Source organism: Pleurodeles waltl, chromosome 2_2 (genome assembly GCF_031143425.1).
Source record: "Pleurodeles waltl isolate 20211129_DDA chromosome 2_2, aPleWal1.hap1.20221129, whole genome shotgun sequence".
Taxonomy (NCBI): domain Eukaryota; kingdom Metazoa; phylum Chordata; class Amphibia; order Caudata; family Salamandridae; genus Pleurodeles; species Pleurodeles waltl.
In genome coordinates this window covers 1,164,986,850-1,165,275,207 of record NC_090439.1, presented here as the reverse complement: position 1 = coordinate 1,165,275,207, position 288,358 = coordinate 1,164,986,850, and the positions used below count along the sequence as shown (strand labels likewise).

The 288,358-nt window shown below is 49.0% G+C and overlaps 1 protein-coding gene across 1 annotated transcript; it reads right to left on the bottom strand.

Annotated features, from left to right (window-relative positions):
* Positions 1–75,463: 75,463 nt before the first annotated feature.
* LOC138278964 (E3 ubiquitin-protein ligase TRIM11-like) lies at positions 75,464–213,612 on the bottom strand. The gene is made up of 9 exons (XM_069219363.1): positions 213,190–213,612; positions 191,982–192,077; positions 108,276–108,506; positions 100,532–100,554; positions 86,640–86,746; positions 82,607–82,649; positions 81,050–81,156; positions 77,017–77,059; positions 75,464–75,578 (listed from the first exon to the last, which is right to left on the bottom strand). Exons 1-9 carry the CDS (start codon positions 213,604–213,606, stop codon positions 75,464–75,466), a joined length of 1,182 nt encoding a protein of 393 aa, XP_069075464.1. The 5' UTR covers positions 213,607–213,612.
* Between the last annotated feature and the right edge of the window lie 74,746 nt (positions 213,613–288,358).

Sequence of the window (288,358 nt, the reverse complement as noted above, 5' to 3'; positions counted from 1 at the left end):
AGAAGTAGAGAGGGAAAGACAGAAGTTGGGTTTAGAAACCCATGGTGGCAGCAGCAGTATTCCCCATAGTCATCCTGCAAAAGAGCATGATTCCAGGAATCTGCACAAGATAGTTCCCCCTTATAAGGAGGGGGATGACATTAACAAGTGGTTTGCTGCACTTGAGAGGGCCTGTGCTGTACAGGATGTCCCTCAAAAGCAGTGGGCTGCTATCCTATGGCTATCATTTACTGGAAAAGGTAGGGATAGGCTCCTTACTGTAAAAGAAAATGATGCTAATAATTTCCAAGTTCTTAAGAATGCACTCCTGGATGGTTATGGCTTAACCACTGAACAGTACAGGATAAAGTTCAGAGAGACCAAAAAGGAGTCTTCACAAGACTGGGTTGATTTCATTGACCAGGCAGTGAAGGCCTTGGAGGGGTGGTTACATGGCAGTAAAGTTACTGATTATGACAGCCTGTATAACTTAATCCTGAGAGAGCATATTCTTAATAATTGTGTGTCTGATTTGTTGCACCAGTACTTGGTGGACTCTGATCTGACCTCTCCCCAAGAATTGGGAAAGAAGGCAGACAAATAGGTCAGAACAAGAGTGAAGAGAAAAGTTCATACAGGGGGTGACAAAGATGGCAACAAAAAGAAGGATGGTAAGTCTTCTGACAAGGGTGGGGACAAATCTAAAAATGAGTCTTCATCAGGCCCACAAAAACACTCTGGTGGGGGGGGGGGGGGGGGGTCCAAATCCTCCTTTAATCAGAACAAGGAAAAGAAACCATGGTGCTATTTATGTAAAATAAAAGGCCATTGGACAACAGATCCCAGTTGTCCAAAGAAAGGCACCACAGCTCCTACCACTACAACCCCTACTGCTACACCTAGTGTCCCTACTAATAGCAGTGGTGGTGGGAGCAAACCTACTAATAGCCAATCCAAGGGAGTAGCTGGGCTCACTTTTGGTAATTTAGTTGGGGTTGGTCTAATTAGGGAGACCACAGAGGCTACTTTAGTCTCTGAAGGGGCTATTGATTTAGCCACTTTGGTTGCTTGCCCCCATAACTTGGAGAAGCACAAGCAACTAACCCTAATAAATGGTGTTGAGGTCCAGGCCTACAGGGACACAGGTGCCAGTGTCACAATGGTGATTGAGAAACTGGTGCACCCTGAACAACACATACTTGGACACCAGTACCAAGTAACCGATGCTCACAACATAACACAAAGCCACCCCATGGCTGTTGTAAATCTCAACTGGGGGGGGGTAACTGGTCCAAAGAAAGTTGTGGTAGCTTCAGATTTACCTGTAGACTGTCTATTAGGGAATGATTTGGAGACATCAGCTTGGTCAGATGTGGAGTTGGAGGCCCATGCAGCAATGCTGGGCATTCCAGGGCATATTTTTGCTTTGACAAGGGCTCAGGCCAAAAAGCAAAAAGGACAGGGAAGCTTGGATCCTGGAACAATGGACCAAGTGCTCCCTAAAGCTAGGGCTAGTAGAAGCAAACCACTTCCTACTATCCCTCCCTCTACAGTGGATTCTACTTCTGAGGAAGAAGAATTCCCTCCCTGTGCAGAACCTACACCAGAGGAGCTAGAAGCAGACACTGCTGAGCTTTTGGGTGAAGGGGGGCCTGCCAGAGAGGAGCTGAGTGTGGCACAGCAAACCTGTCCATCATTAGAGGGTCTCAGACAGCAAGCTGTCAAACAGGCTAATGGGGATGTCAGTGACTCTCACAGAGTTTACTGGGAGGACAACCTCTTGTACACTGAGCATAGGGATCCTAAACCTGGAGCTGCCAGGAGATTAGTGATTCCTCAGGAGTACAGAAAGTTCCTCCTAACACTGGCACATGACATTCCCTTAGCTGGGCATCTAGGACAAATGAAAACTTGGGACAGGCTTGTTCCCCTGTTTCATTGGCCTAGGATGTCTGAGGACACAAAAGAATTTTGCAAGTCCTGTGAAACCTGTCAAGCCAGTGGCAAGACAGGTGGCACCCCAAAGGCACCCCTTATCCCACTGCCTGTGGTTGGGGTTCCCTTTGAAAGGGTAGGGGTTGACATAGTTGGCCCCCTTGACCCTCCTACTGCTTCAGGCAATAGGTTTATCTTGGTGGTAGTAGACCATGCCACAAGATATCCTGAAGCTATTCCTTTAAGGACCACTACAGCTCCTGCAGTGGCAAAGGCCCTCCTGGGAATATTTTCCAGGGTGGGCTTCCCAAAGGAAGTAGTATCAGACAGAGGAAGCAATTTCATGTCTGCATACTTAAAGGCCATGTGGAAGGAGTGTGGTGTAACTTACAAGTTCACAACACCCTATCATCCACAAACAAATGGACTGGTGGAGAGATTTAATAAAACTCTCAAAGGCATGATTATGGGTCTCCCTGAAAAACTCCGCAGGAGATGGGATATCCTTCTACCATGCCTCCTTTTTGCCTACAGGGAGGTACCCCAGAAAGGAGTGGGCTTCAGCCCCTTTGAACTTCTTTTTGGACACCCTGTTAGGGGTCCACTCACACTTGTAAAGGAGGGTTGGGAACAACCTTTAAAAGCTCCTAAGCAGGATATTGTGGATTATGTACTTGGCCTCAGATCAAGGATGGCAGAGTACATGAAAAAGGCCAGCAAAAACCTTCAGGCCAGCCAAGAGCTCCAGAAGCAATGGCATGATCAGAAGGCTGTTTTGGTTCAGTACCAACCAGGGCAGAAAGTGTGGGTCTTGGAGCCTGTGGCCCCAAGAGCACTCCAAGATAAATGGAGTGGACCCCACACAATTGTTGAAAAGAAGGGTGAAGTCACCTACTTGGTTGACTTAGGCACTGCCAGGAGTCCCCTTAGGGTGCTCCATGTCAACCGCCTGAAACCCTACTATGACAGGGCTGATCTCACCCTGCTCATGGCAACAGATGAGGGACAGGAAGAAGACAGTGATCCTCTACCTGATCTCTTCTCTTCCACAGAACAAGATGCTCTTGTGGAAGGTGTAGTTTTGGCTGATTGTCTTACTGCTGAGCAGAAAGATAATTGCATAAATCTCCTAGGACAATTTTCAGAACTCTTCTCCATTGTGCCAGGCACCACTTCTTGGTGTGAGCACACTATAGATACTGGAGACAGTTTACCTGTCAAAAGTAAGATCTATAGGCAGCCTGACCATGTCAGGGACTGCATAAAGCAAGAAGTTCAGAAAATGTTGGAACTAGGAGTGGTTGAGCACTCTGACAGTCCATGGGCTTCTCCTGTGGTACTGGTACCAAAACCCAATTCTAAAGATGGAAAGAAGGAAATTAGGTTTTGTGTAGACTATAGAGGTCTCAACTTGGTAACCAAAACTGATGCTCACCCTATACCCAGGGCAGATGAGCTCATAGATACACTGGCATCTGCCAAGTATCTAAGCACTTTTGATTTGACTGCAGGGTATTGGCAGATCAAATTGTCAGAAGATGCTAAACCTAAGACTGCATTTTCTACCATTGGAGGACATTACCAGTTTACTGTAATGCCTTTTGGTTTGAAAAATGCACCTGCCACTTTTCAGAGGTTGGTGAACACAGTCCTGCAAGGGCTGGAAGCTTTCAGTGCAGCATATTTGGATAATATAGCTGTCTTTAGCTCCAGCTGGGATGATCACCTGGTCCACCTATGGAAAGTTTTGGAGGCCCTGCAAAAGGCAGGCCTCACTATCAAGGCTTCAAAGTGCCAGATAGGGCAGGGTAAGGTGGTTTATCTGGGACACCTTGTTGGTGGGGAACAGATTGCACCACTTCAGGGGAAAATCCAAACTATTATTGATTGGGTTCCCCCTACCACTCAAACTCAGGTGAGAGCCTTCCTAGGCCTCACTGGGTATTACAGGAGGTTCATTAAGAACTATGGCTCCATTGCAGCCCCTCTTAATGACCTCACATCCAAGAAAATGCCTAAAAAGGTATTATGGACAGCAAGCTGTCAGAAAGCTTTTGAGGAGCTGAAGCAGGCCATGTGCTCTGCACCTGTCCTGAAAAGCCCTTGTTACTCTAAAAAATTCTATGTCCAAACTGATGCATCTGAATTAGGAGTAGGGGCAGTCCTATCACAACTTAATTCTGAGGGCCAGGATCAACCTGTTGCTTTTATTAGTAGGAGGTTGACCCCTAGAGAAAAGCGTTGGTCTGCCATTGAGAGGGAGGCCTTTGCTGTGGTCTGGGCTCTGAAGAAGTTGAGGCCATACCTGTTTGGCACTCACTTCATTGTTCAGACAGACCACAAACCTCTACTTTGGCTAAAACAAATGAAAGGTGAAAATCCTAAATTGTTGAGGTGGTCCATATCCCTACAGGGAATGGAATATACAGTGGAACATAGACCTGGGAGTAGCCACTCCAATGCAGATGGACTCTCCAGATATTTCCACTTAGACAATGAAGACTCATCAGGTAATGGCTAGTCTTATTGTCCTTCGTTTGGGGGGGGGTTGTGTAGGAAAGTACCATCTTGCCTGGCATGTTACCCCCATTTTTCACTGTATATATGTTGTTTTTGTTGTATGTGTCACTGGGACCCTGGTAACCCAGGGCCCCAGTGCTCATAAGTGTGCCTGAATGTGTTACCTGTGTAGTGACTAACTGTCTCACTGAGGCTCTGCTAATCAGAACCTCAGTGGTTATGCTCTCTCATTTCTTTCCAAATTGTCACTGACAGGCTAGTGACCATTTTTACCAATTTACATTGGCTTACTGGAACACCCTTATAATTCCCTAGTATATGGTACTAAGGTACCCAGGGTATTGGGGTTCCAGAAGATCCCTATGGGCTGCAGCATTTCTTTTGCCACCCATAGGGAGCTCTGACAATCCTTACACAGGCCTGCCACTGCAGCCTGAGTGAAATAACGTCCATGTTATTTCACAGCCATTTTACACTGCACTTAAGTAACTTATAAGTCACCTATATGTCTAACCTTTACCTGGTAAAGGTTAGGTGCAAAGTTACTTAGTGTGAGGGCACCCCCTGCACTAGCCAAGGTGCCCCCACATTGTTCAGAGCCAATTCACTGAACTTTGTGAGTGCGGGGACACCATTACACGCGTGCACTACATATAGGTCACTACCTATATGTAGCTTCACCATGGTAACTCCGAATATGGCCATGTAACATGTCTATGATCATGGAATTGCCCCCTCTATGCCATCCTGGCATTGTTGGTACAATTCCATGATCCCAGTGGTCTGTAGCACAGACCCTGGTACTGCCAGACTGCCCTTCCTGGGGTTTCTCTGCAGCTGCTGCTGCTGCCAACCCCTCAGACAGGCAGCTGCCCTCCTGGGGTCCAGCCAGGCCTGGCCCAGGATGGCAGAACAAAGAACTTCCTCTGAGAGAGGGTGTGACACCCTCTCCCTTTGGAAAATGGTGTGAAGGCAGGGGAGGAGTAGCCTCCCCCAGCCTCTGGAAATGCTTTGTTGGGCACAGATGTGCCCAATTCTGCATAAGCCAGTCTACACCGGTTCAGGGACCCCTTAGCCCCTGCTCTGGCGCGAAACTGGACAAAGGAAAGGGGAGTGACCACTCCCCTGACCTGCACCTCCCCTGGGAGGTGTCCAGAGCTCCTCCAGTGTGCTCCAGACCTCTGCCATCTTGGAAACAGAGGTGCTGCTGGCACACTGGACTGCTCTGAGTGGCCAGTGCCACCAGGTGACGTCAGAGACTCCTTGTGATAGGCTCCTTCAGGTGTTAGTAGCCTTTCCTCTTTCCTAGGTAGCCAAACCCTCTTTTCTGGCTATTTAGGGTCTCTGTCTCTGGGGAAACTTTAGATAACGAATGCATGAGCTCAGCCGAGTTCCTCTGCATCTCTGTCTTCACCTTCTGATAAGGAATCGACCGCTGACCGCGCTGGAAGCCTGCAAACCTGCAACTTAGTAGCAAAGACGACTACTGCAACTCTGTAACGCTGATCCTGCCGCCTTCTCGACTGTTTTCCTGCTTGTGCATGCTGTGGGGGTAGTCTGCCTCCTCTCTGCACCAGAAGCTCCGAAGAAATCTCCCGTGGGTCGACGGAATCTTCCCCCTGCAACCGCAGGCACCAAAAAGCTGCATTACCGGTCCCTTGGGTCTCCTCTCAGCACGACGAGCGAGGTCCCTCGAATCCAGCGATGCTGTCCAAGTGACCCCCACAGTCCAGTGACTCTTCAGCCCAAGTTTGGTGGAGGTAAATCCTTGCCTCACCTCGCTGGGCTGCATTGCTGGGAACCGCGACTTTGCAGCTACTCCGGCCCCTGTGCACTTCCGGCGGAAATCCTTCGTGCACAGCCAAGCCTGGGTCCACGGCACTCTAACCTGCATTGCACGACTTTCTAAGTTGGTCTCCGGCGACGTGGGACTCCTTTGTGCAACTTCGGCGAGCACTGTTTCACGCATCCTCGTAGTGCCTGTTTCTGGCACTTCTCCGGGTGCTACCTGCTTCAATGAGGGCTCTTTGTCTTGCTCGACGTCCCCTCTCTCTGCAGGTCCAATTTGCGACCTCCTGGTCCCTCCTGGGCCCCAGCAGCGTCCAAAAACGCCAAACGCACGATTTGCGTGTAGCAAGGCTTGTTGGCGTCCTTCCGGCGGGAAAACACTTCTGCACGACTCTCCAAGGCGAGAGGGATCCGTCCACCAAAGGGGAAGTCTCTAGCCCTTTTCGTTCCTGCAGAAACCTCAGCTTCTTCTGTCCAGTCGAAGCTTCTTTGCACCCACAGCTGGCATTTCCTGGGCATCTGCCCATCTACGACTTGCTTGTGACTTTTGGACTTGGTCCCCTTGTTCCACAGGTACCCTAGATTGGAAATCCACAGTTGTTGCATTGCTGGTTTGTGTCTTTCCTGCATTATTCCTCTAACACAACTCTTTTGTCCTTAGGGGAACTTTGGTGCACTTTGCACTCACTTTTCAGGGTCTTGGGGAGGGTTATTTTTCTAACTCTCACTATTTTCTAATAGTCCCAGCGACCCTCTACAAGGTCACATAGGGTTGGGGTCCATTCGTGGTTCGCATTCCACTTTTGGAGTATATGGTTTGTGTTGCCCCTATCCCTATGTTTCCCCATTGCATCCTATTGTAACTATACATTGTTTGCACTGTTTTCTAAGACTATACTGCATATTTTTGCTATTGTGTATATATATCTTGTGTATATTTCCTATCCTCTCACTGAGGGTACACTCTAAGATACTTTGGCATATTGTCATAAAAATAAAGTACCTTTATTTTTAGTATAACTGTGTATTGTGTTTTCTTATGATATTGTGCATATGACACTAAGTGGTACTGTAGTAGCTTCACACGTCTCCTAGTTCAGCCTAAGCTGCTCTGCTAAGCTACCATTATCTATCAGCCTAAGCTGCTAGACACCCTATACACTAATAAGGGATAACTGGGCCTGGTGCAAGGTGCAAGTACCCCTTGGTACTCACTACAAGCCAGTCCAGCCTCCTACAGTCCGCCACAACAAAGGTCAGTGATAAACTGGCAATAACAAAACCTCCACGCCAACAGGGATATGCCCACACTATCACGACCCACGAATCCACGCGGTGGTCTTTCAACCGCGGTATTCTATTGGCGGTACACACTGCCGTGCTCAAAATACACACACATTTACAAAACACAACCACATTGGACAATTCCAAATACACACACCTGATACACATGCACACACCACTCACACACACTCAATACAATATAAAACACACACCCACATCACCCACAAACCCTTACGTCAACAATTGCGACAGAGGGCCAGAGAGAGAGACCACCATCTACAAACTAGCATCCACAGGCACTCCACACCATCACTCACACAACATCCACGCACCTCACAAAACACACCTCTAAATATCACCCCACACATCACAACACACACCACCCACACCACCCCACGGCCCGCAAAGACTCCCCAGGATCACAGGTGCAGCACACCACCATGGCTAGGAAGATGGAGCTATGGCGCAGAATCGTGGATAGGGTCAACGCAGTGGGACAGCACCCAAGAACTAGGGATAACATCAGGAAGAGATGGAATGACCTACGGGGGAAGGTGCGTTCCGTGGTCTCAAGACACCACCTTGCGGTTCAGAGGACTGGCGGCGGACCCCCACCCCTCCACCAGAACTAACAACATGGAAGGAGCAGGTCTTGGCTATACTGCATCCTGAGCGCTTCGCAGGAGTAGCAGGAGGAATGGACTCTGGTAAGTCAAACCTTTAACTACTTCATCCCCCACCCACCTGCATGCTATCACATACCCCCACCCTCGCCCTCACCCCATCACTCCAACTCCTCACGTATGTCCCAATATCACAAACCACACATCACAAACTCAAGCCCTGCATGTAACACCAAAGCATGGACACCCATCACCAAAGCATGGCCACTACACATACCCATACACCCCCCTAAACCATTATCACAAAAGGTCCTACACAGGAATGCAAGCACTGGGGTACACGGTCACCCACCCATTGCACACCATGGCACACACAGATGCAATAATCATGCCTTTACACCCCTGCAGGACCCCTACCCAACGTCACCGGACAGGAGGGTCCAGATGTGTCCACTCCACCCACAGAAGAGGCCCACAGTGATGACAGCAGCTCTGTCCAACTGGATCTAGATGACCAGCCCGGCCCATCTGGGACCTCGGGACAGTTGGTTCCCCTCACACTGGCACAGGACACTACAGAGCTTGCCTCCTCTGGAACCACCAGCGCAGCACCCACCCAGCGGGCTCATACCTCTGTCCCCAGGACACGTCAATCAGCAGTGTGTCCACCACTACAGGGAACCCAGGCTAACTTACCACCCCAACAGCACCAAGGACCTGGGGGTAGTGGTAGTGGGCACACAGTTCAGGGGACAGAGGCCCAGAAACACAGGGGAACTGGGGGGGCTGCTGTGCGACAGGGGGAGGACAGGCCCAAGGAACCCACTCTCCACGAGGCCCTCTCCAACATCATGGGAGTCTTCCACCATTCCCAGGAGACTATGGCAAGGGTACTGGCCAAGTTTCAGAAGACCCAGCGGCTGCAGGAGGAATAGTATTTGGGGTTCACGGAGGAACTCAAATACATCAGTTCCACCCTGGGCACCATTGGAAGGTGCTGAAGGAACTCGTGAACACCAGGAGGGACACTGTGGCACATCAAGGGACCCCTGACACTAGCCTGGATGATGAACTGCCCACCACCTCCGCCGACGCTAGTGGACAGGAGGCACCGCCACAGGACCACCACACCAGCACCCCACCCCCTGCAGATGGAGAACCTCACCGCAAGCGGTCCCTGAGATCCAGGACACAGAGAACAATGCCAAGACCCCTGCCAAGAAATGAGACCACCCTGAATGTCATCCTTTTGTCCTACTTTGTCACCCTGTCCATCCATCAACTGCCCCAGCTCCACTTCCTATGCCCCTTTGGACAATGCTCCTGTGTGACTAATAGACTGGACTCTGCCATGGACGTTCCTCCTCCATCACCCCTGACCATTTTACAACCCCTCCACTATTCAGCACTTAAATAAACACCCTTAAATCACAAAACAATCTGTAGTCAGTCTGTGCTTTCGAAAATGTGTATTTGCAATAACACTGGCAAAATGCTATATCAAATGTAATGTCAACATACCTATGTCACACAGCTCTAGTCCATGAGGAAACAAAGCAGATGTCACACAGTGGGACCCACATCTGTGAAATTGTAAGGGAAAGTGACAACTCAGTGACCAAAAACTGGGTGAAAATGACAGACAGATGAGAGGTAGTAGAATTAAATCAGATGTAGCAGGCAGTGTTGTCTTCTTACCTGTGTCTCACTGGAAGTATGGCAGGATGCACCACCAGGAAACAGGCGAGAAAGCCGGCAGGATGAAGCGATACAAGGTTGCAGTAGTCGTCTTTGCTACTTTGTTGCGGTTTTGCAGGCGTCCTGAGCAGTCAGCGGTCGATCCTTTGGCAGAAGGTGAAGAGAGATATGCAGAGGAACTCTGGTGAGCTCTTGCATTCGGTATCTGAAGAATTCCCCAAAGCAGAGACCCTAAATAGCCAGAAAAGGAGGTTTGGCTACCTAGGAAGGAGGATAGGCTAGTAACATAGGTAAGAGCCTATCAGAAGGAGTCTCTGACGTCACCTGCTGGCCCTGGCCACTCAGAGCAGTCCAGTGTGCCAGCACACCTCTGAATCCAAGATGGCAGAGGTCTGGGGCACGCTGGAGGAGCTCTGGGCACCTCCCAGGGGAGTGGTCACTCCCCTTTCCTTTGTCCAGTTACGCGCCAGAGCAGGGCTGGGGGATCCCTGAACCAGTGTAGACTGGCTTATGCAGAGATGGGCACCATCTGTGCCCATCAAAGCATTTCCAGAGGCTGGGGGAGGCTACTCCTCCCCAGCCCTGACACCTTTTTCCAAAGGGAGAGGGTGTAACACCCTCTCTCTGAGGAAGTCCTTTGTTCTGCCCTCCTGGGCCAGGCTTGGCTGGACCCCAGGAGGGCAGAAACCCGTCTGAGGGGTTGGCAGCAGCAGCAGCTGCAGTGAAACCCCGGGAAAGGTAGTTTGGCAGTACCCGGGTCTGTGCTAGAGACTCGGGGGATCATGGAATTGTCTCCCCAATGCCAGAATGGCATTAGGGTGAGAATTCCATGATCTTAGACATGTTACATGGCCATGTTCGGAGTTACCATTGTGACGCTATACATAGGTAGTAACCTATGTATAGTGCACGCGTGAAATGGTGTCCCCGCACTCACAAAGTCCGGGGAATTTGCCCTGAACGATGTGGGGGCACACTGGCTAGTGCCAGGGTGCCCACACACTAAGTAACTTTGCACCCAACGTTCACCAGGTGAAGGTTAGACATATAGGTGACTTATAAGTTACTTAAGTGCAGTGGTAAATGGCTGTGAAATAACGTGGACGTTATTTCACTCAGGCTGCAGTGGCAGGCCTGTGTAAGAATTGTCAGAGCTCCCTATGGGTGGCAAAATAAATGCTGCAGCCCATAGGGATCTCCTGGAACCCCAATACCCTGGGTACCTCAGTACCATATACTAGGGAATTATAAGGGTTTTCCAGTATGACAATGTGAATTGGTGAAATTGGTCACTAGCCTGTTAGTGACAATTTGGAAAGCAGAGAGAGCATAACCACTGAGGTTCTGGTTAGCAGAGCCTCAGTGAGACAGTTAGTCATCACACAGGGAACACATACAGGGCACACTTATGAGCACTGGGGCCCTGGCTGGCAGGGTCCCAGTGACCCATACACTAAAACAACATATATACAGTGAAATATGGGGGTAACATGCCAGGCAAGATGGTACTTTCCTACAACCACCCACTGTAGAGACTTGAGAGACTGTGGCTTTGCACTCCCTAGGATTGAACAGTTTACAAACCACCCACTGTAGAGACTTGAGAGAGTGTGGGTTTGCACTCCCCAGGATGCAGCAGTAGGCAACCCACCCACTGTAAAGACTTGAGAGACTGTGGCTTTGCACTCCCCAGGATTGAACGGTGGGCAAACCACCCACTGTAGAGACTTCAGAGACTGTGGCTTTGCACTCCCCAGGATTGCACAGTGGGCAAACCACCCACTGTAGAGACTTGAGAGACTGTGGCTTTGCACTCCCCAGGATTGCACAGTGGGCAAACCACCCACTGTAGAGCACTTGAGAGACTGTGGCTTTGCACTCCCCAGGATTGAACAGTGGGCATGGAGCCCCCTTGTGGATGGGGCATCGTGCACTCATGCGGCTGAGGTGCCACCCCCTTTCCTTCCCCCTGAGATGCCTGTTTTATTTCTATCTGATGCCCCAGCAGTGTTCTATCCGTCTTGTTCGGGTATTGAGTGTTGGCCTCGCCCATGCCTTTTGGGCCCAGTGGTCCACGGACTATATAGTGGAATACCTTGGACTTGGATTCTTGGTGTATATATTTGTTTATAGTGTGAATATCTTAATATATGTATATATTTTTGATTACTGTCCTTGAATATATTACAATCATTCAACTCATTTCCTTTTGTCCTTGCATTCTTTCAGGGGGTGGTTGGAGGGTGTAACTGTGATGTATCATGATGTATTAGTGGGTGTGTTGCCGTGGGTGAGGGTGGGGGTGTTGCGTGTGTGTGTCACTGTTTTTTTCCCTCCCCCTCCCCTGTGTCGTAGGTGCAGTACTCACTGTGGTCTTCGCCGCCGGCATTCGTGCTCCTGGTAGAGGAGCAGGAAGATAAAGGCTGGAAGAATCTGAAGTTTCCGGTTCCATGGCATCCTGGTTCCTCGTGGGATGTGTAGAGGTGAGCGTTTCCCCTTCCAAGTCCTGTTTCCGCCGTGTTTTTGTCCGCGGTGAATCCGCCCCGGAAAAGGTGGAGGATTGGCCTTTCATGATACTGTGGGCGGTACATTGTCTTCTGCCTGTCTGTTGGCGGTTACCACCGTGGAGTTTGTTTGTACCGCCTTGGTGGTCGGAGTGTTAAAGTGGCTGTCTATGCTGGCGGTTTCCGCCACGGTTGTAATTCTATTTTTTTTCCGCCGGCCTGTTGGCGGTTCTACCGCCGCTTTAACACCGACCGCCAGGGTTGTAATGACCACCTTAATTTCTTATTTAGCCAGTTTTAATGGGCTGGTAGCAGAGACTTCCTGGCCTGAAGAAAAGTAAATGGCCTTGTTTTATAAAGGATTCAAGGATGAGTTCAAAGATATTCTTGCCCAGATAGATCCGCAGCCTACAGATTGTCAAGATTTAATAAACCTTGTCTTGCGTCTAGGTCACCGTCTGGCCAAATGACGGGGAACACACAAAAGAGATATTCTTGACGTGTTCAAGAACAAAGAGAATCAAGAACCCAGAAAGAGAGGCACCCGGAACCTATGGAAATCGAAACTCTTACGAGACCTTTGACCCAAAACGAAAAAGACCTACATAGAAAGAACGGACAGTGTCTCTATTGTGGACGCAAGGGTCTTTTCGCCAAAGAATGTCCAGTCAAGCCAAAAAGCAAACAAAGTCCTGTCCAGAAGATAGCAGCCAATGTACAAGTCGAGCAGGAAAACTAGATCACCCAAGATGTAACGAAGGGTTGCTCTTGGGAGTCACCATGGACCCTTCACAGTCCAGGCACCTTAAGTTGGGCATGAAGTTTGTGTAAAGAAAAATAACTATTTCAAGAAAGCCTTAGTAGATTCTGAGGCTACTGGGAACTTTGTTGATGCCCAATTGGTTCGCACATTGGAGATCCCATGTATCAAGAAAAAGACTCCAGAAATAATTCAAGCAGTAGATGGAAAACGTTTAACTGGTGGCCCTGTAACTCTTCAAACTGTTCCTTTGTCAATAATCTGCGATGGGGGAAATCTAGGAACCAAGCATAAAGAGAAACTTGTTTTTTATGCTATCCATGCTCCTCAGTTTGGAATTATCCTTGGCTTACCTTGGTTAACTTGTCATAATCCTGAGATTAACTGGACAGAATGAAAAGCTGTGTTCTCTTCTATCGTGTGCAATGAAAAATGTCTGCAGACGTCTCAAGTCACCAAGAAGGGGATATCCCACAGAGCCACTGCTGAGAAGAAAGAAGTAAAATTACCCAGACAGTATTCAACTTATAAAGATGTTGTCAGAGTCACCAGATCCTCAGGGCCTGCGTTTGTTCCCAACATGTCCACCTACTTGGCAGCTCCAACTCCACTGTATATACCGCAGAGTTCAAGGTAGCCAAGGAGGGGAAAAGGGGATTAGGAAGGGAACAGCTGGGATGGAGACCTGTAAGGAAATAAGAATTAGACACACAGTATCAAAAGGCAAAATTAAATACTATACATAGACTAAGGTTCTAAAAAAAATAGGATACCTAGAATCTATGCTAACACTGTGCATTCTTGGATCCAGAATTGACTTGAGAACATGGAATGACCATCTAAACACTCTTGGACTCACAGTTGCTTTGGAACATAAACTAACAGTGTGAGCACTCTTAGAATACTGGGTTACTTAGAACATGAAATAACACCTTGTGCACTTTTGGGTTCTGAGTCACTTGGAACATGGAATAAAACCTTGTATACATTTGGATTCAGAAATTACTTGGTACACGAAATAACCTTTTTTGTGCACTCTTGAATACAGGGTTACTTAGAACATGAAATAACACCTTGTGCACTCTTGGGTTCTGAGTCACTTGGAACATGGAATAACACCTTGTATACTTTTGGATTCAGAAATTACTTGGTACATGAAATAACCTTTTTCTGCACTCTTGAATACCGGGTTACTTAGAACATGAAATAACATCTTGTGCACTCTTGGGTTCTAAGTCACTTGGAACATGGAATAACACCTTGTATACTTTTGGATTCAGAAATTACTTGGTACATGAAATAACCTTTTTGTGCACTCTTGAATACCGGGTTACTTAGAACATGAAATAACACCTTGTGCATTCTTGGCGTCTGAATCACTTGGAACATGGAATAACACCTTGTATTTTTTGGATTCAGAAATTACTTGGTACATGAAATAACCTTTTTGTGCGATCTTGAATACCGGGTTACTTAGAACACGAAATAACACCTTGTGCACTCTTGGGTTCTGAGTCACTTGGAACATGGAATAACACCTTGTATACTTTTGGATTTAGAACATCAAAACTTCAATTGCACAGACAAAATACTGCGCATGTTGCCAATAAAGGCATGAGTGAGAAAACGACCAAAAAGTGAACGCACACTCAGCCAGCATACTAACGCTGATGCACAATGCCAAGAAATGGGTAGTGCATCACACTGGATCTAGTCATGAATGCGCAACTGCCAAGAAATGAACGCGCGCCCGTGTCTCCTACTAGCACCTGCATGAAGACCCAAAAAATACTGCGCGCGCAATAATGCAGGTAACCGCCACTGAACTAATGCCAGGATAGGATCGTACACCAGGCCCATTCAGTCACGAGGATACTAATGTTAAGAAAAAGATCGAGTCTGCAAATGCGATCTCAACGTCAATAATCATGGAACAAGAATTAGTTGCGTGCTCTGCTTAAGTAGTCAAGCGTGTGCATGAAGTCAGGAAAAATACCACGCACACTGCTGCCGTCCTGAGGCCCAACAATAGAAGGCCAAGAATGAAACGCGCGCTCGACTGAGTATCTCACAACAATGAAATAAACTGCCACAAAATGACTCGCACACTATTACTAGCAAGAACCTAGAAACTAGGCCCAAAAAACTCAGAAAAAACAGAAACGGGTTTCGCAACCTAGTCTGCTCCTCGTCTTACCGCCCAACACTAAGCCATCAAGAATACTGCGGGCAGAAAATCAGGAAGGCTAGAAGTAGGCCACCGGCACAGGAACTCAGGGAGAGCGCTACAGCTCTGCACCAGGACCTCTGAATAGTGAGCACGTGGTGCTGGGCTGACTCCCTTATATAGAGTCAAGCCCCGCCCACGTGCTCCACTCCGCCATGCTGCAGGGAAATTTCTAGAAAGCCCCGGAAAACAGGGACCACACCTTAAACAGACCCCAGACTTCAGCAAACAAGCATTGGCAACGATCAGGGAAACTTGCAACTGCGCAACAAGTGTAATTATCAAGAGTAATACTTTCTAGGGTAACACCTGCAATGTCCAAAGGTTAACAGAATGTACATGAACACACTGTATGATGAATGAACCTTTATCAGAACTAGGTTTTTGGTTTTTTCTCTCGCCCGTAGAGAGTGCACTGTTCTGATGTTGACAGATGTGTTCGATGAGAAAGAAGCAGAAACCTTGCCGCCTCATCGACCTTATGACTGTCAAATTGATCTAACTCCTGGAGTGATACTCCCTAGTTGTCGTGTGCACGCCTTGTCATAACAAGAGAATCAGCAACAACGAAAGTACCTAGATCAATTTCTAGAGAATGGTTTAATCCGGCCTTACAAGTCTCCTGCAACTTCTCCTTTGTTTTTCGTCCCTAAGGTAATGAGGACCTTAGAACTTGCATAGACTATAGGGGTTTGAACAAGATCACAGTCAAGAACAAATGCCCTTTGCCTCTGATTCCTGTCTGGTTGGATCAAGTGAGGAAAGCAAAAATCTACAGTAAGCTCCATCTAAGAGGTGCTTACCACTTAGTCAGAATGAGAGAAGGTGACGAATGGAAAACTGCGTTTAAGACAAGATATGGTCTCTTTGAATACACCGTCATGCCCTTCGGATTGTGCAACTCTCCAGCAGCATTTACATTTTTTTAAATGATGTCCTTAGAGAGTATCTAGATCTCTTTGCAATGGTCTATACCAATGATATTCTAATCTACTCTGACAATGAAACTGAACACGTACAACATGTCAAGAAGATTCTTACAACCCTCCGAAAACAATCAACTATATTGCAAACTAACCAAGTCTGAATTTCATGTTACCACAGTTGAGTTTTTAGGGGTCATCCTCACCCCTGAAGGTATGGTCATGGCAGAAAAGAAAGTACAAGCAGTATCTGATTGGCCTACTCCCAGGACTGCTTGAGATGTATAGAGCTTCCTGGGATTTGTGAACTTTTATCGCAGGTTTATAAACCATTTCTCGCAGACAGTGGCGCCAATCATTAAGTTATTGAGAAAGAAAGAAAACATTGTGTGATCTCCAGAAGCTGACAGAGCCTTTTCAACCTTGAAAGAAGCTTTTTCCACTGCCCCTGTCTTGATTCACCCTTATGTAGGACGTCCATTTTTTGTTGAAGCAGATGCCTCTGATGTGGCAATTGGGCAGTATTGTCGCAAAGAGCTAAATACACTGGTCAGCTTCATCCTGTAGCTTACATGTCTAGAAAGTTGAACGAAGCTGAGCGGAACTATGTCATTGCAGAGAAAGAGCTCCTGGCGATCCGTGATGCCTTTAAAGAGTGGAGACATCATTTGTTGGGTGTTAAGTACACAATCACAGTATACACAGATCATCGTAATCTTCTGTTCATGAGTTCAGCTAGACTTCTAACTCCTCGACAATTACGATGGATGCTGTTCTTTGCTGAGTTTGATTTTGTGGTAACCTTCCGTCCTGGTAAAGACAATCACAAAGCAGATGCCCTGTCCCACCAAGAGTCCTCTACGTTACCCACAATCCAGCCTTCCAGAGCCATCATTGCTCCAGACAAGGTTCTCTGCATCATAAAGACCGAAGACTTCTTTGAAGAAATTCGTAATTCCTTCACCATAGAAAAATGGCAGCCATGGGCTCAAGCAGATCCCAAAAGATCAATCAAGCAAGGATTACTTTTTCTTGACGCACGGTTGTTTGTGCCCACTACTAAGCTTCGCAAGTTAGTATTCCATTGGCTACATGTTATACCCACGGCAGGTCACCCAGGTACTCCTAAAACTCGTGAATTAATCCAACGCTACTTTTGGTGGCCTACTCTGACTAAAGATGTCAAACAAATGGTTGCTAATTGTGAAGTCTGTGCTCGCATCAAGACTAGTCATTCAAAACCAAAAGGTTTGTTACATCCACTCCCAACTCCACTTTGACCTTGGGACCATATCTCGTTAGACTTTATTACAGGCCTACCAGTTGTTCAACAGCACTCAGTAATCCTTGTGGTGGTAGATAGTCTCACAAAATATGGACATTTCATTGCTTGCAAGAAATTGCCCACCTCCAGTGAACTGGCAACCATCCTTTTGAATTGAGTGGTCCGTTATCACGGATTGCCGAAAATGATTCTCTCCAATCGAGGATCGCAATTTGCTTCCAACTTCTGGAAAACGTGGTGCAAGACGCTACAAGTTACATCTACACTATCTACAAGTCACCATCCTCAGACGGATGGTCAAACTGAGAGACTGAATCAAATGTTGAAACAATACCTGCGTGCTTATGCTGAGAAAGCACTTCATTCTTGGACCTCAATGCTTTGGTTAGCTGAGCTTGCCTACAATAACTCGTTTCATACCTCTACCGGCGTTAAGCCCTTCTTTGGCTTGTTTGGCTACCATCCTGATACCTTGCCTGTCATGATTCCACAAGAAACTTCTCTTACAGCAGCTGTATCAGAGACTATTCAGCAGCTCCATCAAACCCAGAAAATGATTCAACAGAATCTAGACAAGGCCAAAGAAAAATATAAAAAGCACTATGATAAGAAACATTGTGAAGGACCTCAGTATCAACCAGGTGATAAAGTGTGGCTTTCTACTCGACATATTGACTTCAAGAAAAAGCACATGTTTAATCCCAAATTCATAGGTCCTTACACTGTCCTTCAGCAAATCAATCCTGTGACCTACAAACTGCAGTTACCAAGGTCACTACGTACTCATCCAGTGTTTCACACTTCCCTCCTGAAAAAGGCAGTCCAGAAGGTCCATCCTCATCCAGCTCCAGTTCTAGTACAGGGGGAATTAGAATACGAAGTCAAGAAGGTGTTGGATTCCAAACTTCGAGGTCGTAACCTACGGTACTTAATCTCTTGGAAAGGTTATGGTCCTGAGAGTAACTTGACAACAAATCACGAACGAAAGCCAGAGAGAGACACCACCAGCAACAACACTAGCATCCACAGGCACACAACACCATCCCCCACATAACTTCCACGCACCTCACACAACACCCCACTACATATCAGCACACCTATCACCCCACACACTACCCCACACATCACCCACACCACCCCATGGCACAGCAAAGACACCCCAGGTTCTCGGAGGAGGAGCTCAGGGTCATGGTGGGGGAAATCGTCCGGGTAGAGCTACAGCTATTCGGATCACAGGTGCAGCACACCTCCATTGCAAGGAAGATGGAGCTATGGCGAAGAATAGTGGACAGGGTGAACGTAGTGGGACAGCACCCAAGAAATCGGGAGGACATCAGGAAGAGGTGGAACGACCTACGGGGGAAGGTTCGTTCTGTGATCTCAAGACACCACCTGGCGGTTCAGCGGACTGGCAGTGAACCTCCACCTCCTCCCCCAAGACTAAAAACATGGGAGGAGCAGGTCTTGGCGATTCTGCATCCTGATGGCCTCGCAGCAGTAGGTCGAGGAATGGACTCTGGTAAGTCAAAGCTTTACTATTACATCCCCCACCCTACCTGCATGCTATCACATACCCCACCCTCGCCCTCACCCCCATCACTCCTACTCCTCACAAATGTTCCAACATCACAAACCACACATCCCAACACCAAGCCCTGCATGCAACACCAAAGCATGGACACCCATCACTAAAGCATGCCTACTGCACATACCCATACACCCCCCTAAACCATCATCACACAAGGTCCCACACAGGAATGCTAGCACTGGGGTACACGGTCACCTACCCATTGCACACCTTGACACTCACAGATGCAATAATCATGCCTTTATACCCCTGCAAGACCCCTACCCAACGTCACTGGACAGGAGGGTCCACACATTTCCACACCACCAACAGAAGAGGCCCACAGTGATGTCAGCACGTCTGTCCAACTGGATCTAGATGACCAGCCCGGCCCATCGGGGACCTCAGGACAGTCGGTTCCCCACACCCAGTCATAGGCCACTACAGAGCTCCCCCCCTCTGGAAACACCAGCACAGCACCCACCCAGCGGGCCCATACCTCTGTCCCCAGGACATGTCAATCAGCAGTGTGTCCACCACTACAGGGAACCCAGGCTAACCCACCACCCCAACAACAACAGGGGCCTGGGGGCAGTGGTAATGCGCACACGGTCCAGGGGACGGAGGCCCAGGAACACAGGGGAACTGGGAGGGCTGCTGTGCGACAGGGGGCGGACAGGCCCAGGGAACCCACTCTCCACGAGGCCCTCTCCTCCATCATGGGAGCCTACCTCCACTCCCAGGAGACGATGGCAATGGTACTGGCAAAGTTTCAGGAGACCCAGCGCCTGCAGGAGGAACAGTATATGGGCTTCAGGGAGGAACTCATCAATTCCACCCTGGGACCATCGTAGGGGTGCTGAAGGAAGTACTGAACACCAGGAGGGACACTGTGGCACTACAAGGGGCCCCTGACACTAGCCTGGACGATGAACTGCCCACTACCTCTGCCGGCGCTAGTGGACAGGAGGCACAGCCACAGGACCACCACACCAGCACCCTACCACCTGCAGAGGGAGAACCACCTTGCAAATGGTCCCTGAGATCCAGGAACAAGACAGAGAACGATGCCAAGACACCTGCCAAGAAATGAGACCACCCTGATGGTCATCCTACTGTCCCACTTTGTCACCCTGTCCATACTTAAACTGCCCCAGCTCCACTTCCTATGCCCATTTGGGCAATGCACCTGTGAGACTAATAGACTGGACTCTGCCATGGACATTCCTCTGCCATCACCCCTCACCATTTTGCTACCCCCTCCAATTTTGAGCACTAAAATAAAATAAATAAAATAAAACACCCTTAAAGCACAAAACAATCTGGAGTCAGTCTGTGATTTCGGAATACTGTATTAGTAATAACTGTGGCAAAAAGCTCTTTCATTTGTAATGCCAACATACCTATGTCACACAGCTCTAGTCCATGAGGAATCAAAGCAGATGTCACACTGTGGGACCCAGATCTGTGAAATCGTAAGGGAAAGTGACAACTCAGTGAGCATACACTGGGTGAAAAAGACAGACAGTAGAGAGGCAGTAGTGTTTAAGTACACGTAGTAGGCAGGTTTGTATCCTTACCTGTGTTTCACTGGAAATATTGCTGGATCACTGAGTCCCTGTTGTCCATGTCTTCTTCCTCTGCTTCCTCGTCTTCATTGTCCACAGGCTCCACAGCTGCAACAACACCGCCATCTGGACCATCCTCCTGCAGAAAGGGCACCTGTCGTCGCAAAGCCAAGTTGTGAAGCATACAGCAGGCCACGATGATCTGGCACACCTTCTTTGGTGAGTAGAATAGGGATCCACCTGTCATATGGAGGCACCTGAACCTGGCCTTCAGGAGGCCGAAGGTCCGCTCGATCACCCTCCTAGTTCGCCCATGGGCCTCATTGTAGCGTTCCTCTGCCCTTGTCCTGGGATTCCTCACTGGGGTCAGTAGCCATGACAGGTTGGGGTAACCAGAGTCACCTGTAAATGGCGGAGGACAACTGTTAGACACACACTAACCTGGAGGGATATCCCCAGACCGAAACAACCATTCCCACTGACTTGCTTCCAGGTGCTCACCTAATAACCACACACGGTGCCTCTGGAGTTGACCCATCACATAAGGGATGCTGCTATTCTGCCGGATGTAAGCGTCATGCACTGCGCCAGGGAACATGGCATTCACATGGGAGATGTACTGACCTGCCAAACATACCATCTGTACATTCATTGAATGATAACTCTTCCGGTTTCTGTACAACTGTTCACTCCTGTGAGGGGGGACCAAAGCCACATGGGTCCCATCAATGGCACCTGTGATGTTGGGGATATGTCCCAGGGCATAGAAATCACCTTTCACTCTAGGCAAAATCTCCACCTGAGGGAAAACGATGTAGCTCCGCATGTGTTTCAGCAGGGCAGACAACACTCTGGACAACACGTTGGAAAACATAGGCTGGGACATCCCTGATGCTATGGCCACTGTTGTTTGAAAGGAACCACTTGCAAGGAAATGGAGCACTGACAGCACCTGCACTTGAGGGGGGATTCCTGTGGGATGGCACGGTCAAGCCTGTATGTGATTATAACATGTCTTTCCTCCATTGTTGACAGGTCCACCAACGGTCGGTACACCGGAGGATGCCGCCATCTCCTCACATGTCCCAGCGGACGGTGCCTATGAAGGACAACAGCGAGCACAGAGATACATACCCACAGCTTACACAGAACACCATTCATACTAAAAAAGTGGCCTGTATGTGTGTTGAGTCTAGGCCTAGGTATGTGTGACACAGTTGAAAATGAAGCCATGTGGCCCCTGAAATGGCGGCTGTCTGACCTCTGAAGTGGGACAATGGGATGTGAGGTAACTGCGCTGGCGTTGTACACCGTTGCGGTAGGCGGTCGAAGACCGTGGCGCAATGCTGCATTGGTTAACATTGGACCCTGTGGGTCCCAGGAGCCAATGACGATGTACGCCGGCAGTGACGGTACGCACCGCCGAGGACGTGACTGCCATTTTCTATCAATTCAATCACTCAATACCTGATCTTCGACAGGAGAGGACCTACACTGCAAGTGCTGCTGTGACCTTGGTCTGGAAGAGACAATGGCTCGAGTGTCTTGGGAAAGGGCCCCTGCCTTCACATCGGAGGAGTTGGGGAAACTCGTGGACTGGTCTTTCCCCAGTACACACTACTCTACGATCCTCCAGACAAACAGGTAAGTACACTGGGAGCATGATGTATGGGCTATGCCTGTGTGATGAGGGGTGTATGTAAGAAGGAAGGGGGGAGAGTGCGGTGTGCATGAAACGACGGTGAGTGTATGTGCCACATGGCAAGGGTAGGGATGGGGGCCAATCACTTTGACGGTGCAGTTGGTAATGACTTTCTCTTTCCCCTGTACAAATCATGTAGGTCAGCGCCCACCAGAAAAAACATATTTGGCGTGCCATCGCCAAGGACGTACGGACCTTGGGGGTCTACCACAGACGGAGCACCCACTGCCGGAAAAGATGGGAGGACATTCGTTGCTGGAGCAAGAAGATGGCGGAGGCTCAGCTGGGGATGGCCTCCCAACGTGGGAGGGGTGCCCGTCGCACCATGACCCCCCTGATGTTCAGGATCCTGGCGGTGGCATACCCGGAGCTGAATGGGCGCTTGAGGGCATCACAGCAGCCACAAGGGGGTGAGTACACTCGCATTCTGCTGACTTTGCGCGCAGTGGAGGGGTTTGGGTGGGGGAGGTGGGCTGTGGCTTTCCCTAGGCCAGGGCGAGTTCCGTAGGCAAGGTCCCTCCATAAGGCAGGCCATGTGGCACCCCACCCCACCTCTGAAGAGTGCCAAGTACACCTAGTCATGCCCCGGTGTCATCTATGTGTGCAGATGTCGTCCATAGCCTTGTTGGCCATTTCCCAGGAATTGAACAGTAGAGCCCAAGAGCGTGGCGTAGAGCAGGGGGCTTCTGTGTCTGTTGTGTCCGCCAACGGTAGCGGTAATGCATGCACTCAACATGTCTTTCTTCTGTCGCCCCCCCCCCCCCCCTTTTTGTGGTCTCCCTGTTCTTGTGTGCATTAGCATCATCAGGCGGAGGAGCAGTGGCACTGGAGCACAATGGAGCTGCATCTCACATTGCCATGGAGGGCTACACTACAGAATCAGACTTCACCAGTGGGGCGGAGGGCGAGGGGAGCTCCACGGTGCGGACAGGAGCTGAGAACAGTGACATGGACTCGTCCTCTGATGGGAGCTCCCCTGAGGTGGCAGCAACATCTGTGTGTCCGCCCATCTACAGGTACAGCCGCCACTCCCCCTTCCAGCACCGCCCTCCCAGCAGCCCCTCAGCCTTCGCCCGTGGCCGCTCACCCAGGAGGGTGGGCATAACCTTCGCCCCAGGCACCTCAGGCCCTGCCCCAGTCACCCCTTCTGCCCTCAGTGAGGAGGCCATTGACCTCCTCAGGTCACTCACTGTTGGGCAGTGTACCATTTTGAATGCCATCCAGGGTGTAGAAAGGCAGTTGTAACAAACAAATGCATTCCTGGAGGGCATTCATTCTGGTCAGGCGGCCCTTCAGCGAGCTTTTCAGACTCTGGCCTCAGCACTGATGGCAGCCATTGTCCCTGTCTCTAGCCTCCCCCCTCCAACTTCCTCCACCCAGACCCAATCCCCTCTACCTCAGCCTATCCCAAGCACACTTACAGATCAGCATGCACACACCTCAACACACAAGGGAAGCTCAGGCAAACATAAGCACCACACATGCCACAGGCACTCACGCAAGCATCACACACATGCAGACATACCAACATTCACTGCCTCCACTGTGTCCCCCTCCTCCTCCCAGTCTCATCTACACTCACACCTGCATGCACTACCTCTACAGCCACTACGTCCCTCTCCAGCACACCCACCACCACACCCCGCTCACGTGCAGTCACCACCCCACTACCATTCACACGTCCCCTGTGTCCTCTCCCAGTGTGTCTGTGACGCGCCCTCAGAAGATACACAAACGCAGGCACACACCCACCCAACAGCCAACCACCTCACGACAGCCTCTAGCGCATGCACCTTCACCCAAAGTCAGCAAATGAACACCTCCTACAACCACAACCTCTTCCTCCACTCCCAAACCCCCTCCAGCTACCCGTCCCAGTGTGTCAAAAAAACTTTTCCTGTCCAACCTTGACCTCTTTCCCACACCTCCCCCACCCCGTCCGTCTCCTAGGTCTCACACTAGCACCTCAGCCACAACATCCCCGGGACCAGTGGTGCCTGTAGTCACCGGAATCTGGAGTGCACCGGCCACCAGGGCAGCCAGTGTGGCACGGAGCCACGGCACAGACAGTCCCCTACCTGTGAAGCATCAGAAGTTGGCCAGTGCCCGGCGGGAGAGGGGGAAGACTCCAGCCACCAAAGCCGCTCCCAGGGGTCCTGGTGGGAGTGTGGAGTCAGCTGTGACACTTTTTAAGTTGGGGAAGGGCCACAAGAAACCCGGCAAGTCTGGGAAGAGCCGCACGGCGGAGAAGACCGCCATCATCCCCGCTGCCCAGGAGGCCACCGCCAGCACCAGCCCAGCTGCACAGGACAGGACCGCCAGCACCTGCCCAGCTGCCCAGGACAGGACTGCCAGCACCAGCCCAACTGCCCAGGACAGGACCGCCAGCACCAGCCCAGCTGCCCAGGACAGAACCGCCAGCACCAGGCCAGCTGCCCAGGACAGGACCACCAGCACCAGCCCAGCTGCCCAGGACAGGACCGCCAGCACCAGCCCAGCTGCCCAGGAGGCCACCGCCAGCACCAGCCCAGCTGGGCCATGAAGGACCGCCAGCAAAAGCCCCACTGGGCCATGAAGCACTGCCAGCAAAAGCCCTATTGGGCCATGAAGGACCGCCAGCAAAAGCCCCGCTGTGCCATGAAGGACCGCCAGCAGCTGAGTCCCTGCAATGGAGACCGCCGCCTCAAGCACCGCTGAACTGGGCACCGCCGTCTCAAGCACCGCTGAACAGGGCACCACCCTTTCAAGCACTGCTGAACAGGGCACCGCCGTTTCAAGCACTGCTGAACAGGGCACCGCCGTTTCAAGCACCGCTGAACAGGGCACCGCCGCTATTTCAAGCACCGCTGAACAGGGCACCGATGTCTCAAGCACCGCTGAACAGGGCACCGCCGTCTCAAGCACCACTGAACAGGGCACCGCCGTCTCAAGCACTGCTGGCCCATGTGCGCAAAGGGCACTGAAGCTATTGAGTCCGTCACGGGGAGAATAAAGTACTCTAGGCACCATGCCCCCTCCAGAACCTGTGGAGAATCACATCCACTACCTCTGTCCTTAGCAGGATGAAGCACTCTGGGCACAAGGCCCCTTCCAGAACCAGTGGAGGATCACATCCACTACCTCTGTCCTTAGCAGGATGAAGCACTCTGGGCACAGGGCCCCCTCCAGAACCAGTGGAGAATCACATCCACTACCTCTGTCCTTAGTAGGATTAAGCACTCTGGGCACAAGGCCCCCTCCAGAACCAGTGGAGAATCACATCCACTACCTCTGTCCTTAGCAGGATGAAGCACTCTGGGCACAAGGCCCCCTTCAGAACCAGTGGAGAATCACATCCACTACCTCTGTCCTTAGCAGGATGAAGCACTCTGGGCACCAGGCCCCCTCCAGAACCAGTGGAGAAAGGCATCCACTACCTCAGTCCTTAGCAGAATAAAGCACTCTGGGCACCATGCCCCCTCCAGAACCAGTAGAGACTGTTATCCAATTGAGAGACTGTGGCTTTGTACTCCCCAGGATGGAACAGTGGGCAAGCCACCCACTGTAGAGACTTGAGAGACTGTGGCTTTGCACTCCCGAGGATGGAACAGTGAGCAAACCGCCCACTGTAGAGACTTGAGAGACTGTGGCTTTGCACTCCCCAGGATGGAACAGTGGGCAAACCACCCACTGTAGAGACTTGAGAAACTTTGGCTTTGCACTAAGCCACTTCCCAGGATAATTCAGTGGGTAACCCACCCACTGTAGAGACTTGAGAGACTGTGGCTTTGCACTCCCCAGGATGGAACAGTGGGCATGTGGCCCCCTCGTGGATTTGGCGTTGTGTACTCAACCGGCTGAGGTGCTCCCTCTTTCTCTCCCCCTGAGGTGCCTGTTTAGTTGCTCTCTGATGCCTCTGGTGCCCTGGTACTGGTTTCTCTCCGTCATGGTCTGGGATCTTGTGTGGGCCTCGCCCATACCGTGTGGGCCCAGTGTTCCACTGACTTAATTAGAGCACTACCTGGACTACTATGCTTGGTATATATTTTGTAAATGGTGTATATATATATTTCTGCCTACTTAATTTGAATATATTACAATGGTTACACTCATTTTCTATTGTCTTTGCATTCTTCCGGGGGGTTTGAGGGGTGTAACTGTGATGTATTGATATGCATTAGTGTATGTGTTGTAGTGGGTGGGGGTGGGGGTGTTGCGTGTTGCGTGTGTGTGTCCCTGTTTTTTGCCTCCCCCTCCCCTGTGTCGTAGGTGCAGTACTTACGGTGGTCTTCTCCGCCGGCCTTCGTGCTCCTAGTAGAGGAGCAGGAAGACTATCGCAGGTAGAATTTGGAGTTCCGGGTCCATGGTGTCCTCGTTCCTCGTGGGGTGTGTAGAGGTGAGCGTTTTCCCTTCGGAATTCCTGTTTCCGCCGTGTTTTTATCCGCGGTGAATTCGCCCCGGAAAAGGTGGCAGATTGGTCTGTCATAATAGTGTGGGCGGTACATTGTCTCCCGCCTGTCTGTTGGCGGTAACCGCCGCGCTGTTTGTTTGCACCGCCATGGCGGTCGGAGTGTTAAAGTGGCTGTCTTTGTTGGCGGTTTCCGCCACGGTCGTAATTGCACATTTTTTACCCCCGGCGAGTTGGCGGTCTTACCGCAGCTTTAACACGATCCGCCAGGGTTGTAATGAGGGCCTATATGTTGATGACACCCGTTGGTATCTATTGGCCACAATAACCACCCGCCTGGACGTGTCAGTGAAGCATTAAACGTACCATTATGGACCCACTCATTAAGCTCACTAAAAGTAGCATTCCTGTACTTTTGCCATTTATTAAATTTTGCAGGGGCAGTTATACTGGGCATGTTTAATTGTAGCTAAGCCTAAGAAACTGGTCTGTTGTACTGTTTCATTTTTAAAAAATCATTTGAACGGGGATGAGGCATGCTCGAAACAATGTTTCGATACCCTTGGTCTGCTAATTTTTGGTTCCCCAAACACTTTTCAAACAACATTTTCTGACCAATATTCATAACCTTCAATTGATAACCGGGAAACAAAGGAGTCCGAATATATACATTTTGTGTTGATCAACAACATTTGTTTATCCCTGGTCGGAGTTATCTTAAAATAATATGACTCAGCATTTTTTTGATGATGCCCAGAGAAATACGCAAATTTTTCAAAATAAGTCTTTGAACTCCCTTGCGGGGGAGTTGGGCAATGTTCTCACTGTGCATAATCAAATATAGTTTTTGGACTGCTCGCTTTATGTATGAAGTGGTGCCCATAATAATTATAGCAAAACATGTCACGATAATTGTCTTTAAACTGGTAAACATCTTCGTTTTCATAGACAGTATAATATTGCAATTCTGTCATCATTGAATCAACTGTTTTCACATCCCAATCATCAGATACAAAGCCTGGTATTACTATATTGTTCATAAATAACTTTAACACATACGGTATTTGAATTATTTCAGTGGGACCATATATATCAAACATTACTTTGTCCCACACAATCCCATCCAGAATTGGCACTGCAGAAATGATCACAAAGGACAAGTCTCTTCAAACCTTATGTGAAGAAAAATGTGGTTTCAATACCTCCTCCACCTGTTCAACCGCTGATCTCTCGGGAAGAAAATGACCATATATTAACAGAAAAAAGGTAATAACAAACCCAATCCAAAGAAAAAAGGCTAGGACAGTCAAGGAAAGCCACACATAGTTCCATGGAAAAATGAAAAACGTATCTTTAAGCCAATGTATCAGCTTACATGCACCTGACAGTTTAGCAGTCGAGGAGGCAAATGAGTCCGATAGACCGTCGTTGTAGACAGCAAAGTAACCAGAGGCAGTTCGTGCAAAAGGCGTTGCCGTAGTCAATGGAGGAGTTGGTGTTTCCTGTGGTGGTACACTGTAGATAGCACCATCCGTCTGGCTTGCAGTCATAGTGACTTGATCAAATGTTTCTAAATTGCTTGTTGTTTGTGGAACCAATGCAAGATCATCATCATCCACCCTCCCCAAGCTCGGAGAGGCATCAGTGCTGGTGTTAACAACTTGAAGCGGAACTTCTTCTCCAGTAGTGAGAGGGATTCGGGAACTACTGGATGTTCCTCTTGGTCGGCTGTGTAGAATCGGCCATATGTTGTAGCTTGACATTGTCAATGGAAACAAAGCGCTTTTCTTTGGCACCTGGCAACGGTGGTAGAATAACAGTTCTGGTACAGTGTATCCCCAACACAGGGACTGGTGCTCGATAAGAATGGCCAAATTATTTTTTCACTGCGACCTTTTCACGCACAAGATCCCCAACTCTGGGAATCCAGCCGGTAGGTGTTACTGGCACATCCTTAATTCCTGTGGAGGCAGCACTTTTAGAAGAGTTATCTTCACAGAACTGCTGTAATTCCTGTAAAACAGTGACACCATCATGTATGTCAAAAGGTGTTTCCGCCGCCTCCACACCAGGACCATCAAGATCCGGAACAAACATTTGTGTTCTGAACAGGCACTCATATGAAGTACGACCCCCCAGGGACCTTCTAGGCGGGTTATTTAGTGCTCTCTGAATTCGATACAGGTGTGTTAGCCAACTACGACCCGTACCTAAGACTCTGGCCGTTAAGGATGGCTTTAAATCGCGGTTTAATCACTCCATGACAGAATTTCCCTTGGGATGAAATGGAGACCAGTACTGGAGCTGGACCCCGAATGAAGCCATGGCGTCCCTGAATACCCTTGAGGCAAAAGCAGAGCCCTGGTCCGAATGGAATGCCACAACTGCAACTGTACCGACAAAGACTCGCAAATCTTTAATAACAGTCCGAGCATCAGCCGAGCGTTGTGGCCACACCCACACAAATCTGGAGCAAGCATCAAAAGCGACTAGTATATATTTGTATGCACTATCAGGTGTTAATGGACTGCAATGATCCAAGTACACACATTGTAATGGTCTATTTGAGATTAAGAGGGGTGTCTGCGGCGGGCGCTTAGCTGTGGAAACAGATGTCACAACAAAGGACATACTGCTTGGCCTCTTTATAGAGACCAGGCCACCAATAACGGGCCTGCAAGAGTGAAATTGTAGCAGCCACGCCAGCATGTGCAGATGCCACCCCCTCATGCGCTGCTTTAATCAATTGTGATCTTACATCTTTATTGGGGATGTTGCGTACGCCTACGCCTGGAATTTTAACTTCAGCGTTCAGCATACTTCCCATCAAGTATTGATATTTATTAGGAAATCCTTTAGGATAAGGTGTACCATCAACCGTAGATTTTATGGCAGCCATAATGTCTGTGTCTGTGTTGGAACTTGAACGAGTCACTGCAGCTGCAGCGGCAACTGCTACTGACGATTTTGCGGCTTCATCAGCCAAAGTATTTCCAGCAACGTGTATCCCAATGCGCTGGTGTCCAAGTGTATGCACAACATGGACTTTGGGTAGCGTCTCTTTCAGGTCTGCTACCTTCCCCCACAGGATTCTGTGTTTTATGGTGTTGCCTTTCGAATCTCTGAACCCATTCAAGCGCCAGTAATGCAGGTATTAATTAAATGACTGGACGCAATAATATGAATCACAAACAATCAGTGTGAACTGTGTCGGATCTGTGTGTTCTAGTGCCATTAGTAGAGCCTTTAGCTCAGCCAATTGTGCTGTACAATCCCCTAAGGTCTGTGTATAGGTATGTTGGGGACAGAATTTCTCCCCCTCCATATAGCCGCTCACGACCGCACATGCAGCAGAATATTGACGTTTGGTTCCAATCGCTGGTTGCGCAGAGCCATCGGTGTACATGACTACATGATATTGATCAATAGGCAAGGTGTCAGCGGGAACTGGATATTCTACTTCATATTGTAGAAATTCTTGAGTTTGTAACTTTGGGTCGAAGATGTAGTCTACATTAGTGGCTGTTAAAGACATAGCCCATTGTATCCAATGTGGATGAAGTGCTTTTGGGTTCGGGATGCTAGCTTTTGTAACAGCCTCAAGGGCCGGAATAGGAGAAACGACAATGATGCGTTTTCCTTGGGCATGAGGTCTCTCATTAATAACAGCCATCTGGACAGCAGTGAGAATTTTCTCAGTGGGTGCAAAGCGTTCTTCTGCAGCGGAATACAGGTGTGATTTGTATGCAATTGGGACTGTCTCACCTTCATTAAAGGTGACATAAGTAAAACCAATGGCCCCAGCTATCACCCTGATGACCAAATATGTCTTATTGTCCCGTGCGTGTAAATGTTTTGCTGCTAGCATGTCTGCTTGTAACTCTCGAAGAGTATGTGTGTGTTCAATTGTCCAGTATTTGCTTGGAAAATCAAGACGTATCATTTAATATAAAGGTTTTATGTGTGTAGCATAATCAGGAATGTATGTTCTGCCAAAATTTAGAAAGCCCAACAATGATTGTAGTTTTTTAATCATATTCGGTGGTTGCAATTGTGCACATTTTTCTCAAAATTGAGGCGCTAGGTTCTTCCCTTCATTCGACAGCTCAAATCCGAGGAACAGGACGCTGAGGAAGGCAATTTTTGATTTTTTTAAATTAAATTTGTAGTTCGACAAACCCTACAACAATGCGGGCTACCTGTCTTAAATGTTGTAGTAACTCATCATCTGTGAGATATATATCGTCCACGTATGACAGTGCTTCAGGGTCTATCCCATGTAAAATAGCAGTCAAACGAGCTTCAGGCAAACAACAGAATTTTTTCTGGGAGCCTAGTGCTCTAAAGCTTGTTAAATCTCTGCTTTCAGGCGCTATATTCTTGCAGAATAATCCATTTGAGATATCTAAAGTTGTTTTATATTTTTTCCGCACAATGTTGCTCATTAGGGCAGTGCTATGCGAATTTTGTATAGCATATGTACGTGTATGTCCGTTTAAATGTCTGTAGTCTATGACTATTCTGTATGAATGGTCCGGTTTAGCTACAGGGAATAAGGGGTTATTCATCAGTGAGACACAGGGTTCAATCACCCCCTGGTATTCTAATTGTGTAAGTATCTCTCTCACCGGTGCCCTTGCTTCATGTTTTATTGGATACTGCGGTTGTGGCTGAGGTTCAACTTTAATGGGAATTACATGGTATGGAGAATCCCTATCCCACCCTACGTGATTTCTATATAACACAGGTGCTTGTGCTAGAGCCCATTCTATAGAATAGGACTCAGCGAGTTCCTCTGGAACAAGGGGCGAGAAGGAAGGTTTAATAACCTCCTCTCCATATGGGCAGGTGCGGACAAAATCAGACGGCCAATCTTGTTCAGCCAACAAAATGTCATATATTTTAACTACACGATCCCAGAAGATTGCGTGTATGGTGCGTTCAATGTCTCCTTCTAATTGTAGAGTTACTCTATACACCCTATCGGGTTCGGAGACACGCATATCTGCTGTTTCTACTTGTATGAAGTCATCAGTTGCTTTCACCTCCAGATGCTCTAGAAGATTCCGGCAAACTATTGTGACCTCTGCCGCGCTGTCTAGCAATGCTAGAGCCCATTTCTTGTTCTTCAAGAGAGCCCTCTTCCTGAGTGGCATGTCTAACTGAGACAGCTGCCACTTTTTTCTTTTTAAATTGTTGTTTTTGTTGTACTGGTTTCTCTTCCTTCTTAACAGAAACCTCCGAAGAGCGTTGTGATTCCTGTCTCGGTTTCACGTACTCTGGTCTCCGCTCTGATCGCCCATCTCTCACATTTCTCTTTTCCGATGAGTCCTGAAAGGAACAAGATTGGCTTGTATCAGTATATTGATATCTATCAGGCGTTTTTATATTCTCTCTATTTCTGAGATTATACCTATTCAGTGGGGTCTCCGTGCGTGGAGATTCTCCCCTTTTTTTTTTAGGCGTTTGTTGTTTTTTCTCCCAGCGTTTCTTATTACCATCAGGTTGTTGTTTAGTATTGTCTTTATAAATTTTACCCTGAAATTGAGGTTTTTGTAGTCTAGCCTCAAGGCTATCTCGACCGATACTGGAATATGTTTCTGCTAATATTTTAGGCAGTTCTCGCTCCTGATCTTGTTGCGGAATGTCACGAAGACGCATGCGAACTGCAAGTGCAACTGCTTCCCCTTTAAGGTTCCTTAGGATAATTGAAGAAACTGTTGCCCATCAGTTGCATTCCCAAGTCTAGGGCCGGGGCAGCCCCGTATTCATCTTGAATTTGTTTAAGCACTTCCGGTAGGTTGCCTAGCATCTGTGTACCATGTGCCTTTGTATAAAGCGCAGCAAATACCCTACCCTATGTATTACAGTGTTCAACTGTAGGAACCATCCCAAAGGGCAAGCACATAGTTAATATTCTATGTTTATCCTGAGGTCCCGTATGGGGAAATACTGCCTCCAGCGTATTATTTTTTTCTGCTAGCCAAAACGGAGTTTCCTCTCGTTTGGTTGGGACTTTACCCATAATAGAGTGTACAGTCACCAGATTTATACCTGGTATTACTGCATGTGGTTGTGCTGGAGCAGCACACGCTGGGTTTGTATTTAGTGTCTGCATCCCAAATTGTACTAATCGTCTATATATTGCTGTTAATTCAATATATAAGCGTCGAACCTCAGCTACCGCCATATTCGCAACCGCAGGATGAGGTGTATATGTGGCCAATAAAGGCCAGGTAGGACCATCATTACTTAGTGGACCTAACCTTACTGGTAATATTGTATGGGGTAGGGCGCCATCAAGCCAATTATTACGTTCTTGATAAGATAGAGGTATCTCTAAGAATGCGTCCTACCCAGATGCGTTCGCAACTGTATATGTTTGAAATGTATTTGTGTTCCCATCAACTGCTGGAAATGTGACCCAAGAGTAAAACAGCTCTGTTCTATAGGCTGCGTGAGCGTCCACCACAAATGTGACTGGACCTCCCTGTGCTGTAAGACCATGTGTTAGTAAATGTGTTGTAAGTGGTGGTCTCATGTTAAGAGCTATTTGTACAGCCTGGGGATTCGCCATTATAAGGGCACTAAGAGTTCAGAGAAGGCAAACCAAGATGTTTTTTTTTCCTTTTAAGGTTCAAGCTTGAACCACCACCCGCTGTAAAAATAGGATTACCTATACGGCGGTGGTGGAAATTGTAGGAAGTTGGCTCTGTATGTACTATTTCAAATTAAGACATAGCATGCACAGAGTCCAAGGGTTCCCCTTAGAGGTAAGATAGTGGCAAAAAGAGATCATTCTAATGCTCTATTTTGTGGTAGTGTGGTCGAGCAGTAGGCTTAACAGAGGGTAGTGTTAAGCATTTGTTGTACACACACAGGCAATAAATGAGGAACACACACTCAAAGACAATTCCAGGCCAATAGGTTTTTATATATAAAAATATATTTTCTTAGTTTATTTAAAGAACCACAGGTTCACGATTTACAATCAATACTTTAAATAAAATGTATTTCACTCAGGTATCATAGGAACTTTGAATCAGCAAAATAGCATGTACAGTTTTCACAAAAATGGCAATAAGTTATTAGTGCAAATTTCAACAGTTCCTGGGGGAGGTAAGTATTTGTTAGTTTTGCAGGTAAGTAAACCACCTACAGGGTTCAAAGTTGGGTCCAAGGTAGTCCACCGTTGGGGGTTCAGGGCAACCCCAAAGTTACCACACCAGCAGCTCAGGGCCGGTCAGGTGCAGAGGTCAAAGTGGTGCCCAAAACGCCTAGGCTTCAATGGAGAAGGGGGTGCCCCGGTTCCAGTCTGCCAGCAGTTAAGTACCCGCGACTTCGGAGGGCCGACCAGGGGGGCTTTGTAGGGCACCGGGGGGGACACAAGTCAGCACAAAAAGTACACCCTCAGCGGCACGGGCGGCCGGGTGCAGAGTGCAAACAGGCGTCGGGTTTGTAATGGAGTTCAATGGGAGACCCAGGGGTCTCTTCAGTGAAGCAGGCAGGCAAGGGGGGGGGCTCCTCGGGGTAGCCACGACCTGGACAAGGGAGAGCGCCACCTGGGGGTCGCTTCTGCACTGAAGGTCGGATCCTTCAGGTCCTGGGGGCTGCGGGTGCAGTGTCTTTACAAGGCGTCGCGTTCTTTGAAGCAGGCAGTCGCGGTCAGGCGGAGCCTCTGGATTCCACCTGCAGGCGTCACTGGGGGGTCCAGGGGGGCCAACTCTGGCTACTCACAGGGTCGCAGTCGCCGGGGAGTCCTCCCTGTAGTGTTGTTTCTCCGCAGGTCGAGCCGGGGGCATCGGGTGCAGAGTGGAAAGTCTCACGGCTCCGGCGGGAAACGTGCAGTCCTTTAAAAGTTGTTTCTTTGTTGCAAAGTTGTTTCTTCTTTGGAGCAGAGCCACTGTCCTCGGAGTTCTTGGTCCTTTTAGATGCAGGGTAGTCCTCTGAGGCTTCAGAGGTCACTGGACCCTGGGGGATGCGTCGCTGTTGCAGTTTTTCTTGAAGTGGGGAGACAGGCCGGTAGGGCTGGGGCCAAAGCAGTTGGTGTCTCTGTCTTCTCTGCAGGGCTTTCAGGTCAGCAGTCCTTCTTCGTCTTCAGGTTGCAGGAATCTATTTTCCTAGGTTCTGGGGACCCCTAAAAACTCAATTTAGAGGTGTGTTTAGGTCTGGGGGGTTAGTAGCCAATGGCTACTAGCCCTGAGGGTGGCTACACCCTCTTTGTGCCTCCTCCCTGAGGGGAGGTGGACACATCTCTAGGATTTCTAAAAGTCAGAATCACCTCAGCTCAGGACACCTTAGGGGTTTGACCTGACTGGCCAGTGTCGACTCCTTCTTTTTCTCATTATCTCCTCCGGCCTTGCCACCAAAAGTGGGGCTGTGTCCGAAGGGGGCGGGCATCTCCACTAGCTGGGATGCCCTGTGGTGCTGTAACAAAGGGGGTGAGCCTTTGAGGCTCACCGCTAGGTTTTACAGTTCCTGCAGGGGGAGGTGAGAAGCACCTCCACCCAGTACAGGCTTTGTTACTAGCCACAGAGTGACAAAGGCACTCTCCCCATGTGGCCAGCAACATGTCTGGTGTGTGGCAGGCTGGCAAAACTAGTCAGCCCACACTGGAAGTCGGGTATGTTTTCAGGGGGCATCTCTAAGATGCCCTCTGGGGTGTATTTCACAATAAACTTTACACTGGCATCAGATTATTGTGCATTTATTGTGCTGAGAAGTTTGATACCAAACTTCCCAGTTTTCAGTGTAGCCATTATGGTGCTGTGGAGTTCGTGTATGACAGACTCCCAGACCATATACTCTTATGGCTACCCTGCACTTACAATTTCTAAGGTTTTGCTTAGGGGCATAGTGCATAGGGCTCATGCCCCTAAGGCATAGGCATAGGGCATAGGGGCATAGTGCTCATGCACCTATGCCCTCACCTATGGTATAGTGCACCCTGCCTTAGGGCTGTAAGGCCTGCTAGAGGTGTGATGTATTTATGCCATAGGCAGTGTGAGGTTGGCATGGCACTCTGAGGGGAGTGCCATGTCGACTTAGTAATTTTCTCCCCACCAGCACACACAAGCTGGCAAGCAGTGTGTCTGTGCTGAGTGAGGGGTCCCCAGGGTGGCATAAGACATGCTGCAGCCCTTAGAGACCTTTCCTGGCATCAGAGCCCTTGGTACCAGGGGTACCAATTACAAGGGACTTACCTGGATGCCAGGATGTGCCAATTGTGGAGACAAAGGTACAGGTTAGGGAAAGAACACTGGTGCTGGGGCCTGTTTAGCAGGCCTCAGCACACTTTCAAATCATAACTTGGCATCAGCAAAGGCAAAAAGTCAGGGGGTAACCATGCCAAGGAGGCATTTCCTTACAGAAATCCTCAGTACCACAGACGTCTCCGTATACGGAACTGAGGGGCCATTATATAAAAATGAGACCGAGATATGCCAGTGGACCCGAACATTAGAGCCTGACCAATCATTGGGCGCCATGTCGCGTAGGCTCTCATTATCCTAATGAGACTACTGGATTTTGAGTGGCAAGATCGTTCACAGTGTGGGGGACTAAGTCTAACCCACGGTGGAGGACCCTTGTCACTCTAAATCAGGGTTTTGCTCCGGCTAACTAGCAGTGCCTCATCTCTCCCAAATGGAGGAGCCAATTGGGCAGCCGAGCGCATGACATCTTAGCACTCCCCAGGGAAGTCGTGGTCACTCAGGTCACAACCGGTTCTCTCATACACAGTACGGTCTCATATATAAATGGCAAAAGCAGTTTAAGTTTTAAAGATTGGTTTAATAAAACAACTGCATTTTAGATAGCAAAGCGTGAGCTGCAATAACCAGAACTACACAACACAGTAAGATTAAAATAGTAACGATGAGTGAAGCACAAGAATAAGGCTATCATAGTGCCACTAGATTATGTTCTCTCTAAGTTATATTTCGAGCACAGCATGTGAAGCTCTAAGCCTGCCTTTCAGGTTCCCCCAGGAGGGCATTAACCCTCATACCTGAGCAAAGGCCTCTAATCTGCATCAGCATCTACAACGGGCATTCAGCATCTAGTTGTAGGTTCCTGGCTGGAATCTCCCTCTTGACCTATACTAGGACTAGGCAGTGTTTTTACAACTAACACGCAGATGTTCTAAGAAAATGTCCCTACGTAAGGATGTGTATCTTCTACTAATACTGGAGACTAAACTTCTACCACGTTTACCGGCAATGTACCAGACCGCAGCCTTGACTGAAGCACAGAGCTATCAAGAATGCATTATTTGAGAACACAGTGCTGAACTAGGCTAAACAGTGTGATAGAAGAAATTAAAACAAGACCGTAAAATTGGTTATTGTAAAATAACAGTGCGAAGCTGAATAAAATATATCTAGGGCAAAGTGCACAGCGGCCTAGTGTGTTAAACTAACGTGCATGAAGCTATATTAAACATGGCTACACTACTGTTAGAAATGGGGTCTTTGGTTGGTAGCCAGGTTACCCTCTGTCCAAGCAAGGACCCTCACTCTAGTCATGGTAAGTCATATACAATCCAAATTATCCTGCGCCCACCCTCTGGTAGCTTGGCACGAGCAGTCAGGCTTAACTTAGAAGGTAATGTGTAAAGTATTTGTGCAATAAATCATACAATAACACAATATAGCACCACAAAAATACACCACACAGTGTTTAGAAAAATATATAATATTTATCTGGATATTTGCAGGTCAAAACGAATAAAGATGCAGTATGAAATTGTAGAGATATCAATGAAAAGTGATATAAAGGGGGTCATTCTGACCCCGGCGGTCTCAGACCGCCGGGGCCAGGGTCGGCGGGAGCACCGCAGACAGACCGGCGGTGCCCCGCAGGGCATTCTGACCGCAGCGCTTTAGCCGCGGTCAGTGCAGGAAAACCGGTTTTCCGCTGCCCGTCAGAATCCTCCAAGGCGGCGCAGCATGCTGCGCCGCCTTGGGGATTCTGACACCCCCTACCGCCATCCTGTTCCTGGCGGTTCGCCCGCCAGGAACAGGATGGCGGTAGGGGGTGTCGCGGGGCCCCTGGGGGCCCCTGCAGTGCCCATGCCAATGGCATGGGCACTGCAGGGGCCCCCGTAAGAGGGCCCCGCTTGTATTTCACTGCCTGCATAGCAGACAGTGAAATACGCGACGGGTGCAGTAGCACCCGTCGCACCTTCCCACTCCGCCGGCTCGATTACGAGCCGGCTTCATGGTGGGAAGGTAGTTTTCCCCTGGGCTGGCGGGCGGCCTTTTGAAGGCCGCCCGCCAGCCCAGGGGAAAACTCAAAATACCCGCCGCGGTCTTCCGACCGCGGTACGGTATTTTGCCGGCTCCCGCCGGGCGCGCGCTGACCACGCCCGGCGGGAGTCAGAATGACCCCCAAAGTGTCTTAAGTCTTTAAAAAGCAAACAAAGTCTCTTTCAAGCACAAAGTACCTGGTTTAAAGTGGAAAATCTCCGCAAAGGGCCGCAGAGGAAGAGATACGTGGAAAAATGGTGTGTGTGTCGGTTTCTCCCCTGCACACACGGACTTGCGTCGTTATTTTTCACGCTGGGAAGTCGGGCGTCGTTTTCCGGCACGCGGACAGTCTCCTTCTGTGGTTCACGGGATTACCAGATGTCCCGTGGTCTGTGCGTGGAATCCTGGGCTTGCTTTCCGGCTGCGCATCGTTCCGATGGGCTGTGTGTGGAACGTCCATTTCCTTTCTGAAGTCCGGGGCGTTGTCCAGGCGAGGCCGTGCGACGAAGTTCCGGTTGCACCGCAGCCGTCGCGTCGAGCGGCGTCTTTCTGGATCGGCGTGCAGTGAATTTTTCACTGCGGAGCAAGCTGTGCGTCAAATTTTTCGGCGGAGCAATCTGTGCGTCAAATCTTTCGCCGCACAAGGCGTCCAAATGAAAAAGAGAAGTCTTTTTGGTCCTGAGACTTCAGGGAACAGGAGGCAAGCTCTATCCAAGCCCTTGCAGAGCACTTCAGCAGCAAGGCAAGAGTTCAGCAAGGCAGCAGTCCTTTGTAGAAAGCAGTCAGGTGAGTCCTTTAGGCAGCCAGGCAGTTCTTCTTGGCAGGATGCAGGTTCTGGTTCAGGTTTCTTCTCCAGCAAGTGTCTGAGGTGGTAGGGCAGAGGCCCTGTTTTATACCCAAATGTGCCTTTGAAGTGGGGGAGACTTCAAAGAGTTGCTTAGAAGTGCACCAGGTCCCCTTTCGGTTCAATCATGTCTGCCAGGGTCCCAGTAGGGGGTGTGGCAGTCCTTTGTGTGAGAGCAGGCCCTCCACCCTCCCAACCCAGGAAGACCCATTCAAAATGCAGATGTATGCAAGTGAGGCTGAGTACCCTGTGTTTGGGGTGTTTCTGAGTGAATGCACAAGGAGCTGTCAACTAAACCTAGCCAGACGTGGATTGTAAGGCACAGAAAGGTTTATGTGCAAAGAAATGCTCACTTTCTAAAAGTGGCTTTTTTAGAATAGTAATATTAAATCCGACTTCACCAGTCAGCAGGATTTTGTATTACCATTCTGGCCATACTAAATATGACCTTCCTGCTCCTTTCAGATCAGCAGCTGCCACTTCAACAATGTATGAAGGCAGCCCAAATGTTAGCCTATGAAGGGAGCAGGCCTCACAGTAGTGTAAAAACGAATTTGTAGTTGTTGGAAATGGCCCTTCTGCAGTACACTACCAGGACATATAAACTACACAGGTACATGTCCTGCCTTTTACCCACACAGCACCCTACTCTAGGGGTTACCTAGGGCACACATTAGGGGTGGCTTATATGTAAAAAAAGGGGAGTTTTAGGCTTGGCAAGTACTTTTAAATGCCAAGTCGAAGTGGCAGTGAAACTGCACACGCAGGCCTTGCAATGGCAGGCCTGAGACAAGGTTAAGGGGCTACTTAAGTGGGTGGCACAACCAGTGCTGCAGGCCCACTAGTGGCATTTAATCTACAGGCCCTAGGCACATACAGTGCACATTACTAGGGACTTATAGGTAAATTAAATAGTCCAATTGGGTATGATTCAATGTTACCATGATTAAAGGGAGAGAGCATATGCACTTTAGCACTGGTTAGCAGTGGTAAAGTGTGCAGAGTCTAAAAGCCAGCAGAAATGAGGTCAGAAAAAGAGAAGGAGGAAGGCAAAAAGTCTGTGGATAACCCTACAGAAGGGCCATTTCCAACAACTACAATGGGTTTCTGCATCTGATATTCATGCTCCACTACTTGTGAGACGTTTTCATCGTCTCAATCCGGGCAAAGCAGGCCTTAGAGCGCGTTTGGGAGAGGGGAGTACTGTCAATATCAGTGCAGTGCGCGCTCTACGGGTGACTGGAATGCAAAAACCCAGCCCTTGTTAAAGGGTGTAATTCATGCTTTATGTTTAAGTGCAGTTTATTAACCTTTTACATTGCAGAGTTTAATCCTGAAGACTTTTACTCAAGGTGCTTGCATATACTGTTCATTTGCAATGTATTGCTGCAGGTTTTCAGAGTATGTCAGGGTGTGTTCCCTTTCCAGGGCCTTCTAGAAGCTTTCCCTGCAGTATGACTGGGTGTGGTTTGTGGGCTGGGCTTGACTATATAAGGGAGTCAGCCAAGCTCCACGTGCTCACTATTCAGAGGTCCCGGTGCAGAGCAGCAGCAACTTCCTGAGCTCCTATCCTGGAGGCCTACATTGACTTTCCAGACCTTGCCCTTCAGTGTATTGGTGTTCCTTGAACAGGGCGGTAAGACGGAGGTCGAGCTGGGCCCCCGACCCCGTTTTGAAAGGCATTATAGTTTTGGGCCTAGCTTTTATTCAAAAAACCTTGTGTGTGTGAATGTACTTGTTTCTTTTGCCATTTGCACACTCGTGTCTCGAATCGGCAAGCCGCGCAATTCATTCTTGGCATTTGATTTTTTATTTTTGGGTTGGCAACCGTGTGCGCGATCGTTTCCTGGCATTTGCATGTTGGTATCCGAATCGGCAAGACGCATGATTCATTCTTGGCATTTAACCCTTGATATTCAGTGTGAGCGACCATTTCTTGGCATTTGAATGGTGGCATTCGAATCAGCAAGACGCGCAATTCATTCCTGGCATTTAACTCTTGATATTCAGTGTGTGCGACCATTTCTTGGCATTTGCATGGTGGCATTCGAATCGGCAAGACGCGCAATTCATTCCTGGCAGTTAAGCTTTGAGATTCAAGATCGGCTGTGCGCGCAATCTTTCCTTGGCAATGTGAATTTAATTGCACCGTGTTTTCTGAGGTACACTTACACATATTCCTGAACTTATGAGTCATGATAGCGTTTTATTTTAAAGTGCAACATTTTCTTGCACAAATCAAAAACTTCCAGTGTTTTGTTCTGATGATTCAGGACCTCTACAGCCAGTGTGTTTTTTTTTTACTTATGTGAAATGCAATGTTTATTCAGAAAAAAAACCTTATTCAAGAAAGTTCTTGTATTCTAGACAGTACATGGTGTTTTTCCTAAAATGCTCATATGATCCATTGTATTAACCAATTCTTAATTTCCAGGTACCTAGATTCTTTGAAGCCTAGTCCTAGTCATGTTCTAGGTTATTCATGATTACAGTACAAGATTTCTTAGAGTCATAGGGGGTCATTCCAACCCTGGCGGTCCGAGACCGCCAGGGTTGGGGACCGCGGGAGCACCGCCAACAGGCTGGCGGTGCTCCCTTGGGCATTCTGACCGCGGCGGTATAGCCGCGGTCAGAAACGGAAAAACGGCGGTGTCCCGCCGGTTTTCCGCTGCCCATGGGAATCCTCCATGGCGGCGCAGCTTGCTGCGCCGCCATGGGGATTCCGACCCCCATACCGCCATCCTGTTCCTGGCGGCCTTGGTATGGGGTGTCGGTATGGGGTGTCGTGGGGCATGGGCATGGGCAATGGCATGGGCACTGCAGGGGCCACCGTAAGAGGGCCCCACCATGATTTTCAGTGTCTGCCATGCCATGCAGACACTGAAAATCGCGACGGGTGCAACTGCACCCTTCGCACCCCTTCCACTCCGCCGGCTCCATTCGGAGCCGGCATCCTCATGGAAGGGTGTTTCCCGCTGGGCTGGCGGGCGGCCTTCTGGCGGTCGCCCGCCAGCCCAGCGGGAAACCCAAAATAACCGCGGCGGTCTTCTGACCGCGCAGCGGTATTCTGGCGGCTCCCGCCGGCCCTGCGGTTACCGCGGCCGACGGGAGTCAGAATGACCCCCATAGTTTTTTGATAGGCAATGTGATGTTATCTTGCCTTTTGTGTTTTCTGTTTAACTCTTGTTTCTTACAGGTCTCCTTCCCAGCTGTTCCCGACCTAATTCCCCGTTTACCCCACTAGGATTCTCTCAGACTCTGTGGTATTTTATACTGGAGTTTTGGAGCTGCCTGGGGGAAGACATGTTGGGAGCATGTGCAGGCCCTAAGGATCTGGTCTCCCTGACACTGTGTCCCTGTTGTACACCCTTGCTCAAAGAGGTTACAAGGTGGACAGAGACAAATTACAGTACTGCCAGGAAGAAGTTCAATACTGGGGCAACTACTGTTGGCATCAGGCCACCGAGTTATGGCCGGGAGAGCAGAATCCATTCGGCAGATGGCAGAGCCTGAGACTGTGAAAGGAATGCAGAAGTTCCTAGGCTTATGTAATTATGTCAGACAATGGGTTTTTTACTACAGTACTTTAATATGCCCACTGCTTGCATCTATCAAACAGGCGAAAACACAGAAAGACAGGATAACATGGTCTACGGAGATTAAACAACCCTTCAGTAAGCTAAAAACTGAGATAACAAATGCACCAGTGTTAGGAAGACCAGACTACAACAAGGAGTTTTTTCTTTTTTGTCACTGTAATGGCCAGGTGATGACAGCTGTCCTCACCCAAAAGTATCCTTTAGGCCACAAACCAATTGCATATTTTAGTGGCCTACTTGATTCTGTCATGAAAAGCCATTACCCTTGCGAACAAGCACTAGCCACAGCAGCCTTTGCAGTAGAGAAAAATGCCTCATTATCATGGGTGCACCTCTGACACTGTATGCTGAACATGCTGTGTTTGCAATAATTCAGAAAGCTAAAACAACACTAAGAACACAGAGAGTATCAGGTACGAGATAATATTGGGCCTGATTCTGACCCCGGTGGTCCTTGACCGCCGGGGTCGGCGGGAGCACCGCTAACAGGCTGGCGGTGCTCCACAGGGTATTCTGACCGTGGCGGTTCAGCCGCGGCCAGAAAGGGAAAACGGGCAGTCTCCCGCCGGTTTTCCGCTGCCCTGTAGAATCCTCCATGGCGGCGCAGCTGCGCCGCCATGGGGATTCTGACCCCCAGGCCGCCAGGAACAGGATGGCGGTATGGGGTGTCGTGGGGCCCCTGGGGGCCCCTGCAGTGCCCATGCCAATGGCATGGGCACTGAAGGGGCCCCCGTAAGAGGGCCCCACCCTGAATTTCAGTGTCTGCTTAGCAGACACTGAAATTCGCGATGGGTGCTACTGCACCCGTCGCACATCCTCCACTCCGCCGGCTCCATTCGGAGCCGGCATCCTCATGGAGGGGTGTTTCCCACTGGGCTGGCGGGTGGCCTTTTGGCGGTCGCCTGCCAGCCCAGTGGGAAACCCAGAATACCCGCGGCGGTCTTTTGACCGCGCAGCGGTATTCTGGCGGTTCCCTCCAGGCGGGCGCCTCCCGCCGCCCGCCGGGGTCAGAATGACCCCCATTGTCATTACCACCCTTGAAGGTAGTTAAATGCCACATAGTCAATCCTGCTACCTTCTTTGCACACCCCATTTCAGACACTGACGATAATGCCCATGATTGTGCCACATATACTCCAGATGACTGTAGCCAAGCAACAGAAGACCACATTCCAGGTAGTGTTGTATATTTTGTGGATGGGTCTTCCAAAATAGATCAGGACGCAGGGGTAAGACATACTGGTGCTGCAGTGGTCAGAGCGATGCAGAACAACTCTTCAGACACACTGCAGATAACCAAACAGATAACTTTGCCATCTCTATATTCAGCCCAGGCTGCTGAATTAGTAGCTTTAGTGGCAGCCCTCAAACAAGGGGAAGTAGAAACAATAACAGTATACTCTGATTCAGCCTATGTCACTACGACAGTGCATTCCAGCATTATTCGGTGGAACAGATGTGGATTTCTCAAATCTGATGGAAGCCCTGTCATGCACCGCCCCCTTTTAGAGGACTTGATACAAGCTTTAACACTGCCACATGCAGTTGCAGTAGTGAAATGCACAGCCCACACTAATGCTCAGGATTTTGTGTACCGTGGAAATGCACTGGCTGATTGGGCAGCAAAAGATGTAGCAACACGCCCTCTTAGTGACACACATACCACAGTTTTGTTAGCTAGTGAAACATTGATACCTTCAGACCCTTTGAATACATCCAAACATTACACAGAGACAGCTCACCTGCATATAAGAGAGATACAAGAAAATTCACCAGAGAATGAGAAACAGTTGTGGGCAGCCAGAGGATGCACACAGACAGGAACAGATTTAATATACAGACAAATGTCAACAGGGAAGCCTGTCATGCCCCAAGCATTGCTACTGATAGCTTTAAACCAGCTACATCTTCCTTCACATACTGCTAGAGACAATATGTCCCTCCAAATACGTCAGGATTGGTTTGTCCCTAACTTACATGAGATGATTACAATGTACATACCTTTAAGGTAATAGCTTCCACAATACCTCGCCTACGAGGTCCCTTTAAGGAACTGCACATTGACTACATTGATATGATTGACAGATGCAGTCATTATCGCTATCTTATAGTTGTAGTCTGCCCATTCTCAAGGTGGAAGCACTTGTGTTCACTGTCTGCTGCTAATTTTCTGATCCGTGAGGTAACACCGTGGTGGGGTGTCCCTGAGGGGATCAGATCCGACAATGGCACCCACTTCGTCAATAATATCTTTTCTCACCTCACCACCTTGTTAGGAATAACACACAAATTGTCATCAGCTTATCATCCGCAAAGCTATGGAATTGTGGAGCGCCTTAATGGCCTCCTCAAGAACAAAATAAGTAAACTATGTGTGACAATGAAAAATAAATGGTTACACTGACTCCCATTAGCCCTCTTTGCTTTGAGAAATACCCCAGGATCAGATCACCATTTGACTCCTTATCAAATAGTGACAGGTAAAACAATGAGCACATTTGCACCATCAACTAGACATAAGTTGGAGACTGAGAATGCACCTGAAGTTGTACAAACTGAAATGAATTAATACATGTCTGAGCTAACCAAACTTGCAAAGTTCTTCTCTAAACAGCTTACACGTGCAGCCAATAAGCGCACCCATGCATCTCCTGTAAAGGATCAACAAACACCATTACCTTTGGTAACTTTAGTATATACTCGCAGTTTTGCAAGAAACTGGAAGGACTGCAAATTTAATGGACCCTTCCCATTGACAGCCAGCACGACTACAGCAGTGAAAGTTCAAGGCCACAAACCATGGTACCACCTCCAGGACATCTGCCTGGCCCCGACCATGCCATCCATCCCTTTGGACAACGAGCAGGAAAAAGAGGGGGAGAACAGGAGAAGCAACCGGAGTAAAGCCTCCCTCTAAAGCTCTCATATTAGACAATTCTTCTTTCAAGTTATGTATTTTATGTTTGTTTTTCCTCCTCGGTGTACTGATGTTGATGCTTTTAGCCCTTGGATATTTAATTTTTTTTTATCCTATATCAATTATTACACGCATTGGTAGAACTGTTGATAAAGATATTGACCATCACACTCTCCATACTGCTTTGTTTGATAATACGTGGTACCAGCACATGCATAGTAGAGGCACATCCACGTCCAACACCAGTTGTTATGTATGCTCTCTCATCCCCCATACTGCTGGAGTAGATAAATTGCATCTCCCTAAAGAGGTATCCCCAAACATTACACATTGTCTCCTGCACCTATTTTTATGCAGAATGAGAGCACAGCTACAAACAACTCACGTTAGTCCTGCTACTGCACGAGTTAACACAACTAGATTTGACACCACCCCAGAAGTCCTACAAGTCCTGACAGAAAAACAAGAGTTAATGGAGGAGATATCAAGGATGAAGAAAGCAGGGCAAAAAAGGTTTAACCCAGATTGGGAAAAAGGGGTATTACGTCAAGGTATTTTTGGAAGGTCTTACCCATCTCCTGAATGTAGTAACTATTTAGCTAAACCCCTGCCCCCTGATTGCGCAGGCAGGCCAGTTCTTAGTATCACAGGATCAGTATTTGCCCATGATAAATGGCATACTGAGGCCAAGTTCACATGTAGAGCGATATCATTATGGAATGGCACCGAGACACAAGGTCCACTAAACTTTAATAAGATAATAGGCCATTGTCAGGACATATGGGATGCGAACATACAGAGATATACATAGACAGGAACTACCATACACCCTAGAATAGCAATGAAATTAATACCGTTTTCTTTTTCGTTTCAGAGGGAATGGGGCAGTGAAGGTGGGGAGTAACCTCAACTGCAACTTCACCACCTACAACGCTGATATGCAGGGCGGCACCTCCAGCCTGATGGATCACTACTGGATGTGTGGGGCCCGACTCCACATACAACTACCCCCGAACTGGAATGGCCTCTGCTCCCTAGTGACTTCCCCCCCCCCCCTCTGGTGATACCAGGAGTGGACATCTCTCAGTTACATGACCATCCCATGAGCCGTCCAACAACCTTGCTTCACCATTACCGGACAAAAAGAGCTGCTGAGTATTTTGGTACTGCAGTGTGGAAAGACGTTCCACAGGAACATAGACTATTTAATGATGCCCAAATCTTTTTTGGTAGCATCCTACCATTTATTCAGGCGAAAGCAACTGCACGCTGGCTGCAGATCACGCACTTTGAATTGATGAAGACCATAAATGCAACTGAAGATGGGTTCAATGCTATCAAGGAAGAACTCTGAGCCCTTAGGCTGATGGTAATGCAACACAGATATGTACTTGATTTAATGACGACCGTGGAAGGAGGGGTGTGTAAGAAGATTGGATCGGCCTGTTGTACTTATGTGCCAGCCAATGATGCGGACAATGGGAGATTAACTCAGGCCATTCAGACATTGCATGATCTACAAAAGGAAATGATTGATGAAGGGGGTGCCCCTGATGGGTGGTTCGAGGGCTGGTTCGAATGGGTGCCGTCCTGGATATCGGGGTTGTTCAAGGCCTTGTTGCCTTTGATCGTGTTGTTGCTCTTGATGTGTCTTATTTTTCAGGTAATAAAGCATGTTGCAAAAGGATGACAGCTAAATTGGGAGGGACAGAGTAGTGGGTATGTGGTGATCCCCCTAGTTTCATTAGTAGATGGGAAGGTAGGAAAAGTAGTTGAATAATCAACTAGAGGGGGGAATGATGTAGGAAGAATAGGAACACATCATATACATCACATACATATAAACATAAGTTTCCAAACCCCAATTCAAACATTGTAGTCTAGAGAGTTGTAAACCAATGTAAGTAGTGAAAGGCTTAATACATGACATGCTAAAAAAGACAGACTGTGGGTTCAATAGAAAAGGCAGGTCATATTTAGGACAAACAAACATTTATTACTTAGGAAACTTATACACATGCTGTATTGTTAAGTTAGCTGTGCTGAAAAACACGAGAGGCCCAAGCCACATTAGAATGAGAGTTTTTCTTTGGAGCTGCACCAACTGTCGCTCTCAAAATCTTCACTTAGCATGTACAGGGTGATACAAAAGGGTGTATCCTGCCTTAGCACAAGGGTCCTAAAAACCACAAGTCATTCATATCTTTGTGAGGGGAACTGTTTGAGGGTCAGAAAAGCATTTGCACAAGGCAGGGCTACCATGAGCATCATGTAACATATAATCACTTGTCGTGCAGAAAGACAGATATGTTGAATGACGTCAATGTTACTTACCCACCCATGAGGCGACCAATAATCACGCACGTGCTCTTTTCGAGAGGTACCTCTCCCTTATTATCTTATCTGTACTGCTTGTTCTTGCTTTGGTCAATGCTGAACTTGTGACCACAGGTTTGTGTTGTTTTTACAGTATAAATGCCACTGCTTGTGAACTAGAACTTTGAACTTCAGTCATGGCCTCTATGTTGAGACTGCCTGTCGTTCCCAGCTGAAAATCGATTAAACCTATATTGCTGTGTCAAATTGATCTTTCTTATTTTGTTAACAGATTTCCCTCTAACACTGTTCATGGAGTAAACAGTGACACTATTTTACATCATTAGTGCCTATGCTTGGAGTCAGGAGCCTCTGGGCTTGGAGTCAACATTATCTGTAATCAGACAGGAATGATTGTGATCGGAGTCATCATTACCTTTGTTTATAATCAGAAGTGCCTCAGCTTTCAGTCAGCAGAGCCTGTGACTGGAATCAGGATTACTTGTAATTCCTTTTTCAGTGCCCATGCTTGGAGTGAGCAATAAGTGTATCAGAGTCAGCAGTGCCTGTGCTTGGAGTAAGGATTATTTAGAATTGAGGTAGCAGCGTGTGTGCTTGGAGTAAGCCTTGCCTCTTTTGAACGAGCAGTGCCCATGACTTAAGGCAGCAGTTTCTGTGTCTGAATCAGCAGTGCCAATGCTTGGAGTCAGCAGTGCCTGCCACAAGTTAGCAGTGGTTTTACTTCAAGAAAAACATGATTGGAGTTAGCAGTGTCTGTCTTTAGAGTCAAGAATGCCTGTTATAGGAGTCTGTAGTACTCATGCCTGGAGCCAAGGTTAGCTGTAACAAACTGAGCAGTGCCTGTTCATGGAGTAAACTGGAATTGTGGCTCAACAGTGTTTGTGGCCTTGGCCTTGGAGGCAACAATATCTGTAATGAGTCAGCACTGCCTGCATTTTAAATTAGGATTGCCTCGTCTTGCAGTCAGCAGTGCCTGTGAATGGAATCAGGATTACCTGCAATTCAGTGAGCAGGGCATATGCCTGGAATGAGCACAAGGAATACCGGAGTCATGAGTGTCTGTTTATGGAATAAGGATTATTTATAATTTAGTGAGTAGTGCCTGTGCTTGGAGTTCTCAGTTCCTGTTTGGAGCCAGAAGTGCCTGTGTTTGAAGTCAATGTTAGCTATAATGGAGTCAGCAATATCTGTGTTTTGAATAAGCAGTGCCTGTGTTTGAAGTTGGGATTGTTTGTGGTGGCTCATGCTTGGAGACAGAAGTGCCTGTTATCAAGCTTGGAGACAGTACTGCCTGCGATCATGCTTGGAGATAGCAGTGCCTGTGAATGGAGTTATCTGTACAAGAATTTGGACTGAGATCATCTTTAATTGAGTGAACAGTGCCAGTTTGTGGATTAAGCAGTGACAGTATTTCATGTCAGTAGTGCCCATGTTTGGCATTGACTGTATTTGCAGTCAGCATTAGCTGTGATTTGAAAGAGAAGTGGCTGGGCTTAGAGTCAAGTCTCATTGTGTGGAGTCAGTAGTGTCTGTGTTTCGAGTTAGCAGTGCCTGTATTAAGGATCAGGGTTAACTGTAACTGAGGCAGCAGTACCTGTGCTTGGGAGTCAGTATTAGATGCACTGGAAACAGTGGTGTTCTGTGCTTGTTGTAAAAATGATGTATAACTGACTGAGCAGTGCCTGTTCTTGGAGTCTGGACGGACTATGACTTGAGGGTTATCTGAAATTGAGTCAGCAGTGCCTGTCTTTGGAGTCAACAGTACTTGCACTTCAACTTAGCAGTGCCTGTGGTTGACGTCAGTAGAGCCTGCATGAGCAGCACCTATTTTGAATGAACAGTGCCTATAACTGGAAACATTAGTTTCTGTGTTTTGAATCAGAGGTATTTGTTTCTTTCACCAGCAGTGTGCGGTTGGAGTCAGCATTAGCAGAACTGTAATCAGCAGTGCCTGTGCCAGTGGAATGATTGTGGTTGGAGTCAGCAGTGCCTGTGCTTGGAGTCTGGGTTACCTGTAATTAAGCGAACATTATCTGTTTGCGAAGTAAGCTGAGAGAGTGTTTTACATCAGAAGAGCATGTGCTTGGAGTCAGTAGTGCCTAGTCACTAAACAGGCAGTGTCAGTAAAATTAGTCAGCAATGCCTTAGGAGTGCCTATGATTGCAGTTGGAGTTATGTGTGAGCAGTGCCTGTTTGTGGAGTAAACAGCAACAGTGTTCTACAACAGTAGTCCATGTGTGTGGAGTCAGCAGTGCCTGTTCTTGAAGCTCACACTAGTTGAAAAGGAGTCAGCAGTGCCTGTGTATTGAACAAGCAGTGCCAGTAACCGGAATCAACGGTGCCCACTTTGAATCAGCAGTAGTTGAGTTTTGAATCAGCAGTGCCTGTGCTTGGAGCTAGTAGTGCCTGTGCCCGGAGTCAGGTGTATCTGTGCTTGGATTCAGAAGCGCTCTGAGTTAGCAGTGCATGTGGTTGGAGTCTGGAGTGCTTGTGACATGAGTCTGTGCCTTTTATCTGTATTTGAGTAAGCAGTGCCTGTTTTTGGAATATGCAGTGACGGTGTTTCACATCAGTAGTGCCCATCTTTAGTAAGCAATACCTGAATTTGAAGCTAGGGTTATCTGTAAATGAGCTAGCAGTGCCTGTGCCTTGAGTGCCTTGAGCCATCATTATTGAGACAGGAGTGCCTGTGACTAGAATCGGTAGTGCCTGTGACTGGAGTAGGTAGTGCCTGAATGTGGAATCAGTATTATTTGAAATGGAGCCACCAGTGCCTGTGACAGGAATCGGTAGTGCCTGTATTTGGAGTCAGGTGAGCTCAGGGAGTCAGTGCTGAAAGTTAATAAAAAAAAGAATCAGGAGCGGAAGGGGTTAAATCTGAGCTGAAATATGGAACGTCACCCCCCACCCCTCCCTCTCCCTAACTCGGGCACTGGAGTCAAAACCCCTCCCCCCACAGGAGTCACAGCCCCTCATCCCCTGAAGCCCCTCCCCCCCCCCCCACAGGAACCACAGCCCCGCCCCCTGAAGCCCCTACACCATCCTCAGCTCCGCCCCCCCCCAGAGAGTGAAGATGGGGAAGATCCTGCGGGTGAAGCGGGTCCGGGGGAAAGTGTAGAGAAGCTCCATGGAGTCCGCATTGTACAGGGACAGCCGCCCCCCCTCGTAGTCCAGATACACCCCCAGCTTCAGGGGCTCCTTAGGAGGGGACAGGGGGGTCCGAGGGGAGGTGAGAGCCCAGTACTGACCCCCCCTCCTCTGCACAGCCCAAACCCCCCCCTCAGGTGACCATGAGACCCCCCCCTTCCTCTCCACAGACTCTGCTGCGACCCCCACAGTCCATCCCACCCCCTCCTGCAGCAGCTGCAGCTCCCAGTAATGTCTGCCTGAGGTGAACCCCTCGCTCCCCAGCACACAGGGACAGGAGGTGAATCTCTTGGGGGTGTCCGGCAGGGGCTGTGCTGTCCACGTCCCTCTCACACGTCTCCCCCCCTCAGACAGGAGGAGCAGAGGATGTGCTGTGTCTGGATCCAGAGTCACCATCACTGCAGGGAAGAGACTCAGAGTTAGAGATTTAAAGCTATAGACATGTTATTTATATTTTATATTCAGGTTATTGACACGAGGCAAAACTACACAGCACCTCTCTAGAAGGAGCGTGCTGCACTGTACAGTACACTGCACTACACAACACCTACCTGGAAGGACCACACTGTACAATACACTGCACTTCACAGCACCTACCTGGAAGGAGCACACTACTGTACAATACACTGCACTGCACAGCACCTACCTGGAAGGAGCAAACTGTACAATACACTGCACTACACAGCACCTACCTGGAGGGAGCACACTGTACTGTACAATGCACTGCACTACACAGCACCTACCTGGAAGTAGCACACTATACTGTACAATACACTGCACTACACAGCACCTATCTGAAAGGAGCACACAGTACAGTACACTGCACTGCACCACACCTACCTGGAAGAAGCTCACAGTACAATCCATTGCACTACACAGCACCTACCTAGAACGAGCACGCTGTACTATACAATACACTGCACTACACAGCACCTACCTAGAAGAAGCATGCTGTACTGCACAATACACTGCACTACACAGCACCTACCTAGAAGGAGCAGACTATACAATACACTGCACTACAGAGCTCCTACCTGGAAGGAGCACACTGTACTGTACAATACACTGCACTACACCGCACCTACCTGAAAGGAGCACACTGTACTGTACAATACACTGCACTAACAACACCTACCTGGAAGGAGCACAAGGTACTGTACAATACACTGCACTACACAGCACCTACCTGCAAGGACTACATAGTACAATAAACTGCACTACACTGGACCTCTATATAAATAGCACACTGAGGAATATACTGCACTGCACAGCACCTACCTAGAAGGAGCACACTGTAGTGTATAATACACTGCACTACTCAGCCCCTACATGGAAGGAACACATAGTACAATAAACTGCACTATTCTGCATTGTAGGAAGTTGGCTCTGTATATCCTATCTCAAAGTGAGAGATAGTGTGCACAGAGTCCAAGGGTTCCCCTTAGAGGTTGATTGTGGCAATAATAGATAATACTAATGCTCTAATTTGTGGTAGTGTGGTCGAGCAGTAGGCTTATCAGAGGATATTGTTAAGCATTTGTTGTACACACACAGGCCATAAATGAGGAATACACACTCAAAGACTAAACTCTTGGCCAATAGGTTTTTATATAGAAAAATATATTTTCTTAATTTATTTTAGAACCACAAGATTCAGATTTGAGGTAAGTACATTAAATGCAAGGTACTTCACACATGTAAGTATGGAAATTTGATTGAAAACAATACTATACACAGTATGCACCTACCTTTAAAGAGCATACTGCGCAATACACTGCACTACACAGCACCTACCTGGAAGGAGCATACAGTGGTTTAAACTGCACAACATGGAATCCACCTGGAAGGAGCACTCTGTACTGATCAATAGACTGCACTAAACAGCACGTACCTGGAATAGGCACACTGTACAATACAGTGCACTATAGAACAAACACTCTGTACAGTACACAGGCCTAACAGCACCTACCTGGTTAGGAGCACACTGTACCGTACAATACAATGGCCTACCAGCAGCAACCTGGTTAGGAGCACACTGTACTGTGCAATACACTGCACTACACAGCACCTACCTGGAAGGAGCACACTGTACAGTAAAATACAATGGCCTACCAGCAGCTACCTGGTTAGGAGCACACTGTACTGTAAAATACACTGTACTATACAGCACCTACCTGTAGGAGCACACTGTACCGTACAATACACTGGCCTACCAGCAGCTACCTGGTTAGGAGCACACTGTACTGTAAAATACACTGTACTATACAGCACCTACCTATAGGAGCACACTGTACTGTACAATACACTGCACTACACCTCACCTACCTGGAGGGAGCACACTGTACTGTACAATACACTGCACTACACCCTACCTACCTGGAAGGAGCAGACTGTACTGTACAATACACTGGCCTAACAGCACCTAACTGGTAAGGAGCACACAGTACTGTACAATACACTGCAGTACACCTCACCTTCATGGAGAGAGCACACAGTATAATACACTGCACTACACAACTTCTGCTTTGAAGGAGCAGACTATACAATTCACTGCACTACACAGCACCTACCTGGAAGGAGCAGACTGTACTGTACATTACACAACACTATACAGCTGGAAGGAGCTCACTGTACTGTACAATATATGACATTAGACAGCACCTACCTGGAAGGACCAAACTGTAGAATACACTGCACTATGCAGCACTTATCTGCAAGGAGCACACTGTACTGTACAAATCACTGCAATGACAGCACCTACTTGGAAGCAGCACAATGTAGAATACACTGCATTACACAGCACCTACCTTGAAGGAGCACACTGCATTGTACAACACACTGCACCTGCACAGCACCTACCTGGAAGGACCACACTGTACTGTGCAATACACTGTACAGCACCTACCTGGAAGGAGCATACTGTACTGTACAGTATAATGCACTACACAGCACCTACCTGGAAAGAGCACACTGTACATTGCACTTCATTATACAGCACCTACCTGGAAGGAGCACACTGTACTGTACAATACACTACACTGCACAGCACCTACATAGAAGGCCCACACTGTAGAATACACTGCACTACACTCCAGCTACCTGGATGGAGCACAACCCCTGCCAGGAAGGAACACATAGTACAATAAGCTGCACTATACTGCACCTACCTGTAAAGAGCACACAGTGCAATATACTGCACTACACAGCACCTAACCTGAAGGAGCACACTCTACTGTACAATAGAATGTGTTACACAGCACCTACCTGGAAGGAGCACACTGTACTGTATAATACACTGCACTGCACCGCACCTACATGGAAGAAGAACACTGTATTGTTCAATGCACTGCACTACACAACAGAAATCTGGAAGGAGCATAGTGTACAATACACTGCACTATAGAAGGAGCACACTGTACTTTAGAATACACTGCACCACACAGCACCTAACTGGAAGGAGCACACTCAAATGTACAATAGACTACTACACAGCAGCTACCTGGAAGGAGCACACTGTACTGTACAATACAATGCATTTCACAGCACCTACCTGGAAGGAGCACACTGTACTGTGCATTACACAGCACTATACAGCACCTACCTGGAATTAGCACACTATACTGTGCATTACACATCACGATACAGCACCTACCTGGAAGGAGCACATTGTATTGTAGAATACACTACACTAGACAGCACCTACCTGGAAGGACCACACTGTACATTACACTGCAGTATACAGCACCCACCTGGAAGGAGCACACTGTACTGTACAATACACTACACTGCACAGCACCTACATGGATGGACCACACTGTAGAATACACTGCACTACACAGCACCTACCTGGAAGAAACATACTGTACTGTACAATATACTACACAGCAGCTACCTAGAAGCAACACATAGCACAAATAAACTGCACTGTACTGCACCTACCTGTAAAGAGCACACAGTACAATAAACTACACTACACAGCACCTAACCGGAAGGAGCACACTCTACTGTAAAATACACTGTACTATACAGCACCTACCTATAGGAGCACACTGTACTGTACAATACACTGCACTACACCTCACCTACCTGGAGGGAGCACACTGTACTGTACAATACACTGCACTACACCCTACCTACCTGGAAGGAGCAGACTGTACTGTACAATACACTGGCCTAACAGCACCTAACTGGTAAGGAGCACACAGTACTGTACAATACACTGCACTACACCTCACCTTCATGGAGAGAGCACACAGTATAATACACTGCACTACACAACTTCTGCTTTGAAGGAGCAGACTATACAATTCACTGCACTACACAGCACCTACTGGAAGGAGCAGACTGTACATTACACAACACTATACAGCTGGAAGGAGCTCACTGTACTGTACAATATATGACATTAGACAGCACCTACCTGGAAGGACCAAACTGTAGAATACACTGCACTATGCAGCACTTATCTGCAAGGAGCACACTGTACTGTACAAATCACTGCAATGACAGCACCTACTTGGAAGCAGCACAATGTAGAATACACTGCATTACACAGCACCTACCTTGAAGGAGCACACTGCACTGTACAACACACTGCACCTGCACAGCACCTACCTGGAAGGACCACACTGTACTGTGCAATACACTGTACAGCACCTACCTGGAAGGAGCATACTGTACTGTACAGTATAATGCACTACACAGCACCTACCGGGAAGGAGCACACTATATTGTACAATACACTGCCCTACACCAGATCTACCCTGAAGGAGTACTCTGTACTTCACAATACACTGGCCAAACAGTACCTACGTGGTTAGGAGCACACTGTACTGTAAAATACACTGCACTTCACAGTACCTACCTGGAAGGAGCACACTGTTCTGTACAATACACTGCACTACACCTCACCCACCTGGAGGGAGCACACAGTAAAACACACTGCACTACACAGCTTCTACCTTATAGGAGCAGACTACACAATACACTGCACTACACAGCACCTACCTGGAAGGAGCACACTGTATAGTGCATTGCCCTGCACTATGCAGCACCTACCTGTATGGAGCACACTGTACTGTACAAGACACTACACTGCACAGCACCTACCTGGAAGCACCACACTGTAGAATACACTGCACTACACAGCAATTATCTGGAAGGAGCACACTGTACTGTACAATACACTGCATTACACCAGACCTACCTGGAAAGAGCACGCTGTACTGCGCAATACACTGGCCTAACTGCACCTATCTGGTTATTAGCACACTGTACTGTACAATACACTGCACTACACAGCACCTACCTGGAAGGAGCCCACTGTACTTGACAATACACTGTTCTACACCGCACCTACCTGGAAGGAGCACACATTATAACAGACTGCACTACATAACATCAACCTGGAAGGACCACACTGTAGAATAGACTGCACTTCACGGCAGCTTTCTGGAAGGAGCACACTGTACTGTACAGTACACTACACTACACAGCACCTACCTCGAAGGAGCACACTGTACAATACACTGCACTACACAACACCTGCCTGGAATGAGCACACTGTATTGTACAATGCAATGCACTACACATCACCTACCTGGAAGAAGCACACTGTACAATCCAATGCACTACATAGCATCTACCGGGAAGGAGCACACTGTACAACACACTGCACCTACCTGGAAGGAGCACACTGTACTGTGCATTTCAGTGCACTACACAGCACCTACCTGGAAGGAGTACATTGTACTGTGCATTACAAACCAGTATACAGCTCTTACTTGGAAGGAACACATTGTACTGTGCATTACACAGCACTATAGAGCACCTACCTGGAAGGACCACACTGTAGAATACACTGCACTACCCAGCACCTACCTGGAAGGAGAACACTGTACTGTACAGTATACTGTACTGCACCGCACCTACCTGGAGGGAGCACGCAGTACAATACATTGCACTGCACAGCTTCTACCTGAAAGGAGCAGACTATACAATACACTGCATTACACAGCACCTACCTGGAAGGAGCAGACTCTACTGTACACTACACTGCGTTATACAGCACCTACCTGGAAGGAGCCCACTGTACTGTACAATACACTACACTGCACAGCACATGTATAGAAGGACCACACTGTAGAATACACTGCACTACACAGCAATTATCTGGAAGGAGCACACTGTAGAATGCACTGCACTGCACAATAACTACCTGGAAGGAGCACACTGTATTTTACAATGCACTGCACTACACAGCACCTACCTTGACGGAGCACGCTGTACTGTACAATTCACTGACCTGACAGCACCTCCCTGGTTAGGAGCACACTCTACTGTAAAATACACTGCACTCCGCAGCACCTACCTGGAAGAAGCACACTGTTCTGTACAATAAACTGCACTACACCTCACCCACCTGGAGGGAGCACACAGTACAATACACTGCACTACACATCTTCTACCTGGAAGGAGCAGACTACACAATACACTGCACTACACAGCACCTACCTGGAAAGCGCACACTGTCCTGTGCATTAACCTGCACTATACAGCACCTACCTGGAAGGAGCACATTGAACTGTACAACACAGTACACTGCACAGCACCTACTCAAAGGACCACACTGTAGAATACACTGCAGTACACAGCACCTACCTGGAAGTAGCACACTGTACTGTACAATGCACTGCACTACACAGCACCTACCTGGAAGGAGCACACTGTAATGTGCATTACATAGCACTATACAGCACCTACCTGGTAGGAGCACACTGTATTGTGCATTACACAGCACTATACAGCACCTAACTGGAAGGAGCACATTGTTCTGTAGAATACACTACCCTAGACAGTACCTACCTGGAAGGATCACACAGTACAGCATCTACCTGGAAGGAGCACACTGCAGAATACACTGCACTACACTCCAGCTACCTGCATGGAGCACACTGTACTGTACTGTACATTACACTGCACTAAACAGCACCTGCCTACAGTGTGCACACAGTACTGTACAATACACTGCACGATTCAACACCTCTGTGGAAGGACACACTGTAGAATACACTGCACCTACTTGGAAGGAGCACACTGTACTGTACAATACATTGCACTACACAGCACCTACCTGGAAGGAACACATAGTACAATAAGCTGCACTATACTGCACCTCCATGTAAAGAGCACACTGAACAATACACTGCACTACACAGCACCTACCTAGAAGGAGCCTACTGTACTGCATAGTACACTGCACTAAGCAGCCCCTACCTGGAAGGAACACATAATACAATCAACTGCACTATAGTGCCCCTACATGTTGGAAGGAGCACACTGAACTGTACAAGAAAGTACACTGCACAGCACCTACCTCAAAGAACCACACTGTAGAATACACTGCACTACACAGCACCTACCTGGAAGTAGCACACTGTACTGTACAATGCATTGCACTACACAGCACATACCTGGAAGGAGCACACTGTACTCTGCATTACATAGCACAATACAGCACCTACCTGGTAGGAGCACACAGTATTGTGCATTACACAGCACTATACGGCACCTAACTGGAAGGAGCACATTGTACTGTAGAATACACTACACTAGACAGTACCTACCTGGAAGGACCACACTGTAGAATACACTGCACTACACAGCACCTACCTGGAAGGAGCTCACTGTAATGTACAAAACACTGCACTGCTCCGCACCTACCTGGAGGGAGCACAGAGTACAATACCTAGCACTACACTGCTTCTACCTGGAAGGAGCAGACTACACAATACACTGCACTACACAGCACCTACCTGGAAAGAGCACACTGTACTGTACATTGCACTTCATTATACAGCACCTACCTGGAAGGAGCACACTGTACTGTACAATACACTACACTGCACAGCACCTACATAGAAGGCCCACACTGTAGAATACACTGCACTACACAGCAATTATCTGGATGGAGCACACTGTAATGTAGAATACACTACATTACACCACACCTACATGGAAGGAGTACACTGTACTGCACAATACAATGGCGTAACAGCACCTACCTGGTTAGGAGCACACTGTGCTGTACAATACACTGCACTACACAGCACCGTCTGGAAGGAGCACACCGTACTGTACAATACACTGCACTACACCGCAACTACCTGGAAGGAGCACACGGTACAATGGACTGCACTACACAGCATCTACCTGGAAGGAGCACACTGCAGAATACACTGCACTACACTCCAGCTACCTGGATGGAGCACACTGTACTGTACTGTATAGTACGCTACACTACACTACACATCACCTACCTGGAAGAAGCACACTGCACAATTCACTGTACTACATAGCACCTACCTGGAAGGAGCATGATTTACTGTACAATACACTGCACTAAACAGCACCTGCCTACAGTGTGCACACAGTACTGTACAATACACTGCACGATACAACACCTATGTGGAAGGACACACTGTAGAATACACTGCACCTACCTGGAAGGAGCACACTGTTCTGTACAATACATTGCACTACACAACACCTACCTGGAAGGAACACATAGTACAATAAACTGCACTATACTGCATCTCCATGTAAAGAGTACACTGAGCAATACACTGCACTACACATCACCTACCTGGAAGGAGCACACTGTACTGTACAATACACTGCACTAACAGCACCTACCTAGAAGGAGCATACTGTACTGTACAACACACTGCACTACACAGCACCTTCCTAGATGGAGCACACTGTAGAATACACTGCACTGCACTGCAACTACCTGGAAGGAGCTCACTGTAATGTACAATACACTGCACTGCTCCGCATCTACCTGGAGGGAGCACACAGTACAATACATAGCACTACACTGCTTCTACCTAGAAGGAGCAGACTACACAATACACTGCACTACACAGCACCTACCTGGAAAGAGCACACTGTACATTGCACTTCATTATACAGCACCTACCTGGAAGGAGCACACTGTACTGTACAATACACTACACTGCACAGCACCTACATAGAAGGCCCACACTGTAGAATACACTGCACTACACAGCAATTATCTGGATGGAGCACACTGTAATGTACAATACACTACATTACACCACACCTACATGGAAGGAGTACACTGTACTGCACAATACAATGGCGTAACAGCACCTTCCTGGTTAGGAACACACTGTGCTGTACAATACACTGCACTACACAGCACCTTCTGGAAGGAACACACCGTACTGTACAATACACTGCACTACACCGCAACTACCTGGAAGGAGCACACGGTACAATGGACTGCACTACACAGCATCTACCTGGAAGGAGCACACTGCAGAATACACTGCACTACACTCCAGCTACCTGGATGGAGCACAACCCCTGCCAGGAAGGAACACATAGTACAATAAGCTGCACTATACTGCACCTACCTGTAAAGAGCACACAGTGCAATATACTGCACTACACAGCACCTAACCTGAAGGAGCACACTCTACTGTACAATAGAATGTGTTACACAACACCTACCTGGAAGGAGCACACTGTACTGTATAATACACTGCACTGCACTGCACCTACATGGAAGAAGAACACTGTATTGTTCAATGCACTGCACTACACAACAGAAATCTGGAAGGAGCATAGTGTACAATACACTGCACTATAGAAGGAGCACACTGTACTTTAGAATACACTGCACCACTGTAGGAGGCTGGACTGGCTTGTAGTGAGTACCAAGGGGTACTTGCACCTTGCACCAGGCCCAGTTATCCCTTATTAGTGTATAGGGTGTCTAGCAGCTTAGGCTGATAGATAATGGTAGCTTAGCAGAGCAGCTTAGGCTGAACTAGGAGACGTGTGAAGCTACTACAGTACCACTTAGTGTCATATGCACAATATCATAAGAAAACACAATACACAGTTATACTAAAAATAAAGGTACTTTATTTTTATGACAATATGCCAAAGTATCTTAGAGTGTACCCTCAGTGAGAGGATAGAAAATATACACAAGATATATATACACAATAGCAAAAATATGCAGTATAGTCTTAGAAAACAGTGCAAACAATGTATAGTTACAATAGGATGCAATGGGGAAACATAGGGATAGGGGCAACACAAACCATATACTCCAAAAGTGGAATGCGAACCACGAATGGACCCCAAACCTATGTGACCTTGTAGAGGGTCGCTGGGACTATTAGAAAATAGTGAGAGTTAGAAAGATAACCCTCCCCAAGACCCTGAAAAGTGAGTGCAAAGTGCACTAAAGTTCCCCTAAGGACAAAATAGTCGTGTTAGAGGGAAAATGCAAGGAAAACACAAATCAGCAATGCAACAACGATGGATTCCTGACTGAGGGTACCTGTGGAACAAGGGGACCAAGTCCAAAAGTTACAAGCCACTCGGAGATGGGCAGATGCCCAAGAAATGCCAGCGGTTGGTGCAAAGAAGCTCTTACTAGGCTGAAGAACTGTGAATACTGCAGGAACGACAAGGGCTAGAGACTTCTCCTTTGGAGGATGGATCCCCCACGCCTTGGAGAGTCGTGCAGAAGTGTTTTCCCGCCGCATGAACGCCAACAAGCCTTGCTACACGCAAATCGTGTGTTTGGCGTTTTTGGACGCTGCTGGGGCCCAGGAGGGACCAGGAGGTCGCAAATTGGACCTGCAGAGAGAGGGGACGTCGAGCAAAAAAACGAGCCCTCACTGAAGCAGGTAGCACCCGGAGAAGTGCCAGAAACAGGCACTACGAGGATGCGTGAAACGGTGCTCGCCGAAGTTGCACAAAGGAGTCCCACGTCGCCGGAGACCAACTTAGAAAGTCGTGCAATGCAGGTTAGAGTGCCGTGGACCCAGGCTTGGCTGTGCACGAAGGATTTCCGCCGGAAGTGCACAGGGGCCGGAGTAGCTTGCAAAGTCGTGGTTCCCAGCAATGCAGCCCAGCGAGGTGAGGCAAGGACTTACCTCCACCAAACTCGGGCTGAAGAGTCACTGGACTGTGGGGGTCACTTGGACGGTGTCGCTGGATTCGAGGGACCTCGCTCGTCGTGCTGAGAGGAGACCCAAGGGACCGGTAATGCAGCTTTTTGGTGCCTGCGGTTGCAGGGGGAAGATTCCGTCGACCCACGGGAGATTTCTTCGGAGCTTCTGGTGCAGAGAGGAGGCAGACTACCCCCACAGCATGCACAAGCAGGAAAACAGTCGAGAAGGCGGCAGGATCAGCGTTACAGAGTTGCAGTAGTCGTCTTTGCTACTATGTTGCAGGTTTGCAGGCTTCCAGCGCGGTCAGCGGTCGATTCCTTATCAGAAGGTGAAGAGGGAGATGCAGAGGAACTCGGCTGAGCTCATGCATTCGTTATCTAAAGTTTCCCCAGAGACAGAGACCCTAAATAGCCAGAAAAGAGGGTTTGGCTACCTAGGAGAGAGGAAAGGCTACTAACACCTGAAGGAGCCTATCACAAGGAGTCTCTGACGTCACCTGGTGGCACTGGCCACTCAGAGCAGTCCAGTGTGCCAGCAGCACCTCTGTTTCCAAGATGGCAGAGGTCTGGAGCACACTGGAGGAGCTCTGGACACCTCCCAGGGGAGGTGCAGGTCAGGGGAGTGGTCACTCCCCTTTCCTTTGTCCAGTTTCGCGCCAGAGCAGGGGGCTAAGGGGTCCCTGAACCGGTGTAGACTGGCTTATGCAGAATTCGGCACCTCTGTGTCCAACAAAGCATTTCCAGAGGCTGGGGGAGGCTACTCCTCCCCTGCCTTCACACCATTTTCCAAAGGGAGAGGGTGTCACACCCTCTCTCAGAGGAAGTTCTTTGTTCTGCCATCCTGGGCCAGGCCTGGCTGGACCCCAGGAGGGCAGATGCCTGTCTGAGGGGTTGGCAGCAGCAGCAGCTGCAGTGAAACCCCAGGAAGGGCAGTCTGGCAGTACCAGGGTCTGTGCTACAGACTACTGGGATCATGGAATTGTACCAACAATGCCAGGATGGCATAGAGGGGGCAATTCCATGATCATAGACATGTTACATGGCCATATTCGGAGTTACCATGGTGAAGCTACATATAGGTAGTGACCTATATGTAGTGCACGCGTGTAATGGTGTCCCCGCACTCACAAAGTTCAGTGAATTGGCTCTGAACAATGTGGGGGCACCTTGGCTAGTGCCAGGGTGCCCTCACACTAAGTAACTTTGCACCTAACCTTTACCAGGTAAAGGTTAGACATATAGGTGACTTATAAGTTACTTAAGTGCAGTGTAAAATGGCTGTGAAATAACGTGGACGTTATTTCACTCAGGCTGCAGTGGCAGGCCTGTGTAAGAATTGTCAGAGCTCCCTATGGGTGGCAAAAGAAATGCTGCAGCCCATAGGGATCTCCTGGAACCCCAATACCCTGGGTACCTCAGTACCATATACTAGGGAATTATAAGGGTGTTCCAGTAAGCCAATGTAAATTGGTAAAAATTGGTCACTAGCCTGTTAGTGACAATTTGAAAGTAATGAGAGAGCATAACCACTGAGGTTCTGGTTAGCAGAGCCTCAGTGAGACAGTTAGGCACCACACAGGGAACATATACATGCACACCTATGAGCACTGGGGCCCTGTGTGACAGGGTCCCAGTGACACATACATATAGGCCACAAACCTATGAGCACTGGGGTCCTGACCAGCAGGATCCCAGTGACACATAACAAACATACTGAAAACATAGTGTTTTCACTATGAGCACTGGGGCCTGGCTATCAGGATCCCAGTGAGACAGTGAAAACAGTGACAAACACCCTGACATACACTCACAAACAGGCCAAAAGTGGGGGTAACAAGGCTAGAAAGAGGCTACCTTCTCACAACCACACAGCACCTAACTGGAAGGAGCACACTCAAATGTACAATAGACTACTACACAGCAGCTACCTGGAAGGAGCACACTGTACTGTACAATACAATGCATTTCACAGCACCTACCTGGAAGGAGCACACTGTACTGTGCATTACACAGCACTATACAGCACCTACCTGGAATTAGCACACTATACTGTGCATTACACATCACGATACAGCACCTACCTGGAAGGAGCACATTGTATTGTAGAATACACTACACTAGACAGCACCTACCTGGAAGGACCACACTGTACATTACACTGCAGTATACAGCACCCACCTGGAAGGAGCACACTGTACTGTACAATACACTACACTGCACAGCACCTACATGGATGGACCACACTGTAGAATACACTGCACTACACAGCACCTACCTGGAAGGAACACACTGCACTGTACAATGCAATGCACTAACAGCACCTACCTGGAAGAAACATACTGTACTGTACAATATACTACACAGCAGCTACCTAGAAGCAACACATAGCACAAATAAACTGCACTGTACTGCACCTACCTGTAAAGAGCACACAGTACAATAAACTACACTACACAGCACCTAACCGGAAGGAGCACACTCTACTGTACAATATACTGTACTACACAGCACCTACCTGGAAGGAGCACACTGTACTGTATAATACACTGTACAGCACCGCACCTCCCTGGAAGAAGAATACTGTACTGTACAATGCACTGCCTAAACAGCAGAAATCTAGAAGGAGCTCAGTGTACAATACACTGCACTATAGAAGGAGCACACTGTACAGTAGAATGCACTGCACCACACAGGACTTACCTGGAAGGAGCAGAGACTACTGTTCAATACACTGCACTACACAGCACCTAACTGGAAAGAGCACACTGTACTGTAGAATACACTGCCCTACACCTCACCTACCTGGAGGGAGCACACAGTACAATGCACTGCATTACAGAGCTTCTACCTCGAAGGAGCAGACTATACAATGCACTGCACTACACAGCACCTACTTGGAAGGAGCACACTGTACTGTCTATTACACAGCACTATACAGCACCTACCTGGAAGAAGCGCACTGTACTGTGCATTGCACAGCACTATACAGCACCTACCTGGAATGAGCACACTGTACTGTAAAATACACTACACTAGACAGCACCTACCTGGAAGAACCACACTGTAGAATATACTGCACTACGCAACACCTACCTGGAAGGAGCACACTGTGCTGTACAATACAGTACACTAACAGCACCTACCTGGAATGAACACACTGTAGAATACACTGCATTACACAGCACCTACCTGAAAGGAGCACACTGTACTGTACAATACACTGTACCACACAGCATCGACCTGCAAGGAACACACAGTACAATAAACTGCACTATACTGCACCTCCATGTAAAAAGTACACTGAGCAATACACTGCACTACACAGCACCTACCTAGAAGAAGCCGACTGCACTGTATAGTACCCTCCACTACACAGTCCCTTCCTCGAAGGAACACATAGTACAATAAACTTCACTATACAGCACCTACCTGTAAAGAGCACACTGAGCAATATACTGCACTACACAGCACCTACCTGGAAGGAGCACAGCGTACTGTACAATACACTGCACTAACAACACCTACCTGGAAGGGGCATACTGTACTGTGCAATACACTGCACTACACAGCACCTACCTGGAAGGAGCACACTGTAGAATACACTGCACTGCACAGCAGCTACGTGGAAGGAGTACACTGTATTGTACAATACACTGCACTACACCAGACCTACCTGGAAGGAGCAGACTGTACTGCACAATACACTGGCCTTACAGCACCTACCTGGTAAGGAGCACACTGTTCTCTATAATACACTGCATTACACAGCACCTACCTGGAAGGAGAACACTGTTCTATACAATACACTGCACTACACCTCACCCCCCTGGAGGGAGCACACAGTACAATACACTGCACTACACAGCTTCTACCTGGAAGGAGCAGACTACACAATCCATTGCACTACACAGCACCTACCTGGAAGGAACACACTGTACTGTGCATTACCCTGCACTATACAGCACCTACCTGGAAGGAGCACACTGTACTGTGTATTACACAGCACTATACAGCACCTACCTAGAAGGAGCACACTGTACTGTGCATTACACAACACTATACAGCACCTACCTGCAAGGAGCACATTGTACTGCAGAATACACTACACTAGAAAGCACCTACCTGGAAGGACCACACTGTAGAATACACTGCACTACACAGCCCCTACCTAGAAGGAGCACACTGTACTGTACAATACACTGCACTGCACCTACCTGTAGGGAGTTCACAGTACAATAAATTGCGCTGCACAGCTTCTACCTGGAAGGATCCGACTATACAATACACTGCACTACACAACACCTACCTGGAAGGTGCACAGTGTACTGTATAATAAACTGCACTAACATCACCTACCTGGAAGGGACATACTGTACTGTACAAAACACTTCACTACACAGCACCTACCTGGAAGGAACACGTAGTACAATAAACTGCACTCAACTGTACATACCTGTAAAGAGCACACAGTACAATACTCTGCACTGCACAGCACCTACACGGAAGGAGCACACTGTAATGTATACTACACTGCACTGCATCTACCTGGAAGAAGAACACTGTACTGTACACTGCACTATAGAAGGGGCACACTGTACTGTAGAATACACTGCACCACACAGCAGCTACCTAGAAGGAGCAGACAGTACTGTACAATACACTGCACTACACAGCACCTATGTGAAAGGAGCACACTGTTCTGTACATTACCCTGCACTACACAGCACCTATCTGGAAGGAGCACACTGTACTATGCACTCCACAGCACTATACATCACCTTCCAGGAAGTAGCACACTGTACTGTACAATACAGTGCACTATACAGCACCTATCTGAAAGGACCACACTGTAGAATCTGGAAGGACCACACTGTACTGTACAGTACACTGCACTAACAGCTCCTACCTGGAAGGAGCACACGGTAATATACACTGCATTACACAGCACCTACCTGGAAGGAGCACACTGTACTGTACAATACACTGCACTACACAGCACCTACCCGGAAGGAGCACACTATACTGTGCATTACCCTCATTATGACTTTGGTGGTGTTTTTGGTAGACCGCCGAAGTCGCGCCCACATCATGACCACCATAATATGACAGCTGGCTTCTCCCGGCCACATACTGGGTGGAAAGTCGCCAGCAGCCATACTGGTGGTTGGCGGTCTAGTGGAGCTTGCCAACACCACCAGCCGTATTACAACATTGTAAACGCGTGGCTGTGTTGTGTGGGAGGGGTGCTGGTGGCGGAGCAAGCGCCATGGTCCCTGTTCCCTCCCGGACGACCACCACCAGGTAAGGTGATTGTCTGACAGGAGAGGAGGGGGCGTTGAGTGTTGTGTGCGAGAATGGGTGTGTGTGTGTGTGAATTTGGTGGATGTGGGGGTGTTGTGTGTGTGTAAGTGTCTGTGTGCTTATGGGAATGCGTGTATGCGGGGTGGTGGGGGGAGTGTTGTGGCCATGTGTGTGTGAATGAGTGAGCTGGATTTGTGTGTGTATGTATGTATGTGTGGCGTGTGCATTCATGGATCGGGGGAGCGGGGGTAGGTACGTGGATCGGGGGTGAGTACGGGGATCAGGGGGATGGGGGGCATATGTGGATCAGGGTTGAGTACGGGGATGGGGTGAGCTCCTGATGGGGTCAGATGAGGGTGGCTCCTACATGGAAGGGGGGTTGGGAGTCCTGTAGTGGCGACAAGAATGAGGATTCCTGCCACCAGTAGCCTTACCCCAAGGGACTTCGTGGCAGGGCTGCTGCCACGGAATCCCTCGTGGTAAGGATACTCAAAATACCACGGGCGGTGTTAGGTGGACGGCCATGCCGAAGGTGGTCAACCTTTGGCCAGGCGGCCCACCCCCTGGCGGTACAGGTGGTGAGTTGGCTGCGATGCAGCCAGTTCACTGCCGCAGCCATAATTTGGAGGTCCTGCTGTTGGCAGTCTGGGCGCGACCGATGGCGCGGTGAGGCAGGACCACCAGGGTCATAATGACCCATAGTGTGCACAGAGTCCAGGGGTTCCTTAACAGAGGCTAAAGTAGATCATACCAATGCTCTCTTTTGTGGTCGAGCAGTTAGGCTTATCAGAGAGTAGTAGTGTGAAGCATATGTTGTTCACTCACAGGCAGTAAATGAAGCACACACTCAATGACTAACTCCAGTCCAATGGTTTTTATATAGCAAAAATATATTTTGTTACTTTATTTCTAGAACCTCAAGATTCAAGTTGTAGGTAACTGGAGACTGGAACTGAGTCCTGTACTTCCGTTGTAACTGTGCTAAACTTTCTTTCCCCATAAAACTGTTCTGAACATTGCCGTGTGTCAACTTTTAAAACAGATTATTGCTATTTGTTTGAAAATCGTATAACATGCCAATTCTAAACAAAGTGGTATTGATAGATATGTTAGATACTTACTTGCAAACTTACTTACCTGCAATTTGAACCTTGTGGTTCCAGTCTCCAGGGGTTAGGATGTCCACAGGCTGGGGTTCAATTTAACCCCAAACACCCTTCACCAAAAACGCGGGTCAGTCAGGTGCAGAGGTCAAAGTTGAAGTTAATTTAACATGTGCTCCTATGGAGAAGGGGGCACTCAGAATCAGGCCTGCTTGCAAGTAAGTACCCGTGTCTTAGGAGGACAGACCTGGGGGGTTTAGAAGAGCACCGAGGGGGCACAGGTCAGCACCAAACACACACCCTCAGAAGCGCAGGGGCAGCTGGATGCAGGGTGCAAACACAGCGTCAGGCTCCCACTGCTTTCCTATGGGGGGGACGCCGGAGGTCACAAAGATGCTGCAGGTGAAGTCCAGGGGGTCGGTTACAGAAAACCACCAACTGGACAAGGAGGAGGGCAGCCTGCTGGATGTTGTTGGATCGGTGGCCAAATGTCCCAAGGCCAGGGCGCTGCGGGTGCAGGGGTACCTTTGGCGTCAGGTATCTTCGTCCGGATCCTTCGTGGTCAGGGGAGGTCCTCTGGATTCAGGCTGCAGATGTCGCCATGTTGAACAGGAGGGGTCAACCCAGGGTGGGTGGGGAGTTGCTCAGAATCGCCTGGGGACCAGCTTTAGTCAGTTAGGCCACCTGGACACGGGCTGTGGTAGTTGGGTGCGGAATGGGTAGGATCCGGGGCGGTTCTGGAGTCCTTAGTTGGAAGTTCTTCTTGGACAGAACCTCTGTGCATGGGTGTTCTTGGTCCTCAGGGGTGCAGGCAGTCCTTTGGACGCTTTTCTGAGGTTTCTGGTCCTGTAGGATGCGTCACCTTCTTTTAGCAGGGCATTAGAAGCTGGAGACAGGCCGGTAGGGCTGGGTCCAAGTCAGTTTGCGTCTTCAGTCCTCTCTGCTGGGGGTCAGGTTAGCAACCCTTCTTCTTTCTTCTAGTGAGGTTGCCAGGAATCTGACGAGCTAGGTTCAGGGGAACACTTCAATCCTTGATTTAGGGGCGTTACAGGGGTCAGAGGGCAGAAGCCAGTAGCTACTGTATCTGATGGTGACTACATCCTTCTGGTGTCCACTCCCTTTGGGGAGGGGGACACAGACCTTACCCTATTGGTCCCTTCCCTCTAAACCAACATGGAGGATTCTGCAGCACGAGGGTCACTTCAGCTCTGGGCTGCTTAGGGGTGGTCCCAGCTGAAGTGGTCACTCCTCCTTGTTTTTCCTAAGTTTCCTTCCGAATTTGCCGCCAAACGTGGGGCTTTCTCCAGGGGCGGGCATCTCCACTGGCTGGAGTGCCCTGGGACATTGTACCAGGAGGCCTGAGCCTTTGATGCTCACAGCCAAGTGTTACAGTTTCTGCGGGGGGAGTGTGAAGCACCTCCACTCAGTGCAGCCTTTGTTTCTGGCCTCAGAAAGCAGAAAAGGCCCTCACCCCATGGGGTCAGAAACTTGTCTCTTAGTGGCAGGCTGGCACAGACCAGTCAGTCCTGCACTAACGGATTGGGTAAAATAAAGGGGGCATCTCTAAGATGCCCTCTGGGTGCATTTTTAAATAAATCCAATACTGGCATCAGTGTGCGTTTAATGTGCTGAGAAGTTTGATACCAAACTTCCCATACTTCAGTGAAGCCATTATGGAGCTGTGGAGTTCGTTATGACAAACTCCCAGTCCATATTCTCAGTATGGCACATTGCACTTACAATGTCTAAAATGGACTTAAACACTGTAGGGGCACATTGCTCCTGCTCCTATGCCCTCACCTGTAGGATAGTGCACCCTGCCTTAGGGCTGTGAGGCATGCTAGGGGGCTGACTTACCTATGCCACAGGAAGTGATTTGTGGGCATGGCATCCTGAGGGGGATGCCATGTCAACTTTACCTTTTCCTTCCCACCAGCACACACAAGTTGCATTGGCAGTGCGCATGTATTTTGTGAGGGGTCCCTTAGGGTGGCACAATACATGCTGCAACCCTTAGGGACCCTCCCTGGTCACAGAGCCCTTGGTATCACTGCTACCTTTTACAAGGGATTTAGCTGTGGGCCAGGGGTGTGCCAATTGTGGAACAATGGTACAGGTTTAGGGAAAGAACACAGGTGCTGGGGCCTGGTTAGCGGGATCCCAGTACACACTTAGGGGCACATTACAACCCTGGCAGTAAAAACCGCCTACCGCCGCCGCGACGGCTGCCAAAAGACCGTCGTTGCGGCTCCGCCCTATAGACTGATCATGACCCATGATGCGGCCTGGCGGTGTTCTGCTGGCGGACGCTGCTGCTGGCAGCAGTGCCCCGTCCCATCTCCTGCAGGAGGACCCCTTCACAACAGGTAAGTCAGGTGCTCCGACAGGGGAGGGGGTTTATTACATGGATTATAGCTCGAGCTAATACAGAGTCCCAGGACAGTCAAGTGACTATCCTACGGAGGCTGCCCCTTCACTCTGGGGCACTCAACCTTATATACACACAAAACTGCTTAGTCAGAGGACAACTCCACCCCTAGCGTATTCAAGGTCCTCTGCGGCCTTCAGAATATTTCAGGGATACACGTGTGGTGGGAGAAGGTACAGATGCAGCTGGCAGGAGGTGGCAACAACCTGTACGAACCTGTTCTGGCAGTTACTGATTAAGCACAAACATTCTTGGAACTACGGTTAGAACAAGTAAATTACAGCGATAAGCAGATTGCAACCCAAGGCTGTGAACACAATGTCATTCATCAAAGTTCAGGAGGTTTGTCGAGCTCATGGCAACATAATAAAGATAAACAGATGCCTAGCAGCTATGGTGTATGATTAAGTTTATGTACATTTTCTCAGTGTGTGTGTGGGGGTGTGTGTGTACATCTGTGCGTGTGTGCATGCGGGTGTGTGTTGCGTGTTCTATGTGTGTGTGTGTGCGTGTATGTTATGTTGTGTGAATGCGTGTGTGCCTGTATGTGGGTCAGTTTGTGTGGATGTGTGTGTGAATGGATGTATGCATACATGGATGAATGTGAGAATGAGTGTGTGTATGCATGTGTGCATGTGTGAAGAAAGGTGCGTGTATGCACTGGGGGGTGTGGAGAGGAAGGGGGGTGGGGGTCTCCAGCCCAGCCGCCGTTACCCTCGTGGGAGATCGATATGGTACATTGGCGGTTTGGCTTTAACCAAACCACCAATGTCTTAATATAGAGGAAAGTGCTGCCAGCCTGTTGGCAGTACTTTCCTCCATATTAATGCCGTCCGCCGGGGCTCATAATGACCCCCTTAGTCAAGTTGGCATCAGATATCAGGCAAAAAGTGTGGGGGGATAATGCAAACAAGGGGACAGTTTCTTACAACTAGAGAATACACCATACAAGAAAGCACATGGTTATAGGCAGCATACAGCACTAGAGAGCACAACAGAATAGACAGAGCACTATTTCACAAAATGCTGTACCAAACAGCACACTGTAGTACATGTTACAGTGTACCAGATGGCTTGTTGCACAAGATAGCACACTGCATTACACAGTACACCATACTACACTGTCCACAGTGCTGCACTAGGCAGTATACTGTAGTAAATGGTACAATTGCAGCATCATCTCTATTCCCAACCAAATCCTTTTAGCTTTTGAACACAGCTCAAGACTTTTCTGCTCATGCGGAACTTTAATCTTGGTTAACCTCCACTTTTGTGGCCCCCATTACTTTATTCTGGATACTGCCTCTCGGTTGGTTACCTCACAAGCGCGGTGTAGGAAAGTACCATCTTGCCTGGCATGTTACCCCCATTTTTCACTGTATATATGTTGTTTTAGTTGTATGTGTCACTGGGACCCTGGTAACCCAGGGCCCCAGTGCTCATAAGTGTGCCTGAATGTGTTACCTGTGTAGTGACTAACTGTCTCACTGAGGCTCTGCTAATCAGAACCTCAGTGGTTATGCTCTCTCATTTCTTTCCAAATTGTCACTGACAGGTTAGTGACCATTTTTACCAATTTACATTGGCTTACTGGAACACCCTTATAATTCCCTAGTATATGGTACTGAGGTACCCAGGGTATTGGGGTTCCAGGAGATCCCTATGGGCTGCAGCATTTCTTTTGCCACCCATAGGGAGCTCTGACAATTCTTACACAGGCCTGCCACTGCAGCCTGAGTGAAATAACGTCCACGTTATTTCACAGCCATTTTACACTGCACTTAAGTAACTTATAAGTCACCTATATGTCTAACCTTTACCTGGTAAAGGTTAGGTGCAAAGTTACTTAGTGTGAGGGCACCCTGGCACTAGCCAAGGTGCCCCCACATTGTTCAGAGCCAATTCACTGAACTTTGTGAGTGCGGGGACACCATTACACGCGTGCACTACATATAGGTCACTACCTATATGTAGCTTCACCATGGTAACTCCGAATATGGCCATGTAACATGTCTATGATCATGGAATTGCCCCCTCTATGCCATCCTGGCATTGTTGGTACAATTCCATGATCCCAGTGGTCTGTAGCCCAGACCCTGGTACTGCCAGACGGCCCTTCCTGGGGTTTCACTGCAGCTTCTGCTGCTGCCAACCCCTCAGACAGGCAGCTGCCCTCCTGGGGTCCAGCCAGGCCTGGCCCAGGATGGCAGAACAAAGAACTTCCTCTGAGAGAGGGTGTGACACCCTCTCCCTTTGGAAAATGGTGTGAAGGCAGGGGAGGAGTAGCCTCCCCCAGCCTCTGGAAATGCTTTGTTGGGCACAGATGTGCCCAATTCTGCATAAGCCAGTCTACACCGGTTCAGGGACCCCTTAGCCCCTGCTCTGGCGCGAAACTGGACAAAGGAAAGGGGAGTGACCACTCCCCTGACCTGCACCTCCCCTGGGAGGTGTCCAGAGCTCCTCCAGTGTGCTCCAGACCTCTGCCATCTTGGAAACAGAGGTGCTGCTGGCACACTGGACTGCTCTGAGTGGCCAGTGCCACCAGGTGACGTCAGAGACTCCTGCTGATAGGCTCCTTCAGGTGTTAGTAGCCTTTCCTCTCTCCTAGGTAGCCAAACCCTCTTTTCTGGCTATTTAGGGTCTCTGTCTCTGGGGAAACTTTAGATAACGAATGCATGAGCTCAGCCGAGTTCCTCTGCATCTCTCTCTTCACCTTCTGATAAGGAAACGACCGCTGACCACGCTGGAAGCCTGCAAACCTGCAACATAGTAGCAAAGACGACTACTGCAACTCTGTAACGCTGATCCTGCCGCCTTCTCGACTGTTTTCCTGCTTGTGCATGCTGTGGGGGTAGCCTGCCTCCTCTCTGCACCAGGAGCTCCGAAGAAATCTCCAGTGGGTCGACGGAATCTTCCCCCTGCAACCGCAGGCACCAAAAAGCTGCATTACCGGTCCCTTGGGTCTCCTCTCAGCACGACGAGCGAGGTCCCTCGAATCCAGCGACGCTGTCCAAGTGACCCCCACAGTCCAGTGACTCTTCAGCCCAAGTTTGGTGGAGGTAAGTCCTTGCCTCACCTCGCTGGGCTGCATTGCTGGGAACCGCAACTTTGCAGCTACTCCGGCCCCTGTGCACTTCCGGCGGAAATCCTTTGTGCACAGCCAAGCCTGGGTCCACGGCACTCTAACCTGCATTGCACGACTTTCTAAGTTGGTCTCCGGCGATGTGGGACTCCTTTGTGCAACTTCGGCGAGCACCATTTCACGCATCCTTGTAGTGCCTGTTTCTGGCACTTCTCCGGGAGCTACCTGCTTCAGTAAGGGCTCTTTGTCTTGCTCGACGTCCCCTCTCTCTGCAGGTCCAATTTGCGACCTTCTGGTCCCTCCTGGGCCCCAGCAGCGTCCAAAAACGCCAAACGCACAATTTGCGTGTAGCAAGGCTTGTTAGCGTCCTTCCGGCGGGAAAACACTTCTGCACGACTCTCCAAGGCGAGAGGGATCCGTCCACCAAAGGGGAAGTCTCTAGCCCTTTTTCGTTCCTGCAGAAACCTCAGCTTCTTCTGCCCAGTCGAAGCTTCTTTGCACCCGCAGCTGGCATTTCCTGGGCATCTGCCCATCTCCGACTTGCTTGTGACTTTTGGACTTGGTCCCCTTGTTTCACAGGTACCCTAGATTGGAAATCCACAGTTGTTGCATTGCTGGTTTGTGTCTTTCCTGCATTATTCCTCTAACACGACTATTTTGTCCTTAGGGGAACTTTAGTGCACTTTGCACTCACTTTTCAGGGTCTTGGGGAGGGTTATTTTTCTAACTCTCACTATTTTCTAATAGTCCCAGCGACCCTCTACAAGGTCACATAGGTTTGGGGTCCATTCGTGGTTCGCATTCCACTTTTGGAGTATATGGTTTGTGTTTCCCCTATCCCTATGTTTCCCCATTGCATCCTATTGTAACTATACATTGTTTGCACTGTTTTCTAAGACTATACTGCATATTTTTGCTATTGTGTATATATATCTTGTGTATATTTCCTATCCTCTCACTGAGGGTACACTCTAAGATACTTTGGCATATTGTCATAAAAATAAAGTACTTTTATTTTTAGTATAACTGTGTATTGTGTTTTCTTATGATATTGTGCATATGACACTAAGTGGTACTGTAGTAGCTTCACACGTCTCCTAGTTCAGCCTAAGCTGCTCTGCTAAGCTACCATTATCTATCACCCTAAGCTGCTAGACACCCTATACACTAATAAGGGATAACTGGGCCTGGTGCAAGGTGCAAGTACCCCTTGGTACTCACTACAAGCCAGTCCAGCCTCCTACACGCGGACACTTCCTTCTGAAGCAGCTGATTGCACTTTTACAAATGGTCTCAAGCAATGCACCACCCTCTCTAAAGCTGCCCCACCGCTGGTAGTGGTATCAGGGGAGCCTTGGGTTTGCCTCCTCCCTTGCCACTGGCTTGGCAGGTCACACAGGAGCGATAAAAGTCCTTCACCTTCTCTGACATCTGCGACCAGTAGAAGTGGTTGACTAGCCTCTCTCAGGTCTCGGTCACCCCCAGATGCCCAGCCAAGGGGATATCATGGACAATGTTAAGGGGGAGCTCCCTGTACTGCTGAAGGACCACAAGCATGGCTCAGGAGTTAGCACAGCTGAGGGGGTCAGTGTGTAACCTGCCTCGCCAAATGGGAGACCAGGTCTTTCCACAGTAGAAGCTGTAACTGTAGCTGGTGGAGGCCGAAGGTCTCAGTGTGGACACCAACATATAATTACATTCAGTGCAACTCTATTTACCTTTATATTTCTTCATCTCCTTTTCAGGTTTCAGAGTTATCAGAAATTCTTTTTCCTTTGTTTTCTTCATCTCACTCTCTGGACCCTGAAACTTCACCTTCTTACACCTGAAGGACACACAAATCATTTCAGTGTTACAGAAGACTCGGAGGCTGCAGGATCTTGAAAGGAACTGCACAAACACCCTGTTATTGGAAATAGAATACTGTAATCAAAGGAGCCCCTGCAGGACAGCAAGTGGTGTGTATCACTGTACACACAGACACACACAGACACACACACATACACACCCACACACACCCACACACACACACACAGACACACACACACAAAGACAGACACACACACATCAACAGACACACACACACAGACACTCACACACACACACACACACACACACAGAAACACACACAGACACACACAAACACAGATACACACACACACACCAACAGACACATACACGTCAACAGATAGACACACACAGACACACACCCACACACACACAGACACACACACATCAACAGACACACACAGACACACACACACACACACCCACACACCCACACACCCACACAGACATACACAGACACACACACAGACACACACAGACACACACACACAGACACACACCCACACAGACACACACACACATACAAACACACACACACAGATACACACACACACACACACACATACACACACACATACACACACACAGACAGACACACACACACACACATTTACAGACACACACACACACACAACAGACACACACACAGACACACACACGCACACACACACACACACAGACAGACACACAAACACATCAATAGCCCCGGGGCGCATCCAAAAGTGTCACACATTATCCCTTCTAGCATTGCACACCCCTCTGCTCAGAACCTTGCAGGGATTAGCACATGATAAAACAAGCTTCAGGATCTCAGGGGAAACAGTGAAAAACCCAGCGACTAACACACAGGGCCACTCTCTCTCCACCTCCCTTTCTGTCTATTTATCTGATTACCTGTATAACTCTTTCTTCTTCTCTCACATCACTTAGTGCTTCTCGCTCTCTCTCTGGTCCTCTCTTTCAGAAAGCTCCAGATATCGCAAAGGTATCTGTGCACATTGATTGTTACTACAAAAACAAACACTCACACAGACTCTGTGTGCTGCGCTGTCGTGACTTTATTTCATCCTCCCACCTTCTGCCGCTTTCCTGCGACTCCAACAGCACAAACATAATTGTGCACAATTGCTGTTACTACCCTCACACTCTCTCTGTCTCAGAATCTCATAGCTCCTCTTTCCTTTACTGTAACTGAATATTACTTGTCACACACACACACAAACACACACTTTGTTTATTTTTTCTCTCTCTTTCATGTTAACTCTCTTGGTTTGTTTGTCTCGCTGACAGTTCTTGGGATCTCAAAAGCAGATGTGAATATTCACACACTATCTCTTTCATTCCCTCTCTCACTCCCTACATATGTCTCTTGATCTGCTACACACTCTTGTGATCTCCTGCGCTGTCAGGCTCACTCTCTCTCTTTTTGTCTCTCACTCTTGATTTCTTCCTCTCCTCCTGTAAAATGTCAGTATTGCTGAGTGTGACTATCTGTGAGATCCTGCACCCTGTCTGTGAAAGCCTTCTACATGGAATTACTACATCTTCTGCACCGTCGAATCATTGAGCTCCTCCACCTTGGGATCCTTGAAATCCTACACTGTGGAATCTTTAGAGTCATGGTCTTTGGAATCTCTGCATTTCTGCATCTTGGAATCTCTGGATCCCTGTGCACTGGAATCTCTAGATCCCTGTACCTTGGAATCTCTGGATCCCTGTACACTAGAATCTCTAAATCCCTGTATCTTGGAATCTCTGTATCCCAGTACACTGGAATCTCTAGATCCCTGTACCTTGGAATCTCTGGATCCCTGTACCTTGGCATTTCTGGATCCATATACCTTGGAATCTCTTGGACCCTGTACCTTGGATCTCTGGATCCCTGTACCTTGGAATGTCTGGATCCATGTACCTTGGAATCTCTGGATCCCTGTATCTTGGAATCTCTGGATCCCTGTACTTTGGGATCTCTGGATTGTAGGAAAGTACCATCTTGCCTGGCATGTTACCCCCATTTTTCACTGTATATATGTTGTTTTAGTTGTATGTGTCACTGGGACCCTGCCAGCCAGGGCCCCAGTGCTCATAAGTGTGCCTGAATGTGTTACCTGTGTTATGACTAACTGCCTCACTGAGGCTCTGCTATCCAGAACCTCAGTGGTTATGCTCTCTCATTTCTTTCCAAATTGTAACTAACAGGCTATTGACCAATTTCACCAATTTACATTGGCATACTGGAACACCCTTATAATTCCCTAGTATATGGTACTGAGGTACCCAGGGTATTGGGGTTCCAGGAGATCCCTATGGGCTGCAGCATTTCTTTTGCCACCCATAGGGAGCTCTGACAATTCTTACACAGGCCTGCCACTGCAGCCTGAGTGAAATAACGTCCACGTTATTTCACAGCCATTTACCACTGCACTTAAGTAACTTATAAGTCACCTATATGTCTAACCTTTACCTGGTAAAGGTTAGGTGCAAAGTTACTTAGTGTGTGGGCACCCTGGCACTAGCCAAGGTGCCCCCACATTGTTCAGGGCAAATTCCCCAGACTTTGTGAGTGCGGGGACACCATTACACGCGTGCACTACACATAGGTCAATACCTATGTGTAGCTTCACAATGGTAACTCCGAATATGGCCATGTAACATGTCTATGATCATGGAATTGCCCCCTCTATGCCATCCTGGCATTGTTGGCACAATCTTATGATCCCACAGGTCTGTAGCTCAGACCTGGGTACTGCCAAACTTCCTTTCCCAGGGTTTCACTGCAGCTGCTGCTGCTTCCAACCCCTCAGACAGGTTTCTGCCCTCCTGGGGTCCAGCCAGGCTTGGTCCAGGATGGCAGAACAAAGGAATTCCTCAGAGAGAGGGTGTTACACCCTCTCCCTTTGGAAAAAGGTGTCAGGGCTGGGGAGGAGTAGCCTCCCACAGCCTCTGGAAATGCTTTCATGGGCACAGATGGTGCCCATTTCTGCATAAGCCAGTCTACACCGGTTCAGGGACCCCTCAGCCCTGCTCTGGCGCGAAACTGGACAAAGGAAAGGGGAGTGACCACTCCCCTGACCTGCACCTCCCATGGGAGGTGCCCAGAGCTCCTCCAGTGTGCTCCAGATCTCTGCCATCTTGGAAACAGAGGTGCTGCTGGCACACTGGACTGCTCTGAGTGGCCAGGACCAGCAGGTGACATCAGAGACTCCTTCTGATAGGCTCCTTCAGGTGTTGCTAGCCTATCTCTCTCCTAAGTAGCCAAACCCTCTTTTCTGGCTATTTAGGGTCTCTGCTTTGGGGATTTCCTTATATAACGAATGCAAGAGCTCATCAGAGTTCCTCTGCATCTCTCTCTTCACCTTCTGCCAAGGAATCGACTGCTGACCGAGCTGGAAGCCTGCAAAACTGCAGCAAAGTAGCGAAGACGACTACTGCAACTCTGTAACGCTGATCCTGCCGCCTTCTCGACTGTTTTCCTGGTGGTGCATGCTGTGGGGGTAGTCTGCCTCCTCTCTGCACTAGAAGCCCTGAAGAAATCTCCCGTGGGTCGACGGAATCTTCCCCCTGCTACCGCAGGCACCAAAGAACTGCATTACTGGTACCCTGGGTCTCCTCTCAGCACAACGAGCGAGGTCCCTTGAATCCAGCATCTCTGTCCAAGTGACTCCTACAGTCCAGTGACTCTTCAGTCCAAGTTTGGTGGAGGTAAGTCCTTGCCTCCCCACGCCAGAATGCATTGCTGGGAACCACGACTTTTGCAGCTACGCCGGCCTCTGTGCACTTCCGGCGGAAATCCTTTGTGCACAGCCAAGCCTGGGTCCACGGCCCTGTAACCTGCATTGCAAGACCTCCTGAGTTGTCCTCCGGCGGCGTGGGACTCCTTTGTGCAACTTCGGGTGAGCACCGTTTCACTCCTCTTCATAGTGCCTGTTCTGGCACTTCTGCGGGTGCTGCCTGCTTCTGAGAGGACTCCTTGTCTTGCTGGGCACCCCTTCTATCCCCTGACGCAATTGGCGACATCCTGGTCCCTCCTGGACTACAGCAGCATCCAAAAATCCTAACCGCACGACTTGCAGCTAGCAAGGCTTGTTGGCAGTCTTTCTTCAGGAAAACACTTCTGCACAACTTTCCACGGCGTGGGGGATCCATCCTCCAAAAGGGAAGTCTCTAGCCCTTGTCGTTCCTGCAGAATCCTCAGCTTCTACTGTCCAGTAGCAGCTTCTTTGCACCCACAGCTGGCATTTCCTGGGCATCTGCCCATCTCCGACTTGCTTGTGACTTTTGGACTTGGTCCCCTTGTTCCACAGGTACCCTCGACTGGAAATCCATCGTTGTTGCATTGCTGGTTTGTGTCTTTCCTGCAGAATTCCCCTATCACGACTTCTATGTTATGTCCTTTGGGGAACTTTAGTGCACTTTGCACTCACTTTTCAGGGTCTTGGGGAGGGTTATTTTTCTAACTCTCACTATTTTCTAATAGTCCCAGCGACCCTCTACAAGGTCACATAGGTTTGGGGTCCATTCGTGGTTCGCATTCCACTTTTGGAGTATATGGTTTGTGTTTCCCCTATCCCTATGTTTCCCCATTGCATCCTATTGTAACTATACATTGTTTGCACTGTTTTCTAAGACTATACTGCATATTTTTGCTATTGTGTATATATATCTTGTGTATATTTCCTATCCTCTCACTGAGGGTACACTCTAAGATACTTTGGCATATTGTCATAAAAATAAAGTACTTTTATTTTTAGTATAACTGTGTATTGTGTTTTCTTATGATATTGTGCATATGACACTAAGTGGTACTGTAGTAGCTTCACACGTCTCCTAGTTCAGCCTAAGCTGCTCTGCTAAGCTACCATTATCTATCACCCTAAGCTGCTAGACACCCTATACACTAATAAGGGATAACTGGGCCTGGTGCAAGGTGCAAGTACCCCTTGGTACTCACTACAAGCCAGTCCAGCCTCCTACACGCGGACACTTCCTTCTGAAGCAGCTGATTGCACTTTTACAAATGGTCTCAAGCAATGCACCACCCTCTCTAAAGCTGCCCCACCGCTGGTAGTGGTATCAGGGGAGCCTTGGGTTTGCCTCCTCCCTTGCCACTGGCTTGGCAGGTCACACAGGAGCGATAAAAGTCCTTCACCTTCTCTGACATCTGCGACCAGTAGAAGTGGTTGACTAGCCTCTCTCAGGTCTCGGTCACCCCCAGATGCCCAGCCAAGGGGATATCATGGACAATGTTAAGGGGGAGCTCCCTGTACTGCTGAAGGACCACAAGCATGGCTCAGGAGTTAGCACAGCTGAGGGGGTCAGTGTGTAACCTGCCTCGCCAAATGGGAGACCAGGTCTTTCCACAGTAGAAGCTGTAACTGTAGCTGGTGGAGGCCGAAGGTCTCAGTGTGGACACCAACATATAATTACATTCAGTGCAACTCTATTTACCTTTATATTTCTTCATCTCCTTTTCAGGTTTCAGAGTTATCAGAAATTCTTTTTCCTTTGTTTTCTTCATCTCACTCTCTGGACCCTGAAACTTCACCTTCTTACACCTGAAGGACACACAAATCATTTCAGTGTTACAGAAGACTCGGAGGCTGCAGGATCTTGAAAGGAACTGCACAAACACCCTGTTATTGGAAATAGAATACTGTAATCAAAGGAGCCCCTGCAGGACAGCAAGTGGTGTGTATCACTGTACACACAGACACACACAGACACACACACATACACACCCACACACACCCACACACACACACACAGACACACACACACAAAGACAGACACACACACATCAACAGACACACACACACAGACACTCACACACACACACACACACACACACAGAAACACACACAGACACACACAAACACAGATACACACACACACACCAACAGACACATACACGTCAACAGATAGACACACACAGACACACACCCACACACACACAGACACACACACATCAACAGACACACACAGACACACACACACACACACCCACACACCCACACACCCACACAGACATACACAGACACACACACAGACACACACAGACACACACACACAGACACACACCCACACAGACACACACACACATACAAACACACACACACAGATACACACACACACACACACACACACATACACACACACATACACACACACAGACAGACACACACACACACACATTTACAGACACACACACACACACAACAGACACACACACAGACACACACACGCACACACACACACACACACACACACAGACAGACACACAAACACATCAATAGCCCCGGGGCGCATCCAAAAGTGTCACACATTATCCCTTCTAGCATTGCACACCCCTCTGCTCAGAACCTTGCAGGGATTAGCACATGATAAAACAAGCTTCAGGATCTCAGGGGAAACAGTGAAAAACCCAGCGACTAACACACAGGGCCACTCTCTCTCCACCTCCCTTTCTGTCTATTTATCTGATTACCTGTATAACTCTTTCTTCTTCTCTCACATCACTTAGTGCTTCTCGCTCTCTCTCTGGTCCTCTCTTTCAGAAAGCTCCAGATATCGCAAAGGTATCTGTGCACATTGATTGTTACTACAAAAACAAACACTCACACAGACTCTGTGTGCTGCGCTGTCGTGACTTTATTTCATCCTCCCACCTTCTGCCGCTTTCCTGCGACTCCAACAGCACAAACATAATTGTGCACAATTGCTGTTACTACCCTCACACTCTCTCTGTCTCAGAATCTCATAGCTCCTCTTTCCTTTACTGTAACTGAATATTACTTGTCACACACACACACAAACACACACTTTGTTTATTTTTTCTCTCTCTTTCATGTTAACTCTCTTGGTTTGTTTGTCTCGCTGACAGTTCTTGGGATCTCAAAAGCAGATGTGAATATTCACACACTATCTCTTTCATTCCCTCTCTCACTCCCTACATATGTCTCTTGATCTGCTACACACTCTTGTGATCTCCTGCGCTGTCAGGCTCACTCTCTCTCTTTTTGTCTCTCACTCTTGATTTCTTCCTCTCCTCCTGTAAAATGTCAGTATTGCTGAGTGTGACTATCTGTGAGATCCTGCACCCTGTCTGTGAAAGCCTTCTACATGGAATTACTACATCTTCTGCACCGTCGAATCATTGAGCTCCTCCACCTTGGGATCCTTGAAATCCTACACTGTGGAATCTTTAGAGTCATGGTCTTTGGAATCTCTGCATTTCTGCATCTTGGAATCTCTGGATCCCTGTGCACTGGAATCTCTAGATCCCTGTACCTTGGAATCTCTGGATCCCTGTACACTAGAATCTCTAAATCCCTGTATCTTGGAATCTCTGTATCCCAGTACACTGGAATCTCTAGATCCCTGTACCTTGGAATCTCTGGATCCCTGTACCTTGGCATTTCTGGATCCATATACCTTGGAATCTCTTGGACCCTGTACCTTGGATCTCTGGATCCCTGTACCTTGGAATGTCTGGATCCATGTACCTTGGAATCTCTGGATCCCTGTATCTTGGAATCTCTGGATCCCTGTACTTTGGGATCTCTGGATTGTAGGAAAGTACCATCTTGCCTGGCATGTTACCCCCATTTTTCACTGTATATATGTTGTTTTAGTTGTATGTGTCACTGGGACCCTGCCAGCCAGGGCCCCAGTGCTCATAAGTGTGCCTGAATGTGTTACCTGTGTTATGACTAACTGCCTCACTGAGGCTCTGCTATCCAGAACCTCAGTGGTTATGCTCTCTCATTTCTTTCCAAATTGTAACTAACAGGCTATTGACCAATTTCACCAATTTACATTGGCATACTGGAACACCCTTATAATTCCCTAGTATATGGTACTGAGGTACCCAGGGTATTGGGGTTCCAGGAGATCCCTATGGGCTGCAGCATTTCTTTTGCCACCCATAGGGAGCTCTGACAATTCTTACACAGGCCTGCCACTGCAGCCTGAGTGAAATAACGTCCACGTTATTTCACAGCCATTTACCACTGCACTTAAGTAACTTATAAGTCACCTATATGTCTAACCTTTACCTGGTAAAGGTTAGGTGCAAAGTTACTTAGTGTGTGGGCACCCTGGCACTAGCCAAGGTGCCCCCACATTGTTCAGGGCAAATTCCCCAGACTTTGTGAGTGCGGGGACACCATTACACGCGTGCACTACACATAGGTCAATACCTATGTGTAGCTTCACAATGGTAACTCCGAATATGGCCATGTAACATGTCTATGATCATGGAATTGCCCCCTCTATGCCATCCTGGCATTGTTGGCACAATCTTATGATCCCACAGGTCTGTAGCTCAGACCTGGGTACTGCCAAACTTCCTTTCCCAGGGTTTCACTGCAGCTGCTGCTGCTTCCAACCCCTCAGACAGGTTTCTGCCCTCCTGGGGTCCAGCCAGGCTTGGTCCAGGATGGCAGAACAAAGGAATTCCTCAGAGAGAGGGTGTTACACCCTCTCCCTTTGGAAAAAGGTGTCAGGGCTGGGGAGGAGTAGCCTCCCACAGCCTCTGGAAATGCTTTCATGGGCACAGATGGTGCCCATTTCTGCATAAGCCAGTCTACACCGGTTCAGGGACCCCTCAGCCCTGCTCTGGCGCGAAACTGGACAAAGGAAAGGGGAGTGACCACTCCCCTGACCTGCACCTCCCATGGGAGGTGCCCAGAGCTCCTCCAGTGTGCTCCAGATCTCTGCCATCTTGGAAACAGAGGTGCTGCTGGCACACTGGACTGCTCTGAGTGGCCAGGACCAGCAGGTGACATCAGAGACTCCTTCTGATAGGCTCCTTCAGGTGTTGCTAGCCTATCTCTCTCCTAAGTAGCCAAACCCTCTTTTCTGGCTATTTAGGGTCTCTGCTTTGGGGATTTCCTTATATAACGAATGCAAGAGCTCATCAGAGTTCCTCTGCATCTCTCTCTTCACCTTCTGCCAAGGAATCGACTGCTGACCGCGCTGGAAGCCTGCAAAACTGCAGCAAAGTAGCGAAGACGACTACTGCAACTCTGTAACGCTGATCCTGCCGCCTTCTCGACTGTTTTCCTGGTGGTGCATGCTGTGGGGGTAGTCTGCCTCCTCTCTGCACTAGAAGCCCTGAAGAAATCTCCCGTGGGTCGACGGAATCTTCCCCCTGCTACCGCAGGCACCAAAGAACTGCATTACTGGTACCCTGGGTCTCCTCTCAGCACAACGAGCGAGGTCCCTTGAATCCAGCATCTCTGTCCAAGTGACTCCTACAGTCCAGTGACTCTTCAGTCCAAGTTTGGTGGAGGTAAGTCCTTGCCTCCCCACGCCAGAATGCATTGCTGGGAACCACGACTTTTGCAGCTACGCCGGCCTCTGTGCACTTCCGGCGGAAATCCTTTGTGCACAGCCAAGCCTGGGTCCACGGCCCTGTAACCTGCATTGCAAGACCTCCTGAGTTGTCCTCCGGCGGCGTGGGACTCCTTTGTGCAACTTCGGGTGAGCACCGTTTCACTCCTCTTCATAGTGCCTGTTCTGGCACTTCTGCGGGTGCTGCCTGCTTCTGAGAGTACTCCTTGTCTTGCTGGGCACCCCTTCTATCCCCTGACGCAATTGGCGACATCCTGGTCCCTCCTGGACTACAGCAGCATCCAAAAATCCTAACCGCACGACTTGCAGCTAGCAAGGCTTGTTGGCAGTCTTTCTTCAGGAAAACACTTCTGCACAACTTTCCACGGCGTGGGGGATCCATCCTCCAAAAGGGAAGTCTCTAGCCCTTGTCGTTCCTGCAGAATCCTCAGCTTCTACTGTCCAGTAGCAGCTTCTTTGCACCCACAGCTGGCATTTCCTGGGCATCTGCCCATCTCCGACTTGCTTGTGACTTTTGGACTTGGTCCCCTTGTTCCACAGGTACCCTCGACTGGAAATCCATCGTTGTTGCATTGCTGGTTTGTGTCTTTCCTGCAGAATTCCCCTATCACGACTTCTATGTTATGTCCTTTGGGGAACTTTAGTGCACTTTGCACTCACTTTTCAGGGTCTTGGGGAGGGTTATTTTTCTAACTCTCACTATTTTCTAATAGTCCCAGCGACCCTCTACAAGGTCACATAGGTTTGGGGTCCATTCGTGGTTCGCATTCCACTTTTGGAGTATATGGTTTGTGTTGCCCCTATCCCTATGTTTCCCCATTGCATCCTATTGTAACTATACATTGTTTGCACTGTTTTCTAAGACTATACTGCATATTTTTGCTATTGTGTATATATATCTTGTGTATATTTCCTATCCTCTCACTGAGGGTACACTCTAAGATACTTTGGCATATTGTCATAAAAATAAAGTACCTTTATTTTTAGTATAACTGTGTATTGTGTTTTCTTATGATATTGTGCATATGACACTAAGTGGTACTGTAGTAGCTTCACACGTCTCCTAGTTCAGCCTAAGCTGCTCTGCTAAGCTACCATTATCTATCAGCCTAAGCTGCTAGACACCCTATACACTAATAAGGGATAACTGGGCCTGGTGCAAGGTGCAAGTACCCCTTGGTACTCACTACAAGCCAGTCCAGCCTCCTACACGCGGACACTTCCTTCTGAAGCAGCTGATTGCACTTTTACAAATGGTCTCAAGCAATGCACCACCCTCTCTAAAGCTGCCCCACTGCTGGTAGTGGTATCAGGGGAGCCTTGGGTTTGCCTCCTCCCTTGCCACAGGCTTGGCAGGTCACACAGGAGCGATAAAAGTCCTTCACCTTCTCTGACATCTGCGACCAGTAGAAGTGGTTGACTAGCCTCTCTCAGGTCTCGGTCACCCCCAGATGCCCAGCCAAGGGGATATCATGGACAATGTTAAGGGGGAGCTCCCTGTACTGCTGAAGGACCACAAGCATGGCTCAGGAGTTAGCACAGCTGAGGGGGTCAGTGTGTAACCTGCCTCGCCAAATGGGAGACCAGGTCTTTCCACAGTAGAAGCTGTAACTGTAGCTGGTGGAGGCCGAAGGTCTCAGTGTGGACACCAACATATAATTACATTCAGTGCAACTCTATTTACCTTTATATTTCTTCATCTCCTTTTCAGGTTTCAGAGTTATCAGAAATTCTTTTTCCTTTGTTTTCTTCATCTCACTCTCTGGACCCTGAAACTTCACCTTCTTACACCTGAAGGACACACACATCATTTCAGTGTTACAGAAGACTCGGAGGCTGCAGGATCTTGAAAGGAACTGCACAAACACCCTGTTATTGAAAATAGAATACTGTAATCAAAGGAGCCCCTGCAGGACAGCAAGTGGTGTGTATCACTGTACATACAGACACACACAGACACACACACACACACATACACACCCACACACACCCACACACACACACACAGACACACACACACAAAGACAGACACACACACATCAACAGACACACACACACAGACACTCACACACACACACACACACACAGAAACACACACAGACACACACAAACACAGATACACACACACACACCAACCGACACATACACGTCAACAGATAGACACACACAGACACACACCCACACACACACAGACACACACACATCAACAGACACACACACACACACAGACACACACACACACACACCCACACACCCACACACACACACAGACATACACAGACACACACACAGACACACACAGACACACACACACAGACACACACCCACACAGACACACACACACATACAGACAAACACACACACACAGATACACACACACACACACACATACACACACACAGACAGACACACACACACACACACATTTACAGACACACACACACACACAACAGACACACACACAGACACACACACGCACACACACACACACACACACACACACAGACACACAAACACATCAATAGCCCCGGGGCGCATCCAAAAGTGTCACACATTATCCCTTCTAGCATTGCACACCCCTCTGCTCAGAACCTTGCAGGGATTAGCACATGATAAAACAAGCTTCAGGATCTCAGGGGAAACAGTGAAAAACCCAGCGACTAACACACAGGGCCACTCTCTCTCCACCTCCCTTTCTGTCTATTTATCTGATTACCTGTATAACTCTTTCTTCTTCTCTCACATCACTTAGTGCTCCTCGCTCTCTCTCTGGTCCTCTCTTTCAGAAAGCTCCAGATATCGCAAAGGTATCTGTGCACATTGATTGTTACTACAAAAACAAACACTCACACAGACTCTGTGTGCTGCGCTGTCGTGACTTTATTTCATCCTCCCACCTTCTGCCGCTTTCCTGCGACTCCAACAGCACAAACATAATTGTGCACAATTGCTGTTACTACCCTCACACTCTCTCTGTCTCAGAATCTCATAGCTCCTCTTTCCTTTACTGTAACTGAATATTACTTGTCACACACACACACAAACACACACTTTGTTTATTTTTTCTCTCTCTTTCATGTTAACTCTCTTGGTTTGTTTGTCTCGCTGACAGTTCTTGGGATCTCAAAAGCAGATGTGAATATTCACACACTATCTCTTTCATTCCCTCTCTCACTCCCTACATATGATTCTTGATCTGCTACACACTCTTGTGATCTCCTGCGCTGTCAGGCTCACTCTCTCTCTTTTTGTCTCTCACTCTTGATTTCTTCCTCTCCTTCTGTAAAATGTCAGTATTGCTAAGTGTGACTATCTGTGAGATCCTGCACCCTGTCTGTGAAAGCCTTCTACATGGAATTACTACATCTTCTGCACCGTCAAATCATTGAGCTCCTCCACCTTGGGATCCTTGAAATCCTACACTGTGGAATCTTTAGAGTCATGGTCTTTGGAATCTCTGCATTTCTGCATCTTGGAATCTCTGGATCCCTGTGCACTGGAATCTCTAGATCCCTGTACCTTGGAATCTCTGGATCCCTGTACACTAGAATCTCTAAATCCCTGTATCTTGGAATCTCTGTATCCCAGTACACTGGAATCTCTAGATCCCTGTACCTTGGAATCTCTGGATCCCTGTACCTTGGCATTTCTGGATCCATATACCTTGGAATCTCTTGGACCCTGTACCTTGGATCTCTGGATCCCTGTACCTTGGAATGTCTGGATCCATGTACCTTGGAATCTCTGGATCCCTGTATCTTGGAATCTCTGGATCCCTGTACTTTGGGATCTCTGGATTGTAGGAAAGTACCATCTTGCCTGGCATGTTACCCCCATTTTTCACTGTATATATGTTGTTTTAGTTGTATGTGTCACTGGGACCCTGCCAGCCAGGGCCCCAGTGCTCATAAGTGTGCCTGAATGTGTTACCTGTGTTATGACTAACTGCCTCACTGAGGCTCTGCTATCCAGAACCTCAGTGGTTATGCTCTCTCATTTCTTTCCAAATTGTAACTAACAGGCTATTGACCAATTTCACCAATTTACATTGGCATACTGGAACACCCTTATAATTCCCTAGTATATGGTACTGAGGTACCCAGGGTATTGGGGTTCCAGGAGATCCCTATGGGCTGCAGCATTTCTTTTGCCACCCATAGGGAGCTCTGACAATTCTTACACAGGCCTGCCACTGCAGCCTGAGTGAAATAACGTCCACGTTATTTCACAGCCATTTACCACTGCACTTAAGTAACTTATAAGTCACCTATATGTCTAACCTTTACCTGGTAAAGGTTAGGTGCAAAGTTACTTAGTGTGTGGGCACCCTGGCACTAGCCAAGGTGCCCCCACATTGTTCAGGGCAAATTCCCCAGACTTTGTGAGTGCGGGGACACCATTACACGCGTGCACTACACATAGGTCAATACCTATGTGTAGCTTCACAATGGTAACTCCGAATATGGCCATGTAACATGTCTATGATCATGGAATTGCCCCCTCTATGCCATCCTGGCATTGTTGGCACAATCCTATGATCCCACAGGTCTGCAGCTCAGACCTGGGTACTGCCAAACTTCCTTTCCCAGGGTTTCACTGCAGCTGCTGCTGCTTCCAACCCCTCAGACAGGTTTCTGCCCTCCTGGGGTCCAGCCAGGCTTGGTCCAGGATGGCAGAACAAAGGAATTCCTCAGAGAGAGGGTGTTACACCCTCTCCCTTTGGAAAAAGGTGTCAGGGCTGGGGAGGAGTAGCCTCCCACAGCCTCTGGAAATGCTTTCATGGGCACAGATGGTGCCCATTTCTGCATAAGCCAGTCTACACCGGTTCAGGGACCCCTCAGCCCTGCTCTGGCGCGAAACTGGACAAAGGAAAGGGGAGTGACCACTCCCCTGACCTGCACCTCCCCTGGGAGGTGCCCAGAGCTCCTCCAGTGTGCTCCAGACCTCTGCCATCTTGGAAACAGAGGTGCTGCTGGCACACTGGACTGCTCTGAGTGGCCAGGGCCAGCAGGTGACATCAGAGACTCCTTCTGATAGGCTCCTTCAGGTGTTGCTAGCCTATCTCTCTCCTAAGTAGCCAAACCCTCTTTTCTGGCTATTTAGGGTCTCTGCTTTGGGGATTTCCTTATATAACGAATGCAAGAGCTCATCAGAGTTCCTCTGCATCTCTCTCTTCACCTTCTGCCAAGGAATCGACTGCTGACCGCGCTGGAAGCCTGCAAAACTGCAGCAAAGTAGCGAAGACGACTACTGCAACTCTGTAACGCTGATCCTGCCGCCTTCTCGACTGTTTTCCTGGTGGTGCATGCTGTGGGGGTAGTCTGCCTCCTCTCTGCACTAGAAGCCCTGAAGAAATCTCCTGTGGGTCGACGGAATCTTCCCCCTGCTACCGCAGGCACCAAAGAACTGCATTACTGGTACCCTGGGTCTCCTCTCAGCACAACGAGCGAGGTCCCTTGAATCCAGCATCTCTGTCCAAGTGACTCCTACAGTCCAGTGACTCTTCAGTCCAAGTTTGGTGGAGGTAAGTCCTTGCCTCCCCACGCCAGAATGCATTGCTGGGAACCACGACTTTTGCAGCTACGCCGGCCTCTGTGCACTTCCGGCGGAAATCCTTTGTGCACAGCCAAGCCTGGGTCCACGGCCCTCTAACCTGCATTGCAAGACCTCCTGAGTTGTCCTCCGGCGGCGTGGGACTCCTTTGTGCAACTTCGGGTGAGCACCGTTTCACTCCTCTTCATAGTGCCTGTTCTGGCACTTCTGCGGGTGCTGCCTGCTTCTGAGAGGACTCCTTGTCTTGCTGGGCACCCCTTCTGTCCCCTGACGCAATTGGCGACATCCTGGTCCCTCCTGGACTACAGCAGCATCCAAAAATCCTAACCGCACGACTTGCAGCTAGCAAGGCTTGTTGGCAGTCTTTCTTCAGGAAAACACTTCTGCACAACTTTCCACGGCGTGGTGGATCCATCCTCCAAAAGGGAAGTCTCTAGCCCTTGTCGTTCCTGCAGAATCCTCAGCTTCTACTGTCCAGTAGCAGCTTCTTTGCACCCACAGCTGGCATTTCCTGGGCATCTGCCCATCTCCGACTTGCTTGTGACTTTTGGACTTGGTCCCCTTGTTCCACAGGTACCCTCGACTGGAAATCCATCGTTGTTGCATTGCTGGTTTGTGTCTTTCCTGCAGAATTCCCCTATCACGACTTCTATGTTATGTCCTTTGGGGAACTTTAGTGCACTTTGCACTCACTTTTCAGGGTCTTGGGGTGGGCTATTTTCCTAACCCTAACTGTTTTCTTACAGTCCCAGCGACCCTCTACAAGGTCACATAGGTTTGGGGTCCATTCGTGGTTCGCATTCCTCTTTTGGAGTATATGGTTTGTGTTGCCCCTATCCCTATGTGTCCCCATTGCATCCTATTGTAACTACACATTGTTTGCACTGTTTTCTAATACTATACTGCATATTTTTGGTATTGTGTACATATATCTTGTGTATATTTGCTATCCTCATACTGAGGGTACTCACTGAGATACTTTTGGCATATTGTCATAAAAATAAAGTACCTTTATTTTTAGTATATCTGTGTATTGTGTTTTCTTATGATATTGTGCATATGACACTTGTGGTACTGTAGGAGCTTTACTCGTCTCCTAGTTCAGCCTAAACTGCTCTGCTAAGCTACCATTATCTATCAGCCTAAGCTGCTAGACACCCTATACACTAATAAGGGATACCTGGGCCTTGTGCAAGGTGTAAGTACCCCTTGGTACTCACTACAAGCCAGTCCAGCCTCCTACATGGATCCCTGTACCTTGCAATCTCTGGATCCCTGTACCTTGGAATCTCTGGATCCCTGTACCTTGGAATCTCTGGATCCCTGTATCTTGTAATAACTGAAGGCCTGTTCCTTGAAATCTCTAAACAGCTAAATATTGGACTCACTTAACTCCTACATTGTAGGTTCAAATCATTTTTATTGGTATGTAACATTATACAACAATCGCATTGTATGACCCGCCTGGAATGGGGCTGCATAGTGATAATAATTATGTAGCTGTATTAAAAGTAATAACATAGAACGGGATTAAAGGTAAACAAAGCACCCCCCTTTCCGCCCTCCCTCCCCCCGGGAGCACATTTACCCATTAATACAGCAACAATGATAGAAAATACTAGTGGTTAAACCCCTACCTGGCCCTGTTCACTGTATCATAGCTGGTGTGTCGTGAAGCCTCAGGAGCCGGAGACATCTGGGGCATGCCAATTCCCTAAACTCTGTAGAAAGGAGCGTCAGAAATGGGGCCCATAACTCTCGGAAAGAGTCTGCTTGGCTCGTCAATGTCAGAGTAATATTCTCCATCCTAAAATGTGCCACAGTCAGTGTAACCATCCCAGGTGCGTGGGAAGAGTATCAGTACCCCAGTGAGAGAGTATGTTTTGAGTGGCCAAATCCAATGCCAACCCTACTCGGGGAGTGCATGTTCGGATTTCAGAGTGTCAAAAGGTATCATGCCCTCTACATCAAATAGATGGCCAACAGTGCGACACTCCGGTTGACACTTCTTGCTGTAGGCCAAAGTGTTCATACCAGGAGTAAAGGACGGATTGCCAGCAATTGGCGTCAAGGGCAAGGGTAATGTAGTAAAGTTTTTCCCTCTTGCCACCCGGTCCCACATTCTCATAAGTGAGTGTGTGATTGGAGAAGAATATAAACCCCAAGGATGTTGTGGGCGGGATAGGAAGGGAATCTTCCACAGGGATGTGCCTGCGAGTGCCCTATACATAAACGGCCACCTCTTTTCGGACTCGTCTCTCGACCACTCTACTAAATAGTAAATAGTGCAGTAGGTTAGGCATCCCCAGCCCCCCTTGTGCTAGCGATTGATAGCATAGGGTGCGGCTCATGCAAGGCCGCCTCCCTGCTCAAATGAAATGGTAAAAATCTTTCTGTAAAGATTAAAGCGTTCCCGGGAGAGGCTCGACCGGGTGGGTTTGAAAAAGGTATAAGATTTGCAGAAGGATCGTCATTTTAAGGGCAGCAATGCAGCCCAGCCATGAAATCAGGTATGATTGCCATTTGGCCAGTCCGCGTCGTAGTCGCTGTACCGATAAGCGGTAGTTAATAAGGGTAGTGTCGGAGATGATCGTAACAAGCTTGAGCCCTAGATAAGGGATACTCTGTCTATGCCAACATATTGGAAACTGCCTTTCCAGACATTGCTGGTCCGCAAGAGGGACTGCGATATTAAGGGCTTGGGATTTCTGAACATTTACGCGGAAGCCGGAGATCTTCCTGAACTCCTCTATCTCCTGCAGAAGAGCCGGAACGGCCCCCTTGGGATTATCTAAGGAGACTAAAACATCATCTACGTATAAAGCCAGGGTGTGCACTTCGCCTTCAAATGTCACACCCGTTCTATTTGGATTTGATAGTACACTCCGTGCAAACCGCTCCAATAGTAGGGGTGACAAAGGGCACCCCTGTCTGGTGCCCCTGCGTATGGGAAATGATTGGGAGGAATGTCGGTTCACCTACACCATCGCCCACGGTTTGCTATAGGTGCTATGGATCCATGTGAGAAACGGAGGGCCGAAACCAAAGTGGGTTAATGTTGCCGTCAGGTAACTCTGATGAAGGACTTCTCCACGTCCAGTGTTAAAAGCATAATGTCCCTACGAGCCCGATCTGCCTTATCTATTAAGTCAAGAATGAGTTTTGTGTGTCCCCACATTGGGGGTGCATCACAAATCCATTTTGGTCTGGGTCATTCAGACCCCGTAGAAGCGGATAGCTAGAATACCGGTTAGCAGCTTCATATCCGTATTAAGTAGTGATTTGGTTGGTAGGACCCGCATGATTGAGTGTCCTTCCCGGGCTTAGGAAGAACCACAATGAACGCCTCCAGCTTTGAGGGCGAAATGGAATCAGGGCCTGTTATGGCATTAAATAGGCATGTCAAGATGGGAGCCCATTGGAAGCCGAAAGTTTTAAAAAATACAGAAGGGAACCTATCCGGTTCCGGGGATTTATGAATCTTGGTTTTAGCTATCACCGCAATTCAATTCTTCTGTTTTAAATGGGCCCTCCAGCTGTGCCACCTGATCCGGTGTCAGCCGAGCAGTGGGAGCATCCTTGAGATAGGTCCCGGAACCATCCTCCACGCGGTGTTAGCGGTGTACATGGTTTCATAGAATTGACAGAAGGTGGAAGCTATGGGACTGTCACCTCTAATCATGTGCCCCTCAGATGATTGGAAAGACTTCATTCCCCTGGACTCGTAGGGCGCGGAGGTGGTTAGCCAGCAGCCAGCACTTACGGTTGCCTCCCACATAGAAGGAATGGTGCATCCGCAGGAGCGCATATTCCGCTCTGCCTTGGTCTAGGCCTGCCAATTGTTTACGAGCCGCCTCCAATCGCCTCCAGATCCTTGGCACCCCAGTACGCTTATGGATGTGTTCTAGATCTAGCACCCGTTTGGTCATCGTTTCCCTTTTCTCTTTCATAATCTTGTTATCTGTAGCTGTAATTGCTATAAGCAGTCCTCTAATGACCGCCTTTAGACCCTCCCACAGAAGGAAAACAGAGTAGCCTAGAATATCGTTGAGTGCCAAATATCTGGAAATAGCTTGTTCTAGTTGTCTAACGAATGCCAGGCAGTGGAAAAGAGCTTCGTTCAGTCACCAAGGGTGAACCTGTCTTTGGAGAGGAGGTAGCCTCAGGGTCAAAGACACTGCTGAGTGGTCCGACAAGCAACGGGGTTGTATATCAGTGGTTGGCAGTAAGGATTGTATACCTGTAGTTCCTAAAAAATAGCCTAGTCTAACGTATGTTTTATGGGCGTGTGAGTAGAAGGTGTAATCTCTAGACTACAGATAGAACTCTCTCCACAGATCTCGGAGTCTCAACTCCCCCAACCACCTAACCCCTTCTGCTGATAGCGTTCCCGCTCACCCTGTGTGTGGTGCCAATCTGTCCATCTCATTGTGGAAGACTAGGTTCAGATCTCCCAGTAAAAGCAATTTGTCTGGAATGGCGGTCACCTCTGACAGTTCATTGGATAAATCGTTCTTGACCCTCATTTGTTGCATAAATGGACCCCACCACAAAAGTGTAATTAGCAAGGTGTATCCTGTAAGCCAGAAACCTCCCCTTGACCTCCAGAACCTTATATTCCACCTTACCCTGTGTGGAGCGAGAAACTAATATGGCTACCCCGGATGTCTTTTTATCTGCTGAAGAGAAATACTGGTGAGGGAAGGCTCTGGATCATAATCTATGGCAGTCTCCGGCTAAAAGATGAGTCTCCTGTATAAGGCATATGTCAGTCTCTACGTGTGAGAGGACGCCATATGTTTGACCGGATTGTTAAAACCCCTAACATTAAGGGTCAATACAGTTAACTTATCGTGAAGAGCGGTAGATCCTTCTGATATAGTAGTATAGCCCCGGGAGAGTGATAGGAAGTCCCACCGCCTGTCCTCCTATGATCGTGTCCCTCTTAGGTTGCTGGCTGTTTACCTGCTACTGTGAATGTGCTCCCTCCCCTCTCAGAACAAAAAATCCACAAACATAGATCAACACCTCTGGACAACCTCAGAATAGTCTCTGTGGGAAATCCTATAAATTAAGTTTTAATCCCACCTGAGTCTACCGTCTCCTTCCATTGGTCCCTCCATCCCCCACCCATTTCCTCTCTGTATCTGGCCCTTAAATAGCCAGAAGTGTGTTGTGGTCCAAGGATCTTCATCCCTCCGCTTCCCCTGATAGGGACTCCACCACCGCCCTCCTCTCATAGTCTCTGGATTGAGTTGGAGTGCGCCTAGCGATGTCCTCTGGCTACGCCGTTTCTGGCGTCTCAGGGCCCTCCTTTGTTGTCAACTGAATCGCCTTATGGGGGAACTCCAATCGCAGGGCCGTGCAAGCTGCCTCCAGTGAGTGATGCTGGTGCACGGTTCCCTCCAAACAGAAGATAAGCCGAAATGGAGGAGACCGTCGCCAGCTCTGATACCTAGCACCGGACCTCTCTTAGATCCTGGGAGAGATCTCATTTCATCACCTGCAGGTCCTCCTTAAGACACTAGAAAAGGGCCTAAAAGAACAAGTGCATTACCTGTTCCTCTCATCCTTTGCCCTCTGGGGTGCGATCGCACTTGAGAGGGGAGGACCCCCCGTTGTTTACATAGGTTTGGAGAATATCTCCTTCAGGGTGCGTTCCTTCTTAGCACGGGCTGCTGTCATGCTGAACTAGGTGATAAGCCGTACCCAGACACCATCGCTGTGAATCCCGATGGCAGGGTGTCACAACGGAATCCATGCTCTATGTTGGAGGGTATCTCACAGGCTCTTGTGCCGTCTCATACATCCCACTCCTGTTGTTCTAACGGGTGTCAAGTAGAGGGGGCCCACAAGGCGGGTAGCTTACTGGTATAGCCCGCCAGGCCTGCTGGTTCCAAGTAGGGGCCCGCGCCCCAGAGAAGGTCCTTTGTGCACTTCCCTAGTGAGGTGATGTCCCGGGGGAAATCTCCTGGACCCCTAAAGTAGACAGGCCCCCCTGTGGTGGCCAAAGAAGTGACCCGCAGTGTGCCCCCGCTCCCTTGCAATCCTCCGGCTCTAGGCCGCTGCACTCTCCTCATCTTTCCACTGATGGTGGCGTCTTGGGGGTGGTTCTGTCCTTCTTCTTCTGCAGAAGCAGGGGGGTGATCTCTCTGCAGGCTATGGTGTTGGCCCCCCCTTAGCCTGGGCCCCGCCATCACCCCTCGGGCGCGCTGATGTCCTGGTGTGGATGAGGCCTCCCCAGCAGACCGCAGATGTGAGCCGCCGCGGACTTCGTGCCAGACTGGGCCTCCACGCTGGGCCCAGCTGCATGGGCTGTCCCGGGAAGTGATCAGGCTTTGCCCCCGGGTTCGATGTCCCCCACTTCACCTCTGCGGCCATGGGTATAATCAGGCCTCCTTCACCTCTCCCCAGGCCTGCCCGGCCGGAGAATGCGGGCTGCACCGTGACCGCCTCGACGAGCAGCGCCCGGCCCACATGGTATCAGCTGTATTATGCTGTGCCGGTGGGTTCTCGGGGGTCTACATCACTGGATTCTCCCCAGGACTGCCTTGGAATGGGTGTCAGGCACAGAGAGACTAAACCATGCGTCCTATCTGTCTGCCATCTTGACTCCCAAGTCTGTCATTTTAGAGTCTCTGGAGGCTTTGAACTACAGGACCATGGACTCTCTTGGCTCCTGCACCATGGAGACTCTAATGTCCTGCACCCTGAGGTCCTACATCTTGAAGACATTGAGGTCCTGCACCTTGGGGACGCTGAGGTCCTGCACCTTGGGAACGTTGAGGTCCTGCACCTTGGAGACCCTGAAGTCCTGCACCTTGGAATATCTGAGGTCCAGCACCTTGGGACACTGAAGTCCTGCACCTTGGAATGTCTGAGGTCCAGCACCTTGGGGACTCTGAAGTCCTGCAACTTGGAGTCTGTGAGGTGCTGCGACTTAGAGTCTCTAAGGTCCTCCACTTTTGACCCTGCTGCAAATTCGGTTTGTGGACATCTCACTTCGAGGCTATGACTTTTGGTTTGACTACTTCTAAATGGCTACTTCTAACACCTTCCCAAGAAGAATCCTTGACTTTTCTTCTATTTGTTGGTTTTGTGAACTGCTCCCAGGTGCCTTTCTCTCAAGTGTCAGAGGATTAGCCCCTCCGTTAGGACCCAGACTGCTTTCAGATTACTGTAAACCACATGCGCATGATATTCACTCCAGTGCATCTTAAAAGTGAAATGGTTCCTGACTGTGTCTCTTTCACTCATCTCTTCTGCACCTCTCTCTGCATTTCTCCCTCCCTTCTCGTTCCCTTCCTATTCAACTGCCTTGTCAGTTCTTCTACATCGCTTTCTCTTTTCACCTTCTTTCTTTCTGAATATTATAGTCTCCCTCCCCCCCATCTCACTATTCTGATGCCAGAAGTGAGGGTTCTGGACACTTTCAGAGGTTTGAAGATTGACTGGATGCTGACCCCTGAGGATGCTGTGGACTGAAGGGAAGTCGTAAGGGATGAAGAAAGGTTTCTTACCACCAAAAGCAGATCTGAGTAACAGAGTTGGGTTTATGAGGACTGGGGGAGCCCTTTGAGGACTGGAGCGATATCACAAAAGAATGAGCAAAAATAAAAGTAGGCACAAATTGAAAAAGTATTCAGAGGAATTAATATCCACATTAAAGGAACTAAGGGCCAGATGTACGAAGCACTTTGCACATCGCAAACAGCAGATTTCACTGCTTGCGATGTGCAAAATGCATTTTGCAATGCACAAATGCCATTTTGCGATTCTGTAACCTGGTTACCGAAGCGCAAAATGGGTTTGGGAGTCGCAATTAGGAAGGGGTGTTCCCTTCCTAATTGCGAGTCGCAGTGCAATGCAGGATTGCTTTGTGACCGCGAACGCGGTCGCAAACCAATCGCAGTTTGCACCCTTTTGTAATGGGTGGTGACCCGTTCGCAAAAGGGAAGAGGTCCCCATGGGAACCCTTCCCCGTTGTGAATGGCATTGCAAAAAATTTTTCAGAGCAGGCAGTGGTCATACAGACCACTGCCTGCTCTGCAAAAATGAAACAAAAACGTTTCATTTTTTGTTTTTGTAATGCATCTCGTTTTCATTTAAGGAAAACAGGTTGCATTACAAAAAAAAAACTGCTGTCTCCAGCAGGCCACCATCCCTGTGAGTGCTGCGATTCACAATGGGGTCGCAAATTGCAACCTACCTCATGAATATTCATGAGGTAGGTCTTTGCGACCCCCTAGCGAGTCGCAAATAGTGTCAAGGACACTATCCTACATACGGTTTTGCAAGTCACAAAAGCGAGTCGCTCTGACTTGCAATTTGCGAGTCGCAAATCAAAACCTACGTACATATAGCCCTAAATCTGACAATCAGTGGAAGAGTGCAGAAACTTTAGAGTTGTAGTTTTTTTAGAATGGCCATTAGACTTATTTAGACCTGTATTTTGGACAATTACATGACATTGTGACTCAAGACAGGTACGAGCCCCTTTCAGTGCACAGTGTTCCAGTACACGTAGGACATCTTAATTGAACAGTGATTTTCACTTGAGAAGAGCAGTATCTTCAGATGCCATTCCTTCATGTACATCTTTTTGACACTGAATGCACATTTCATGTTGTCTCTTGTTTTTAACAAGCGCTCCACGTCACACATTTCTCATTTTTAAGAACTTTTCTTTTTTTATTCTCTCACTGAGGACTGATGTGCGGTGCATTACCCATGTGTTAGGCAAGGATATCACTATAAAAGTGGAAGTGTGCTTTACATTTTAATAGCTGCTCTGAAGCCTTTCCCTTGGGAAAGCTCTTGGATTAATCACAAGTGGGTGAAAAGTGTTTCTGCAGAGCCTTCTGAAGATGAAGCATCTGTGTGGAATGTACTGTTCTGCATAAACCTCTGAATGTGGAATACTATGCCTGAATCACAATTGTATTGTAATATTGTAACTCAGCAACTGCATACTTTTGTCTCAGTTTGAACAACTGAAGTACCCGTCTCTCTACTCTACCCATCTTTAGAAGATTGGGATGTTGGGAGCTCCCTTGAAGACAATAGAATAGCTCCGGACTTATAATGGCTGGAATAAGCCGAAGCTCCAACATTCCAATGCTTGTCTTCATGTTTCTCCTTTTTTACCACTAAGGGCAGAATGTTTTAAGGGACTTATAGCCCTTCTTCCTTGGGCTATACCGGTTATTAAAGGCACTCTCCTTTGTTCTAGGCCCTCACCTGTGGCTTGGTCCTATAACTCGGGTACAGGACCTTTAACAACTGGTACAGCCCTCTGCAGTGGGCTATAAGGCTATACTATCTCAAAATTATTTGCTTTCATATAGCTGATTATTTCCAAGTAAAGCTTCGAAAATTACACCCACTTTCAGTTTTAGTAGTAACTTAATTCTTAGTAATATGGCCACTCACAGTCAGATAGGCACAAGCAATACCTTAAACTAGGGCATAAAACTAGGGTTGTAGCCCTTTAGCGCCCTACACAGGCTCCTTAATAAAAGATGAGACAGGTTTGTGAGATGATGTGGTTTTTAGACAGTTCCTATGATGTTTCAAAGCACTAGAGGGACATTTGAGGATTGGCAGTGGGGTCAGAGGGTATTGAAGGAGGTTTTGAGTATGCTGTGATTGTGGAAAACATGAGGTAGTTTCTGTGGACAAAAGTGATTTTTGTGGACATGAGCGCGTTTCCCTGGGTTCGGGGGTTATTTTCATAAGACTCTGAGTTCGAGGAGTCTCAAGGTGGTTTTTTGAGAACTCAAGTAATGTTTCTGAAAACCGAAAGAGGCTTTTAAAAACTGTGGATGCTTTGACAATAAGCAGAGGGGCCTCAACACTGTTTGGAAGACAGGAGAGTAGCTACGAGGTGATCTACATATAATAATTGTATGAGGTAGTACTGCTCGGGCAGCAGAGTGGATTTGTGTGAGCTCAGTACTGACATTTCCACACCGCAGCCACATCTGCTCCTTACACACTGAGAGAACAATAAACCAACCTTACCTGTCCAGGGCGCTTCTAACATCCTGCAAAACAGAAGAACAGGCAGAAGGACATCAGTTTCCACAACATATTTTAAATTCCTGCAGAAGTTTAGGTACAATATAAGTTGTGAAATTCAAGTTCAGTTACACACATGGGAGTATGTTCTGAATAGGGTCACATGACACAGCGCAGCTTGTAATATCCCAAATGGTCCCACAAGACAGCAGAACTTTGAAATTCTGAATGAGGGCAGATGACAGTACAATCTGATATATTCTGAATGCATCATGTATTATAGTCTAGAGTTCCTGAGATCAAACGCCAGACCTGTAATAACTCCTGCATCACTTGAGAAACAACTAGTGTCTATACTCAAAGTATACCACGCCAAAAATAATTCTAACACACTTCTATGGGATTAAATGTAAATGAACAAGGACTTTGGATAAAGCGCGGGATAAGATCCTTAGGTATCTTGTTTCTGTTAGAAAATGTCTACTTATTCAAGCTGCAGCATAGAACTGGGTATAACCAGCACTCAGGAAAAAGCCCTTGTGTCTATATACTGTGGTGTTTTCATTTAAAACAGGCGGTTCCAAATGCTCTCTGAGAACTGACCACACTTGAACTGGAACAGTCTCAGTCATCAAAGTTTGTTCTATGTATAAAACTGGACTTCCCTCTGAATTGTTTCAATTTGGAGAACAAATTATTAAATGAATGGACTGAAGTAATTCTATGTCATGACCAGAGGGGAGGATTATGCGTTTCTTCCTTCACTAATCAATAGCAGCCATATTCAAACTTTATGATAAACTACAAATCCCAAGAACCTTTGGGAATGGAACAGGCAAAACATCCAATCAAACATTGGCATTAGTCCATGACCAATCAGAGCCTAACAGAGTCCCAAACAGTCCATTTTCCATGCTGTCCCAGCCTTTTTCTTTGCTGCTCACAATTCTTGTTTTTCTTTTTGGAGAAATAGGTGTGCATGTCATTTCTTATCAATACTGGCAGTTTGCTTGACAAGAGTTTTGGGTATTGAAATTGAGTGCAGGAACATTCTACACACCTATTACGGCAGACTGCTTGGCTCAGCTCCTCATCGAGGTGCAGGCTTCTAGGTCTCCCCTAGATATGGCATGGTTAGTAGTCGTGATGCGAGAGTTTTGACTTTTCCTGCCTGTGAAGTCGGAGAAAGACCCTGCATCGCCTGGAGCCTTCAGAATGGGGAGAGAGACACCTCACAGAGCTTGGGGTCTGTAAACTGCTTCTATCTTGATTGATGCCCTGTTTAATAAAGGTCTGTAGTGCAAGTACTTGTGCCCCCACTCGGGGTCAATATTGACAGTGGCAGCGCCACAGATTGCTTTCTGTGATAGGGACATGCTCCCAGGCTGCCTTTCTCCCGTGATCTTGTCTGCACCTGGGGGTGAGTGCCTCTGGGCTTAGAGCCCTCAGATTGAAACCCCTTGGATGGACCTCCAGCCCCATGTTGCAGCTTTGCCTGTCAGAACTACTCTGGGGTCATAAATTCAGCAGTGCTTGCCTACGCTCACCTCTAATGCCCAATCAGCACTTTAAAGTGCTTTGGCTGTATTCTGGTGTTCACTTGTAAACTAGTGCAGCGCCGCCTCATTCCCCACTTGCACCTAATTTTAGCAGACATGGAGGTTTCCAGGGATCAGCAGTCGAAAGGGGACCCCTTAGAGTTCCTGCCCTGGGACGACGACTTTTAAGAGGCAGTAGATGCCTTCATTTACCAGTGGTTTGCTGGGGCCTAGGTCCCCTTGGAACAGCACCTGGTGGATCAAATTGCGAGTCCCTGCACCCATATCTCTAATCCCATGAAGGAGTCCACTGCGCCCTCTTGGATCTAAGGCGCTTTCCATTCTGCCCCAGATCCAGACCGTGGATGCCTGCCAAGCTTCCTTGCAAGGATGGCGTTGACTATGATGCTTTTGTTCGCATTAAGCAAGCTGTCGTGGCTACTCCACCCCCACCCCAATCCCGGGTCCTAATGAACCAGCCTTGGAATCCCCATGTCCTATTATCTCAGACCCTCAAGATGATGAGTCCCCTGTGGACTCAGATGATGAGGCAGGGTCCTCAAGACCTTGGCGTCCATCCATCCCTTACTCTGCAAACTCCGAGGCCCAGGGCTTGGGCATTTCCTGACCCCGATGACATCCTCTACCCTTGCTCCTCTGAGTGGGCCCCGGCAGAAAAGGGAGCCAGCTATGTGGTGGGTCACCTTAGGAAGCCCCTGGAGAAAGAAGCCTGCAGCCACCTTTGGGCCGAATGTCACTGCCCTAGCTTGTAGGGTAAAGTCACCCTGACTCCTGACTTTGACTCCAGAATGGCCACTTTCCTGGCAAAATTCATAAAAGACCCAAAAAAGGACATATTTTATTCCCAGAGGGCTTGTCAGGATAAGGTTTTGAATACTATTGGCCCCCTTATCAAGATCCTTGATATGACTGAAGACTCCAAGGCCAAAAGTGCCCTTATTTCACCGGAGGCCCTTTCGGGGTGGGCACAGCACGCTATCATCTTCTTAGGTAACGGCAATTGCACACTGTCCACACAGTTCTGCCGCTCCCTGTTGATTAATGTTACCCGAAGCACCGGGACAATGCGACCTCAGAGGTGGGGCTTATCGCCCCAGAGGACCCTTTATCAAAGAGTTGGGCAAGTTTGTGAACACCTTCATCTCCCTAGACTAGGCCAGGTCCTCCATAAAGAAAGTCTTTAACCCTTTGGTTTTCCAAGGGGCGGGTCATGGCGGAGGCCGCTCGGTCGGCCAAGCAGTTTCCCAATACCCTTCCAGTGGGCTAGGCTCCAGACAGGGCTCCTTTCAGGACCAGACTAGATTCACCAACTTTTACCCCACCAGAAGGCAAACATCCAGGGCAGAGGATTCAAAGGGAGCTCTGTTTCCTCCAGTTCCACTGAGTGTTCATTCTTCCTTTCCAATGAAAGTGGGTTCAGACGGGGGTTTTCCTCCAGGCCTGGCGATCCTTTACAGCAGATGCTTGGGTTTTACAAATGGTCCAAGAGTTCCAGATATAATTCTATGGTGTCCCTAATAAGGAACCATGGCCTCATCCCCTTCAGTATTCCTCCTGAGAGACAGCCCTCATGGACGGGGACGTCTCTGTTCCCTACTGGACAAAGGGGCTATTCCCTGGTTGGTCCCACATCCCCATGGGTTCATCAGCAACATCTGTCTGGTGGACAAAAGCAATGAAGGACAACACCCAGTCATCAACTAACGAGAATTCAACAAATGGCCTGTCTACTGCAATTTCAAGATGGAGGAGATCCACCTTCTCAAAGACATGTTACGTCCCTCAGACTGATTGGTCCTCTTGGACCTCAAAAACGCGTACCTATCAGTTCCCCCACTATGTTTGGTGCCAACAAACGTTCAAATTTTCCACTCTGTCTCCTATGCCCCTAGTGTTTCATGAAGGTTCTCAAACCGTTCATGGAACACCTAAGGGCGCAGGGGATACGCCTTATCATCTACCTCAATGATATTCTGATAATGGGTCAATGTCCACAATGTCCACCTCCTGGAGGGGCTAGGCTTTGTGATAAAAGAGAAAAAGTCGCTCCTGGTTCCTTCTCAGAGAGCAACTTTCCTGGGCTTAATCATAGACTCTACTACGACTGTCAACAGCCTTCCATCCCAGAAGGTGGTGAAGATTCAACACAAGTTGAGGAAGACCCTAGCCAAACCTCACACCTCGCTGAGGCGGATCATTCACCTGGTGGGCCGCCTGTCGTTGTCCATCTAGGCCATCTTTCCGGAGCCCCTCCATTACTGAGCCTTACAGAGGTTAAAGACTTCTCATTAGAAGAAAGGACTAAAAGGACTAACTTTCTCATAACTGGTGTCTCTCTCAGATGGGGCGCAGTAAGAAATCGGCTGGTGGCTGTCCCTCAAGGAAGCATGGAATGGGAGAGTGATTTTCGGTTCGGCCCCAGACCTCATTATAGAATTGGATGCCAGTAGGTCAGGTTGGGGCGCCAGATAAGGAAGGTTTTCTACAGGGGTCTCCTCAAGAACAGAAGTTGAATGAAGCTTCTAGCCAGCTCTTTTGTGGTACGATGTTGGACGAAGAACAAGATTCAGTTGTGCATCCTCCTCAAGATGAACAATGTGTCAGCGGTCCAATATATCAACCATCTAGGGGTCACTCGCTCCAAGGCTCTCTCTGACCTCGCAACCAATTTTTGGCAGCACAGCCTGCACCATCAAATCTCAGTCAGAGCGGAATATCTCCTGGGCAAGCAAAGCGAACAGGCACTCCCTTCAGCCTTGGGATTCCAGCCTGTGGAAACTACATCCAGAAGTCTTTACCAAGCTTCAGGTATGCCGGGTACCTTTCTTAGTTGACCTTTGGTGTGCTGGCTGGACCACCAACTACCCCGCTTCCTCAGTTAGAGTCCGGACCTGTTGGTGACAGAGACAGACGCCTTCCTTCAGGATTGGAGTCAGGAGAAGGGTTATGCATTCCCTCCATTTGCAATGATCACCTGGCTCCACTCAGGAGGCAACATTCAGAAGTAGTGTTGATCACACCTTTTTGGAGATCTCAAATCTGGTTTCCAGCTCTTCTGAAACTTTCCTGGGATTTTCCAATCAGTCTCCCCCTGCTTCAGAACCTTCTTCTCAACCCAGATCAGATTCCGCACCGACTGGTGATAGAAGGCTTCTGGACGCTGACGGAGTGGCAGATTACAGGAGATGATGGTAGACCCTGGGCCTTTCGAGACAAGCTGAAGACCTCTTGTCCAAGGCTTGGGCCGGCAGTACAGTCAAACGTTACAGGGCGGTATGGACACAAGGGACATGCTGGTGCATGTACAGGGATGTGGATCCCGTGGTCACAAATGTAGTTCAAGTACTTAATTTCTTGGCTAGTCTGGTGAAGAAAGGTTTAGTGCATAGGTCCATCAATAGCTTCCTTTCACAGTTTTGCTGTTTCACCGTTTTAGTGGGACACGCCCTTCTGGATGGTTCACCGATGGCATCTGTCAAGGGATTTGTCTCTTGCTTTTCCTGAAGTCGTGTTTTACGGCTCTTTGGGATGTCAACCATGTGCTCTAGGTGCTGAACCTTTTCTTGTCTTGGCAACAAAACAGATTTTTTGTCTAGAAAGTAGCTTTCAGCTAAATCAGCAATGATTTGTGCCTGGTATCTTGCAGGAGGGTCTCAGGTGTTTGAGCCCTGGCCATATTGGGGTGCCCCTTCCCCCCATCTGGAGTTTTCTTTACGGTAAATAGGAGGACCAAGTCCAATACCAGGGTTATTTCTTATCCTGCATTTCCAGATTCCCTAAACTGTGTGTGTCGTGCAATGCCTCAAGGCATATAAAGAGATGTCTTCCAAGTTTCGCCCACCTGGTGAGCACCAGGTCCTAATCGTGTTGCAGAAACCGCACAGGGCAGTCTCTTCCCCTACCACAGAGCGGTGGGTGCGGTGGGTCATGCAGGAGGCTGGCATTGATCTCAAGGTTTTTGGAGCACATTCCACTTGAGGGCCAATGGCTTCAAAGGCTTTTAGCCTTAGTGCCCATTTGGAGGATACTATGAATTCAGGACACTGGTCTTTGGACTCTACTTTTAAGAGGCTGGTGCTGCATATGGTTCATTTAGTCATGAGCAAGCTTTGCCCCAGCATAATCCTCGCCTCCATTCCTGACATAGAATGAAAAATGTCCTACCTGTTTTACTGGAAAGTTTCAATTCTATTAAGAACACATGGAAAGGATTATCCCACCCGGCGAGAATCTTGACCCCGAACCCTCACGTGACTGGAAGGTAATCATTTTTCCTATTATGTTATTATATGATGCAGTGTTGTAATACAGCATAATGACCGTGATGTTAAAAAAGCTGTTGTGCTAAGGTTTCTCTGACATGGCACCTGGTATTGATGCTTCTCTTTCTTCCTAGGGACTGAGACTGGGAAACAGGACTCGATGGATGTGCGGTGGCTGATCACGAGCAAAGACAGAGGCTGGGACAACATGGACAATGGACTTTATGGGTCTCTGCTGGGGCCTGATTGGTCATGGACTAATGCCTATGTTTGATTGGATGTTTTGTCTGTTCCATTCCCAAAGGTTCTTGGGATTTGTAGTTTACATAAAGTTGAATATGGCTGCTATTGATTACAGCAAAGGAAGAAAAGCATACTCCTCGCCTCCATGTCCTTAATAGAAATAAAGCTTTCCATTACGACAGCTAGGACATTTTTCATTCAGGTTAGGAAATCTTTAGGGCCACGAACAATGGAGCTTAATTTACATAGTTTTAATAAACAGCACTGAAGCTGGTGAAAAAGCATGAACGGTTGTTGATACTGCTGCACCAAAGTATTCAACCATAATTCACAATGTGACCGTTCTACGAGAAACTTCTTTCTTAATCTGCACACTCACGGTTTGTCGTTAAATGTAAATAAGGGAAGGTGGGAGTTGCTAGTGGGATTGACCCAAACTACACACACTGTAGTAGTTATACTCAGTCTCAACCCATTAATGAATGTAACCAGTGCTCACTCTATTTGTTAAAGTTCCATCAATAATTAGGAATGTACAAATGTGTCAATATTATGATATTTCAGTTTAGGAATAGAACTGAAATATATTTATATTTTACATTGCTTTAATGTTTATTTTTGACATCCGTAGGAAATTTGTAACAGTAAAAATTAATCTATAAACACATTCTGAATGAGGTCTTGCGACAGAGCACAGTGTGATATTCTGAACGGCGCAAGTGATGAAGTACAGCTTGTGAGTTTCTGAATGGGATCACATGACAGTCTGTGATATGCTGAGTGGGATCACATGATGCAGGACAATAGGTTAAATAATGCAGCCCAGCCTGCAATAATTCAAAAAGGGCCGTGTGACAGGGCACAATCCGTGATTTTCTGAATACTGGCTCAGGGCACAGCACCATCTGTGACACTTTGAATCTGGCCACATAACAAGGTACAGAGTCTGATATTTTGAACAAGGTCACAAGATAGCACAGCTTTATTCTGAAAGGGGTGAAATTACACAGCGGAGAATTTAAAATTCTGAATAGGGTTACCCGAGACTGCAAAGTCTGATATTCTGTACCAGGTGACAGGAGAGCATAGTGTGATTTTCTGAATGGAGTCACATGACACAGACCAGTCTGTGATATTTTTAAAGAGGTCACATGATAGAGAAGAGTCTGATATTCTGAATGGAGTCACATGACACAGACTGGTCTGTGTCACATGATAGAGAAGAGGCTGATATTCTGAATGGAGTCACATGACACAGACCGGTCTGTGATATTCTTAAAGATGTCACATGATAGAGAAGAGGCTGATATTCTGAATGGAGTCACATGACACAGACCGGTCTGTAATATTCTTAAAGAGCTCACATGATAGAGAAGAGTCCAATATTGTGAATGGAGTCACATGACTCAGCCTATCATATTCTTTATACTGTGTCGGAGTGTCAGTGTATAATGAGTTTACTCTATACTGGACCTGCCTGTACATTGCGCTGGGCTGTCAGAACAGAGGCATTTGCAGTTAGTTTAACTTGTCTGTACATTATATTGGGTTGTCAGAATACAGGTTGCTGTAAATTGACTCTCTATGCTGATCATGCATGTTCTCCACGTACATTCAACGCATCACACACTATAAGAATGGAGCACTTCTGTATTTTCTTGTATTTACCAAGCAGTGTCTCACCTTCAGGAGGTCCAAGGCTGGTTCCTTGCATTTTTTCTCTAGATCTGCTATCAGGGTGTTGAGAGAGGTAATTTGATTGGACAGTGTTGAGATATTTGCATTTTCTACCATGGTAATTTTCTTCTCCAACTCCTCCAGTTCCCTGTGCAGCGTTTGCTCTTTATCTCTCAGGAGCTGGCGCAGCTGTTCAATCTCAGACTCAATTTTCTGCTTCTCGGCTCTCACCTTGTTCTGTCAGCATCAAAGAAATGATGGTTAGATTCTGGGAAGCTTCCAGTGACAGAGAGCCCACCCCTTCCTTCCCTCTCAAGATATTCAAGAAAGATGATGACTGAAGCAAGAAATATGATTTTGAATCGCTTGAATCTAGTGATAATGATATGTTTCAGGAAGTTAATAGAATTAGACAGTCTAATGACAATTGATTTGCAATCTCAGGATTACAAATACTCAATCTTCTACTTTTCTTACCTACTAAGAATGTGAGCGGAACTACACAGACTTATAAAACATCTTGCAATGAAACTCATCTACATATAATGGAGACATCCTTAAATACGAATACAAGACCATTTGAGATTCAAACCCATCATAGAAACTTAGAGCCTCTGTAATTGACAGTGTGAGAACAGTCACAACTGCTTTGCTCAGTGCGTCTTCTGCATTACTTATATCCCTCGGTCCAAGAACACACTTGCTGATGCGCTGCCACAAAGATTTCCAATCACCTTTATTCAAGCAATCATTCAACCCAATCAAATAACTGATGCTGTACAACATTTGTAGATATGTGTCTCACTCATTTTCAGTTTATTCTTAAGGTTCTTAAAGACTCAACTGAATGACTGACTGTCCAAGAAGATATGTAAGTTCAACAACAGCCTCTACTCATTCCTACCAAGGAACTTCAGGAAGACGATTTGTGAATGTGTAACGACACTGCCACAGCCTGCCACAGAGGACCTTCAGGCACTCTCTTGTTAGGACAGCGATCCCTCTGGTTGCCATCCGTAACAAAGGATGTTGAGCATTATTTTCTGGCTTGGGAAATTTCGGATTTAAGGAAAATTAATGCATCCCAAACAATTTATATCTAAGCCTGTACCGCCAGAACTATTTCACAGGATGTCAACTGCTTTTATCCTTACATCACCACCAGGAGGATATATATTTATTAAATTCATCATTGAGTCCTTTTCCAATATAGCTAATTTTTCTCTTCTTAAAACCATATCCTCTGCTTGCACCTTGGCCAAACACTTTCTAACATATTTGGATTGATCCCATGGGCTTTAAGACAAACTCCCTGGCATGAGAAATCTGTATGAAAAATGCAAAATGGTGCAAAGTGCTCAGAACCAGACTCACAACTAAGCTGCAGGAATACACAATTGTCTGTCTGCAATTTGGAAAACTAACTTCCAGTGACTGTGACAAGCTTTCCTGACTAGACACCAGGAGCAACACACAAGTAATGACTGGGAGATTCTTGAGAAAACCATAGTTGGTGTAGCTACATCAACCAGGAATATTCAACCAGTCTGCCTCACTGGGTGCCCTTGACCGCGCTTCAGAGGAGTGACCTGACCGAATGCTCAGGAGAGGCATAGGAGATGCCCTTTTATGGGAAATAGACAGCTCAGAAGGAGAGGGGATGCAAAGGATACCAGACAATGTTAAGCCCACACTGTAACACAAGATAAGGCCATTCCTGCTGTACTACACGTGAGGTCCGAGGTCCCAGAAATGTCTCCCTAGTGAAGGTGGCTGTCCCAACACCTGAGGCTGAGAGTTTCTTAGAACTCAACAAGCTACCAGTTCTGCGGTGCCACTTAACACCAAGAGCATCTGAAGAACTAAAGACGTTTTAGACACCATTGGTGATTGGGTATGAGGAAGTTACTTGTAGAGGAAGAAGATTGGCACCATCAGAAGCCAACTACACCTGCACAGAGTCCTATCCACTGTGACACAGATGGTGGGCTTTTGCACTTGACACTCAGGGTATGGAGGACAACCCCACTTAAGTAGCTCTTTAACCATGTCCCAGACCTGCCACTGCAGAGCCTATGTGTGCTGTTTTACATTGCTGTGTCGACCTGGCAAAAATAGCCATTTTGCCAGGCCCAAAGCTAACCTTTTTATACATGTAAATCACCCCTGAGGTAGGCTTTAGACAACCCAGAGGGCAGGGTGCAATGTATTTAAAAGGCAGGAAATGTACATTTAGGTTATACCTGTCCTTGCAGTGAAAAACTCCCAAAGTAATTTTTCACTACAGTAAGGTCTACCTCTCCAATGGGATAACATTGGAATAACCTTATTGCATTTTATAATTATAATTCACAAATGGGAAAAGATAAACCTTTCAGGTTTGGTGTCTCTAGAATCACAATTTAAAATCACAACTTATGGCAAAGTAGGATGTTAAATTGCAACTCTAAAAATGCCACTTTTAGGAAGCTGGCATTTTCTTACTTTAGCCATTTTATGCCTGATTCCTATCTCTGACCACATGTCTGGGGTGGGTGACAGCTGGGCTTTGTGTATTCCTTCAAGACAGCCACACAAAATGGGAGCTTGGGTGTGTCTCAGTGAGCCATTTCTGCTGGATAGGAGGAAGGAGCTGGGCAGAGTAACATTTATGAATAGATGTGTCCTGTACACACACAAATGGCTGCATATCCCCTTGAAGGGAGTCTGGAGCCACAGCAGAAAGGGCAGGACCTCTGTGTGCTTAAAAGGGCTGTCTTTGGAGTAATCCCCACTTCAAAGGCACCATTGTGCATACGTACTGAATCTCAGACAGCACCACTTCAGTACATGTCTGGACCTATGGATATTCTGCTAGGAAGGAGGCAAATCGTAATCAGGCCCTGTGTGTGGAGACTAAGAAGAAGCCCTGATACATATTTCCAAATCAGGAGTTATATTGTGGGGTAAATTATTTGGAAAAGAGTTAAGAATAGCATTGCAGGAGATATCATATTCATGGTCATCTCTATCAGACAAAGAACACTTACTTTGTGGCTCTAAAAATTACAATGAAATACCTTTTCTAGAGTTATCCCAAGCAAAGAATACCAGCATCAATCAATGATTTCCATAATTTGATGGCATGATTAAATTCTATATGCCATACTGATAATATGGAGGTCGGTTTGGCGATGAGTAAGGTATCCTTCTGGGCATCAGTATCAGTTGGCTGTGGGTCAAATGTGTTGTAGATCTTGGCAATCTTCTGTTCGAAGAAGTTTGAGAGGTCATTGCAGGGTGTTTGGGATTGGAGATCTTATTGTTGGCAGATGCAGGGTTGGAGAACTCCTTGACGGTGGTGAAGAGTTCTTTGGCAATGTTAGGCTTCGAGTCTGAGAGTTGGGGGCCTTCTTCTTTGCACCTCTTATTTGTTGGTGGTAGAGGTTGAGGGTGGCTTTGTTTGTGGATCTTGCAGTGGTGTTTTTGTTGAGTCTCCATTTTCTCTCTTCTCCATTTCTCTCAGTGGGGCTTGGACTGCTTGAGGTTGTTTGTGTACTTGCTGGGTCATTTGTTGTTTTTGGAGGTGTTGTTTCTGGTGGGAGCAATGCTGTTTGCCCAGTCAGTGAGACATTTATTGAAGAGCTTAGTGTTGGAATCGAGGTTCCCAGTGTGGTTGGGTCAGCATTTCTGTATGGTTTTGGTCCAGTGTTTTTCCGATATTTTGCTAAAGTGCCTTGATGTTTTTTTCTTTTTTTCTGGTAGGGTCGCTTGGTGGGGGTTATCCTGAAATGCATGATGTAGTGGTTGTACCATGTGAGCGTGGTTGTGTGGGTGGTGGTGAAAACAAATGTTGTTCTACTTTGAACTGTTTGGGTGAATAAATAGAGTCAACCAGCATAAACCATAAAAAGCATTGTTTCAGAATAAATTCTTTATGATAATTTAAAAAAATAGGTAAGCCAAGCCCCCCATTATTTTTTAGAAAGTTTGAGCTTGGCATAGCAAAGTTGTGGAGGTTTATGATTCCAAAAGAACTTAGAAATAATGTTGTTCAGCTTTTTATAGAATGTGAGAGGTAACTGGACGGGAAGCATAGATCAATTCTAAAAAATAAAAGGAGCAAGTACCATTTTCATAGATTTGATTTTCTGCCGCCAGGAAAGGTTAAAAATTTTAGCTGAGCCCCTGGAAAGTAAACAGCCACAATTTAATGTAATTGAGTGTTTAATAGAGTGTGAAAAGTGGATTCCCAAACATGTCAATTTCTCTTTTTGCCAAATGGCATCAGTATTTTTTAACATAGCACGGGTGCAATGAATATTCAGGTGAAAAAAAACGGTTTTTATTAGTGTTTAAGGTGTAACTGGAGACATAGAAGTATTTGCGTATGATATTGAGTACTATCCCCACATGAAGCAGGGTACCAAATATAAGGCGTCCAGGTCAGGTATTAAATTCAACTTGGAGAGACTATTCTAAGGCATTATCACGCTCCATAGATAGCGAAAAAACTTTAATTCTCTGCAATGGGGATTTCTCTTCACAGTTAAGGCCATGGGGTTGGAAAGGAGCTTCTTGAAATGGACACCCGGCCTGTATAAAGGCTGGGAGGATCATTTCAGGCAAGCAACTAGCCCTGGTGATACGATAGGGAAGGAGTTACCAAGACCGTTTGGTTAATAATTCACCATTGGATGTCTCAGTATACACGGGGAAATGTTGCAATACTATGTGATACTATGTGGCAAGTGGTCACATGTAGCGAACACCTTTGAGACCTTGGAGCACTTCAGCAAATTGTCTGCTTTAAGGGTGAATTGGCACTAGATTGATGTATATTCATCGCATTTCCCTGCTGGGAGGAATAAACTTCCTAAAATCGGTGAGGAACTTTGATGAAATCTAAGTACTTCTCTGCTGCTTTACCACTACAGATACCCAGAGCTGTGTCTGGAGAAATGAATGTATTACTCCTAAATGTAATCATAGAGGCAGAGAACTGCACTGGCTAAACTTAAACTTCTGACAGACGAAGGAGGGGATGGCATCACCTGATCTAGAATTGTACTATCTTGTGGCGCAAGTGCGGTGGGTGGCACGATGGAGGGGCATCTGTTGGGGTACTTTAGAACATGAATAGCTGGATTTACCCTCATTCCACCTTGAGGGGTGCAGTTTCACCGGGAGGGGCTTCTGGTCTGAACGTTGCAGTATGTATGAGCTAGAGCCCTCCAGAGGACACATACACAAATACTGAATGAGTGAGAGTAGCTGTTAGCATCTTTATTAACTTTGACACACAGGAGTAGCTGCAGAGAACTGTATACTTTGAAGCAGAAAGGACTGGACACTTCAAGAATACCTATATTGTTGGTAGGATTCACACGGTGACAGTTGCGAGGGCAGCGGAGAAGGAGACGTGGCTGTGAAGCTGCTCCTCTAGTGCAAGAAATAAACGCATCCTTCACAACCCGCATTTGTGTGCTCTCTACACAGACGGGTGATGAGCGGTTCGGAGGGCAGCACCCACCTTGGAGAGTTCCAGTCTACCCTGGATTTATGTCCCAGTTTGTCCTCGTGACCAGCGGCTCGGAGGGCAGCACTCACCTTGGAGAGTTCCAGTCTACCCTGGAGTTATGTCCCCGTTTGTCCTGGTGACGAGCGGCCAGGAGGGCAGCACTCACCTTGGAGAGTTCCAGTCTACCCTTGGAGACTTCCAGTCTACCCTGGAGTTATGTCCCCGTTTGTCCTGGTGACGAGCAGCCAGGAGGGCAGCACTCACCTTGGAGAGCTCCAGTGTACCCTGGAGTTTTGTCCCCGTTTGTCCTGGTGACGAGCGGCTCGGAGGGCAGCACTCACCTTGGAGAGTTCCAGGGTACCCTGGAGTTATGTCCCCGTTTGTCCTGGTGACGAGTGGCCAGGACGGCAGCTCTCACCTTGGAGAGTTCAGTGTACCCCGGAGTTATGTTCACTGTTTGTGCTGGTGATGAGCTGCTAGAAGAGCAGCTCTCACCTTGGGGAGTTCAGTGTGCCCCGCAGTTATGTCCCCGTTTGTCCTGGTGACGAGCGGCTCGGAGGGCAGCACTTACCTTGGAGAGCTCCAGTGTACCCTGGAGTTATTTCCCCATTTGTCCTGGTGACGAGCGGCCAGGAGGGCAGCACTCACCTTGGAGAGTTCCAGTCTACCCTGGAGTTATGTCCCCGTTTGTCCTGGTGACGAGCGGCTAGGAGGGCAGCAATCACCTTGGAGAGTTCCAGTCTACCCTGCAGTTATGTCCTGTTTGTCCTGGTGACGAGCGGCTCGGAGGGCAGCACTCACCTTGGTGAGTTCCAGTCTACCCTAGAGTTATGTCCCCGTTTGTCCTGGAGACAAGTGGCCAGGAGGGCAGCACTCACCTTGGAGAGTTCCAGTCTAGCCTGGAGTTATTTTCCCGTTTGTCCTGGTGACGAGCGGACAGGAGGGCAGCACTCACCTTGGAGAGCTCCATTGTACCCTGGAGCTATGTCCTTGTTTGTCCTGGTGACGAGCGGCCAGGAGGGCAGCTCTCACCTTGGAGAGCTCTGGTGTACCACGGAGTTATGTTCGCTGCGTGCTGGTGATGAGCTGCTAGAAGAGCAGCTCTCACCTTGGGGAGTTCAGTGTGCCCCGGAGTTATGTCCCCGTTTGTCCTGGTGATGAGCGGCTCAGAGGGCAGCACTCACCTTGGAGAGCTCAGGTGTACCCTGGAGTTATGTCCCCATTTGTTCTGGTGACGAGCGGCCAGGAGGGCAGCACTCACCTTGGAGTCCAGTCCACCCTGGAGTTATGTCCTCATTTGTCCTAGTGACGAGCGGCTAGGAGGGCAGCACTCACCTTGGAGAGTTCCACTGTAACCTGGAGTTATGTCCTCGTTTGTCCTGGTGACGAGTGGCTTGGAGGGCAGCACTCACCTTGGAGAGTTCCAGTCTACCCTGGAGTTATGTCCCCGTTTGTCCTGGTGACCAGCGGCTCGGAGGGCAGCACTCACCTTGGAGAGTTCCAGTCTACCCTGGAGTTATGTCCCCGTTTGTCCTGGTGATGAGCGGCCAGGAGGGCAGCACTCACCTTGGAGAGTTCCAGTCTACCCTTGGAGAATTCCAGTCTACCCTGGAGTTATGTCCCCGTTTGTCCTGGTGACGAGCAGCCAGGAGGGCAGCACTCACCTTGGAGAGCTCCAGTGTACCCTGAAGTTTTGTCCACGTTTGTCCTGGTGACGAGCGTCTCGGAGGGCAGCACTCACCTTGGAGAGTTCCAGGGTACCCTGGAGTTATGTCCCCGTTTGTCCTGGTGACGAGTGGCCAGGAGGGCAGCTCTCACCTTGGAGAGTTCCAGTCTACCCTTGGAGAGTTCCAGTCTACCCTGGAGTTATTTTCCTGTTTGTCCTGGTGACGAGCGGACAGGAGGGCAGCACTCACCTTGGAGAGCTCCATTGTACCCTGGAGCTATGCCCTTGTTTGTCCTGGTGACGAGCGGCCAGAAGGGCAGCTCTCTCCTTGGAGAGCTCCGGTGTACCCCGGAGTTATGTTCGCTGCGTGCTGGTGATGAGCTGCTAGAAGAGCAGCTCTCAACTTGGGGAGTTCAGTGTGCCCCGGAGTTATGTCCCCGTTTGTCCTGGTGATGAGCGGCTCAGAGGGCAGCACTCACCTTGGAGAGCTCAGGTGTACCCTGGAGTTATGTCCCCATTTGTTCTGGTGACGAGCGGCCAGGAGGGCAGCTCTCACCTTGGAGTCCAGTCCACCCTGGAGTTATGTCCTCATTTGTCCTAGTGAAGAGCGGCTAGGAGGGCAGCACTCACCTTGGAGAGTTCCACTGTAACCTGGAGTTTTGTCCTCGTTTGTCCTGGTGACGAGTGGCAAGGAGGGCAGCACTCACCTTGGAGACTTCCAGTCTACCCTGGAGTTATGTCCCCGTTTGTCCTGGTGAACAGCGGCTCGGAGGGCAGCACTCACCTTGGAGAGTTCCAGTCTACCCTGGAGTTATGTCCCCGTTTGTCCAGGTGATGAGCGGCCAGGAGGGCAGCACTCACCTTGGAGAGTTCCAGGGTACCCTGGAGTTATGTCCCCGTCTGTCCTGGTGACGAGCGGCCAGGAGGGCAGCACTCACCTTAGAGAGCTCCACTGTACCCTGGAGTTTTGTCCCCGTTTGTCCTGGTGACAAGCGGCTCGGAGGGCAGCACTCACCTTGGAGAGTTCCAGGGTACCCTGGAGTTATGTCCCCATTTGTCCTGGTGACGAGCGGCCAGGAGGGCAGCACTCACCTTAGAGAGCTCCACTGTACCCTGGAGTTTTTTCCCCGTTTGTCCTGGTGACGAGCGGCTCGGAGGGCAGCACTCACCTTGGAGAGTTCCAGGGTACCCTGGAGTTATGTCCCCGTTTGTCCTGGTGACGAGTGGCCAGGAGGGCAGCTCTCACATTGGAGAGTTCAGTGTACCCCGGAGTTATGTCCGATGTTTGTGCTGGTGATGAGCTGCTAGAAGAGCAGCTCTCACCTTGGGTAGTTCAGTGTGCCCCGGAGTTATGTCCCCGTTTGTCCTGGTGACGAGCGGCTCGGAGGGCAGCACTCACCTTGGAGAGCTCCAGTGTACCCTGGAGTTATTTCCCCATTTGTCCTGGTGACGAGCGGCCAGGAGGGAAGCACTCACCTTGGAGAGTTCCAGTCTACCCTGGAGTTATGTCCCCGTTTGACCTGGTGACGAGCGGCTTGGAGGGCAGCACTCAGGATTCACACAGTGACAGTTGCGAGGGCAGCGGAGAAGGAGACGTGGCTGTGAAGCTGCTCTTCTAGTGCAAGAAATAAACGCATCCTTCACAACCCGCATTTGTGTGCTCTCTACACAGACGGGTGATGAGCTGTTCGGAGGGCAGCACCCACCTTGGAGAGTTCCAGTCTACCCTGGATTTATGCCCCTGTTTGTCCTCGTGACCAGCGGCTCGGAGGGCAGCACTCACCTTGGAGAGTTCCAGTCTACCCTGGAGTTATGTCCCCGTTTGTCTTGGTGACGAGCGGCCAGGAGGGCAGCACTCACCTTGGAGAGTTCCAGTCTACCCTTGGAGAGTTCCAGTCTACCCTGGAGTTATGTCCCCGTTTGTCCTGGTGACGAGCAGCCAGGAGGGCAGCACTCACCTTGGAGAGCTCCAGTGTACCCTGGAGTTTTGTCCCCGTTTGTCCTGGTGACGAGCGGCTCATAGGGCAGCACTCACCTTGGAGAGTTCCAGGGTACCCTGGAGTTATGTCCCCGTTTGTCCTGGTGACCAGTGGCCAGGAGGGCAGCTTTCACCTTGGAGAGTTCAGTGTACCCCGGAGTTATGTTCACTGTTTGTGCTGGTGATGAGCTGCTAGAAGAGCAGCTCTCACCTTGGGGAGTTCAGTGTGCCCCGGAATTATGTCCCCGTTTGTCCTGGTGACGAGCGGCTCAGAGGGCAGCACTCACCTTGGAGAGCTCCAGTGTACCCTGGAGTTATTTCCCCATTTGTCCTGGTGACGAGCGGCCAGGAGGTCAGCACTCACCTTGGAGAGTTCCAGTCTACCCTGGAGTTATGTCCCCGTTTGTCCTGGTGACGAGCGGCTAGGAGGGAAGCACTCAACTTGGAGAGTTCCAGTCTACCCTGCAGTTATGTCCCGTTTGTCCTGATGACGAGCGGCTCGGAGGGCAGCACTCACCTTGGTGAGTTCCAGTCTACCCTGGAGTTATGTCCCCGTTTGTCCTGGTGACGAGTGGCCAGGAGGGCAGCTCTCACCTTGGAGAGTTCAGTGTACCCCGGAGTTATGTTCGCTGTTTGTGCTGGTGATGAGCTGCTAGAAGAGCAGCTCTCACCTTGGGTAGTTCAGTGTGTGTAGAAGGCTGGACTGGCTTGTAGTGAGTACCAAGGGGTACTTACACCTTGCACCAGGCCCAGGTATCCCTTATTAGTGTATAGGGTGTCTAGCAGCTTAGGCTGATAGATAATGGTAGCTTAGCAGAGCAGCTTAGGCTGAACTAGGAGACGAGTGAAGCTCCTACAGTAACACTAGTGTCACTTGCACAATATCATAAGAAAACACAATACACAGATATACTAAAAATAAAGGTACTTTATTTTTATGACAATATGCCAAAGTATCTCAGTGAGTACCCTCAGTATGAGGATAGCAAATATACACAAGATATATGTACACAATACCAAAAATATGCAGTATAGCAATAGAAAACAGTGCAAACAATGTATAGTTACAACAGGATGCAATGGGAGCACATAGGGATAGGGGCAACACAAACCATATACTCCAGAAGTGGAATGCGAACCACGAATGGACCCCAAACCTATGTGACCTTGTAGAGGGTCGCTGGGACTGTAAGAAAACAGTGAGGGTTAGAAAAATAGCCCACCCCAAGACCCTGAAAAGTGAGTGCAAAGTGCACTAAAGTTCCCCAAAGAGCACAGACGTCGTGATAGGGGAATTCTGCAGGAAAGACCAACACCAGCAATGCAACAACAATGGATTTCCAGAAGAGAGGACCTGTGGAACAAGGGGACCAAGTCCAAAAGTTACGATCAAGTCGAGAGTGGGCAGATGCCCAGGAAATGCCAGCTGTGGGTGCAAAGAAGCTGCTACTAGCAGTAGAAGCTGAGGATTCTGCAGGAACGACAAGGGCTAGAAACTTCCCCTTTGGAGGATGGATGTCCCACGTTGTGAAGAGTTGTGCAGAAGTGTTTTCCTGAAGAAAGACCAAACACAAGCCTTGCTAGCTGCAAATTGTGCGGTTAGGGTTTTTGGATGCTGCTGTGGCTCAGGAGGGACCAGGATGTCACCAATTGCGTGAGGGGACAGAGGGGGTGTCCAGAAAGACAAGGAGCCCTCTCAGAAGCAAGCAGCACCCGGAGAAGTGCCGGAACAGGCACTACAAAGTGGAGTGAAACAGTGCTCACCCGAAGTTGCACAAGAGAGTCCCACGCCGCCGGAGGACAACTCAGGAGGTCGTGCAATGCAGGTTAGAGTGTTGTGGACCCAGGCTTGGCTGTGCATGAAGGAAATCCTGGAAAAGTGCACAGGAGCCGGAGCAGCTGCAAAAGACGCAGTTCCCAGCAATGCAGTCTGGCGTGGGGAGGCAAGGACTTACCTCCACCAAACTTGGACTGAAGAGTCACTGGACTGTGGGAGTCACTTGGACAGAGTTGCTGGATTCAAGGGACCTCACTCGTCATGCTGAGAGGAGAACCAGGGGACCGGTGATGCAGTTCTTTGGTGCCTGCGGTTGCAGGGGTACGATTCCATCATCCCACAGGAGATTTCTTCGGAGCTTCTAGTGCAGAGAGGAGGCAGACTACCCCCACAGCATGCACCACCAGGAAAACAGTCGAGAAGGCGGCAGGATCAGCGTTACAGTGTCGCAGTAGTCGTCTTTGCTACTTTGTTGCAGTTTTGCAGGCTTCCAGAGTGGTCAGCAGTCGATTCCTTGGCAGAAGGTGAAGAGAGAGATGCAGAGGAACTCTGATGAGCTTTTGCATTCGTTATCTAAGGAATTCCCCAAAGCAGAGACCCTAAATAGCCAGAAAAGAGGGTTTGGCTACTTAGGAGAGAGGATAGGCTAGCAACACCTGGAGGAGCCTATCAGAAGGAGTCTCTGACGTCACCTGCTGGCCCTGGCCACTCAGAGCAGTCCAGTGTGCCAGCAGCACCTCTGTTTCCAAGATGGCAGAGGTCTGGAGCACACTGGAGGAGCTCTGGGCACCTCCCAGGGGAGGTGCAGGTCAGGGGAGTGGTCACTCCCCTTTCCTTTGTCCAGTTTCGCGCCAGAGCAGGGCTGAGGGGTCCCTGAACCGGTGTAGACTGGCTTATGCAGAAATGGGCACCAGCTGTGCCCATGAAAGCATTTCCAGAGGCTGGGGGAGGCTACTCCTCCCCTGCCTTAACACCTTTTTCCAAAGGGAGAGGGTGTAACACCCTCTCTCTGAGGAAGTCCTTTGTTCTGCCTTCCTGGGCCAAGCCTGGCTGGACCCCAGGAGGGCAGAAACCTGTCTGAGGGGTTGGCAGCAGCAGCAGCAGCTGGAGTGAAACCCCTGAAAAGGCAGTTTGGCAGTACCCGGGTCTGTGCTAGAGACCCGTGGGATCATGGGATTGTGCCAACAATGCCAGCATGGCATAGAGGGGGCAATTCCATGATCTTAGACATGCTACATGGCCATATTCGGAGTTACCATTGTGAAGCTATACATAGGTAGTGACCTATGTATAGTGCACGCGTGTAATGGTGTCCCCGCACTCACAGAGTCCGGGGAATTGGCCCTGAACAATGTGGGAGAACCTTGGCTAGTGCCAGGGTGCCCACACACTAAGTAACTGAGCACCCAACCTTTACTAGGTAAAGGTTAGACATATAGGTGACTTATAAGTTACTTAAGAGCAGTGAAAATGGCTGTGAAATAATGTGTGCATTATTTCACTCAGGCTGCAGTGGCAGGCCTGTGTAAGAATTTGTCAGAGCTCCCTATGGGTGGCAAAAGAAATGCTGCAGCCCATAGGGATCTCCTGGAACCCCAATACCCTGGGTACCTCAGTACCATATACTAGGGAATTATAAGGGTGTTCCAGTACGCCAATGTGAATTGGTGAAATTGGTCACTAGCCTGTTAGTGACAATTTGGAAAGAAATGAGAGAGCATAACCACTGAGGTTCTGGATAGCAGAGCCTCAGTGAGACAGTTAGTCATAACACAGGTAACACATACAGGGCACACTTATGAGCACTGGGGCCCTGGCTGGCAGGGTCCCAGTGACACATACAACTAAAACAACATATATACAGTGAAATATGGGGGTAACATGCCAGGCAAGATGGTACTTTCCTACAGTGTGCCCCGGAGTTATGTCCCCGTTTGTCCTGGTGACGAGCGGCTCGGACGGCAGCACTCACCTTGGAGAGCTCCAGTGTACCCTGGAGTTATTTCCCCATTTGTCCTGGTGACGAGCGGGCAGGAGGGCAGCACTCACCTTGGAGAGTTCCAGTGTACCCTGGAGTTATGTCCCCGTTTGTCCTGGTGACGAGCGGCTTGGAGGGCAGCACTCAGGATTCACACGGTGACAGTTGCAAGGGCAGCGGAGAAGGAGACGTGGCTGTGAAGCTGCTCTTCTAGTGCAAGAAATAAACGCATCCTTCACAACCTGCATTTGTGTGCTCTCTACACAGACGGGTGATGAGCGGTTCGGAGGGCAGCACCCACCTTGGAGAGTTCCAGTCTACCCTGGATTTATGTCCCCGTTTGTCCTCGTGACCAGCGGCTCGGAGGGCAGCACTCACCTTGGAGAGTTCCAGTCTACCCTGGAGTTATGTCCCCGTTTGTCTTGGTGACGAGCGGCCAGGAGGGCAGCACTCACCTTGGAGAGTTCCAGTCTACCCTTGAAGAGTTCAAGTCTACCCTGGAGTTATGTCCCCGTTTGTCCTGGTGACGAGCAGCCAGGAGGGCAGCACTCACCTTGGAGAGCTCCAGTGTACCCTGGAGTTTTGTCCCCGTTTGTCCTGGTGACGAGCGGCTCGTAGGGCAGCACTTACCTTGGAGAGTTCCAGGGTACCCTGGAGTTATGTCCCCGTTTGTCCTGGTGACGAGTGGCCAGGAGGGCAGCTTTCACCTTGGAGAGTTCAGTGTACCCCGGAGTTATGTTCACTGTTTGTGCTGGTGATGAGCTGCTAGAAGAGCAGCTCTCACCTTGGGGAGTTCAGTGTGCCCCGGAATTATGTCCCCGTTTGTCCTGGTGACGAGCGGCTCGGAGGGCAGCACTCACCTTGGAGAGCTCCAGTGTACCCTGGAGTTATTTCCCCATTTGTCCTGGTGAAGAGCGGCCAGGAGGTCAGCACTCACCTTGGAGAGTTCCAGTCTACCCTGGAGTTATGTCCCCGTTTGTCCTGGTGACGAGCGGCTAGGAGGGAAGCACTCAACTTGGAGAGTTCCAGTCTACCCTGCAGTTATGTCCCGTTTGTCCTGGTGACGAGCGGCTCGGAGGGCAGCACTCAACTTGGTGAGTTCCAGTCTACACTGGAGTTATGTCCCCGTTTGTCCTGGTGACGAGTGGCCAGGAGGGCAGCTCTCACCTTGGAGAGTTCAGTGTACCCCGGAGTTATGTTCGCTGTTTGTGCTGGTGATGAGCTGCTAGAAGAGCAGCTCTCACCTTGGGTAGTTCAGTGTGTGTAGGAGGCTTTACTGGCTTGTAGTGAGTACCAAGGGGTACTTACACCTTGCACCAGGCCCAGGTATCACTTATTTGTGTATAGGGTGTCTAGCAGCTTAGGCTGATAGATAATGGTAGCTTAGCAGAGCAGCTTAGGCTGAACTAGGAGACAAGTGAAGCTCCTACAGTAACACTAGTGTCACTTGCACAATATCATAAGAAAACACAATACACAGATATATTAAAAATAAAGGTACTTTATTTTTATGACAATATGCCAAAGTATCTCAGTGAGTACCCTCAGTATGAGGATAGCAAATATACACAAGATATATGTACACAATACCAAAAATATGCAGTATAGCAATAGAAAACAGTGCAAACAATGTATAGTTACAATAGGATGCAATGGGAGCACATAGGGATAGGGGCAACACAAACCATATACTCCAGAAGTGGAATGCGAACCACGAATGGACCCCAAACCTATGTGACCTTGTAGAGGGTCGCTGGGACTGTAAGAAAACAGTGAGGGTTAGAAAAATAGCCCACCCCAAGACCCTGAAAAGTGAGTGCAAAGTGCACTAAAGTTCCCCAAAGAGCACAGAAGTCGTGATAGGGGAATTCTGCAGGAAAGACCCACACCAGCAATGCAACAACAATGGATTTCCAGAAGAGAGGACCTGTGGAACAAGGGGACCAAGTCCAAAAGTCATGATCAAGTCGAGAGTGGGCAGATGCCCAGGAAATGCCAGCTGTGGGTGCAAAGAAGCTGCTACTAGGCAGTAGAAGCTGAGGATTCTGCAGGAACGACAAGGGCTAGAAACTTCCCCTTTGGAGGATGGATGTCCCACGTTGTGAGGAGTCGCGCAGAAGTGTTTTCCTGAAGAAAGACGGAAAACAAGCCTTGCTAGCTGCAAATTGTGTGGTTAGGGTTTTTGGATGCTGCTGTGACCCAGGAGGGACCAGGATGTCACCAATTGCGTAAGGGGACAGAGGGGGCGTCCAGAAAGACAAGGAGCCCTCTCAGAAGCAAGCAGCACCCGGAGAAGTGCCGGAACAAGCACTACAAAGTGGAGTGAAACAGTGCTCACCCGAAGTTGCACAAGAGAGTCCCACGCCGCCGGAGGACAACTCAGGAGGTCGTGCAATGCAGGTTAGAGTGTTGTGGACCCAGGCTTGGCTGTGCATGAAGGAAATCCTGGAAAAGTGCACAGGAGCCGGAGCAGCTGCAAAAGAAGCGGTTCCAAGCAATGCAGTCTGGCGTGGGGAGGCAAGGACTTACCTCCACCAAACTTGGACTGAAGAGTCACTGGACTGTGGGAGTTACTTGGACAGAGTTGCTGGATTCAAGGGACCTCACTCGTCATGCTGAGAGGAGACCCAGGGGACCGGTGATGCAGTTCTTTGGTGCCTGCAGTTGCAGGGGGATGATTCCGTCGTCCCACGGGAGATTTCTTCGGAGCTTCTAGTGCAGAGAGGAGGCAGACTACCCCCACAGCATGCACCACCAGGAAAACAGTCGAGAAGGTGGCAGGATCAGCGTTACAGTGTCGCAGTAGTCGTCTTTGCTACTTTGTTGCAGTTTTGCAGGCTTCCAGCGTGGTCAGCAGTCGATTCCTTGGCAGAAGGTGAAGAGAGAGATGCAGAGGAACTCTGATGAGCTCTTGCATTTGTTATCTAAGGAATTCCCCAAAGCAGAGACCCTAAATAGCCAGAAAAGAGGGTTTGGCTACTTAGGAGAGAGGATAGGCTAGCAACACCTGGAGGAGCCTATCAGAAGGAGTCTCTGACGTCACCTGCTGGCCCTGGCCACTCAGAGCAGTCCAGTGTGCCAGCAGCACCTCTGTTTCCAAGATGGCAGAGGTCTGGAGCACACTGGAGGAGCTCTGGGCACCTCCCAGGGGAGGTGCAGGTCAGGGAAGTGGTCACTCCCCTTTCCTTTGTCCAGTTTCGCGCCAGAGCAGGGCTGAGGGGTCTCTGAACCGGTGTAGACTGGCTTATGCAGAAATGGGCACCAGCTGTGCCCATGAAAGCATTTCCAGAGGCTGGGGGAGGCTACTCCTCCCCTGCCTTAACACCTTTTTCCAAAGGGAGAGGGTGTAACACCCTCTCTCTGAGGAAGTCCTTTGTTCTGCCTTCCTGGGCCAAGCCTGGCTGGACCCCAGGAGGGCAGAAACCTGTCTGAGGGGTTGGCAGCAGCAGCAGCAGCAGCTGCAGTGAAACCCCTGAAAAGGCAGTTTGGCAGGACCCGGGTCTGTGCTAGAGACCCGTGGGATCATGGGATTGTGCCAACAATGCCAGGATGGCATAGAGGGGGCAATTCCATGATCTTAGACATGCTACATGGCCATATTCGGAGTTACCATTGTGAAGCTATACATAGGTAGTGACCTATGTATAGTGCACGCGTGTAATGGTGTCCCCGCACTCACAAAGTCCGGGGAATTGGCCCTGAACAATGTGGGAGCACCTTGGCTAGTGCCAGGGTGCCCACACACTAAGTAACTGAGCACCCAACCTTTACTAGGTAAAGGTTAGACATATAGGTGACTTATAAGTTACTTAAGAGCAGTGAAAATGGCTGTGAAATAATGTGTGCATTATTTCACTCAGGCTGCAGTGGCAGGCCTGTGTAAGAATTTGTCAGAGCTCCCTATGGGTGGCAAAAGAAATGCTGCAGCCCATAGGGATCTCCTGGAACCCCAATACCCTGGGTACCTCAGTACCATATACTAGGGAATTATAAGGGTGTTCCAGTACGCCAATGTGAATTGGTGAAATTGGTCACTAGCCTGTTAGTGACAATTTGGAAAGAAATGAGAGAGCATAACCACTGAGGTTCTGGATAGCAGAGCCTCAGTGAGACAGTTAGTCATAACACAGGTTACACATACAGGGCACACTTATGAGCACTGGGGCCCTGGCTGGCAGGGTCCCAGTGACACAAAGAACTAAAACAACATATATACAGTGAAATATGGGGGTAACATGCCAGGCAAGATGGTACTTTCCTACAGTGTGCCCCGGAGTTATGTCCCCGTTTGTCCTGGTGACGAGCGGCTCGGACGGCAGCACTCACCTTGGAGAGCTCCAGTGTACCCTGGAGTTATTTCCCCATTTGTCCTGGTGACGAGCGGGCAGGAGGGCAGCACTCACCTTGGAGAGTTCCAGTGTACCCTGGAGTTATGTCCCCGTTTGTCCTGGTGACGAGCAGCTTGGAGGGCAGCACTCAGGATTCACACGGTGACAGTTGCAAGGGCAGCGGAGAAGGAGACGTGGCTGTGAAGCTGCTCTTCTAGTGCAAGAAATAAACGCATCCTTCCAACCTGCATTTGTGTGCTCTCTACACAGACGGGTGATGAGCGGTTCGGAGGGCAGCACCCACCTTGGAGAGTTCCAGTCTACCCTGGATTTATGTCCCCGTTTGTCCTCGTGACCAGCGGCTCGGAGGGCAGCACTCACCTTGGAGACTTCCAGTCTACCCTGGAGTTATGTCCCCGTTTGTCCTGGTGACGAGCGGCCAGGAGGGCAGCACTCACCTTGGAGAGTTCCAGTCTACCCTTGGAGAGTTCCAGTCTACCCTGGAGTTATGTCCCCGTTTGTCCTGGTGACGAGCAGCCAGAAGGGCAGCACTCACCTTGGAGAGCTCCATTGTACCCTGGAGCTATGTCCTTGTTTGTCCTGGTGACGAGCGGCCAGGAGGGCAGCTCTCACCTTGGAGAGCTCCGGTGTACCCCGGAGTTATGTTCGCTGCATGCTGGTGATGAGCTGCTAGAAGAGCAGCTCTCACCTTGGGGAGTTCAGTGTGCCCCGGAGTTATGTCCCCGTTTGTCCTGGTGATGAGCGGCTCAGAGGGCAGCACTCACCTTGGAGAGCTCAGGTGTACCCTGGAGTTATGTCCCCATTTGTTCTGGTGACAAGAGGCGAGGAGGGCAGCACTCACCCTGGAGTCCAGTCCACCCTGGAGTTATGTCCTCATTTGTCCTAGTGACGAGCGGCTAGGAGGGCAGCACTCACCTTGGAGAGTTCCACTGTAACCTGGAGTTATGTCCTTGTTTGTCCTGGTGACGAGTGGCCAGGACGGCAGCTCTCACCTTGGAGAGTTCAGTGTACCCCGGAGTTATGTTCGCAGTTTGTCCTGGTGACGAGCGGCCAGGAGGGCAGCACTCACCTTGGAGAGTTCCACTCTAGCCTGGAGTTATTTTCCCGTTTGTCCTGGTGACAGGCGGACAGGAGGGCAGCACCCACCTTGGAGAGCTCCATAGTACCCTGGAGCTATGCCCTTGTTTGTCCTGGTGACGAGCGGCCAGGAGGGCAGCTCTCTCCTTGGAGAGCTCCGGTGTACCCCGGAGTTATGTTCCCTGCGTGCTGGTGATGAGCTGCTAGAAGAGCAGCTCTCACCTTGGGGAGTTCAGTGTGCCCCGGAGTTATGTCCCCGTTTGTCCTGGTGATGAGCGGCTCAGAGGGCAGCACTCACCTTGGAGAGCTCAGGTATACCCTGGAGTTATGTCCCCATTTGTTCTGGTGACGAGCGGCCAGGAAGGCAGCACTCACCTTGGAGTCCAGTCCACCCTGGAGTTATGTCCTCATTTGTCCTAGTGACGAGCGGCTAGGAGGGCAGCACTCACCTTGGAGAGTTCCACTGTAACCTGGAGTTTTGTCCTCGTTTGTCCTGGTGACGAGTGGCTAGGAGGGCAGCACTCACCTTGGAGAGTTCCAGTCTACCCTGGAGTTATGTCCCCGTTTGTCCTTGTTAACAAGCGGCTCGGAGGGCAGCACTCACCTTGGAGAGTTCCAGTCTACCCTGGAGTTATGTCCCCGTTTGTCCAGGTGATGAGCGGCCAGGAGGGCAGCACTCACCTTGGAGAGTTCCAGGGTACACTGGAGTTATGTCCCCATTTGTCCTGGTGACGAGCGGCCAGGAGGGCAGCACTCACCTTAGAGAGCTCCACTGTACCCTGGAGTTTTGTCCCCGTTTGTCCTGGTGACGAGCGGCTCGCAGGGCAGCACTCACCTTGGAGAGTTCCAGGGTACCCTGGAGTTGTGTCCCCGTTTGTCCTGGTGACGAGTGGCCAGGAGGGCAGCTCTCACATTGGAGAGTTCAGTGTACCCCGGAGTTATGTTCGATGTTTGTGCTGGTGATGAGCTGCTACAAGAGCAGCTCTCACCTTGGGTAGTTCAGTGTGCCCCGGAGTTATGTCCCCGTTTGTCCTGGTGACGAGCGGCTCGGAGGGCAGCACTCACCTTGGAGAGCTCCAGTGTACCCTGGAGTTATTTCCCCATTTGTCCTGGTGACGAGCGGCCAGGAGGGAAGCATTCACCTTGGAGAGTTCCAGTCTACCCTGGAGTTATGTCCCCGTTTGACCTGGTGACGAGCGGCTTGGAGGGCAGCACTCAGGATTCACACAGTGACAGTTGCGAGGGCAGCGGAGAAGGAGACGTGGCTGTGAAGCTGCTCTTCTAGTGCAAGAAATAAACGCATTCTTCACAACCCGCATTTGTGTGCTCTCTACACAGACGGGTGATGAGCTGTTCGGAGGGCAGCACCCACCTTGGAGAGTTCCAGTCTACCCTGGATTTATGTCCCCGTTTGTCCTCGTGACCAGCGGCTCGGAGGGCAGCACTCACCTTGGAGAGTTCCAGTCTACCCTGGAGTTATGTCCCCGTTTGTCTAGGTGACGAGCGGCCAGGAGGGCAGCACTCACCTTGGAGAGTTCCAGTCTACCCTTGGAGAGTTCCAGTCTACCCTGGAGTTATGTCCCCGTTTGTCCTGGTGACGAGCAGCCAGGAGGGTAGCACTCACCTTGGAGAGCTCCAGTGTACCCTGGAGTTTTGTCCCCGTTTGTCCTGGTGACGAGCGGCTCGTAGGGCAGCACTCACCTTGGAGAGTTCCAGAGTACCCTGGAGTTATGTCCCCGTTTGTCCTGGTGACGAGTGGCCAGGAGGGCAGCTTTCACCTTGGAGAGTTCAGTGTACCCCGGAGTTATGTTCACTGTTTGTGCTGGTGATGAGCTGCTAGAAGAGCAGCTCTCACCTTGGGGAGTTCAGTGTGCCCCGGAATTATGTCCCCGTTTGTCCTGGTGACGAGCGGCTCGGAGGGCAGCACTCACCTTGGAGAGCTCCAGTGTACCCTGGAGTTATTTCCCCTTTTGTCCTGGTGACGAGCGGCCAGGAGGTCAGCACTCACCTTGGAGAGTTCCAGTCTACCCTGGAGTTATGTCCCCGTTTGTCCTGGTGACGAGCGGCTAGGAGGGAAGCACTCAACTTGGAGAGTTCCAGTCTAACCTGCAGTTATGTCCCGTTTGTCCTAGTGACGAGCGGCTCGGAGGGCAGCACTCACCTTGGTGAGTTCCAGTCTACCCTGGAGTTATGTCCCCGTTTGTCCTGGTGACGAGTGGCCAGGAGGGCAGCTCTCACCTTGGAGAGTTCAGTGTACCCCGGAGTTATGTTCGCTGTTTGTGCTGGTGATGAGCTGCTAGAAGAGCAGCTCTCACCTTGGGTAGTTCAGTGTGTGTAGAAGGCTGGACTGGCTTGTAGTGAGTACCAAGGGGTACTTACACCTTGCACCAGGCCCAGGTATCCCTTATTAGTGTATAGGGTGTCTAGCAGCTTAGGCTGATAGATAATGGTAGCTTAGCAGAGCAGCTTAGGCTGAACTAGGAGACGAGTGAAGCTCCTACAGTAACACTAGTGTCACTTGCACAATATCATAAGAAAACACAATACACAGATATACTAAAAATAAAGGTACTTTATTTTTATGACAATATGCCAAAGTATCTCAGTGAGTACCCTCAGTATGAGGATAGCAAATATACACAAGATATATGTACACAATACCAAAAATATGCAGTATAGCAATAGAAAACAGTGCAAACAATGTATAGTTACAACAGGATGCAATGGGAGCACATAGGGATAGGGGCAACACAAACCATATACTCCAGAAGTGGAATGCGAACCACGAATGGACCCCAAACCTATGTGACCTTGTAGAGGGTCGCTGGGACTGTAAGAAAACAGTGAGGGTTAGAAAAATAGCCCACCCCAAGACCCTGAAAAGTGAGTGCAAAGTGCACTAAAGTTCCCCAAAGAGCACAGAAGTCGTGATAGGGGAATTCTGCAGGAAAGACCAACACCAGCAATGCAACAACGATGGATTTCCAGAAGAGAGGACCTGTGGAACAAGGGGACCAAGTCCAAAAGTCACGATCAAGTCGAGAGTGGGCAGATGCCCAGGAAATGCCAGCTGTGGGTGCAAAGAAGCTGCTACTAGGCAGTAGAAGCTGAGGATTCAGCAGGAGCGACAAGGGCTAGAAACTTCCCCTTTGGAGGATGGATGTCCCATGTTGTGAAGAGTCGTGCAGAAGTGTTTTCCTGAAGAAAGACCGAAAACAAGCCTTGCTAGCTGCAAATTGTGCGGTTAGGGTTTTTGGATGCTGCTGTGGCCTAGGAGGGACCAGGATGTCACCAATTGCGTGAGGGGACCGAGGGGGCGTCCAGAAAGACAAGGAGTCCTCTCAGAAGCAAGCAGCACCCGGAGAAGTGCCGGAACAGGCACTACAAAGTGGAGTGAAACAGTGCTCACCCGAAGTTGCACAAGAGAGTCCCACGCCGCCGGAGGATAACTCAGGAGGTCGTGCAATGCAGGTTAGAGTGTTGTGGACCCAGGCTTGGCTGTGCATGAAGGAAATCCTGGAAAAGTGCACAGGAGCCGGAGCAGCTGCAAAAGACGCGGTTCCCAGCAATGCAGTCTGGCGTGGGGAGGCAAGGCCTTACCTCCACCAAACTTGGACTGAAGAGTCACTGGACTGTGGGAGTCACTTGGACAGAGTTGCTGGATTCAAGGGACCTCACTCGTCATGCTGAGAGGAGACCCAGGGGACCGGTGATGCAGTTCTTTGGTGCCTGCGGTTGCAGGGGGATGATTCCGTCGTCCCACGGGAGATTTCTTCGGAGCTTCTAGTGCAGAGAGGAGGCAGACTACCCCCACAGCATGCACCACCAGGAAAACAGTCGAGAAGGCGGCAGGATCAGCGTTACAGTGTCGCAGTAGTCGTCTTTGCTACTTTGTTGCAGTTTTGCAGGCTTCCAGCGTGGTCAGCAGTCGATTCCTTGGCAGAAGGTGAAGAGAGAGATGCAGAGGAACTCTGATGAGCTCTTGCATTCGTTATCTAAGGAATTCCCCAAAGCAGAGACCCTAAATAGCCAGAAAAGAGGGTTTGGCTACTTAGGAGAGAGGATAGGCTAGCAACACCTGGAGGAGCCTATCAGAAGGAGTCTCTGACGTCACCTGCTGGCCCTGGCCACTCAGAGCAGTCCAGTGTGCCAGCAGCACCTCTGTTTCCAAGATGGCAGAGGTCTGGAGCACACTGGAGGAGCTCTGGGCACCTCCCAGGGGAGGTGCAGGTCAGGGGCGTGGTCACTCCCCTTTCCTTTGTCCAATTTCGCGCCAGAGCAGGGCTGAGGGATCCCTGAACCGGTGTAGACTGGCTTATGCAGAAATGGGCACCAGCCGTGCCCATGAAAGCATTTCCAGAGGCTGGGGGAGGCTACTCCTCCCCTGCCTTAACACCTTTTTCCAAAGGGAGAGGGTGTAACACCCTCTCTCTGAGGAATTCCTTTGTTCTGCCTTCCTGGGCCAAGCCTGGCTGGACCCCAGGAGGGCAGAAACTTGTCTGAGGGGTTGGCAGCAGCAGCAGCTGCTGTGAAACCCCTGAAAAGGCAGTTTGGCAGTACCAGGGTCTGTGCTAGAGACCCGTGGGATCATGGGATTGTGCCAACAATGCCAGGATGGCATAGAGGGGGCAATTCCATGATCTTAGACATGCTACATGGCCATATTCGGAGTTACCATTGTGAAGCTATACATAGGTAGTGACCTATGTATAGTGCACGCGTGTAATGGTGTCCCCGCACTCACAAAGTCCGGGGAATTGGCCCTGAACAATGTGGGAGCACCTTGGCTAGTGCCAGGGTGCCCACACACTAAGTAACTGAGCACCCAACCTTTACTAGGTAAAGGTTAGACATATAGGTGACTTATAAGTTACTTAAGTGCAGTGAAAATGGCTGTGAAATAATGTGTGCATTATTTCACTCAGGCTAAAGTGGCAGGCCTGTGTAAGAATTTGTCAGAGCTCCCTATGGGTGGCAAAAGAAATGCTGCAGCCCATAGGGATCTCCTGGAACCCCAATACCCTGGGTACCTCAGTACCATATACTAGGGAATTATAAGGCTGTTCCAGTACGCCAATGTGAATTGGTGAAATTGGTCACTAGCCTGTTAGTGACAATTTGGAAAGAAATGAGAGAGCATAACCACTGAGGTTCTGGATAGCAGAGCCTCAGTGAGACAGTTAGTCATAACACAGGTAACACATACAGGGCACACTTATGAGCACTGGGGCCCTGGCTGGCAGGGTCCCAGTGACACATACAACTAAAACAACATATATACAGTGAAATATGGGGGTAACATGCCAGGCAAGATGGTACTTTCCTACAGTGTGCCCCGGAGTTATGTCCCCGTTTGTCCTGGTGACGAGCGGCTCGGACGGCAGCACTCACCTTGGAGAGCTCCAGTGTACCCTGGAGTTATTTCCCCATTTGTCCTGGTGACGAGCGGGCAGGAGGGCAGCACTCACCTTGGAGAGTTCCAGTGTACCCTGGAGTTATTTCCCCGTTTGTCCTGGTGACGAGCGGCTTGGAGGGCAGCACTCAGGATTCACACGGTGACAGTTGCAAGGGCAGCGGAGAAGGAGACGTGGCTGTGAAGCTGCTCTTCTAGTGCAAGAAATAAACGCATCCTTCACAACCTGCATTTGTGTGCTCTCTACACAGACGGGTGATGAGCGGTTCGGAGGGCAGCACCCACCTTGGAGAGTTCCAGTCTACCCTGGATTTATTTCCCCGTTTGTCCTCGTGACCAGCGGCTCGGAGGGCAGCACTCACCTTGGAGAGTTCCAGTCTACCCTGGAGTTATGTCCCCGTTTGTCCTGGTGACGAGCGGCCAGGAGGGCAGCACTCACCTTGGAGAGTTCCAGTCTACCCTTGGAGAGTTCCAGTCTACCCTGGAGTTATGTCCCCGTTTGTCCTGGTGACGAGCAGCCAGAAGGGCAGCACTCACCTTGGAGAGCTCCATTGTACCCTGGAGCTATGTCCTTGTTTGTCCTGGTGACGAGCGGCCAGGAGGGCAGCTCTCACCTTGGAGAGCTCCGGTGTACCCCGGAGTTATGTTCGCTGCATGCTGGTGATGAGCTGCTAGAAGAGCAGCTCTCACCTTGGGGATTTCAGTGTGCCCCGGAGTTATGTCCCCGTTTGTCCTGGTGATGAGCGGCTCAGAGGGCAGCACTCACCTTGGAGAGCTCAGGTGTACCCTGGAGTTATGTCCCCATTTTTTCTGGTGACAAGCGGCGAGGAGGGCAGCACTCATCCTGGAGTCCAGTCCACCCTGGAGTTATGTCCTCATTTGTCCTAGTGACGAGCGGCTAGGAGGGCAGCACTAACCTTGGAGAGTTCCACTGTAACCTGGAGTTATGTCCTTGTTTGTCCTGGTGACGAGTGGCTAGGAGGGCAGCACTCACCTTGGAGAGTTCCACTGTACCCTGGAGTTATGTCCATGTTTGTCCTGGTGATGAGCGGCTAGAAGGGCAGCACTCACCTTGGAGAGTTCCACTCTACCCTGGAGTTCTGTCCCCGTTTGTCCTGGCGACGAGCAGCAGGAGGGCAGCACTCTCCTTGGAGAGTTCCAGTGTACCCTGGAGTTCTGTCCCCGTTTGTCCTGGCGACGAGCAGCAGGAGGGCAGCACTCTTCTTGGAGAGTTCCAGTCCACCCTGGAGTTATGTCCCCGTTTGTCCTGGTGACGAGCGGCCAGGAGGGCAGCACTCACCTTGGGGAGTTCAGTGTACCCCGGAGTTATGTCCCTGTTTGTCCTGGTGAGGAGCGGCTAGGAGGGCAGCACTCACCTTGGGGAGTTCAGTGTACCCCGGAGTTATGTCCCCGTTTGTCCTAGAGAGGAGCGGCTAGGAGGGCAGCACTCACCTTGGAGAGTTCCACTGTACCCTATAGTTATATTCCCTGTTTGTTCTGGTGACAAGTGTCTAGAAGGGCAGATCTCACCTTGGTTATTCTGGTGACGTTGAAGGAGATCGGAGGTCCGAGCCTGATCCGGGGCACCTATGGAATCAACCGATCACGTTGGCGATGTGATCATTTACCTTAAGACTAGGAACCAGTGATTTAGGTGCATCTTTTAGAGGGAGCACCTCGAGGGCGAGTCAAACCCCTCACTTGCACTCATCCTCGCAAGCCTCTGATTGGCATAGACTCGCACGTGCGCTCACCTGCATTAACTGCAATGTATCTGCTGAAGATCGACGCTCACATATGAGCCTTATACAGCGATCTGTTTAGACTGGGATTTGCCACTTAAACCAAGCCATACGTTCCTCGAGATCTGGCGGCCATCTTATTTGGGGATACCATTTTAGGAATATTTACCCTTCGGTTTGAGTGTATATTGGTGCTAGACACACCTCAAGCTGAAATAAATCTTTCTTTTGGTTTTCATCACTCTTGTCAAACAATACTGGAATGACATAAGTATATATCATCATTACTTTATTATGCTATGATATATATTATCACTCATTGCATACTGAACATTTTATTTCTGCATCATCTTATTAATCTGTTGTTGAATATTACTTCCATTTAATTTTCTTAAAACTTAATTTTTCTCTAAAGTTTAGTATTCTTACCATGGCAAACATCATAGCTCCACCAACCTTTTTACATTCAGTTGGGGAACCAAAAATGGAATGGGAATTGTGGTATCCCCTGTTCTTAGTTTATGTGGAAGTACGGGAGAATGAAGATTGCTGAGCACAAAGGAAACTTTCTTTACTTAAGCATTGTGTAGGCAGAGTGGGCCTAAAAGAATATAATAACTTACCTCCTTTGGAGGGAGCGGTAGAAAAGAATGATTTCAACCAACCTGTCAAATGATTGAGTATCCATTTGGAAAAAAATCAATACAGTGATGGAAAGATTTAAATTCTATTCGTGGGCACAACAGGAAGAAGAGTCAAGAGAGGACTATGTAGCTGTTGCACGAACATTAGCTGGATCCTGTGAATTTGAAACTATAACATATGATCAAGTTCTGAGAGATCGAGTAGTGACACAAGAAAGACTGTGAGCTGGAACTGAATCCACTTTAATTTAAGTGCTGTCATAAATATTGCTAAAGGCATTGAACAATCTGAAAAGTTAGTAAACGAAATCAGAAATCAGAACATCAAAATACAGTATACTAATTCTGAAGTCAGTATAGTTGTTAGACCTGACAGCCTTAGGGTGGTCACCCCTAACGTTTTGCCTGCCTCCCTCCACTTTTCGGACACTGTTTTTGCTGGTTTTAAGACTCTGCGCACTTTACCACTGCTCACCAGTGCTAAAGTGCATATGCTCTCTCCCTTTAAACATTGTAACATTGGATCATACCCAATTGGACTATTTAACTTACTAATAAGTCGCTAGTAAAATGCACTATATGTGCCCAAAGCCTATAGATTAAATGCTACTAGTAGGCCTGCAGCACTGATTGTGCCACCCACTCAAGTAGCCCCTTAACCTTGTCTCAGGCCTGCCATTGCAAGGCATGTGTGTGCAGTTTCACTGCCACTTCGACTTAGCATTTAAAAGTACTTGCCAAGCCTAAAACTCCCCTTTTTTTACATATAAGACACCCCTAAGGTATGCCCTAGGTAACCCATAGGGCAGGGTGCTGTGTAGGCAAAAGGTAGGACATGTACCTGTGTAGTTTACATGTCTTGGTAGTGTAAAACTCCTAAATTCGTTTTTACACTGCTGCGAGGCCTGCTCCCTTCATAGGCTAACATTGGGGCTGCCCTCATACAGTGTGTGAGTGGTAGCTGTTGATCTCAAAGGGGTAGGAAGGTCATATTTAGTATGGCCAGAATGGTGATAGAAAATCCTGCTGACTGGTTGTTGGATGCTGGCTCTCTATGTAGTGCACAAAACCAAGTACGCTATGCAGAGAGTCCGCATGTTAGTTCACAGGGGTGAAAATTAGATCACCTAATGCTCCAATTTTCAAGGTCAAGCAGTTAGGCTAATCCAGGAGATGTGCTAAGTATTTGTTGTACACACAAATCCAATCATGCACCACACACACTCAATGAATAACTTGAGACCAGATTTTATAAAAATACTTCAGACTTTTATATAATTTTTAAGACCAAAATCTTTAGAATACGTTAAGTACTTTTCTTGTTATGAATTTTCGAAGTTTTAATAAAGTTTGTATTTCTGTGCGTAATTACGCACCATAGGAATCAATAGGCAGTCACTTTTAAAAATGCATATAAAATTGCACAATTGTGTTACCAGTCTCTTCTTTTGCAGGGGAGTTGCAGTCGTTGGTGGGCACCTCGTGCCAGCTGTAGCGCCTCGGGTGGGTCCCGGTTTCGGCAGGAGCAGCGTTGGAGAAGTTCTTGGCACAGGCAAGGGGCCACTGGGATGGACCACTTGGAAAAGGAGCTGGTGTGCAAAAACAAAGTGGTGCCTGGGGGTCCCCTTGGGCTGATGAGGTCGCATGGGGTTGGGGACCCGGGGCACACAGCATATCCCGCGATACAGGGCCCAGGGCAGCCAGGTGCAGGGCGTCTTGAGAAGTTTTGGAGCTGTGCGCAACTGAGTCCTTAGGAGCTGGAGGTGAGTCACTTGGAGGGCGGCTTACAGGACAGCGGGGGCTCTCTGGTCGGAGGTCCGGGGTGTTCCTGAAGTCCCTCGACTGGGGCTTCCTCCTAGTCCGTTTTCAGCTCAGGGGGAGCTGGTCTTCACCTGGTCTGACGTCGGCTGACCAGGACCCAGGGTATTGCTCTATCTCTGGTTATGGGGGTCGCAGCGCCACCAAACTAGGTTCAGTTGGGGGGCACTTCTGGGAAGTCGTCGGTGTGTCGTCGTGTCCAGCTGTGACTTCCGGTTGTGGAGATATTGCGGTTTTCATGAAGTGACCTTCACTGGTTTCTTACTTCTTTGTAGTTTTTCTGTGTTTTTCGAGCGATGCCTTCACTCAGGAGGGAGATCTGGGTCGCTCCTTGAAGCCTCGAGGTCCCCAGGGGTCCTTAGGGTTGGTCTAGTGTTCAGCTCCTCTGCTGTCGCGATTGTCGGGACTCTGATGCAGCAAGCAGGGGTTTTGGCACCTCTTCCAATGCAGCAGGTCCTCAGTTCTTGTCCTGGCGGCTTCTTTGGTGGTGGTCTTCTTTCTTCTTGTAGTCCTTTTCGAATCTGCTTCGACTCCTTTCCAAAATCTAAAGTCTTGGTCTAGGGGAGCCCACTAAATACTGAATCTAGTGGGCGTTTTAGGGGGAACCTGGTAGTGTCCAATGGGACGCCTACCTTTGGGTGGCTGCAACCACTATAGTGACCACTTCCTGTGGGAAGGGTCACTTACCTAAACCTCACTGGCTGTTTTCCCACCTTTCAAGATGGCGAAAACTGAGACAGAGGGTCCACTTCACAGGCAAGCCCTCAGGGGAGGTGCATATCTGGTGGGACCACTCCCTCTATCCTTTGTCTAGTTTCCCGCCTTTGCTCCTGCCCAAGGTGGGGTTGCGAAAGGGAGAGTCTTCTGCTGCTAGTAGCAGGCCTGGGGGTTCGAGTTTCAAGGGCTGCAGCCCTTTGAAGCTCACTGCCAGAACAGTTCACATTCCTGAGGGAGGGGGGTCAGCCCCTCCACCCAGGAAGGTGGTTGTTTTTCAAAACCAGGGAGCCAGATGTAGCAACTTTGCAAATTGTGACTTGCAATTTGCGAGTCCAAGCGACTCGCAAATTGCAACTCGCAATTTGCAATGCAGAACGGTGTCTCAGACACCGTCTGCGAGTCGCTATGGGGTCGCAAAGACCCACCTCATTAATATTAATGAGGTGGGTCGTAAATTGCGGCCCCATAGCGACTATGGGCACTCACGGGTATGGAGGCCTGCTGTAGTCAGCAGACCTCCATGTCCGTGATTGCTTTTAAATAAAGCAGTTTTTTTTTTCAAGTGTAGCCCGTTTTCTTTAAAGGAAAACGAGCTGCACTTTAAAAAAAAAAACGATACCTTTTGTTTCGGATTTTTTCAGGGCAGGTCGTGGTCCCTTGGACCACGACCTGCTCTGAAAAAATAATTTGGGGTCCAGTCACAAAGGGGAAGGGGTCCCATGGGGACCCCTTCCTGTTTGCGAGTGGGTTACCATCCACTTCAAGTGGATGGTAACTGCGACGTACGCGGTCGCAAATCGAGTTGCATACCACTGCGACTCGCAAATAGGAAGGGAACACCCCTTCCTATTAGGGACTCTGAAATGCATTTTGCGAGTCGGTTCTGACTCGCAAAATGCCTTTCTGCATAGCAAACTCAGGTTTGCGACTCGCAAACGGCGATTTTCGCCATTTGCGACTCGCAAACTGTTTGCTACATCTGGCCCATGGCTCTGCCTGGGTTTTGTGTATTGGCTGTCTGGAGTGGCATCTGGATGAAACCAGTCAGCAACTCTGCCAGTTAGTGTAAGCTTTTGCATGGGGCACCTCTAAGGTGACCCCTGGGCACATTTTAGGTTAAATCCAATAATGGCATCAGTTTGGATTTAATATTCTGAGTTGTTTGATACCAAACAACCCAGGGTGCAGAGGGGCCATTATGTTGCTGGGGAACTCGTGCTTGACCAGTGCCCAGTACATGCATCGAAATGGCTGCTCTGTTCACTCACTATGTCCCAGGTTTGGCAAGGACACCGTGGGGGCATACTGCTCATGCAATTATGCCCTCACATATAGTATGGTGCACCCTGCCTTAGAGCTGGAAGGCCTGCTAGAGGGGTGACTTATCCAGAGCACATTCAGTGTATGGTGGACAGGGCACACAGTGAGTGTGCCATGTCGACTTTGTCTTTTAGGGTTGCCCCAGTGCACACAGCCTGCCATGGCAGTGCTGGGTGTATCTGGGAGCAGGGCCCTTGGGAGTGGCACAATCAGTGCTGCTGCCCCCAGGGGCCTACTCTTAATATCTCTTGCCCTGGGTACTATGGTACCCATTTGCTAGGGACTTATAGGGGTATTTAAGAGTATAACCCATTGTGCCAAGCATCACAACAGTTTTAGGGAAAGAGCTCTGGCCCAGGGAACCTGTTTAGCAGGGGCCCTGGGCACTACCAATTTCTAGAACACATCAACATCAGGCAAAAAGAGGGAGGCTAACCATTCAAAAAGAGTCCTCCTCTCATACTAACCCCCCTCCAAACGAAAGAGGATGAGACTACCCTTTCCCTAGTGAGTCTTCATCTTCTAAGTGGAAGAATCTGGAGAGGCCATCTGCATTGGCATGGGCAGTCCCAGGTCTGTGTTCCACTTTGAAGTCCATTCCCTGTAGGGATATGGACCACCTGAGCAGTTTGGGGTTTTCACCTTTCATCTGTTGTAGCCATCTGAGAGGCCTGTGGTCAGTCTGAACTGTGAAGTGAGAGCCAAACAAGTAAGGTCTCAACTTTTTCAGGGCCCAAACCACAGCAAAGGCTTCCCTCTTTATGGTACTCCATTTTTGTTCCCTAGGGAGTAGCTTTTTGCTAATAAAAGCAACTGGCTGGTCATGTCCATCGTCATTCCTTTGGGAGAGGACTGCTCCTATTCCCAACTCTGAAGCATCTGTCTGGACTATGAATTCCCTTGGGTAGTCTGGTGCTTGAAGTGCTGGAGCAGAGCACATTGTTTTCTTCAGAGTGTCAAAGGCCTCTTGACAACTCACTGTCCAGTTAACTTTCCTAGGCATTTTCTTGGAGGTAAGTCCTGTGAGGGGGGCAACTATTGTGCCATAATCCTTCAAAAACCTCCTGCAATACCCAGTCAAGCCAAGGAATGCCCTGACTTGAGTCTGGGTTGTAGGAGCTTCCCAAGCCAGAATAGTCTGAATCTTGGGGTGTAGAGGTTGTACTTGGCCTCCACCTACCAGGTGGCCCAGGCACACAACTTTTCCCTGCCCTAGCTGGCACTTACTGGCCTTGATAGTGAGGCCTGCTGTTTGCAGGGCCTCAAGGCCATTTACCAGGTGGATCAGGTGATCCTGCCAGGTGGAACTATAGACAGCTATGTCATCCAAGTAAGCTGCACTAAAAGTTTCCAACCCACCAAGAACTTGGTTCACCAACCTCTGGAAAGTGGCAGGTGCATTTTTTAGTCCAAAGGGCATAACAGTGAACTGATAATGCCCACTAGGAGTAGAAAATGCTGACCTCTCTTTTGCTCCTGGGGTCAGACCAATCTGCCAGTACCCTGAGGTTATATCAAAAGTACTCAGATATTTGGCTGCCCCTAGTCTGTCTATGAGCTCATCAGCTCTTGGAATTGGGTGTGCATCTGTCTTGGTTACAGAGTTGAGGCCCCTGTAGTCCACACAAAACCTAATTTCTTTTCCATCACCCTTGGAGTGAGGTTTGGGGACTAACACTACTGGGCTGGCCCAGGGGCTCTCTGAGGGTTTAATGACACCCAAGTGCATCATTTTCTTGACTTCAGCTTCTATGCTTTCTCTGACATGGTTAGACTGTCTGTATATTTTGCTTTTGAAGGGCAGGCTGTCAGCAATGTCCATATCATGGGTACACCAGTTTGTCTTCCCAGGGGTCAGAAAGAAAAGCCCAGCATAGTGGTTGAGCACTTTTTTGCAATCAGTTTACTGTTGGCCTGAGAGGGTGTCTGAAAATACCACTCCCTCCACAGAACCATCTTGGGGGTTGCTGGTGAGGAGATCAGGGAGATGTACACTCTCATCTTCCTGTCCCTCATCTGTGAGCATAAGCATAGTCACCTTAGCTCTGTCAAAGAAAGGTTTTAGGCGGTTGACATGGATAATTCTCTTGGGGTTCTTGCAACTGCCTAGGTCCACTAGATAAGTGACCTCCTCTTTCCTTTCAAAGATGGGATTGGGCCCAGACCATTTGTCTTGGAGGGCCCTTGGAGCAACAGGCTCCAACACCCAAACATTCTGCCCTGGTTGGAACTCCACCATAGCAGCTTTATGGTCATACCAAAGCTTTTGAAGCTCTTGGCTGGCCTGAAGATTTTTGCTGGCTTACCCCATGTACTCAGCCATCCTAGAACGTAGGCCAAGCACATAGTCCACAATGTCCTATTTGGGCTCCTTGAGAGGTCTCTCCCAGTCTTCCCTTACAAGACTCAGTGGTCCCCTAACAGGATGCCCAAACAAAAGTTCAAAGGGTGAGAAACCTATTCCCTTTTGTGGCACTTCCCTGTAGGCAAACAGCAGACAATGAAGTAGGACATCCCATCTCCTTCTGAGCTTTTCAGGGAGTCCTCCAATCATTTCTTTTAGGGTCTGGTTGAATCTCTCTACCAGGCCATTTGTTTGTGGATGGTATGGGGTAGTGAACTTATAAGTCACTCCACATTCCTGCCACATGTGTTTTTAAGTATGCAGACATGAAGCTTGTTCCCCTGTCTGATACTACTTCCTTAGGGAACCCCACCCTGGTAAAGATACCTAGGAGAGCTTTGGCCACTGCAGGTGCAGTGATAATCCTAAGGGGAATAGCCTCAGGGTACCTAGTGGCATGATCCACTACCACTAGGATGTACCTATGCCCTGATGCTGTTGGAGGGTCAAGGGGGCCAACAATGTCAACTCTACCCTTTCAAAGGGAACCCCAACCACAGGCAATGGAATTAAGGGGGCCTTTGGGTGGCCACCTGCCTTGCCATTGGCTTGGCAGGAGGGACAGGACTGACAAAAATCCTTCCCCTTTTGAGACATCTCTGGCCAGTAGAAGTGGTTAACCAACCTACTCCACGTTTTGTTCTGACCCAGGTGCCCTGCTAGGGGAATGTCATGGGCTAAAGTGAGAAGGAAGTCTCTGAACCTCTGGGGCACTACCACCCTCCTGGTTGCACCAGGCTTGAGGTCTCTGGCCTCAGTGTACGGGAGTGTGAGAAAGTAGCCTCTTTCTAGCCTTGTTACCCCCACTTTTGGCCTGTTTGTGAGTGTATGTCAGGGTGTTTTCACTGTCTCACTGGGATCCTGCTAGCCAGGGCCCAGTGCTCATAGTGAAAACCCTATGTTTTCAGTATGTTTGTTATGTGTCACTGGGACCCTGCTAGTCAGGACCCCAGTGCTCATAAGTTTGTGGCCTATATGTTTGTGTTCCCTGTGTGGTGCCTAACTGTCTCACTGAGGCTCTGCTAACCAGAACCTCAGTGGTTATGCTCTCTCATTTCTTTCAAATTGTCACTAACAGGCTAGTGACCAATTTTACCAATTTACATTGGCTTACTGGAACACCCTTATAATTCCCTAGTATATGGTACTGAGGTACCCAGGGTATTGGGGTTCCAGGAGATCCCTATGGGCTGCAGCATTTCTTTTGCCACCCATAGGGAGCTCTGACAATTCTTACACAGGCCTGCCACTGCAGCCTGAGTGAAATAACGTCCACGTTATTTCACAGCCATTTTACACTGCACTTAAGTAACTTATAAGTCACCTATATGTCTAACCTTTACCTGGTAAAGGTTAGGTGCAAAGTTACTTAGTGTGAGGGCACCCTGGCACTAGCCAAGGTGCCCCCACATTGTTCAGAGCCAATTCCCTGAACTTTGTGAGTGCGGGGACACCATTACACGTGTGCACTACATATAGGTCACTACCTATACGTAGCTTCACAATGGTAACTCCGAATATGGCCATGTAACATGTCTAAGATCATGGAATTGCCCCCTCTATGCCATCCTGGCATTGTTGGCACAATTCCATGATCCCAGTGGTCTGTAGCACAGACCCTGGTACTGCCAAACTGCCTTTTCTGGGGTTTCACTGCAGCTGCTGCTGCTGCCAACCCCTCAGACAGGTTTCTGCCCCCCTGGGGTCAAGCCAGGCTTGTCCCAGGATGGCAGAACAAAGGACTTCCTCTGAGAGAGGGTGTTACACCCTCTCCCTTTGGAAAATGGTGTGAAGGCAGGGGAGGAGTAGCCTCCCCCAGCCTTTGGAAATGCTTTCTTGGGCACAGATGTGCCCAATTCTGCATAAGCCAGTCTACACCGGTTCAGGGGACCCCTTAGCCCTGCTCTGGCGCGAAACTGGACAAAGGAAAGGGGAGTGACCACTCCCCTGACCTGCACCTCCCCTGGGAGGTGTCCAGAGCTCCTCCAGTGTGCTCCAGACCTCTGCCATCTTGGAAACAGAGGTGCTGCTGGCACACTGGACTGCTCTGAGTGGCCAGTGCCACCAGGTGACATCAGAGACTCCTTCTGATAGGCTCCTTCAGGTGTTAGTAGCCTATCCTCTCTCCTAGGTAGCCAAACCCTCTTTTCTGGCTATTTAGGGTCTCTGTCTCTGGGGAAACTTTAGATAACGAATGCAAGAGCTCATCAGAGTTCCTCTGCATCTCTCTCTTCACCTTCTGCCAAGGAATCGACTGCTGACCGCGCTGGAAGCCTGCAACACTGCAACAAAGTAGCAAAGACGACTACTGCAACTCTGTAACGCTGATCCTGCCGCCTTCTCGACTGTTTTCCTGGTGGTGCATGCTGTGGGGGTAGTCTGCCTCCTCTCTGCACTAGAAGCTCCGAAGAAATCTCCCGTGGGTCGACGGAATCTTCCCCCTGCTACCGCAGGCACCAAAAAGCTGCATGACCGGTCCCTTGGGTCTCCTCTCAGCACGACGAGCGAGGTCCCTCGAATCCAGCAACTCTGTCCAAGTGACTCCCACAGTCCAGTGACTCTTCAGTCCAAGTTTGGTGGAGGTAAGTCCTTGCCTCCCCACGCCAGACTGCATTGTTGGAAACCGCGTCTTTTGCGAATACTCCGGCTTCCGTGCACTTCCGGCGGAAATCCTTTGTGCACAGCCAAGCCTGGGTCCACGGCACTCTAACCTGCATTGCACGACTTTCTAAGTTGGTCTCCGGCGACGTGGGACTCCTTTGTGCAACTTCGGCGAGCACCGTTTCACGCATCCTCGTAGTGCCTGTTTCTGGCACTTCTCCGGGTGCTACCTGCCAATTTGCGACCTCCTGGTCCCTCCTGGGCTACAGCAGCGTCCAAAAACGCTAACCGCACGATTTGCAGCTAGCAAGGCTTGTTGGCGTTCTTTTGGCGGGAAAATACTTCTGCACGACTCTCCACGGCAAGAGGGATCCGTCCACCAAAGGGGAAGTCTCTAGCCCTTTTCGTTCCTGCAGAAACCGCAGCTTCTTCTGTCCAGTAGAAGCTTCTTTGCACCCGCAGCTGGCATTTCCTGGGCATCTGCCCATCTCCGACTTGCTTGTGACTTTTGGACTTGGTCCCCTTGTCCCACAGGTACCCTAGATTGGAAATCCACAGTTGTTGCATTGTTGGTTGGTGTCTTTCCTGCATTATTCCTCTATCATGACTCTTTGTCTTTTGGGGAACTTCAGTGCACTTTGCACTCACTTTTCAGGGTCTTGGGGAGGGCTATTTTCCTAACTCTCACTATTTTCTAATAGTCCCAGCGACCCTCTACAAGGTCACATAGGTTTGGGGTCCATTCGTGGTTCACATTCCACTTTTGGAGTATATGGTTTGTGTTGCCCCTATCCCTATGTGTCCCCATTTCATCCTATTGTAACTATACATTGTTTGCACTGTTTTCTAAGACTATACTGCATATTTTTGGTATTGTGTACATATAACTTGTGTATAATTGCTATCCTCATACTGAGGGTACTCACTGAGATACTTTGGCATATTGTCATAAAAATAAAGTACCTTTATTTTTAGTATATCTGTGTATTGTGTTTTCTTATGATATTGTGCAAGTGACACTTGTGGTACTGTAGTAGCTTCACACGTCTCCTAGTTCAGCCTAAGCTGCTCTGCTAAGCTACCATTATCTATCAGCCTAAGCTGCTAGACACCCTATACACTAATAAGGGATAACTGGGCCTGGTGCAAGGTGCAAGTACCCCTTGGTACTCACTACAAGCCAGTCCAGCCTCCTACAGGGAGCCCCACCTCCCAGTAGATCCTGTGGGTACCACTGACATTTCCTAGCTCCTCCTGAGCAGCTTGCTGTCTCAGGCCTTCAAGAGTGGGACACTCTCTTTGTCCCTGGCACAGATTCTCCCTAGAGGGTCCCCCTGGGCCCAAGACCTCTGGTTGGTAAGGCCCAAGCTCTTCAGGCTCAGTTCCCTCTAAGGTGGATGACTCCTTCTCCTCCTGAGGAGAGGGATCCTGCCTTGGGATCTGTTGTAAAGCTGGGTCCCCAGTCTTCTTGCCTTTTCTCTTGGGAGGCTGGTCCACTATTTCAGGATCCAGCTATCCTTTTTCATTCTGAAGTCTGCTCTGTGCCCTTATCTTGACACAAGCCAACTCAGGGATTCCAAGCATTGCTGCATGGGTCCTTAGCTCTACTTCAGCCCAGGGGGAATGCTCCAGATCATTGCCAAGGAGGCAATCTACAGGGATGGATGAGGACACAACCACTTCTTTTTGCCCTGCTACTCCTCCTTATTCAAAATTTACCATAGCCATGGGGTGGAACTTGGTCTCACTGTCAGCATTAGTGACAGGATAAGACCTCCCTGGTGAGACACCAGACTCCCTGCTGAGACACCATAGTGCTAGCCCCTGTATCTCTTAGAGCTTCTATTTTCTCCCCATTACTCACAGGGTGCTGCCTGTATTTGGACATATTACTTGGCCAAGCAGCACAGGATAAATCTACCCCACCTTCAGTGACTAATGTTGCCTCTGTGGGGACACTGACATGGAGGGCTGATGAGGTCGCATGGGGTTGGGGACCCAGGGCACACAGCATATCCCGCGATACAGGGCCCAGGGCAGCCAGGTGCAGGGCGTCTTGAGAGGTTTTGGAGCTGTGCGCAACTGAGTCCTTAGGAGCTGGAGGTGAGTCACTTGGAGGGCGGCTTACAGGACAGCGGGGGCTCTCTGGTCGGAGGTCCGGGGTGTTCCTGAAGTCCCTCGACTGGGGCTTCCTCCTAGTCCGTTTTCAGCTCAGGGGGAGCTGGTCTTCACCTGGTCTGACGTCGGCTGACCAGGACCCAGGGTATTGCTCTATCTCTGGTTATGGGGGTCGCAGCGCCACCAAACTAGGTTCAGTTGGGGGGCACTTCTGGGAAGTCGTCGGTGTGTCGTCGTGTCCAGCTGTGACTTCCGGTTGTGGAGATATTGCGGTTTTCATGAAGTGACCTTCACTGGTTTCTTACTTCTTTGTAGTTTTTCTGTGTTTTTCGAGCGATGCCTTCACTCAGGAGGGAGATCTGGGTCGCTCCTTGAAGCCTCGAGGTCCCCAGGGGTCCTTAGGGTTGGTCTAGTGTTCAGCTCCTCTGCTGTCGCGATTGTCGGGACTCTGATGCAGCAAGCAGGGGTTTTGGCACCTCTTCCAATGCAGCAGGTCCTCAGTTCTTGTCCTGGCGGCTTCTTTGGTGGTGGTCTTCTTTCTTCTTGTAGTCCTTTTCGAATCTGCTTCGACTCCTTTCCAAAATCTAAAGTCTTGGTCTAGGGGAGCCCACTAAATACTGAATCTAGTGGGCGTTTTAGGGGGAACCTGGTAGTGTCCAATGGGACGCCTACCTTTGGGTGGCTGCAACCACTATAGTGACCACTTCCTGTGGGAAGGGTCACTTACCTAAACCTCACTGGCTGTTTTCCCACCTTTCAAGATGGCGAAAACTGAGACAGAGGGTCCACTTCACAGGCAAGCCCTCAGGGGAGGTGCATATCTGGTGGGACCACTCCCTCTATCCTTTGTCTAGTTTCCCGCCTTTGCTCCTGCCCAAGGTGGGGTTGCGAAAGGGAGAGTCTTCTGCTGCTAGTAGCAGGCCTGGGGGTTCGAGTTTCAAGGGCTGCAGCCCTTTGAAGCTCACTGCCAGAACAGTTCACATTCCTGAGGGAGGGGGGTCAGCCCCTCCACCCAGGAAGGTGGTTGTTTTTCAAAACCAGGGAGCCAGATGTAGCAACTTTGCAAATTGTGACTTGCAATTTGCGAGTCCAAGCGACTCGCAAATTGCAACTCGCAATTTGCAATGCAGAACGGTGTCTCAGACACCGTCTGCGAGTCGCTATGGGGTCGCAAAGACCCACCTCATTAATATTAATGAGGTGGGTCGTAAATTGCGGCCCCATAGCGACTATGGGCACTCACGGGTATGGAGGCCTGCTGTAGTCAGCAGACCTCCATGTCCGTGATTGCTTTTAAATAAAGCAGTTTTTTTTTTCAAGTGTAGCCCGTTTTCTTTAAAGGAAAACGAGCTGCACTTAAAAAAAAAAAACGATACCTTTTGTTTCGGATTTTTTCAGGGCAGGTCGTGGTCCCTTGGACCACGACCTGCTCTGAAAAAATAATTTGGGGTCCAGTCACAAAGGGGAAGGGGTCCCATGGGGACCCCTTCCTGTTTGCGAGTGGGTTACCATCCACTTCAAGTGGATGGTAACTGCGACGTACGCGGTCGCAAATCGAGTTGCATACCACTGCGACTCGCAAATAGGAAGGGAACACCCCTTCCTATTAGGGACTCTGAAATGCATTTTGCGAGTCGGTTCTGACTCGCAAAATGCCTTTCTGCATAGCAAACTCAGGTTTGCGACTCGCAAACGGCGATTTTCGCCGTTTGCGACTCGCAAACTGTTTGCTACATCTGGCCCATGGCTCTGCCTGGGTTTTGTGTATTGGCTGTCTGGAGTGGCATCTGGATGAAACCAGTCAGCAACTCTGCCAGTTAGTGTAAGCTTTTGCATGGGGCACCTCTAAGGTGACCCCTGGGCACATTTTAGGTTAAATCCAATAATGGCATCAGTTTGGATTTAATATTCTGAGTTGTTTGATACCAAACAACCCAGGGTGCAGAGGGGCCATTATGTTGCTGGGGAACTCGTGCTTGACCAGTGCCCAGTACATGCATCGAAATGGCTGCTCTGTTCACTCACTATGTCCCAGGTTTGGCAAGGACACCGTGGGGGCATACTGCTCATGCAATTATGCCCTCACATATAGTATGGTGCACCCTGCCTTAGAGCTGGAAGGCCTGCTAGAGGGGTGACTTATCCAGAGCACATGCAGTGTATGGTGGACAGGGCACACAGTGAGTGTGCCATGTCGACTTTGTCTTTTAGGGTTGCCCCAGTGCACACAGCCTGCCATGGCAGTGCTGGGTGTATCTGGGAGCAGGGCCCTTGGGAGTGGCACAATCAGTGCTGCTGCCCCCAGGGGCCTACTCTTAATATCTCTTGCCCTGGGTACTATGGTACCCATTTACTAGGGACTTATAGGGGTATTTAAGAGTATAACCCATTGTGCCAAGCATCACAACAGTTTTAGGGAAAGAGCTCTGGCCCAGGGAACCTGTTTAGCAGGGGCCCTGGGCACTACCAATTTCTAGAACACATCAACATCAGGCAAAAAGAGGGGGGCTAACCATTCAAAAAGAGTCCTCCTCTCATACTAACCCCCCTCCAAACGAAAGAGGATGAGACTACCCTTTCCCTAGTGAGTCTTCATCTTCTAAGTGGAAGAATCTGGAGAGGCCATCTGCATTGGCATGGGCAGTCCCAGGTCTGTGTTCCACTTTGAAGTCCATTCCCTGTAGGGATATGGACCACCTGAGCAGTTTGGGGTTTTCACCTTTCATCTGTTGTAGCCATCTGAGAGGCCTGTGGTCAGTCTGAACTGTGAAGTGAGAGCCAAACAAGTAAGGCCTCAACTTTTTCAGGGCCCAAACCACAGCAAAGGCTTCCCTCTTTATGGTACTCCATTTTTGTTCCCTAGGGAGTAGCTTTTTGCTAATAAAAGCAACTGGCTGGTCATGTCCATCGTCATTCCTTTGGGAGAGGACTGCTCCTATTCCCAACTCTGAAGCATCTGTCTGGACTATGAATTCCCTTGGGTAGTCTGGTGCTTGAAGTGCTGGAGCAGAGCACATTGTTTTCTTCAGAGTGTCAAAGGCCTCTTGACAACTCACTGTCCAGTTAACTTTCCTAGGCATTTTCTTGGAGGTAAGTCCTGTGAGGGGGCAACTATTGTGCCATAATCCTTCAAAAACCTCCTGCAATACCCAGTCAAGCCAAGGAATGCCCTGACTTGAGTCTGGGTTGTAGGAGCTTCCCAAGCCAGAATAGTCTGAATCTTGGGGTGTAGAGGTTGTACTTGGCCTCCACCTACCAGGTGGCCCAGGCACACAACTTTTCCCTGCCCTAGCTGGCACTTACTGGCCTTGATAGTGAGGCCTGCTGTTTGCAGGGCCTCAAGGCCATTTACCAGGTGGATCAGGTGATCCTGCCAGGTGGAACTATAGACAGCTATGTCATCCAAGTAAGCTGCACTAAAAGTTTCCAACCCAGCAAGAACTTGGTTCACCAACCTCTGGAAAGTGGCAGGTGCATTTTTGAGTCCAAAGGGCATAACAGTGAACTGATAATGCCCACTAGGAGTAGAAAATGCTGACCTCTCTTTTGCTCCTGGGGTCAGACCAATCTGCCAGTACCCTGAGGTTATATCAAAAGTACTCAGATATTTGGCTGCCCCTAGTCTGTCTATGAGCTCATCAGCTCTTGGAATTGGGTGTGCATCTGTCTTGGTTACAGAGTTGAGGCCCCTGTAGTCCACACAAAACCTAATTTCTTTTCCATCACCCTTGGAGTGAGGTTTGGGGACTAACACTACTGGGCTGGCCCAGGGGCTCTCTGAGGGTTTAATGACACCCAAGTGCATCATTTTCTTGACTTCAGCTTCTATGCTTTCTCTGACATGGTTAGACTGTCTGTATATTTTGCTTTTGAAGGGCAGGCTGTCAGCAATGTCCATATCATGGGTACACCAGTTTGTCTTCCCAGGGGTCAGAAAGAAAAGCCCAGCATAGTGGTTGAGCACTTTTTTGCAATCAGTTTACTGTTGGCCTGAGAGGGTGTCTGAAAATACCACTCCCTCCACAGAACCATCTTGGGGGTTGCTGGTGAGGAGATCAGGGAGATGTACACTCTCATCTTCCTGTCCCTCATCTGTGAGCATAAGCATAGTCACCTTAGCTCTGTCAAAGAAAGGTTTTAGGCGGTTGACATGGATAATTCTCTTGGGGTTCTTGCAACTGCCTAGGTCCACTAGATAAGTGACCTCCTCTTTCCTTTCAAAGATGGGATTGGGCCCAGACCATTTGTCTTGGAGGGCCCTTGGAGCAACAGGCTCCAACACCCAAACATTCTGCCCTGGTTGGAACTCCACCATAGCAGCTTTATGGTCATACCAAAGCTTTTGAAGCTCTTGGCTGGCCTGAAGATTTTTGCTGGCTTACCCCATGTACTCAGCCATCCTAGAACGTAGGCCAAGCACATAGTCCACAATGTCCTATTTGGGCTCCTTGAGAGGTCTCTCCCAGTCTTCCCTTACAAGACTCAGTGGTCCCCTAACAGGATGCCCAAACAAAAGTTCAAAGGGTGAGAAACCTATTCCCTTTTGTGGCACTTCCCTGTAGGCAAACAGCAGACAAGGAAGTAGGACATCCCATCTCCTTCTGAGCTTTTCAGGGAGTCCTCCAATCATTTCTTTTAGGGTCTGGTTGAATCTCTCTACCAGGCCATTTGTTTGTGGATGGTATGGGGTAGTGAACTTATAAGTCACTCCACATTCCTGCCACATGTGTTTTTAAGTATGCAGACATGAAGCTTGTTCCCCTGTCTGATACTACTTCCTTAGGGAACCCCACCCTGGTAAAGATACCTAGGAGAGCTTTGGCCACTGCAGGTGCAGTGATAATCCTAAGGGGAATAGCCTCAGGGTACCTAGTGGCATGATCCACTACCACTAGGATGTACCTATGCCCTGATGCTGTTGGAGGGTCAAGGGGGCCAACAATGTCGACTCTACCCTTTCAAAGGGAACCCCAACCACAGGCAATGGAATTAAGGGGGCCTTTGGGTGGCCACCTGCCTTGCCATTGGCTCGGCAGGAGGGACAGGACTGACAAAAATCCTTCCCCTTTTGAGACATCTCTGGCCAGTAGAAGTGGTTAACCAACCTACTCCACGTTTTGTTCTGACCCAGGTGCCCTGCTAGGGGAATGTCATGGGCTAAAGTGAGAAGGAAGTCTCTGAACCTCTGGGGCACTACCACCCTCCTGGTTGCACCAGGCTTGAGGTCTCTGGCCTCAGTGTACGGGAGTGTGAGAAAGTAGCCTCTTTCTAGCCTTGTTACCCCCACTTTTGGCCTGTTTGTGAGTGTATGTCAGGGTGTTTTCACTGTCTCACTGGGATCCTGCTAGCCAGGGCCCAGTGCTCATAGTGAAAACCCTATGTTTTCAGTATGTTTGTTATGTGTCACTGGGACCCTGCTAGTCAGGACCCCAGTGCTCATAAGTTTGTGGCCTATATGTTTGTGTTCCCTGTGTGGTGCCTAACTGTCTCACTGAGGCTCTGCTAACCAGAACCTCAGTGGTTATGCTCTCTCATTTCTTTCAAATTGTCACTAACAGGCTAGTGACCAATTTTACCAATTTACATTGGCTTACTGGAACACCCTTATAATTCCCTAGTATATGGTACTGAGGTACCCAGGGTATTGGGGTTCCAGGAGATCCCTATGGGCTGCAGCATTTCTTTTGCCACCCATAGGGAGCTCTGACAATTCTTACACAGGCCTGCCACTGCAGCCTGAGTGAAATAACGTCCACGTTATTTCACAGCCATTTTACACTGCACTTAAGTAACTTATAAGTCACCTATATGTCTAACCTTTACCTGGTAAAGGTTAGGTGCAAAGTTACTTAGTGTGAGGGCACCCTGGCACTAGCCAAGGTGCCCCCACATTGTTCAGAGCCAATTCCCTGAACTTTGTGAGTGCGGGGACACCATTACACGTGTGCACTACATATAGGTCACTACCTATACGTAGCTTCACAATGGTAACTCCGAATATGGCCATGTAACATGTCTAAGATCATGGAATTGCCCCCTCTATGCCATCCTGGCATTGTTGGCACAATTCCATGATCCCAGTGGTCTGTAGCACAGACCCTGGTACTGCCAAACTGCCTTTTCTGGGGTTTCACTGCAGCTGCTGCTGCTGCCAACCCCTCAGACAGGTTTCTGCCCCCCTGGGGTCAAGCCAGGCTTGTCCCAGGATGGCAGAACAAAGGACTTCCTCTGAGAGAGGGTGTTACACCCTCTCCCTTTGGAAAATGGTGTGAAGGCAGGGGAGGAGTAGCCTCCCCCAGCCTTTGGAAATGCTTTCTTGGGCACAGATGTGCCCAATTCTGCATAAGCCAGTCTACACCGGTTCAGGGGACCCTTTAGCCCTGCTCTGGCGCGAAACTGGACAAAGGAAAGGGGAGTGACCACTCCCCTGACCTGCACCTCCCCTGGGAGGTGTCCAGAGCTCCTCCAGTGTGCTCCAGACCTCTGCCATCTTGGAAACAGAGGTGCTGCTGGCACACTGGACTGCTCTGAGTGGCCAGTGCCACCAGGTGACGTCAGAGACTCCTTCTGATAGGCTCCTTCAGGTGTTAGTAGCCTATCCTCTCTCCTAGGTAGCCAAACCCTCTTTTCTGGCTATTTAGGGTCTCTGTCTCTGGGGAAACTTTAGATAACGAATGCAAGAGCTCATCAGAGTTCCTCTGCATCTCTCTCTTCACCTTCTGCCAAGGAATCGACTGCTGACCGCGCTGGAAGCCTGCAACACTGCAACAAAGTAGCAAAGACGACTACTGCAACTCTGTAACGCTGATCCTGCCGCCTTCTCGACTGTTTTCCTGGTGGTGCATGCTGTGGGGGTAGTCTGCCTCCTCTCTGCACTAGAAGCTCAGAAGAAATCTCCCGTGGGTCGACGGAATCTTCCCCCTGCTACCGCAGGCACCAAAAAGCTGCATGACCGGTCCCTTGGGTCTCCTCTCAGCACGACGAGCGAGGTCCCTCGAATCCAGCAACTCTGTCCAAGTGACTCCCACAGTCCAGTGACTCTTCAGTCCAAGTTTGGTGGAGGTAAGTCCTTGCCTCCCCACGCCAGACTGCATTGTTGGAAACCGCGTCTTTTGCGAATACTCCGGCTTCCGTGCACTTCCGGCGGAAATCCTTTGTGCACAGCCAAGCCTGGGTCCACGGCACTCTAACCTGCATTGCACGACTTTCTAAGTTGGTCTCCGGCGACGTGGGACTCCTTTGTGCAACTTCGGCGAGCACCGTTTCACGCATCCTCGTAGTGCCTGTTTCTGGCACTTCTCCGGGTGCTACCTGCCAATTTGCGACCTCCTGGTCCCTCCTGGGCTACAGCAGCGTCCAAAAACGCTAACCGCACGATTTGCAGCTAGCAAGGCTTGTTGGCGTTCTTTTGGCGGGAAAATACTTCTGCACGACTCTCCACGGCAAGAGGGATCCGTCCACCAAAGGGGAAGTCTCTAGCCCTTTTCGTTCCTGCAGAAACCGCAGCTTCTTCTGTCCAGTAGAAGCTTCTTTGCACCCGCAGCTGGCATTTCCTGGGCATCTGCCCATCTCCGACTTGCTTGTGACTTTTGGACTTGGTCCCCTTGTCCCACAGGTACCCTAGATTGGAAATCCACAGTTGTTGCATTGTTGGTTGGTGTCTTTCCTGCATTATTCCTCTATCATGACTCTTTGTCTTTTGGGGAACTTCAGTGCACTTTGCACTCACTTTTCAGGGTCTTGGGGAGGGCTATTTTCCTAACTCTCACTATTTTCTAATAGTCCCAGCGACCCTCTACAAGGTCACATAGGTTTGGGGTCCATTCGTGGTTCACATTCCACTTTTGGAGTATATGGTTTGTGTTGCCCCTATCCCTATGTGTCCCCATTTCATCCTATTGTAACTATACATTGTTTGCACTGTTTTCTAAGACTATACTGCATATTTTTGGTATTGTGTACATATAACTTGTGTATAATTGCTATCCTCATACTGAGGGTACTCAGTGAGATACTTTGGCATATTGTCATAAAAATAAAGTACCTTTATTTTTAGTATATCTGTGTATTGTGTTTTCTTATGATATTGTGCAAGTGACACTTGTGGTACTGTAGTAGCTTCACACGTCTCCTAGTTCAGCCTAAGCTGCTCTGCTAAGCTACCATTATCTATCAGCCTAAGCTGCTAGACACCCTATACACTAATAAGGGATAACTGGGCCTGGTGCAAGGTGCAAGTACCCCTTGGTACTCACTACAAGCCAGTCCAGCCTCCTACAGGGAGCCCCACCTCCCAGTAGATCCTGTGGGTACCACTGACATTTCCTAGCTCCTCCTGAGCAGCTTGCTGTCTCAGGCCTTCAAGAGTGGGACACTCTCTTTGTCCCTGGCACAGATTCTCCCTAGAGGGTCCCCCTGGGCCCAAGACCTCTGGTTGGTAAGGCCCAAGCTCTTCAGGCTCAGTTCCCTCTAAGGTGGATGACTCCTTCTCCTCCTGAGGAGAGGGATCCTGCCTTGGGATCTGTTGTAAAGCTGGGTCCCCAGTCTTCTTGCCTTTTCTCTTGGGAGGCTGGTCCACTATTTCAGGATCCAGCTATCCTTTTTCATTCTGAAGTCTGCTCTGTGCCCTTATCTTGACACAAGCCAACTCAGGGATTCCAAGCATTGCTGCATGGGTCCTTAGCTCTACTTCAGCCCAGGGGGAATGCTCCAGATCATTGCCAAGGAGGCAATCTACAGGGATGGATGAGGACACAACCACTTCTTTTTGCCCTGCTACTCCTCCTTATTCAAAATTTACCATAGCCATGGGGTGGAACTTGGTCTCACTGTCAGCATTAGTGACAGGATAAGACCTCCCTGGTGAGACACCAGACTCCCTGCTGAGACACCATAGTGCTAGCCCCTGTATCTCTTAGAGCTTCTATTTTCTCCCCATTACTCACAGGGTGCTGCCTGTATTTGGACATATTACTTGGCCAAGCAGCACAGGATAAATCTACCCCACCTTCAGTGACTAATGTTGCCTCTGTGGGGACACTGACATGGTCAGGCCACACCTCTGACCCCATCTGGAGATTGGCAACTGCATTTACTGCAGGTTGACTAGAGGCATTCTTTTGGTTCTTACAGCCAGAGTCTCCAGTCCGGTGCCCTTTTGTCCTACAATCTTGGCACCAAGCCTTACAATGGTCAAAGTGTTTCCCTTTGTACCCTCCCCACCCTCCTGTGGAGTTTTTTGGGGGCCTTGAGAAGACTCTTTGTTATTTTTACCCTGGCTCCCATCTTTCCCTTGGGGAAGCTTTTTGGCCTCTTTCTTTTGGTCTCCCCCGCCAGTGGTAGTTTTGGTAACCCTTGTTTTGACCCAGTGGTCTGCCCTCCTCCCCAACTCTTGAGGGGAAAGTGGACCTAGGTCTACCAGATGTTGATGTAGCCTATCATTGGAACAATTACTCAACAGGTGCTCATCATAATCTTGTACATTGTTTCCAGCTAACCAACCACCCAGCATTTTTACTGAATAGTCCACAAAATCAACCCAGGTCTGGCTCTGGGATTTTCGAGCTTCCCTGAATTTTATCCTGTACTCTTCAGGTGTAAACCCAGAGGCCTTAATTAGGGTACTCTTCATGAGGTCAAAGGAGCTCTGGCCCAGGGAACCTGTTTAGCAGGGGCCCTGAGAACTCCCAATTTCTAGAACAGATCAGGCAAAAAGGGGGGGGCTAACCATGCAAAAAGAGGCAAATAAATCATACAATAACACAATATAGCACCACAAAAATACACCACACAGTGTTTATAAAAATATAGAATATTTATCTGAATAATTGCAGGTCAAAACAATTAGAATGCAATAAGTAAACGTTGGGATATTACTGTAAAAGCAATATAAAGTGTCTTTAGAATTGCAATATTACTGTAAAAGCAATATAAAGTTTCTTAAGTTCTCCTAGAAACAACAAGTGTCTCTTGCAGGGCAAGGTACCTGGTTTGCGCTGAAAAATCCTTGCAAGGGACCGCAAAGGAGGAGATGCTAGGAAAACAGGTAGGTGTGTGTCGGTTTTGCCCCTTCGCACACAGACTTGCATCGTTTTTTTCTACGCGGGGAAGCTGTGCATCGATTTCCGGCACACTGACTTGGATCCTCTTCGGGTTGCGGGGTTTTCGGACGCCCCAGGGACGATGCGTGGAACCCCGGGCTTGCGGAGCAATTTCGGTGGGCGATGCATCGAAATTTCTCCCGCACAGCAGGTGCTGCGTCGATTCCTCTCAGGAAGTCGGGCTGCGTCGTTCCGAATCTGCTGTGCATCGATCCAGTGGGTCGTGCGTCGAAGTTCCGGTCGCGATGCAGTCGCTGCATCGATCTTCCTGTTGCGGAGTTGGGCTGCGTCGTTCCGGAGTCGGCATGCAGTGAATTTTTGGCAGGCTGTGCGTCTAATTTTCGCTGCACAAGGAGTCCAGTTGCAGGAGTGAATTCTTTTTGGTCCTGAGACTTCAGGGAACAGGAGGCAAGCTCAATCCAAGCCCTTGGAGAGCACCTCTGCAGCACAGCAAGAGAGCAGCAAGACAGCAGGGCAACAGCAAGGCAGCAGTCCTTTTCAGAAAAGCAGTCAGGTGAGTCCTTTGCGCAGCCAGGCAGCTTCTCTTGGCAGATTGCAGATTCTGGTTCAGAGTTCCTTTCCCAGTAGGTATCTTGTCAAGAAGTGTCTGAGTTGGTAGGATAAGAGGCCCTGTTTAAATACCCAAATGTGCCTTTGAAGTGGGGGAGACTTCAAAGAGTGTTTTTGAAGTGCACAAGGTCCCCTTTCAGTACAACCCTGTCTTCCGGGGTCCTAGAAGGGGTTTTGGCAGTCTATTGTGTGAGGGCAGGCCACTGTCCATTGAAATGTAAGTGTCGTGCCCTCCACCTTTCCAACCCAGGAAGACCCATTCAGTATACAGATGTGTGCAGGTGTCACTGAACATCCTGTGTTTGTGGTTATCTTGGTGAAATGCACAAGGGAGCTGTCAGCCAGCCCAGATGTGGATTATAAGGCACAGAAGGATTTAAGTGCAGAGAAATGCTCCCTTTCTAAAAGTGGCATTTCTAGAATAGTAATATAAAATCCAACCTCACCAGTAAGCAGGATTTTGTATTACCATTCTGGACATACTAAATATGACCTGTCTACCCCTTTCTGATCAGAATCTACCAAACAGTATATGAGGATAGCCCTATAACTAGCCTATGAAAAGGATCAGGCCTCACAGCAGTGGAAAACGAATATAAGTCCTGCCTTTTACCTACACAGCACCCTGCCCCATGGGTGACCTAGGGCATACCTTAGGGGTGACTTATATGTAGAAAAAGGGGAGTTTAAGGCTTGGCAAGTACTTTTAAATGCCAAGTCGAAGTGGCAGTGAAACTGCACACCCAGGCCTTGCAATGGTAGGCCCGATCCATGGTTAAGGGGCTACTTATGTAGGTGGCACAATGAGTGCTACAGGCCCACTAGTAGCATTTAATTTACAGGCCCTGGGTGCATGCAGTGCACTTTACTAGGGACTTACAAGTAAATTAAATATGCCAATTGGGTATGAGCCAATGTTACCATATTTTAAGGGAGAGAGCATATGCACTTTAGCACTGGTTATCAGTGGTAAAGTGCGCAGAGTCCTAAAACCAGCAAAAACAGTGTCGAAAAGTGGAGGGAGGCAGGCAAAAAGTTGGGGGTGACCACCCCAAGGCTGTCAGGTCTAACATGTATGTCCCCTAGCTGAAAGTGGGGAGAGCTTTAGGGAAATGGACCACCTCAAGAGTTTAGAATTTTAACCCCTTATCTGCATGAGCCATCTGAGGGGCCTGTGGTCTGTCTGCACCCGGAAGTGAGTTCCAAACAGGTATGGTCTCAGCTTCTTCAGGTGCGCAGACCACAGCAAATGCTTCTCTTTCAATAGCACTCCACCTCTGTTCCCGTGGTAATAGTCTTCTGCTAATAAAGACTACTGGTTGGTCTACGCCCTCCTCATTTAACTGTGCTAGGACCACCTCTACGCCATGCTCTGAAGTGTCTGTCTGCACAATGAATTCTTTGGAGTAGTCAGGTGCCTTGAGCACGGGTGCCGTGCACATGGCTTCCTTCAGGGAGTCAAAGGCTTTCTGACAAGCCTCTGTCCAGTTCCCAACCTAGGTTGCTTTTTGGATGTGAGTTCTGTTAAGGGGGCTACTATGGTGCCACAGCCCTTAAAAAACCTACAGTAGTATCCAGTGAGATCTAAGAAAGCTCTCACTTCTGTCTGGGTTCTAGGTAGTTGCCAGGCCTTGGTAGTTTCAATCTTGGCCTGGAGTGGCTGCACGTTTCCACCACCTACTAGGTGTCCCAAGTACACCACGGAGCCCTGCCCAATCTGGCAGTTACTGGCATTTATGGTCAGACCTGCCTGCCGCAGGGCCTGAAGCACCTCCTTGAGGTGGAGCAGGTGTTCCTCTCAGCTGGAACTGTAGACGGCAATATCGTCCAAGTAGGCTTCTCTGAAGGCATCCTTGCCAGCTAGGACCTCGTTAACCAACCGTTGAACCAACCGTTAAATCCAAAAGGCATGACCCAGAAGTGGTAAAGACCCTCAGGAGTAGAAAAGGCTGATCTCTCTTTTGCCCCTTCAGTCAAGGCGATCTGTCAGTACCCTGACGTGAGGTCAAAGGTACTAAGGGACTTGGCAGCACCTAGCCTGTCTATGAGCTCATGAGCTTGGGGGATGGGGTGAGCATCTGTCTTTGTGACACAGTTGAGACCCTGCTAGTCCACGCAGAACCTAAACACTGGCTTGGCACCGGGAGCAGCAGCCTTGGGAACCAACACCACTGGGGTGGACGAGGGACTGCTAGACTTCTTAATTACCCCAAGAGCCAGCATCTTGCCAACTTCCTCCTTGATGCTGGACCTCACCTTATCTGACACTCTGTAAACTTTATTCTTTACAGGGGGACTGTCTTGTGTGTCAATGTCGTGGACACACAAGTGTGAGTCCAGGGGTGAGGGAAAACAGGGAAGAAAACTGTTCCAATAACTCATAGCAATCTCCTCTCTGATTTAGGGTCAGGGAGTCAGAGAGATTAACACCCTTCACTGGCCCATCATCTTCCTTGGCAGAGAGGAGGTTCGGGAGAGGCTCGCTCTCCTCTTCGACGCCCTCATCTGTCATCAGAAGCGTGCTGACTTCAGACCTCTCAAAGTGAGTCTTCAGCCTGTTTCGTTGGAGCACCCTCAGGGGGTTTCTAGGGGTCTAGAGGTCCACTAAGTAAATGGCCTCCCCCTTATGCTCCTTGATTTCAAATGGGCCAGTCCAGAGGTCCTGGAGAGCTCTAGGCTCTACTGGCTCCATTATTCAAACTTTGTCTCCAGGTGAGAATTCTATCAGGGTGGCCTTCTGGTCATACCATTGCTTCATCACCTCTTGAGTGGCCTTGAGGTTGCTCTTGGTCTGTTTCCAGAAGTGTTGCATCTGGTTGCGGAGGGCCGGCATATAACTGACCAAATCCTGGGGAGGTTTCCTGGGAGCTTTCTCCCACCCCCTCACAATGCTCAGGGGTCCTCGGACAAGGTACCCATCGAAATGTTCAAAGGGGCTGATGATCCCACACCCTTGCTGGGGCACCTCTCTATAAGCAAAGAGAAGGCTTGGCAAGAGGACGTCCCACTTACACCTCATGGCCTCAGGTAGGCCAGTGATCATGCCTTCTAGGGTCTTGTTGAACCTCTCCACAAGCCCATTGGTTTGAAGATGGTAAGGGGTGGTGAACCAGTAGGTCACCCCACACGCATCCCACATGGACTTCATGAAGTTTGTGCCTCTTTGAGGCATAATCTCTTTTGGGAATCCTATACGGGTAAATATCACCATGAGAGCTCTGGTCACCACCGCTGCAGTCCCTGTCCTTAGAGGGATCGCCTCTGGATAGCAGATGGCATGGTCCACCAAAACCAGGATAAACCTGTTGCCCAGGGCAGTTTTGGGGTCCAAGGTACCAATGACGATGATGCCCACCCTTTCAAAGGGGGTGCCAACGACGGGAAGTGGGATCAGGGCGGCCTTGAGCCTTTTCCTTGCCTTTCCACTAGCCTGGCAGGTGGTGCAGGACCTACAGAACGCATCTCAGGCTACCCGCATTCAGGGCCAATAAAAGTGGGGGACAAGCCTGGCAAAGGTCTTGTCTTGCCCCAAATGTCCCACCAGGGGGATGTCGTGAGCTAGGCCCAGTAGGAAGGCCTGGTAGCACTGGGGGACCACCAGCACACATGCTGCCCCAGCTTCCGGCAGCTTAGGCTCACTGTAAAGTAGATCATTCTCCCAATAGATATGGTGATCGCCAGAGGCTTCACCTGCTGCCTGGTCTGCGGCCTGTCGCCTCAAACCCTCAAGAGTAAGGCACCCTTTCTGCGCTTTACAGAACTCCTCCCTGGTTGGCCCACCCTCAACTTGCCAGCCAGCAAGCTTAGGCGTGTTACCCAGGGCGGCGATGTCCTCCCCAGTTGGCTCAGGGGCCTTCTCCTCCGGGACCCCTTCAACCACCGCAGCAACATCTGGGACCAGTTTTCCCGCACCCCTTTCCCTTCCTCTTTGCAGCTGTCCGGGCCATTGTTCCAGGCTCCAGATGCCCTTGACTCCCTTCCCGGGCAGCCATGGACCTTGTGGTCATGCAGACCCATTCAGGCAAACCTAACATCTCCAGGTGAGACCTGAGCTCCACCTCTTTCCAGGCAGTATGCTCAAGGTCGATGCCTAACAGACAATCTACAGGCATGGCAGGACTCACAGCTACTTTTAGAGTTCCAAAGACCCCCCACTTAAAGGGAACGAGAGCCACCGGTAGGTGACTCTCACGGTTGTCAGTGACTATGACCTGGTGGAATGTATTGGGGATGACCTGCTCTGCTGACACCAGCTGACCCCTAATAGTAGTCATACTGGCTCCTGTGTCACGCAGAGCCTCCACCCTTTGCCCATTAACGGTGACCCACTGCCTATACTTAGAAGTATTGGCAGGCATGTGGGCTTTTGGCACCATTTCCTCATCTCCCAGGGACACTAGGGTTACCTCTGTCTGTTCCCCAAAACTAGCTGGAACTACCTCCGCCCCGAGCGCTACACTAACCAACCCAGGTGTCTGCCCCCCAGTAGGGGGAAGTGCCTTCATGGGACACTTGGAGTCGCCCTTGTAGTGACCAAACTTGGTGCAGTCTAAGCACTTGGGTACAAACTTCCCTTTCTTCTTATCAAAGAACCCTGGCCTCTCAAACTCAGGCTGGGACTGGTTACCACCCCCCCTGGGAATTGTTTGGGGGCCTTCTGAGAACACCTTATTTTCAAGTTTTGCTCTTTTTCTCCCCCCCTCTTTCTTCTGGTGGGAACCCTGACCACCTTTGTGGGTGTGTCCCCCCAGACACCTTTTTGGACACTCTGGTGCTAGCCCAGAGGTCTGCCGCCTCAGCAAGCTTTCTAGGATCAGTCAGCTTACTGTCAACTAGCTGCTGGTGCAGCTCTGTAAAGCAAACACTGAGCATATGCTCCCTTAGGATCAGATTATACAACCCTGTGTAATCATTTACTTTGCTGCCCGCCCTCATCCATTCAGTGCCTTACTGGAAAAATCAAAAATGTCTACCCAAGTTTGTGTGGAGAGTTTGGTGCTGTCCCTGAACCTCCGACGGTATTTCGAAGGGGTCAGCCCAAAAGCGTTTTTTATGGGCGCGGTTTTCATGGGCGCGGTTTTCATGGGTGCGGTTTTCATGGGTGCGTATGTGTTTTGGTCTATTGGATCCAATGTAAGGAGTGTGTCCCTCGCCACAAATGGTACATAGCCCCACAATCTTGCCCCCCCATTGCTCTTCAGGAACCCCATGAGCCCTTAGTGCAACTTCATAAGGAGCCAACCTCTTATCAATGTCATCTCCCACCACATAACTTGACACCACATTTTTGGGTATTCAAACCTTCTTGTCTCCAGCAGGTCCTGTATGTATGTTTCCACCATCACTGCTGGACTCAGACTGCCTAGACTTGAGGTCCAGCTATTTGAGACTCAGTTCATGAACCAAAAGAAGTTTCTTTTCAGCCACGGTTCTCTCAGCTGCAGCCTCAGCTCTCCTCTCCTCTGCCTCTCTCTGAGCTTTCCTTTCTTCTGCCTCTGTGCTTAACCTCGCCATTTGCGGTAGAAATTCTTTCTCCTCCCTCCTTTCCTCTGCAGTCAGGCCATGACTAGAGACACTGCTCCCTGGTATAGCAGGGGGCACAATTCCAGGCCTAACATCCCCCACTGCTGGTGGCAAATCCTCTGAGGGGGCCACTCTCTGGCTCCTCCACCACAACATTCTCTTGTGTACGGGCTTCTGCACCGGTCCTCAGCACCTTTTGGTACTCCTCCTTTTTGGAGGCACCCTGGGTAGGAACTCCCATCCCCTTGCAGAGCTCTTTCAGTTGGTTAACAGTATATGTCTCCAGCTTGGCCAGGTCAAACTCTCCAGCTCCTGTTTTGGACCCAGCCAGAAACATTTTGTATGAGGACTAGGTTAAAATGTCAAGCAGAAAAACGAAATTGCAGAAAAAGAGGAAAAATAAGGTTGACCTTAAACTGTGGGTAGGTAGTCTACACGTAGCTATTGTATGTTACTGCACAAATACAGGTCCTATCCTCACCGCTGATCACCAATTTTAGAAATGGGGTCTTTGGGTTGGCAGTCGGGTTACCCCCTGTCCAAGCAAGGACCCTTACTCTAGTCAGGATAAGTCACACACAATCCAAATTATCCTGTGCCCACCCTTTGGTAGCTTGGCACTGAGCAGTCAGGCTTTACTTAAAAGACAATGTGTAAAGTATTTGTGCAATAAATCATGCAATAATACAGTATAAACACCCAAAAAAAATACACCACAGGTTTAGAAAAATATAGAATATTTATCTGAGTAGAATAAGGTCAAAACGATCAAGGTTCGATAAGTACAAGTGGAAATATCACTTTTGTAATGATCAATAGAGTCTTTAGTTCTTAAAAAGCAATAGTTGTCTCTTGCAAGCACAAAGTACCTGATTTGGGTCTAAATTATCCGCACGGAACCGCAGAGGAGGAAATACATGGAAAACAGAGAGGTGTGAGTCGGTTTCTCTGGGCGCACACAGACAATGCGTCGATTTCCGCCGTGCAGACTTGGATCCTCTTCCGGTTGCGGGGTATTTAGACTCCCCAGGGACGATGCAGAGAAATCCTGGGTGTGCAGGGCGAAGTCACAGGAGCTGCGTTGATTCCTCTCTCAGGAAGTCAGGCTGCGTCATTCTGGCTCGTCTATGTATCGATCCAGTGGACCGATATGTCGAAGTTCCGGTCGCAACGCTGGCGCTTCATCGATCTCCACTCGGGAAGCCGGGCTGCGTCGTTCTGGTTCGACATTGCAGTGATTTTCTCACCGCAGGGCAGGCTGTACGTCGATTCCGGCAGGCTGTGCGGCGATTTCAACCGTACAAGGAGCTCTTTGCAGAGATAAAGGTCCTCATTACGACTCTGGCGGTGGGTGATAAAGTGGCTGTAATACCACCAACAGGCTGGCGGTAAGTGCCACCATATTATGACCATGGTGGTAATAACTCCCATAGACAGCCAAGGTACCACACCAACCCCCACGGCGGAAACAACAGCCACCACGGTGTTGGCTGGTGGTGCTGACACATTGGCTGTGCTGACGGGTGCCTTTCCGGAGCCTACCACACCTGCTATACCTGCAGGTACCACTGTGGCTGTGGACTGGTTGGCTGAGGTGCGTGTCTAGGTTCTCGCCACCCTGGCTTTACGTGATGGAGGGGGGGAGGGAGGGTTAGGGAAGAGGTCAAAGGTTGCAAGGAAATACTTCTTAGGGGCAGTCTGGTAGGAAGGAGATTGAGAGGGAGGGGAGGAAGAGGCAGTGGTTGTGGGAGGTGTCAGCCTGCTGTGTTTGGGTGCAGGTGCACGGTCTGGATGCTGTGGTGAGGTGGATGGCTGTTGGGTGTCTGGGTGCTTGCGTTTGTGTTCCTTGGGAGGATGGGGCACAGACACAGTGGGAGAGGACATAGGGGACGTGTGCATGTATGTGGGGGTGGTGACTGCCAGTGAGGGGTGTGTAGTGATAGGTGTGCTGGTGATGGTGGAAGTGGATGAGGATGTAGTGCAAACAGGTGTGAGTGGGGACACTACTGGGAGGGAGGTGGGCGACGAGGAGGAGGAGGGGGCCACAGTGGAGGCAGTGGATGTTGGCATGTCTGCATCTGGATGTTGTTTGTGTGAGTGCCTGTGGGATGATGTGTGGTGCTTGTGTTTGGCTGAGCCACTCCTGTGTGTTGTCATGGGTGCATGCAGGTCTGTAGATATGCTTGGGATAGGTTGGGGTTGTGGGGGATGGGTCTGGGTAGTGGAAGCTGGAGGGGGGAAATAGGGACACTGGCTGCCATCAGAGAGGAGGCCAGAGCCTGGATTGATCTCTGTAGGGCCGCCTGGCCAGAGTGGATGCCCTCCAGGAAAGCATTGGTTTGCTGCAGCTGGGATGCCAGCCCCTGGATGGCATTCACTATGGCTGACTGCCCTACAGAGATGGATCGCAGGAGGTCAATAGCCTCCTCACTCAGGGCAGCGGGGCTCACTGGGGCAGTGCCTGAGGTGCCTGGGGCGAAGGAGATGCTGGGAGGGCGGTGCTGGTACGGGAGTGGCGGCTGTACCTGAAGTTGGGGTGGGCACAGAGGTGTCCGCCACCACCAGGGAGCTTCCATCGGAGGAGTCCTCACTCTCAGTGCTGTCCCCTCCAGTCTCCACCATGGTGCTCCCCTCGCCCTCCGTCCTACTGGTGCCCTCACCATCGGTGGATTCGGCCTCCAGGCCCACGTGGGATGCAGCTCCCTCCGTCACCAGTGCCTCTGCTCCTCCACCAGATGATGCTAATGCACACAAGAACAGGATGACAAAACAAAAAGGGGGTGAAGGGACAGAGGATGCACATGGCCAATGCCAGAAACAAGACTCCCGTTGGTGTACACAAGTCACTTGGAATGGCCCTATGCACTAGGCCATGCACTACCACTTACAATGCTAGTCACCAGCCTACAGAGTACAATGCCTAACGCCAATAGCTGCACACCTGAGACCCACAAGACCCTGCCCAGTGGGAGATGCTCACCAACATTTCTGTAGTTGGTGTGCATCTGAGCTTGCCCATCATGGAACCTACACTACCATCTACGGCCTGACCTAGGCGCACACACAGCCCATATCCCCCACCCAGGTCACACCTTAACGCATGAGAATACAAGATTTGGAATCTGTACTCACCCCCTTGTGGCTGCTGTGATGCCTTCAAGCGCCCATCCAAATCAGGATAGGCCACCGCCAGGATGCGTGACATCAGGGGGATCAGGGTACAACGGGCCCCCCCTTCCACGTTGGGAGGCCAGCCCCAGCTGGGCCTCCGCTGTCTTCTTCGCCAGCGGCGCAGGTCCTCCCACCTCTTGCGGCAGTGGGTGCTCTGCCTGCCAAAGACCCCCAGGGTCTGCACCTCCTTGGCGATGGCACTCCAAATGGCCTTCTTCCTATGGGCGCTGACCTGCAGGAGGAACAAATCAGACAAGGTATCAGTGCGTCCAGACACACATACTCATGGCCCACCATATCCCTCCCATCCCCTCACGCACAGACGTCGACCACCATACATGCAGCATTCGGACCAAGACCCCCAGCCCCCCTGCCCCCCTATCTCCGGATAACACACACAGCACTCCATACATTAATGCACCACGCATTATGCCACAGGGTACTCACCTGTTGTGCTGGAGGCCCACACAGTAACGGCTACTGGGGTAGGACCCCCTCCACCAGTCCATTCAACTCCTCTGAAGTGAAGGCAGGGGCCCTCTCCCCAGTCACACATGCCATGGTCGCTTCCAGCCACAGGTAGCGTAGGCCCCAATCTTAACCAATGCGCTGTTGCAAGGCGATCGTCGGCTGCCCACCGCGATGGCGCACAACACCAACGGAATTACCTCATGTCCACTTGTCCGTCCTCACAGGTCAGGCAGACGCCATTTCAGGTGGGCACAGGCCATGGCACATAACTGCATCACATCAGCTTTCGGCACATCAATTGATTCACATGTTCACATACTGTTTCTGTGAGACAAATAAAATGCATGTCAAATCGAGTATATGTCTGATTCTGAGCTTTCAATCACCCTTTTACGACCTAGATTATGACCACTATGGTTGAATAGGAGACGGAGACACCCCCTGTGTACAGACCCCTGGTGGACCTTGAGACAATGAAGGACAGGCACATAATCCTCACCTATAGCCTGGACAGGGCCACAATCATTGAGCTGTGTGCTCAATTGGAGCCTGACCTGATGTCTGCTATCCGTCAACCCACTGGGATCCCCCCTCTCGTGCAAGTCCTATCTGTGCTCCATTTCTTGACAAGTGTCTCCTTTCAAGTGACAGTGGGCCTGGCAGCAGGAATGTCCCAGGCAATGTTCTCTGTTATGCTGACCAGAGTGTTGGCTGCCCTGATGAAACACGTGTCGAGCTACACTGTTTTCCCCCAGGTGGATGAATTAGCCACAGTGAAAGCTGAATTCTATGCAATGGGACATATCCCCAACATCATTGGGGCTATTGATGGGACACGTATTGCATTGGTGCCCCCCGGAGGAATGAGCAGGTGTTCAGAAATCGAAAGAGCTTTCACTCTATGAATGTGCAGATGGTGTGTCTGGCTGACCAGTACATCTCCCATGTAAATACCAAGTATCCTGGGTCTGTGCATGATGCCTTTATCATGAGGAATAGCAGCATCCCAAATATGATGGCTCAACTCCAGAGGCACCGTGTGTGGCTAATAGGTGAGCCCATATCTCCCTCTGGATTCAAGCTAGCCTGGCTGATGAGGGGTGAAACCCCGAAACCGGTCCCAGGATGCTTGTTTCCAGTCCAGGGAAGACCTGGCCTAGCAGTTCGGGCTGGACTGTTCCCATGGGGAACAGGGCCAAGACTGATTTGCATATGGCTGGGTCCAAACTGGAATGGCATGGGCAGCAAAAAAACGATGGATTTAGGCCCAGATCACTGTACTGGGGGTGAATGTTTGACAATGTTCAGCATTCCGTCCATCACTTGTTGTTTTTGCTTTGTTACCCTAAGTGGGAAGGGTATGCCCAGACGTGGGCCCCGTGCTTCCCATGCCTCTGGATTCAAGCTAGCCTGGCTGATGAGGGGTGAAACCCCGAAACCGGTCCCAGGATGCTTGTTTCCAGTCCAGGGAAGACCTGGCCTAGCAGTTCGGGCTGGACTGTTCCCATGGGGAACAGGGCCAAGACTGATTTGCATATGGCTGGGTCCAAACTGGAATGGCATGGGCAGCAAAAAAACGATGGATTTAGGCCCAGATCACTGTACTGGGGGTGAATGTTTGACAATGTTCAGCATTCCGTCCATCACTTGTTGTTTTTGCTTTGTTACCCTAAGTGGGAAGGGTATGCCCAGACGTGGGTCCCGTGCTTCCCATGCCTCTGGATTCAAGCTAGCCTGGCTGATGAGGGGTGAAACCCCGAAACCGGTCCCAGGATGCTTGTTTCCAGTCCAGGGAAGACCTGGCCTAGCAGTTCGGGCTGGACTGTTCCCATGGGGAACAGGGCCAAGACTGATTTGCATATGGCTGGGTCCAAACTGGAATGGCATGGGCAGCAAAAAAACGATGGATTTAGGCCCAGATCACTGTACTGGGGGTGAATGTTTGACAATGTTCAGCATTCCGTCCATCACTTGTTGTTTGAGCCCATATCTCCCACCCAGTATCTGTTGGTGTATGGGTATGGTGTGTGCCTTAAGGGTTGGTGTGTGGCTAACAGGTATCCCTGGATATTTGCAGGTGACTCTAGTTACCCCAACCTGTCATGGCTTCTGACCCCTGGGAAGAATCCCAGGACAAGGGCAATGGAACGTTACAATGAGGCCCCTGGGCGGATAAGGAGGATCATTGAGGGAACCTTCGGCCTGCTGAAGGCCAGGTTGCGCTGCATCCATCTGACCGGTGGATCCCTGTACTACTCACCCAAGAAGGTGTGCCAGATCATCATGGCATACTGCATGTTGCATAACCTGGCATTGAGACGCCAGGTGCCTTTTCTGCAGGAGGAGGAGGCTGGAGATGGGCGTGTGGCAGTAGTGGACCCTCTGGAGAGTGAAGATGAGGAGGATGAGGCAGAGCATGAGGATATGGACAACAGAACAGCCATAATCAGACAGTATTTCCAATGACAATCATAGGTAGGACAGTGTTACTTCACTTTGCATTGTCAGAGTTGTATTTGACATTGTACATGGCAGTCTGATATTCTTAAATATGTGTCCACTTACTGTACCCCTTGCCATCTCTATTTTCAGATAACTGTCCCCCACTCTGGAACCTGGGTTGTTGCCTGCAGCTCAGTACAGGTTATTTCTCCTTCTACAGCAATGTATGGTTCTCTTGCTGTATTTGGACTTTGGTAACTAGAATACATGTAGTAATTATTGGACCGACTCCACACTTGTATTTTTTCCAAGGGTGTTTATTTAAGTGCAAAAAAGGTAGAGGGGTATGTGCAATGGGCTGGGGTGATGATGGAGGATAGTCCAGGTTAGCGTCCAGTCTATTTGTATCACAGGTACATTGTCCAAGGGGGCATAGGAAGGGGAGCAATGGCAGTTCATAGTGGACAGGGTGACGAAGTGGGACACAGGGTGACATTCAGGAAGGTCCAATTTCCTGGCGGTGGGCTTGGCAATTGTCTCTGGCTTCTGGCTAGATCGCAGGGTCCGTTTGCGGGGTGGTTCTCCTTCTGCCAGGGGAGGTGCTGGTGGCCTGATGGTCCTGTGGCGGGGCCTCCTGTCCACTAGCGGCAACGGAGGTGGAGGGCTGTTCTATGTCATGGCTAGTGGCAGGGGCCCGCTGGGGTGCCACTGCATCCCTGATGGATTTGGCCAAGTTTGCCAGCACCCCTGCAATAGTGACCAGGGTGGTGTTGATGTTTTGGATGTCCTCCCTGATCCCCAAATACTGTCCCTCCTGCAGCCGCTGGGACTCCTGCAACTTGTCCAGTATCTGGCCCATGGTATCCTGGGAATGTTGATGGGCTCCCAGGATGTTGGTAAGTGCCTCCTGGAGAGTGGGTTACCTGGGCCTGTCCTCCCCTGTCTCACAGAAGTCCTCCCAGTGCCCCTGTCGGACTGTGCCTCTGTCCCCTGGAACGTGTGCCCACTACCACTGACCCCAGGTCCCTGATTGTCCTGGGTTTGTGGGGTGGCCTGGGGTCCCTGTAGTGGTGGACACACTGCTGATTGACGTGTCCTAGGGGCAGAGGCACGGACCCGCTGGGTGGGTGCTGTGCTGGTGTTTCCTAAGGGGGGAGGCTCTGTGGTGGTTTGAGTGTGGGCCTGGGAACCCGACTGTCCGGAGATCCCTGATGGGCCAGCCTGTTCGTCTTGATCCAGGGAAGCCGAGCTGCTGTCATCACTAAGGGCCTCTGGTGGTGGGGGAGTGGACGTTGCTGGCAACTCTTCACCGCTGACGTTGGCGGAGTTACCTGTAGGTATGTAAGAGCAGTGTTATTGTTCATGTGTGTGCCATCTAATGCATGTGTGGGTTGCCATGTCTGGTTGTTGTTGCCCTGGCAGCTTGGCCTTGTGTGAGTTGTGATTTGGTGGGCTGGCTGGTTCTCTCTAGGGCGCATGCTGTGGTGCTAGGTGTCCATGGCAGTCTGTGAGGGGTGTCCATGCATTGGTGTTGCATGCAGGGCTTGGCAGTGGGATGGGTGGGTTGTGAGGGTGGGGTGTGTGGGAGGTGGTGGGGTGATGGGAGTGAGGGTGAGGGGATGTGATGGCATGCAGGTAAAGGGGGTAAGTAGAAAGGAGTTGTCTTACCAGAGTCCATTCTTCCCGCTACTCCTGCCAGGCCCTCAGGATGCAGGATTGCCAGTACTTGCTCCTCCCATGTTGTTAGTAGTGGGGGAGGAGGTGGGGTCCACTGCCAGTCCTCTGAATAGCAAGTTGGTGCCTTGCTGTAATGGCACGTACCTTGGCCTGTAGGTCGTGCCACCTCTTCCTGATGTCTTCACTGGTCCTGGGGTACTGTCCCATGGCGTTGACCCTGTCCACGATCCTCTGCCATAGCGCCATCTTCCTTGCAATGGATATTTGCTGCACTTGTGATCCGAATAGTTGTGCCTCTACCCGAATGATTTCCTCCACCATGACCCTCAGCTCGTCCTCTGTGAATTGAGGTTGTCTCTGGGGTGCCATTGGTGTTGTGTGAATGGTGTAGGTGAGGGTGGTTGGGGTGGTGGAATTGTGAGTGTGATGTGGAGTGTGTGAAAGGTGTGTAGATGTGAGTTGTGTGTGTGTCAGGTTGTCTCTGTGCAGTTCTTCTCAGTGTTGTGGTGTCAATGGTTGTTTGTAAGGGGTTGTGGGTAATGTCAGTGTGTGTTTTATAGTGGGGTGTGTGTGTAGGTGTGGAATGTATATATTTGTGTCAGGTGTGTGGGGTTTGAATTGTCTAATGTGTTGTTGTTTTGTATATGGGTGTGTATTTTGGCCGTGGCGGTATGTACCGCCAATGGTTTAGCACCCTTGAATGTCTGCTGTGGGGATTGGTGGGTCATGATATGGTGGGTGTTGTTATTTTGTCGTATCGGTGTGGGTTTTGTTACCGACAGTTCATCACTGACCTTTGGGGTGTCGGATTTGTGTGTGTGTCTGTATTGTGTCAGAATGATGTGTGTGTGTCGTGATATCGTCAGCGGATTACCGCCGCCGCCGCAGTATTTTGTCGGCTGACTGCACGACGGTAGGCGGCTTTTACCGCCAGGGTTGAAAGGAGGGCCATAGTATTTTTGAACACATGGTTTTTAGCACAATTTAGGCACTTACGTTTGCAGTGTTTTGCAGTGATTGTCACCCTGCATGTTCACGCTGTATGTATGCCACTAATATATATAAAATCCAGAGTTGAGGGATATTATACCCACAGGAATCATGTCTTTTTTCCTTTTCTCCAGTAGGTGCTTAGAAGGTTAACCCTAACTCAGGTAGGACTTACGTGTGTTTATCTTATTCATAGATTAGGGTAGGGTTCTGCAAAGTCGGTCCTGGAGAGCCATATCCATGCCAGATTTTTAGCATATCCACATTTGTCTAAATTTGGATATGCTAAAAATCTGTTGTCTAAATGTGGATATGCTAAAAATCTGGCATGGATCCGGCTCTCCAGGACCGATTGAGCAGAACCCTGGATTAGGGTATGGTGTTAGCACCCCTCTACGAACTAAGAATCCATAGCCCTGAAGAATGCCTCAGACCGGGATAAGCTCATAGTAAGGGCAGAAACATGTTGGCTTTTTAAGGCTGATTGAGTCATTATTCTCCTATCTCTCATCAACATGCTTTTTTAACCATACCTACGATCAATACTAATAAAGGTAAAATATACAGGTAGTGCTTAAGGTATTTTTTTAACCGATCTGTATCCCACTCTTATCCAGTAGCTTTTATATAAGAATCACTCTGGTGTAGGTCCACAGAGAGGTTGAGTTCACCCTGGTGACACTGTCCTACCAGGGTGGGGAGAGGTAGTCAATGATGAAGCATGACACGACTAAGTGTGTGAGACCACCTCCTCCACAAGGAGAACTCTTCTTACTACTAGAAAAAAACCTAACGTTCAAGCACTAAGAAGCATTCTTAACTGGTTAGCTATAACCAAAAGGGTAATAACCTTATATTAAGTCTTTCCCCATCACACTTTTTGTGTTAACCCATGTGGTGAAACCCACATCTGAAGCAATATGGAAAGAACCTATGTGTAGTGACAATGTCTTGCAAGATATTCATACCTATTTGAAAATACGCTGGCCAGAAGAAAGGAAGCTGACTGGTGAAGTTGCCTCATTTTTCAAGGGAAAAGAGGAATTAATGGATTCAAAAGGCACGGTCATGAGAGGTGAAAAAATAGTTCCAACACGGAAATTTAAGTAAGTCCCTTTTTATGTTGGCACACATAGGTCGCATAGGTATGTCTACCACAAAAAGGAGAATACAAGAGTTTTACTGGTGGCCTGGTATTGATGGTATGGTTGACAATTGGGTGAGAGAATGCAAGCCATGTGCGAGTAGTGGCAAGTCAGCTAAAACATCAGCAGATGACGTGAGTCCTATTGGATGTGCCCAAGGACCTTGGCAGAAGTTAGGAGGGATGTTTTAGGGCCATTCGGGACATTACCAAGCAAGGAGGTATATGCCATTGTCATAGTGGATTATTTCACTAAATGGCAAAAGCTGAAAATTTTAGAAAAGGTTACTTCAACTGAAGTTATAGAATTTCTAGATGCCATTTTTTGTTGTGAAGGAACACCTAAGAAGCTGATACCCTAAAATGGACCCCAATTTGTAAGTGAGGAAATGGGCTGTTTTTTTTAAAGATGTGGAATTATACATAAGGGAGTGTCTAATTATCACCCACAAGCTAATGGTCAAGTAGAACGATCATCCTTGTGTTCCACTCTGTCACCCTGTCCACCTTGAACTGCCATTCCTCCCCTTCCTATGCCCTCTTGGACAATGCACCTGTGCTACCAATAGACTGGACTCTACTCTGGACTTTCCTCCACCATCACCCCAGCCCATTGCACTTCCCACTTTTCTTCGGAGTACTGCAATAAACACACTTTGAAAAAAAATATGGAGTATGTCAAATTATTTCAGTATGTATTTAACACGGTTTAAACATTGCAATTCAACTGTACAGTAATGTATACATAGGAAAGACCTGTAGTTGGCTGCAGTGAACACACCAGGAGCGATAGTGGGGCACCAACATCTGCAAAAAGAGTTTGGAGGGACAGGTGGAAGTGAGGTAATTCTGCTGACATCGTGCGCAGTTGCGGGAGGCGGTCGGGAACCGCCGTGCAACTCTTCATTGGTTATTATTAGGCCCTATGGGGTACAGTGGCCAATGGTGATGTACGCTGGTGGTGACGGTATGCACCACCGTGGACGTCACCACCATTTTCTGTCTGTTCACTCACTTGCTACCTGACCTTCAACAGGAGAGGACCTACACTGCAGGTGCTGCTGTGACCTGTGTCTGGAACCTACCATGGCCCGTGTGACTGGGGAAAGGGCCCCTGCCTTCACCTCGGCGGAGCTGGAGAGAATAGTGGATGGGGTCCTACCCCAGTATGGACTGCTGAATGGGCCTCCAGACCAACAGGTGAGTACACTTTGAGCACGATGCATGGGGCATGAATGCATGGAGTGGTATGTATGAAGGCCTCGTGTAGGAGAGGTTGGTGGATGGGCCCTGGGCAGCGTGCAGCATGTATGCTGGGCCATGTCTGTGCATAAGGGGATGGGAGCGCTATGGCGGGCCATGAGTCTAACAGGCAGGAAGGTCGAAATAATACCTTCCCTGTGTATATTTCCTCTGCAGGTCAGTGCCCATCAAAAGAAGGGTATATGGCGTGCCATCGCCAAGGACGTGCGGACCCTGGGGGTCTACAGCAGGCAGAGCACCCACTGTCGGAAACGGTGGGAGGACCTGAGACGCTGGGCACGGAAGACAGTGGAGGCCCAGCTGGGGATGGCCTCCCAACGAGGAAGCGGTGCCCGTCGAACCCTGGCCCCCCTGATGGCCTGCATACTGGTGGTGGCCTATCCGTAGCTGGATGGACGCTTGGGGGCATCACAGCAGCAACAAGGGGGTGAGTACAGTGCCCATCATTACTACTTACGCCTGGTGGGGTGGTATCCGGGTGGGGGAAGTGTGCCTGTGGGTGCCCCTAGGCCAGGGCTGACATTGCAGTGTACGTCCCATGTTGGTCACGGTTCTGATGTGATATTCCTCCAACCTAGCTAGTAGGCATCCACTACTGGGCAGGGGTGTGTGGGTCTCAGGTATGATGCAGTGGGCGGTATGTGTCCCTACCCATGCCCTGGTGACTAACATTGTTACTGATAGTGCATTGCATAGTGCGGAGGGCTGTTCCCTGTGTGTGAGGGTGCTGTGTACGCCAACGGTGGTGTTGGTGCAGCCATTGACCAAGTGTATCCTTTGTCTCTTCCCCCCGTTTTATTTTGTCATCCTGTCCTTATGTGCATTGGCATCCTCTGGCAGTGGAGCAGAGGCGACGGAGGGAGCTGCATCCCACAGGACCCAGGAGGCAGAGTCCACCGACGGTGAGGGCACCAGTGGGACGGAGGCAAGGGGAGCACCACGGCAGAGACTGGAGGGGACAGTTTGGACACGGAAACCTCCTCCAATGGAAGCTCTCCCTGGTGGTGGCGGACACCTCTGTGCCCACCCCAGCTACAGGTACTGATGCCAACCCCGTACCAGCACTGCCCTCTCAGCAGCCCCTCATCGAGTTGCCCATGCCCACTCACCCCGGAGGGTGGGCATCTTCTTCGCCACAGGCACCTCAGACCCTGCCCCAGTGAGCCCTGCTGCCCTGAGTGATGAGGCTATTGACCTCCTGCGATCCATCTCTGTTGGGCAGTCAACTATTGTGAATGCCATCCATGGGCTGGCAGCCTAAATGCAACGGTCCAAATCATTTCTGGAGGGCATTCACACTGACTTGGCGGCCCAACAGAGATCAATTCAGGCTCTGGCCTCCTCTCTGATGGCAGCCATTGTCCCTGTTTCCACCCTCCAACCTCCTCTACCCAATCCCATTCCCCTCAACCCCAACCTATCCCAAGCACACAGGCACACGAGTGGCACAGGCAAACACAGGACCACACATCATCCCACAGGCACTCACACAAACACCATCCAGATGCAGACATACCAACATCCCCTGCCTCCACTGTGGCCCCCTCCTCCTCGTCCTCCACCTCCCTCCCAGTTGCGTCGACACTCACACCTACATGCACTACATCCTCATCCACTACCTCCATCACCAGCACACCTATCAGAACACACACCTCACTGGCAGTCACCACACCAACAGCCATGCACACGTCCCCTGTGCCCTCTCCCATTGTGTCTGTGCCCCCTCCTCCCAAAGTACACAAACGCAAGCACTCAGACACCCAACAGCCATCCACCTCACAACAGCATTCAGCCCATGCACCTTCACCCAAACACAGCAGACAAACACCTCCTACAACCAATCCCTCTTCCTCCACTCCTAGACCTTCTCCTTCTTCCCGCCCCAATGTCCCTAAGCAGCTTTTCCTCTCCACCATTGACCTCTTCCCTCCCTCTCCCCCCCCTTCCTTCACATCTGGCCATGGTGTGTAAAACCTAGGCAAGCACCTCAGCCACCCAGTCCACAGGCCCAGTAGTATCCCCAGCAACTCGTGGTGGGAAGGGATCCCGGGCACCAGGCAGCCACATGGAAAGAGTGCCTGCCCCAAGTGCTACCAGGAAGGTCAAGGTGCCACCCCCAGCTGTTACCATGAAGGTCAATGTGCCACCCCCAGCTGCTACTGTGAAGGTAAAGGTGCCATCCCCAGCTGCTGCCAAGAGGAGCAAGGAGCCATCCCCAGCTGCTGCCAAGAGGAGCAAGGAGCCATCCCCAGCCGCTGCCAAGAGGAGCAAGGAGCCATCCCCAGCTACTTCCAAGAGGAGCAAGGAGCCATACCAGGCTGCTGCCAGGAAGGGCAAGGGGCCTGCTGCTGGGACGCAGTCGGAGCCCCCACCACCAACCATGTTGGCGCAGCCATCTGAGGCTGCAGGGGATGGGCAGGAGCTTCCCCCCACAACCACCACCAGCAGCAGCACCAGCACCACCACCAGCAGTGGGCAGCCATCTGAGGCTGCAGGGGATGGGCAGGAGCTTCCCCCCACAACCACCACCAGCAGCAGCACCAGCACCAGCAGTGGGCAGCCATCTGAGGCTGCAGGGGATGGGCAGGAGCTTTCCCCCACAACCACCAGCAGCAGCACCATCACCACCACCAACAGTGGGCAGCCGTCTGAGGCTGCACGGGATGGGCGGGAGCTTCCCCCCACCACCAGCGGCAACATCACCATCACCACCACTGAGCAGCCGCCACCAGTGGCGGACAGTGTGTAGTCCTGCGTCCATGGGCTGTTGTGCGGGCTGCCCCTGCAAATCCTGTGGGATTGACACCCAGCTGAGAGACTGTGGCCTTCCACTCCCCAAGACCTGCATCACAGGGCATGATGCCCCATCCAGAACCAGTGGAGAAGCCATCCACTCACCCCATCCTCCCCTGGATGAAGATCACAGGGTGCGATGCCCCTCCAGAACCAGTGGGCAAGACACCCACTCCAGAGACTGTGGCCTTGCACTACCCAGGACCAAGCACAGGGCATGTTGCCCCCTCCAGAGCTAGTGGGCAAGTCACCCACTTGAGAGACTGTGGCCTTGCACTCCCCAGGACCAATCACAGGGCATGTTGCCCCCTCCAGGACCAGTGGTGTTGTTCCATCTGCCGGCTAGGGTGCCCCCCCCCATTCCCCTGAGGTGCCTGCCTATTTTCGAACTGATGTCCCTGCAATGTTCTCTCCGTGTTGTTGCAGGAGTCAAGTGGGGCCTTGGACTTTGTGATGTGGCCCTGTGGCCCAGGAACACTGAGGACTGGGCAGTGTCCCTTGATTTGTAAATATGTATATACTTTTAAATTGGATGCACATATTACTACTTTATTTATCTTATTACACTCACTTTTATCTATTTGTGTTGTCCTTGCATTTTTCCAGAGTGGTACGGGCTGTATATGTTTTATTACTGCATCTGATTATGTGTATGGTGTTGGGGGTGGCGGGGTGTGTTGTGCGTGTGTGTGTGTGTGACACTCTCTTTGTCCTCACCCCCCCACCCCCTGTGTGCTAGGTGGCTGTACTCACCGTGGTTGTCTTCGCCGTCGTTGGTGTTCGTGGTGGAGAAGGACGTAGAACAGAATTGGGAATATGTGCAGCTTAGGCTCCATGGCACCGTGGTTCTTCCCTGAGTCTCCACAGGTGAGTCGTTTCCCTTCTGTGCAGTGTTTCCGCCAAGCTTTTGATGTCGTTGGTACTGTCCCGGTAAAGGTGGCGAATTCGTGTCTCTTAATATGGTGGGCGGATCATTGACTTCCGACTGGCTGTCGGAGGCTACCGCCGTGGTGACTGTTGTTTCCACCCTGGCGGTCGGTGTGGTAAAGTGGTTGTCTGTCTGAGCTCTTTCCGCCATGGTCATAATTTGGCGGTATTTACTGCCAGCCTGTTGGTGGTATTACCGCCACTTTATCACCGACCACCAGGGTTGTATTGAGGGCCTTAATCTGAATTAACTCTTGGTACTTGATTATAATAAGAGACCAATGATTAAGCACTAAGACGCATCAGAGAGGAGGTGAGGGAGTGGATCTGTTCGACCCTCCCCCCATCATACCACCTCTCCTCAGGTTGATGGGGGCGGCTTCCTTGGTGTCAATCTGTGGGTTAGTGTAGGAGGCTGGACTGGCTTTTAGTGAGTACAAAGGGGTACTTGCACCTTGCACCAGGCCCAGTTATCCCTTATTAGTGTATAGGGTGTCTAGCAGCATAGGCTGATAGATAATGGTAGCTTAGCAGAGCAGCTTAGGCTGAACTAGGAGACGAGTGAAGCTCCTACAGTACCACTAATGTCACTTGCACATTATCATAAGAAAACACAATACACAGATATACTAAAAATAAAGGTACTTTATTTTTATGACAATATGCCAAAGTATCTCAGTGAGTACCCTCAGTATGAGGATAGCAATTATACACAAGTTATATGTACACAATACCAAAAACATGCAGTATAGTCTTAGAAAACAGTGCAAACAATGTATAGTTACAATAGGATGCAATGGGGACACATAGGGATAGGGGCAACACAAACCATATACTCCAAAAGTGGAATGTGAACCACGAAAGGACCCCAAACCTATGTGACCTTGTAGAGGGTCGCTGGGACTATTAGAAAATAGTAAGGGTTAGAAAAATAACCCACCCCAAGACCCTGAAAAGTGAGTGCAAAGTGCACTGAAGTTCCCCAAAGGACACAGAAGTCGTGATAGGGGAATAATGCAGGAAAAACACAAACCAGCAATGCAACAATGATGGATTTCCAATCTAGGGTACCTGTGGAACAAGGGGACCAAGTCCAAAAGTCACAAGCAAGTCGGAGATGGGCAGATGCCCAGGAAATGCCAGCTGTGGGTGCAAAGAAGCTTCTACTGGACAGAAGAAGCTGAAGTTTCTGCAGGAACGAAAAGGGCTAGAGACTTCCCCTTTGGTGGACGGATCTCTCTCGCCGTGGAGAGTCGGGCAAAAGTGTTTTCTGGCCAAAAGACCGCCAACAAGCCTTGCTAGCTGCAAAGCGTGCGGTAAGCGTTTTTGGATGCTGCTATGGCCCAAGAGGGACCAGGATGTCGCAAATTATGTCAGGAGAGAGAGGGGACGTCGAGCAAGACAAGGAGCTCTCTCACCAGCAGGTAGCACCCGGAGAAGTGCCAGAAACAGGCACTACAATGATGCATGAAACAGTGCTTGCTGAAGTTGCACAAATGAGTCCCACGTCGCCGGAGACCAACTTCGAAAGTCATGCAATGCATGTTAGAGTGCTGTGGACCCAGGCTTGGCTGTGCACAAAGGATTTCCGCCGGAAGTGCACAGAGGCCGGAGTAGTTGCAAAAGACGCGGTTTCCAATAATGCAGTCTGGCGTGGGGAGGCAAGGACTTACCTCCACCAAACTTGGACTGAAGAGTCACTGGACTGTGGGAGTCACTTGGACAGAGTTGCTGGATTCAAGGGACCTCGCTCGTCGTGCTGAGAGGAGACCCAAGGGACCGGTAATGCAGCTTTTTGGTGCCTGCGGTTGCAGGGGGAAGATTCCGTCGACCCACGGGAGATTTCTTCGGAGCTTCTAGTGCAGAGAGGAGGCAGACTACCCCCACAGCATGCACCACCAGGAAAACAGTCGAGAAGGCGGCAGGATCAGCGTTACAGAGTTGCAGTAGTCATCTTTGCTACTATGTTGCAGTTTTGCAGGCTTCCAGCGTGGTCAGCAGTCGATTCCTTGGCAGAAGGTGAAGAGAGAGATGCAGAGGAACTCTGATGAGCTCTTGCATTCATTATCTAAAGTTTCACCCAGAGACAGAGACCCTAAATAGCCAGAAAAGAGGGTTTGGCTACCTAGGAGAGAGGATAGGCTAGCAACACCTGAAGGAGCCTATCAGAAGGAGTCTCTGACGTCACCTGGTGGCACTGGCCACTCAGAGCAGTCCAGTGTGCCAGCAGCACCTCTGTTTCCAAGATGGCAGAGGTCTGGAGCACAGTGGAGGAGCTCTGGACACCTCCCAGGGGAGGTGCAGGTCAGGGGAGTGGTCACTCCCCTTTCCTTTGTCCAGTTTCGCGCCAGAGCAGGGCTAAGGGGTCCCTGAACCGGTGCAGACTGGCTTATGCAGAATTGGGCACAAATGTGCCCAAGAAAGCATTTCCAGAGGCTGGGGGAGGCTACACCTCCCTTGCCTTCACACCATTTTCCAAAGGGAGAGGGTGTAACACCCTCTCTCAGAGGAAGTCCTTTGTTCTGCCATCCTGGGACAAGCCTGGCTTGACCCAAGGAGGGCAGAAACCTGTCTGAGGGGTTGGCAGCAGCTGCAGTGAAACCCCAGAAAAGGCAGTTTGGCAGTACCCGGGTCTGAGCTACAGACCCGTGGGATCATGGGATTGTACCAACAATGCCAGGATGGCATAGAGGGGGCAATTCCATGATCTTAGACATGTTACATGGCCATATTCGGAGTTACCATTGTGAAGTTACACATAGGTAGTGACCTATGTGTAGTGCACGCATGTAATGGTGTCCCCGCACTCACAAAGTCCGGGGAATTTGCCCTGAACGATGTGGGGGCACTCTGGCTAGTGCCAGGGTGCCCTCACACTAAGTAACTTAGCACCCAGCCTTTACTAGGTAAAGGTTAGACATATAGGTGACTTATAAGTTACATAAGTGCAGTGAAAATGGCTGTGAAATAATGTGTGCATTATTTCACTCAGGCTGCAGTGGCATGCCTGTGTAAGAATTGTCAGAGCTCCCTATGGGTGGCAAAAGCAATGCTGCAGCCCATAGGGATCTCCTGGAACCCCAATACCCTGGGTACCTCAGTACCATATACTAGGGAATTATAAGGGTGTTCCAGTATGCCAATGTGCATTGGTAAAATTGGTCACTAGCCTGTTAGTGACAATTTGGAAAGAAATGAGAGAGCATAACCACTGAGGTTCTGGTTAGCAGAGCCTCAGTGAGACAGTTAGGCATCACACAGGGAACACATACATATAGGTCACAAACTTATGAGCACTGGGGTCCTGACTAGCAGGGTCCCAGTGACACATAACAAACATACTGAAAACATAGGGTTTTCACTATGAGGACTGGGCCCTGGCTAGCAGGATCCCAGTGAGACAGTGAAAACACCCTGACATACACTCACATACAGGCCAAAAGTGGGGGTAACAAGGCTAGAAAGAGGCTACTTTCTCACACAACCCTCCCCCCAAACGAAGGACAATAAGGCTAACCTATGCCAGTTGAGACTTTATTGTCTAAGTGGTGATAAGTAGAGAGTAGCTCTGCAATAGACTGGTTACTCCCTTTATCATCCACTATATGGTTACTTCCCTGTGGGGATGTAAACCACCCTGTTTGAAGTTTTTTAGCTAAGCAACAATGTGAAGATGTATTTTCAGAGTTTCTATCAGTAAGTTTTAGTTTAGAGCAGTGGGAATTGTCCACTGAACCTATTTGTAATGATGGAAATGCCAGACAGGGATGCTGTCTCAGTAAACCCATAGCTGGGCAAAAACTTTGTCCATATGGCTGGAAGAGAGAACAGGGATGCTGTTTCTCTTTAGTTGGAGCAGGGCAGGGATGCTGTCCTATGAGCTCTACACTAGGGCAGGGATGCTGTCCTAAGTGTTGTGAGGTAGTGCAGGGTTTCTGCACTAAAGTTTCTCTGGGAGGGTTGGAGGGATGCTCCATGTTAACTAAACTGGTACTCTTTTTCTCACCAATGTTAGTAATTCCACAGAGAGGTACTTCCACCTCAGGGAGTACAGTTTTTCCAACTGATGATTCCCTTGGAACAGGTGCCACCCCAGGAGAGGTTTCTCCCACCACAGGAATGGTATCCTGAATGGTAGGGTGGTAAGGGGATACTGTGATACCCCTTTTACCTGTTGATGGAGAGGGATCCTGAGTTTTCAGGCCTTCTCTCCTTTGCTTTTTCATTTCAGTAGAAATGAGAGGGAACAATTCCTCAGGGATACCCAGCATGGCTGCATGGGCATAAAACTCTACATCAGCCCAACCTGAGGCCTCTAGGTCATTACCTAAGAGACAGTCTACAGGTAAGCTAGGTGATACTACCACCTGCTTAGGGCCAGTAACTCCACCCCAACTAAACTGAATTATAGCTAAGGGAAGAAACTTAGTGGAGTTATGGACATCAATAATCTTATACTGTTGTCCAATGATGTGTTGTTCAGGATGTACCAGGTTTTCAGTCACCAAAGTGATACTGGCACCTGTGTCCCTGTAGGCCAAGGCCTCAACACCATTTATTGAAACTGTCTGCCTGTACTTATCCATTGTAAGGGGACACGCAGCCAGTGTGGCAAGGCCAATGCCACTAGGTGTGACAGAAACTGTCTTGGGAGTGACTACCCCAGTTTCTACTATGGACCCATAAGTGAACCCAACTACACCCTTAATTTGACTGTTGCCAGCAGTCCCACCACTAGTACCACTACTGCTAGGGGCACTAGAGCTTGATGTATTAGTGGTGGTAGGCTCAGGGGGTTTACCTGGACAGGACTTATCCCCTGGCCTATGGCCTCTGTTTTTACACACAAAGCACCAAGGCTTTTTAACATGTGTAGGTTGAGAAGAAGAGGAAGAATTTGTTTTATCCCCACCCTCTGAAGAGTGTTTAAGATTTGAAGTGGGATCTTTGGTTTTACCCTTATCCCCATGCTTATCTTGAGATTTTTCACCATATTTCTTCTTATTGCCATCTTTGTCACCCCCTGTATGAACTTTTCTGTTCACCCTTGTTCTGACCCATTTGTCTGCCTTCTTTCCCAATTCTTGGGGAGAGGTCAGATCAGAGTCCACTAAGTACTGGTGTAACAAATCAGACACACAATTATTAAGAATATGCTCTCTCAGGATCAAGTTATACAGGCTGTCATAATCAGTAACTTTACTGCCATGTAACCACCCCTCCAAGGCCTTCACTGAATGGTCAACAAAATCAACCCAGTCTTGTGAAGACTCCTTTTTGATCTCTCTGAACTTTATCCTGTATTGTTCAGTGGTTAAGCCATAACCATCCAGGAGTGCATTCTTAAGAACTGTAAAATTATTGGCATCACTTTCTTTCACAGTAAGGAGCCTATCCCTACCTTTTCCACTAAATGATAGCCATAGGATAGCAGTCCACTGCCTTTGAGGGACATCCTGTACAACACAGGCCCTCTCAAGTGCAGCAAACCACTTGTTAATGTCATCCCCCTCCTTATAAGGGGGAACTATCTTGTGCAGATTCCTTGAATCATGCTCTCTTGCAGGATGACTATGGGGAACACTGCTGCTGCCACCATGGGTTTCTAAACCCAATTTCTGTCTCTCCTTCTCTACTTCTAAGGTCTGTCTATCCAAAACCAGCTGTTGCTTCTTGAGCTTCAGTCTGGTTTGTTCCACTCTCAATCTATTGAGCTACTTTTCTAACAATCTGTCTTCAGGGTGGGTGGGAGGGACATTCCTAGACACAGAAGTATGGTGAGAATGGACAGAAGGAGACCTGTCCCTTACAGAAGGCACCCTAACAGCTTGTCTAACAGTATAATGTGAGAGCACACCATCTGTATGGTGTGATTCAACATCTGTACCAACTATGCTAGACTGTCTAGTAATGGGCAGGCTGAGAAGTTTCTTTCCTGAATCTTTTCCTGGGGGAGTCCCTGGATCAGATTGGGAACCATTTGCTGCTTTTTCAACAGATGTGGCTCCTAAGGCCTTATCTTGTTCTCTAAGCATATTAAGCAACAATTCCAAAGAAGGATTCTTCCCTACACTCAAACCTCTTTCTACACAGAGACTCCTTGCTCCTTTCCAGCTAAGGTGGTCATATGCAAGTTTGGACAGATCAACATTTTGGCCTGTGCCAGACATTTTTAGAAAGAGTTTAAGTGACAGAAAAAGTGAAGAAAATGTTTTTCAGAACTTTTAGAAAGAAAAAAAACTTTTAAAACTTTTTAAGAACTTTTTAGAAAGTTAGAAGTACTTTTCAGCACTTAGAAAAGAGTGAAAAGAGGAAATGCAAAAACTTTTTAGCAAGGTGTACACACACTGAACTTGTTTTGTATATTTTTCTCTTATGAAAAGTACAATGACAAGAGTGGTAAGTAGTCTCAAAGCACTTATCCCACCGCTGCACAACCAATGTAGGAGGCTGGACTGGCTTGTAGTGAGTACCAAGGGGTACTTGCACCTTGCACCAGGCCCAGTTATCCCTTATTAGTGTATAGGGTGCCTAGCAGCATAGGCTGATAGATAATGGTAGCTTAGCAGAGCAGCTTAGGCTGAACTAGGAGACGAGTGAAGCTCCTACAGTACCACTAATGTCACTTGCACAATATCATAAGAAAACACAATACACAGATATACTAAAAATAAAGGTACTTTATTTTTATGACAATATGCCAAAGTATCTCAGTGAGTACCCTCAGTATGAGGATAGCAATTATACACAAGTTATATGTACACAATACCAAAAATATGCAGTATAGTCTTAGAAAACAGTGCAAACAATGTATAGTTACAATAGGATGCAATGGGGACACATAGGGATAGGGGCAACACAAACCATATACTCCAAAAGTGGAATGTGAACAACGAATGGACCCCAAACCTATGTGACCTTGTAGAGGGTCGCTGGGACTATTAGAAAATAGTAAGGGTTAGAAAAATAGCCCACCCCAAGACCCTGAAAAGTGAGTGCAAAGTGCACTGAAGTTCCCCAAAGGACACAGAAGTCGTGATAGGGGAATAATGCAGGAAAGACACAAACCAGCAATGCAACAACAATGGATTTCCAATCTAGGGTACCTGTGGAACAAGGGGACCAAGTCCAAAAGTCACAAACAAGTCGGAGATGGGCAGATACCCAGGAAATGCCAGCTGTGGGTGCAAAGAAGCTTCTACTGGACAGAAGAAGCTGAGGTTTCTGCAGGAACGAAAAGGGCTAGAGACTTCTCCTTTGGTGGACGGATCTGTCTCGCCGTGGAAAGTTGTGCAGAAGAGTTTTCCCGCCAAAAGACCGCTAACAAACCTTGCTAGCTGCAAATCGTGTGGTAACTGTTTTTGGATGCTGCTATGGTCCAAGAGGGACCAGGATGTGGCAAATTGCGTCAGGAGAGAGAAGAGACGTCGTGCAAGACAAAGAGCCCTCTGAGCAGCAGGTAGCACCCAGAGAAGTGCCAGAAACAGGCACTACAAGGATGCGTGAAATGGTGCTCGCCGAAGTTGCACAAAGGAGTCCCACATCGCCGGAGACCAACTTAGAAAGTCGTGCAATGCAGGTTAGAGTGCCGTGGACCCAGGCTTGGCTGTGCACAAATGATTTCTGCCGGAAGTGCACAGAAGCCGGAGTAGTTGCAAAAGATGCGGTTTCCAACAATGCAGTCTGGCGTGGGGAGGCAAGGACTTACCTCCACCAAACTTGGACTGAAGAGTCACTGGACTGTGGGAGCCACTTGGACAGAGTTGCTGGTTTCAAGGGACCTCGCTCGTCGTGCTGAGAGGAGAACCAAGGGACCGGTAATGCAGCTTTTTGGTGCCTGCGGTTGCAGGGGGAAGATTCCGTCGACCCACGGGAGATTTCTTCGGAGCTTCTAGTGCAGAGAGGAGGCAGACTACCCCCACAGCATGCACCACCAGGAAAACAGTTGAGAAGGCGGCAGGATCAGCGTTACAGAGTTGCAGTAGTCGTCTTTGCTACTATGTTGCAGTTTTGCAGGCTTCCAGCGCGGTCAGCAGTCGATTCCTTGGCAGAAGGTGAAGAGAGAGATGCAGAGGAACTCTGATGAGCTCTTGCATTCGTTATCTAAAGTTTCCCCAGAGACAGAGACCCTAAATAGCCAGAAAAGAGGGTTTGGCTACCTAGGAGAGAGGATAGGTTAGCAACACCTGAAGTAGCCTATCAGAAGGAGTCTCTGACGTCACCTGGTGGCACTGGCCACTCAGAGCAGTCCAGTGTGCCAGCAGCACCTCTGTTTCCAAGATGGCAGAGGTCTGGAGCACACTGGAGGAGCTCTGGACACCTCCCAGAGGAGGTGCAGGTCAGGGGAGTGGTCACTCCCCTTTCCTTTGTCCAGTTTCGCGCCAGAGCAGGGCTAAGGGGTCCCTGAACTGGTGTAGACTGGCTTATGCAGAATTGGGCAAAAATGTGCCCAAGAAAGCATTTCCAGAGGCTGGGGGAGGCTACTCCTGCACTGCCTTCACACCATTTTCCAAAGGGAGAGGGTGTAACACCCTCTCTCAGAGGAAGTCCTTTGTTCTGCCATCCTGGGACAAGCCTGGCTTGACCCCAGGAGGGCAGAAACCTGTCTGAGGGGTTGGCAGCAGCAGCAGCTGCAGTGAAACCCCAGAAAAGGCAGTTTGGCAGTACCCGGGTCTGAGCTACAGACCCGTGGGATCATGGGATTATACCAACAATGCCAGGATGGCATAGAGGGGGCAATTCCATGATCTTAGACATGTTACATGGCCATATTCGGAGTTACCATTGTGAAGTTACACATAGGTAGTGACCTATGTGTAGTGCACGCATGTAATGGTGTCCCCGCACTCACAAAGTCCGGGGAATTTGCCCTGAACGATGTGGGGGCACTCTGGCTAGTGCCAGGGTGCCCTCACACTAAGTAACTTAGCACCCAGCCTTTACTAGGTAAAGGTTAGACATATAGGTGACTTATAAGTTACATAAGTGCAGTGAAAATGGCTGTGAAATAATGTGTGCATTATTTCACTCAGGCTGCAGTGGCAGGCCTGTGTAAGAATTGTCAGAGCTCCCTATGGGTGGCAAAAGCAATGCTGCAGCCCATAGGGATCTCCTGGAACCCCAATACCCTGGGTACCTCAGTACCATATACTAGGGAATTATAAGGGTGTTCCAGTATGCCAATGTGCATTGGTAAAATTGGTCACTAGCCTGTTAGTGACAATTTGGAAAGAAATGAGAGAGCATAACCACTGAGGTTCTGGTTAGCAGAGCCTCAATGAGACAGTTAGGCATCACACAGGGAACACATACATATAGGTCACAAACTTATGAGCACTGGGGTCCTGACTAGCAGGGTCCCAGTGACACATAACAAACATACTGAAAACATAGGGTTTTCACTATGAGCACTGGGCCCTGGCTAGCAGGATCCCACTGAGACAGTGAAAACACCCTTACATACACTCACAAACAGGCCAAAAGTGGGGGTAACAAGGCTAGAAAGAGGCTACTTTCTCACAGTTAGGGATCTGACCAAAGTCGGGACACCTTATGGCTTCTCCTGTCTTTTGTTATAAATGAGGACTCCATGAAAAAAATGAAAAAAAAGATTCCCTCTAAACACAACAGGTACAGCAGCGTTGCAATCTTCCCTCCCTAACATAATAGATACAGCAGCATTACAAACATCCCTCCTTTACACAACAGGTACAGCAGCATTACGAGCTTTCCTCCCTTACACAATAGGTACAGCAGCATTACAAACTTCCCTACCTAACACAATAGGTAAAGCAGCTTTACAAGCTTCTTTTCCTCATACATAAGGCGCAGCAGCATTACAAGCTCCCCTCCCTTACACAACATGTACAGCTGCATTACAAGTGTCCCTCCTTATACAACAGGTACAGCTGGGGCAGCAGCATTACAAGCTCCCCTCCTTTACACAACAGGTAGAGCAGCATTACAAGCTTACCTCCCTTACACAATAGGTACAGCAGCATTACAAGCTTCATTCCCTTACACAACAGGTACAACTGCATTACAAGCTTCCCTCCTTACACAACAGGTGCTGCTGGGGCAGCAGCAGTACAAGCTTCCCTCCCTAACACAACAGGTACAGCTGGGGCCCCAGCATTACAAGCTTACCTCCCTTACATAATAGGTACAGCAGCATTACACGCTTCATTCCCTTACACAACAGATACAGCTGCACTACAAGCTTCCCTCCTTACTCAACAGGTACAGCTGGGGCCCCAGCATTACAAGCTTCCCTCCCTAACACAACGGGTACAGTTGAGAGGGCTCCACTGGCAACTAAGAGCAGCCCTAGCAAGTGTCATATCAGCCCCCAAAGTATGTGACATAAGTAAGTGAAGTGAGTGAGCTAGACCACTGCCAAGTGGGTAACAGGGGGATTCCCCCCAGAAAGTTTTGAACAAATGGGGATAAATGGTCAGATGCAATATGCAAGACAGATAAAAATAGTGTTTCAAAATTAATCCATATGCAATTAATCACCTGTGAGCAATCTCTAAGTGTTTGGCGCTACTGAAAATTACACATGAAACCAGGGACAACTGTCTGGTGGCGGCGCGGGTGTCTAGGGCTGGGCTTGCTGTGGACGGGCTGGATTGGTCATTCCTAGACAGTCAGGGAGGGTCCTGGAAGGGGCCATTAGCGAATGAGTGAAGGGGGCTTTGGAGCAAGTGCGTGTGTTGCAGGTGTGACTGGACACATGCGGTTGAAAGCGATTTCGAGCAGAAAAATTTAAAGGGGAATTTTTGTTTCCTCTTTTTTGTCTCTTGTGTTTACCTCCTCTGCTTCCATTTCTCTCTTTTCTGTCTTTTCTCATGTTTATTATTCTTTTTTGTTGTCACGCTCTTCTCTTAACTGTCACTCTCACATTCTTTATTCATACTTGCCTCTGTCCCACTCTCTCCTCTCCCATCCTATCTCTTACACCTTTTCTGTGTCACACTTCCTTTTTCCTCGCTGTCCCACCCATTTCATCCTCCTATCTCCTACTTCCATCTTCCTCTCCACCTCCTAGGACCAGTGCAAGGATTTCTACCGCCCTCTAAAAAGTACTATTTTCTTCACCACTCCTGCTCCCCCCAAGCACTGGAACCTTATTCTCTGCTGACCCTGGTGATATGAAATCCTCTGCTAGAGACAGCTGAGGCATTCATTTAGTATTCCTTCTGCAAAACCTGCTCAATCCTCTCCTCTCCACATCCTTTCTACATTCTCTTCTTTTATAAAATCATTTTATTGAAATATCTCAGACATGCCAAACATTCTCCTAAATTGGCATCCCACCTTTCACACAGAACATGATTAGTTACATAGTTTTATTATGAGTGAACACCTCATCACATGGTCAGCACGTGGGTTAGATAACAGTTTCCTCAAACAGGAATATCCTGCATCCTCAGATTCCCACCAACCCCATCGCCCCCACGACAATTCTTCTATAATCTCACTAATCTGTCCAAACCTTAGCATGTTTATTCAGGCAGCCTGTAGACCCCTCCTTCCTCTTCTTAATCACACGCTTCTCCCACCTTTCTCTTCCTCATCCTTCACTTTCTCTGTCTCACATACCCTCCTCTCTCACACTTTTATATACATGCCCCATCTCCCTCCTTCTTGAATCCCTGCTCTCTACCTGCTACAGTCACTTTGTTGTTAACTCACCCCACATCCATGCACCCTACTCTCTTCCAGAGCATCATGTTGCCATTCTCTTGCACAACTTCCTTCCGCATATATTCTTGTCTCACCATATTCTTTTCTAAGGCATTTTGAGGATTTGGGATAACTATAAACAAATTCAAGACATTAACTGAGGGTAACCAGAAACCTCCCATAAATTACATAAGGATGATGCTTTCTAAGACGATCAGGCTGGTGAGAGTCATAGGTGTACTTTTTATCCATAGGTTCCAAACCTACTGTCAGCTTGAATAGACACGCTCAAGAATAAACACTAATAAGATACCTCTATGACTTTTGTTAAACTTGGGTTTGGATGAGCTGAGGGCCTGGTCCACTGTGTTTCAGTTACTCTGCTCCAGTTGTAGTAGTTGGCTCTGTAGTTCCTGGTGGGGGGGGGGGTGTTGGGCATCAGCGATGGTGAAGTGGATAAAGCTGTGGTTGGACCAGGAGAGTTCTGTGATGTGGCTAAATCTGACTCTGTCACTGGAGGTGAAGAGGGGGTCAAAAGTGTGCCCGTTCTTGAGTGTGGGTACATTGACTAGTTGGGTGAGACCTGTGTTGCTCAAGTTCTCAAGAAGGGTGGTAGAGTTGGCGTTGTTGGGGTCATCGATATGGAAATTGAGGATGACAAGTAGAATGTAGTGGTTATAGTCAATAGGTAGTGGTTTGATGATGTTGGGGATGGCGTCACAGAAGGCTAGTCAGGGTCCTGGGGGTCTGTATATGAGGGTGCCTCTTAGAGTCCTTTTGGCATCAGTTTGTAGTTGGAAATTGAGGTGTTCCATGCGGGGTGATGAGTCGGTATGGTGGATTTGCATTGAATGGTGTTCTTGAATATGATGGTGATGCCCCCGCCATTTTTGTTAGTGCGGTCTCAGTGCATGATCTTGTAGTTCCACAAGACCCATCCAGAAGAGGAAACAATAACTGAGGTTGGATATCAGTTCTTCTAAACCCATCAAGAACTGGTACTATTCACTAACGGTTGACCTCAACAGATCCAACAGTTCTACAAGACCCATGGAGAATCGACTGGTGATGGACCGCAGATGATCCAAGCATTACTTGACACCCATCAAAACACAAAATGATCACTGACTGTGAATCTCAGATGGTCTTCCAGTTCCACAAGAACCATCATGGGAGGTAATAATCACAGACCTTGGGTCTCAGCTCTTCTAAACCCATCAAGAAAAGGAAATAAATCACAGATAGTGAAACTCAGCTGGTCCAAAAGTTCCACAAGACCCATCAGTAAATTACATTATTCTCTGTTAGAATTGAAGTGAGGCGTACATCTACCACCCAAAGAAATAAATTCAATAGCCTTTGAATTGACAAAACTGACCCAGCACCTTCACAAGCCTTCAGGACAGAATCACAACCCTGTAAAGGTCCCCAAGCACAAATCTTAACAACAAAAAGTCAACAACTTAATACTGGCAACAATAATACATTCCCAGTGCCGTGCATATTCTGTGGTTTATTTCAAGCCGATACTAAGCGCACAACATCAATAATGTAGACAAGATTCTGGAATCAAGATCTATTTCTGTTGACAGTTTGCATCTCAGATTATGACTGCAGTACAACAGTGTTAATACACAAAGAAAAATGTATACATACTCTTCACACATGTACAAACTCACTGACAGATAATTCCAGGCCCATTTATACACAAACTCACTGGTGCACACAATCACACAGATGCATGAATGCACTCATAAATTCTTCAACACCCAAACATGCACAAACAAATAGAGAGACCATTACAAACAAGCACACATGAAAGTGTACATTCATAAAGAAATGACTCAAGACTCACACAAACACACACACACAAATCATTGTTATGACACACAGCTCCTCCTCTTGCTCTCAACAGAGCCCACTAAGATGAAAACCAACTTCCACAACTGCACAAAGAAGGCCTCCGCTTGTATGAAGGACAACTGCCTGAAGCTGAACATGGAGGTTCTGATCTTTGGCAGACACTCAACCCTCTGGAACGACTCCTGGTGGCCAGCAGAGCTCAGATCCACCCCCACACCGAAAGATCATGCCCGCAACCGAGGCATCTTTCTCGACTGCAAAGTCTCCATGAAACGCCAGGTCAACGTTGTTTCGGCAGTCTGCTTCCACACATTCTGCATGCTCTGCAAGATATTTAAGTGGCTCGCCATCAGCACGAGAAAGACAGTGACGCATGCCCTCATCACCAGCCGAATGGACTACGGCAACACACTCTACGCAGTCGCCACCACCGAAAGCATGCAAAGACTCCAGCCGATCCAGAACACAGCTGCCAGGCTGATCCTGTTGTCGACTTTGTCTCAGAAATAAAGAAGTGAACCAATTCTGATAATAAGTGAGTAATTTATATAGAAAAGAATACAGCCGGGAGTACAACACAGTTCTGCAACTGAAGCTACACTCAACTTTTACATTCACAAACAGTGGTTTTTATACACTTGACAAGCATCTAAAGCCCACCTCCTTTACATCATTGACAATTAACAGAAAACGATAATTCTTTAAACACAATCTGACTGCTTGTTACAGAAATACATGCATAGCAAAGAGATTACATACAGTGTTTATAGTTCACAGTGTCCTTCGACCCTGCTCTGTAACCTTTATCACTATGTCCCCTCCCTATACGTCTACCAGTCTCTGAAGTGTTATAGCTGTCTCCCCCTATCTGTCAGCCTTGAAACACAAACAACTAATTCTGTGTCTCACTTTCAAGTCCATCATGATTTACCTCATCTCCTGGTATCAGAAAGTGGCTCAGACTCTCCCTTGTGTATTCGTCCTTCTAAATTATCTATGGTATGTGGAGTCGAATTGTAACTGCTTTTACCCTGCACATGGATTCTCCTTTCTATCCTTGCGTTCCCTCTTGACCATTATATTCAAACCCGGGGCCTGTATTTCTCTCATATTATATACGCTTCTGCCCATTTGTTTTCTACGTTGTATGTTGACCAAAGTAGACCCGTTGGAGTTTTCTTGTGGCCTATTACAATCCTCAACCTGCCCAAGAGAACCCACGTCACCCAGGCCCCGAAGGACCTCCATTGGCTCCTTATCCAGAAAAGATGCCACTTCAAGCTCCTGACCCATGCCTACAAATCCTCCATAACCATGGACCTCCCTACCTGAACTACTGCCTTCACCTCCACCAAGAGACCAGGAACCTCCGCTCTACACACATCACCCTTGCAAAGATACTACGCATATGCCGCTGCTGTGCCACAGGATGCTCCTTCTCCCACCTTGCCACCAAAGACTGGAACGCCGTCCCCCTCCACCTCCGCACCTCACCCTCGCTGACCCACTTCAGAAAGGCACTAAAACCTGACTTTTTACGAATAACCACCTGCAGCAAGCACCTGGGTGACAAGCCGCACTATACAAATAACACCTGATTGATTGACCATTCACACACAAACATACCAACAGACACATGAACAGGAATATCAGACACAGGCCTGCATGCACACGCTTACAGAGAGATGCCTACGGTCCATGCATACTCACTCTGACACGGACCGTGTAGGTATGTGATTACTACGCAAAGGTTGGGAGGGTAATACTTGTTTTTGATTCTTTCAGGAAGACTCTTGGAAAGATCTGGGCTCCTTAGCCCCCCGGACAGTGACTCTCCACCCAGTATATTTACCTGGTAGAGGCATGACCCAGGCTGAAGGGTGAACCAGTGGCGTCTCTGCATCTCTGACCTAGACAGGCGCAAGTACAAACCTGCACATACAGAATGATAGATCTTTAACTGCACATTACTCCCCGCTGCCACTCACCCTCATTGTGTTATATTGTTCTTCTTCCTTGAGTTTAGACTCCAGCATGTATCTAATCTCTTCCCTCAGAGGGCACAGCCAGTCCTGGAGCTTCACCTGCAGAGAGGAAAGTACAAAAGTGACAACTGTTGATTTGTAAATTGAAGTTGTTCATACAATAATAATCATCACGTGATCATCCAGACATATGCAGACAGTAAGTCCCAGCCACACATTCACAGTTTAATCACCAGTCACACATATCTTGATTATAAGCTTTAGCCACAGGTTATCAAACTAGAAGATACAGCCACACTAAGCCAAGCCACAGATGTGCTCATGTGAAGTTCAGATTGTAAGTATAGGCCACGTGTTTCCAGATCGCAGGTACCAGGAACACACACTCGACTGAGGTTTTCAGGGCACTTAATTCCATATTAAAATGCCAGAACAGCCTTAAGCAGCGAGTAAGAACAGGATCAGATATCTAGATTGGTCCTGAATATGCCACAAGCCACTTCCCCAATACTTTACACCCCTGTACTTACAGGTTTCTTGTCTGGAACCTGTCTGTCTGTCACCATCACCTCGCGCTACAGAGCAGTCACTTCTATACAGGGACAAAGGCAGCAAGAGAGCCGGCACCGATCTGTGAGAGGCGTCTGCAGCCCTTGGAGGGTCTGTCAGAGGGAACAGACACCAGCCCCACCAAGAGCAGGCATCGGTCTGTGGGAGGCAGTCGGCGGCCCTTTGAGGGTCTGTGAAAAGGAACAGGTACAGGCCCGATCAAGAGCAGGCACCGGTCTGTGAAAGGCATCTGCAGCCCTTGGTGGGTCTGTGAGAGGGAACAGGCACCGGCCCCATCAAGAGCAGGCACCGGTCTGTGCGAGGCATCTGCAGCCCTTGGTGGGTCTGTGAGAGGGAATAGGCACCGGCCCCATCAAGAGCAGGCACCGGTCAGTGAGAGGCGTCTGCAGCCCTTTGGAGGTTATTTAAGAGGGAACAGGCACCGGCCCCACCAAGAGCAGACACCAGCCTCATGCAGGGTCCGTGCCCCAGAACAGGCAGTCATGACCAGAGAGAGCAGACACCAGCAGCATACAGTGTCTGTGCCCCAGTACTGGCAGCCATAACCAGAGAGGGCAGACACCAGCAGCATACAGTGTATGTGCCCCGGTACTGTCAGTCATACCAGAGAGAGCCGACACCAGCAGCATACAGTGGCTGTGCCCCAGAACAGGCAGTCATACCAGAGAAAGCAGGCACCAACAGGATACAGTGCCTGTGCCCCTTTACTGGCAGTCATGCCAGAGAGAGCAGACACCAGCAGCATACAGTGTCTGTGCCCCATTACTGGCAGTCATACCAGAGAGAGCAGACACCAGCAGCATCCAGAGTCTGTGTCCCAGAAGAGGCAGTCATACCAGAGAGAGCAGACAAAAGCAGCATACAATGTCTGTGTCCCAGAACAGGCAGTCAGACCAGAGACAGCAGACACTAGCAGTATGCAGTGACTGCGCCCTAGAACAGGCAGTCATAACCAGAGAGAGGAGACACCAGCAGCATACAGTGTCTGTGCCAGGGAAGAGGCAGTCACAACCAGAGAGAGCAGACATCAGTACCTTGCAGGCAGGAACAAGGGAGTAGGTGACACTTCCTTACAGGCTCTGTCACATGGAACAAACCCCAGGCTCAGACAGGGCCTGTAGTAGGCAGGCTGCAGCCCTTGAAGGGTCAGTGCAGGGAACAGGCACTAACTATCCCACAAAGAGCAGGCACCAGCCTCAAGCAAGGTCTGTGTCCCAGAACAGGTGTTCTAACCACAGAGAGCAGACGCCAGTCACCTACATGCAGGAAACAAGGGAGCAGGTGACACCCCCTACATGGTCTGCCTCAGGGAACAAACACAAGCCTCTTACAGATTTGTGACAGGCAGCAGCATTGACGAGAGTGCAGGCACCTGCCCCTTACAGAAGCCTTACTCGGGAGTTACAGCTGGAGACAGGCAGTCAGCCTCACACAGGATATATACCTGAGAACAGGCAGCCAAGATGAGAGAGTAAGCACTAACCTCATATAGGCACTGAACCTGGGAGCAGGCAGACTGGCAGGAACAGGCACCAACCTCATTCGTGCTGGGTTCGTGCCAGGGAAGAGGCAGTCATACCAGAGAGAGCAGACACCAATGGCATACAGTGTCTGTGCCAGGGAAGAGGCAGTCATGTCCAGAGCGAGCAGACACCAGCAGCATACAGAGTCTGTGCCAGGGAAGAGGCAGTCATGTCCAGAGCGAGCAGACACCAGCAGCATACAGAGTCTGTGCCAGGGAAGAGGCAGTCATACCAGAGAGGGCAGACACCACAAGCATAAAGTGTCTGTGCCCCAGAACAGGCAATCATAACCAGAGAGAGCAGACACCAGTAGCTTGCAGTGTCTGTGCCCCAGAACAGGCAGTCATACCAGAGAGAGCAGACACCAGCAGCATACAGTGTCTGTGACAGGGAAGAGGCAGTCATGTCCAGAGCGAGCAGACACTAGCAGCATACAGAGTCTGTGCCCCAGAACAGCCAGTCATAACCAGAGCAAGCAAACACCAACAGAATGCAGTGTATGCGTACCAGTTCTGTCAGTCATACCAGAGAGAACAGACATTACAATAATAAAGTGTCTGTGCCCCAGAACAGTAACTAGAAAAAGCAGACACCAGCAGCTTACAATTCCTGTGCCCCAGAACAGGCAGGCATACCGAAGAGAGCAGACACAAGCAGCGTACAGTGTCTGTGCCCCAGAACAGGCAGTCATACCAGAAAGAGCAGACACCAGCAGCAAACAGTGTCTGTGTACCAGTACTGTCAGTCATACCAAAGAGAGCAGACACCAGCAGCATACAGTGTCTGTGCCCCAGAGCAGGAGTCGTAACCAGAGAGAGCAGACACCAGCAGCATACAGGTGTCTGTGCCCCAGAACAGGCAGTCATACCAAAGAGATCAGGCACCAGCAGCATACAGTGTCTGTGCCCCAGAACAGGCAATCGTAACCACAGAGATCAGACACGAGCAGCATTCAGTGTCTGTGCCCCAGAACAGGCAATCGTAACCAGGGAGAGCAGACACCAGCAGCATACAGTGTCTATGCCCCAGTAGTGGCAGTCATACCAGAGAGAGCTGACACCAGCAGCATACCGTGTCTGTGCCCCAGAACAGGCAGTCATAACCAGAGAGAGCAGGCACCAGCAGCATACATTGTCTGTGCCCCAGTACTGCCAGTCATACCAGAGACAGCAGACACCAGCAGCATACAGTACCTGTGCACCAGAACAGGCAGTCATAATGAGAGCGAGCAGACACCAGCAGCATACAGTGTCTGTGCCCCAGAACAGGCAGTCATACCAGAGAGAGCAGACACCAACAGCAAACAGTGTCTGTGTACCAGTACTGTCAATCATACCAAAGAGAGCACACACCAGAAGCATACAGTGTCTGTGCCCCAGAGAAGGCAATCGTAACCAGAGAGAGCAGACACCAGCAGCATACAGGTGTCTGTGCCCCAGAACAAGCAGTCATACCAAAGAGAGCAGGCACCAGCAGCATTCAGTGTCTGTGCCCCAGAACAGGCAATCGTAACCAGAGAGAGCAGACACCAGCAGCATACAATGTCTGTGCACCAATACTGACAGGCATACCAGAGATAGCAGACACCAGCAGCATACAGTGTCTGTGCCCCATTAGTAGCAGTTGTAGGAAAGTACCATCTTGCCTGGCATGTTACCCCCATATTTCACTGTATATATGTTGTTTTAGTCTATGTGTCACTGGGATCCTGCCAGGCAGGACCCCAGTGCTAATAAGTATGTGCCCTGTATGTGTTCCCTGTGTGATGCCTAACTGTCTCACTGAGGCTCTGCTAACCAGAACCTCAGTGGTTATGCTCTCTCTGCTTTCCAAATTTGTCACTGACAGGCTAGTGACTAAATTTACCAATTCACATTGGCATACTGGTACACACATATAATTCCCTAGTATATGGTACTGAGGTACCCAGGGTATTGGGGTTCCAGGAGATCCCTATGGGCTGCAGCATTTCTTTTGCCACCCAGAGGGAGCTCTGACAATTCTTACACAGGCCTGCCACTGCAGCCTGAGTGCAATAACGTCCACGTTATTTCACAGCCATTTGCCACTGCACTTAAGTAACTTATAAGTCACCTATATGTCTAACCTTTACCTAGTGAAGGTTGGGTGCGAAGTTACTTAGTGTGTGGGCACCCTGGCACTAGCCAAGGTGCCCCCACATCGTTCAGGGCAAATTCCTTTAGATGATAGAAGGTAGCTATAGCAGAGCAGCTTAGGCTGAACTAGGAGACATGCAAAGCTCCTACTATACCAATGGTGTCATGTGCACCATATCATAAGAAAACACAATACACAGAAGTACTAAAAATAAAGGTACTTTATTTTTATGACTGTAGGAAGTTGGCTATGTATGTACTATTTCAAAGTAAGAAATAGCATGCACAGAGTCCAAGGCTTCCCCTTAGAGGTAAGATAGTGGCAAAAAGAGATAGTTCTAATGCTCTATTTTGTGGTAGTGTGGTCGAGCAGTAGGCTTATCAGAGGGTAGTGTTAAGCATTTGTTGTACACACACAGGCAATAAATGAGGAACACACAGACTCAAAGACAATTCCAGGCCAATAGGTTTAATATAGAAAAATATCTTTTCTTAGTTTATTTTAAGAACCACAGGTTCAAGATTTACAAACAATACTTTAAATGAAAGGTATTTTACTTAGAAACTTTAGGAACTTTGAATTAGCAAAATAGCATATACAGTTTTAACACAAATGTCAATAAGCTATTTTAAAACTAGACAGTGCAATTTTCAACAGTTTCTGGGGGAGGTAAGTGTTTGTTAGTTTTGCAGGTAAGTAAACCACCTACGGGGTTCAAAGTTGGGTCCAAGGTAGCCCACCGTTGGGGGTTCAGGGCAACCCCAAAGTTACCACACCAGCAGCTCAGGGCCGGTCAGGTGCAGAGGTCAAAGTGGTGCCCAAAACGCATAGGCTTCAATGGAGAAGGGGTGCCCCGGTTCCAGTCTGCCAGCTGGTAAGTATCCGCGTCTTCGGAGGGCAGACCAGGGTGGTTTTGTAGGGCACCGGGGGGACACAAGTCAGCACAAAAAGTACACCCTCAGCGGCACGGGGGCAGCCGGGTGCAGTGTGCAAACAGGCGTCGGGTTTGCAATGGAGTTCAATGGGAGACCAAGGGGTCTCTTCAGCGATGCAGGCAGGCAAGGGGGTGGGGCTCCTCGGGGTAGCCACCACCTGGCCAAGGGAGAGGGCCACCTGGGGGTCGCTCCTGCACTGGAGGTCGGATCCTTCAGGTCCCGGGGGCTGCGGGTGCAGTGTCCCTACCAGGTGTCGGGTCTTTGAAGCAGGCAGTCGCGGTGAGGGGGAACCTCTGGATTCCCTCTGCAGGCGTTGCTGTGGAGGCTCAGGGGGGTCAACTCTAGCTACTCACGGGCTCGCAGTCGTCGGGGAGTCCTCCCTGTAGTGTTTGTTCTCCACAAGTCGAGCCGGGGGCGTCTGGTGCAGAGTGCAAAGTCTCATGCTTCTGGCGGGAAACATGAGTTGTTTCAAAGTTGCTTCTTTGTTGCAAAGATGCTTCTTTCTTGGAGCAGAGCCGCTGTCCTCTGGAGTTCTTGGTCCTTCTAGATGCAGGGTAGTCTTCTGAGGCTTCAGAGGTCGCTGGACCCTGTGGAACGTGTCGCTGGAGCAGTTCTTTTGAAGTGGGGAGACAGGCCGGTAGAGATGGGGCCAAAGCAGTTGGTGTCTCCGTCTTCTCTGCAGGTTTTTCAGCTCAGCAGTCCTTCTTCATCTTAGGTTGCAGGAATCTAGTTTCCTAGGCTCTGGGGAGCCCCTAAATACTGAATTTAGGGGTGTGTTTCGGTCTGGGAGGGCAGTAGCCAATGGCTACTGTCCTTGAGGGTGGCTACACCCTCTTTGTGCCTCCTCCCTGAGGGGAGGGGGGCACATCCCTATTCCTATTGGGGGAATCCTCCAAAATCAAGATGGAGGATTTCTAAAGGCAGGGGTCACCTCAGCTCAGGACACCTTAGGGGCTGTCCTGACTGGTGGGTGACTCCTCCTTGTTTTTCTCATTATCTCCTCTGGACTTGCCGCCAAAAGTGGGGGCTGTGTCCAGGGGGCGGGCATCTCCACTAGCTGGAGCGCCCTTGAGGTATTGTAACACAAAGCCTGAGCCTTTGAGGCTCACTGCTAGGTGTTACAGTTCCTGCGGGGGGAGGTGTGAAGCACCTCCACCCAGAGCAGGCTTTTGTTTCTGTCCTCAGAGAGCACAAAGGCCCTCACCACATGGGGTCAGAAACTCGTCTCTCAGCAGCAGGCTGGCACAGACCAGTCAGTCCTGCACTGAACAATTGGATAAAATACAGGGGTCATCTCTAAGATGCCCTCTGTGTGCATTTTTAATAAATCTAACACTGGCATCAGTGTGGGCTTATTATTCTGAGAAGTTTGATACCAAACTTCCCAGTATTCCGTGTAGCCATTATGGAGCTGGGGAGTTCGTTTTTGACAGACTCCCAGACCATATACTCTTATGGCTACCCTGCACTTACAATGTATAAGGTTTTGCTTAGACACTGTAGGGGCATAGTGCTCATGCACCTATGCCCTCACCTATGGTATAGTGTAAGGCCTGCTAGAGGGGTGACTTACCTATGCCACAAGCAGTGTGAGGTTGGCATGGCACCCTGAGGGGAGTACCATGTTGACTTAGTCATTTTCTCCCCAGCAGCACACACAAGCTGGCAAGCAGTGTGTCTGTGCTGAGTGAGGGGTCCCTAGGGTGGCATAAGACATGCTGCAGCCCTTAGAGACCTTCCCTGGCATCAGGGCCCTTGGTACCAGGGGTACCAGTTACAAGGGACTTACCTGGATGCCAGGGTTCTGCCAATTGTGGGAACAATGGTACATTTTAGGTGAAAGAACACTGGTGCTGGGGCCTGGTTAGGAGGGTCCCAGCACACTTCTCAGTCAAGTCAGCATCAATATTAGGCAAAAAGTTGTGGTAACTGCAACAGGGAGCCATTTCCTTACAACGACAATATGCCAAAAGTATCTCAGTGAGTACCCTCAGCATGAGGATAAGTTATATACACAAGATACATGTACACAAACCAAAATTATGCAGGTAATAGCAAGAAAAGTAATGCAGCAGTGTAAAATTACAGTAGATTGCAATAGGAGCACATAGGTATGGGGCAACACAAACCATATACTCCAAAAGTGGAATGCTAACCACGAATGGACCCCAAACCTATGTGAGCTTGTAGAGGGTCGCTGGGACTGTAAGAAAACAGTGAGGGTTAGAAAAATAGCCCACCCCAAGACCCTGAAAGGTAGGTGCAAAGTGCACCTACTTCCCCCAGAGAGAACAGAAGTCGTGATGGGGGATTCCACAGGAAGAACAAACACCAGCAATGCAAGAACAGTGGATTTCCGGACCTGAGTACCTGTAAGACAAGGGGACCAAGTCCAATAGCCGCGACAGTGTCAAGAGTGGGCAGGAGCCCAGGAAATGCCAGCTGAGGGTGCAAGGAAGCTGCCACCGGATGGAAGAAGCTCGAAGTTCTGCAAGAAAGAAGAGAGCTAGGGACTTCTCCTTTGGAAGACGGATGTCCCACGTCGCGATGAAGCTTGCAGAGGTGTTCCCACACAGAAAGACCATAAACAAGACTTGCTAGGTGCAAGGGTCACGGTAGAGGTTTTTGGGTGCTGCTGTAGCCCAGGAGGGATCAGGATGTCGCCACTTGGAGGAGGAGACAGAGGGGGTTCCCAGCAAGTCAGGGAGCCCTCACAGAAGCAGGCAGCACCTGCACAAGTACCTGAACAGGCCCTTGGAAGAAAAGTGAACCAGAGTCCACCCGAAGTCACAAAATGGAGTCCCACAACGCCGGAGGACAACTCAGAAGTTTGTGCACTGCTAGTTAGACTGTCAGGGATCCAGCCTTGGCTGTGCACAAAGGAAATCCTGGAAGAGTGCACAGGAGCCAAAGCAGCTGCAAATCACTCAGTACCCAGCAATGCAGTCTAGCTTGGGGAGGCAAGGACTTACCTCCACCAAACTTGGACTGAAGAGTCACTGGACTGTGGGAGTCACTTGGGCAGAGTTGCTGAGTTCCAGAGACCAGGCTCGTCGTGCTGAGAGGGGACCCAGAGGACCAGTGATGCAGTCTTTTGGTGCCTGCGGTTGCAGGGGGAAGATTCCGTCGACCCACAGGAGATTTCTTCAGAGCTCCTGGTGCAGGGAGGAGGCAGGCTACCCCCAGAGCATGCACAATCTTGAAACATTCGAGAAAGCCGGCAGGATGAAGCGATACAAGGTTGCTAGTAGTCGTCTTGCTACTTTGTTGCGGTTTTGCAGGCGTCCTGAGCACTCAGCGGTCGATCCTTGGGTAGAAGGTGGAGGGGGAGATGCAGAGGAACTCTGATGAGCTCTTGCATTCGTTATCTGAAGAATTCCCCAAAGCAGAGACCCTAAATAGCCAGAAAAGGAGGTTTGGCTACCTAGGAAGGAGGATTGGCTACTAAGAGAGGTAAGTGCCTATCAGAAGGAGCCTCTGACGTCACCTGCTGGCACTGGCCACTCAGAGCAGTCCAGTGTGCCAGAAACACCTCTGTTTCCAAGATGGCAGAGGTCTGGGACACACTGGAGGAGCTCTGGGCACCTCCCCTGGGAGGTGCAGGTCAGGGGAGTGGTCACTCCCCTTTCCTTTGTCCAGTTTCGCGCCAGAGCAGGGCTGGGGGATCCCTGAACCGGCGTAGACTGGCTTATGCAGAGATGGGCACCATCTGTGCCCATCAAAGCATTTCCAGAGGCTGGGGGAGGCTACTCCTCCCCAGCCATCACATCTATTTCCAAAGGGAGAGGGTGCTACACCCTCTCTCAGAGGAAGTCCTTTGTTCTGGCTTCCTGGGCCAGGGCTGCCTGGACCCCAGGAGGGCAGAAACCTGTCTGAGGGGTTGGCAGCAGCAGCAGCTGCAGTGGAGACCCCGGAAAGGCAGTTTGGCAGTACCCGGGTTCTGTGCTAGAGACCCGGGGGATCATGGAATTGTCCCCCCAATGCCAGAATGGCATTGGGGTGACAATTCCATGATCTTAGACATGTTACATAGCCATGTTCGGAGTTACCATTGTGACGCTGTACATAGGTAGTGACCTATGTACAGTGCACGTGTGTAATGGTGTCCCGCACTCACAAAGTCTGGGGAATTTGCCCTGAACGATGTGGGGGCACCTTGGCTAGTGCCAGGGTGCCCACACACTAAGTAACTTTGCACCCAATTTTCACCAGGTGAAGGTTAGACATATAGGTGACTTATAAGTTACATAAGTACAGTGGTAAATGGCTGTGAAATAACGTGGACGTTATTTCATGCAGGCTGCAGTGGCAGGCCTGTGTAAGAATTGTCAGAGCTCCCTATGGGTGGCAAAAGAAATGCTGCAGCCCATAGGTATCTCCTGGAACCCCAATACCCTGGGTACCTCAGTACCATATACTAGGGAATTATATGGGTGTACCAGTATGCCAATGTGAATTGGTAAATTTAGTCACTAGCCTGTTAGTGACAAATTTGGAAAGCAGAGAGAGCATAACCACTGAGGTTCTGGTTAGCAGAGCCTCAGTGAGACAGTTAGGCATCACACAAGGAACACATACAGGGCACATACTTATGAGCACTGGGGCCCTGCCTGGCAGGGTCCCAGTGACTCATAGACTAAAACAACGTATATACAGTGAAATATGGGGGAAACATGCCAGGCAAGATGGTACTTTCCTACAGCTACTTTCTTGTGAAAAGCAAGGTTTAAAGGTCCTGAAGAAATTAAGACTGTCAGAGGCAGTGGCGTAACAAAGGCCCCACAGCCCCCGCGGTGTGGGGAGACCCCGAACTCCAGGTTGACCCCTCAGCACAATACCCTCACTTGACAGCTCCTGAGTGAGTCCAGAGTGGAGGTCCCTCCATTTACTGTGCAGTGGGCCCCCCTCAGTTTTGTTACGCCACTGGTCAGAGGCTGACCTGGCCTCAAGGCATGCTGGACCCATCCGAGTGGACTGACACTAGGGAACCTTAGCCAAGCATATGAGTTAGTAGGTATCTAGGCCAGGGTCTCAGACCTGAAGGGGACAGCACACAATGTTCTGCACGGAGGCAATGGAGACCCCAATTAGCATGATGCAGACTCTGGACAGTATCTTTAACCATATGTGCAAGAAGCCCTCAGCACTCTCATCGAACCCAGACCTTATCCGTGCAAGGATAGCCTGGAGCCTCTGTGACTATTCCGTACACGCCTCTTCAGAGCTCAGGTGGAAGCAACGCTGTGAATGCGCTTCACACAAAGTAGATGCGAGCCAGACCCTGGAAGCATTTCAACTGAAGAAGCTCTTGGAGTTACAGGCTATATAAACATTGGATTCTTTAATCCCTGTATAAACTGCATTTGTGATCCACCAAGTCACTGAGTATAAAGAAAAGATATTCACTGATTATAAAGAAAAGACATCAGAAAATGACTATTACAAGGTTATTACAGTAGAGTTCTGACATCACAATGCCTTCTGCCAGAGCTAGCAGCCAAGGTGAAAGGCATATCAGGTCACAGAGCATAATTAATGCAGCTGTTTAAAGCAACAACTGGAATGTTTCTTTTCTTTCTTCTGCTCTTTTCAATAGCTTACAATGACAGAAGCTATGCACTAAGGTTTTAAGTGATTTGTGGGAAAGTTGATGGTGTGACTATGTATTATATGGGGTAAAATAGCCCCTGCGTACATAAAGATATTTCAAGTCACCTTGCAGTTCATACCTTATAAACAAGCATTGGCAAAGCTAATAGGTCTTGCCTATGCAAGATCTATTGCCTTTGCCAATGTGTTTTAGCCATGCTGTACACTAGTAAGACTACTATTCAGCATGGCTAAAAGTTAATGTCGTAAAGGAGAATGATGTGTCATTGATTGGTGTGGCGTAGTGTCATGGACTAAGTAGAGTGTCCTAGAATGAAGTAGTCAACTGACTCTAAAGGACAGTGGTCCCTTGAGTAAAATGCAACACCACTCCAATAAACAATGATATTAAAGTAGTGTAGGAAAGTGCCCCTCCACTTTTTTGCCTAGTGTTGATGCCAACTTTGATTGAAAGTGGATTGGGAACCTGCTAACCAGGCCCTAGCCCCAGTGTTCTTTTCCTAAAGCTGTACCTTTGTTTCCACAATTGGCACAACCCTGGCAAACGGTTAAGTCCCTTGTAAAAGGTACCCATGGTACCAAGGGCCCTGTGGCAAGGGAAGTTCTCTAAGGGCTGCAGCATGTATTATGCCACTATAGGAGACCCCTCACCTAGCACATACACACCGCCTTGCAGCTTGTGTGTGCTGGTGGGTAGAAAAAGACAAAGTCGACATGGCACCCCTCTCAGGGTGCCATGCCCTCAAATTACTGCCTGTGGCATAGGTAAGTCACCCCTCTAGCAGGCCTTACAGCCCTAAGGCAGGGTGCACTATACCCCAGGTGAGGGCATAGATGCATGAGCAATATGCCCCTACAGTGTCTAAGTCCATTCTTTGACATTGTAAGTGCACTTTAGTCCATATTGAGTATATGGTCTGGGAGTTTGTCACTATGCACTCCACAGCTTCACTGAATACTGGGAAGTTTGGTATCAAACTTCTTAGCACAAAAACTCACACTGATGCCAGTGTGGGATTTATTGAAAAATGCACACAGAGGGCATCTTAGAGATGCCCCCTGTATGTTAGCCAAAGTGCCAGTGTAGGACTGACCGGGCTGTGCCACCCTGCCACACAACTCAGTTTCTGACCACATGGGGTGAGTGCCTTTGTGCACTCTGTGGTCAGAAACAAAGCCTGTCCTGGGTGGAGGTGCTCCACACCTCCCCCTGCAGGAACTGTAACACCTGGTGGAGAGCCTCAAAGGCTCAAGCCTTGGATTACAGTGCCCCAGGGCACTCCAGCTAGTGGAGATGCCCGCCCCCGGACAAAGCCCAACTTTTGGCGGCAAGCCCAGTGGGAAAATTAGGGAAAACAAGGAGGAGTGACTACCCCAGCCAGGACCACCCCTAAGGAGTCCAGAGCTGAGGTGACCCCCGCCCTGTAGAATCATCCATTCTAGGTTTGGATGACAGGGAACAATAGGATTAGGTTGTGCCCCTCTCCCCAAAGAGTGTGGGCACAAGGAGGGTGTAGCCACCGTCAGGGACAGTAGCCATTGGTTACTGCCCTCTGACCCCTAAAACGCCCCTAAATCTAGGGTTTAAGGGTCTCCCTGAACCCAGATCACCAGATTTCTGGTGACCTACGAGAAGAAGAAGGACTGCTTAGCTGAAACCCCCCAGCAGAGAAGAAGGAAGACGACAACTGCTTTGGCCCCAGCCCTACCGGCCTGTCTCCTGCTTCAAAGAACATGCAAAAGACTAGCGACGCGTCCAGTGGGACCAGCGACCTCTGCCCAGCTCCAGAGGACTGCCCTGCACCCAAAAGGACCAAGAACTCCAGAGGACAGCGGCTCTGATGGAGAAAAACCTACAACCAAGGACTCCCGCCTCGCTCTGGATGCGTGAGTCTTGACCCCTGTGCATCCGATGCCCATGGCCCATGTCCAGGTGGTCTACCCAGCAAGAGAGGGTCCCCAGGTGACTGCGAGCAAGTGCCCACCCTGGGTTGACCCCTCCACGACGACGCCTGCAGAGGGAATCCCGAGGATCCCCCTGACCGCTAAGCTCTGGATAAAGATATCCGACGCCTATAGACACACTGCACCCGCAGCACCCAGGCCTTGGAGAACCTGACCCTCGGTGCCTCTACACTCAGCAGGCATCCCTCCTTCCTGTCCGACTGGTGGTGTGCCTGAGACACCCCCCTGGTCCTCGCCTGCAGCCTCTGAGTGACCCCTGGGGTCACCTCATAGACCAGCATTGAAAACCCGATGCACCCTGCACCCGGCTGCCCCTGTGCCTGCTGAGGGTGTGTGTTGGGTGCCTACTTGTGGCCCCTTCAGTGCTCTTCTAATACCCCCTGGTCTGCCCTCCGAGCCGGGGGTACTTACCTGCAGGCAGGCCTGATTCCGAGTACCCTCTGTCTCCTTTACGAACCCACATTAAAATTGCTCAACTTTGACCTCTGCACCCGACCGGCCCTGTGTTGCTGGTGGTGGGTGTTTGAGGTTAACTTGAACCCCAACCGGTGAACTTCCTAAAACCCAGAGACTGAAACTGTAAGTGTTGTACTTTCCTGTAAACCGAACAAAAATTTCTTCACCCAAGGAACTGTTTCTGAAAATTGCACTGTGTCCATTTTTAAAACAGATAATTGCCAATATTTCCAAAACTGTATTATTTACCGATTTCAAACAAAGTACTGTTGATACCTGTGTGAAATACGAACCTTATAAAGTGCTTACCTGCAATTTGAATCTTGTGGCTTTAAAAATAAATTAAGAAAATATATTTTTGCTATATAAAAACCATTGGTCTGGAGTTAAGTCATTGGGTGTGTGCTTCTTCTATTGTCTGTGTGCGTACAAGAAATGCTTTGCACTACCCGCTGATAAGCCTAACTGCTTGACCACACTACCACAAAAGAGAGCATTAGTCTTATCTACTTTAGCTTCTGTTAAGCGTATGGGGAACCCCTGGACTCTGTGCACACTATATCCCATTTTGATATAGTATATACAGAGCCAGCTTCCTACAAGTAGTATCCAAATGGAAGGTGTTGTGCATTTATTCAATCAAAATATAATAGACCAAATGTAGCTGGAAAACATCAACATGGAAAATCGAGAAAGACTTTAGTATTCGGGCATTACACAAGTTATCTGGATGACCCAATGTCACCAATTGCAAGAAAAATTTGAAAAGTATCCCGTATAGCACAGTGGTTAACATCCACAATAATGATTTACAAGTTTTCATACACTGGCTTTTACATCAATGACTCAAATAATGAATCAAGAAGTCATTAGCTCATAGTACATATGCTTATGCCAACTTATATGCAATATCACAAATTAAGGTCAAGGTACTTTGGCCGACGACATTTCGATCCCCTAGACAAGTATCAGGATCATCCTCAGCCTTAGTTAAGCCTGAGATAAAAGGGTTACCGAGTGCTTGTAGCCAAAAAGGCCAAGATGAATCTGACTCACGTCTCACACGAGTGAGAAGGCAATCAATGGAGATCTGAATCTCTAATCAAGCGCCAATGCCATAAAACACTGTCAGAGTGTAGTAGAGTGTCGTAGAGTGGAGTGGCAGAGTGTCGTAGAGTGGAAAGGCATAAAAAAGAGTGAAGTGGCATAGAGTGATGTAAAGTAACGTGAAGTGGCGTAGAGAGAGTTGAGTAGAGTGTTGTTGAGCATAGTACATTGTTGTATAGTGAAGTGGCATAGAGGGTTGTGGAGTGGCGTGGAGTAGAGTATTGTAGATTGAAGTGGCATAGAGTGGAGTAAAGTGGAACAGAGTGACATACAGGGAGTTGTGTAGGGAGTTACAGAGTGGAGAAAGTGTTAGAGTTTAACGGAATAGAGTGTCAGAGTCTAGTATCATGGAGTGTAATCTCAGAGTGAAGTGTCATAGTGTGGAGTTGAGTGGTCTAGAGTAAAGTGGCATAGAGTGCAGTGGTGCAAAGTTGATTGGTGTAGAGTAAAGTGTAGAGTGCATTGGTTTTGAGTAGAGTGGTGTAGAGTGCCCTGTTTTAGAGTAGAGTGCTGTAGTGTAGAGTGGTGAAGAGTAGAGGGGTGCAGAGTGGAGTGGCACAGCATAGATTAAAGTGGTGCAGAGTGCTGTGTCATAGAATGATGCGGTGCATGGCAGAGTGGAGTGGTACAAGGTAGAGTAGACTGGTGTAGAGTGCAGTGGTAGAGTGCAGTGTTGCAAAGTAGAGTGTAGTGGCATAGAGAGCATTGGTTTAGAGTGCAGCAGAGTGACATAAAGTTGAGCGGTGCGAGTAGAGTGCTGTGGTGCACAGTAGAGAGGAGTATAGTTCAGTGGCAGAGTGCAGTGTTGCAGAGTAGAGTGTCATAAAGGGCAGTGGTGTAGAGTAGAGTGGCCTAGAATGCATTGGTATAGAGTGATGCAGAGTAGAGAAGAGTGGCGAAGAGTACAGTGGTGCAGAGTACAATAGAGTGGCAAAGAGTGCAGTGGCATAGAGTAGATTGTTGCAGAGTAGAGTATAAGGGTGAAGAGTAGAGTGTTGAAGAGTAAAGCTTAGTGATGTAGAGCGCTGTGCCATAGAGTGATGCGGTGCATGTAGAGTGCAGTGGTGGAGTGCAGTGATGCAGAGTAGAGTGGCGTAGAGTGTGATGGCATATAGTACATTGGTGTAGAGTACAGTAGAGTAGCATAAAGTTGAGCGGTGCGAGTAGAGTGCCGTGCTGCAGAGTAGAGAGGAGTATAGTTCAGTGGCAGAGGGCTGTGTTGCAGAGTAGAGTGTCATAAAATGCAGTGGTGTATAGTAGAGTGCCATAGAATGCATTGGTGTAGAGTGCTGTGACGTAGAGAGGTGCAGAGTAGAATAGAGTGACACAGAGTGCAGTGGCATAGAGTAGATTACTGCAGAGTAGAGTATAGTGGTAAAGAGTAGAGTGTTGCAGAGTACTGCACAGTGACGTAGAAAGCAGTAGCATAGGGTGGTGCAGAGCAGACTGGAGTGGCGCAGGGTACATTGGAGTGGTGCAGAGTAGAATAGAGTGGTATAGAGTGCAGTGGCATAGAGTAGATTGCTGCACAGTAGAGTATAGTGGTGAAGAGTAAAGTGTTGCAGAGTAGAGCATAGTGATGTAGAGTGCAGTAGCATAGAGTGGTGCAAAGCAGATTAGAGTGGTGCAGGGTACATTGGAGTGGTGCAGGGTACATTGGACTGGCATAGCGTAGAGTGGAGTTGCATAGATTGCAGTGGCATAGAGTAGATGGTTTCAAAGTAGAGTGAAGTGTTCTAGAGTGGAGTGGTGTAGAGTAGATTAGAGTGCAGTGGTGCAGAAAAGAGTGCAGTGGGGCAGAGTACAGTGGCATTGAGTGCAGTGGTGCAGAGTAGAGTGGCGTGGAGTTCAGTGGCGGAGAGTACAATGTTGCAGATTAGGGGGTTGTAGAGTACAGTGGTGTATTGCAGAGTGCCATGGAGTGCATTGACATGGAGTGCATTGGCATAGAGTGCTGTGGTGCAGAGTACAGTGGCATAGAAAGCAGTGACATAGAGTGCTGTGGTGCAGAGTAGATTGGCATAGAGTGCAGTGGCATAGAGTGCATTGGTTTTGAGTAAAGTGGTGGAGATTGCACTGGCAAAGTGCAGGGATGTAGTGTACATTGGTTAGAGTAGAATAGCATAGATTGCAGTGGTGTAGTGCAGAGTGCTGTAGAGCAGAGTGGTGTAGAGTGCAGTGCTACAGCATAGATTGCAGTGGTGTAGAGTAGCACAGAGTGGAGAAAAGTGGTGTAGGGTGCAGTGGCATAGGGAAAATTGTTTCAGAGCAGAGTAAAGTAAAGATAGAGAAAATATAATATGCTTAAGTATGTAACAATAACAACAACATAAATAATAACGCTAGGCATAACAGCCCAAGATGAAATATGGCTTCTCCCTGTTAGCCACGCTGTAATCAAACCTTTCATTACCTAGATAAAAAAACATTAGCATAAATGATAGAAAAAGATACCTTTCTAATAGCTAAATTGTGTAGTGTGAAAAGGTCAAATCTGGGCTCAATCTCGACTTCCCTGTTTCACCAACTGGTGTGATCTTAGGCAAATACAAATATTGTGTTTCGCAGAGTCTCCTCTCTAGTCTGCAGGTGTCAGGCCGAGTGGGACTCTGTTTCCTCTTTAGATCTTCCTCATTGTCATGCGGCTCCTCTTTAAGGGGCAGGTGATGCAGACAGTATTCATCAAAAGCTCCTTTCTCCTCCTCGCTCCATTTGTTCTCATGTGCACCCTTAGGCCCTGGTTTATACTTTTTGGTGCAAAACTGACCTAACGCAGTTTTGCACCAAAATGTTTAGCACCGGCTTGCACCATTTATGTGCACCAGCCGGGCATCAGATTTATAGAATGGTGCAAGCCGGTGCAAAGGGTAGGCTAGCGTAAAGAAAAATGACCTTAGTCAGGTGGGGCTGGCGGTATGGAAGAAGGGGGTTTTGCACTAAAAAATGACATTAGGCAGGTTAGAGAAGAAAAAAAAATTACTCTAACCTGCCTAGAGTCATTTTCTGACGCAAAACCATCCATACCACATGGCTCCTGTCTTAGGAAAGACAGGAGTCATGCCCACCACCTGTGAGAAAGTAGCCTCTTTCTAGCCTTGTTACCCCAACTTCTGGCCTGTTTCTGAGTATATGTCAGGGTGTTTTCACTGTCTCACTGGGATCCTGCTAGCCAGGGCCCAGTGCTCATAGTGAAAACCCTATGTTGTCAGTATGTTTGTTATGTGTCACTGGGACCCTGCTAGCCAGGACCCCAGTGCTCATATGTTTGTGGCCTATATGTATGTGTTCCCTGTGTGATGCCTAACTGTCTCACTGAAGCTCTGCTAACCAGAACCTCAGTGGTTATGCTCTCTCTGCTTTCCACATTTGTCACTAACAGGCTAGTGACTAAATTTACCAATTCACATTGGCATACTGGTACACCCATATAATTCCCTAGTATATGGTACTGAGGTACCCAGGGTATTGGGGTTCTAGGAGATCCCTATGGGCTGCAGCATTTCTTTTCCAACCCATAGGGAGCTCTGACAATTCTTACACAGGCCTGCCACTGCAGCCTGCGTGAAATAACGTCCACGTTATTTAACAGCCATTTACCACTGCACTTAAGTAACTTATAAGTCACCTATATATCTAACCTTCACCTGGTGAAGGTTGGGTGCAAAGTTACTAGCCAAGGTGCCCCCACATCGTTCAGGGCAAATTTCCCGGACATTGTGAGTGCGGGGACACCATTACACATGTGCACTGTACATAGGTCACTACCTATGTACAGCGTCACAATGGTAACTCCGAACATGGCCATGTAACATGTCTAAGATCATGGAATTGTCACCCCAATGCAATTCTGGCATTGTGGGGACAATTCCATGATCCCCCGGGTCTCTAGCACAGAACCCGGGTACTGCCAAACTGCCTTTTCAGGGGTTGCACTGCAGATGCTGCTGCTGCCAACCCCTTAGACAGGTTTCTGCCCCCCTGGGGTCCAGGCAGCCCTGGCCCAGGAAGGCAGAACAAAGGATTTCCTCTCAGAGAGGGTGTTACACCTTCTCCCTTTGGAAATAGGTGTGATGGGCAGGGGAGGAGTAGCCTCCCCCAGCCTCTGGAAATGCTTTGACGGGTACAGATGGTGCCCATCTCTGCATAATCCAGTCTACACCAGTTCAGAGATCCCCTAGCCCTGCTCTGGCGCGAAACTGGACAAAGGAAAGGGGAGTGACCACTCCCCTGAGCTGCACCTCCCAGGGGAGGTGCCCAGAGCTCCTCCAGTGTGTCCCAGACCTCTGCCATCTTGGATTCAGAAGTGTTGGGGGCACACTGGACTGCTCTGAGTGGCCAGTGCCAGCAGGTGACGTCAGAGACCCCCTCTGATAGGCTCTTACCTTTCTTGGTAGCCAATCCTCCTTTCTCGGTAGCCAAACCTCCTTTTCTGGCTATTTAGGGTCTCTCCTCTGGGGAATTCTTCAGATAATGAAAGCAAGAGCTCACCAGAGTTCCTCTGCATCTCCCTCTTCGACTTCTGCCAAGGATCGACCGCTGACTGCTCCAGGACACCTGCAATACCGCAAAAATGTAGCAAGACGACTACCAGCAACATTGTAGCGCCTCATTCTGCCGGCTTTCTCGACTGTTTCCTGGTGGTGCATGCTCTGGGGGTAGCCTGCCTCCTTCTTGCACCTTGAGCTCTGAGGAAATCTCCCATGGGTCGACGGAATCTTCCCCCTCCAACCGCAGGCAACAAAAGACTGCATCACTGGTCCTTGGGGTCCCCTCTCAGCATGACGAGTGTGGTCCCTGGAACTCAGCAACTCTGTCCAAGTGACTCCCACAGTCCAGTGACTCTTCAGTCCAAGTTTGGTGGAGGTAAGTCCTTCCTCCCCACACTAGACTGCATTGCTGGGTACCGCGTGATTTGCAGCTGCTCCGGCTCCTGTGCACTCTTCCAGGATTTCCTTTGTGCACAGCCAAGCCTGGGTCCCCGACACTCTAACCTGCAGTGCACAACCTTCTGAGTTGCCCTCCGGCGTCGTTTGACTCCCCTTTGTGACTTTGCATGGACTCCGGTTCACTTTTCTTCTAAGGGCCTGTTCAGGTACTTCTGCGGGTGCTGCCTGCTTCTGTGAGGGCTCCATGACTTGCTGGGCACCCCCTCTGTCTCCTCATCCAAGTGGCGACATCCTGGTCCCTCCTGGGACACAGCAGCATCCAAAAACCCTAACTGCGACCCTTGCCGCTAGCAAGGCTTGTTTGCTGTCTTTCTGCGAGGGAACACCTCTGCAAGCTTCTTCACAACGTGGGGCATCCATCCTCCAAAGGGGAAGTTCCTAGTCCTCTTCGTTCCTGCAAAACACCAAGCTTCTTCCACCCAGTGGCAGATTCCTTGCAAACTCAGCTGGCATTTCCTGGGCTCCTGCCCATTCTCGACACTGTTGCGACTCTTGGACTTGGCCCCCTTGTCTAACAGGTACTCAGGTCCGGAAATCCACTGTTGTTGCATTGCTGGTGTTGGTTTTCCTTGCAGAATCCCCCTATCACGACTTCTGTGCTCTCTGGGGGTTGTTGGTGCACTTTACACCTACCTTTCAGGGTCTTGGGGTGGGCTATTTCTCAGCCTCATACTGAGGGTACTCACTGAGATACTTTTGGCATTTTGTCATAAAAATAAAGTACCTTTATTTTTAGTATATCTGTGTATTGTGTTTCTTATGATATTGTGCATATGACACCAGTGGTATAGTAGGAGCTTTGCATGTCTCCTGCTTTGCCATAGCTACCTTCTATCAGCCTAAGCTGCTAGAAACACCTTTTCTACACTAATAAGGGATAACTGGACCTGGCACAAGGTGTAAGTACCTCTGGTACCCACTACAAGTCAGGCCAGCCTCCTACACCACCCCAATTGCCAGCACAGGGGACCAGGGTCCCCTGGGCATGGCCATTGCACCCAGTGCCATGTAGGGGGCCCATTTCAGGGCCCCCAATGCCACTTAAAAAAAAATACTTACCTCCCCAGGCCCCAGGGACACCCGCACCCACACCAGAGGGACAGCAGAGGATGGGGGACCCCATCCCAGGTAAGTAAAGGTTACTTACCTGGGATGGGGTCCCCCATCCTCTGCTGTCCCTCTGGTGTGGGTGGGGGTGTCCCTGGGACCTGGGGAGGACACCTGCGGGCTTATTCCATGGTGTTCTACCATGGAAATAGGCCCACAGGTCCCCTAACGCCTGCCCTGACCCAGGCGTTTTTGACCCCTACATCCCTTCGAGCGTGATTTTTGCACGGGAGGATAAATAAGGCGCTAGGGCTTTAGAGTAATTTTTTGCCCGGGAACGCCTACCTTGCATCTCATTGACGCAAGGTAGTTTTCCGCAGCCAAAAAATGACTTTAACTCCAATATTTTGGCGTTAGACATGTCTAGTGCGAAAATATAAATATGGAGTTAAGTTTTTTACTGGATTTGCGTAAAAAAACGATGCAAATCCGGCACAAACAGAGTATAAATATGCTGCTTAATGCCCACAGCTGTAAACAGGACAAACAAAAGGGCAGAGGGTGTAGGCGCCTCCTGACTCACCTTCATTCTGTAACCGTCAGATTGGAGGCAGGTCAGTGCAGGGCTATTATAAGTAGCGCTTTTGCGCGCTATTGGCCCTGTGAATAATAGAAGTGAGAGTGGAAATTCTTTTGTCACCTTGTCCCCCCCACCCTTGTCCCCCGTGTCCCCCACCCTCCAAAATCTGGGGGGGGATACATCCCCCGCATCTCCCACACTTCCTACGCCCATGTAACACGGTGCTCTCTGTGTGCCCGGGACTCTCTACAGACCACACACAGGAGTCCACTGTCGGTTTCACAGAAGAGCTGCAGCCTCTCCCCCTGCTCCTCGCACAGACTTCCAGGCGCTTACAAGTGTCAGTTCTCTTACCTTGTACTCCTGCTCTGCTTCCTTCATGGGGGTCACACGGTGCTCTCTGTGTGCCCGGGACTCTCTACAGACCACACACAGGAGTCCACAGTCAGTTTCACAGAAGAGCTGCAGCCTCTCCCCGTGCTCCTCACACAGACCTTCTGTGGCAGGCCCTCTGGGCGCTATATCCAGTTTTGTCACCATTTCTACCATATTTGATAATCTCTTACTCGGCTTCAGTTCCTTCTCCAGGTCCAGCCTCTCTCTGCACTCCGGGCACCATTTCTCTAAGTCCTCGCTGGCCTTGAATCTTGTGACACAAGTGAGACAGAAGCTGTGTCCGCAGTCCAGGGTCACGGGGTCAGTGAACAGCTCCTTGCAGATGGAGCAGGTGGCCTCTTCTAGGAGCTCGGCCCTGGGGTCTGCAGCCGCCATGTCTGTCCCGAGAGGGTCAGGTCCTCTCCCTCTGACAGGAATATCTTATCAGCACCAGTGTAAGGTGTGTCCCGCTCACGGCAACCTTTGGTCTCATCACGTCACCGCCTGACACAGGTGATGAGCTGCTCATTACTAGAAATAGTGCAGGTGGCATCGTCCTCGGTGCCTGCTGCACACAGAGACTTCAGGAGTAAAACAACAGAAGAGAGAGAGGTTGTATGTGACACCCTCATGTGACTGCTGCACACAGTGACTTCAAGAGTAAAACATCAGAGGTGAGGAAGGTTGTGTATGACACCCTCAGGTCAGTGCTACACATGGTGACTTCAAAGTGACATCCCTAGAGCTGAGTTTGAGGGGGCACATAAAGGGGCACAGAGAGAATTGATTGGGCCACCTACAATTGGCATACTTGAAGACTGTCTAACACGTGTGTGTGTTTGCATGTGTGTTTGTGTGTCGGTGTAACATAACCCATTTCTTCCCAGTTAATACTTCAACTTTTCTCCCTTCCATTCTCTCATTTCCTTTTTCTTTCACTTTCTTTATTTGATTTTTCTTTTCTGTCTTTTCTATCTTTCCTTCTTTCATTTTCTTCCTCTCAATTTGTTTTTGTAATACAATCCCATCTTCATTTTCTCTACATCTCACTTTTTCCTTTCTTTGTCCCCCTTCCGTCTACTCTCTGAGTACATTTATGTATTTGTTTCAGTGCTAGGGCCGTACATAAAATATGATGCAGATGGAATTTAAAGCATTTTAGTGACCAGTTGTAGGAGGCTGGCCTGGCTTGTAGTGGGTACCAAGGGGTACTCACACTCTGTACCAGGTCCAGTTATCCCTTATTAATGAGGAAGAGGTGTTTCTAGCAGCTTAGGCTGAACTAGGAGACATGCAAAGCTCCTACTATACCACTGGTGTCATATTCACAATATCATAAGAAAACACAATACACAGATATACTCAAAATAAAGGTACTTTATTTTTATGACAATATGCCAAAAGTATCTCAGTGAGTACCCTCAGGATGAGGATCAGATATATACACAAGATATATGTACACAATACCAAACATATGCAGTAATAGCAAAAGGAAGTAATGCAAGCAGTGTAAAGTTACAGTAGATTGCAATAGGAGCACATAGGTATAGGGGCAACACAAACCATATACTCCAAAAGTGGAATGCGTACCACGAATGGACCCCAAACCTATGTGAGCTTGTAGAGGGTCGCTGGGACTGTAAGAAAACAGTGAGGGTTAGAAAAATTGCCCACCCCAAGACCCTGTAAGGTAGGTGTAAAGTGCACCTACAACCCCCAGAGAGCACATAAGTCGTGATAGGGGGATTCTGCAAGGAAGACTAACACCAGCAATGCAACAACAGTGACCTATATGTAGTGCACGCGTGTAATGGTGTCCCCGCACTCACAAAGTCCGGGGAATTGGCCCTGAACAATGTGGGGGCACCTTGGCTAGTGCCAGGGTGCCCACATACTAAGTAACTTAGCACCCAACCTTTACCAGGTAAAGGTTAGACATATAGGTGACTTATAAGTTACTTAAGTGCAGTGTAAAATGGCTGTGAAATAACGTGGACGTTATTTCACTCAGGCTGCAGTGGCAGGCCTGTGTAAGAATTGTCAGAGCTCCCTATGGGTGGCAAAAGAAATGCTGCAGCCCATAGGGATCTCCTGGAACCCCAATACCCTGGGTACCTCAGTACCATATACTAGGGAATTAAAAGGGTGTTCCAGTATGCCAATGTAAATTGGTAAAATTGGTCACTAGCCTGTTAGTGACAATTTGAAAGAAATTAGAGAGCATAACCACTGAGGTTCTGATTAGCAGAGCCTCAGTGAGACAGTTAGTCATAACAGAGGTAACACATACAGGGCACACTTATGAGCACTGGGGCCCTGGCTGGCAGGGTCCCAGTGACACATACAACTAAAACAACATATATACAGTGAAATATGGGGGTAACATGCCAGGCAAGATGGTACTTTCCTACATATACTATTGACATCGATTTTAAACCCTATAATATCCTTGAACTCAGACTTTTAGATTCACTCATCCATTGCACGCCATATCTATATATGGAGAAATTTTAAAGGCATGGCATCTGGCCTTTATTCTTTACTAATTTAGAAATCTTTTTCAGATAATACATCCAAAGGTCTGCAATCTTGGTGGTCTACACGACTTAACATTACCTATAAAGATAAAGATTGGGCTAAACTTTTAGAGAATTAAAATAAAGGGCTCCGTGATGTAAGGTTGAAATTTAATTACTTCAAAATTCTGCATAGATGGCATTGGTCACCTTCGAAACTTTACTCTGCTAAACTTAGTAAAGACTCCAATTGTTGGAGATGTGACCAGGCCAATTGTGATATTGTTCATATCCTATGGGACTGTACTGCACTCCAACCATTCTGGATACAAATATCACAATATTTAAGGAAAGTGATTCCCAATATCTCCCCACACTCACCTCGCCTATTTTTACTACACGATACCCATGGTCTAGGCATGCTTTCTTCACACTTATTCAGATGGCTCTCTACTGCAATTAGTGTACCCAAAGGAAATATACTGTGTTTTTGGAAATCTAGGGGGTCATTACAAGCCTGGCGGACGGTGTTAAAGGTGCGGCAATACCACAAACAGGCCGGCGGACAAAAAAAGGGAATTATGACCCTGGCGGAAACCACCAACAAATACAGCCACTTTAACACACCGCCCGCCACGGCGGTACAGACAAGCAGCGCGGTGGTCACAGCCAACAGACAGGCGGAAGACAATGTACCGCCCATAGTATCACAACCTACCAATCCACCACCTTTTCCGGGGCGGATTCACCGTGGTTAAAAACACGGCGGAAACAGTTACTGCAATGGGAAAACGCTAACCTGAACACATCCACGAGGAAGCAGGACTCCATGGAGCCGGAATTACACATTCTACCGGCCCTTGTATTCCTACTCATCTACGAAGAGCAACGCCGGCGCGGGCGAAGACAACGGTGAGTACTGCACCTACGACATAGGGGAGGGGGGAGGCAAAAGTTAGGGGGACACGCAACACCCCCACCCCCACCCTCGCATATTTCAACACACACACCAATGCATTTACAAAAATCACAGTAACAACCCACAATCCCCCCGGAAGAATGCAAAGACAAAACGAAATCAGTTCAAACATTGTAATGTATCAATATACATGTTTCAAAAATATACAGATATATTATAAAATCATTAAAAAATATATACATTACGAGAAGTAGTGCTGATATGCACATATCAATGTCCATGCACCACTAGTCCAAAAATGCATGGGCGAGGCCCACAAAAGATACCTGTCCACTATAGGAGAGAACACTGCTGGGGCATCAGATAGAAATACTACAGGCACCTCAGGGGGAAGGGAAGGGGGGGCACCTCAGCCGGATGAGTGCAAAGCCAGATCCACGACGGGGCTCCATGCCCATTGATGTATCCTGGGGAGTGCAAAGCCACAGTCTCTCAAGTCTCTACAGTGGGTGGTTTGCCCACTGTGCCATCCTGGGGAGTGCAAAGCCATAGTCTCTCAAGTCTCTACAGTGGGTGGGTTGCCCACTGTTCCATCCTGGGGAGTGCAAAGCCACAGTCTCTCAAGTCTCTCCAGTGGGTGGTTTGCCCACTGCCATATCCTGGGGAGTGCAAAGCCACAGTCTCTCAAGTCTCTACAGTGGGTGGGTTGCCCACTGTTCCATCCTGGGGAGTGCAAAGCCACAGTCTCTCAAGTCTCTACAGTGGGTGGTTTGCCCACTGTTCCATCCTGGGGAGTGCAAAGCCACAGTCTCTCAAGTCTCTACAGTGGTTAGTTTGCCCACTATTCCATCCTGGGGAGTGCAAAGCCACAGTCTCTCAAGTCTCTACAGTGGGTGGTTTGCCCACTGTGCCATCCTGGGGAGTGCAAAGCCACAGTCTCTCAAGTCTCTACAGTGGTTGGTTTGCCCACTGTTCCATCCTGGGGAGTGCAAAGCCACAGTTTCGCAAGTAGATAACAGCCTCCACTGGCTCTGGAGGGGGACTGGTGCCCAGACTGGATTAGTCTCCCCGTGAAAGTTCCTGTCCCGTCACTGTCCCAGCTGCACATGGGATGACGATGCTTGATGTGGCGGTCTTTTCATTCTTCCCCGGTGCATGCCCTGTTCAGCGGTGCTTTGCCGTGGCGGTCTCTGGACTGTTCAGCGGTGCTGTGCCATGGCGGTCTCTGGACTGTTCAGCGGTGCTGTGCCTTGGCGGTCTCTGGACTGTTCAGCGGTGCTTTGCCATGGCGGTCTCTGGACTGTCCAGCGGTGCTTTGCCATGGCGGTCTCTGGACTGTTCAGCGGTGCTTTGTCATGGCGGTCTCTGGACTGTTCAGCGGTGCTTTGCCATGGCGGTCTCTGGACTGTTCAGCGGTGCTTTGCCATGGCGGTTCAGGACTGTTCAGCGGTGCTTTGCCATGGCGGTTCAGGACTGTTCAGCGGTGCTTTGCCATGGCAGTTCAGGACTGTTCAGCGGTGCTTTGCCATGGCGGTCTCTGGACTGTTCAGCGGTGCTTTGCCATGGCGGTTCAGGACTGTTCAGCGGTGCTTTGCCATGGCGTTTCTGGAACTGGCATTGGTGTGTGGCATGACGTTCCCTGGACTGGACATTGGGGTGTGGCATGACGTTCCGTCATTGCCCAGCGGGGCTGTGGCAGCCGGGGCCCTCCTGAGCACTGACTCCGGCGGTGGTCTACTGACCAGTGACGATACTTGGGCCCTCTTGGGCTCTGACTCTCGCGGTGGTCTCCTGACCAATGACGATACTTGGGCCCTCCTGGGCACTGACTCCGGCGGTGGCAGTGGTCTCCTGACCAGTGACGATACTTGGGCCCTCCTGGGCACTGACTCCAGCGGTGGTCTCCGGACCAGTGACGATACTTGGGCCCTCCTGGGCACTGACTCTGGCGGTGGTCTCCGGACCAGTGACGATACTTGGGCCCTCCTGGGCACTGACTCCAGCGGTGGCGGTGGTCTCCTGACCAGTGACGATACTTGGGCCCTCCTGGGCACTGACTCCGGCGGTGGTCTCCTGACCAGTGACGATACTTGGGCCCTCCTGGGCACTGACTCCGGCGGTGGTCTCCTGACCAGTGACGATACTTGGGCCCTCCTGGGCACTGACTCTGGCAGTGGTCTCCGGACCAGTGACGATACTTGGGCCCTCCTGGGCAATGACTCTGGCGGTGGCAGTGGTCTCCGGACCAGTGACGATACTTGGGCCCTCCTGGGCAATGACTCTGGCGGCGGTCTCCGGACCACTGACGACGGTGCTGGCGGTGGCGTCCAGGCCGCCGGGAAGGATGCCGCCCTTCTCCGCCGTGATGCTCACAACAGGCTGTGCAGACTTCCTCTGGCCCTTCCCCACCTTTGGAGGAGTCACAGCTGACTCTGCAATCCCCCTGGGACCCCTGTGAGTTGTTGTGCCTCCAGGAGTCTTCACAGGGTCCCGTCGGCCACTTTCCAATTTCAGAGCCTTTACAGGGCGTGGGCTGCCAGTGCCTTGGCTCCGGGTCATACTGCCTGCCCTTTTGGCCGGTGCACTCCACACACCTTGAACAGGCACCACTGGTATTGGAGGCTTTTTGGCTGAGGCGCTACGACGGGACTAATGAATTGGAGGAGGGTGGGGGCTAAAAGGTCAACTTTACAGAGGGACAGTTTCTGACGAACACTGGGATGGGTAGTTTGAGGGGGGCTGGGAGTGGAGGACGAGGAGGTGGTTGTAGGAGGTGTCACTTTAGGTGTTTTGGGTGCAGGTGCAGGAACTGGAGGCTGTCGTGAGGTGGATGGATGTTGGTTGTGTGGGTGCACGCGTTTGTGTACTTTGGAAGGGGGCGTCACAGACACACTGGGAGAGGACACAGGGGACGTGTAAATGGGAGTGGAGGTGGTGAGTGCAGGTGAGCGGGGTGTGGTGCTGGTTGTTCTGTTGCGAGTCCTTGTGCCTGTAGATGTAGTGCATGCAGGTGAGAGTGTAGACGACACTGGGAGGGAGGAGGGAGAAGAGGAGGAGGGGGACACAGTGGAGGCAGTGGATGTTGCTGTGTCTGCATGTGGCTGATGCTTGTGTGTGTGCCTGTGGGTTGTGTGGTGCCTATGTTTGCCTGAGCTTCCCATGTGTGTTGACTTGTGTGCATGCTGGTCTGTAGGTGTGCTTGGGATGGGCTGGGGTACAGGGAATTGGGTCTGGGTGGAGGAGGATGGAGGGGGAGGCTAGACACAGGGCAATGGCTGCCATCAGTGCTGAGGCTAGAAATTGCAGGGTTCGCTGTAGGACAGCCTGACCAGAATGAATGCCCTCCAGGAATGCATTACCGTGTTGCAACTCCTTTTCTACACCCTGGATGGCATTCACAATGGTGGACTGCCCAACAGTGAGTGACCTGAGGAGGTCAATGGCCTCCTCACTGAGGGCAGCAGGGGTGACTGGGGCAGGGCCTGAGGTACCTGGGGCGAAGGTGATTCCCACCCTCCTGGGTGAGTGGGCACGGGGCGAACGCTGAGGGGCTGCTGGGAGGGCGGTGCTGGTAGGGGAGGTGGTGGCTGTACCTGTAGAAGTGGGGCGCACAAATGGTGCCGCCACCACAAGGGAGCTCCCATCGGCGGACGAGTCCGTGTCGCTGCTTGGTGATCCGGTGGCCGACGTGAAGCTCCCCTCGCCCTCCGTCCCACTGGTGCATTCTGACTCCGTGGTGTGGCCCTCCCAAGGGCATCTATACCTGTACTTTGCACTCTACTGCGGTGGGGTGGAGTGCCACATGGCCTGCATTACGGAGGGGCCTAGTCTACGTTTTTCTGCCTGGCCTAGGTACACCCACAGGACTCCTCCCCCACCCAGACCCCTCCACTGCGCGCAAAGTCCGCAGATTGAGAGTGTGCTCACCCCCTTGTGTCTGCTGTGATTCCCTCAAGCGCCCATCCAACTCCGGGAATGCCACCGCCAGGATCCTGAACATCAGGGGGGTCATGGTGCGACGGGCACCCCTCCCACGTTGGGAGGTCATCCCCAGCTGAGCCTCCGCCGTCTTCTTGCTCCAGCGGCAAATGTCCTCCCATCTTTTCCGGCAGTGGGTGCCCCGTCTCTGGTGGACCCCCAGGGTCCGTACGTCCTTGGCGATGGAACACCAAATGTCCTTCTTCTGGTGGGCGCTGACCTACCTGACATGCATAAGGGAAGACAAGAAGTCATTACCAACTGCACCGTCAATGTGAGTGGCCCCCCTCCCTACTCTAGTCGTGTGGCCCATTCATTCACTTGCATTAATGTTCCCTGAACTCTGCCCCCTTCCCTCTTACAACCAGCCCTCTCCACCCAGGCCTAGACCATACAACGTGCTCCCTGTGTACTAACCTGTTGGTCTGGAGGACCGTAGAGTAGCGTTTATTGGGGGAGGACCCCGTCTACCAGTTTCTCCAACTCCTGAGCAGTGAAGGCAGGGGCCCTTTCCCCAGACGCAGCAGCCATTGTCTCTTCCAGACCAAGGTCACAGCAGCACTTGCAGTGTAGGTCCTCTCCTGTCGAAGATCAGGTATCTAGTGATTGAACAGATAGAAAATGTTGGTCACGTCCGCGGCGGTGACTTCCACGGTGGTGCATATCATCACCGCCGGCGCACCTGTTCATTGGCTCCTGGGACCCATAGGGTCCTATGTTAACCAATGCAGCATTGCGCTGCGGTCTACGACCGCCTACCGCGACTGTGTGCAACGCCAACGCAGTTACCCCACAATCCCATTGTCCCAGTTTAGAGGTCAGGCAGCCGCCATTTCAGGGGCCCACATGGCTTCATTTACTTCTGCGTCACACATAGCTAGGCCTACACTCAACACACATACAGGAAGGGTTTTGTGTTTGGTGTCGTCTTCTGTGTAACTGTGGGTACATACCTGGAAAAAAATTGACTTGATCGTCGCTGTTGTCCTTCCTAGGCACCGTCAGCTGGGATATTTGAGAAGATGGCGGAATCCTCTGGTGTACCGACCGCTGGTGGACCTGTTGACAATGGAGGAGCGACATTTAATCGTCACCTACAGGTTTGACCGTGCCACAATCCAGGAACTATGTACCCAGTTGGAGCCAGACCTGATGTCACCAATCCGCCATCCCACTGGAATCCCCCCTGACGTTCAGGTGCTGTCAGTGCTCCATTTCCTTGCAAGTGGGTCATTTCAGACAACAGTGGCCATGGCATCAGGGATGTCCCAGCCTATGTTTTCCAACGTATTGTCCAGAGTGTTGTCTGCCCTGCTGAAACACGTAAGGAGATACATCATTTTCCCTGAGGTGGAAGATTTGGCTACAGTGAAAGGCGACTTTTATGCCCTTGGACATATCCCCAACGTCATAGGTGCCATTGATGGGACCCATGTAGCTCTGGTTCCCCCCCCCACAGGAGTGAACAGGTGTACAGGAACAGGAAGAGTTATCATTCCATGAATGTACAGATGGTATGTTTGGCAGACCAGTACATCTCCCAGGTTAATGCTATGTTCCCTGGCTCAGTGCATGACGCCTACATCCTGCGGAATAGCAGCATCCCTGATATGATGGGTCAACTGCAGAGGCACCGTGTGTGGCTATTAGGGGACTCTGGTTACCCCAACCTGTCCTGGCAATTGACCCCAGTGAGGAATCCCAGGACCAGGGCAGAGGAACGCTACAATGAGGCCCATGGGCGGACTAGGAGGGTGATCGAACGCACCTTCGGCCTCCTTAAGGCCAGGTTCAGGTGCCTCCATATGACAGGTGGTTCCCTATTCTACTCACCGAAGAAGGTGTGCCAGATCATCATCACCTACTCGATGCTTCACAATCTTGCTTTGCGACGCCAGGTGCCTTTTCTGCAGGAGGATGGTCCAGATGACGGTGTTGTGGCAGCTGTGGAGCCTGTGGAGCCTGTGGACAGTGATGAGGAGGAAGCTGAGGAAGAAGACAACGACAACAGGGAGTCAGTCATACAGCAATATTTCCAGTGACACACAGGTGAGAACATTTTCATATTTACCATTACATTCACTGTCACAGTGTCACAGCCTCCACAATGGGATTCCCGGTCTGGTTGGCCACCATTGGAACGACACTCTAAGGGGATTATGGTCCGACCAAGTTCTACCCAGATATTCAGAGCTATGGATGTGTGGCCACAATAGGGAATTACAAAAAATATAATCTAGTCTAGTGTGTATATGGTAGCTAGGGGCATAATACGAATATTCCCTATCGTCTGAGTGGTGTAAACGCCATATGTTGGATAAGTGCATAGTGTGTGACCAGAGTTGAAAATGTTTAGTGGCAAGGAGACCAGGGGTGTTTGGCATTGGAGGAGTCGAGCGATCCATTGCAGTATGCTGAATACAGTTAAAATCGCCACCCCATAGACTAGGAGTATTGGGATCTAACAATAGGGTAGGAGTTAAATCATCGAAAAACGTGCCTTGCAGGGTGTTAGGGCCATATATTGAGGTCAAGAGTATAGGGTGCCCATTTAGGAGGCCGTCCAATATGACATACCGGCCCTCCCGATCCACATGAGATCTAGTTTTAGTGAATGGTACTTCTGGCGCAAGCCATATCAGGGTGCCTCTGGCATACACGGAATAGCTAGTGCCAAAAACTTGACCCTTCCAGCGCTGCTGCAATTTAAGTAATTCACTGTGAGTCAGGTGTGTTTCTTGTAGACAGGCGATATGGATATGGTGCCGTCGGAGGTAAGTGTATATTCTATATCTTTTTATGGGATTACCTAATCCTCGGATGTTCCAGGTTAATATTTTATAGTCCGTAGCCATAGGGAGTAGGAGTGTAAAAGCATAACAATAGTCCCCTCCCCCCCAGAATCCCCAAAAGGAAGCGATCTCCCTCATGTCTAACACCAAGCAGGCTCTAACCACAAAAAACATTGGAACAACTCCCGGATCCCAGGCCTGTATCGTAACAGATAGCATGCCATAACCCCATAAAAAGGGAACAAAAGCACGTAAAACTTTATATGAAACAGCTCTGACTAAGAGATAGTATATCCACAGTATCCCCTGTGGGTGGGGGGGGTTGTATGTATCATGAAATACAATAGAGAGCATCCCAGGGACCCCGGAATAGCTTCATACAATTGCGCCCTGGGGCCACGAGAGAGATAAGAAGCGCTACTAATATGGAGACATGGGGCAAACATCACCAATATTTAGGAGCCATAGATTGTGGTGTGTCAAAGATCATCAGCCACTCTGGGAGTTATCAGGGGGGCACGTTCATCGCCAGAAGTCCTGGAAGGCGACGTGGCTCCAGTATCTGAATCGGAGGGGAACTGGAACTTGTCGGATAGGGCCAAAAAGGAGTTGTGAGAGAAGTGCGCTGCTTCCTGTATCGCTTTCTCTTGTTCAGTGACCTCTTGAGCGCGAGAGGGGCCAGCTTTACTTGATTTCCGCTTGCATCGTTTGGAGTGTGGGGTCAACCAAGTGTCTGTAGCTGAGTGCACCAATCCCTTCGCATGCAACCAGGTCCACGTATCCTCCGGGGATTGAAAAAGTCTAGTGGCCTCACCGTCAATCACCCGTAATTTAGCTGGGAATAAGAGCGCATATTTATAATTTCGTTCCCGGAGGCGTTGTTTTACTTTGGTGAAGGAGTCACGCTTCACCTGTACTTCGGCTGTAAAGTCAGGATATGCTGATATCGCGGCATTTTCGTACTGCCATGGGCCGTGGGAGCGAGAACGCTGTAGAATTAAGTATCTGTTCCGGAAATTCAATAACCGGGTGATAATGGGTCATGGCGGCGCCCCCGGGCGGGGGGCCCTGCCGGGGATTCTGTGTGCTCTCTCTATGGAGAAAAATTTTGGAGGCTTGCCGTCTAGCACGTGGTCAATCAGCCATTGTTCCACAAAGAGTTCAGTATTGGGTGCTTCAACCTGTTGAGGAAACCCCACAAGTCTAATGTTGTTCCGACGGGACCTGCTCTTGGGGTCCTCTGCGCGATTATGTAGGGTGGTTAGATCCAATTGCATTTGTTTCAGTTGGGAATGCAGGTCTTGCACCGTGGGACAGAGAGCTGCCAATGAAGATTCCGTTTCTTCAACACGATCAGCCAATTTACGATGGTCGGCCCGAAGTAGGGTAAGGTCTGTGGCGATTGTATCGATTCTGGTTTCCAAGGACGTTTTGGTGTCGAGAATAGCCTGTAGAACCTTATTGAATTGGGCAGAATGGGATTTGAGTGTAGTGTCTAATTGTGCCAAGGTCTCCAAGACTCCCCCCTCCTTTGAGGTGAGATCCAGCTCAGGTCCCGGAGCCCTGGGAGCCTTAGGTTTGCCCATCATTGCCGCCCGGGGAGGGATATAATGGAGCAATGAAGAAGGGCACCGGAGGAAGCGAAGCAATGAGCGGAGGCAGCGGTGTGGACCTCAGTGAAATCGATATGCAACATCAAGAGCAGCCAGCGCCGGAGCGAAGGAAAGTCGCCAGATACCTCCAAGGCCCAGAGGAGTCGCAAAAAGTTTCTAGGCAGGTAATAGGTGAGGTAGTATTTTCTCAGTTATGATGCAACCAGCTCGAGGTGGAGCACTTCCTACCAGTATCAGATGATCCAGTAATCGCCAGTTTTAGGTGTCTGCAGAGCGTGTGCTGTAAGTACTATTTGTAGGGACCCCGGTAAGAGGAAAGATCGGCTGCCGTCTTTGACCAGCTCATTGTGGGTAGTCAGCGATCGCCAGTGATGTGTCTCAAACGCCCCGGGACCCCCGGCCAGGGGCCAACCGGCAGTTCCGGCGTATAGCGTGAGTATGTGGGGCCACAGTAGGCCCAGCCGGGTAGATCGTGCGGGCCGCCGTCACCCACGGGGGAGGCCTCCCAAGTGGTGGGGGTACGGCACGAGCACCCGCAAGAACAATGAGGAGATGTGCGGCGCCTGCGGTCCTCCGCCAGGTCTGGAGGCTCCGCTGATCCGGAGGCGGGTCACGCCCACAATGAGGCCGGGTGCTCGCCCAGGTCCACCCAGGCACTATCGGGTCCGGTTGGGGCAACACGTTAGGGTTCCCTCGCGTCGTCCCACTCAGCGCTCACCTGGCCAGCGCTGGCGCGCTAATGGGTCCCTCCTCCGCCGGTGCCACCCCAGCGCAGTGTCAGGCCGCGCCGTCCAGGTCCCGGCCGCAGCGGTGCGTGCAGGACGGTGGGGCACCTCGCCACTCCAAAAACACCAGCCAGCTGTCCCCGGAGCCTCCAGGTTACCTCTAGACAGTGTTCCCTCGGGCCCCAGGGCTGCGACACCGTTGTGTGAGGAGAAATGTTCCGGGGCCGGTGCGGCGCTCTGAGCTATGCGTCTGCTCCGGCCGCCATCTTGGCTCCGCCTCAAATAATTGTAAACATTATTAAAAAATGTTGGCCTCCAGATTAGAATCGTATATTACCTTAATAATGTACAGATTAAAAAGGTGTAGATAGTAAAACATGCTTGCGTATAGATTTGGGTCTACGTCTGAACATTCAATGGGCCTTGTGTAATAACCCTAAAGATCTAATAATGTTCATTCATCTGATTCTAAGCTTTGTTGCTCTTCTAGGCACGTGTGTCCTTTCTCTGTACATTTCTGCTTTGCCCTAAGAGCCCCCTCCCTTGTCCGTACTACACTCCCAATGCTTTGCTGCAATGCCTTCCCTTCACGAGCACCTTCCAAAATACATATGTATAATGTTTATTCTGTTAGTTATAAATGAACTCCCTACAAAACTGAAGTGTTGTGCTTGGACAAGTGAGTTACCATGTGTATGACTGAGAGCCCACGTGCTCAGGCGAATACCTGAAATGCAAATACCTTTATGTTTAGTTGTGTAATACGATTAGAGATCAGATTAATATGAGTTTCAGAGAAAATAAAAATAAACATTATTCAAGTCAGAAATGCTGTTCCCCTTTTCTTAGGTGGACCAGACTTCACAAATCAGGTTGGTTTCAACTCTCTTTAATGTGTTTTCATTTGAGCTTCCTAAATATTTCTCCAAAGTAATTTAATATTGCGTCCAATTTCTGGAACAAAAAGCAACTTAGGACTCTTTAGCAAACTTAGAAGAGGAAATGTAGAGGTGAATGTTACTTTGGTATAAAACGGAATTGCTTCTAGGTGTTCAAGCGCGGAGAGAGCAGCACCGGGTATTTATTTACTATGTTTGCTTTGGGAAGACAAGATGGAAGGATATATAGACAGTGTTGTGGGAATGCGCACTGTGTTAGTCTCTTGCCCAGAGGATACACGGGGTAAAGATCTCAGGGTGGAAACACAAAGTTCAGGTTACACACCTCGCACTCACATAGCGCAGGCAGCATTGATTTACAAACTGTGTAGAGGGTGTGTGTGGAACTGAGGTACCAAGGCTGGGGGATGAGATAGGAGTGACCATGTCCTGCGGGTACATCAGAGTCTTAAAGTGCATCCTAGTGATGGGGCATGATGCAAGTGAGTCATGGATGGGACTAAGAACAGCTGTAGGCTACAAGAGGGTGTGGTGGGACCTGGGCTGGGGGATGAGATGGGAGTGACCATGTCCTGCGGGTACATCAGAGCCTTAAAGTGCATCCTGGTGATGAGGCATGATGCAAGTGAGTCATGGATGGGACTAGGAACAGCTGTAGGCTACAACAAGGGTGTTGTGGGACCTGGGCTGGGGCTTGATCTCAACTGCTTCGGTTCTTGGGAGTGGCGGATTCTTCTGAGCAGGTTGTCCGAGAGATGGGGGCTGCCACCAAGAACCAATGCCACTTCCGTGTTTATATTTGGTTGTGTGAGTGACTTGGACTTCACCTGAGCATAAGGTTCACGTAGGAGTATAGCATTTGCCAAAGTGTTTGGGAGTTGTGCCTTTGATGCATTTGTTTCTGAGGCAGATATTTTAATATAATTCTGTCCTAATAGGCATCTCAGTTGGGCTGCTAATGGTTTTTATTTTTACAGGCCAAAGATCAATCTCCCAGCTACGGTCTGCACCTTCTGGAGCCATTCCAAAAGTCAGGTCAGGAGTTCAGGAGTTGATCAACCACCCCCCCATCACTACCACTGGGTGAAGCGTAGGGCAGAGGGTCATCTCGCCAGCTTCGTTTGTTTGAGGAAGGTTTCCACAATTGCTTCCAGTTGAAGGTTTAGGCACAAGTCTGTAACCCACATAACTCAACTGTCTTGTGCTTTTGTTTTCAAGGGAAATTAATGCCAAAAAATGAGGTGTCAAATAAAGGGTATTAATATTTTACGTTTGTGTGCTGGGCCAAGAACCAAGACTTGTGTTTTGACCCATTTTTATAAAAGCTTTTACCACCAATCCATGGTTTACTGCTGATAAGGCCTTGGTAAATTAGATGGGATGCCCTATGACCAAGGTACATCTGCGTATCATCTGGACAGAAGTGGAACTGGCAGTGAAGGCAGCTTAGTGTTTCCTTTACAGGTTTTAGATATTAAAGTTGGAAGGGATAGAGGGGAATCTATATGTGTCTATCTGTTGAAGAGGGGAATTCTCCCAGCCTCACATTTTCGGTCTATCCCACGAGGAGAGATTTGAACCATTTGGCAAGTGCATCTGAGGGGTTGCCCACAGTGTGGAGTGTGTGTAGTAGGAAGTTGTGGTCCTACGGGACCGGTCATTCCAAGTGTTCTCAACATCGGCCGTGTCCAAGCAATACCCTCCCACGTCAGGAGTTCCTCAAGGATCCTCCCTAAGTATGGTACTATTCTATATCTAAGTTCATTAGCAGACTTAGTGGAAAGTTGTGTTCTCATGTTATTTTCATATGCAGATGACACTTAAATCATCTTTTCTCCGTCTGCAGAGAGACAACTCAGAAACCTTGAACTCCGGACTTAGACGAATTGCAGAGTGGACAGACAGCAATTCACTTAAGCTAAATGGAGAGGAGACAGAGGTCCTTGTATTAAGTAAGAACCCCGCCCTGTGGAGCCACCAACATTGGCCCGAAAGTCTGGGTCCTTTTCCTATGCATGTATCCAAGGTAAAAAATCTGGAAATCATTGTTGACGATATGCTGTCTTTGAAGCAGCAGACAACAGAACTAGCAGCTACGTGCTTTGCCACTTTAAAATGGCTTCAAAAAATCATCTAGCCGCTCCGAATGTATTCCCAAAGGACAGTGATCCAGGTTTTAGTAATCTCTAGTCTGGATTATAGGAATGTTCTATATCTCGGAGCAGACAAAGCAGCCATTAAATGATTGCAAGTGGTCTAGAATTTGGCAGGAAGGATGTTGTTTAGGTTGCCAAAAAACACCTCTGGAAAAGGCCTGCTACGGGAGCTACTTTGGCTACTGTCTTATCCAGGTGACTGGTTAACACCTGTTCGGTATAAGTCAATAAGGATGCTCAATGAGGAACCACACGCCAATTATAAATACAATTTAGCTTTACTAGAATTGCAGGTAAATGTAGGCATTTAGCACATTAACAATAGTAGAATAAGAATAGCAATGAAAAGCATCTATTTCTATATAAGTACACTACAAAGAGCATCTATGCATATATATAAGCAAAGAGTTAATTGACAGATATAAGTTTTGATTAACTGTATACCAAAATGCATCACACTACGATGTTCAGGAAGCAGAATATAAATGAGTTGAATACTTCAGATAAGCTTTGATTCACTGCACACCAAAATGCATGTTTCAATTACTGCAGCAGGCTCTCACTACGATGTTCAGGAAGCAAAATATAAACGAACAGAATACTTCAGATAAGCTTTGATTTACTGCACACCAAAATGCATGTTTCAGTTACTGTAGCAGGTTCACACTACGAGGTTCAGAAAGCAAAATATAAACAAGCTGAATACTTCAGGTTATAAACAGAGTGCAAGCATAAATAATCAGTCATTATAATAGAGCAGAGAAACAAAGGCCTTTCATCCCGGTGTGGAACTTCTTAACTTAGTCCACGAAATGCTGGGAAGCCCTCTACCGCCTGCTTGGACCTCTCTCCCCTCAAGCATCACTGTCAGCAAAACAGGGAGGCAGCGCTGGGCCATGGCAGCTTTCACAACTCCATCTGCGAGCTTCAAATCCCTCACACACACTTCAGTGCTTAAATAACTTGAAGCTTGGATTCTATCTCATTGTGGCATTTTCTAGCTATGTTATCAGTACTTGGTTGCTCTGCCCTTCTCCAGCCTTTGTTTTCATTCCATCTTCTCCCTGTACTCTCGTTCTCAAGGTTGAGACGGAGTCTTCTACACAAACAAGCTTGAAAATAATATCATGAACTGTTCCACGTTGTTTGGTGGGGTTTCAGCAGGCATCACACTCATCTACACTGCTCAAGCTAATTAACCCTTCGCGTCACAATGTCTTCCGCACCTTTCCCTAAACTGATCAGCTACCCATAGAGAAAAGAATTCAATTTAAAACCCTATGCCATGTGCATAAAGCTAGAGCAGGGATGGGCCAAAGTACATGCAAGAACTGAATAAAGCTAATCAACCTTCTAGGACATTACAGTCCACTCTACAGTCTTTATGTGCGGTCCCTGTAGTGAAACGCACATGCATGGGAGGCCAATCCTTTGCCTACCTAGGGCCAAAGTTATGGAATAGGCTTCCAGAATCCATCAGAAACTGTTCACCACTAGCGATGTTTTGAAAGAAGCTGAAGACATAGTTGCAATAGATGATGCCTATTTTGGTGTAGCGCCGGGAAACCCTATGGGGTAGCCGAGCGCTTTACAGATGGCCATAAAATAACCTGCTGATACTTATTGGGGGGAATGACTGGTGTTTACTGGACCATGCAGAGTTTGAGGCAGTAAGTACTGAAATATGTATGTTATTACCTAACACCTATAATTGGGTGATGTTTATCGCACCCAATCCTTTTCAATTAGAGTTGGATTTTATGCTATGCAATAAATATCTCAATGGGCTGCTCGTAATGAGGGCCTAAGTCTTATTGACTACTACTCAACACATGTGCCTTTAGTCACACCAGCACTGGTTATTGGGCTCAATGTTTGATGATGAAGTAAACACATTTCGCATAAACCCCACAAAAGCATAGTAGAACCACCTCTCAGCATCACTGGACATCATGTTCTCACCAAGGAAGATAGGTCCATCTACATATACACCTCCGAGAAAAAGCAGAGACAGGAACTGCTATACAAAGCTCCACAAATGGGTCGTTTAGCTGCGGTATGGCTTAGCCTTTAGAGATCTATAATCCCGTTGTAGGAGGCTGGCCTGGCTTGTAGTTGGTACCAGAGGTACTTACACCTTGTGCCAGGTCCAGTTATCCCTTATTAGTGTAGAAGAGGTGTTTCTAGCAGCTTAGGCTGATAGAAGGTAGCTATAGCTAGAGGTTTCTCTATCTCTCCCTCCTTCCCGCCACCCCCTCCATTACCTATCTTCCTATCCTCTCACTCTACCTCTCACCCTCACCCACCTCTACAACCCCCCCTCCCCTATCTTCACAACCCTACTCCTATCTCTCTCCCTAATCTCCTAAACCTCCTAACACTCACCCCCCTCCACCCTTAAACCCCTCTCCCCCAGCTCTTCTCACTCTACCTGTCCCCCCCTCCCTCGCGCTTTCCCGCCGCGACCTCCTGCACGCCCCCGCCCCCCAGCTCCCATGCGCCCCCAGCTGACCCCTCCTACCTCATATGGCGGCCGCTGCGCGACAGTGGTAGCGACCCTTGACCCAAGGGTAGGTCGCTCCCCCTGCCGCTGCAGCTCCTCCAGCTCCTCCAGGTTCCTGAGTTCCTGAGACCCACCTCACAGTAAGTACCCCCCACCTCCCAGCCCCTCACCCTGCCCCGCGCTACTCACCCTCTCTCCTGCTCCTGCTTCTTTTCTTCTTTTCTTCTTCTCTGTTCTCCCTCCTCGCTCCTCTTCAGTAATCTTCTTCTGTACTCTTCTTTTCCCCGTCTTCTCTCTTCTTCTGTGTGCTTCTCTGCCTCTCCTGTCGCCTCTCTTCTTCTTCATCTTCTTCTGTGGTCTTCTGCCTGTCTTCTGCCTTCTGTTCCTCGTCTTCCGTATCTTCATCTGTGATCTTCTGCTCTTCTGTGATCTTCTGCTCTTCTGTGATCTTCTGGTCTCCTGTTCTTCTGTTCTTCTGGTCTCCTGCTCTTCTGTTCTTCCGGTCCTCTGTTCTCCTGTTCTTCTGTTCTTCCGGTCTTCTGTTCTTCTGCTCTTCCGGTCTTCTGTTCTTCTGTCTTCTGTCTTCTATCTTCTGCCTTCGGCTCTTCTGCCTCCTCCGTCCTCTTCTCCCCACGCCTGCCCTCCTGCTCCTGCCTCATCCCCCTCCCTCACTCGCCTCCCCCTCTCTATCACCCCTATCTAACCCGTTCGCTATCTACCTCCCTCACTCCTCCTATCTCTCTATCTCTCTATCCCACTATCTAACTCCCTCACTCTCCACCTCCTCCTATCTACCTATCTATTTCTCTATCCATCTATTTCTCTATCTATCGATTTCTCTATCTATCTATTTTCTCTATCTATTTCTCTATCTCTCCCCCCCTTCCCGTCACCCCCTCCATTACCTATCTTCCTATCCTCTCACTCTACCTCTCACCCTCACCCACCTCTACAACACCCCCTCCCTTATCTTCACAACCCTACTCCTATCTCTCTCCCTAATCTCCTAAACCTCCTAACACTCACACCACCCCTCCACCCTTAAACCCCCCTCCCCCAGCTCTTCTCACTCTACCTGCCCCCCTCCCTCGCGCTTTCCCGCCGCAACCTCCTGCACGCCCCCACCCCCCAGCTCCCATTCGCCCCCAGCTGACCCCTCCCCCCCTCCTACCTCATATGGCCAGAGGCGCACCAGAGGCAAGCCTGTCTGCGCCCGTCTGCGCCTGGCCCGCGCCCAGCGCCACGACCCCTGGTCCCCAGCTCTCCCAAGCCCTGCTGATCCGCTACGACCCTCCACGCCCTCAACCCAGGGCGCTCCAACACCTGCTTCCAAGCTCACCCCAAACGCACCCATGGACCCTTCGCCTGCAACTCCTGCAAACGCATCTTCCACCACGCAACTACCATGACCAAAAGCCCACGCGCCGTCAACCACCTCAAGTGCATCCTGGTCAACGCTCGTTCCGTCCACAAGCACGCCGTTGAACTCTGGGACCTCCTGGACTCCACAGCACCGGACGTCGCCTTCATCACGGAGACCTGGATGAACGCCTCCTCTGCTCCAGACATCGCCACCGCCATCCCCGAAGGCTACAAGATCTCCAGAAAAGACCGCACCAACCAAGTAGGAGGAGGTATCGCCATCGTCTTCAAAGACTCCATCAGCGTCACCACCTCCACCGAAGACACCCCTCTCGCCGCTGAACACCTGCATTTTCAGATTCGCACCGACCCGAGGACCACCCTCAGAGGATCCCTCGTCTACCGTCCTCCCGGACCGAGCGCCCCTTTCAGCGACGCCATCGCCGACTTCATCTCCCCGCACGCCCTCGCCTCACCGGACTACATCCTCCTAGGTGACCTCAACTTCCATCTGGAACAAAACAACGACCCCAACACCACCACCCTTCTCGACAACCTCGCCAACCTCGGCCTCAAACAACTGGTGAACACAGCCACCCACATCGCCGGACACACGCTCGACCCTATCTTCTCCGCCAGCAAACACATCTTCTTCAGCCACACCTCCACTCTACACTGGACCGACCACAGCTGTGTCCACTTCACATTCCGACGTGAGACCCGCCACCTCCGCACTCAACCCATCCCTCGTCGACAGTGAAACAAGATCCCCGAAGAGCAACTCTTCTCCGCACTCGCCGCCAACCAACCCACCCTCACCACCGACCCCAACGATGCAGCCCTCAGCCTCACAAACTGGATCTCCAACTGCGCAGACAACCTTGCGCCCCTCAAACGCACGCATCGACAGACCAACACCAAAAAACCTCTCTGGTTCTCTGACACCCTCAAAGAATCAAAGAAAACTTGTCGCGCCCTCGAGAAGGCCTGGCGCAAGGACCACACCGCTGACAACATGACCGCCCTCAAGAACGCTACCCGCGAACACCACCATCTGATCCGCGCTGCTAAAAGGAACTTTTTCACCGACAGACTGGACAAAAACAGCCACAACAGCAGAGAACTCTTCAGCATAGTCAAGGAGTTCTCCAACCCCAACGCCAACGCCAACGCCGTCACGCCCTCACAGGATTTGTGCGAATCCCTAGCCACCTTCTTCTATCGCAAGATCAGCGACCTCCACGACAGCTTCGGACACCAGACCCAACCAAACACCACCGAACCCGCACCCCCGGCCATCACCCTCAACAGCTGGACCCACATCAACACTGAAGAAACCAAATCCACCATGAACTCTATCCACTCAGGTGCCCCATCGGACCCCTGCCCTCACTTCATCTTTAACAAAGCCGACAACATCATCGCCCCGCACCTCCAGGCCGTCATCAACTCTTCTTTTTCTTCTGCTACCTTCCCCCAATGCTGGAAACACACCGAAGTCAACGCCCTACTAAAGAAACCTACGGCTGACCCGAGCGACCTGAAAAACTTCCGCCCCATCTCTCTCCTGCCTTTACCAGCCAAGGTAATAGAGAAGACCGTCAACAAACAGCTGACCACCTTCCAAGGATGTGAGTACCTGTAAGACAAGGGGACCAAGTCCAAGAGTCGCAACAGTGTCGAGAGTGGGCAGATGCCCAGGAAATGCCAGCTGAGGGTGCAAAGGAGCTGCCACCGGATGGAAGAAGCTTGATGTTCTGCAAGAACGAAGAGGACTAGGAACTTCCCCTTTGGAGGATGGATGTCCCACGTCGTGAAGAAGCTTGCAGAGGTGTTCCCACGCAGAAAGACCGCAAACAAGCCTTGCTAGCTGCAAGGGTTGTGGTCAGGGTTTTTTGATGCTGCTGTGGCCCAGGAGGGACCAGGATGTCGCCACTTGGATGAGGAGACAGAGGGGGCGCCCAGCAAGTCAGGGAGCCCTCACAGAAGCAGGCAGAACCCACAGAAGTACCAGAACAGGCACTTAGAAGAGGAATGAACCAGAGTCAACCCGAAGTCAGAAAAGGGAGTCCCACAACGCCGGAGGACAACTCAGAAGGTTGTGCACTTCAAGTTAGAGTGTCGAGGACCCAGGCTTGGCTGTGCATAAAGGAAATCCTGGAAGAGTGCACAGGAGCCGGAGCAGCTGCAAATCATGCGGTACCCAGCAATGCAGTCTAGCGTGGGGAGGCAAGGACTTACCTCCACCAAACTTGGACTGAAGAGTCACTGGACTGTGGGAGTCACTTGGACAGAGTTGCTGAGTTCCAGGGACCACGCTCGTCGTGCTGAGAGGGGACCCAGAGGACCAGTGATGCAGTCTTTTGTTGCCTGCGGTTGCAGGGGGAAGATTCCGTCAACCCACGGGAGATTTCTTCAGAGCTCCTGGTGCAAGAAGGAGGCAGACTACCCCCAGAGCATGCACCACCAGGAAACAGGCGAGAAAGCCGGCAGGATGAAGCGATACAAGGTTGCAGTAGTTGTCTTTGCTACTTTGTTGCGGTTTTGCAGGCGTCCTGAGCAGTCAGCGGTCAATCCTTTGGCAGAAGGTGAAGAGGAAAATGCAGAGGAACTCTGGTGAGCTCTTGCATTCGGTATCTGAAGAATTCCCCAAAGCAGAGAACCTAAATAGCCAGAAAAGGAGGTTTGGCTACCTAGGAAGAAGGATAGGCTAGTAAGTAAGGTCAGAGCCTATCAGAAGGAGTCTCTGACGTCACCTGCTGGCCCTGGCCACTCAGAGCAGTCCAGTGTGCCAGCACACCTCTAAATCCAAGATGGCAGAGGTCTGGGGCACGCTGGGGGAGCTCTGGGCACCTCCCCTGGGAGGTGCAGGTCAGGGGAGTGGTCACTCCCCTTTCCTTTGTCCAGTTTCACGCCAGAGCAGGGCTGGGGGATCCCTGAACCGGTGTAGACTGGCTTATGCAGAGATGGGCACCATCTGTGCCCATCAAAGCATTTCCACAGGCTGGGGGAGGCTACTCCTCCCCAGCCCTGACACCTATTTCCAAAGGGAGAGGGTGTAACACCCTCTCTATGAGGAAGTCCTTTGTTCTGCCTACCTGGGCCAGGCCTGGCTGGACCCCAAGAGGGCAGAATCCTGTCTGAGGGGTTGGCAGCAGCAGCAGCTGCAGTGAAACCCCGGGAAAGGCAGTTTGGCAGTAGCCGGGTTCTGTGCTAGAGACCCGGGGGATCATGGAATTGTCCCCCTAATGCCAGAATGGCATTGGGGTGACAATTCCATGATCCTAGACATATTACATGGCCATGTTCGGAGTTACCATTGTGACGCTGTACATAGGTAGTGACCTATGTACAGTGCACGCGTGTAATGGTGTCCCCGCACTCACAAAGTCCGGGGAATTTGCCCTGAACGATGTGGGGGCACCTTGGCTAGTGCCAGGGTGCCCACACACTAAGTAACTTTGCACCCAACCTTCACCAGGTGAAGGTTAGACATATAGGTGACTTATAAGTTACTTAAGTGCAGTGGTAAATGGCTGTGAAATAACGTGGACGTTATTTCACTCAGGCTGCACTGGCAGGCCTGTGTAAGAATTGTCAGATCTCCCTATGGGTGGTGTGAGAAAGTAGCCTCTTTCTAGCCTTGTTACCCCCACTTTAGGCCTGTTTGTGAGTGTATGTCAGGGTGTTTTCACTGTCTCACTGGGATCCTGCCAGCCAGGGCCCAGTGCTCATAATGAAAACCCTATGTTTTCAGTATGTTTGTTATGTGTCACTGGGACCCTGCTAGCCAGGACCCCAGTGCTCATAAGTTTGTGGCCTATATGTATGTGTTCCCTGTGTGATGCCTAACTGTCTCACTGAGGCTCTGCTAATCAGAACCTCAGTGGTTATGCTCTCTCATTTCTTTCAAATTGTCACTAACAGGCTAGTGACCAATTTTACCAATTAACATTGGCTTACTGGAACACCCTTATAATTCCCTAGTATATGGTACTGAGGTACCCAGGGTATTGGGGTTCCAGGAGATCCCTATGGGCTGCAGCATTTCTTTTGCCACCCATAGGGAGCTCTGACAATTCTTACACAGGCCTGCCACTGCAGCCTGAGTGAAATAACATCCACGTTATTTCACAGCCATTTTACACTGCACTTAAGTAACTTATAAGTCACCTATATGTCTAACCTTTACCTGGTAAAGGTTAGGTGCAAAGTTACTTAGTGTGAGGGCACCCTGGCACTAGCCAAGGTGCCCCCACATTGTTCAGGGCCAATTCCCCGGACTTTGTGAGTGGGGGGACACCATTACACGCGTGCACTACATATAGGTCACTACCTATATGTAGCTTCACAATGGTAACTCCGAATATGGCCATGTAACATGTCTATGATCATGGAATTGCCCCCTCTATGCCATCCTGGCATGGTTGGCACAATCCCATGATCCCAGTGGTCTGTAGCACAGACCCTGGTACTGCCAAACTGCCTTTCTTGGGGTTTCACTGCAGCTGCTGCTGCTGCCAACCCCTCAGACAGGTTTCTGCCCCCCTGGGGTCAAGCCAGGCTTGTCCCAGGATGGCAGAACAAAGGACTTCCTCTGAGAGAAGGTGTTACACCCTCTCCCTTTGGAAAATGGTGTGAAGGCAGGGGAGGGGTAGCCTCCCCCAGGCTCTTGAAATGCTTTCATGGGCACAGATGTGCCCAATTCTGCATAAGCCAGTCTACACCGGTTCAGGGGACCCCTTAGCCCTGCTCTGGCGCGAAACTGGACAAAGGAAAGGGGAGTGACCACTCCCCTGACCTGCACCTCCCCTGGGAGGTGTCCAGAGCTCCTCCAGTGTGCTCCAGACCTCTGCCATCTTGGAAACAGAGGTGCTGCTGGCACACTGGACTGCTCTGAGTGGCCAGTGCCACCAGGTGACGTCAGAGACTCCTTCTGATAGGCTCCTTCAGGTGTTGCTAGCCTATCCTCTCTCCTAGGTAGCCAAACCCTCTTTTCTGGCTATTTAGGGTCTCTGTCTCTGGGGAAACTTTAGATAACGAATGCAAGAGCTCATCAGAGTTCCTCTGTATCTCTCTCTTCACCTTCTGCCAAGGAATCGACTGCTGACCGCGCTGGAAGCCTGCAAAACTGCAACATAGTAGCAAAGACGACTACTGCAACTCTGTAACGCTGATCCTGCCGCCTTCTCGACTGTTTTCCTGGTGGTGCATGCTGTGGGGGTAGTCTGCCTCCTCTCTGCACTAGAAGCTCCGAAGAAATCTCCCCTGGGTCGACAGAATCTTCCCCCTGCAACCGCAGGCACCAAAAAGCTGCATTACCGGTCCCTTGGGTCTCCTCTCAGTACGACGAACGAGGTCCCTTGAATCCAGCAACTCTGTCCAAGTGACTCCCACAGTCCAGTGACTCTTCAGTCCAAGTTTGGTGGAGGTAAGTCCTTGCCTCCCCACGCCAGACTGCATTGTTGGAAACCGCGGCTTTTGCAACTACTCCGGCCTCTGTGCACTTCCGGCAGAAATCCTTTGTGCACAGCCAAGCCTGGGTCCACGGCACTCTAACCTGCATTGCACGACTTTCTAAGTTGGTCTCCGGCGACGTGGGACTCCTTTGTGTAACTTCGGGTGAGCACCGTTTCACGCATCCTCATAGTGTCTGTTTCTGGCACTTCTCCGGGTGCTACCTGCTGTTGAGAGGGCTCCTTGTCTTGCTCGACGTCTCCTCTCTCCCCTGACACAATTTGCGACATCCTGGTCCCTCCTGGGCCATAGCAGCATCCAAAAACGCTTACCGCACGATTTGCAGCTAGCAAGGCTTGTTGGCAGTCTTTTGGCGGGAAAACACTTTTGCACAACTCTCCAAGGCAAGAGAGATCCGTCCTCCAAAGGGGAAGTCTCTAGCCCTTTGCGTCCCTGCAGAAACCTCAGCTTCTTCTGTCCAGTACAAGCTTCTTTGCACCCACAGCTGGCATTTCCTGGGCATCTGCCCATCTCCGACTTGCTTGTGACTTTTGGACTTGGTCCCCTTGTTCCACAGGTACCCTAGATTGGAAATCCATCGCTGTTGCATTGCTGGGTTGTGTCTTTCCTGCATTATTCCCCTATCACGACTTCTTTGCCCTTTGGGGAACTTCAGTGCACTTTGCACTCACTTTTCAGGGTCTTGGGGAGGGCTATTATTCTAACTCTCACTATTTTCTAATAGTCCCAGCGACCCTCTACAAGGTCACATAGGTTTGGGGTCCATTCGTGGTTCGCATTCCACTTTTGGAGTATATGGTTTGTGTTGCCCCTATCCCTATGTGTCCCCATTGCATCCTATTGTAACTATACATTGTTTGCACTGTTTTCTAAGACTATACTGCATATTTTTGGTATTGTGTACATATAACTTGTGTATATTGGCTATCCTCACTCTGAGGGTACACTCTGAGATACTTTGGCATATTGTCATAAAAATAAAGTACCTTTATTTTTAGTATAACTGTGTATTGTGTTTTCTTATGATATTGTGCAAGTGACACTAGTGGTACTGTAGGAGCTTCACTCGTCTCCTAGTTCAGCCTAAGCTGCTCTGCTAAGCTACCATTATCTATCAACCTATGCTGCTAGACACCCTATACCCTAATAAGGGATAACTGGGCCTGGTGCAAGGTGCAAGTACCCCTTGGTACTCACTACAAGCCAGTCCAGCCTCCTACAGGTGGCAAAAGACATGCTACAGCCCATAGGGATCTCCTGGAACCTCAATACCCTGGGTACCTCAGTACCATATACTAGGGAATTTTAGGGTGTTCCAGTATGCCAATGTGAATTGGTGAAATTGGTCACTAGCCTGTTAGTGACAATTTGGAAAGCAGAGAGAGCATAACCACTGAGGTTCTGGTTAGCAGAGCCTCAGTAAGACAGGCATCACACAGGGAACACATACATATAGGCCACAAACGTATGAGCACTGGGGTCCTGGCTAGCAGGGTCCCAGTGACACATAACAAACATACTGACAACATAGGGTTTTCACTATGAGCACTGGGCCCTGGCTAGCAGGATCTCAGTGCGACAGTGAAAACACCCTGACACATACTCATAAACAGGCCAAACGTGGGGGTAACAAGGCTAGAAAGAGGCTACTTTCTCACACAACCCCCCCCCCAAACGAAGGACAATAAGGCTAACCTTGGCCAGTTGAGACTTTATTGTCTAAGTGGTGATAAGTGGAGAGTAGCTCTGCAATAGACTGGTTACTCCCTTTATCATCCATTATATGGTTTCTTCCCTGTGGGGATGTAAACCACCCTGTTTGAAGTTTTTTAGCTAACCAACAATGTGAAGATTTATTTTCAGTTTCTATCAGTAAGTTTTAGTTTAGAACAGTGGGACTTGTCCACTGGGCCTATTTCTAGTGATGAGAATGCCAGACAGGGATGCTGTCTCAGTAAAGCCATAGCTGGGCAAAACCTTTGTCCATATGGCTGTAAGAGGGAACAGGGATGCTGTTTCTCTTGAGTTGGAGCAGGGCAGGGATGCTGTCCTATGAGCTCCACACTAGGGCAGGGTTGCTGTCCTAAGTGTTGTGAGGCAGTGCAGGGTTTCTGCACTAAAGTTTCTCTGGGAGGGTTGGAGGGATGCTCCATGTTAACTACAATGGTTGTTTTCTCACCAATATTAGTTATCCCACTGAGAGGTACTTCCACCTCAGGGAGTACAGCTATGCCAGCTGATGATTCCCTTTGTACAGGTGCCACCCTAGGAGAGGTTTCTCCCACCACAGGAATGGTATCCTGAATGGTAGGGTGGTTAGGGGATACTGTGATACCCTTTTTACCTGTGGTTGGAGAAGGATCCTGAGTTTTCAGGCCTTTTTCTCTCCTTTGCTTTTTCATTTCAGTAGAAATGAGAGGGAACAATTCCTCAGGGATGCCCAGCATGGCTGCATGGGTATAAAACTCTACCTCAGCCCAACCTGAGGTCTCTAGGTCATTACCTAAGAGACAGTCTAGAGGTAAGCTAGGTGACACTACCACCTGCTTAGGGCCGGTAACTCCACCCCAACTAAGCTGAATTATAGCTAAGGGAAGAAACTTAGTGGAGTTATGGACATCAATAATCTTATACTGTTGTCCAATGATGTGTTGTTCAGGAGCCACTAGGTTTTCAGTCACCAAAGTGATACTGGCACCTGTGTCCCTGTAGGCCAAGGCCTCAACACCATTTATTGAAACTGTCTGCCTGTACTTATCCATTGTAAGGGGACAAGCAGCCAGTGTGGGAAGGCCAATGCCACTAGGTGTGACAGAAACTGTCTTGGGACTGACTACCCCAGTTTCTATGATGGACCCATTAGTGAACCCAACTACACCCTTTGCTTGACTGTTGCCAGCAGTCCCACCACTAGTACCACTACTGCTAGGGGCACTAGAGTTTGATGTATTAGTGGTAGTAGGCTCAGGGAGTTTACCTGGACAGGACTTATCCCCTGGCCTATGGCCTTTATTTTTACATACAAAGCACCAAGGCTTTTTAATGTGTATATGTTGTGAAGAAGAGGAAGAATTTGATTTATCCCCACCCCCTGAAGAGTGTTTGGGATTTGAAGAAGGACCTTTGGTTTTACCCTTATCCCCATGCTTATCCTGAGATTTCTCACCATCTTTCTTCTTGCCATCCTTGTCACCCCCTGTATGAACTTTTCTGTTCACTCTTGTTCTGACCCATTTGTCTGCCTTCTTTCCCAATTCTTGGGGAGAGGTCAGATCTGAGTCCACTAGATATTGGTTTAAAAATCAGACACACAGTTATTCAGAATATGCTCTCTCAGGATTAGATTGTACAGGCTTTCATAGTCAGAAACTTTACTGCCATGTAACCACCCCTCCAAGGCCTTCACTGAATAGTCAACAAAGTCTACCCAGTCTTGTGAGGACTCTTTTCTGGTTTCTCTGAACTTAATCCTGTATTGTTCAGTGGTTAACCCAAATCCATCCAAGAGTGCATCCTTCAAAACTGCAAAATTATTGGCATCACTTTCTCTCACAGTAAGGAGCCTATCCCTACCCTTTCCATTGAAAGATAGCCACAGGATAGCACCCCACTGCCTTTGAGGGACCCCCCTGTACCATACAGGCCCTCTCAAGTGCAGCAAACCACTTGTTAATGTCATCCCCCTCCTTGTTAGGGGGAACTATCTTATGCAGATTCCTGGAATCATGCTCTCTCACAGGATTGCTATCGGGAATACTGCTGCTGCCACCATAGGGTCCTAACCCCAACCTCTGTCTCTCCTTCTCTAAGTCGAGGGATTCCCTGTCTAGAGCCAGCTGTTGCTGTTTAAGCTTCAGCCTGGTCTCTTCCACTCTCAACTTACTGAGTTCCCTTTCTAACATTTTGTCATCAGGGTGGGTGGGTTGGGAATGTTTTGACACAAAAGAAATATTGGAATGAACAGAGGGAGACCTGTCCCTAACAGCTGGCACTCTAAAAACCTGGCCTTCAGGAACAAAACCATCCCTACTATGATGGGAGCTTCTATTACTACCAGCATTGCTATGAGGTCTGCTAGGGGGCAGGTTTGGAAGAGAACCCTGTACCACTCCCACTAGGGTCTCCCCTAGGTCAGAGTGTGAGCTATCTACTAACCTTTCTGATGAAGTCCCACCCTGGGCCTTATCATTCTCAATGAGCATGTTAGATAGAAATTCTCTAGAAGGGTTCTTACCTACCACTAAACCTCTATCAATGCAGAGACTCCTTAGGCTCTTAAAGTTAAGATTGTCATATGTTGTATTGACTAAATTAAGAGGAGTTCCTACACCAGACATGATAGAAGAATGTTTAGAGACAGATGAAAGAGAGAAAAAGTTTCAGGACTTTTTAAAGAACAGAAAAAAACCTTTTTCAATTTTTTGAAACCGTTAGAAAGTTTAGACGTACTTTTCAGCACTTAGCAGATAGTGTAAGAGAAGAAAAGCAAAACTTTTTGATTAGGTGTACATACACTGAACTTGTTTTGTATATTATTCTCTTATGAAAAGTACACAATGACAAAGTGGTAAGTAGTTGCAAGTACCTATCCCACCGCTGCACAACCAATGTAGGAGGCTGGCCTGGCTTTTAGTGGGTACCAAGGGGTACTTACACTCTGTACCAGGTCCAGTTATCCCTTATTAGTGTAGAAGAGGTGTTTCTAGCAGCTTAGGCTGATAGAAGGTAGCTATAGCAGAGCAGCTTAGGCTGAACTAGGAGACATGCAAAGCTCCTACTGTACCACTGGTGTCATATGCACTATATCATAAGAAAACACAATACACAGATATACTAAAAATAAAGGTACTTTATTTTTATGACAATATGCCAAAGTATCTCAGTCAGTACCCTCAGTATGAGGATGCCAAATATACACAAGATATATGTACACAATACCAAAAATATGCAGTAATAGCAAAAGGAAGTAATGCAAGCAATGTAAAGTTACAGTAGATTGCAATAGGAGCACATAGGTATAGGGGCAACACAAACCATATACTCCAAAAATGGAATGCGAACCACGAATGGACCCCAAACCTATGTGAGCTTGTAGAGGGTCACTGGGACTGTAAGAAAACTGTGAGGGTTAGAAAAATAACCCACCCCAAGACCCTGTAAGGTAGGTGTAAAGTGCACCTACAACCCCCAGAGAGCACAGATGTCGTGTAGGGGGTTTCTACAAGGAAGACCAACACCAGCAAAGCAAAAACAGTGGATTTCCGGACCTGAGTACCTGTGAAACAAGGGGACCAAGTCCAAGAGTCGCGACAAAGTCGAGAGTGGGCAGATGCCCAGGAAATGCCAGCTGAGGGTGCAAAGAAGCTGCCACCGGATGGTAGAAGCTGTGGATTCTGCAAGACCGAAGAGGACTAGAAACGTCCCCTTTGGAGGATGGATGTCCCACGTCGTGAAGAAGATTGCAGAGGTGTTCCCACGCAGAAAGACCGCAAACAAGCCTTGCTAGCTGCAAGGGTCGCGGTTAGGGTTTTTGGATGCTGCTGTTGCCCAGGAGGGACCAGGATGTCGCCACTTGGATGAGGAAACAGAGGGGGCGTGCAGCAAGTCAGGGAGCCCTCACAGAAGCAGGCAGCACCCGCAGAAGTACCGGAACAGGCACTTGGAAGAGGAGTGAACCGGAGTCAACCCAAAGACACAAAAGGGAGTCCCACAAAACCGGAGGACAACTCAGAAGGTTGTGCACTGCAGGTTAGAGTGTCGGGGACCAGGCTTGGCTGTGCACGAAGGAAATCCTGGTAGAGTGCACAGGAGCCGGAGCAGCTGCAAATCAAGCGGTACCCAGCAATGCAGTCTAGCGTGGGGAGGCAAGGACTTACCTTCACCAAACTTGGACTGAAGAGTCACTGGACTGTGGGAGTCCCTTAGACAGAGTTGCTGAGTTCCAGGGACCAAGCTCATCGTGTTGAGAGGGGACCCAGAGGACTGGTGATGCAGTCTTTTGTTGCCTGCGGTAGCAGGGGGAAGATTCCGTCGACCCACAGGAGATTTCTTCAGAGCTCCTGGTGCAGAAGGCGGCAGGATAAGCGATTCAAGGTTGCAGTAGTCGTCTTTGCTACTTTGTTGCGGTTTTGCAGGCGTCCTGAGCAGTCAGCGGTCGATCCTTTGGCAGAAGGTGAAGAGAGAGATGCAGAGGAACTCTGGTGAGCTCTTGCATTCGGTATCTGAAGAATACCCAAAAGCAGAGACCCTAAATAGCCAGAAAAGGAGGTTTGGCTACTTAGGAAGGAGGATAGGCTAGTAACACAGGTAAGAACCTATCAAAAGGAGTCTCTGACGTCACCTGATGGCACTGGCCACACAGAGCAGTCCAGTGTGCCAGCAACACCTCTGTTTCCAAGATGGCAGAGGTCTGGAGCACACTGGAGGAGCTCTGGGCACCTCCCCTGGGAGGTGCAGGTCAGGGGAGTGGTCACTCCCCTTTCCTTTGTCCAGTTTCGCGCCAGAGCAGGGCCGGGGGATCCCTGAACCGGTGTAGACTGGCTTATGCAGAGATGGGCACCATCTGTGCCCATCAAAACATTTCCAGAGGCTGGGGGAGGCTACTCCTCCTCAGCCCTGACACATTTTTCCAAAGGGAGAGGGTGTAACACCCTCTCTCTGAGGAAGTCCTTTGTTCTGCGTTCCTGGGCCAGGCCTGGCTGGACCCCAGGAGGGCAGAAACCTGTCTGAGGGGCTGGCAGCAGCAGCAGCTGCAGTGAAACCCCGGAAAAGGTAGTTTGGCAGTACCCGGGTCTGTGCTAGAGACTCAGGGGATCATGGAATTGTCTCCCCAATGCCAGAATGGCATTGGGGTGACAATTCCATGATCTTAGACATGTTACATGGCCATGTTTGGAGTTACCATTGTGACACTATACATAGGTAGTGACCTAAGTATAGTGCGCGCGTGAAATGGTGTCCCCGCACTTACAAAGTCCGGGGAAATTGCCCTGAACGATGTGGGGGCACCTTGGCTAGTGCCAGGGTGCCCACACACTAAGTAACTTAGCACCAGGTGAAGGTTAGACATATAGGTGACTTATAAGTTACTTAAGTGCAGTGGTAATTGGCTGTGAAATAACGTGGACGTTATTTCACTCAGGCTGCAGTGGCAGGCCTGTGTAAGAATTGTCAGAGCTCCCTATGGGTGGCAAAAGAAATGCTGCAGCCCATAGGGATCTCCTGGAACCCCAATACCCTGGGTACCTCAGTACCATATATTAGGGAATTATAAGGGTGTTCCAGTATGCCAATGTGAATTGGTGAAATTGGTCACTAGCATGTTAGTGACAATTTAGAAAGCAGAGAGAGCATAACCACTGAGGTTCTGGTTAGCAGAGCCTCAGTGAGACAGTTAGTCATCACAAAGGGAACACATACAGGGCACACTTATGAGCACTGGGGCCCTGGCTGGCAGGGTCCCAGAGACACATACACTAAAACAACATATATACAGTGAAATATGGGGGTAACATGCCAGGCAAGATGGTACTTTCCTACACAACCCCCCCCCCCAAACGAAGGACAATAAGACTAGCCATTACCTGATGAGTCTTTATTTTCTAAGTGGAAATATCTGGAGAGTCCATCTGCATTGGAGTGGGTACTCCCAGGTCTATGTTCCATTGTATAGTCCATTCCCTGTAGAGATATGGACCACCTCAACAATTTAAGGTTTTAACCTTTCATTTGTTTTAGCCAAAGTAGAGGTTTGTGTTCTGTCTGAACAATGAAGTGAGTGCCAAACAGGTATGGCCTCAACTTCTTCAGTGCCCAGACGCTTTTCTCTAGGGGTCAACCTCCTGCTGATAAAAGCAACAGGTTGATCCTGGCCCTCAGAATTGAGTTGTGATAAGACTGTCCCTACCCCTAATTCAGATGCATCAGTTTGAACATTGAGGCCCGTATTTATACTCCGTTTGCGCCGAATTAGCGTCGTTTTTTTCGACGCAAATTCGGCGCAAAACTAACGCCATATTTATACTTTGGCGTTAGACGCGTCTAGTGCCAAAGTATGGGCAAATAGCGTCATTTTTTTGCGTGAACGCCTTCCTTGCGTTAATGAGATGCAAGGAAGGCGTTCCCGTCTAAAAAAATGACGGCGACGCAAATGCGTCGTATTTATACTCCCGGGCAAAAATCACGCCCGGGAGTTGGCGGGTCAAAAAACCCCGCATTTGCGCCACTATTTAACGCCTGGGTCAGGGTAGGCGTTAAGGGGCCTGTGGGCTCAAAATGAGCCCACAGGTGCCCTCCCCTGCCCCCAGGGACCCCCCCTGCCACCCCTGCCCACCCCAGGAGGACACCCAAGGATGGAGGGACCCACCCCAGGGACATTCAGGTAAGTTCAGGTAAGTATAATTTTTTATATTTTTAATTTTTTTTGGTGGCATAGGGGGGCCTTATTTGTGCCCCCCTACATGCCACTATGCCCAATGACCATGCCCAGGGGACATAAGTCCCCTGGGCATGGCCATTGGGCAAGGGGGCATGACTCCTGTCTTTACTAAGACAGGAGTCATTTAAATGGAGTCTGGGCGTCGAAAAAAATGGCGCAAATCGGGTTGAGGCGATTTTTTTGCCTCAACCTGACTTGCCCCATTTTAAGACGCCCTAACGCCATTTTCCCCCTACGCCGGCGCTGCCTGGTCTACGTGGTTTTTTTCCACGCACACCAGGCAGCGCCGGTCTGCTAGCGCCGGCTAACGCCATTCCATAAATACGGCGCCCGCATGGCGCTTCAGAATGGCGTTAGACGGCGCTAAATTTTTTGACGCTAAACTGCGTTAGCGCAGTTTAGCGTCAAAAAGTATAAATATGGGCCTGAATTTCTTGGAGTAACATGGGCTTTTTAGGATAGGTGCAGTGCACATGGCCTGTTTCAGCTCCTCAAAAGCTTTCTGACAGCTAGCTGTCCACAATACCTTTTTAGGCATTTTCTTTGAAGTGAGGTCATGAATTGGGGCTGCAATGGAGCCATAGTTCTTAATGAACCTCCTGTAATACCCAGTGAGGCCTAAGAAGGCTCTCACATGGGTCTGAGTTGTAGGGGGAACCCAATCCATGATAGTTTGTATTTTCCCCTGAAGTGGTGCAATCTGTTCTCCACCTACCAGGTGTCCCAGATAAACCACTTTCCCCTGCCCTATCTGGCACTTTGAAGCCTTGATAGTGAGGCCTGCCTTTTGCAGGGCCTCCAAAACTTTCCACAGGTGGACCAGGTGATCATCCCAGGTGGAGCTAAAGACAGTTATATCGTCCAGATATGCTGCACTAAAAGACTCCAACCCTTGCAGGACTGTATTCAACAACCTCTGAAAAGTTTTTCAAACCAAAGGGCATTACTGTGAATTGGTAGTGCCCTCTAATAGTCGAAAATGCAGTTATTGCTTTAGCATCCTCTGATAACTTGATCTGCCAATACCCTGCAGTCAAATCAAAGGTGCTTAGATACTTGGCAGATGCCAGTGTATCTATGAGCTCATCTGCCCTGGGTATAGGGTGAGCATCAGTTTTGGTTACCTGGTTGAGACCTCTGTAATCTACACAAAACCTCATCTCTCTTTTCCCATCTTTTGAGTGAGGCTTTGGTACAAGCACCACAGGAGAGGCCCATGGGCTTTCAGAATTTTCAACCACTCCCAGTTCAAGCAATTTCTGAACTTCTTGTTTTATGTAGTCCCTGACATGGTCAGGCTGCCTATAGATCTTACTTTTGACAGGCATGCTGTCTCCAGTATCTATAGTGTGCTCACACCAAGAAGTGGTGCCTGGCACAGTAGAAAAGAGTTCAGAAAACTGACCTAGGAGATTTATGCAGTTGTCTTTCTGCTCAGCAGTAAGACAGTCTGCCAATACTACACCTTCCACTGGAGCATCTTGTTCTGTGGAAGAGAAGAGATCAGGGAGAGGGTCACTCTTTTCTTCCTTCCTTCATCTGTTGCCATGAGCAGGGTGAGATCAGCCCTGTCATAGTAGGGTTTTAGGCGATTGACATGGAGCACCCTAAGGGGACTCCTGGCAGTGCCCAGGTCAACCAAGTAGGGGACCTCTCCCTTCTTTTCAACAATGATGTGTGGTCCACTCCATTTGTCTTGGAGTGTTCTTGGGGCCACAGGCTCCAATACCCACACCTTCTGTCCTGGTTGGTACTGAATCAGAACAGCCTTCTGGTCATGCCATTGCTTTTGGAGCTCTTGGCTGGCCTGAAGGTTTTTACTGGCCTTTTTCATGTACTCAGCCATTCTGGATCTTAGGCCGAGTGCATAGCCCACTATGTCTTGCTTGGGAGCTGTTAAAGGTTGTTCCCAACCCTCCTTCACAAGTGTTAGAGGACCTCTTACAGGGTGTCCAGATAGGAGTTCAAAGGGGCTGAAGCCAACTCCTTTCTGGGGTACCTCCCTGTAAGCAAAAAGAAGGCAAGGTAACAGGACATCCCATCTCCTCCTGAGTTTTTTAGGGAGTCCCATTATCATTCCTTTGAGAGTTTTATTAAACCTTTCTACCAGTCCATTTGTTTGTGGATGATAAGGTGTGGTGAATTTGTATGTCACACCACATTCCTTCCATATGGCCTTCAAGTATGCAGACATAAAGTTGCTACCTCTGTCTGATACAACCTCTTTTGGGAAACCCACCCTGGAAAAGATTCCCAGGAGGGCTTTTGCCACTGCAGGTGCTGTAGTGGTCCTCAGAGGAATTGCTTCAGGATATCTTGAGGCATGGTCCACTACCACCAAGATAAACCTATTGCCTGAAGCAGTAGGAGGGTCAAGGGGGCCAACTATGTCAACCCCTACCCTTTCAAAGGGAACCCCAACCACAGGCAGTGGAATAAGGGGAGCCTTTGGGGTGCCACCAGTCTTGCCACTGGCTTGGCAGGTCACACAGGACTTACAAAAGTATTTTGTGTCCTCTGACATCCTAGGCCAGTGAAACAGGGGGACAAGCCTTTCCCATGTTTTAATCTGACCCAAATGTCCAGCCAAGGGAATGTCGTGTGCCAGAGTTAGGAGGAACTCCCTGTACTGCAGGGGAATGACCAATCTCCTGGCTGCTCCAGGTTTTGGGTCCCTTGCCTCTGTGTACAAGAGGTTGTCCTCCCAGTAAACTCTATGTGAGTCACTGACATCCCCATTTTGCTGTTTGACAGCTTGCTGTCTTAGACCCTCTAATGTGGGACAGGTTCCCTGGCAGGCCCCCCTCCACCCAAAAGCTCAGCAGTGTCTGCTGCCAGCTCCTCTGGTGAAGGTTCTGCACAGGGGGGAAATTCTTCTTCCTCCGAAGTAGAATCATCTGTAGAGGGAGGGATAGTGGGTAGGTATTTACCCTTACTAACCCTAGCTTTAGGGAGCACTTGGTCCATTGTTCCAGGAACCAAGTCACCCTGTCCTTTTTGCTTTTTGGCCTGAGCCCTTGTCAAAGCAAAAATATGCCCAGGAATGCCCAGCATTGCTGCATGAGCCTCCAACTCCACTTCTGCCCAAACTGATGTCTCTAAATCATTCCCTAGTAGACAGTCTACAGGTAAATCTGAGGCAACCACAACTTTCTTTGGACCAGTAACCCCCCGCAGTTGAGATTCACAACAGCCATGGGGTGGCTAAGAGTGTTGTTATGAGTGTCTGTCACTTGATACTGGTGACCAAGTAGGTGTTGTTCAGGGTGTACCAGTTACTCTATTACCATGGTAACACTGGCACCTGTGTCCCTGTAGGCCTGAACCTCAACACCATTGATTAGGGGAAGTTCTGTGGTCTCCCTAACAAGACCAACCCCAACGAAATTGCCATAAGTGAGCCCAGCTACTCCCTTGGATTGGCTATTAGTAGGTTTGCTCCCACCACCACTGCTATTACTAGGGGCACAATGGTTTCAGTAGGTGTTGTGGTAGTGGGAGGCTTGGTGCTTTTCTTTGGACAACTGGCATCAGTTGTCCAATGGCCTTTTACTTTACATAAATAGCACTGTGGTTTCTTAACTTGATTAGAAGAGGATTTGGACCCACCAGCCCCACCAGAGTGTTTTTGTGGGCCTGATGAAGACTCATTTTTAGATTTGTCCCCACCCTTGTCTGAAGACTTACCATCCTTCTTCTTGCAATCCTTGTCACCCCCTGTATGAACTTTTCTGTTCACTCTTGTTCTGACCCATTTGTCTGCCTTCTTTCCCAATTCTTGGGGAGAGGTCAGATCAGAGTCCACCAGTTACTGGTGCAACAAATCAGACACACAATTATTCAGAATATGCTCTCTCAGGATTAGATTGTACAGGCTTTCATAGTCAGAAACTTTACTGCCATGTAACCACCCCTCCAAGGCCTTCACTGAATAGTCAACAAAGTCTACCCAGTCTTCTGAGGACTCTTTTCTGGTTTCTCTGAACGTAATCCTGTATTGTTCAGTGGTTAAGCCAAATCCATCCGAGTGCATTCTTCAAAACTGTAAAATTATTGGCATCACTTTCCTTCACAGTAAGGAGCCTATCAATACCCTTTCCACTAAAAGATAGCCATAGGATAGCAGCCCACTGCCCTTGAGGGACTTCCTGAACAACACAGGCCCTCTCAAGTGCAGCAAACCACTTGTTAATGTCATCACCCTCCTTGTAAGGGGAAACTATCTTATGCAGATTCCTAAAATCATGCTCTTTTGCAGGATGACTATTTGGAATACTGCTGCTGCCACCATGGGGTCCTAACCCCAACCTCTGTCTTTCTCTTTCTAAATCAAAGGACTGCCTATCTAAATCCAGCTGTTGCTTCTTGAGCTTCAGCCTGGATTCTTCCACTCTCAATCTATTGAGCTCCCTTTCTAACACTCTGTCATCAGGGTGGGTGGGTTGGGAATGTTTTGTAACAGAAGAAAGATTTGAATGAGCAGAGGGAGACCTGTCCCTAACAGTTGGCACCCTAACAACCTGGCCTCCAGGAACAAAAACATCCCTACTGTGATGTGAGCTTCTATTACTACCAGCATTGCTAGGTGGTCTGCTAAGGGTCAGGTTAGGAAGGGAACCCTGTAACACTCCCTCAAGGGCTTCCCCTGAGTCAGAGTGTGAGCTATCTATCAACTTTACAGATGAGGTGCCACCCTGGGCCTTGTCATTCTCAATAAGCATATTAGATAGTAACTCTCTAGAAGGGTTCTTTCCTACCACTAAACCTCGACCAATGCAGAGACTCCTTAGGCTCTTAAAGTTAAGGTGGTCATAAGTAGTATTGACCAAATTAAGAGGGGTTCCTACATCAGACATGGTAGAAAAAGGTTTAGGGACACATAAAAGATATAACCACATATCCTATGGCTATCTTTCAGTGGAAAGGGTAGGGATAGGCTCCTTACTGTAAAGGAAAGTGATGCCAATAATTTTACAGTTCTTAAGAATGCACTCCTAGATGGTTATGGCTTAACCACTGAACAGTACAGGATGAAGTTCAGAGAAACCAAAAAGGAGTCTTCACAAGACTGGGTAGACTTTGTTGACCATTCAGTGAAGGCCTTGGGGGGGGTGGTTACATGGCAGTAAAGTTTCTGACTATGAAAGCCTGTATAACTTAATCCTGAGAGAGCATATTCTTAATAATTGTTTGTCTGATTTGTTGCACCAGTATCTAGTGGACTCAGATCTGACCTCTCCCCAAGAATTGGGAAAGAAGGCAGACAAATGGGTCAGAACAAGAGTGAACAGAAAAGTTCATACAGGTGGTGACAAGGATGGCAAGAAGAAAGATGGTGAGAAATCTCAAGATAAGCATGGGGATAAGGGTAAAACCAAAGATCCCACGTCAAATCTTAAACACTCTTCAGGGGGTGGGGATAAAACAAATTCTTCCTCTTCTTCTCAACCTACACAATTTAAAAAGCCTTGGTGCTTTGTGTGTAAAAATAGAGGCCATAAGCCAGGGGATAAGTCCTGTCCAGGTAAACCCCCTGAGCCTACCACCACTAATACATCAAGCTCTAGTGCCCTTAGCAGTAGTGGTAATAGTGGTGGGACTGCTGGCAACAGTCAAACTAAGGGTGTAGTTGGGTTCACTAATGGGTCCATCATAGAAACTGGGGTAGTCAGTCCCAAGACAGTTTCTGTCACACCCAGTGGCACTGGCCTTGCCACACTGGCTGCTTGTCCCATTACAATGGATAAGTACAGGCAGACAGTTTCAATAAATGGTGTTGAGGCCTTGGCCTACAGGGACACAGGTGCCAGTATCACTTTGGTGACTGAAAACCTAGTGCATCCTGAACAACACATCATTGGACAACAGTATAAGATCATTGATGTCCATAACTCCACTAAGTTTCTTCCCTTAGCTATAATTCAGTTTAGTTGGGGTGGAGTTACTGGCCCTACGCAGGTGGTAGTGTCACCTAACTTACCTGTAGACTGTCTCTTAGGTAATGACCTAGAGGCCTCAGGTTGGGCTGAGGTAGAGTTTTATACCCATGCAGCCATGCTGGGTATCCCTGAGGAATTGTTCCCTCTCATTTCTACTGAAATGAAAAAGCAAAGGAGAGAAGGCCTGAAAACTCAGGATCCCTCTCCAACAACAGGTAAAAGGGGTATTACAGTATCCCCTAACCACCCTGCCAATCAGGATACCGTTCCTGTGGTGGGAGAAACCTCTCCTAGGGTGGCACCTGTTCCAAGGGAATCATCAGCTGGCATAGCTGTTCTCCCTGAGGTAGAAGTACCTCTCTGTGGGATAACTCATATTGGTGAGAAAAAGAGCACCATTTTTGTTAACATGGAGCATCCCTCCAACCCTCCCAGAGAAACCTTAGTGCAGAAACTCTGCACTGCCTCACAACACTTAGGACAGCATCCCAGCCCTAGTGTGGAGCTCATAGGACAGCATCCCTGCCCTGCTCCAAATCTAGAGAAACAGCATCCCTGTTCTCTCTTCCAGCCATATGGACAAAGTTTTTGCCCAGCTATGGCTTTAGTGAGACAGCATCCCTGTCTGGCATTTTCATCACTATAGGTTCAGTGGACAATTCCCACTGCTCTAAACTAAAACTTACTGATAGAAACTCTGAAAATACATCTTCACATTGTTGCTTAGCTAAAAAATTCAAACAGGGTGGTTTACATCCCCACAGGGAAGTAACCATATAGTGGATGATAAAGAGAGTAACCAGTCTATTACAGAGCTACTCTCTACTTATCACCACTTAGACAATAAAGTCTCAACTGGCCAAGGTTAGCCTTATTGTCCTTCGTTTGGGGGGGGGGGGTTGTGTGAGAAAGTAGCCTCTTTCTAGCCTTGTTACCCCCACTTTTGGCCTGTTTTTGAGTGTATGTCAGGGTGTTTTCACTGTCTCACTGGGATCCTGCCAGCCAGGGCCCAGTGCCCATAGTGAAAACCCTATGTTTTCAGTAAGTTTGTTATGTGTCACTGGGACCCTGCTAGCTAGGACCCCAGTGCTCATAAGTTTGTGACCTATATGTATGTGTTCCCTGTGTGGTGCCTAACTGTCTCACTGAGGCTCTGCTAGCCAGAGCCTCAGTGGTTATGCTCTCTCTGTACAAATTGTCACTAACAGGCTAGTGACCAATTTCACCAATTCATATTGGCATACTGGAACACCCTTATAATTCCCTAGTATATGGTACTGAGGTACCCAGGGTATTGGGGTTCCAGGAGATCCCTATGGGCTGTAGCATTTCTTGTGCCACCCATAGGGAGATCTGACAATTCTTACACAGGCCTGCCAGTGCAGCCTGAGTGAAATAACGTCCACGTTATTTCACAGCCATTTACCACTGCACTTAAGTAACTTATAAGTCACCTATATGTCTAACCTTTACGTGGTAAAGGTTGGGTGCTAAGTTACTTAGTGTGTGGGCACCCTGGCACTAGCCAAGGTGCTCCCACATTGTTCAGGGCAAATTCCCCGGACTTTGTGAGTGCGGGGACACCATTACACGTGTGCACTATACATATGTCACGACATATGTACGGCGTCACAATGGTAGCTCCGAACATGGCCATGTAACATGTCTAAGATCATGGAATTGTCACCCCAATGCCATTTTGGCATTGGGGAGACAATTCCATGATCCCCCGAGTCTCTAGCTCAGACCCGGGTACGGCCAAACTACCTTTCCCGGGGTTTCACTGCAGCTGCTGCCAACCCCTCAGACAGGTTTCTGCCCACCTGGGGTCCAGCCAGGCCTGGCCTAGGAAGGCAGAAAAAAGGACTTCCTCAGAGAGAGGGTGTTACACCCTCTCCCTTTGGAAAAAGGTGTCAGGGCTGGGGAGGAGTAGCCTCCCCCAGCCTCTGGAAATGCTTTGATGGGCACAGATCTCTGCATAAGCCAGTCTGCACCGGTTCAGGGATCCCTCAGCCCTGCTCTGGCGCGAAACTGGACAAAGGAAAGGGGAGTGACCACTCCCCTGACCTGCACCTCCCCTGGGAGGTGCCCAGAGCTCCTCCAGTGTGCTCCAGACCTCTGCCATCTTGGAAACAGAGGTGCTGCTGGCACACTGGACTGCTCTGAGTGGCCAGTGCCAGAAGGTGACGTCAGAGACTCCTTCTGATAGGCTCCTTCAGGTGTTAGTAGCCTATCCTCTCTCCTAGGTAGCCAAACCTCCTTTTCTGGCTATTTAGGGTCTCTGCTTTGGGGAATTCTTTAGATAACGAATGCGAGAGCTCATCAGAGTTCCTCTGCATCTCTCTCTTCACCTTCTGCCAAGGAATCGACTGCTGACTGCGCTGGAAGCCTGCAAAACTGCAACAAAGTAGCAAAGACGACTTCTGCGACCTTGTAACGCTGATCCTGCCGCCTTCTCCACTGTTTTCCTGGTGGTGCATGCTGTGGGGGTAGTCTGCCTCCTCTCTGCACTAGAAGCTCCAAAGAAATCTCCCGTGGGTCGACGGAATCTTCCCCCTGCAACCGCAGGCACCAAAGAACTGCATCACCGGTCCTCTGGGTCTCCTTTCAGCACGACGAGCGAGGTCCCTTGAACTCAGCAACTCTGTCTAAGTGACTCCCACAGTCCAGTGACTCTTCAGTCCAAGTTTGGTGGAGGTAAGTCCTTGCCTCCCCACGCTAGACTGCATTGCTGGGAACCGCGTGTTTTGCAGCTACTCTGGCTCCTGTGCACTATTCCAGGATTTCCTTTGTGCACAACCAAGTCTGGGTCCCCAGCACTCTAACCTGCATTGCACGACCTCCTGAGTTGTCCTCCGGCTTCGTGGGACCCTCTTGTGCAACTTCGGGTGAGCTCCGGTTCACTCCACTTTGTAGTGCCTGTTCCGGCACTTCTCTGGGTGCTGCTTGCTTCTGAGTGGGCTCTTTGTCTTGCTGGACGCCCTCTCTGTCTCCTCACGCAATTGGTGACATCCTGGTCCCTCCTGGGCCACAGCAGCGTCCAAAAACCCTAAGCGTGACCCTTGCAGCTAGCAAGGCTTGTTTGCGGTCTTTCTGCGGGAAAACACTTCTGCACGACTCTTCACGACATGGGACATCCATCCTCCAAAGGGGAAGTTTCTAGCCCTTGTCGTTCTTGCAGAATCCTCAGCTTCTACCATCCGGTGGCAGCTTCTTTGCACCCACAGCTGGCATTTCCTGGGCATCTGCTGTAGGAGGCTGGCCTGGCTTGTAGTGGGTACCCAGGGGTACTTACACTCTGTACAATCACAAAGGGGAAGTGGTCCATGAGGGACCACTTTCTGCGTGCAAATGGCTTACCACCTCCTTTGAGGAGATGGTAAAAGAATAATGTTTTGCAACCACAACTCGGTCGCATAGCATTAATACACACCCTTCTGATTCCTTATTTGAAAGGGACGCCCTAAACTTGCCCATTCCAACTACAGAACTGGTAATTAATCACAAACCTAAATTGTGATTTTGTAGCATGTCACCAAACTGCAGTTTCATTTTGGACATAAGAAAAAGCATTTTTGCAGCCGCAAGTGGCCCAATTCTGCGAATCGCACCCTCAGCGACCACAAGAAATGTTTGTGCCGCTGGCCTGAGGTTATTTAGTTGTAGCGCGTAAGTACCTGAGGCCCTGTGACACCCGTGATAAACAACAGGACCTACCGAGGATCCTGCCCACAACCACAGCTGCCCAGGACACCAAGGAAGGGCCTCTCAGCTTTCAAATTTGCTAGCCACATCTTGAGCACCTGTTGTGTAAGCAACCCAGTGCCTGCCTTCCATCCTGTGAGGGTCTCTGGGCACCTAGTGGGATTGATCCACTACGGCCCTGTGCACCAAACGTGTGCTCAAGCTCTGAGCAGGCCTCTCTCTTGTATCCTCCTCTGTGCTGAGCCCCATCCACACCCAATGAAAGTTGTACCCTTGCCCTGTCTTCTCTCGATAACATATCTACAGTATGTCTTATCTCTGTCTCTTCCAGGTCTGACTATGATCTCAGTCTGCCCTTCCTCAGCTCTCCCTGCCCTACTTCACTCTGTTTTTCCAGAAATACTTCCCTGTCCTCCTCAACTGACTTTCGTAACTATTAAACAAATATTTAAAGATGCCTTTTTCAATGACCTACTTGGGGAAACCATTTCCCTGCATTCCCTCAGTATTGTAGACATTTAATAAGTGATCCAAATGTAAACAGCACACAAAAAATGCAACTGTTTAAACTATTTATTCTTTTAAATCAAAGAGCATAACATGAACAATTATCAGTGTGTCAAGGTACATGTTTCAAACAGAATCAAGAGTTTATAGTGGCATTCATCTGGGTGGCCAAGCATCTTATGTATTTCTATTGCTCCTGCCCCTGTTCTTATCAGTCTTAGTTTAAGCAGATTACATCTCATCTTCCAGATAGCAGAGTGTTTTTTCTTCAAAATGGCAGCATCTGCTGGAGATGAGATAAGGGTGTTTCTCGTTTGTGGCACTGTTTATGCTACTTTGCTGAATAGACACGATTTCTCTTCTAGATTACAGTTTGTCCTTGTGCTGCCAGTGTGGAGGAATAGAAGTGCGGATTGAAAGAGATCACACTGGGGTGGATTCACAAATGTAAACTTAGACCAAAAGTGTGAAAGTAGGGCAAAAGTCTAACTTTACTCGTAGTAAAGTGAAATTTTAGATCTAAGTTTAGACTTCTGGTTTAAGTTTAAACCAAAAGTGTAAACTTAGACCAAAAGTCTAACTTTACTCATAGTAAAGTTAGACTTTTGGTCTAAGTTTAGATTTTTGATTTAAGTTTAGCCCAAAAGTCTAAGTTTAGACTAAAAGTCTAGCTTTACTATGAGTAAGCAATACTATGAGTAGGCAAGTTAGACTTTTGGCCTAAGTTTACACTTTTGGTCTAAACTTAGGGCCTGATTCACAAAGCTAAATTTAGGCCAAAAGTCTAAGGGCCTGATTCACAAAGGTAAACTTAGACCAAAAGTCTAAGTTTAGACCATAAGTGTAAGTTTAGACCTAAAGTCTAACTTTACTCGTAGTAAAGTTAGAGTTTTTGACTAAGTTTACACTTTTTGGTATAAGTGTAGACCAAAAGTGTAAGATTAGACCAAAAGTCTAACTTTACTTCGAGTAAAGTAAGACTTTAGGTCTAAACTTAGACTTATGGTCTAAACTTAGACTTTTGGTCTAAGTTTACCTTTGTGAATCAGTCCCAGAGAGTGTAATTTGCAGTGTGAGCATTCGTGGGCCTCCATCAGGTTTCAAACAGACAGGAGATGACACCAACACCTTTGGCAGAAACTACAATTAAAATAAATGGGCATGCTGGGAGGGAATTTTGCACCTGTAAAATCTCAAAACAGAGTGCACTGGTTTCCTGTACACCCAATATATATCCTGCTCAAGTGCTGTGTATGTCAGTATTCTCTTCATCTGCAACCACAGACATATCTTTCTTGCATGCATTCTCTTCAAGTGAGTCTCCATGTAAGCGCTTGCTGCGCCCAGGGTCATCCTTGTAGTGTGTATGCTGTTCATACATGACATATGTAAGCATTCTTTTCAAGTGAATATATATACTCTGCATGTAAGCCCTTGCTTCACCCATGGTCACCCTTCCAGTGTGGACGCTGTTCACACATCACATCTGTAAGCATTCCCTCCTACTGAGTCTGTATACTCTGCATGTAAGTGGTTGTTTATCCAGGGTGACCCTTTCAGTGTGGAGAGCGTTCACATACCCATTAGGACAGCAGGCCCGACTTTTGACCCTGTGTCCCCTGTGTACCAGGACTAACAGCCAAAGACACCATTTGTTCACTTTTTACTTCTTTGTGTGTTGAAACCTGTCCTGATAAAAGCATCTTATCTTATGGACAGATGTCATCTTCTCTGACAGGCAGGGACTAAAATATCGAGCTGCTAGTTTTTGATCTGTGGGTGGGGTGCACGAATAACTGTGATACCACTACTGGTAATCAACATGTGTACGAAAGTACCATCTTGTCTGGCATGTTACCCCCATTTTCCTGTATGTATGTTTGTTTTTGCCCTTGTGTCACTGGGATCCTGCTAGTCAGGACCCCAGGGCTCATAGTATGTGCCCTGTATGTGTTCCCTGTGTGGTGCCTAACTGTATCACTGAGGCTCTGCTAACCAGAACCTCAGTGGTTATGCTCTCTCTGCTTTTAAAATTGTCACTGCAGGCTAGTGACTAATTTTACCAATTCTCATTGGCACACTGGTACACCCTTATAATTCCCTAGCCTAGTATATTGTACTGAGGTACCCAGGGTATTGGGGTTCCAGGAGATCCCTATGGGCTGCAGCATTTCTTTTGCCACCCATAGGGAGCTCAGACAATTCTTACACAGGACTGCCACTGCAGCCTGAGTGAAATAACGTCCACGTTATTTCACAGCCATTTTACACTGCACTTAAGTAACTTATAAGTCACCTATATGTCTAACCCTCACTTGGTGAAGGTTAGGTGCAAAGTTACTTAGTGTGTGGGCACCCTGGCACTAGCCAAGGTGCCCCCACATTGTTCAGGGCAAATTCTACGGACTTTGTGAGTGCGGGGACACCATTACAAGCGTGCACTATATATAGGTCAAAACCTATATGTAGCGTCACAATGGTAACTCCGCACATGGCCATGTAACATGTCTAGGATCAAGGAATAGTCACCCCAATACCATTCTGGTATTGGGGAGACAATTCCATGCATCCCTGGGTCTCCAGCATAGAGCCCAGGTACTGCCAAACTAACTTTCCGGGGTCTCCACTGCAGCTACTGATGCTACCAACCCCTCAGACAGGTTTCTGCCCCCGGGGCCTGGGCAGCCTGATCCCAGGAAGGCAGAACAAAGGATTTCCCCTGAGAGAGGGTGTTACACCCTACACCCTCTCCCTTTAGAAATAGGTGTGAAGGGCCTGGGAGGAGTAGCCTCTCCTGGCCTCTGGAAATGCTTTGAAGGGCACAGATGGTGCCCTCTCTGCATAAGCCAGTCTACACCAGTTCAGGGATCCCCCAGCCCTTCTTTGGCGCAAAAATGGACAAAGGAAAGGGGAGTGACCACTCCCCTGACCAGCACCTCCCAGGGGAGGTGCCCAATGCTCCTCCAGTGTGTCCCAGACCTCTGCCATCTTGGATGCAGAGGTGTGAGGGCACAATGGACAGCTATGAGTGGCCAGTGCCAGCACGTGACATCAGAGAACCCTCCTGATAGGTGCTTACCTTTCTCAGTAGCCAATCCTCCTCTGTGGGCTATTTAGGGTATCTCCTCTGGGCATCTCACCAGATAACGAATGCAAGACCTCCCCAGAATTCCTCTGCACTTCCCTCTTCGACTTCTGCCAAGGATCGACCGCTGACTGCTCCAGGACGCCTGCATAACCGCAACAAAGTAGCAAGAAGACTACCAGCAACATTAATGCGCCTCATCCTGCCGGCCTTCTCAACTGTTTCCTGGTGGTGCATGCTCTGAGGGCTGTTTGCCTTCACCCTGCACTGGAAGCCAAGAAGAAATCTCCTGTGGGTCGATGGAATCTTCCCCCTGCCAACGCAGGCACCAAACTTCTGCATCACCGGTCCTCTGGGTCCCCTCTCTTCCTGACAAGCGTGGTCCCTGGAACACAGGAGCTGGATTCAAGTGTCTCCGACAGTCCATTGGCCCTTTTGTCCAAATTTGATGGAGGTAAGTCCTTGCCTCCCCACGCCAGACAGTAATCCTGTGTACTGCGTGAACTGCAGCTGCTCGGGCTTCCGTGCACTTTCGCAGGACTTCCTTCATGCACAGCCTAGCCCAGGTCCCCAGCACTACGTCCTGCATTGCCCAACTCGCTGAGTTGGACTCCGACATCGTGGGACCCTCCTTTGTGACTCTGAGTCAACTGCTGTCCTCAGATCTTCTAAGTGCCTGTTCAGGTGCTTCTGCGAGTGCTGCCTGCTTTTGCATGGTCTCTCTGTGTTGCTGAGCGCCCCTCTGTCTCCTCCTCCAAGGGGCGACCTCCTGGTCCTTCCTGGGCCCTGGCAGCACCCAAAATCCTCAACCGTGACTCTTGTAGCTAGCAAGGCTTGTTTGCGGTCTTTCTGCATGGAAAAAACTCTGCATCCTCCAACACACCGTGGGACATCTTCTGACCAAAGGAGAAGTTCCTGGCACCTTCCATTGTTGCAGAATCTTTGGCTTCTTCCACCCGAGGCAGCCCTTTTGCACCTTCATCTGGGGTTTAGTATGCTCCTGCCCCCCGGACATTTGCATGACTCTTGGACTTGGTCCCCTTCCTTTACAAGTCCTCTGGTCCAGGAATCCGTCTTCAGTGTTTTGCAGTCAGTTGTTGTCCTTGCAGAATCCCCTATCTCGACTTTACTGTCTTTCTGGGGTAGTAGGGTAACTTTACTCCTACTTTTCAGGGTCTTGGGGTGGGGTATCTTGGACACACTTAGTTTTTTCTTACACTCCCAGCGACCCTCTACACACTACACTTGGCCTGGGATCAATTCGTGGTTCGCATTCCACTTTTGGAGTATATGGTTTGTGTTGCCCCTAAGCCTATTTCTCCCTATTGCATTCTAATATGTTCTACATTGTTTGCACTACTTTTCTAACTGTTACTTACCTGTTTTTGGTTTGTGTGCATATAATGTGTGTATATTACTTACCTCCTAAGGGAGTATATCCTCTGAGATACTTTTGGCATATTGTCACTAAAATAAAGTACCTTTATTTTTAGTAACTCTGAGTATTGTGATTTCTTATGATATAGTGCTATATGATATAAGTGGTATAGTAGGAGCTTTGCATGTCTCCTAGTTCAGCCTAAGCTGCTCTGCTATAGCTATCTCTATCAGCCTAAGCTGCTAGAACACCTCTATTCTACTAATAAGGGATAACTGGACCTGGCACGAGGTGTAAGTATCACAAGGTACCCACTATAAGCCAGGCCAGCCTCCTACAACATGTTCCTATTCTGTATGATTGGCAATGTACACTGAGAACTTCAGAAAAGTATGTTTCCCGAGCTGGATTTGAAATTCAGGTTAAAGCTTTCTGACTATCGATTTCACAATTAATCCTTCGGTCTGATTCCCTGGTGATTTAATTCATGACCTAAATAGACTACACTGTGCTCAGCAAATATACACTTGGCAAACGCAGCTGTTAATCCATGTTTTCCCAGTATCCTCAATACTTTCTCAAATCTCCCATCATGTTCTTCTTTATCCTTCTCTATAATCAGTATATCATCTGAAACAAGGTATCCCCTTTGGTCTTCCCAAGCATTTCAAGCATCAGGGAGCGTAGTAATGCTTCTGTAGATGCTAGCCCAAATGACATGCACGTGAACTCCAAAAACATAACGGAGACTATAAATGCCACCAATTTCTTACTTTCAGGGGATAAAGAGACTCTGTGGTATGCAGAAGATAAATGTAATATGGAAAACCATTTGACACATTTACTCAATTTAATCATTTTTATGTAATAAGATTGGTGTACTTAATTGTTATTATTGAGGTGCATAAGGTCTACACACAACCTCATAGTCCTGTATGCATGTTGTACCATGACAAATATGTAGATCCAGGCAGATGATTCTACTGATTCATTTATGTTCAGTCCTAAAGTTTCTGTAGCTCTTCCCCCACCTCATTTCTAATTATAATTGGGTTTCTCGTTACTCTGTGGATATTGGGAAGAGTGTGTTTTTTATTAACTATTTTGAGTGAAACAGTCTTCAGCAATCACACCTTTCTACTAAATAATTCAGGATACTTTTCCAACATCTTTAACCTGTGTCCAAATTTCACCAGGCTCGAGTACTTGTTCCAGACTACTATGGTTCGAGATATCTAAGGATCCTTGATCAATACACCCGAGTACCGAAGTGCTCTTTTGCTATGCAAAGTTTTGTGCTTTCTTGTCTACCTTTGAGCCTCAAATGTAACACCGTAAAAACCTAGAATGTAAATTGGGTAAATACTATAACTCAGCAGGAAAAATATATCTGTAGACTCTAAGCTAGACCATAACATGCTTGCAAATGTCTCTAACCACGCTTCTTTTGAAAGAAACTGCTGTGTATGGGGAACCTGAATCCGCCACAACGAGAAGGTAACACAGCCTATAGCTATTGCACATGTGGGTTTCTTTGGATTCCACAATTTTTTATATCCTCCCTGATGTTAATACACTTTTATATCTTCCTCATCACTGCCTACAGGGTTGGATTCTTGAGCCACATTATTCTGTATCACCCTTGTCTCTTTGTCTATACCAGCCCTTGCACAACGGCGCACTATGTCGCATTCTAAACATGTCTGATTCCAAGACGGTCGTTTCTCGTTATGAGGCAGGTGTGGAATACCCCCACATCTAAAGCAGCTTGTGATCTTTTCCTTATTCTTAATAGATTGTGACTTATGTTTTTAACCGTATTTTTGGTCTTGTCAACAAATGGTATGTCCACATAGCTGCCAAGTTTCCCAGTTCCATGTGTGACCTGCTGCCCCAGTCCAGGTTTTTTCCTTGCATTCTGGGACTCGTATTCCTATAGTCCAGAATTATATTGGAATTAACAAGACTACAAGTCCCAGAATTCAAAGAAGAAAACCTGAACTGGGGCAGCACATCACACATGGAACTGGGAAACTTGGCCGCGCTGGTCCCACCACTTGTACTTTCAGTCGCTGCTCTGGCACAGCCCCAAGATGACTCTTCCTTTCTAACCCAAGTCAGAACAGCAGGTAAAGGGGTGTGGCTATTTACCCGCGATCTGTCTTGAATGCTCCTATTTTTGGAGCGCATAATAATTAAGTTTTTCATTTGCTCATCATTCGTTGCTCCAAAACTGCAGTTAACTGCCACCTTGTTAAGGGCCGTGACATAGAAAGCCACAGATGCATTTTTCGCTTGTTTGCTGTGATAGAACTTGTGCCTGTCCACAGCGATGCATACATTATGTGAAGAATGTACATCACGGTCAACTGATAAACTCGCAAACACATGACTGTCCCCTGCACCATATACAGCTTCCTACATCAATCCATAAACTCTCAATCCTTCTGCCCCAAAGAATGCAACAGACTTTTTTTTTTTTTTATGTGTAAGCTGTCCATCCTCTTTCATTACGATAGTTTAGGTACTCCTTGCAGTCCTGACATGGCATGTACCCCCGCGGATGTGAGGAACACTTTATGGAGTCAGATCAAATGAATAAGTGAGTGCAATTGTACAGGAGTAGTTTGCTGTGCATGCAAGAGAGGGACACTGTAGGAGGCTGGACTGGCTTGTAGTGAGTACCAAGGGGTACTTGCACCTTGCACCAGGCCCAGTTATCCCTTATTAGTGTATAGGGTGTCTAGCAGCTTAGGCTGATAGATAATGGTAGCTTAGCAGAGCACCTTAGGCTGAACTAGGAGACGTGTGAAGCTACTACAGTACCACAAGTGTCACTTGCACAATATCATAAGAAAACACAATACACAGTTATACTAAAAATAAAGGTACTTTATTTTTATGACAATATGCCAAAGTATCTTAGAGTGTACCCTCAGTGAGAGGATAGGAAATATACACAAGATATATATACACAATAGCAAAAATATGCAGTATAGTCTTAGAAAACAGTGCAAACAATGTATAGTTACAATAGGATGCAATGGGGAAACATAGGGATAGGGGCAACACAAACCATATACTCCAAAAGTGGAATGCGAACCACGAATGGACCCCAAACCTATATGACCTTGTAGAGGGTCGCTGGGACTATTAGAAAATAGTGAGAGTTAGAAAAATAACCCTCCCCAAGACCCTGAAAAGTGAGTGCAAAGTGCACTAAAGTTCCCCTAAGGACAAAGAAGTCGTGTTAGAGGAATAATGCAGGAAAGACAAAAACCAACAATGCAACAACTGTGGATTTCCAATCTAGGGTACCTGTGGAACAAGGGGACCAAGTCCAAAAGTCACAAGCAAGTCGGAGATGGGCAGATGCCCAGGAAATGCCAGCTGCGGGTGCAAAGAAGCTTCTACTGGACAGAAGAAGCTGAGGTTTCTGCAGGAACGAAAAGGGCTAGAGACTTCCCCTTTGGTGGACGGACTCCGCTTGCCGTGGAGACTCGTGCAGAAGTGTTTTCTCGCCGAAAGAACGCCAACAAGCCTTGCTAGCTGCAAATCGTGCAGTTAGCGTTTTTGGACGCTGCTGTGGCCCTGGAGGGACCAGGAGGTCGCAAATTGGACCAGGAGAGAGAGGGGACGTCGAGCAAGACAAGGAGCCCTCTCAGCAGCAGGTAGCACCCGGAGAAGTGCCAGAAACAGGCACTACAAGGATGCGTGAAACGGTGCTCACCCGAAGTTACACAAAGGAGTTCCACGTCGCCGGAGACCAACTTAGAAAGTCGTGCAATGCAGGTTAGAGTGCCGTGGACCCAGGCTTGGCTGTGCACAAAGGATTTCCGCCGGAAGTGCACAGGGGCCGGAGTAGCTGCAAAAGTCGCGGTTCCCAGCAATGCAGCCCAGCGAGGTGAGGCAAGGACTTACCTCCACCAAACTTGGACTGAAGAGTCACTGGACTGTGGGGGCCACTTGAACAGAGTTGCTGGATTCGAGGGACCTCGCTCGTCGTGCTGAGAGGAGACCCAAGGGACCGGAGATGCAGCTTTTTGGTGCCTGCGGTTGCAGGGGGAAGATTCAGTCGACCCACGGGAGATTTCTTCGGAGCTTCTGGTGCAGAGAGGAGGCAGACTACCCCCACAGCATGCACAGACAGGAAAACAGTCGAGAAGGCAGCAGGATCAGCGTTACAGAGTTGCAGTAGTCGTCTTAGCTAGTTTGTTGCAGGTTTGCAGGCTTCCAGCGCGGTCAGCAGTCGATTCCTTATCAGAAGGTGAAGAGAGAGATGCAGAGGAACTCGGCTGAGCTCTTGCATTCGTTATCTAAAGTTTCCCCAGAGACAGAGACCCTAAATAGCCAGAAAAGAGGGTTTGACTACCTAGGAGAGAGGATAGGCTAGCAACACCTGAAGGAGCCTATCACAAGGAGTCTCTGACGTCACCTGGTGGCACTGGCCACTCAGAGCAGTCCAGTGTGCCAGCAGCACCTCTGTTTCCAAGATGGCAGAGGTCTGGAGCACACTGGAGGAGCTCTGGACACCTCCCAGGGGAGGTGCAGGTCAGGGGAGTGGTCACTCCCCTTTCCTTTGTCCAGTTTCGCGCCAGAGCAGGGGCTAAGGGGTCCCTGAACCGGTGTAGACTGGCTTATGCAGAATTGGGCACATCTGTGCCCAAGAAAGCATTTCCAGAGGCTGGGGGAGGCTACCCCTCCCCTGCCTTCACACCATTTTCCAAAGGGAGAGGGTGTAACACCCTCTCTCAGAGGAAGTCCTTTGTTCTGCCATCCTGGGACAAGCCTGGCTTGACCCCAGGAGGGCAGAAACCTGTCTGAGGGGTTGGCAGCAGCAGCAGCTGCAGTGAAACCCCAGGAAAGGCAGTTTGGCAGTGCCCGGGTCTGTGCTACAGACCACTGGGATCATCGAATTGTGCCAACAATGCCAGGATGGCATAGAGGGGGCAATTCCATGATCTTAGACATGTTACATAGCCATATTCGGAGTTACCATTGTGAAGCTACATATAGGTATTGACCTATATGTAGTGCACGCGTGTAATGGTGTCCCCGCACTCACAAAGTTCAGGGAATTGGCTCTGAACAATGTGGGGGCACCTTGGCTAGTGCCAGGGTGCCCTCACACTAAGTAACTTTGCACCTAACCTTTACCAGGTAAAGGTTAGACATATAGGTGACTTATAAGTTACTTAAGTGCAGTGTAAAATGGCTGTGAAATAACGTGGACGTTATTTCACTCAGGCTGCAGTGGCAGGCCTGTGTAAGAATTGTCAGAGCTCCCTATGGGTGGCAAAAGAAATGCTGCAGCCCATAGGGATCTCCTGGAACCCCAATACCCTGGGTACCTCAGTACCATATACTAGGGAATTATAAGGGTGTTCCAGTAAGCCAATGTAAATTGGTAAAATTGGTCACTAGCCTGTTAGTGACAATTTAGAAAGAAATGAGAGAGCATAACCACTGAGGTTCTGATTAGCAGAGCCTCAGTGAGACAGTTAGTCACTACACAGGTAACACATTCAGGCACACTTATGAGCACTGGGGCCCTGGGTTACCAGGGTCCCAGTGACACATACAACTAAAACAACATATATACAGTGAAAAATGGGGGTAACATGCCAGGCAAGATGGTACTTTCCTACACAACCCCCCCCCAAACGAAGGACAATAAGACTAGCCATGACCTGATGAGTCTTCATTGTCTAAGTGGAAATATCTGGAGAGTCCATCTGCATTGGAGTGGCTACTCCCAGGTCTATGTTCCACTGTATAGTCCATTCCCTGTAGGGATATGGACCACCTCAACAATTTAGGATTTTCACCTTTCATTTGTTTTAGCCAAAGTAGAGGTTTGTGGTCTGTCTGAACAATGAAGTGAGTGCCAAACAGGTATGGCCTCAACTTCTTCAGAGCCCAGACCACAGCAAAGGCCTCCCTCTCTATGGCAGACCAACGCTTTTCTCTAGGGGTCAACCTCCTACTAATAAAAGCAACAGGTTGATCCTGGCCCTCAGAATAAAGTTGTGATAGGACTGCCCCTACTCCTAATTCAGATGCATCAGTTTGGACATAGAATTTTTTAGAGTAACAAGGGCTTTTCAGGACAGGTGCAGAGCACATGGCCTGCTTCAGCTCCTCAAAAGCTTTCTGACAGTTTGCTGTCCACAATACCTTTTTAGGCATTTTCTTGGATGTGAGGTCATTAAGAGGGGCTGCAATGGAGCCATAGTTCTTAATGAACCTCCTGTAATACCCAGTGAGGCCTAGGAAGGCTCTCACCTGAGTCTGAGTGGTAGGGGGAACCCAATCAATAATTGTTTGGATTTTCCCCTGAAGTGGTGCAATCTGTTCCCCACCAACAAGGTGTCCCAGATAAACCACCTTCCCCTGCCCTATCTGGCACTTTGAAGCCTTGATAGTGAGTCCTGCCTTCTGCAGGGCCTCCAAAACTTTCCATAGGTGGACCAGGTGATCATCCCAGCTGGAGCTAAAGACAGCTATATCGTCCAAATATGCTGCACTGAAAGCTTCCAGCCCTTGCAGGACTGTGTTCACCAACCTTTGAAAAGTGGCAGGTGCATTTTTCAAACCAAAAGGCATTACAGTAAACTGGTAATGTCCTCCAATGGTTGAAAATGCAGTTTTAGATTTAGCATCTTCTGACAATTTGATCTGCCAATACCCTGCAGTCAAGTCAAAAGTGCTTAGATACTTGGCAGATGCCAGTGTATCTATGAGCTCATCTGCCCTGGGTATAGGGTGAGCATCAGTTTTGGTTACCAAGTTGAGACCTCTATAGTCTACACAAAACCGCATTTCCTTCTTTCCATCTTTGGAATGGGGTTTTGGTACCAGTACCACAGGAGAAGCCCATGGACTGTCAGAGTGCTCAACCACTCCTAGTTCTAACATTTTCTGGACCTCTTGCTTTATGCAGTCCCTGACATGGTCAGGCTGCCTATAGATCTTACTTTTGACAGGTAAACTGTCTCCAGTATCTATAGTGTGCTCACACCAAGAAGTGGTACCTGGCACAGTAGAGAAGAGTTCAGAGAATTGATCTAGGAGGTTTATGCAATTGTCTTTCTGCTCAGCAGTAAGACAATCAGCCAAAACTACACCTTCCACAAGAGCATCTTGTTCTGTGGAAGAGAAGAGATCAGGTAGAGGATCACTGTCTTATTCCTGTCCCTCATCAGTTGCCATGAGCAGGGTGAGATCAGCCCTGTCATAGTAGGGTTTCAGGCGGTTGACATGGAGCACCCTAAGGGGACTCCTGGCAGTGCCTAAGTCAACTAAATAGGTGACTTCTCCCTTCTTTTCAACAATTGTGTGGGGTCCACTCCATTTGTCTTGGAGTGCTCTTGGGGCCACAGGCTCCAAGACCCACACTTTCTGCCCTGGTTGGTACTGAACCAAAACAGCCTTCTGATCATGCCATTGCTTCGGGAGCTCTTGGCTGGCCTGAAGGTTTTTGCTGGCCTTTTTCATGTACTCAGCCATCCTTGATCTGAGGCCAAGTACATAATCCACAATATCCTGCTTAGGAGCTTTTAAAGGTTGTTCCCAACCCTCCTTTACAAGTGTGAGTGGACCCCTAACAGGGTGTCCAAAAAGAAGTTCAAAGGGGCTGAAGCCCACTCCTTTCTGGGGTACCTCCCTGTAGGCAAAAAGGAGGCATGGTAGAAGGATATTCCATCTCCTGCAGAGTTTTTCAGGGAGACCCATAATCATGCCTTTGAGAGTTTTATTAAATCTCTCCACCAGTCCATTTGTTTGTGGATGATAGGGTGTAGTGAACTTGTAAGTTACACCACACTCCTTCCACATGGCCTTTAAGTATGCAGACATGAAATTGCTTCCCCTGTCTGATACTACTTCCTTTGGGAAGCCCACCCTAGAAAATATTCCTAGGAGGGCCTTTGCCACTGCAGGTGCTGTAGTGGTCCTTAAAGGAATTGCTTCAGGATATCTTGTGGCATGGTCCACTACCACCAAGATAAACCTATTGCCTGAAGCAGTAGGAGGGTCAAGGGGGCCAACTATGTCAACCCCTACCCTTTCAAAGGGAACCCCAACCACAGGCAGTGGGAAAAGTGGTGCCTTTGGGGTGCCACCTGTCTTGCCACTGGCTTGACAGGTTTCACAGGACTTACAAAATTCCTTTGTGTCCTCAGACATTCTAGGCCAATGAAACAGGGGAACAAGCCTGTCCCAAGTTTTCATTTGTCCTAGATGCCCAGCTAGGGGAATGTCATGTGCCAGGGTTAGGAGGAACTTTCTGTACTCCTGAGGAATCACTAATCTCCTGGCAGCTCCAGGTTTAGGATCCCTATGCTCAGTGTACAAGAGGTTGTCCTCCCAGTAAACTCTGTGAGAGTCACTGACATCCCCATTAGCCTGTTTGACAGCTTGCTGTCTGAGACCCTCTAATGTGGGACAGGTTTGCTGTGCCACACTCAGCTCCTCTCTGGCAGGCCCCCCTTCACCCAAAAGCTCAGCAGTGTCTGCTTGAAGCTCCTCTGGTGTAGGTTCTGCACAGGGAGGGAATTCTTCTTCCTCAGAAGTAGAATCCACTGTAGAGGGAGGGATAGTAGGAAGTGGTTTGCTTCTACTAGCCCTAGCTTTAGGGAGCACCTGGTCCATTGTTCCAGGATCCAAGCGTCCCTGTCCTTTTTGCTTTTTGGCCTGAGCCCTTGTCAAAGCAAAAATATGCCCTGGGATGCCCAGCATTGCTGCATGGGCCTCCAACTCCACATCTGACCAAGCTGATGTCTCCAAATCGTTCCCTAATAGACAGTCTACAGGTAAATCTGAAGCTACCACAACTTTCTTTGGACCAGTAACCCCCCCCCCCCAGTTGAGATTAACAACAGCCATGGGGTGGCTAAGTGTGTTGTTGTGAGCATCGGTTACTTGGTACTGGTGACCAAGTAGGTGTTGTTCAGGGTGGACCAGTTTCTCTATGACCATAGTCACACTGGCACCAGTGTCCCTGTAGGCCTGAACCTCAACACCATTTATTAGGGGTAGCTGCTTGTACTTATCCATATTAAGGGGACAAGCAGCTAAGGTGGCTAAATCAATAGTCCCCTCAGAGACTAACACAGCCTCTGTGGCCTCCCTAACAAGGCCAACCCCAACTAAGTTACCAATAGTGAGCCCAGCTACTCCCTTGGATTGGCTATTAGTAGGTTTGCTCCCACCACCACTGCTATTAGTAGGGACACTAGGTGTAGCAGTAGGGGTTGTGGTGGTAGGAGGCTTGGTGCTTTTCTTTGGACAACTGGAATCTGTTGCCCAATGGCCTTTTATTTTACATAAATAGCACCATGGTTTCTTTTCCTTGTTCTGTTTAAAAGAGGATTTGGACCCACCACCCCCACCAGAGTGTTTTTGTGGGCCTGATGAAGACTCATTTTTAGATTTGTCCCCACCCTTGTCAGAAGACTTACCATCCTTCTTTTTGTTGCCATCTTTGTCACCCCCTGTATGAACTTTTCTGTTCACTCTTGTTCTGACCCATTTGTCTGCCTTCTTTCCCAATTCTTGGGGAGAGGTCAGATCAGAGTCCACCAAGTACTGGTGCAACAAATCAGACACACAATTATTAAGAATATGCTCTCTCAGGATCAAGTTATACAGGCTGTCATAATCAGTAACTTTACTGCCATGTAACCACCCCTCCAAGGCCTTCACTGAATGGTCAATGAAATCAACCCAGTCTTGTGAAGACTCCTTTTTGGTCTCTCTGAACTTTATCCTGTATTGTTCAGTGGTTAAGCCATAACCATCCAGGAGTGCATTCTTAAGAACTTGGAAATTATTAGCATCATTTTCGTTCACAGTAAGGAGCCTATCCCTACCTTTTCCACTAAATGATAGCCATAGGATAGCAGCCCACTGCCTTTGAGGGACATCCTGTACAACACAGGCCCTCTCAAGTGCAGCAAACCACTTGTTAATGTCATCCCCCTCCTTATAAGGGGGAACTATCTTGTGCAGATTCCTGGAATCATGCTCTTTTGCAGGATGACTATGGGGAATACTGCTGCTGCCACCATGGGTTTCTAAACCCAACTTCTGTCTTTCCTTCTCTAGTTCAAAAGACTGTCTCTCCAAATCCAGCTGTTGCTTTTTAAGCTTCAGTCTGGTTTGTTCCACCCTCAACTTATTGAGTTCCCTCTCTAACATTCTGTCATCAGGGTTGGTGGGAGGGACATTCCTAGATACAGAGGTATGATGGGAATGAACAGAAGGAGACCTGTCCCTTACAGAGGGCACCCTAACAGCTTGGCTGACAGAAACATCACTAGCAGTATGGTGAGAATAAATGCTTTTGCTATGATGTGAGACAACACTATTTGTATGGTGTGGCCCATCATCATGACCAACTATGCTAGACTGTCTTGTAATGGGCAGGCTAGGAACTTTCTTTCCTGAATCTTTTCCTGGGGGAGTCCCTGGATCACATTGGGAACCATTTGCTACTTTTTCCACAGATGTGGCCCCTATGGCCTTATCTTGTTCTCTAAGCATGTTAATTAACAGTTCCAAGGAAGGATTCTTCCCTACACTCAAACCTCTCTCTATGCAGAGACTCCTTGCTCCTTTCCAGCTAAGGTGATCATATGCAAGTTTGGACAGATCAACATTTTGGCCTGTGCCAGACATTTTTAGAGAGAGTTAAAGTGATAGAAAAAGAGAAAAAAGTTTTCAGAACTTTTTAGAAAGACAGAAAAAAAACTTTTTAAACTTTTAAGAACTTTTTGAAAGTTTAGAAGTACTTTTCAGCACTTTAGAATAGAGTGAAAAGAGGAAATGCTAAACTTTTTGACTATGTGTATATACACTGACCTTGTTTTGTATATTTTTCTCTTATGAAAAGTACAATGACAAGAGTGGTAAGTAGTCTCAAAGCACTTATCCCACCACTGCACAACCAATGTAGGAGGCTGGACTGGCTTGTAGTGAGTACCAAGGGGTACTTGCACCTTGCACCAGGCCCAGTTATCCCTTATTAGTGTATAGGGTGTCTAGCAACTTAGGCTGATAGATAATGGTAGCTTAGCAGAGCAGCTTAGGCTGAACTAGGAGACGTGTGAAGCTACTACAGTACCACAAGTGTCACTTGCACAATATCATAAGAAAACACAATACACAGTTATACTAAAAATAAAGGTACTTTATTTTTATGACAATATGCCAAAGTATCTTAGAGTGTACCCTCAGTGAGAGGATAGGAAATATACACAAGATATATATACACAATAGCAAAAATATGCAGTATAGTCTTAGAAAACAGTGCAAACAATGTATAGTTACAATAGGATGCAATGGGGAAACATAGGGATAGGGGCAACACAAACCATATACTCCAAAAGTGGAATGCGAACCACGAATGGACCCCAAACCTATGTGACCTTGTAGAGGGTCGCTGGGACTATTAGAAAATAGTGAGAGTTAGAAAAATAACCCTCCTCAAGACCCTGAAAAGTGAGTGCAAAGTGCACTAAAGTTCCCCTAAGGACAAAGAAGTCGTGTTAGAGGAATAATGCAGGAAAGACACAAACCAACAATGCAACAACTGTGGATTTCCAATCTAGGGTACCTGTGGAACAAGGGGACCAAGTCCAAAAGTCACAAGCAAGTCGGAGATGGGCAGATGCCCAGGAAATGCCAGCTGCGGGTGCAAAGAAGCTTCTACTGGACAGAAGAAGCTGAGGTTTCTGCAGGAACGAAAAGGGCTAGAGACTTTCCCTTTGGTGGATGGATCCCTCTCGCCGTGAAGAGTCGTGCAGAAGTGTTTTCCCGCCGAAAGAACGCCAACAAGCCTTGCTAGCTGCAAATCATGCGGTTAGTGTTTTTGGATGCTGCTGTGGCCCTGGAGGGACCAGGAGGTCGCAAATTGGACCAGGAGAGAGAAGGGACGTCGAGCAAGACAAGGAGCCCTCTCAGCAGCAGGTAGCACCCAGAGAAGTGCCAGAAACAGGCACTACGAAGATGCGTGAAACGGTGCTCACCCGAAGTTACACAAAGGAGTCCCACGTCGCCGGAGACCAACTTAGAAAGTCGTGCAATGCAGGTTAGAGTGCCGTGGACCCAGGCTTGGCTGTGCACAAAGGATTTCCGCCGGAAGTGCACAGGGGCCGGAGTAGCTGCAAAAGTCGCGGTTCCCAGCAATGCAGCCCAGCGAGGTGAGGCAAGGACTTACCTCCACCAAACTTGGACTGAAGAGTCACTGGACTGTGGGGGCCACTTGGACAGAGTTGCTGGATTCGAGGGACCTCGCTCGTCGTGCTGAGAGGAGACCCAAGGGACCGGTGATGCAGCTTTTTGGTGCCTGCGGTTGCAGGGGGAAGATTCCGTCGACCCACGGGAGATTTCTTCGGAGCTTCTGGTGCAGAGAGGAGGCAGACTACCCCCACAGCATGCACAGACAGGAAAACAGTCGAGAAGGCGGCAGGATCAGCGTTACAGAGTTGCAGTAGTCGTCTTAGCTACTTTGTTGCAGGTTTGCAGGCTTCCAGCGCGGTCAGCAGTCGATTCCTTATCAGAAGGTGAAGAGAGAGATGCAGAGGAACTCGGCTGAGCTCTTGCATTCGTTATCTAAAGTTTCCCCAGAGACAGAGACCCTAAATAGCCAGAAAAGAGGGTTTGACTACCTAGGAGAGAGGATAGGCTAGCAACACCTGAAGGAGCCTATCACAAGGAGTCTCTGACGTCACCTGGTGGCACTGGCCACTCAGAGCAGTCCAGTGTGCCAGCAGCACCTCTGTTTCCAAGATGGCAGAGGTCTGGAGCACACTGGAGGAGCTCTGGACACCTCCCAGGGGAGGTGCAGGTCAGGGGAGTGGTCACTCCCCTTTCCTTTGTCCAGTTTCGTGCCAGAGCAGGGGCTAAGGGGTCCCTGAACCGGTGTAGACTGGCTTATGCAGAATTGGGCACATCTGTGCCCAAGAAAGCATTTCCAGAGGCTGGGGAGGCTACCCCTCCCCTGCCTTCACACCATTTTCCAAAGGGAGAGGGTGTAACACCCTCTCTCAGAGGAAGTCCTTTGTTCTGCCATCCTGGGACAAGCCTGGCTTGACCCCAGGAGGGCAGAAACCTGTCTGAGGGGTTGGCAGCAGCAGCAGCTGCAGTGAAACCCCAGGAAAGGCAGTTTGGCAGTGCCCGGGTCTGTGCTACAGACCACTGGGATCATCGAATTGTGCCAACAGTGCCAGGATGGCATAGAGGGGGCAATTCCATGATCTTAGACATGTTACATGGCCATATTCGGAGTTACCATTGTGAAGCTACATATAGGTATTGACCTATATGTAGTGCACGCGTGTAATGGTGTCCCCGCACTCACAAAGTTCAGGGAATTGGCTCTGAACAATGTGGGGGCACCTTGGCTAGTGCCAGGGTGCCCTCACACTAAGTAACTTTGCACCTAACCTTTGCCAGGTAAAGGTTAGACATATAGGTGACTTATAAGTTACTTAAGTGCAGTGTAAAATGGCTGTGAAATAACGTGGACGTTATTTCACTCAGGCTGCAGTGGCAGGCCTGTGTAAGAATTGTCAGATCTCCCTATGGGTGGCAAAAGAAATGCTGCAGCCCATAGGGATCTCCTGGAACCCCAATACCCTGGGTACCTCAGTACCATATACTAGGGAATTATAAGGGTGTTCCAGTAAGCCAATGTAAATTGGTAAAAATGGTCACTAGCCTGTTAGTGACAATTTGGAAAGAAATGAGAGAGCATAACCACTGAGGTTCTGATTAGCAGAGCCTCAGTGAGACAGTTAGTCACTACACAGGTAACACATTCAGGCACACTTATGAGCACTGGGGCCCTGGGTTACCAGGGTCCCAGTGACACATACAACTAAAACAACATATATACAGTGAAAAATGGGGGTAACATGCCAGGCAAGATGGTACTTTCCTAAACAGTGACACTGGCAAAAACAAACATACACACAAGTAAAAATGGGGGTAACATGCCAGGCAAGATGGTACTTTCCTACACACACGTTGCACCTTGTCCAATGAGCGCTACTCACTGAGTGAGATGCACAGCGCTGTTGATGCAAACACAGCAATCTTTATTTGTTTGAGCACGTGCACCGTGCAATCCTGTTTCAGTGGTGTAACAAAGGCCCCCAAAGCCCCCAAGGTGGGGGAGCTCTAGGGGCCCACTCAGCACAGTACACTGGCTAACACCTCCTGAGTGAGTCTTGAATGATGTTCATGCTCCCTGCTCATCGAGTGCTGTCTCTGTGTTTACGTTTATCCTTGCTCTTTTTCTTAAGTTACTTCTAATGTTCAAAAGTTGCTTCCACTGCTGTTTCTGTACACTGAGCTTGAGTTTGTGCAATAAAAAGATAAATGCTTGTGCGGCCTCCTTGTTGTGTTGGGGAACACATTCTTTAGCAGCGTCACTAGCTCGCGCAGCTCCTGCAGCGCCCAGAAGCGGAGAGTGCGGAACGCTCAAGCAACGGAGCGGATGCTTAACAGTAAAGCGCGTGCAGGACGACAGGCGCTGTGCAAATATACTTAAGCAAGGTCAAAATTCAAATTGCTAGTACAAGTGTGACCGTGGACGTCCATGCGCCAAAATGCCAGGGGTAGCGGAAGTGACATCAGACTCCATTTCATCTTTACTTTCACTCACACACACTTACACCAATACACGTTCAGTCATACACACACTCTTTTACAAAAGCACACTCTCACTGGCAAACGTGCACACAGCGTACATTTGTTTTTACTTACCTCAGCTACCAAAGAGGATCATATTCCAGCTAATTATGCAACATTTGTTGTTACATTAATAGTGAATAATATTAATGTAATAAACAAACTGATTGAAAACAAGGAAGTGGAGCCCCAAGCAGCGGGCAAGCTGCCCCCTGTGCTCCTGGCACTGATTCTGCGACCCCTGGAGACCCTTAAATGACGTTCATGAGTGTGACTTGCCCACTTTGATCCTTGAATGTTGAAACCAGTGATGGTTGTGAAACACGTGTAGAGGTGCACTGTGACACAATACACACTTTTTAGTCGGCCTGAAGAACATTGCGTGGGTGATCTACAACATATTATTTGTGAAAAACCCTATTGGCTGCAAAAGGAATTGCTTTGCTACACCGCCATTTTAGAGTGGGCAGCAATTCAGCACAATAGTCTGACAATGGACACGAGGAACATCCGCACCTTTTACTTGTGAGGGAAAAAAGCTGCAGGTTAGCAAATAGATCTCTCTACTCTGCGGCTGGGATGAGTTACACTTCACTATGCTACAAGTGACCATGACCGTGGACGTCACTTTGTTCGTGCCTACCCGCCTCATCCGGAGATGCTGATCGGAGATGCTCAGCGCTAGGGAATCATGCAGAAGTGAGCGCAAGGAAAAAGATCACAGAGTGTGGAAAAAGACCATAGAGAGTCACCCTGCCAGCGTGAGGCAACCGTGTTGGCCCCCGAGGGGAGCCACGGGGTGCTCAGCATACCACAGTGCAATCGCTGTGCCCGAGGAAATTTGGGAGGCTGAGGTGGTGGAGGACGAGATGCGGTTTAGCCTCTGATCCACAGGCAACAAGAAGCGGGGAGAGTCACTGTTGGAATCATTTGGAGGATCCACAGGACCTTGTGCAAAAGAAGTTGGTGTACAGAAGCTAGGTGGAGGCAGAGGCAGTCCGGAGGCTTATGGGCGGGCCACCAGCCCAGTTAGCAGAGGTAAGTACTTTGGAGTGATTTCGGACCCAGGAAGTTATTGTTGGAAGCAACAGTATAGAATATATTGATAGCAGAAGATATGCCAGTGGAAGACCTGGAAGAACAAAAAGTATTGATAAAGAAGGCAATGGCAAGCCTATAGGCATCATCAGAAGGAGACAAATCAAGATGGTAGCCCTCCAATGGATGACTCATAGGGGCGGCTCTGAGTAGATCAATAAAAGGTTTTGTGGGTAAGCACTTCAAAAGGAAGATATTTGAACCTCGAGTGGAGACAGCACTAACAGGAGAAGAACCAACTAGGGAATTGGCTAGAGAATATGATAGAAAATATTTAGGGGGCAAATATTCCATCCAGTTTATGCTAAATTCATGGGGAAAGGAAGATTGGGTCCTCAATTTGGACCTCTTACCGAATCGTAGGATAAGGTATGAATTATTAAGGGCATGAGTGGGGATCTTTAGACCTAAGTCTATCAGTAGCATGTATGACAGAATTAACAAGCCAGAATGAACTGTATATCGAACCCAGACTGTCCTCGTCACCAAGACTCTTTTCACTCTTCGAGGGTGGAAAAAGGCAATGCAAAGAAAGAAATGGGGATGCAGAGGCCGGGTCTGGTCGGGAGGACCTCAGTGGCTGCAGGGGGAGCAGGAGGAGGCAGAGGAGCAATGATCAGCTACTGTGAAAAAGGTCTAAAAGAGGTTTTGGAAGATTTAGGGCATAATTCTAATCTAAATGCAAATGTTACGGCATCGTCCTCTGCAACAATGTTAGATATTGTGTTGATGTTACAGAAGACTTTGCAAGCTCCACTTGAGGTATCTGTAATGAATCACGATGTTTTGGAATTACAGAAAGAGCAGTTTCAGGCTACGGTGGGGAATTGAAGCAGATAAAGGCTCTTCTGCCATCTGTGGTTAGAGCCGTGGAAGGGGAGAAGAAAGAACCAGAAGTACCCCACATACAGGAGGCGGGAGCACAAAGTGTGTATGTGTCAAGGCATCCTACGTTGGTGAAGAGACTTGGGGAATCTGCTTATTACAGGCGGTGCATGCCAAGGCCTAGCAGAGTAAGGACAGTGAAGGGGGTGAGAATAGGAACTAGGAATGTTACAGTGCCTGTCCAAAGTGCCAGAGGCAACTCCTGAATTTAAGATCTTGAAGTTAAATCCTCCAAAAAGGCCACTGGAGAAGAGTGAAGGATGAGTGGTCAAAAAAGGGGAGAAAAGAGAATTCTAGAGGATTGTGAAGAAAGGAACCCCCAGTCCCTGAGTAGAGAGAACATGGAGTATGATAAGCAAGTAAAGGTCGAGAAGGTTTCGCAAAACCAGGGAGAAACGGAGGGGAGAATGATGGGAATGGAAAGGAAGGAGAAGAAAGGTAGTGCAAGTAGGAGTAGGGATGGTTTGGCAACTGCTTCTATAGGGAATGGAATAGATAGTGATCTATGGTTGTATTTTGAACCTGCCCAAAAGGTGAACAAAGGAAAGGAACAAGGAAGTTACTCCCCCTTGTAGGAAGCGGGCCTTTGGTGGAGGTAAGATCTTGCCTCCCCATGCAAAACAGTACCCCCGTGCACAGCATCATTTGAAGCTGCCAAGGCTTGGTGGCATCCTTCTTCCAAGTTCTTCATGCAACTTGATGCTCCGGCCCATAGCACTCCATCCTGCGACGCACAGCTTCCTCAGTGTTTCCCCAGCGGCGTGGGACCCTTGTTGTAGTGCTGCCTGGGCCTCCTTTGTAACTTCTTTATCCCTGTCCTGTGGGACTCCTGTGGCACTGCTTAGTCTTCTATGGGCTCCCCGTACTACTGCGGGCCCTCTCTGACTCCTCCTTCCGGGTTGAGTTGACCTGGTCCTTCCTGGTCCCCGGCAGTGGCATTTTCTGCTAACCGCAAGCTTTGCGTAGGCCAATGCTTGTTGGCAAACTCTGACAACGCAAACCTGACTGCAATCCTTCATCCAGCGTGGGACATCAGCTGCATTCTCCAGGAACCTGACACTGTTCCACAACAAGGGTCCCACGCGCTGAGGAAACACTGAGGAAGCTGTGCGTCGCAGGATGGAGTGCTGGGGGCCGGAGCATCAAGTTGCATGAAGAACTTGGAAGAAGGATGCCACCAAGCCTTGGCAGCTTCAAATGATGCGGTGCACGGGGGTACTGTTTTGCATGGGGAGGCAAGGTCTTACCTCCACCAAAGTTGGACGGTTGGAAGAGAGGACCGTCGGGACCAATTAAGACTACCACCCGTGATGCAGAATCCATGCAGCTCAGCAGGAGAGGGGATCCACTCAGTCAGTCATCATCACAGTTGGTGCCTGCAGAAGCAGGGGAGTGACACCTTCACCCCAAGGGAGATTCTTTCTTCCTTCTGATGCAGGCTGAAGATGGGCTGTCTCCAGAGGATGCACAACCGGAAACCTGTTGCAGTTGCTGGCAGGAGCCGGAGATACAATGTTGTGGAATGCTTCTTGCTTCTTTGTTGCAGCTTGTGGGGTCCTGAAAATTCCAGATGCAGTTTCTTCGAGGAGAAGTTGAAGTGGAGAGTGCAGAGGATTCCTGCTGGAGTCTTGCAATCCGAACCTGAGGAACCACTCAAAGAAGAGACCCTAATTAGGCCTGAAAGGGGGATTGGTCACCCAACCAGGTAAGCACCTATCAGGGAAGGGCTCTGACGTTACCTGCTGGCACTGGCCACTCAGATGCTCCAAGAGTTCTTTGCCAACCTTCAATCCAAGATGGCAAAATCCATTGACCGTTTGGAAGAGCTCTGAACACCACCCCTGGTGTGGTGATTGACAGGGGAGTGGTCACTCCCCTTTTCTTTGTCCAGTTTTGCGCCAAAGCAGGGACTGGGGGTCCCTGAACCTGTGTAGACTGGTTAAACAAGGAGGGCACCCTTCTAAGCATTGCCAGTGGCTTGGGGAGGCTACCCCTCCCCAGCCTGTAACACCATTTCCAAAGGGAGAGGGTGTAACACACCTCTCCCAAAGGAAATCCTTTGTTCTGCCTTCCTGGACCTGAGCTTCTCAAGCAACAGGAGGCCAGAAACCTGTCTGGGAGGTGGCAGCAGCTTGTGCCATAACCCAATTGTTTGATGGTTTTGTTCAGTTAAATAGGACTGCTAAGAGAAGCCTCCACGGGCGACCCTCTGGGGGACTAATAATTTTGGACTCCACTAGAATTGCAAAAAAGGTTGTACTAATAGATTTGAATTGTAAATGGATGATGGCATGTAGAGTGATTCTGTAGGATAAGGGTCGCAGGATATGACTCTATGGTACTAGTCATATATGTACAGCATACTGGTGGGGTAGAATATAGATCCAAACTGGGAAGATTCAAGGATGAGGTAGATTATTATGTGGAAGGTTCCGTAAAGATTTACTCATTATCGCAGGAGATTTTAACCATAAATTAAACCCCGTCAGAGTAGATCTATGGTATGAAGAAATACTTTCGGCATATTATATTAATTCTACTAGGTTTCCAGCAATAAAATGTGAGGCAAGTGAGGAAGAACTAAACAAATTTTGGGCCTCAAAGGCCCTATTCTGCATTGATGGCCGGATGGGGTCAGATCAGCCGGCAAATCGTACGTTTAAGTACGGGGCGCAGCCTTGTCCAATTGATTATATGTTTATGCATGCATGGAATTTTGATAACATCAATCAGTTTTTTGTCTGGGAAAAAGAAGCCAGGGATCATTACCCCTTAAAATTGGAACTAAGTAGGGGAGTAAGAGAATTTAGAGAAAGGGTTCTCCCCATAACAAATGATTACCCAAAGCGCCTCACTGCACGTATCTCGGAGGAGTCACTGGCAGCATTAGCCTCCTTCCAACAAGAAATCATGCTAACCATGGGCCCGGCTAACAATATAGGTGGCTTGAGAACATTCTTAACCAAGCAGCTGCCTGTTTAAAGGTCTTGAAAGGTAAAAATGGGCAAGAGGATAGGGTTAAGAGCTCGCGGGAGAAAAGAAGTGGCTGGTTTAATGAGGAATGTAGGAAATTGAAGGCCCTAGTAAGAAAATATGATAAAAGCCTTAGACTGAGGTATGATTATGAGAGTTATATTACTCTTCAGAAATTAAAGAAAGTATATGAAAAGATGATCTGTAATCAGAAGAGGTCATATAAGGAGAATTTGTTGGGAGAATTTACTGGAGGCAATGTATAGCAAAAACTTTAAAAAGTTTTGGAAACTCATGCAGGATGGCTCTGGGAAATTACTGGCGGGTATGAAGTGTGTAATGGAAGAAGATGCCTGGGTCCATTACATAAAAGAAATGTATGGTGCTGGGTCGGAGCAGGGGGCGGGGCCAACTATCCCGTGCATAGGGGTAGATGAGGTTACCAGATCTCTATTTTTGGCAGGAAATATTAAACGCACTACATTGGAATTGGTACTGACTTGAGCAGCTGGCCCGGGTAATATTCCGGCTGCTATAATGAAGATCCGATCTGACTGGTGGGCAAATATTTTATGTAGAACATTTAATAACATATGAAATTTAGGCTAGCTACCTGTAAGTTGGAGAGGTGCAACTATAAGGCCCATACATAAACGAGAGGATGTAAAGGACCCAAAGAATTACAGGTTGATTAACCTGTTGGATGTTGGGGAAAAATTGTTTTCGAAAATTGTATTGGGTAGTCTTAAGGACTGGGCTGCTATAAATCAAATTATTCCTCCCGATCAGGGGGGTTCAAAGAGGGCCACTCAACTATTAATCATTGTTTTGCCTTATGGTCCATCGCTCGGAAGTCGATAGAGCAAGGGGGTAGGTTGTTGTGTTGCTTTGGGGACTTCCGTGTGGCCTTTGATCTGGTGGATCATAAGTGCTTTTGGGAAACCTTGATTAAGCAGGATATACCAAAGAGCCTGTTGTTGTTAATCCAGGAATTGCACACGCATAATTGGGCTCAAGTTATCATAGACAAGGAGGGGACCGTATCACAGAAAATCCCAATTGCCAATGGGCTACGTCAGGGTTGTGTGCTGGCCCCACTTTTGTTCTCCCTATTTATCGCTGATGTACCTGCAGCATTTATTGTGGAAAGAGGTGCAAGTCCCAAAATGGATGGGCATCATGTGGCATGCCTTTTTGTATGCTGATGATTTAGTGATATTTGACCTGACAAAGCTAGGTTTGCAAAGGAAATTGGAGGCATTTTCTGAGTATTGTCAAGGGAAAAAGTTAGTGGTGAATCGGGAGAAGAAAAAAAGCGTTGTGTATTGGAAGGAAAGCAACTGAATGTAGTTGGTATTTAGGGGGCAAAAAGTTGGATCAGGTGAACAAGTATAAGTGTCTGCGGGTTTGGGTCACGGCATCCTTTAAGTGGGATGTACATATTAAAGCAACAAAAGTAAACGCCCTTGCATCGATAAGCAGCCTGAAGAAATGTCATAGGGACCATGGAGAGATGTCCCATAGCCCGTTATTAAGCGGCAATGATACCCCCACAAAGTTTGGATGGAGCTGAATTATTGTGTGTGAGTGGGAAAAGTAATTGGGCAAGGAGGAGGGAAATGTTTGAAAAATATCATGTCCCTACCAGCATCAGCAATTATTCAGGCTGTGAGATTGGAAACGGGAGTGGTATCTCGGAGTGTATTAGCTCAAGTAGCTCTAATTAGATTTTGGGGTCGGCTGGCGGCGGTGAAAAGCATAAGGTTGCATTATAGTGCAAACATGAGATTGTGAAAAATGAGATGAAAGGGGCAAAGGGCATTAGGAAGAGGTTGGTGGATATTTGCAGGAGCATGAAGGTAAAGTTGGGCCTGGAGAATTTTGATCTGGAAGTTTCTAAGAAGGGTATTAAAATATACAGCAAGGAATTGGCTAGAGAATATGATAGAAAATATTTAGGGGGCAAATATTCCATCCAGTTTATGCTAAATTCATGGGGAAAGGAAGATTGGGTCCCAATTTGGACCTCTTACCGAATCGTAGGATAAGGTATGAATTATTAAGGGCATGAGTGGGAATTAACCCCAGTTATCGCTCATCGGAGATAAAATTTGATTTAATGGACCCTGTGGGCAAATGCACTTGTGGCCTGCAACAGAATGCAATATTGTGCACATTCTAATGGATTGTTGGACTGTCCTGCCACTACGGAGAACATTTTTACGGCCAATTTTGATAAAATATGGCATTAGACATCATGCACAAGCAGCTTCATTCTCGACGGATATGCAATTCTTGGATGTTGCATGTGCCACTGGCAGGTTTTTGATTGCTGTAACAAGTTTTTTAGGCGCGTCCGAATAGTGATTTTTACCATGAAGTTATGAGGAAGATTGTAAAGATTTCAATGCTCATTTTAAACATTTTATTGGGGGAATTGTATCCTATTGATGTGGAAGTTGTTTTAAAGTGGGGTCTTGTGTTGTTTAAAGACTTGTGGTCTAAATAAACATTTGTTGACACATCAGATATATTGCGTGGGGACCGAGGAGCTCTACTCGTCGCCTCCTTGTGAGGTGCTCCACGCAGCTGCAGTAAAACCCGCTGCAAGCGCTCAGTGCACGTACTTTACTGCAAGGCTGGGCGCGCGCCACTGAACCGCGCCCAAGACGCCCTTATCTTGTCTTTCTAACAATTACAGGCCGGTTCGGCACACAAAATGGTAAGTCATGAAAACTAATTACAAGTGCTGCAAATGAAGGCCGTGGGTTCTGCTTGTTCAGCCTTTCCACTCTTCCTCTTTGGGACGGAGTAGCATGAGCTCTCACGTTTCTGTGTAACACACGGTGTAATATAACATTGTTTGGCATCGTGAGGGCTTGAATTAGTTAAAATGATGAGATAAAAGCAAGCTTGTTCCGAAGAGAAACCCCAAACTCTGCCCTGCCCAGGGCCCTAAACATTCAAGATGGCGGCCGGAAGCTTCCAGAAGCACGTGCTGTGGATCAGGGCCTGGGAAAGTGCTTGTTCAGCATTCAACGCCTCCTGGCAGCCATGGCTGGGCACCATAAAAAGGAACTGTAAAAGCAGACTGCATGATAACAGTTTACAGCCTCCATTAGCAAGAAAAACACTGCCCAGCTATGAGGATTATGTTCTGAGAAAGGGCAATTTGCATGAAGTAACTCGGAAGCAGGCAGGGCAACCAAGACTCCACTTGTGCCTGAAGCAGACAGGGCTCATGGAAAAAGATGTGCTAGAAGTAAAAGACAAGCATTGGCAAAGCCCATAGGTCTTACTTATTGAGGTATTGACTTTATCAATCTTGTAAGCCATGTTGTGATTTCAGTGTATATCATATAGTAATGTAAACTCCACGTGTCTTTATATGTGTATTTCTTGATGTTTGTGCACGTTCTCTCTGTGTGCACTGGACTCCACACCTGAGTATGTGTTATATGATTCCAACACGTACACTGTTTGGTTAGCTGCCTCACCTTCTAAAGATGAAATTGAAAAACATTTCAACACATCATGTATGGGTATAAATCTATTACACTTTATATATATGGCAAGGAACTAAGCATCTGTATTAGAATTTCATTTGCATGTGCTTACTACTCTACAAGACGTTTAAGCGCTTTACTCATTGCTCCAAAACCTAAGGTTAGTGATTATTGGTATCTGTTGGTTATTGGGCTCAACAGTGTGCTCTGAATGAGACCATGCCACACATTTACTGCAGTTTCATTGTAGTATATTAAAACAATAGGAGTTTGGTGTTATCATCAGTTAGGGGGACGGGAAGTGATTTGTGCAGTCATTAGTTGACGGGTATGTGAGTTCTTGCAGTCAATAGCTGGGGGTATGTGAGCTGCTTCAGTCATTAGCTGGGGTTATGTGACTTCATGCAGTCATTAGTTGGGGGTATGTGAGCTACTTCAGTCATTAGTTGGGGTATGTGAGTTTGTGCAATCATTAGTTGGGCTATGTGAGTTCCTTCAGTCATTAGTTGGGGGCATGTGAGCTCCTTCAGTCATTAGCTGGGGGTATGTGAGTTTGTGCAGTCATTAGTTGGGGTACGTGAGTTCCTTCAGTCATTAGTTGGGGGTATGTGAGTCCATGCAGTCATTAGTTGGGGGTATGTGAGCTCCTTCAGTCATTATCTGGGGGTATGTGAGTTTGTGCAGTCATTAGTTGGGGTATGTGAGCTCCTTCAGTCATTAGTTGGGGTATGTGAGCTCCTTCAGTCATTAGTTGGGGTATGTGAGCTCCTTCAGTCATTAGTTGGGGTATGTGAGTGTTCAGTCATTAGTTGGGGATATGCGAGTGTGCTGTCATTAGTTGGGGGTATGTGAGTTTATGCAGTCATTAGTTGGGGTATGTGAGTTCCTTCAGGCATAAGTTGGGGGTATGTGAGTTCATGCAGTCATTAGTTGGGGGTATGTGAGCTCCTTCAGGCATAAGTTGGGGGTATGTGAGTTCATGCAGTCATTAGTTGGGGTATGTGAGTTCCTTCAGGCATAAGTTGGGGGTATGTGAGTTCATGCAGTCATTAGTTAGGGGTATGTGAGTTCATGCAATAATTAGTTGGGGTATGTGAGTTCATGCAGTCATTAGTTGGGGTATGTGAGTTCATGCAATAATTAGTTGGGGTATGTGAGTTCATGCAGTCATTAGTTGGGGTATGTGAGTTCCTTCAGTCATTAGTTGGGGGGGTATGTGAGTTCATGCAATCATTAGTTGGGGTATGTGAGTTCATGCAATAATTAGTTGGGGTATGTGAGTTCATGCAGTCATTAGTTGGGGTATGTGAGTTCCTTCAGTCATTAGTTGGGGGTATGTGAGTTAATGCAGTCATTAGTTGGGGGTATGTGAGCTCCTTCAGTCATTAGTTGGGGGTAGGTGAGTTCATGCAGTCACTAGTTGGGGCATGTGAGCTCCTTCAGTCATTAGTTGGGGTATGTGAGTTCATGCAGTCATTAGTTGGGAGGTGTGTGAGTTCATGCAATCATTAGTTGGGGGGTATGTGAGTTCATGCAATCATTAGTTGGGGATATGCGAGTGTGCTGTCATTAGTTGGGGTATGCGAGTTCATGCAGTCATTAGTTGGGGTATGTGAGTTCATGCAGTCATTAGTTGGGGTATGTGAGCTCCTTCAGTCATTAGTTGGGGTATGTGAGCTCCTTCAGTCATTAGTTGGGGTATGTGAGTGTTCAGTCATTAGTTGGGGATATGCGAGTGTGCTGTCATTAGTTGGGGGTATGTGAGTTTATGCAGTCATTAGTTGGGGTATGTGAGTTCCTTCAGGCATAAGTTGGGGGTATGTGAGTTCATGCAGTCATTAGTTAGGGGTATGTGAGCTCCTTCAGTCATTAGTTGGGGTATGTGAGTGTTCAGTCATTAGTTGGGGTATGTGAGTTCCTTCAGTCATTAGTTGGGGGTATGTGAGTTCATGCAGTCATTAGTTGGGGGTATGTGAGCTCCTTCAGTCATTAGTTGGGGGTATGTGAGCTCCTTCAGTCATTAGTTGGGGTATGTGAGTGTTCAGTCCTTAGTTGGGGTATATGAGTTCCTTCAGTCATTAGTTGGGGGTATGTGAGTTCATGCAGTCATTAGTTGGGGTATGTGAGTTCCTTCAGTCATTAGTTGGGGTATGTGAGCTCCTTCAGTCATTAGTTGGGGTTAGGTGAGTTCATGCAGTCATTAGTTGGGGTATGTGAGTTCATGCAATCATTAGTTGGGGGGTATGTGAGTTCATGCAATCATTAGTTGGGGTATGTGAGTTCATGCAGTCATTAGTTGGGGTATGCGAGTTCCTTCAGTCATTAGTTGGGGGTATGTGAGTTAATGCAGTCATTAGTTGGGGGTATGTGAGCTCCTTCAGTCATTAGTTGGGGGTAGGTGAGTTCATGCAGTCACTAGTTGGGGCATGTGAGCTCCTTCAGTCATTAGTTGGGGTATGTGAGTTCATGCATTCATTAGTTGGGGGGTGTGTGAGTTCATGCAATCATTAGTTGGGGGGTATGTGAGTTCATGCAATCATTAGTTGGGGATATGCAAGTGTGCTGTCATTAGTTGGGGTATGCGAGTTCATGCAGTCATTAGTTGGGGTATGTCAGCTCCTTGAGTCATTAGTTGGGGTATGTGAGTGTTCAGTCATTAGTTGGGGATATGCGAGTGTTCTGTCATTAGTTGGGGTTACATGAGTTCATGCAGTCATTAGTTGGGGGTATGTGAGTTCATGCAGTCATTAGGTGGGGCTATGTGAGTTCATGCAGTCATTAGTTGGGGTATGCGAGTTCATGCAGTCATTAGTTGGGGGTAAGCCATCAGATGGAGGAGGCATGCAGAGGTAATTTTAAACAAGCATTGAATTTGGAGCAGGCATTCTCAGAGAGATGAGGCACGCACAGTGAGGAGGCATGAAGAGAGAGGAGGCATGCAGAGAAAGAAAACGTTTAGAGGATGGAGGCATGCAGAGATAGGAGGCATGCAGAGTGCAAGGCATACTGAGGGAGAAGCCATGCAGAGGTTGGACGTGTAAAGGGGTCATTTTAGACAAGCATTGGACTTGGAGAGGCTATGCTTAGGGAGAAGGCATGCAGAGGATGGAGACATGCAGAGGGAGGAGGCATGCAGAGAAGAGGAGGCATGCAGAAGATTGAGGCATGCAGAGAATGGAGACATGCAGAGAGAGGAGGCATGCAGAGAATGGAGGCATGCAGAGAATGGAGACATGCAGAGAGAGGAGGCATGCAGAGAATGGAGGTATGCAGATGGAGGAGGCATGCAGAGGGTGGAGGCATGCAGAGGGTGGAGGCATGCAGAGGATGGAGGTATGCAGACGGAGGAGGCATGCAGAGGGTGGAGGCATGCAGAGGATGGAGACATGCAGAGGATGGAGACATGCAGAGGATGGAGACATGCAGAGGGTGGAGACATGCAGAGAGAGGAGGCATGCAGAGGATAGAGACATGCAGAGGATGGAGGAATACAGAAGGAGGAGGCATGCAGAGGGTGGATGTATGCAGAGGGAGGAGGCATGCAGAGGGAGGAGGCATACATAGAGAGGAGGCCTGCAGAGAGAGGAGGCTTGCGGAGGATGGAGGCATGCACATGATGGAGACATGCAGAGGGAGAAGGCATGCAGAGGATGGAAACATGCAGAGGATGGAGACATGCAGAGGATGGAGGCATGCTGAGGGAGGAGGAATGCAGAGGATGGGGGCATGCAGAGGAAAGAGGCATGCATAGGATGGAGGCATGCGAGGAATGAGGCATGAAGAAAGAAGAGGCATGCAGAGGCCTTTTTAAACGAGCATTAGTTCTGGAGAAGGCTGTGCTCAGAGAAGAGGCGTGCAGAGGATGAAGGCATTGTGGGAAACTGGCACTTTGTTGCAGTACTCCACCCTCTACACACTTTTTGCCTGATTTCTGGATGCAACTTGGACTGGAGTTCACTGGGATCCTGCTAACCAGGTTCCCAGTGTCAGTGTTATT

Coding starts and splice junctions, on each gene's coding strand:
- LOC138278964 (XM_069219363.1), bottom strand. CDS start 213,606: ATGGCGGCTGCAGACCCCAGGGCCGAGCTCCTAGAAGAGGCCACCTGC. Junction 86,747..100,531: donor GTTAGAAGCGCCCTGGACAG/GTAAGGTTGGTT, acceptor TGTGTCCTTCAG/GTGTAAGAAGGTGAAGTTTC. Junction 81,157..82,606: donor GAGAGACAAAAAGAGAGAGA/GTGAGCCTGACA, acceptor TGTGTCCTTCAG/GTGTAAGAAGGTGAAGTTTC.